At 27.8% G+C, this 272,791-nt stretch overlaps 28 protein-coding genes and 1 pseudogene across 49 annotated transcripts; 13 read left to right on the top strand and 16 right to left on the bottom strand.

Moving 5' to 3' along the window:
• The first annotated feature begins 2,155 nt into the window (after nucleotides 1–2,155).
• Nucleotides 2,156–9,076, top strand: LOC107161810 (uncharacterized). Of its 2 annotated transcripts, XM_089220382.1 has the most exons (6): nucleotides 2,156–2,341; nucleotides 2,459–2,615; nucleotides 2,682–3,765; nucleotides 3,859–3,984; nucleotides 4,810–4,922; nucleotides 7,963–9,076. In XM_089220382.1, the coding sequence occupies exons 2-5, from the start codon at nucleotides 2,476–2,478 to the stop codon at nucleotides 4,915–4,917; spliced, it is 1,458 nt and encodes a 485-aa protein (XP_089076508.1). In that variant the 5' UTR covers nucleotides 2,156–2,341; nucleotides 2,459–2,475; the 3' UTR covers nucleotides 4,918–4,922; nucleotides 7,963–9,076. The 2 variants fall into 2 exon arrangements, with proteins under 2 accessions (XP_089076508.1, XP_089076507.1); XM_089220381.1 differs by having other exon boundaries at nucleotides 4,810–9,076.
• A 3,767-nt stretch (nucleotides 9,077–12,843) lies between these two features.
• On the top strand, nucleotides 12,844–16,261 carry LOC107161822 (beta-1,4-galactosyltransferase galt-1-like). 2 transcript variants are annotated; one of them, XM_015508400.2, is made up of 6 exons: nucleotides 12,844–12,992; nucleotides 14,241–14,411; nucleotides 14,477–14,634; nucleotides 14,700–15,072; nucleotides 15,155–15,462; nucleotides 15,535–16,261. In XM_015508400.2, exons 2-6 carry the CDS (start codon nucleotides 14,304–14,306, stop codon nucleotides 16,007–16,009), a joined length of 1,422 nt encoding a protein of 473 aa, XP_015363886.1. In that variant the 5' UTR covers nucleotides 12,844–12,992; nucleotides 14,241–14,303; the 3' UTR covers nucleotides 16,010–16,261. The 2 variants fall into 2 exon arrangements, with proteins under 2 accessions (XP_015363886.1, XP_015363885.1); XM_015508399.2 differs by lacking the exon at nucleotides 12,844–12,992 and having other exon boundaries at nucleotides 13,458–14,411.
• Nucleotides 16,262–16,374: 113 nt separating this feature from the next.
• LOC107161824 (eEF1A lysine and N-terminal methyltransferase) lies at nucleotides 16,375–18,746 on the bottom strand. The gene has a single exon (XM_015508402.2). The coding sequence runs from the start codon at nucleotides 18,571–18,573 to the stop codon at nucleotides 16,582–16,584; it is 1,992 nt and encodes a 663-aa protein (XP_015363888.2). The 5' UTR covers nucleotides 18,574–18,746; the 3' UTR covers nucleotides 16,375–16,581.
• A 6,522-nt stretch (nucleotides 18,747–25,268) lies between these two features.
• Nucleotides 25,269–26,112, bottom strand: LOC149058670 (uncharacterized; annotated as a pseudogene).
• Nucleotides 26,113–31,682: 5,570 nt separating this feature from the next.
• rtv (QVR superfamily protein rtv) lies at nucleotides 31,683–32,581 on the bottom strand. The gene has a single exon (XM_089220146.1). It carries the CDS (start codon nucleotides 32,218–32,220, stop codon nucleotides 31,753–31,755), a length of 468 nt encoding a protein of 155 aa, XP_089076272.1. The 5' UTR covers nucleotides 32,221–32,581; the 3' UTR covers nucleotides 31,683–31,752.
• Nucleotides 32,582–32,955: 374 nt separating this feature from the next.
• Su(fu) (suppressor of fused domain protein) lies at nucleotides 32,956–40,881 on the top strand. The gene is made up of 10 exons (XM_089220145.1): nucleotides 32,956–33,372; nucleotides 33,452–33,647; nucleotides 35,776–35,868; nucleotides 37,957–38,138; nucleotides 39,009–39,237; nucleotides 39,406–39,566; nucleotides 39,642–39,723; nucleotides 39,793–39,927; nucleotides 40,017–40,224; nucleotides 40,322–40,881. The coding sequence occupies exons 2-10, from the start codon at nucleotides 33,469–33,471 to the stop codon at nucleotides 40,391–40,393; spliced, it is 1,341 nt and encodes a 446-aa protein (XP_089076271.1). The 5' UTR covers nucleotides 32,956–33,372; nucleotides 33,452–33,468; the 3' UTR covers nucleotides 40,394–40,881.
• A 3,122-nt stretch (nucleotides 40,882–44,003) lies between these two features.
• Nucleotides 44,004–66,917, bottom strand: LOC107161812 (putative E3 ubiquitin-protein ligase HECTD2). The gene is made up of 14 exons (XM_089220174.1): nucleotides 66,681–66,917; nucleotides 60,905–61,054; nucleotides 60,380–60,534; nucleotides 60,114–60,216; nucleotides 59,957–60,046; nucleotides 59,795–59,859; nucleotides 59,148–59,303; nucleotides 53,101–53,249; nucleotides 52,637–52,962; nucleotides 50,507–50,896; nucleotides 48,931–49,005; nucleotides 47,086–47,280; nucleotides 46,844–46,959; nucleotides 44,004–46,707 (listed from the first exon to the last, which is right to left on the bottom strand). The coding sequence occupies exons 1-14, from the start codon at nucleotides 66,792–66,794 to the stop codon at nucleotides 46,443–46,445; spliced, it is 2,349 nt and encodes a 782-aa protein (XP_089076300.1). The 5' UTR covers nucleotides 66,795–66,917; the 3' UTR covers nucleotides 44,004–46,442.
• On the top strand, nucleotides 55,398–59,661 carry LOC107161823 (uncharacterized). The gene is made up of 2 exons (XM_015508401.2): nucleotides 55,398–55,674; nucleotides 57,560–59,661. The coding sequence occupies exons 1-2, from the start codon at nucleotides 55,436–55,438 to the stop codon at nucleotides 58,980–58,982; spliced, it is 1,662 nt and encodes a 553-aa protein (XP_015363887.2). The 5' UTR covers nucleotides 55,398–55,435; the 3' UTR covers nucleotides 58,983–59,661.
• Nucleotides 66,918–71,738: 4,821 nt separating the features above from the next.
• Nucleotides 71,739–81,667, bottom strand: LOC107161858 (dystrobrevin beta-like). 2 transcript variants are annotated; one of them, XM_015508449.2, is made up of 17 exons: nucleotides 81,402–81,667; nucleotides 81,060–81,199; nucleotides 79,750–79,963; nucleotides 78,171–78,259; nucleotides 77,952–78,103; nucleotides 77,727–77,835; nucleotides 77,496–77,662; nucleotides 77,013–77,140; nucleotides 76,837–76,929; nucleotides 76,546–76,645; nucleotides 75,264–75,379; nucleotides 75,007–75,184; nucleotides 73,945–74,137; nucleotides 73,733–73,879; nucleotides 73,358–73,491; nucleotides 73,189–73,248; nucleotides 71,739–71,853 (listed from the first exon to the last, which is right to left on the bottom strand). In XM_015508449.2, exons 2-16 carry the CDS (start codon nucleotides 81,196–81,198, stop codon nucleotides 73,189–73,191), a joined length of 2,019 nt encoding a protein of 672 aa, XP_015363935.2. In that variant the 5' UTR covers nucleotide 81,199; nucleotides 81,402–81,667; the 3' UTR covers nucleotides 71,739–71,853. The 2 variants fall into 2 exon arrangements, with proteins under 2 accessions (XP_015363935.2, XP_015363933.2); XM_015508447.2 differs by having other exon boundaries at nucleotides 73,201–73,248.
• Nucleotides 81,668–85,713: 4,046 nt separating this feature from the next.
• Nucleotides 85,714–92,089, bottom strand: LOC107161828 (uncharacterized). Its single transcript, XM_015508410.2, has 7 exons — nucleotides 91,508–92,089; nucleotides 88,359–88,469; nucleotides 88,201–88,264; nucleotides 88,001–88,142; nucleotides 87,789–87,917; nucleotides 86,140–86,241; nucleotides 85,714–86,077 (listed from the first exon to the last, which is right to left on the bottom strand). Exons 1-7 carry the CDS (start codon nucleotides 91,720–91,722, stop codon nucleotides 85,926–85,928), a joined length of 915 nt encoding a protein of 304 aa, XP_015363896.1. The 5' UTR covers nucleotides 91,723–92,089; the 3' UTR covers nucleotides 85,714–85,925.
• A 14,525-nt stretch (nucleotides 92,090–106,614) lies between these two features.
• prel (preli-like) lies at nucleotides 106,615–109,778 on the bottom strand. Its single transcript, XM_015508420.2, has 5 exons — nucleotides 109,446–109,778; nucleotides 109,162–109,375; nucleotides 108,468–108,763; nucleotides 108,288–108,340; nucleotides 106,615–106,745 (listed from the first exon to the last, which is right to left on the bottom strand). The coding sequence occupies exons 1-4, from the start codon at nucleotides 109,535–109,537 to the stop codon at nucleotides 108,337–108,339; spliced, it is 606 nt and encodes a 201-aa protein (XP_015363906.2). The 5' UTR covers nucleotides 109,538–109,778; the 3' UTR covers nucleotides 106,615–106,745; nucleotides 108,288–108,336.
• Nucleotides 109,779–112,899: 3,121 nt separating this feature from the next.
• On the top strand, nucleotides 112,900–117,856 carry LOC107161830 (lipase member H-like). The gene is made up of 7 exons (XM_015508413.2): nucleotides 112,900–113,027; nucleotides 113,105–113,286; nucleotides 114,721–114,872; nucleotides 116,225–116,476; nucleotides 116,532–116,723; nucleotides 116,823–116,988; nucleotides 117,050–117,856. The coding sequence occupies exons 1-7, from the start codon at nucleotides 112,983–112,985 to the stop codon at nucleotides 117,120–117,122; spliced, it is 1,062 nt and encodes a 353-aa protein (XP_015363899.1). The 5' UTR covers nucleotides 112,900–112,982; the 3' UTR covers nucleotides 117,123–117,856.
• A 788-nt stretch (nucleotides 117,857–118,644) lies between these two features.
• Nucleotides 118,645–124,462, bottom strand: SecS (Sec synthetase). The gene is made up of 9 exons (XM_015508407.2): nucleotides 124,173–124,462; nucleotides 123,862–124,018; nucleotides 122,902–123,175; nucleotides 122,627–122,785; nucleotides 122,291–122,555; nucleotides 122,104–122,225; nucleotides 121,857–122,042; nucleotides 121,646–121,801; nucleotides 118,645–121,565 (listed from the first exon to the last, which is right to left on the bottom strand). Exons 2-9 carry the CDS (start codon nucleotides 123,973–123,975, stop codon nucleotides 121,258–121,260), a joined length of 1,584 nt encoding a protein of 527 aa, XP_015363893.1. The 5' UTR covers nucleotides 123,976–124,018; nucleotides 124,173–124,462; the 3' UTR covers nucleotides 118,645–121,257.
• A 4,607-nt stretch (nucleotides 124,463–129,069) lies between these two features.
• Roe1 (grpE protein homolog, mitochondrial Roe1) lies at nucleotides 129,070–132,601 on the top strand. The gene is made up of 6 exons (XM_015508414.2): nucleotides 129,070–129,402; nucleotides 131,433–131,592; nucleotides 131,659–131,772; nucleotides 131,850–131,969; nucleotides 132,057–132,140; nucleotides 132,200–132,601. Exons 1-6 carry the CDS (start codon nucleotides 129,329–129,331, stop codon nucleotides 132,314–132,316), a joined length of 669 nt encoding a protein of 222 aa, XP_015363900.1. The 5' UTR covers nucleotides 129,070–129,328; the 3' UTR covers nucleotides 132,317–132,601.
• Nucleotides 132,602–134,025: 1,424 nt separating this feature from the next.
• Nucleotides 134,026–153,938, bottom strand: LOC107161813 (signal transducer and activator of transcription 5B-like). 6 transcript variants are annotated; one of them, XM_089218863.1, is made up of 17 exons: nucleotides 153,582–153,937; nucleotides 153,375–153,504; nucleotides 151,300–151,346; nucleotides 145,091–145,247; nucleotides 144,887–144,973; nucleotides 144,141–144,312; nucleotides 143,792–144,080; nucleotides 143,554–143,718; nucleotides 143,379–143,493; nucleotides 141,242–141,387; nucleotides 141,052–141,172; nucleotides 140,334–140,569; nucleotides 140,118–140,267; nucleotides 139,925–140,049; nucleotides 139,692–139,850; nucleotides 138,985–139,186; nucleotides 134,026–135,966 (listed from the first exon to the last, which is right to left on the bottom strand). In XM_089218863.1, exons 4-17 carry the CDS (start codon nucleotides 145,151–145,153, stop codon nucleotides 135,879–135,881), a joined length of 2,118 nt encoding a protein of 705 aa, XP_089074989.1. In that variant the 5' UTR covers nucleotides 145,154–145,247; nucleotides 151,300–151,346; nucleotides 153,375–153,504; nucleotides 153,582–153,937; the 3' UTR covers nucleotides 134,026–135,878. The 6 variants fall into 6 exon arrangements, with proteins under 6 accessions (XP_089074989.1, XP_089074988.1, XP_089074986.1 ...); XM_089218862.1 differs by lacking the exon at nucleotides 151,300–151,346 and having other exon boundaries at nucleotides 153,582–153,936; XM_089218860.1 differs by lacking the exon at nucleotides 151,300–151,346 and having other exon boundaries at nucleotides 153,586–153,936.
• A 4,668-nt stretch (nucleotides 153,939–158,606) lies between these two features.
• On the top strand, nucleotides 158,607–176,764 carry mRpS33 (mitochondrial ribosomal protein S33). Of its 2 annotated transcripts, XM_015508431.2 has the most exons (3): nucleotides 158,607–159,035; nucleotides 176,208–176,337; nucleotides 176,419–176,764. In XM_015508431.2, exons 2-3 carry the CDS (start codon nucleotides 176,215–176,217, stop codon nucleotides 176,641–176,643), a joined length of 348 nt encoding a protein of 115 aa, XP_015363917.1. In that variant the 5' UTR covers nucleotides 158,607–159,035; nucleotides 176,208–176,214; the 3' UTR covers nucleotides 176,644–176,764. The 2 variants fall into 2 exon arrangements, with proteins under 2 accessions (XP_015363917.1, XP_015363918.1); XM_015508432.2 differs by lacking the exon at nucleotides 158,607–159,035 and having other exon boundaries at nucleotides 176,041–176,337.
• Nucleotides 159,691–164,207, bottom strand: LOC107161848 (uncharacterized). The gene is made up of 10 exons (XM_015508430.2): nucleotides 163,973–164,207; nucleotides 163,630–163,713; nucleotides 161,674–161,897; nucleotides 161,503–161,594; nucleotides 161,288–161,386; nucleotides 161,113–161,214; nucleotides 160,496–160,598; nucleotides 160,355–160,419; nucleotides 160,200–160,284; nucleotides 159,691–160,119 (listed from the first exon to the last, which is right to left on the bottom strand). Exons 1-10 carry the CDS (start codon nucleotides 163,973–163,975, stop codon nucleotides 159,981–159,983), a joined length of 996 nt encoding a protein of 331 aa, XP_015363916.1. The 5' UTR covers nucleotides 163,976–164,207; the 3' UTR covers nucleotides 159,691–159,980.
• Nucleotides 172,254–191,126, bottom strand: LOC107161846 (FHF complex subunit HOOK interacting protein 2A-like). Of its 5 annotated transcripts, XM_015508428.2 has the most exons (14): nucleotides 190,984–191,036; nucleotides 179,566–179,655; nucleotides 175,386–175,535; nucleotides 174,810–175,022; nucleotides 174,620–174,745; nucleotides 174,444–174,551; nucleotides 174,174–174,367; nucleotides 174,000–174,069; nucleotides 173,776–173,938; nucleotides 173,563–173,693; nucleotides 173,282–173,484; nucleotides 172,987–173,203; nucleotides 172,653–172,906; nucleotides 172,254–172,594 (listed from the first exon to the last, which is right to left on the bottom strand). In XM_015508428.2, exons 2-14 carry the CDS (start codon nucleotides 179,578–179,580, stop codon nucleotides 172,486–172,488), a joined length of 1,953 nt encoding a protein of 650 aa, XP_015363914.1. In that variant the 5' UTR covers nucleotides 179,581–179,655; nucleotides 190,984–191,036; the 3' UTR covers nucleotides 172,254–172,485. The 5 variants fall into 5 exon arrangements, with proteins under 5 accessions (XP_015363914.1, XP_089077350.1, XP_089077349.1 ...); XM_089221224.1 differs by lacking the exon at nucleotides 179,566–179,655 and having other exon boundaries at nucleotides 190,984–191,126; XM_089221223.1 differs by lacking the exons at nucleotides 179,566–179,655; nucleotides 190,984–191,036 and adding an exon at nucleotides 179,177–179,308.
• On the top strand, nucleotides 179,404–186,765 carry Balat (Beta-alanine transporter). The gene is made up of 10 exons (XM_015508429.2): nucleotides 179,404–179,647; nucleotides 179,738–179,846; nucleotides 184,726–184,829; nucleotides 184,936–185,090; nucleotides 185,152–185,320; nucleotides 185,464–185,590; nucleotides 185,668–185,786; nucleotides 185,866–186,080; nucleotides 186,178–186,356; nucleotides 186,432–186,765. The coding sequence occupies exons 1-10, from the start codon at nucleotides 179,424–179,426 to the stop codon at nucleotides 186,564–186,566; spliced, it is 1,536 nt and encodes a 511-aa protein (XP_015363915.1). The 5' UTR covers nucleotides 179,404–179,423; the 3' UTR covers nucleotides 186,567–186,765.
• LOC107161814 (methanethiol oxidase) lies at nucleotides 190,381–196,155 on the top strand. Of its 2 annotated transcripts, XM_089221226.1 has the most exons (12): nucleotides 190,381–190,493; nucleotides 190,612–190,641; nucleotides 190,736–190,908; nucleotides 190,986–191,168; nucleotides 191,256–191,415; nucleotides 191,992–192,132; nucleotides 192,204–192,369; nucleotides 193,470–193,567; nucleotides 193,637–193,824; nucleotides 193,888–194,033; nucleotides 195,346–195,468; nucleotides 195,961–196,155. In XM_089221226.1, the coding sequence occupies exons 2-12, from the start codon at nucleotides 190,635–190,637 to the stop codon at nucleotides 196,007–196,009; spliced, it is 1,434 nt and encodes a 477-aa protein (XP_089077352.1). In that variant the 5' UTR covers nucleotides 190,381–190,493; nucleotides 190,612–190,634; the 3' UTR covers nucleotides 196,010–196,155. The 2 variants fall into 2 exon arrangements, with proteins under 2 accessions (XP_089077352.1, XP_015363877.2); XM_015508391.2 differs by having other exon boundaries at nucleotides 190,433–190,641.
• A 3,553-nt stretch (nucleotides 196,156–199,708) lies between these two features.
• Nucleotides 199,709–201,593, top strand: LOC107161834 (KRAB domain-containing protein 2-like). Of its 2 annotated transcripts, XM_015508416.2 has the most exons (3): nucleotides 199,709–200,960; nucleotides 201,021–201,131; nucleotides 201,215–201,593. In XM_015508416.2, the coding sequence occupies exons 1-2, from the start codon at nucleotides 200,042–200,044 to the stop codon at nucleotides 201,128–201,130; spliced, it is 1,029 nt and encodes a 342-aa protein (XP_015363902.1). In that variant the 5' UTR covers nucleotides 199,709–200,041; the 3' UTR covers nucleotide 201,131; nucleotides 201,215–201,593. The 2 variants fall into 2 exon arrangements, with proteins under 2 accessions (XP_015363902.1, XP_089077226.1); XM_089221100.1 differs by having other exon boundaries at nucleotides 201,021–201,593.
• Nucleotides 201,594–207,835: 6,242 nt separating this feature from the next.
• On the top strand, nucleotides 207,836–213,953 carry Tbcd (tubulin folding cofactor D). Of its 2 annotated transcripts, none has more exons than XM_015508441.2 (16): nucleotides 207,836–208,031; nucleotides 209,106–209,475; nucleotides 209,573–209,748; nucleotides 209,945–210,083; nucleotides 210,153–210,351; nucleotides 210,426–210,636; nucleotides 210,690–210,838; nucleotides 210,907–211,136; nucleotides 211,211–211,456; nucleotides 211,518–211,848; nucleotides 211,945–212,307; nucleotides 212,421–212,554; nucleotides 212,639–212,790; nucleotides 212,850–213,042; nucleotides 213,117–213,434; nucleotides 213,500–213,953. In XM_015508441.2, exons 2-16 carry the CDS (start codon nucleotides 209,107–209,109, stop codon nucleotides 213,788–213,790), a joined length of 3,501 nt encoding a protein of 1,166 aa, XP_015363927.2. In that variant the 5' UTR covers nucleotides 207,836–208,031; nucleotide 209,106; the 3' UTR covers nucleotides 213,791–213,953. The 2 variants fall into 2 exon arrangements, with proteins under 2 accessions (XP_015363927.2, XP_089075421.1); XM_089219295.1 differs by having other exon boundaries at nucleotides 209,089–209,475.
• Nucleotides 213,934–221,760, bottom strand: LOC107161815 (EF-hand domain-containing protein 1-like). 3 transcript variants are annotated; one of them, XM_089219296.1, is made up of 9 exons: nucleotides 221,664–221,760; nucleotides 221,341–221,477; nucleotides 217,652–217,868; nucleotides 217,170–217,531; nucleotides 216,219–216,409; nucleotides 215,035–215,140; nucleotides 214,843–214,966; nucleotides 214,432–214,774; nucleotides 213,934–214,261 (listed from the first exon to the last, which is right to left on the bottom strand). In XM_089219296.1, exons 1-9 carry the CDS (start codon nucleotides 221,754–221,756, stop codon nucleotides 213,981–213,983), a joined length of 1,854 nt encoding a protein of 617 aa, XP_089075422.1. In that variant the 5' UTR covers nucleotides 221,757–221,760; the 3' UTR covers nucleotides 213,934–213,980. The 3 variants fall into 3 exon arrangements, with proteins under 3 accessions (XP_089075422.1, XP_089075423.1, XP_089075424.1); XM_089219297.1 differs by lacking the exons at nucleotides 221,341–221,477; nucleotides 221,664–221,760 and adding an exon at nucleotides 218,090–218,284; XM_089219298.1 differs by lacking the exons at nucleotides 221,341–221,477; nucleotides 221,664–221,760 and adding an exon at nucleotides 217,922–218,036.
• Nucleotides 221,761–223,323: 1,563 nt separating this feature from the next.
• On the bottom strand, nucleotides 223,324–225,817 carry LOC107161816 (ribosome biogenesis protein WDR12 homolog). Its single transcript, XM_089218585.1, has 9 exons — nucleotides 225,630–225,817; nucleotides 225,324–225,409; nucleotides 225,011–225,233; nucleotides 224,781–224,921; nucleotides 224,361–224,536; nucleotides 224,075–224,136; nucleotides 223,768–224,014; nucleotides 223,564–223,696; nucleotides 223,324–223,501 (listed from the first exon to the last, which is right to left on the bottom strand). The coding sequence occupies exons 1-9, from the start codon at nucleotides 225,698–225,700 to the stop codon at nucleotides 223,360–223,362; spliced, it is 1,281 nt and encodes a 426-aa protein (XP_089074711.1). The 5' UTR covers nucleotides 225,701–225,817; the 3' UTR covers nucleotides 223,324–223,359.
• A 335-nt stretch (nucleotides 225,818–226,152) lies between these two features.
• LOC149058668 (52 kDa repressor of the inhibitor of the protein kinase-like) lies at nucleotides 226,153–227,036 on the top strand. The gene is made up of 2 exons (XM_089218586.1): nucleotides 226,153–226,327; nucleotides 226,411–227,036. The coding sequence occupies exons 1-2, from the start codon at nucleotides 226,239–226,241 to the stop codon at nucleotides 226,604–226,606; spliced, it is 285 nt and encodes a 94-aa protein (XP_089074712.1). The 5' UTR covers nucleotides 226,153–226,238; the 3' UTR covers nucleotides 226,607–227,036.
• Nucleotides 227,037–229,707: 2,671 nt separating this feature from the next.
• On the bottom strand, nucleotides 229,708–231,749 carry LOC107161838 (uncharacterized). Its single transcript, XM_015508421.2, has 3 exons — nucleotides 231,391–231,749; nucleotides 230,708–230,952; nucleotides 229,708–229,951 (listed from the first exon to the last, which is right to left on the bottom strand). The coding sequence occupies exons 1-3, from the start codon at nucleotides 231,559–231,561 to the stop codon at nucleotides 229,906–229,908; spliced, it is 462 nt and encodes a 153-aa protein (XP_015363907.1). The 5' UTR covers nucleotides 231,562–231,749; the 3' UTR covers nucleotides 229,708–229,905.
• A 2,916-nt stretch (nucleotides 231,750–234,665) lies between these two features.
• On the bottom strand, nucleotides 234,666–245,173 carry LOC107161860 (UDP-glycosyltransferase UGT5-like). 4 transcript variants are annotated; one of them, XM_089218582.1, is made up of 5 exons: nucleotides 244,276–244,417; nucleotides 236,009–236,888; nucleotides 235,643–235,862; nucleotides 235,184–235,403; nucleotides 234,666–235,004 (listed from the first exon to the last, which is right to left on the bottom strand). In XM_089218582.1, the coding sequence occupies exons 2-5, from the start codon at nucleotides 236,843–236,845 to the stop codon at nucleotides 234,725–234,727; spliced, it is 1,557 nt and encodes a 518-aa protein (XP_089074708.1). In that variant the 5' UTR covers nucleotides 236,846–236,888; nucleotides 244,276–244,417; the 3' UTR covers nucleotides 234,666–234,724. The 4 variants fall into 4 exon arrangements, with proteins under 4 accessions (XP_089074708.1, XP_089074709.1, XP_089074710.1 ...); XM_089218583.1 differs by lacking the exon at nucleotides 244,276–244,417 and adding an exon at nucleotides 238,598–238,752; XM_089218584.1 differs by lacking the exon at nucleotides 236,009–236,888 and having other exon boundaries at nucleotides 244,276–245,173.
• A 6,097-nt stretch (nucleotides 245,174–251,270) lies between these two features.
• On the top strand, nucleotides 251,271–256,541 carry LOC149058667 (uncharacterized). Its single transcript, XM_089218435.1, has one exon. The coding sequence runs from the start codon at nucleotides 251,271–251,273 to the stop codon at nucleotides 256,539–256,541; it is 5,271 nt and encodes a 1,756-aa protein (XP_089074561.1).
• Nucleotides 256,542–264,745: 8,204 nt separating this feature from the next.
• LOC149058666 (zinc finger MYM-type protein 1-like) lies at nucleotides 264,746–266,440 on the bottom strand. Its single transcript, XM_089218434.1, has one exon. It carries the CDS (start codon nucleotides 266,438–266,440, stop codon nucleotides 264,746–264,748), a length of 1,695 nt encoding a protein of 564 aa, XP_089074560.1.
• Nucleotides 266,441–272,791: the final 6,351 nt, after the last annotated feature.

Below are 272,791 nucleotides of genomic sequence, written 5' to 3'. Positions count from 1 at the left end.
ATATGACATCTTGGCGTGCGTCAAATTAGCGAATACGACATTTTAGCGTGTGACATTTTAACTCAACAAAATAACAAAATAATACAATAAAGATACTGCAAAAAAAATATTACACATATGCGAAGATTTTGAAAATCGACCACTCAATGAGTACTTACAAGGGATAGCCCACAATTTGAATTTAAATAAATGATTATAATATGATGTTTTTTTTATAAATGTTTGTATTTTTTTTTAAATTTTAAACATAATTTTAATTTAAATAAGTGATTTTTAAAATAATGTAATATGTAGGTATTTAACGTTTAGCAATATTTAATGATATTTTTAATATGATTTTAATTTGGTATTTTATTATATGTTTAATTAATTTGGTATATTTTAATAAACATGACGCGCTGACTTGTCTTGCGCTGAAATGTCGTATACGTTGATTTGTCTTGCGCTGAAATATCACCGCTGAATTTTCTTGCGCTAAAATGACCGCGCTGAATTGTCATCGATCCATATTTCAGGAAACAATAGTATTTATTAATGATTTTATCATATAATGGTCGAATAAAAATTGAAAGTTTCAAGGTGGAATAAAATACTCTGAATTGAGTTAATAGAATACCAGATACCTAGTACTAAAGGTGCAATACCTACCTAATCAAACCACTAACAAATCTATATACCTAGGCGTTCCAATTCCAATCATATATAGACCTTCGATTTCTCACTTCTGTACCCTGTTACATATTCAACGATGCACTGTATAACAACCTAAACATTTAAACAGTTAGACAATCAGCTTCTAATCACTACTCTAGACTCCATTTTCAATTATCTATACACCCAAACCCAAAAATTTTCTCAATTTCGTGAAAAACTATCCCTAAGAACCCAATGCACCGTTTGAAACGAAAATGGACTAATACCTATAAATCCGCAATAAAATAGGTTGCGTACGAGTTGATTCCGGGGTCATAATATATATATTTTTTTCAATATTTAATCAAATATTATGCTGAATATTAGCGTAACCCAATAAACACCTACTCGCTATCAGATTGGCTAACAAGTTTCTCAAAAATGTTGTTTATTTTAATTTTTTCAAATTATAAAAAAAAAATATTGATAAAAAAATGTAGTGCCTAGGTAAAAGATTATTATCAAAAAATCTAGTTATTTGGTAAAAATGTATAACACATTGATTTTAAAAATTGGTATGTGGTCATGAGATTACCAGTGTACCGTGACATAAATTCTCTTGAAAATTTTTTTTTTTTTATGGATTTTCTTAGATTTTCTAGTCACATTGCACAAGAATTGATTGCCACATTTTACAGATTCTTCTTCTGTCATTAACATGTTACAATAACGATTTATGCATTGGATAAATTCATGGACTGCAATAGGGAAAGCCGAAAGGTAATTTCTGATTTATCTATACTTATTATTTAGTGATATTATTATTAATCGTTGAGTTAGTTTTTTGGAAATCATGTATGTATTCCTATTACAGCATATATTATAGGTACAAGCTATCATAAAGTAAATACATACCCTGAAAATAATTTACATGAAATAGGATATACATAACTTATGTAACATAAGTAATGGGTTTTAAAGAAAACCGCAGCAAATAAAAAAATTGAAAAAAGTTGAACAAAATCAATTGTAATAAATAAGTTTGAATAATACTTGTAAATCTATTCAATATTCATTTTATATTTCATTATTTTTATTTTTTAAAACCTGTATGTAGGCGAAATAAAAATATTGTACGTTGTTTGAGAATTTATTAGTTTACATGTGGATATCGAATGCCTAACTTCAAATGCTCATAAAAAATGAATTACTTTTCGCTAAACTTTTTTTTTGTTAAATTTAGGAAAACTTAAGAAAAATCTTGTATTCAATTTGGATAAAAATAGAACAATTATTTTATAAAATACCTAATTGATTGCTGACCAACTATTTTATTTATTTGTTTTCAATTTTTGTTATTTTAAAAGAAATGCAATAATTTAAATTTTAAAATAGTATGACGTGTTATCGTGTTACTATAATTTGCTAAATTAACTGTTAATTTGTAAAATCTCTTTGGTGTCATGTAATCATGATCCTTATCAAAGCTCCACCCCACGTCTTCTATAACAGCGTAACACACTAACACTTTTTGCCTTTCAGGCTTCAGCATTCAGCCTTATAGTTTTTACTAAACATTTTAATAAGATTATTTTTTTCATAATTATTACTTACTATTTAGTAACATATGTATTAGGTTAAATATTTATACATCAATATAAGTAAGAATATTCAATCGTTCACTGTTAATGTTGCGGTTGTAAAATTTGTGAGTTTTTTTTTCATACACATGCTAAATTTTGAGCAATTTTATTTTGAATAATTAGGTGTATAATACAAATAATAAAATATTTTTCTGATTGAAATTTTGTGATTTCTTTACTAGTCAAATGCTAACTACAGATGGATACAAATATTGGGGTTCTCGAGAATGCCGTCATACAAGTGGTGGTCGAGAGTGTTACACCGGATATGATTGTAGTGTCATACACTGCCATAAATGGGTCTGTTTACCAAGGCATACTGTTGAACAATGTCAAAAGGTAAAATTTGCTTTATTATAAATTTTTATAAATTAAAACTATAATTACATTTGTATGAACTTTTAGGCGTTTTCCATGTGGGAGTGTTCCTATGACAAAACCTCCACTATCGCCCAGAAATTTAAAGACTGAATCTGATAATGACATTTTATATTCTGTAAGTCAACGTTTTACCTATTTTCAAAACACCCCGAACACATTAAAAAAAATTCCCAGTAAAACTAAAAAAGTGAGAAAACCCATGACTGTTCGTCTAAGACCTCGTGAAGTTCTATGTTCAAAATGTAAATCAAATTGTACTGACAATTTAGACAATGTTGAAACCTCTAAAGATCTTGTCAAAAATAAAAATAATACAATTCCTGAAAATAATGGAGAAAAGAGATTATTACGAAGTCATGGACCTGTTCCAGATTTTCCTATAAAATCATCAGATTCTGTATCAACTGTATCTCAAGTTAAATCTATGTGCCGTACCCTGATACCAAAACTTGTTAAAATTAAATCAAGAGATATAACAAAGGCACTTAATAATTATTCAAAATTTACTGAACTAGATGAATGGGTAGGTAACAAAAAAGACTGTGAAGATGACTGTGATATTGAAGAAAAAATGGTGTTAAGAAAAAAACCTAGCATTGGATCAATGGAAGATTTGTGGGATGAAACAGCATTTGAAGAAACTAAAAAAACACCAATCATAAAAATAACATTTGGATCTCAAGGTGAAGGTACAGTTATGGAAATACCATCTCGTCAAGCTGATGGAGATAGTGAACCAGATAAACTCTTACGTAAAAGGGCAAAACGTAGAAGACAAGATGGAGAAAAAAGAAAAAAACATAAGAAAAGACATAAGGAACAAGAGGATGATTTAGAAACTAATAATTTTTCAATAACTTTAAATCATTTTAATTCTAAAGAGGAATATTGTGCAAGAAAAGAAACCATTAGTTCTGAATCAATTAATAATGTAAATGGAGAACACTCTGATGATGATATTGAATCAAATAGTTCGCCTGAACTTGTAATGCCTCAGACAGAAACATCAGATTCTAATCCCTTTTTTGTATTGAAATCGGGTAAAATTCTACATGAAGGCGATGTTGTATGGGGAAAAGTAAAAGGATTTCCTTGGTGGCCTGCAATGGTATGTTTAATCAGTAAAATGATCATTTTAAATGCAGATATTGGTAATTAAATGTTATTTTTTTCATTAAAATTGTTGATATTGACTATTAAGGTATCAAATTTTACTACAAGTAATGGTGAAGAAAATGGGCCGTTTGTTAATGTCACTTGGTTTGGTTCTTCTACTACATCTTTTCTTAATTGTGATCAGATTAATCCATTTTTAGATTTTTACAAGGTATGTAATAAAATAATAAAAATAAGATTTAGGTGTTATGAAACAAATTTGGTGAAAAAATGATTAGTGTTAAAATGTCTAAATAATGTATTAATGAGTAAATAGAGACACACCAACAAGTTTAATGAACTTGACTAAAATTTTAATTCACTATTGATCTTATTAAGGAATAATTTGTCTAACTGTTCAATCGTTGAGCACTACAAAGTACCATCCCACTTTGTAATTTTCTATTATTTTAAACTTATAAACAATTAATTATTGTTCAAAAATTAATGTTTAGATTGATATTATATTTTTTTAATAAAAAAAATAAATTAATATATTCTATTGTAGAAGAAACCATTTATCAAAGTTAGTAATTACTTAATTATATGACAGTGATATATTTATGATTTTTTTTTTTTAGACAACTATGGTTAATGATTAAAATTGGGCCTATATTGGCTTAAAATTGTCTTTTGAGAATCTTCATATACTAAATGTCCATTAAAAATGTTTTAAGAGAACTTAATTACTTAAGTTTTAAAATATCTAAAATATAATGAATATACATTTTTTTTCTTGAACTATTCATAAAAAAAAATATAGTATTAGATACAATATTTCCTTTAAGTTATTAAACCATAAAACTGTCTATAGACAGAAGTTATATATTACCCTGGTTAGCCCCACAAATACAATACCTAATGGAAAATGTTGTAGCTTAAATGGTTTCTAATATTATACTTTTTAAAACAATAGTAAAAGATAATAGTACTTTTGAAAATATTAAATATTGTGATTTTTCAATAGTTTTGAGTAGAAATTAATTTTTTTTTATAGTCTCGATTTAACAAACAGAAAAAAACCAGTAGTTATAGAGAAGCTATCAAACAAGCAATGGCTGTAGCAAAACAACAACAAAATACAACAAACCAAAATATCAGTTGATAACTGTGAGTTAATAATTATTATATTGTTTTATTATCATATCAAATGTTATTTATCTTTAAAATGCTAATTCAAATTATTTTTGTCTTAACACTTCATTTTATTTTTAACTAGTCAATTTTTTGTACATGTTTTGCATCACAAAAAAGGCTTAAGAGTTCTTAGTAACATTGCTTATTTATCTTTTATTAGATAATATAATGAAAGACTTAAACGATAAATATTGTTTTATACATAAAAAAGTTCCTTATTGGATATATCTATTTGAAGTTATTCAGAACATTTTATCAATTTTTAATAAGTTATATTTTGACATTTATAATTATTCCTTCAAATATTTTCTATTATTAAATAGGTTTTTTGGTTATTAAATGTGTTTGTTATGTAATTATGAGTAAGAAAAAATATTAATTATGGAGGACCAATAATTGTTTGTATTTATGAATATTCTATAGGATATTTAATTAATATTAATATCTTACAAAAATTGTATTTTAAATAACATCAGAAGTTTGAAAGAAATAATCTTATTTATAACTCTGTCCCACATAAGAATTGTATTTGTATTCTTAGCAACTGAACTTTGTGGTAATTAGTATCTGTTAATCAATATAAATAGTGACATCTTATAAACGAAGATTTATAAATGCATTTTTTAAGAGACAGGTACAGAATGTAGACACTAAATAATATTATTTAACAAATAAAATCCCCTAAAATACAATGAAATTTTTAATTTATAAATATTTGTATATATTTAAACTCATTATTTTGTATAGTAAATAATTAATAGCTGTTTACAATTTATTATTAAAATAAGTTTAAAAAATATATATTTATAGATTTTTAAATATTTAATTAAAATAATTAAATATATTAATATATAGTTTCTTGAATTTTAACATGAATAAAATTACAGGCTACTGCTCACAAATCTATGAATTAAATGAGTGTATTTTGTGAGATAATATTAACCTATAAATAAAAAATACTGTGATTATTGTGCTTCAGTGATACCAAAACCATTTATTAAAGGCTGCTTATAATGCAATTTTATTGATATAATATGGTCCATTATTATCAACTAAATTTTGAACATAAATAAATTGTTTGAAAATAAGTAATCCACTAGGTTTCATGTTTCAAACTAAAAATGTGTTTACAATTATATCAAACTCCAAGTTTAAGAAATATGCCTTGGTAAAAATCTATGTTTATAATTTTACTTATAAAAAATTGTTGAATTTCAATAAAAATTGTATTTATTTAATGAATTTACTCTTATTAACTAAATTAAATTTATAATCTGAATTAATGAATATAAAGTATATAATTGTTACATAAACCTAAGAAGTATATAATAAAATACTTTGAATATTGCTTGAAAATGTGCATAATAAATACTTAAGTAATAATTTATGTCTTATCAGCCTCTAGTTCATCTACTTATTTAGTAATAACTTATATATGATAAAACATTAAAAAATCATATTCAATAAAGGTGATAATATAAAGTAAACAGTGCCGAATTTTTTTTAAATAAGAATATTAATTTATATTTATTAATTCTTTAAGTTATAAACAAATTACAAATAATGCATAAATCATAAAATTAAAAATGTATATATTTTACGATATGTCGATATATTGAAGTATATTTAAAATTCAATTTTCATTTGAATCATTTATCTGAAATTATTCTTACGTATTCATTTATCATAAGTACAATATTACATGTAATCTACGGGGTGATTTATGAATCGTACAACACTCATTATTTCAAAAAGTGTAAATGTTTTTGAAAATATAATTTTACATAGCTTCAAGTAGCTTCAACGTTTTTATTAAAAAAATATATTTTTAACATATTTTTATTCCTATAATTTTTTAAGTTTTTACTTTTTTGAATGACAACATGTAGTTTTAATTTGGTATTCCAAAACAGAATATTTTTCTAAGTATTTCGATACATAAAAATTTAATTTAGAGCAAGTAGTTAATGAGTTATTAATATTTAAAGTTTATATGAGCAGAGTAGTGGACAAATATGTCGTGGAGTAACCCCGTACCACTCTACTCCGCTCATCTAAACTTTAAATACCTATATCTCGTAAACTACTCGCCCTAAATTCAATTTTTATATATCAAATTACTTAGAAAAATATTCTGTTTTGGAATATCAAATTAAAGCTACATGTTGTCATTCAAAAAAATAATAACTTAAAAGATTGTACGGATAAAAATTGTTAAAAATATAATTTTTTAATAAAAACATGGTTTTGTAAACGACTTGAAGCTATGTGAAATTATATTTTCAAAAACATTTACACTTTAAGAAATGATGAGTGTTGTACGCTCCATGAGTCAACCTGTATAATATGTATACTGGATGATTCTTTTATCGTTGAAAACAACATTTTTAAAATATATATATACATTAATTTATCCGCAACATTCCAGTTTGTTTTTCTCAGTATTTTTATGTATCGAAATATTGGGGAAAATAGAAAAATATTTTTGCTTTCAAAAATTAAAATTAAAGCTGAATGTTGTAATTCAAAAGAGTAAGTAAAATAAATATTTAAAAAATATATTTCTAAAAACATTAATTCTTTTTGAATTTGGATTGTCTTATATTGATCGTTACATGAATCACCCAGTATAAAACTGTAGTATTCTGTGTTTTATCATTTATGTATATGAATATAAAATTATTTCTTATTTGTCATAAATGGACTATAATTTATATTGTATAGATAATAGATTCTTTATTTAATAATATAACTATACAACATAGTTACATAATGAATATAAAATATATCTTAATATCTGTATTTTTAAAAATGAATTGTATTCGGGGGGGAAACTATATAGTTGTATGGAATTTCAAGTTTTTGTATGTTTGAAATATATACTCCATAATTATTATTAATTATTATGTATGATATTTTATTAATTTATTTTAACACATTTTTACTAGATATTAAATCAAAAATGTTAAAATAAAATTGTTACAATGATAAATTTTATAAATTAAATGTACAGATATTTCATATTACATATACCAAAGAGTGAACTATACTAAAAATCAAAGTTGTCATCTCAGTTACCATTTGCACACTTCAAATTATTCCCATTAAAATGTTGGTGAATGTTTTTTATTGTGTACAAATTTTTATTTGTCATATAACTATATACATAATTTATTTGTTATTATATTATTTATTATTATTATATTTTACATTATAATTATAATTATTATTATCATTTATATTTTTATTTTTATTATTATTATTATTATTATTATTTAAGCCATTCAATGAATTATTAAATGTACATGATTTCATAATTTCATCTGGGTAATTATTTTTGTATAAATAATGGATTGGTTGTATGAAAGTAAAAAAACTTATTTTTATACTAAATATTATGTTTTTATTAATACAACTAATTTGTTTTATATTAAAATTGTTTGGTATGGCAAAATTGATTTTAAAAACCAAAGAAATTATAATAATGTTTAATATTGTATAAAAAAAAAAAAAACAATAATTCTGTATTTTTTATCATATATATTCTTTTAGTTGTATTAATATTTAATATTGTACTATATGTTTAACAGTTTTTACACCATTGTTTTTACATATAAATATCTTTTAAAACTGTTATTATTTTTCAAAGTAATAGTAAAGGTAGGTACTACTAAGACACAATAATATATTTCAAAAATAAACTGTTAACCACTTATATTTTATTTTTGCTAAAAAAATACTTGTTCAATATAATCTTGTCTATTAAAATATATTATCTTAATTAAAATAACTTCTAATGCTATATTTAATTATTTATATTGAAGTTATGTTAATGAATAATGAAGAAATATGTTTAATCAAATAGAATTCTTGAATTGAATGTATTTTTTTTTTCATTCTGTCATAGGTACCATGATTTTATATTTTGGCTTAGTTGATATACTCAAACTTTGAAGTGTTATTTCACTAAAATTTGATTTTAAATTATGAAATTAAAAATGGTGTATAAAAATTGTTCTATTAATTAAGTCTATTATTGTCATGGTCATTGTACTATTATAATGTGTAATGTTTTGGTTCATTATTTTTGTTGTTCAACAAAATACATTTAATTAAAACAATAACAATTGTGCACGTTTTTATTTTATTTTTATTTTTGTTTTTTCCCAATAATCCTTAAAATGAAGCTTACTTGAAGTAGGTATCACATTAATTTCAAATTTAAAAGGTTTGGCCAGTTAGTGTATAATTTGATTAATTGTATTTAAAAATTATTTTAAAAATAGGGATTAAACATTAAACTAATATATTTATATAAAAAATGTGAGCAATTAACAGCTGGTAAGTTCATTATCTTTATATGTGATAAAATCTTATTTTTTAATTAAGGTAAATTTTGAGTTGTTTAACTGATGCTCTATTTTCAAGTAATTCTTAGGAATTTTGTGTTCAAATCAAAACTAAAAAGTACCATGTTTGGTGTTATGTATTTTTAACATATTATTTATGTGTGAATATAACTAAAATACTACCTTTGATATAGAAAATTAAAAATCAATTTGCGACACAAGTAATTATATTTGATAAAAAATAAAAAAAGGACTTATTCAAAATACTAAGAAAGGTAGTATTTTAATTCTAATTTGAATAGGTGGCTATTGGAATTTTAATTCCAATTTAGATTATGTGTTTTTGGTAGAGAACAAGTAGAAAATTAATGCCATAAAAAGTGAATAGAATAAAACCTTAAAATTGTACAATATTTTCAAATGTTATTTAAAAAAAAAATTTAATTTATGCAACAAATTTTTTAATAATACATATAATTTATAAGATTACTAATTTTCTTAAAACATCATTAGTTATACCTAATAGTTTTATTAATTACCCATTATATACATATACCTTTAGATAATTATATGGGTATCTACTATCTATTAATATATTGTATTAAACTATTTATTATTTGTTAGTTATAACTTATTACTTAATAAGTTAATAATTACGATTAAACAATGCCAACCAAAATCTGAAAGATAAGAAGGAAACTGGAAAATGTTACCTATTTAAAAAAAAAAATCCTACAATGAAACATTATATTCTGTGATTCAGTGATTGTATGAATGAAAAATATTTATACAACAATGTACATAGGTACACACAAAATCAGTCTGAGTCACAATTGGCATAAAAATTAAAAATTTAAGGACCTTTAAAATAAGTTATAGAAAAGGTATAGATACAAAGTAGAATAAAAACAGTAAGATTAGTATCTTTTGAAATCCTTTTATAAAATCTGAATATTTTTAATTTTAACCTAAATATAAATAAAACCTTTAGTAATGATTTGTACAACCAAGACATATTGAATATTGATGATAATATATTAATATAACATAGGTCTAATCAATGCTGATTTTGTTATTTGTTGAAATGTTCACATGCACTCTTTCAAAATATTACATTTTTGTACTTTTCTCTGATAACATCATATTTTTTTATGTTATTGAAAACATAAATAAACAATGACATTTTAAAATCCTGTTTTTATTGATGCGTACCACATAATCTATAATTTTTCCAGTATTCAATTAACATACCTAGTCAGTAGTCAAATATTATATATTATTTATACATAACTAACCCTATGCATTTCGTTGCTCAAAATTAAAATCTTCATCGATCTTCTGATCTTCAAATTTCATGCGCGAGCTTCATTGACCAATTAATAATGCGAATCTTAAAAAATGCTTTCTTCTGCATACTCTTACGGTAGTACGAAAGTACCACGAAAATTGCAAGCTTCAAGCGACAACTATCATTTCATATTGTTCGGTGTACAGTGGGTTAGTTAGGATATTTTTGTTTAGGTACCTACATTATATTATAGCCATCCCAAACGGCATTCTCCATTGACTAGTATGAGTTTATTATGTGATCACTTGATCAGTATATTAACAAATAGCTCACAGTTTTTTATACATCAATCATAACAAGGGCTGGGATGTCGATGCACTTTGCATGATTTTCCAAAGCTTACTGTGCAATACTCGTTTGGTCACAAATTTGTTTTATGTACATTGCACTTATGAAGTTATGAATGAGAATAAGAAAGTTTATTTTGCATTTTTTTGGATTTTTTAGTTTTAAGGTCATTTTCTTAATTTTTTAGGGCATTTTAGAGTTTTTGGAACCCAAATACCTATATGAATTTCAATTTTAATTTTAAGATTTTTACACCAACGTGGTTTTTATATAAAGATAACAGATTTTAAGTAGGTAGGTATTCGTAATTTGTATCATATTATTGGCCGAAGTTTGAGTAACCAAATCTAGGACAAAATATCCAAATTTATTCGTTTTTACGTAAATTAATAGATTACACATTACTTTCTAATAAAATTAACTCAAATATCAAATTATTTAATTATAAAAATATACCTATTATATAATAATTATATAAATATAATTAATTATATTATAAATAATTTTTAAATTTTTAGAAAATAGTGTAGGTAGTAATTTTTTTAGCAAATTATTCCTATATTTATAAAAACAAATTGTTTTACATTTTATTTTATAGTACTTGACTATTTGACTAATGTTTGTGCAGTATATTTTGTGATATTATTATACTACTAACGTAATTTATATATTTAGTAGTTAATTTTATTAGAAAGTAAAGTGTAATATTTAGTATATTTACGTAAAATTTGGATATTTTGGTTTGGATATTTTAACCGATTATCAAATAACCACTATCCGCATTTCCTGTTGAATAATCTTATATCGGTAAAATCGACATCCGATGATATCGTTCGACGTTCAGTACGAGTTTTTAGGTCGTAAAAGCATATTTTTAAGAGAACGCTAGTACGCTACACCCGCATGTGTTGTCTCCGTCTTACAAGTGCGTAGCATAGCAAAATCTGTTTAGCGCTGAACAACTGTTCTCCCTCAATATTTATAATATAATTTTCAAAATTTCACAACGCATAGGTAAGAACTTTATCTGTGTCATAACGCCGTTATTTTTTTGATAGCACAAACCAATAGTTTTAAGTAATTTAATGAAAAAATAAAAAATAAATGTATTTTCTTAAGCTTATAACTTTAATTATATTTATGTTATCAAAAAAATAACGACGCTATGACACAGATAAAGTTCTTACCTATGCGTTGTGAAATTTTGAAAATGTTATTATAAATATTGAGGGAGAACAGTTATCCCGAGCTAAATAGATTTTGCTATGTTATACGTTTGTAAGACGGAGACAACACATGCGGGTGTGGCGTCCTCTTAAGAGCACTTTTTGGGTTTTTTATTTTATATTATTAAAATCCCAGCCCTAATCATAACACTGCATATTTATTCGAACTTGGGACTGGTTTATTTTTGTAAAGATCATGTAATAATATTTATTTTTTATCATACATAATGAATTAATGACAATAACGTCATTATAACCACATAGTAATTTTGACCAAGCAAAAATACAGGGCTAAAATTATTATATTCAATCATAATAATTATTTTATCCTTTTTAATCAATAGCAACCCTATAATAAACAAATATATATTATTTGTTCGTGACTCGTAAGCTAATAAATACCTATCAAATTAAAAAAAAAATTAGAGCCACTTATCGAGATAAATATAACCTATAATAGATCCTTGGGATAGTGTAGCTTTCTGATGGTGAAAAAAAAATAAAATCACTTAAGTGGTTTTAGAGATTATTCCGAACTAACTAATAATTATTCTTCTTTATAATATTTAAGTACCTAAAGATAAATAATAGCTACGTTTAATTCTTGTTTAACCGACAGCAGGCTGTTTGAACATCACTCCTTGAATAGCTATTATAGGTAACCTAATAACTAATTAAACTTCAAAGCAAAGCGTGGTATTTACGTCATACGGCACTTGTACATTGTAATACGTATTATATCAGTATGATGTATGTGTGATGTGTAGAAAACTAGAAATTACTAATTTATTATATTTTTAATGCGGACATTTCACATATATTGTATCTACAGGTAATATCATGAATTATATAACAATAGAATTTAATTTATTTACCATGTCATGTATTTAACGTAACAAAATGTCGTTGTTTGTCGTTCATATTATTTTTACTTGAAAATTAACACTGTCAGCATTGTCAGCTATTTTATTACCTACCTATTGACAATAATTGAATAATAATAATAATAATAATGAAATCCTGGTGACTGGTTGGTAGACGGGCATTTAGCAATAAAATGTACGGACGGTGTACTGCCATGGGATATTATAATATAAAAATTATAAGCCATCGACTGTGGTCGTTTGTCTGCAGTTGATACCAGCTGCGTGTCACCGTCCAATTTCTACCGACTCGCCGTACAGCCTACCCCTGTGCCAGGTCCCTGTTTTTATATTCGACTTTCGGAGTGTACCGTATTGCGCTATTACTGTATAGTATTGTTGTGTATGTCTGTATATTAGGGTTGTGCCTGCTCTGCCGGCCGGGTAATATTTGCAGGGGAATGCTCACCGCGCAGACGCGAATTAATAAAACGTTTCGCACGACTCCGATGCATATAATAATAATAAAGTTTATGCGCTCACGCACTACGCGTCTACGCTGAATCCTTTACCTTTTAATTATGTTGTAATTTAAAATATCGTCGATTGTCCGTCAATCGCATAAACGCATTTCTATGGTCATCAGTCATAATCAATAATAGTCTTTCGTCGTAATCATTGCAGCGTGTTCATGCCGTTCGTCATTCATCGCGAGCAGTCTGTACTCTGTTGGTCTCGTGTCGCGCCATGTATATAGTAAAGTAGTTGTATAGTTTAAATAATATTTAATACAATCTAAAGTGCGGTTTTTTCGCGTCCGCCACAATCGAATAATAATTCTTTTTATGGGAAATGCGTTCGCACGTTATCGTTTCAAATGTCAATAACGACGACAACAACGTTGTTAATAATTGTCGGCGCAGCTCCGTTTACGACCGTCGTGGTGACGATGGTCGACGGTAGGCTCTGTGCTGTTGCTGCTCCGGGTTTGTGAGACAGGGGATGCGGCTGGCCGGTGTTCTTCGCTCACCGGGCGGATTCGGTCCGACGTCATAGCCTCATATTATAACGTCATCATATTTAGCTATTTCATTTTGTTCCGAATTTCCGATGGAGCAAGTCAGAGTAGTACGCGAGTGTCGTTGTCATCCCGCCACCGCGGCTGAACTTGCTGCGTTTGAAATTAATTTTTTTTTTTAAATATAACTTCCCCCCAGAACACCATGTTGGTCATACACACATGAACGATATTACAAATTTAGTACTACCTGATAGACTCAATGATGAAAACTCGAATACGTCTGTTGCTGCTCTTGTTCACTGGTGCGCTGACTTTGTTCGTAGTCTATTTTGTCTTCGATGAGAAACCCACCAGTGTAGACGTCAAAGTGAGTTTTACAGACTACCATACGCCATGTAAATATCTAATATTCATTTTTATATTCATTTTCAGGACAACAAGTATTACAGTCAAAAACTTAAGCCACCAACCCATTACAAACCTGCAAAGCAACAATATATAATACATCCACCGCATGTTGAACGTACATTACCCAATCGAAGTGGAATCGTTCCTAGAGACGCAGCTTGGCAAAAAGTCCAATCAACAAAGTATTGTGACTATTTGAAACTTATTGTTACAGTGTTAACTTATATGTATTTTTATCATCAAATAGGTACAAATTTTTCGTTTATTCAGCATACTTAGACACAAGAATTAAATCTGCAGGGCCATTGGTACGAATAATTGGTGCGACCAAAACTCGAAAACCAGATCCAGTTTGGTGTAGGTTATGGTATGGAAATAGTTCCAAAACTGTTTCAGCATTGGTGAAAGCAATCCGTGAAAATTGGAATTTAAAGTACAGTGCAGTATTTGTGTTGTGCAAATTACCGTCTGATGGAAACCATCCATTAAGTGTATCCATTGTGTCTCATATTAAAGATCCAATTACAAATGAAATTCTTATTCAAATGCCAAAACCAACTAGTCAACTCAAGACTGATATAGAAATTTGTGTTAAACCATTTCATTATTTTTATGATCGAGTAATTATTTTATCATTTGAATTAATTTAAGTTTATTTACCTTTTAATTAATTTTAATTTAATTTTTTTTTTTTAATTTAAGGCAATACAACTTATGGAATTTGTTGAACTAAATTATTTACTTGGGGTTGGACATTTTACATTTTATAAAAACACTATAGGGCCAAATGTTGAATGTGTTTTGGACCGTTACACAAAAGACAATTTGGTTTCTGTTTTACCTTGGCAGTTAGATATGGTATCCAAGCAAGATATTAGAACTGAAGGAATGTTTGCTGCGCTTAATGATTGCTTGTATAGAAATATGTACAAGTCAAAATATGTGGCATTTTTAGATATAGATGAAATTATTGTTCCTAGACAAAATGATACATTAATTAAATTAATTAAGTATGTTTAAAGTTAAAATTTTTTGATATATTATATTATATAAAGTTAATTTTATTACTTATTTATTTTTAGTTGGTTAAACATTTATCAAACTCCAGCTGCTTATTCATTTCGTAATGCATTCTTCTACATGCAATGGGCTGATGACGATTCATTACCATCAGATCAGAATCCATTTCATTCAAATCTTGTTGTATTACGTAAAACACGGCGTAAGACTAAACTGCATCCACATAAACAACGTTCAAAATATATTTGTGATCCTCGACGAATAGTAGAAGTTGGAAATCATTTTATTTGGGAATTTTTAAATCCTAGTGATAGTACATTTTATTTCACACCAGAGCGTGCAATACTCCATCATTATAGGGTTTGTGAGTATGGAGGAAATGATTGTGTAACTGCAGACTCTACAGTGGACCGCACTGTATACAAGTATAGAAAACAATTGGTTGACAGAATAACAAATACTCTTAGCAATTTAGATACAAATTGTCTAATAGAAGCTCAAGCAAACACTAATGAAACAATGTACTTCTCAAATTAATTCTTCTTGATAACATTTCATTTTCATAAAGTGTGCTTCCAATAATTTATTAAACATTATTGTTTTTAACAGGGTGAATTAAACCTTTAAACTATGTATAATGTATATTAGTATTGTGTGAAATATGTGTAATTTATGAGTCAAGAGTAAATTTACTCTGGACAATATTAGAAATGGAAAAAAATTATCATACTCTTATACCTTACTTGAAATAAAAAAATAAGTGAATAAAAATAAATATGTTTGCATAAATATTTTTTCTTAAACTCAACAATAATATAATATGTCCAATTCCCCTCAAAATAATTTAGTTATTAATGTCAGAATAAAGCTATTAGCTAATATTGTTATAAATCAATGTGATATCTAAGAAATTTGTTTATTATGTTTATACTTATAAATAACAATTTTTACTTATTCCATCAAAAAAAATATAACAATCTTCAAAAATGTAACAATTAAATATATTATAAACTTAATGTGTGTCTAAATTAAATTATTCTTATAAATTTAAATAGTACGTACAGTAATTTAAGTATGAACAAATAAAGCATTTAAAAAATGCTATAGCACTAAATTTCTTCAATGTTTTCTTTCAAAGCAGAAATATCAATAACATCGCAAGCAATGAGTGAGTTACTTTTAGTACATTGGTTCATGTACGCAGCAGTTTCTTCCAAGAGGTGTGCATCAAACGCTTCATCACTATTTCCTGCTAACAGCACTCTATTAATATCTTCAGCAATCTTTAATGAAGTTAGTTGCTTGAAATTAGTCTTCAAAACATTTAAAATTTCAGCTTTAACATCAGATGCACGACAGACAAAATTCAATAAAAATAGACCTTCTTTTCCAATTAATTTTTTTACGTTATTCAATATGTCTTGTCTCAAAAAATCTTTTGGTGGTCCACTTAAACCCAACGTAGGATCTTTAACATCAACATCATATATTACAGCATCATATTCTTCATTATTTTTGACAGCATTGCTTATATACTCAAGACCATCACATATGTTTACTTCTAATCTACTGTCCTCTAACAGTCCAAAAGCTTCTTTGGCTATTTTGTATACAACTAGATCTATTTCTAAAGCAACAATATTTACATTTTTATAAGCATTTAACAACAAATTAGTAAGTATACCTCCACCCAAACCAATTAAAAGGATTTTAGATTCTCTATTTAATCGATTTGCTAAAATGCCCACACCAAGGCCCAAATATGGTATGTAATCACTAAGGAAATGGGAATAATCGATTTTGATCTCTCCATTTTCAGTCAGTAATTTTATTTCTGATTGAATAATATGAGGCATGTTAAGGAATACTAAACGTCTATAAGTTTCATCTTTTTGTCCAATTACTTCCTCTATTACAAAATTTCCAGAGTGTTCACTTTTGCTTTCCATAATTATTTTTCTATCTCCAAGTTGTTGTTCTAATGATAAAAATAATATGGTTTCGCCACGTTTTATGACACCTTGTGGTGCTATTTTCAACATAAGTCTTGACAGTTCTTGCTGTACTTGTTTTAAATTCTTATAGATCTGTCCTCGATGCATACTAATGATAGCTAAACGATCAACATTACAATTTCGTCGCAGTATATCTTGCCCCTCTTCACTGCTAAATAACCACTCGTGTTCTCGGCCATGTGGAACAATGAATGCAGCAAAAGTCATTTTATTAGAATTTTTTTGAGTAGGAGATTCAACAATCATAATTGTATAACGAGGTTTTTTTGTTTGGGAACAATTTATTTCAAATCGATAATTATTTGACATTTCTTCCATTTGACATTTAGTGAGATCAAAACACATTGAGACAGATTTTTGAGTATCAATTACTATTTCTAATAAATCATTAATTGAGTCTAATCTTTCATTAGTAAGACCATCAGGATTCCACTCAAGAACTGGATTAGTTCCGGGTATTTTATTTACTTTAGTGCAGACAACCATAAATACTGGTTGGCCATTGAAATCCGGTGAGTCTTCAACTTCTGTACACTGACAAACACGAATAATCCAACCATTTTCACTGAAATAGGAAAATATAAACTGTGCAATATGATACTGAAGAAGAGATACACAAATATATCGTCCACCAAATTTCAATATTCTTTTGATTTCATTAAACATTTTCATTGCACGTTTAAGAGATTCCTCTTCACCATCTGGCATCAAAGCATCTAATGTTCCTTTGTCAATAACGGCACTAAACTTTTCATCAGCATATTTGGTATTCAATATATCTTTGATTTCATAAACTAGACCCGGGTATTTATTTTTATGTTTATTAATCATATTATTAATTACAACCTCGCTGTTATCCACGCTAGTCATGTTGATGAAACCATCAGAGTATAATCTTAAACTAAGGTCAGAATTTCCACATCCCGAAATCAATATAACATCTTTAACACTAATGTATTTGGTGATTAAACGTTTTAAATTTTCATAATTACCGTACCATTCGAAAGTAGCTTTACGTTTCGTAAAAAAAGAATCCCAATACTCCGTTGTACTGAAATCGCTGTTTTTTTCAGGCACCAAATTCATTGTAGTTGTGTAGTTGGTTAACAGATAAATTGAAGTCACTTAATGATTAATAAAAAACTATTACACTTTTACTCTGGCAATAATACATTAATACCTTAAATAATAAATAGTTTAATCTATCGGTAAATCATGGTGTGATGTGTGGTGTGATGAACAAACGTAAATAAGCTGCATCCGCGGCGAGATAATATTGTTGTTTTTTAAACAAACGATAAGATAATTTAAATGTATAGGCAGTGCAGCCACTAGTATCAATCAATTATTATCCAAGTATCATAATTCGTACTAAAATCTTGTCCGTAATTTATTAAAAAACTATTTTAAATCTAACATCCGTCATCCATAATATACCTACAACCTATACTAACTATAGTAATGATCAGGGCTCGAGACTTAAGTATTTGCTTATTTTTATGGATTGACTTAAAATGTTATAATACGTTTAATTATGAAGTTTGAAAGTGCTTTTTATCGTTTATTTCAGTGGTTTTTAAAAAACATGCTTATTTCCAGTTTTTCTGATTATTTTTGCTTATTTGACCAGTATGTCTACGCTTTCATAATGTTTTCAACTATTATAAATATCGTTTACATTTCATTTTTCAGAAAATCCATAATATCCTTAAAGTCTCGAAAGTGAAATTTAATTTATTTTATAATATAAAGATTTATTTGTTTGTTTTTTGATAAATATTTTTGCAAAAATTTAAGTTTCTAAAAACGCTTATTGGAGTGCTTATAATGATGTTTTTAAGAGCTTTTTTAAGCGCTTATTTTAGTGATTTTAAGTGCTATAAGTCCCGAGCCTTGGTTATGATAATATTATAAGCAATAAGCAATAAGCACGATGTAAAGAAGTTTTTTGAATTTTCTAATTGTCTTCATCCATGACTACAAAAGTAAAGGAAAGTAAAGAAAAGAAAAAAAGAAAAAGAAAGTAAAGGAATCTCTAGTCTTCTACCTTCATAATCATGAAAAATATTGAAGAACGTCCAACAACAAAATTAATTTATTTGTAACTTAATCAAACATTTAAGAGGACGTTATAGCCACATGTGTTGTCACCGTCTTACTATAGTGCGTAACATCGCAATTTTTACGCTCAGCAAAACACGTGTAGCTCTGTTAGTTTAAAATTTATAATGAATTGACCTCTTAAAAATTAAAGGTAACATTATTATGGAGGACTTCTCATAGGCTTTTTATTATGTTTTAATTTTAAAGCTAGTAATGAGTATTTTAAGAGGATGTCACGCCGTATTTGTTGTCTCAGTCTTACAAACGCATAATATAGCAAATTTACGCTCAGCAGTTTAGTAGTTTACGTTTTACCCCGTTAGCCTAAAAATTAGAGCGAATAGACCTTTTATGAAACTTGATGGTAAGGACATATTATTTGTGTTTTGTTGGAAGTATTTTTACGATAACGGAGTAAAACGTGAACTACTGAGCGTAAATTTACCTACTATGTATTTACATTTATAAGATTAAGATTAAGACAACAAATACGGTTAAAGTCAACTGTATAAGGCCGGGGGCCCGGGGCTATATACACGGCGTTTTCCGTTGAAGTCAAAACTCATTGTTTTATATTGAAGTAGCTACCTATACACGACAGATGTGTAATACGTCGCGTTTCAATCCTTGACCCGGTGGCTTGACGCCTAAAACGTCGGCCAACTTGAGTTTTAGCGGAAAACGTCGTATATAGGCATATAGCTCAAGCCTTATACGAGCTATGATTTTACTAATACAATTTAAGATCATTGATCTGATTCAACGTTCAGTTCAATGATGATCATTAACGTATACATAATCATTAGCAAGGCTAGGATTTGTATGCAACAGCATGTTTTTTTTGCGACTTCTGATTATTGATTTTGTCAGTAATGTCCACGAATCACCTCATGATGAGATGAATGGTGGTGTTTTTATTTTGCATGTTTTTGCATATTTTGGATAAAATGCATATAAATGCATATATTGAATAAAATGAATATTATTCCATATTTCGATTATAAGAATGCGAAAAATGCATGTTTTATAGTATATTTCGTAATTAATATTTATAATTTAATATTAATATTTTTTGTAATCGCTATTTGCTATAATTATTTTTTTAGTAGAATGCAAATTTAAAAAAATTAAAATTAAAAAATATTACTATTTCATATTTAATTCTAGCTCTACTGATTAAAGTATAAAACTTGGTTTTTTTGTCAAACACAAATTTTATTTTTATGAATACAATCCTATGGTACAATAGGTATGCGATTAAAGATTGAATAGTTTGACGGAGAAAAATAAACACGATTAATAAAAGTATGTCGGTCAATATAAAATCTAAGATAGAAATTAAAATGCATATTTTGGTAAATAAAATGCATATTTTACAATTTTTTATTGCATACAAATCCTAGCTCTGATCATTAGATATACGGATATACCTTATGTTGAGTTATGTGATGCTGACGCGGGCCCGCGTAATAGCCGTTTAAATTCAAACGGCCTTTGCGCGGAAACCCGCGCAATTACTTCTCTTTTCAACCGCCAATCGACGACGGACGACACCGACACGCGATAAGCGCGCCTGGAACGGTCGATCCGCCGAGACCCCGAACTGGTCGACAGTAGTGACAGAACTGACAGTGAGTAGAGTGAGTTCTCTGACCGTCACTGAACGCACACGCTCCTCACCACTCCGCTATTTTGATTTTCGTGTTGATCATTTTCTGGCGGTTGTATTTTCAACCACCACTATAAAAAAATCATAATACCGCGAAATGTTTGTGTTTTTTTTCCTCCACCACTTCCTACACTAGTGACACCACTGACTCACGCGGTATCCGTCCAATGGATAATATCGATAATATCCAGGATTCCAGGACCGCCACAATGCCTGTAGTGTGTTTAATGTTTATACATTTATCACTTATCTGTAAAATGAGATCAATTTTCTATATATAAACACACCAATTCTCCATTATAAAAATCAAAATCAATACATTATACATTCATCGCTCTACTCAAAATATAAAATATCAAAACATATTTTATACATATATTGTTGATAGATTATTTAACTCATAATACATTATGTACAACTGCATGTATCTTATACTATACTAGTGCAGCCAAAATCTTAATATGAGTTGTATTTGATAACAAACAATACGTAGACCTTCAGATAAATATTATCAAATAATTTGTACCTAATCCAAGTATATTGGCCAAGAGCTTTAACGCGAGGATCGGCCCACCGGGAACTTTCCCAGTATCCCGGCTAAAACTTACGATAGTAAGACTTGAACGTGTAAATCACTCCTTGATCCATTGGTTGGGTGATCGATGTGGTATTTGGGGGCAACATAAGTATTTTCGTATTAGATAGTTCGATCTTTGGGTGACATGCAGCATTATCTAAGAATATTAGGACGTTTCTATTCTGAGATCGCATATCTGCGTTAAAATAACGCAACCACTGCTCCATTATCTCTGTTGTCATCCAGGCTTTTTTATTAAATTTCCATATGACAGGTAGCGAAGAAATGTCCATGTTCTTAAAACACCGTGGTTTTTTAGACTTGCCAATTACCAATGGCTTCCTAATTTCTCCAGCCATACTGCCCTCCTATGCCAAAAGGCAGTAAAGCGACAAAATTTGAAAAATGAGTTTATTATATCAAATTAATCGTTATTTTAAGGCGCATTTTTTGATTCCTTAGCAAAAATACCGTAAATGCAATAGTTTTTGTAATAAACGTGGTTAAACATATACGTATTTACAAATATATGAATGATACTAAGCAAAAAAGCAGTATCAAACACATGCTAAGCAAAAAGGCAGTAACTGACCACAGTATACGGTAATTTTGCTTAGTATTGCTCAAATACGGTATTTTCGTTTAGTATTGACATAGTATTGATGATAATTTTCTAGCCGTATCACACAATATCATATTATCATACATTATAATAATTTATTAACATACGGTCTCAGAAGATTTAACATTCTAGTTGTTATTAATTCTGTGATTGTGGTTTAGTATGATAAACGTTTCCATGTTTTTTGGAGGTTCAGACTTCAGTTCATAGGTAAACAAGACCCCAATCAGTTGATCGAGTGTCGCTTCGATGGTTTGGCCCATCGACCATTGTATATTATTATCATGGTTGTGCTATTAATAAATGTTGTTTATTTTAATATTATATTATTTTTATGTTTCAATGTTTGCAGTTTGTAGGTACGTTATTACTTATTACTTATTACTTATTAGTTATCAATGTTATTATCATTATATTCAATCGTCCAATGTCGTACAGATGCTAAAAATCTGTATAAAATACATTCAAGTCAAAAAGATAATATAAATGATTGTGTTACAGTTTCTGCAGATTTACAAAAAGTAATTATGCTTCCAAGAGCTGAAATGTTTAAAAAAGTAATTTTTACAAGGCGTATAATTGCATACCACGAAAGTTTTGTTCCTGTTGGTTGGTTGTAATTCCAATATTAAACCACTAGCTTGTATTTGGCATGAAGGAACTAATGGGCGAAACAAAGAAGATATCATAAGTACGTTTTATGCGTTTATAAAAAAACATAGAAATATTTCAACTCTTCAAATTTGGCTGGATAATTGCGCCAGTCAGAATAAAAACTGGTGTCTCCTAACATTTCTTGTTTATATTGTGAACTCGTGTGAAGTTTCGACTAATACAATTAAAATATACTACTTTGAACCAGGACATACATATATGAGTGCTGATAGTTTTCATCATCAGATAGAATTGGCTTTAAAAAAACAAAAAAAGACATACGACTTTAATGATTTTTAATATGCTGTTAAAAGTTCAAACAGTGGAAAAGTTGATGTGAACGTAATGGATCATACATCGTTTTATAGTTGGAAAGATTTTAAGTCAGTTCAAAAGTTACAAAAACAAAATCGTATTTTATTGAAGGATATCGTATGCATTAAAGCTGAAAGAGGAAAATTTATTTTGAATTTTAAAACTAAATTAACTGATACAGAATATCAGGAATTGGATTTTCTGTGCAAGAAAAATATGAAAAAAGATGGAATTCCTATTGCTTTACCAAAAATAAAACCATGCGGTGTTGCCAGAGAAAAGGTTGAGAGTATACTTCAAAATTTAGATCAGATTCTTCCAGAAAACCGTAAACTGTTTTGGAAAAATCTTGAATATTTGTAAAATTGTAAATACAATTATTATTATAATACCTAACAATTTTGTTTGATTATTTTTAAAATGTTCATTAATTTTTATATTAATTTTGTAAAAATGTTTTTAAATGTTACATTTTTATATTATTTTCCTAAAAGTTCATATTTTTATTTCTTTTCTTTTTTTTTTTTTTTAATTAGTATTTCTTTTATTTTATTTTAAATAAAGGCTTGTTATTTACATAAATTTGGTCTAGTAAAAAAAGAAAAAATAAATATGTATTCCTAAGCAAAAAGTACGTATGTGCTCATACTGCATTTTCCCTCTGTAAACAATAATATTAATGTCTGACAACACTAATCAAAAAGTACGTATATGCGTTTTAAGGTGTTATGAGGTATTTTAGAGTTTATCCATGTGTATTATTGGATTCTACAGGAAAAATTATTTAATTATCATTAATTTATTATTTAATTTTTAAAATATGATAAAAATAACAAGATGATTCAGAAAAAGTTATTTTTCTCAAAACTACTACATTGTTGCTTACTGCCTTTTGGCTTAGGGAGGCAGCATACTACCACACATGATCACTGTTAAGCGATCCTTTACTTTTTTCCCTCCAGAACAAGACTCACTTTTCTGTACTAGTGACTTAGTAGGAATACCTCTGAAAAAAAGACCCGTTTCGTCAGCATTGTACACGTCTTTTGCTTCATACCCAGCAATGCGTCTTGATATTTTTTGCTTCCACTCCACCACAGTTTCTTGATTAACGTCATTAGCCTCACCACTAACTTGTTTCCAAACAATGTCATGCCTTTTTTAAAATTTTTCTAGCCAACCGTTCGAAGCCTTGAAATCTTTGACATTCATTTTTTCAGCCAATTTCATAGCTTCTGCTTGTATAATTGGACCGGAAATTGGCAAATTTTTTGACCGAACGCTGACAAACCACTCATACAACTTTTGATCAATTTGTTCGAATGAGGGAGTTTTCACTCTTTTACTCTTTCCCGAGTTTTTGCTATTTACCCATTCATCCATAATCTTTTCTTTATTTTTTATCGCGTCGTAAACTTGAGTTTTTCCACATTTAAATCTAGTAATAAGTTCCTTCGTACTTAGTTTTTGTGTCTCCTTCAACTCGATTAGTTTAACTTTATCTGAAAAAGTCAGAGCTGTACGTGGCATATTAGCGAGTAAAAACTAAAAACAGTACGAAAACAAACCAAATCACAACGATAAAACAGACGGTGAGCACTGCACGTTTACTAAACGATATGAACAATTCAACAGAAAAAAGACGACTGGGCAGTTCATACATTAAACTATTAAAGGTATGTGACATACAATGTAGGTACATACGTACATATCTAATCTTTAATAATAAACAATAGTATGACAATCGTGAAACGATACCGTCGAATGATATTTCAGATAATGACAGATAAAGTTTAGATTATCTAGTTACCAAACATATATATTATATATGTTACCGGAAAAGATGACATTCAGTCAGTGTTGACAATGACTAGTCAATAACGATAAGGCCTGATTTAGTAAGGAATTAACGTCAATAACTAGTCATTTATGACAATTCCTAATGAAAGAAGGCATTGATGATAATATTAAAAATCGAATAATATATTATATTATTTATGAGCTATTTAGGATAAATCATAATCTTAAATTCTTAATCTTTATAATAATAATAATATATTATAAATTATAATACTTATTAGCTATTTATTATAAATCATAATCTTAATCTTTATTGTTACACGGTAGACTGTTATGACACTTAGAGTTACATAATCTAGTAGATGCACGACAAGCACATCTATTGGTCTTACACTGTGTTTTACAGTGGCATCTCGTAAAACCTTGGGATCCAGAAATGCTGTTAAAGGCAGCTGCTTCACGGAGAGTTATTTCTCCTCCCTCTTTCAATTTACTTACAACCGTTTCAAGATCTAGAAGCTTCTCCTTGCATGGGTTGATTTCTGTCCTGGTATACTTATGTTTCAGAAATCCATTTTCTGTACCTATAAAAATAATAATAATAAATAGTAAAAAAAAAATAATATAATAAAATATTAAATTATATTAAGTTGTTTAAAATAATTATACAATTTATGCTTACATAATTTATATAAATTATCTTTCACATCAGTTATAACTGCCAATATATTTCGTGGAGAGCCACGAGCTCGGTCAACATCAGGAATAGAGATACGCACAGATGTTCCTATACTTCAAGTTCAGGGTATTTTGAATTAGATGTTTTTACCATTTTTTTCGCTTGTTTCTCTAAACATTTAACAGATAATGCTCGTTCGTGTTGAATTTTCTGCTGTCGTTGATTAACTATAAAATTATTTATATTAAAATAAAATATACACTATAGTAGACATTAATTTTATTGTTTCATACTAAGTTCTGAGTTATTTTCAGTTCCTGGTTCATTTTCTTCAACTTGTGTAGTAACATTCCTATAGTCTTTCGTACACTTTTTTATTCCAGCCGTAGATAGTGTAATTTTAGATTTTTTTATTTCTTTGATTCGTTCACAATATTCTTCATTATTCAAAAAAAAATTGTTGTCGTTACGTTTCGATTCAATTAATAATAGAATTGCATTATCAAATTTTATGCGCATTTCATTTAAATCCATTTTTAAGGAGATTGTTGAAAAAAATAACAATGTTATTAGTTATTACACGTTACTATTCACTACTTCAATGCACAAACAGTATACTGTACAGTGTACAGTCACTTTGGGGATGTGACCATAACGATACCTACGATAGTTCTGTATAGTCAATTTTATTATAAGTTATAAGCAATAAAAACGATAACATAAAACAGGATAAGTAATAAGTAATAATATAGATAGCTATGTTCCATAATCAGATCGATTACCGATAAAGCGCGGTGTCGATATTTTTTTCTATTCGGATTTATAACATTGCCTAATATAATACGGAAATGTTGATAAAACTACGAAATATCCAACATTGTCTAATCTTTTCAGCCATTGTCAACAATGACTAGGATATGCCGACAATTCCTGAATTTTCATCTATTCCGGTAACATATACATACATATAGTTTATACTTATGTAAGTGTATGTAATTTATCTTTAAATAATTCTATTTTCCGTTTAACAGAGGGTATTTTTACTAATTGGATTACGAACATTTTCCGTTTCCGTTTTGTAGAGGTTCCGTCTTAAAGAGTTCAATTTTATATATTATTTGAACCGGGACTATTGACATTTTCCGTTATAAGGAGGATTCCGTCTAACAGAGAGTCCGTTATAAAGAGGTTTTACTGTATACTGTCATACAGGTAAACAAACCAGTATGGCCAATAACTAAAAGCTCGATGAGGTGCTTAGACGATGTTTGACTGAGGTTGAATATTATTATGTCGATTAACTAAGCGATAATAGCACGACAGAAATGGAACGCTGAATATCGATATCTATGTATTTAACGACTGTGGCATGACACACTATTTGTATGTATTTTTATATACTACAGCCGTCTCACCGGGCGTGAATATTATTTTTGAGCGAGCTTAAAAAAAATAAATGTTTGAGGTAAAGTTTACTAAACTCCCATACTTTTATAGCTTTATTTCCCAGTACTTTCATGGTGGATTCGTTACCATGTTTACCAAAATTATGATAAATCGGTTATTAAATATTATTCATTTGGCTTATATAATTATTTCTTAAATATAATTTTATAAAACTAAAACAAATTGGTGTAAACATAAATATGACTCCACGTCTTGATAATAATAAAGTGGGAATAAAATAACAACTATTGAACATTTGAAAATTTTATAAGTATTATAGCGTATTGTGTTGCGGCACGTTGCCCGTGTACCAATTAATTAAGTCGTCATTGACACGTGTTCAAGTTCGACAAGTTCCATCTCAATAAGATTATTAGTTGTGACGTTACTTACATCCGTAATATTTGTAGTAAATATAATATAAGGTTTTGTGGAACACATTTATCAACTGCATAACTACTGAAACGTTAGTTAGACGTTATAAACATTTTTACAAATTGTTTGGAAATAACGTTTATTTTACTACAGGTAAGGTAAATAACGAATTTTTAATATTCACCGCATTCTGCAGCAGGTTTATAATATTTCTGGATATTTTCAGGCAACTCGATTTCTTTTTAATATTTCGAAATGTGAGAAAATAACGAATTTTTGTAATAATATAATATTAGCCTTATTTTCGAATAAGCTCTGATCACTCGCTGTAGTTCAAAATGGTTTTTCTGAATTGTTATCATTTTTACTCATTAGAAAGCGCTTGAAAATATCATTTCTATATTAAAATGATATTATTCTACCAAATAAATTTTTATTGCCGTCCGCAATTATTCCTTAATGGTTGCGATCTGTTGTATACGGATGTTCCATGTTTGTGTTTTTCGCGTAATATTATATTTATCCCGGAACACATATCTGAATCTGAACAAATTTGTCGTTCGTCGCTACCAATAAGAGGCGAGTGCGGAGTTGGAGATTTCATTGCGCATGAAGCCCCTTAACAAGTTGAGCGAATTATTGATTCAGCTTTATAACACGCCGTTACCGTGTTGTATGGTTGTACGTAGTAGCCCCCCCCCCAAACAATTTCTGATACTTCGAACGGTAAATCACTGAATTCACAGTCACCACTCATCATCGTCACAATGGTTGACGGTTGTTTATAGGGTTATACAATGTTTCAATTTGCCCCAATGGCCAATTTAAAATACTTGTCCTGCGGGTTCAATAATTTGAAGTGTCCATATAAAAATGGTCGACGTTTGAAACTAAGAAACGTGAGCACCTGCGTTTGAACAAATAGTTATACAGTTTGAATCTGTACTGTTGACGTTGACGAGGGTGGGTCCGCGGTGACAGTCGTGCTCCGTGATCAAGACTTTGTTCAACAAAGTTTGTTGGATGACAATATGCACTTTGTTGAGTGTTGATGTATTTTTAATGCTTGAACCATTTATTAATGCTGTGGTCTGACCATATTCGTATTTATAAATATTTATGATACGTCGCCTATTTAGCAGATTTTTTACAATAAATATTGAATGTTTCTAAAATTTGAGTTTATTTTGAAGTACTTAGTATTAATTGTTTATTATTTATATTGTATTATAAATCATAAATCATAGGTATAAACTTGTAGTTGATAATTATTTCACTTGTAAATTTTAATAGGTACATAATAATAGGTACGAGGTGCGAGCAACTTAGCCGAGCTAGCTACGGAATGTTTAGTTTCATTAAAATAATAAAATGGGTTCAGTTGGATTTAGTGAGGTTTGGCTAGGGTTAGTGAGGATTAACCTAACTTAATGCCACTAACTGCAATTTTTAGTATTATTATTTAGATTTAAATTCATAACGGCAGCGCCATCTATTGCCGCCAAATCAGTTTAAACTTTTATAAGAATACATTAAGTATTCTGAAATTAACGCGTGACGCATGTACCTATGTGGAAAACTGGCCACCACTCACCGCAACCCACATCAGCTTCTCAATTTGACAATTTCCTAGTTTAATAGCTAAATAGCTAAATTTAATTTGTTTTCAAAACTTAGAAATGCTATCTAGATCTGTAATTAAACATATCTACAAGACCACAGACCATCAAGTATAATTAAAAATCAATTGTAGCTTGCAGCCTAAACTGAAGGAACAATTTACAGAACAAAAAAGTAATAATGGAAAAGTCAATGGTCAAGGGTTACAATTCTACATGAATTTATCACCATAATGTAGAAGTAATATTTAAATATGTAAGCTAATAACCTTAGTTGTTGAGACTTTAAAGTAATAAAAAAAATAAAAATAATGAATTTATTATTACCTATTCCATCAAAAATAACATACCTGCTATACGGGCATACGGATATATGTCTCGAAAAAGAGTTTGAAGGGTATGGTAAAAAATTAAAAAAAAAACTAAGTAGCTAAAATAATAAAAATCTATTTTTAATAGTTGTTTAATTATTTTATAATGGCTTATTGTTAGTTGTTAGAACAATATTTTGTGTTAGGAATTCTTTATGATGATTTATTTAGATTAAAATTTACAAGTTACAACTTTGAAAATCGGATGTCTTGTGTATGAACTCAGATAGTGTACATTCACTATATACTATAATATTTATAGTCAGATGATATCAGGTAAATGGTAATAGGTGGTAATAGGTATGTCATAATATTATAATTGTAGGTGTTTACTAGTTACTTATTAATATTAGGCCACATCACAATTAAAAATATATCAAATACTACCTACCTATTGCATTTGTATGACTACCTATCTTCTATAATTATTAACAGAAGTATAGTGCCATAACCTACAGGGCATGAAACATTGCAACTTATTTAGATATTCAAAGGTAGATATAATAATGAGTAAATAATTATATGATTAATTAATAATCAATAATATTGTTTTGTGGTAACAATAACTTAAAATAAATAATAAATAGTTAGTAAGGAACATTATGTACCTAATCCTTACATTGTACTATTGTGCATTAATCATTGCTTGTAGCTTGTACCAATAAATTTATAAATAAGAACAGATCAAAAAAATAAGTCCATTTGATAAAAATTACTATACTTATGATATTCTGAATTATAACAATGAATGGCCAAAAAATATGAATATTATACTTATAATTCCACATTTAATCTATAAAATTATTAGTGACCAAAATTATTTCTAAGTTAAATTAAATAAATATTATGATTTTTATAGTTACCTAGGTTAGGAAAAACAATAACAATACATTTTTAGGTATCTATACTTAAAAAGGCTATTCAGTTTATTTTACTTTACTATATCAAGGGCATGAGGACCCCCATTTACCATAATTATACTTTATTATATCAGAACATATTAAACATATTTTTTTACAACTTATAAATATATATATATATATATATATATATAAATTTTTGTTTGTGGCATTAGACATTTCTAAATATTCCTACAAATTGTAATATAGGTATTGTACACTATACAAATACAGTAGGTACTTTTTCATTTGTTTATAAAAATTATTAACAACAGTTATTATTATATTTTATATAATTAAAATAGGTGTTTAGTTAATACTGAATACTTATACACAAATATTTGTATTTGAAGTACAATATAGGTACACCAATCTTCAAATCATAATGTTAATATTCAATGATTTTTCATGATTATTAATATAATTTCAGTATGGTTCTGATATATCTAATTATGCAAAGGCGTCCACAGGGGGGTGCAAGCTGGGACATTTGCTCCCCCCTGGATTTTTCAAAATATTTGTTGTTAATTGAATGTTTTAAGATAAATTACTATATACTATACAACAAATTTAAAGTATAAAATAAATTGTAATATAATAAAATATAATATATTGTATACTAGTATAATAAAAAAGGTTATTATTTTAAAACACCTAGTAAAATTATAATATTTATCCTCAAATCATAACATTGTCCCCCCCCCATCCTAACATTGCTAGAAAAATTTCTGCGGGTGCCTATGTAATTATGATGCAATAAGCAGGTATACTGTTTGAAAATAATAAATTTAAATAATTTATGAGATAAATTTTAAATGTATACATTAAAATTGAAAATATTATGTTAATGTATATATTAATAATATTTATATATTTTATTGTTTAGTTACTTATTGAAAAATGGTACCTATTAAGATAATATACAGTAATATACCTAAAACATAGCTATATATTACTTTCAAATAAAGAGTAAGACTCACTAAGACTTGTATTTAAAAATATGAATAATGATTTAGACATATTTTTTATTTTGTTTAAAAAAGTAAATAAGAAGTACAACAGTCAATATTAAGACATAATTTATTTATTTTTATTTTACAAGTTTGAAAACCATTTATTAATCGCAAAAATACATATCAAGTGAGCAACTGAGTAAGTATAGTAGGGATACCGAGAGTTAATGAAAAAAGATAGAAATTATAACTTTTGAAAGTTGGTGGTGCATTGTTACAAAGATCGCCGTGACAAAAACACATGAAAACTTTTTTATATTCCCACATGGTGTCATCGCAACGTTCTTCTCCATCTGAAGGTCCTCTCTGCAAACACGTCCTTTGTGTTGCCGTATCGAATTCTTGTTCTTTGGCATCAGAATTTCGAGTTTCAATTATTTTACCACACCATCCCGAGGCACAAGGCACAGCTTCCACTCCAATACCGGGTTCTAAACTGATTTGTGTGAGGTTGGTGTACTTAAATCGATCCTTACAGCTTCCTAAGTCTCCACGGGAACGGCAACTGAAACATCGTTTAACAACGCTGTCGGAAGAGTTGATCAGTATTGACACTAAGAGTATTATTACGACAGTCGACTTATTGCTCATAGTGCAGTGTGTTGATGACTGACGATCAAATGATTGTACTACGATTTGTATGCCATTCCCAAACACAGACTTTCACTTTAACTCTCGATGCAACAGGTAAAATCATGTGGAAGAACGTAAGATAGCTACAGGCGACAGGATAAGATGTATACGTTTTCCTTATTATTTAAAGTAAGTAAATAGGTACTTTGCAAATATTCTAAGCTAGGAGAAAAAAACCTTTAATGTTCTTGTCTAAAAAATATACATAATATAATCCATATTTTAATATTTATACCATTTAGGAAGACTTTATTATACCAATTAACAATAATTTCATATAGTATTTGAATATTGTAGAGTCGGTAGGTAGGTATTGGTAGCAATGAAAAACAGGAATGACGACACACGACTACACGGCACCGTGGCGATGAAGACTGACTAGACTGAGGAACCTTGTATTTAAAATTCAAAATACAGAGTGACTGAATAAACAGGTGGCAGCCGGCCAATTTCATCGTACAGCATTAATTATGTGTGGATCTCAATTTGATTTAGATATTTGAAAGATACAATTTAAAGTCTACCCATGATTGTGATCAGATTTGTTTGAAATGATTTTATTTTCATTTAATTGTATGTACTGAAATTCTATCATAAAATAACATTAAAATATATATATTGCTTATATATTTGACACACTCTGTATAATCATATCTTTCAAAAAATGTCTGATATGGGATACCTACTGTAAATTAGTAAATAGTAAATACTATAGTCGGTACTCGGCACTCACCATTCAACAATCAGAAACATTGTAGCCACTATCCAGTAACGTTGTTAACGTACCTACTGCTAATTAATCTTTTTTATACGGTTAGTACTTAAGTAGGAATTACTACCATTGACTACTTTCGTGCATTTGCCGGCTAGTAGCAACCTGCGAGTAACTGATAACTATTGTTCGTCCAATAGTACTTTACCAGTAACTACAGTAGTACAGTACTACAGTAGTGTACGCCGTGTTGTCGTACGGTTTAGTGTGTACTTAAATTCATTGTATTATGTCGATGTGATTATCGTCTACAATTTGTGTACCCAGACCTCTTCCAGTTTGAAATTAAGTTCTTGTTGTCGAATGTCGAATAATTCTGAATCTACAGTATGTTATAGGTAAGAAATATACACCTTAATCAAAGAATATTAGATTTCATTCTACCTACTGTTTAACACACTTTTTAACTATTTTTAGTGTTTTGAACTAAGAAAATGAATGAATCTGATCACCAGAATGGAGTGCATTGTATGCGCACTCCAAGATCAATTACCGAAGTGCCTTATATACCACAAACTCCACCAGCTGGTCTTGCTGCACTTTACATGTTGTGTAAAAGGATATACCCAGATCAGTGTAATCCTCTACAAGCCACAACTGTAATTAAGTTCTGGTGAGAAATTATATTTAAGTGTGTTGTTAATTACTAATTTGATATAGGTAGTCATAATTGTCAATATATTGCTAAAAAATGTATCTTCATCTTTCATTTTTATTTTACAATACCTAATAATTTTGTTTTTGTAACTAATTAGTAATTATCAAAGATGGGCAAGTTAATAAAAATAATTTACTCAAGTTAAGTTTAGTAAACAGTTACCAAATGTCAAATTATACATTTTAAATTGATGAGTTAAAAGTAAACATGGAAAAAAACATTAACTTAAGTTAGTTTCTAATAAGTTAATCTTTTTTTTTAAATGTAAATCACATAAAGAATGTTTGTGTCTAACTAATCTAATAAAATATATCAATATACAAAATTATTTTATCAAAAAAAGAATAGAAATGATTGTGTTATTATAGGTATTATTGGATTAATTAAATTTTATATTAATATTTACGTATATACCAAAAATTAAGTTGATGGATTATTTTTAATAAATTGAGAAAAACTAAGTTATTTCAACAGTCAATTAAACTAGTTAAGTTCATAAGTTGATTAGAAAATAAACTAACTAGTTAAATTGAAAAGTTAAAAACATAACTTTTTAACTAGTTGATTCCAACCTTTGCTTATGATCTTACAATAGTATTAGATATTTAAATAATAAATTGGTAAGTATTTTACACAAATAATGTATACAAAGATAATTAAATTTTCCTTAAATTAATCTTGTGACATCTGTTATTGTTATTTATCACATCAATAATTTATAACAAATCGGTTCTGGATTTCTCATTTTGTAGCCAACATTTTTAATTAGACTTAATATTTAATTCTTAAAATTGTATGGAATAGTAGCATTTTATTATAATGTTATTTATACATCATCTAGATTTTTTTTATTTTAATTAAAAATTTTACAATATTGTAGCTCCACAAGTGTAACACACTTGTATGAGTGAATAACAAAAAATATTATATCATTATAATTGCATTGCACTTATTACTATTACTTTTCTGATATGATAATAGGCAATAGTTTTTACAAGATACTAGAATTCTGAGATTCCCAAACTGTTGGTTGCAATTATATGTTTGATGAGTCGCTGAAAATTTTGAAATAAATATTTATTTTTTATAAGAATATGAAACATTTAATATTAGATTATCTATAATAAAATATAATATATAATATTAATTCTATATATAAAAAAGAAATATATATTTCTTGTATGAGTATATGATTCAGTATTTTTAATTTAACTATATTATAAATTTATTTTTTTTGATGTAAGTTAAATATTATTGATATATAATTATTTAGTTTAAATAGTTGATTTTGTTTTCTGTAGGTTATTTTATACAAGACTTAAACTTAAAATGTGTCTAAAAATATAATGTGTGAACAACTAACTGATGTAGGGTAGGGTAGGGTTGGATGAGGGTTAAAAGGCCACTTTTTATTATCATTTCCTGTCTGTATCTATTTTTGGTTAACACATGTTCATTTGAATAATTTAATATTGCATATTAAGTATAATGAGTACCAGAATACAAATCTTTAAATAGAAGTTAAAATTAAAAAAATGTATTACTTTCATCCTGTACGTTTATATTTATTAATTAAATTTAAAAATAATCAGTAAATAATATTAGATAATATTATAAAAATTGTTTGTATGAACTAAAGTATGAAGAATAAGAAAAGATATGCAATAAAATGTATTACCATGTTAAATAGGTGCTAGTTAAAGTTTTTTTTCTAAGAATCAATTTTTATCTTAAATTTGTATGAAAATATTAATATTATTGCTATTTTATTTTTATTTTTTTTATTTAGGTTGGGTATTGGTTACTGTGCTTACTTTTTTTTTCTGTGTCAAACTTTTGGAAAAATGTATAAAGTTGGTCCCTTTTTAGATAGATGTTAAATGAATTAAATTATCTGCCATTTTTGGAATGTCAGCTGTTATTTATTCAATAATATTAGATTATTGAGTGTATATTATAAATATAACTGTATAATAATATTGTATTTATAAACTATTATCTTTGTATTAGAAAAATTGTTATGATTTATTACTTATTGTTTTTTTGAATAATAATAGAAGAATTGTATATTATATAATTGCAGGCTCGGTGGTCCAGATCCATTAGATTATATTAGTATGTATAATAATCCAGGTGATCGAATGATTGGTATTCCACCACATTGGCATTATATTAGGTAATTATATTATTAATTAGTTGTATACTATACCAGATGATTCTTTCATAACAAACCACTCATTATTAAATAAAGTTTAAATGTTTTATGAAATATAAAATATTTACTTGGTTTCTGCTCATTAAAAAAATATATATTTTATTTTTGTTTTTTAAATGTTTTATTCAATTTGTTACAAAAATATGAACAATAAAAACATTTGAGGAAGTAAATAAATAAATAAAAAAATAATTTAAGATGGCAGATTAAACAGAGTGTAGAAGCCTCCTTATGGAGGTGCTACGATAAAAAACCATGAGTATTAAAATTAAATATAAGTCTATCAGGCAGTTTCTACACCATTTGCGCTTGAGCTGTTTAGGAGGATTTCCAGGGTAGTCTAGGAAGAGATATCGTGCATGAATGGGTTTCTGTGGTTTAAAAGGCAATTATGAAATCTTTTGTTGTGTGTTATAGGCTATAACTTATAGCCACGTCTGGAACAAAGGGTACGGAGAGGTCGTGATTGAGTGTGTGATTGGAAACGTAATATGGTGCTTTAATGATTTGTCTTAAAACTTTGAATTGATAGGTTTGTATTCTATTGATGTCAGTAAGTTTTGCTGATTCCTAGAGCTGTATGCCATAGACACATATTGATTTAATTAGCATTTTGTATATAAGGAGCTTGTTGTTCAGATGAATATGTTTAGAAGTCAGTAAGTATAGCTGGCGGCTACGATCATTGAGCGTTAAACATTTGGATCGTTTGTGAGGAGCCCGTGTGATCTAGGGTTAGTCAAAGTATTTGACGTTTTGAGAATAGGGTAGAGATTGATTATTGAGGAATAGTTGTGGACAGTTTCTGGAACGTAGTGTGAAGGTAGAGTAGAGCGATTTCGTTTTGTTTAATTTCAGGTCCCATTCTATGTACAATGAGGCTAGTAGGTCAAGATAGGTTTGCATATAAGCGGCAGCTATGTCTGGATCAGAGTAGCATGCAAGTAGTGCTTTGTCGTCCACAAAGTCAGCTACTATTGTGTTTTGAGTAGTGGGTTGGTCCGTGGTGTAGATGTTAAAAATATATATATTAAAAGGACGCTACACCCGCATATGTTGTCTCTGTCTTAGAAACGTACAACATAGCAAAAACTATATTACGCGAGATTAAACCTTTCAGGCTGTAGTCATAACTAAGAAACGAAAGTTTCACACTGTAAAAAAAAGAATATTTATTGTGCAACATTGTTTTTATTTTGCGATTTCACAAATAAAAAAATAAAATTACTATTTAAATTACCATTGTTTTAAACTTGAATAACTTTTTTTTGTATTTGTGATATCAAAAAAGTAAAAATGATGATGCATAGTTAATATTTTGCTTTTTATTGTGTGAACATTTTGTTTCTTAGTTATGATTACAGCCTTGGTGGTTCTATACCGCGTAAAATAGTTTTCGCAATATTGTACGTTTGTACGACAGATGCAACACATGCAGGTATAGTGTCATCTTCAATATATTTTTTAAATCATTTTTCAAAGTTTTTACCTTTTTTAATGACACAGTTTTTATTCTAAAGCAAAATATTTGTATATGTATTTCAATTTATAAAAATCATTTATATTTGGGAACAAGTTGCTTACGAGTAAAAAGTATTTAAAGCTTAGATGTGCAGAGTAGTGGACAAATTTTGTTGGAGGTAACTACATACAATTTCACTAAACTCATCTAAACTTAAAATAATTATAATTTAATACTGCTCGTCCTGAATTCGATTTTTATATATCAAAATACTTAGAAAAATATTCTGAATTTGAATATTAATTTTTTTTTGTCGTTCAGTAAAGTAAAAAAACTTAAAAAATTGTAAGAATAAAATCAAATCACTGTTTTGTAACAACTTGAAACTAATAAAAAAATGTTTTTAAAAGCATTAATACTTTTTGAAATAATGAGTGTTAAGTGAAACACCATGATGCATAAGTGAAAAATGTATTTGTCATGATGTATAAATAATAAAGATTAAAGATTGCTTATAACATTTAATATTATTATTTATACATATTATGTTTTAGTAATTAATCAAATTATTTGATCAAATTGTATAGTTTTGGTTTATCCGATTTGCACGGTGATAATCGTGTTCATAATACTAAAAATGGACCAGATGGGCCAAGTGGATTTGGCTTTGAATTGACATTTCGCCTTCTTAAAGACTCTTCAGAAACATCTCCTCCTACTTGGCCTGCTCGTTTGATGCAGTCACTTGCTAAATATGTTTTTAAAACAGGTATAGTTAAAAGACTCCACACAAGAATTTATCTCCATTTTTAAACTGTATATTTTTTTTACATTTTAAAATTATCATAATTTTCTTAAAATTAATAATATCAATAAAATCCTCTGAGATGTCTTTGATAATATTCTTGCCTACAAATTTTGTGAGAGGTAGATTTACTCTAATTTTATGAATTCCAAAGTAAAATGTATTTTTATGAATGTAAAATTTTCCATATTGTGTATGTTTGTAAGGCGGAGTATGGTCATTATTATGACTTTGAAGTTGATACATTTTACATTTATTTGTTAATGCTTGCCATTAATTACATCTTACAGATTATAAAATAAATTATCCCATCCACAGCCTCGGATAAATAAATGTTATACTAAAACAAATATGAGAGTTTAATGTTTGTTTATAGTCATTAGTCTTAAAAACTCTTTCCAATACAAATCAATTTATAGATTTCTTTTGATGTTAACTGCTTATATTTTCAACCCTTTCCCTTTCCCTTTCCTATAAGGATAGCTTATACTTGATTTAACTCACAAAAAAAAAATATATTTTTTTTTGTTTATTTAAAAATAGTAGTCATTAGTTACATATTATATTAGTTATAATTAGTAGACATATGGAATATAATAAATTTATAAAACATAATATATCCTTGGCGTGAGAAAAACTGGGTGAGACAACTAGTCTACTAATACTAAAGTGCTATCTGATCCCATATGTATTTTTGAGGATCTATAGAAGCTGTATTTCCTTCTTGTATTATAATCCAAAATTAAGTTTACCTAATATGATACCAATTATCAGAGCTCATGCCATATTCAATGTTTATAATTACTTTATGAGTAACATTGAGTAAAATTACAGGAAATACATTATATGCTGGTGATCACGTGTCTTGGCATTGTGGTTTGGATGGTAGCGAGAGCCGTCTACAACATATGTTAATGGGTGAAGATCCTCAACTACAGGTCACCGTCACACCACACGGATCTGTAAGATTTGTTCAAATTGTTGGTGCATGCTTAGAAGAATTACAAACTGTTCAAAGATGGAATGGTCCAGGAGTACTGCAAATATTGAAAAGACATTCAGTGTAAGCATACACTTTTTATAATATAAACAAAAAATAACCTACTATACTAATTTAGTATAATTTGTAAAATTATTAAAGTATATTATATTAAATTTTGTATAGTAGAGTTTAAAATGGTGCTATTTTATATTCTTATATGTTATTTATGTTATTATGCTATTATTATAGTACTGGAGGTTCATGGCTAATAACAAACATGCGTAGAGGTGAAAGTATGTTTGATGTAGATCCTTCCGTCCATGATGAAATTGCTGAAGGTATCAAAACTGAAGGTTCAAATCTATGTGGTATAAGTGCTCATTGTTCATGGGAAGAATTAAATAACAGATGTATGTACACTACCTATATATAAATTTTATATTTCCATTTACTTATATACTCAAGTAATGATTTTAAAATTTTAGGTGACAAATCATTAGTTTATAAGTCAGTTGAACATTCCATGAACAATTTACGTATTATTAATAATTCAGGAGCACCAAATGAGTAATTTTTGAATATTTTTCAATAAAAAGTTTAAAAATGTAACAAGTATTTAACTTGTTTATTTTCTAGGGATTTGAAAGAAACTGATGGTAATTCAAATTATAAAAGTTGTGAATTATCAGAATTGTCTCAAGAACAATTTATAGAAAATGTCCATATAACATTTAATTTAGAAGCCGGACTTTTACTACCTTTTGTTTTGAAGTATAATATTTAATTTGTGTATTTAATTAAATAATACTTAATCTACTTTAAAATTCATGAAAAATATTAAATACAAATTTAATTTTTAGAGGTCGAATTAGGCATGGTCGTCATTTTACTTTTAAAGCATTAACTGGTGATGCAACTATTACTTTTGTTGCTCCGTCTGTATCTGGATCTCTTGTCAGTGAAGAAAAACCATTTGTAGCACAAGGATCTTGGTTGCAGGTGCTAGTGCCAAATAGTTTCCTCGATTCAATGGAATCTAGTTTAAAGTTCCTCAATGAGCCAGTTATGGTAAATATATTTATAATGCTTGTAATATGTATTTTAAATTTCAATCTTTGTTTTATTTAGGAAATAATAATAAATATTTATTTTTATACCTTTATAGGAGCCGTTGCCAAAAACTATCAACTGGCCTGACAGAAATTTAACTATAACAATTAATCCAGATAATCTATAAAATTCAAAATTAACTTGATTATTCTTAGCTTATTGACCCTTTTTTGTTTTCTTTTTCTAAATGCCTTATAATATTAGTTCCTCTTAATGTCTATATCTTTGATTAATCTTTATCTAATATGTATTATTATTATTATTATTATTTTATTATTATTATAATTATATTTATTTTTACAATCACTACGTTTATATTATGGCGTTAAAACGGTTTAAAAAATGTAAACCGTTTTAAAAGTTAAAACACTTGCACTATGTACTTTAAAAATTTAAAACCAATTCACTTTCAAACCGTTTTAACACCATCAAATAAATGTAGTAACTAATTATTAATTTAGTTTGTCAACACTTCATGCAGTATTAAAAAAACTAGTGCTTCATAAACATATCATATTATTGTTTAATTGTAGTATTCATAAATAAAATGTCTTACTTCAAGGATTATAAACAAAATAAACGTGATTTATTTTAATTGCAATCACTTTCTGAAAATTTAGTATAAATGCTCTGATTTTCTACTTCAGCATCATTGATGGTAAGAAGCTGAATCTAGTATCTAATTTATACTTCGAGGGATCAATAACGATTTCATTAATCTTATAGTTTTCGGGAAGAATAATCTTAGTTATTTTGTTGTAAAGTAAAACTATTATTTGTGGGTACTTGAAAATCTTAAGCTATATTATTAAATAATATACACAGGAACATACAGCATTTTTTTGGCAACAATTAATCTAACCTACTATATTACCAATGCCTTATAGTAAAATAAATTAGTTTAGTAGTTATAACATAATAAAGACACCATCTAAGAATAAGATTGTAACTCAATTTTGACTACTTTTTATTGTAGTTATTTTAAGTTTTCAGAGTATTAGTTTAGTATGTGGCCTACCATATTGGGTATTCGCTAAGTATTTTTAATCAAATTAAAAATCGTAAAATAACCTATGTTATTTTATTATTAATTTATAAGTAATGCAAATATAAAATGATACAGAATTACATTTAAAAATGTTGAAATCAGTAAAAAAAATTATGAATATTGAATACACATACCTATTATAGCAGTATGTCAATATTCAAAAAATTTTGTATAACTATTTTATTTAAAAAAAATGTATCTTGCCCGCATTGGCCGCATTAATAGATAGGTTTGGCTGTTCATTAATCTATCCATAATATAGATTATCATCTTAATAGAATACATATAGTAGGCTTATGTTTTTAGAGCAAGCTAAACTATTTTTTTCCTAACTACCTGTTATCTTCTTTGGCTGACTTAAGTACTTAAGTCCACTACATCTTTTTTTTTAGAAATTATAGAAGGGTAACTCAAGTCTTTCATAGGGAGTTCATAGATAATTGATATTATATATCTCAAATTAAGACCGTTTTTGCCCATTATTTATATTTAAAGGTTCTTGTTCGCTAGTTAACCAAATATTAATACTTAATATTTTATTTGGTTCAAATATATAATTAAATAAATAGTTATTTTGCAAAGATGAAGGAATTACTAAGGTTTTTTTAAATCACTAGTAAGTGGTAATATTTATGGTGTACTTGTGGTGTTATGGATTATATATTACAAATTGTAATTAATAAAAAAAAAAAAAAAAAAAAAAAACATTGAATAATTTTATTAATAATAATTTTTAACGATTAAGCTTAATTGTAATTTAAATCAACAGTAAAAAAAAATAGTTTTATAAACTAATCATCAATATTTACTGTAGATTGTAATACTTAGTCAAGTTCCAATTGAATATTGTGTTTCAAATTGATGACATGTGAATTTGTTTCTGTAACTACTGTTAAATGTTAGCCAAGCTCATAGCCGCTCACAGAAATTTTTTTAAGGGGAATCAATGTTAGGATTTGAATTATATTATATAGTTAGGTAGTAGGTACCTACTTTAACAACTAAAATATTATACTTAGGTTGGGTTTTGTATATTTTTATAGCCATTGGCTACCCTACGTCTAGAAGTTTAAGAGATATTTAATTGTGTCTGATAAAAATAAATCTTTAAATATTCTATGTAATTATTTTATTGTTAAAAAATTTTTTTTTTTTGATTCAACACTAAGTTTTGTTCTTCAGCACCTGTTGAACGTATGTTTTCTTTTGCCGGATTTCTAAATAACCCTACCAGGAACAAATTATCTGATGTTACTTTTGATAAATTATTATTTTTTAAAGGAAATAAGTTACCTATAGCCTTATAAGCATACAAAATTAAGTAGATTAATAACCCTGACTATTATTATTTTACATAATAATTAAACATGAATATAACATACCAAAGTTATCATTGTTCATTTGTTCAATACCTAGTAGGTACCTACCTAACCTATATGGCCTATATATTTATGTATTAGTATTATTAGTATTATAATAACAGCATATAATAATGACTGTAATAATTAATACTACTATAATGATTAGGTAAGCGTAAGTTATAGACTGTATATAGTTTATGCTGACTACCTAATCGAAATAATTATTTAGGTGTCAACAAATAACAGTTAGGTAGGTATTAATTGTGTTGTAGATATTTTATATAGTACTAATATAGTTAAAAAAAACTTGTGTTTAATTAGAAATTTTATTCAAATATGTATCAATTACCTACCTAGGTACCTTGCCTACCAAATATTGAGTATAGGTATACCCAGGGTTGGGCAAAATATTCAAAAAGGAGTATCGAGACACTATAGATACTAGACACTTGGCTTTGGAGTATCGCAAATACTAGATACTCGATACTTGCAGGCTTTAGAATATCAGGATACTAGATTGTAGATACTCGGTACATTTTAATAAAATTAGTCACTGGCTTTTTAAAAGTCATGGGGATGGGTACTTAATTAAGTAATTAGAATGCCATATAGACGTAAAGTCCAGTTCAATGTGCGTGTGTTTCTGTTACAGATATATATATATATATATATATATATATTATATACAATATACATCACATTTATAACTATAGGTATATTTTATGATTTATCGGTACTGGGTTAAAAAATTATTTCCAACAATCTACAATATTAAATAAAAATATTAATTCTAGATTATTAATTATTATTTTGACAATAAAATCAGAATTTATTCAATTTATTGTAGGTATCTTGTATCGCGTCATAAATTATTTTATGAAATACTATAGATAGGTACAAGATACAAAATACTCGATAGGTACTTCATATAATTGTATCGAGATGTCTAAAATGTAAGTATCACAATAGGCACTCCATGAATCGCGGTAGGTACCTACTGATGTTTAAGTACCTCGCCATCCTTGCTTACATAAAGGACTTAGGTATATAATTTAGTATATATAGGGCTATAATAGACTATAGGCCTGTAAAGCAAACAAATCTGAAATAACACGCTTTTTTACGGTACTACCACTACATGGGAACTTAACTGTTGTTTGGCCTCCATACAGCATCGTTTATTGTAAACAAAACAAAAATATAAAGTTTTAGTTGGCTCTCGTCAAGTCGGAATCTTCCTATTTCCTGAAATGAATTACAGTAGGAAACTCTCTTTAATCCGTCACCTTCGGGACTGGGGGTATGGTCGGAACGCGAAAAAGGTCGGATTATCAGAATATACAGAACATTTTTATTCACATATTAGGTACATATATATACAAGATTATATTAGAAATTTATTATATTTTACAACACTTAGAAAAAAAGCCAATTATAGATTTTTGTTTAGCAAATGATATTCTAGACTTAGCTAAGAGTGCTAAGACTAATAAGGGAAATATTAAACTAGCAATTAATTTTATACATTTACTATAAATTGGAAAATCCAAATTGTACTTTTTAAATTACATAAATAATTATTCATATCAATAATACCATGGTCAGATCAACCGGAGCGGCGGACTAGCCGAGGGCGTACGAGAGGGGTTCTACCTACTGTACGAAAAAAAATATATAATATTACCTACAGGTATGTATCTCATCTGCATTATTAAAAACAACAGTTAGGTTAAGTCAATAAAATTTTTACACATACATACTTATTACTTTATTAGTTACCTATTTGGTTTTAATATATTTATTGACTAGGTAGGTAACTGTCATATTTCTATGTTAGGGGATTCTACCTAAAAGTCCGGCGAAAGAAAGTCCGACGAAAAAAAGTCCGATGTCATAAAAGTCCCGCGAAAAAAAGTCCGGTTTATTTATTTACGAGGGGTAAACCACTATCGAAAATTATGTACACCAGATTATAAAGAATAAGTTTAAGGTACAGCTGCTCTAGTACAGTTCTGCGCTTATATATGACCCGTAAACTTATAAATATGCACTAAAAATAAAAAAAGCACTTAAAAAGGTCATTAAAAAAAGGATTTATTCGTATAAATATAAAAAACATTGTAATGTATTTATAATTATTCGGTACTTAATTAATAAAAAAAGATAATAAAAATAATAATATAAAAATATAACTACATGGTTTTCGATTTATTAAGCCGGACTTTTTTTCGCGGGACTTTTATGACATCGGACTTTTTTTCGTTGGACTTTTGTAACCGGACTTTTTTTTGCCGGACTTTTGTTCGGTGATTCCTATGTTAGGTACTAGACACTAAGATCTATATTATGTAGGCTTGTAGCGATAAATACAATTTATTCTTACAAAATTGGAAATAACAAATCTTCTTAATTTTTCTTAGGTGATATAATACTATCACTTTATGTTCATACATTATTTATAGGTACCTAATAATACATATTTAACTTGTCAATTATTCAATAAATGGCAACAGCCAACAACAGTATGTCTTTATAAACAGTTGAATGTTTAATAAATAAAACACATAAATACAAACGTGCGTTGTTTACAATTCAAAGAATATGTTCGAATGTTTTATTTCAAGACTGTAAGACTGTTGTAAAGTATAGATATATATACGATATTTGTTGATTGAACTAATGAAATAGCGTAAATGTATTTGCATGATTAGACAATTATACTATATGTCTATATAAAATAGCATAAATGTATTTGCATGATTAGACAATTATACATATACTATATGTCTATATACCTCTATATTTAATAGCTAACATTATAGATAAATAATAATTTTATATAGAGAAAGGGGACACAGTGAAAAAATAAAAAAATAAATATTACATAACACCTATCATACTTAGCTATTTTATCGATACAATAGTATACAACTAAATTGAAGTCGAAAACAATTTAATGAAATTTAATTTTAATTAGGTATTGGGTATTTATGTATAAAGGTACCCATACTAGGTATAATATAATATAGGTATCCACTAATAAGTAATAACTAATAGACAGTAAGTAATAGTACCTACCTAAACTAGATACAGTAAAAACTGTCTAATGCGGACCTTGAATAAAACGGAAAACTATCCAATACCTACGGATTTTTTGGTCGCGGCATGTTCCTATAGTTTTATAGACATTGAACCTCAATAAAACGGAACCTTCTTAACACGGAAACGGAACGATTTTATAGGTCCCATGCAAGTAAAAAGCTTGCATTAGCCTGAAATATGACACGATAAGCGTCATGTTATACGTTAATATGAGTTTGTAGGTAGTCTAGGTACATCCTAAAACGATAATTAAGATAAAATTGCACTACATATACCAGTTAAGTACTTTAAAAAAATTAAATGTAAATTTAGTCAACAAAATATTTATCTGAAGATGTTGAAGATGATGACAAAGAAGAGGTATTCCATGAAGAAGTCATATCGATAAATTTAGTTCAAAACCTTCATAGTTCATACTTATATACGTCATCTTAATAAAATAAGTTATATAAAGTAAAGTATTAAATTAAGTTTATAATTAGTGTCTAACAAAAATAAAAATTATAAATGTTATAAACTAATTTTATGATATGAAAAATTGATACGAATTTATAATCCGAAATTTTTCCGTTTTATTCAATAAAGCGAAAACTGCTTAAAATGGAATTTTTGGTTAGTCCCATGCTATTCCACATTACAGTTTTCACTATATATAGAGATTATTATTATTCCATTCCAAATCCTTCAGTGTTTAGTATGGCCGTCACTAGTTTCTCCCTAAGTCCTTCGTGATCGGTATATTGGGGCAACACTAACTGATTAAAACATGTATGCGCTTCGGGCAAGTAATCAGATCTGTTAGGACCTCTAGTTATTTTGAAATTCATGTCTCCCATACCACCAACAGGCACGCGGTCGCTTCCAGTTACGAATAGTAAGAATTTACGCTTTTGCTCGTCCGACAACGATCCGATAACATTCCAAAAGGCGCTATATATATAAATGAAAAGAGAAAAAGTATAATGTAATAATTTACTATAAATTTAAAACTTTGATTTTGATTTTAAATATCGATCATCCGACACATATAGTTAGTAATATGGTATTAGTATATCTAATTACTCACCAAATAATGTTGTCATCCGGTCGATATCCATCGTATTCGGTGGCTTTGCGTAGTTCATGCAAATCTAACGTGTCCGTACCGCAGACCAACAATTCGACTTCTTCTGGTCTCAGCATCTACACAATAATAATATTGTAAAATATGGAAGTTTCTCATTATCAAGACAGCTGAAAACACGTTTTACACGAAGGAAAATAGAAATATAGAATAAAAAATTATCGTAGTATGACTGGAGCACTTGCAATTAAAGCATTGGAGGCGCATACGCTGTGAAATCCGAAGTAAAATGCTCGAAACTGTTCGAAAATTGATAAATTCAGTACCCAATTCAAGTATAGGTTCACATACTCTTCACGAGTTTCATTCGTAACTGGTATATTTTCACCGTTTGGTTTTAGTTTGTGCGTTCTGGGTGCCCTGTGTTCCTCTAATGATACCTATATTTATAAACATATATGAATTATAAATAGTTATAGCAGGCATCGTATATTCGTGAGTATATAATATAATACGTAATACCAGTGGCGCCTAGTTAGCAAGGAATGCAACTGCATGTGTTCTCGAGGGGGGTAGGTGTGTACTACTGCAGGTTTCACAGGGAAATTGAAAAATGTATAACATAAACTATAGTCTATACTAATTGATTTCTTTGAATTATATTGAATAATAATTGAAAATATTTGTTATAGATAAAAAATTGGGTGGGTTGGTGGGTGGGTGGATAACTTTTTTTAATAACTGCATGTGCTCTTAAAATACCTCTGTGCGCCACTTCATCATAATACTATAGTATATTACTATATTAGTACCTATTTAGTATATATATCATGTACCTACAGTTTACGTATGTAATAAAGGTATCTACAGTTTACGTAAACATTTTAAACTTCAATTCACATTTACACATAATAATATAATATTTATATTCTTTGCTAGCCATAAGTTACAATAGTTACAACTATGTTATACTATAATATAAAAGTGGTGGTTTTACGGCGGGGAGTACAGTGGACATCCTAGGTTCCAATTAAATTATTGCGATGATTGTAATGAATATATAAATATATTAAGTAAAACGTAAAACATATAGGTACATCGGTATATAATATTATTATTTTATATATATAAAATATTTTAGTTAATTAAAATGAAATTAATAAATGGTTGATATGTAAACATTTTTTTTTTTATATAAAATATTATGATTATAAGATGATATCAAAAGACCTCCTCCCTCTAGGAAAAAATTCAAAAACCGCCACTATAATATTATATGATTCTATTACAATTTACATAATATTAGGTAGGTACTATATAGTATACGGTATATCTACAGCTTGATATATATATACATACAATATAAATACATACATACATATATAGTTTCATATTATGCGAATTATGTCAAATCAAAAATAGTGAATAGTATAGGTACCTACCTAATTATTACAACAAATTGTAACACTGTACTAAGAATAAAGAATAATTTACCATTCTTATTGGCTATTCCTTTAATATTAACACATATTCAGGGAGCATCAAAATAAAGATTAAATATGTTAAAGAATAAAGCTTATTACCTATTATGTAGTATGATGATGAAAACTAGGTACATTTAACGTTTGTATATTTAAAATACTTTTTATAATTGAAAAAATGATACAATTTTTAAAATAAATACTTATCAGTATAATGACCAATATATTGCTAAAGCTATACTATTATAAACACTTAATAAAATATATAAAAAATAGGTATATGTAGAATCATTTTCGTATGCAATAATTCATTATTTAATTTTTCATATATCAATTATTACAGTGATGTTTCTGCAGCTATACAACAGCTGAGTGACTTTAGAAACCTTCCTTATAAAAGATATCTGATATTATACCAATATAAAATGTATAACTTAATTTTCTGCTTTGAATTATTTAAAACTTAAATTAAATACATATAATTTTGTTATTTTTAAAATATAATAATATACTTCAATCATAAAATTTGAAACATTTAAGAATAAATATAATAATTAATAACTGTAAATAATAAATAGGTATATGTAGATATAGACGATATAGTGATACCTGAAATGTAAGTCCCATATCTTCTTCCACATTTCCCTCGTATTCCAGTAGATGTTTTAAGCCACTGGCTACATCCTACAATTAAACCTCATCGTTAAAGATAAATGATAAGTACCTATATTAAATAGCCTGGTACGTATACACTAAATAATTAACAGTTATTAAAAAAACGAGGGAGATCACAGGGCACTAGCTTAGTACCATAATATATAGGTGTCTAGTCAGTAGTCACTTATCACTCCATTGGTTATATTATATTATGTTAGAAATTAATAGTTAAGTTTTGATTAAGCAAAAATATTTAAATAAATATCTTATTTAACTTATTTTCATGTTTTCGTTTGTATACGAAGTTTATTTTAATATACATGCATAGCCAGAAATGTTGATTGTAGTGGAGTATTTAGAAAACATTTTGCTATTACCTATATTTGTGTTTTGAATTTTCTATGCGAAATTGAGCTTTTTAAATATTTAAACCAATCTAAATGATTTACACCATGAACTGTTTTATGGTAGATAGCTTATGTCAATACTGCAGTCTGCAGAGTTTTATTTTGGTTTAACTAATATACCTAACACAAACCGGTGCATCCAAATTGGGACCCAAATATTAGCAGGGTTAAATTGCAGGTACTTTAACTAGTTAGGTCCCAGGTCCGGGATTTTTTTCAGTACCTAACAAAGTATTTTATGTAAATATACAATCCAAATGAAAAATGTTGTCATTGACATTGGTTAGCTATATATTTTTAGTTCAGCATTACTATTTTGGTATTTTCCTATATGAAATATGTCAGTGCCCAATTATCTAAGATTCAATACATATATTAAAATGAGAACCTCAGAAATAATGTAAAAAAAGAAACTATATTATACTAGACGAAAAATTTATAAAAGACAAAATTAATGTCTTATACATTTTTACCAATTAACGTGTGATTTTTTATACAATATTTTATTTTTATTTCTATTATACAATTCCTATGTATTTTTATATTTGATTTATACATTTTAAATATTTTTTTCTTAGGCCAAAATAGATCATGGATAGTCCTAAGTCTGTTAAAATGGTAAGGAGGATGATATTAAGTATAGAACTCATCAAAATAAAAAAATAAGGACCTATCTAGAGTTGTACCAATGGAAATCCCGAACCCAATTAGTATAACAATTTAATTCGGGACCTAACTCGGATATATTCTGATATTAATTAAAAGCATTTACAAGAGTGACCCATACCGATTTACGTATAATGAGGTAGCCAAGTAGGTACTTTAAAAGTCTAAATCAACTATAGTGTGGATTTTTCAGATTTTTTAAAAATTATTTTACCCAATAGCTGAAGATGCCTAGGAATTTTTTTCTGGAAAAAATTTAAGAATTTCGGGTTTCAGATTTTTTAGATTTTTTTTATTACATTTATTAAGACCAGTCCATTAAATCTCTTCTTAGTCGTTGGTCATTATTGATTGTAGAATTTAGAATTCAGAATTTAAGAGATTTACATGAAATTTTAAATTTGTAATAAAATGTGGGCATAATGGTGAAATAACATAATATATTATAAACTAACTGGCATGATCTCGTTTAAGTCGTTTAACGTGGGATTTTCGACGATGCCTATGCTGTCGACGTTGACGGCAGGCACGACTGGTGGCGATAAAAGTTTCCTGTAACATATTCCTGGAAAACTCAGGTCTAGTATAATGGAATTATACACTGCCAAACCCATTAATACACCAATGAGATTGTATTCACGGAGGTTCGTGTGATCCGTTTGTCCGGTGCTGAACCAATAGCATCTCGAGTGAGAGTAATACACGAACATTCCGTATTCGGCGTGAAATATCTCGCGAATCAGAAGTAAAAACCATTCCTTTGTCAGACCACCCATGTCTAATCCTGGTTCACCAGCGAATGTCACTTTTAATTTTTTCTTCAAGTCTTTTTGTTTGAAAGCAATCTGTAACACGACCGTCATTTAAGTATGCCAACTTATACCTAATAAGTAAATAATAATTATTAACAGTTATTAATTTATTATACCTATATGTATAGGTACTAAGTTTTTTTTTCATATAATGTACCTACACTTATTGTATGCAATTTTTAATTGGCTGTCTCAGTTTTTTGATTTCCTCAATATTATTTCTAAACATTTTTAAATCTGAAAAATGGCTAAGAAGGTACCTATAAAATTGTTTGACACCTAATATAGCCATCTCAACGACACAAATACCGTAGGGTCCGTAGGTACCTATAACTATAATTTATATGTACTAACTGTAAACCTTATTTATAACAGGCAAAAATAGTAGGTAGGAATGTGTCATAATATGAGTTAAAACTCTACTTTAATATTATAATTAATTTCAACATTAAGTTAAACAAATAATAAATGCGTTTTTGCTATTATATTATTGCACCTTGTCACCTTGATATATTCATTACCTAAACTAAAAATAAAATGAAATAATTTAACTTAAATATAAATAGATAATTTTATATTGTCCTGAGTAGTGCAGGTTAATAAAATTTGACTAGATATTACATCTATATTATTAATAACTGGTAGTATATAGCCTAAACCATTAATTTTTTTTATAGATAAATGTGATTTTACTTAGTAACTTATGGTTGAAACTAATAAAAAATAATAGTGATTTTTCAATTAATATTGTTCATAATATATAGAGGTACATTCAATATAAATAACTGCAAAGGCTGCTGTCTACACTTTGCATCTACTGCAGTGCAGTTAAAAAATCTCCAATCCCTTGACAGTTGACACGGAAATATAATTTACCAAATGAGTTTGTATGTTGTATTTATTTAAAAGTTGATAGTTAATAACCTTATATTTATTAATTTGGTAAACTATTTAGTATTATTTTTATTAAAAAAAGATTTTTTTTTATAGTAAATAATTGTGGTCAAAAAATATAAAATTATAACGAATAATTACTTCGAATCTATAAACATGACAATCAATTTTTTTAACGAGGAAGGAACATACTTTGGTTATTTTCCGGACTGATAAGTCAACAAATATAGATACGGATATATCTATCGGAAATACAAATTTAAACAACCGAAACAAAATAAAAGTAAAAAAAAAATAATAACTGCAGCAATAGAAATATAGTATAGGTCATCACTATAATATATTTAGCTTAAAATGTTTAACTAAACAAACTCTTTATTTATTATAGGAGTTGAAATCTTAAGTGATTACAAATTTAAATTCTTCAACTGTTTACTAAAACATTTGAAAAACAAACAATAGTTAAAATGTAGGAAATAATTTTGATTTTTGTTATAATAAATAAGTATGTTTGTCTGTTATAATTGTCGAGATATGATAGTGTTTACTAATATAGCTAATAAAAAAAAAAAAAAAAAATGTGAATAAATAATTAACGATATAATATGAAATATTTCTTATAATAATAATGTAACATAAAATATCGTAGGTACTTACATAACATAATATTATACAAGCATAGCTATTTCAATAACTTATACTTATTGTTAAATAGTTATATGTTTAATTTTTAGTTTTTAGAGAGTTTATGAGGTATGAATTTGATGGATGTGGACGTTTCCTTAGAATAAAAGTTGGAAATATTTAAAAAAGGATTAGAGATTTGTGAAAAGAAATGTTTAGGATTTTAACGACACAAATTATTTTTTTATTTTTTACCTCATTTAATGAATCCTGTACCAAATGTGATCTTCTTATGTTTACGTTTAAAAAGAATATATCGATATTAGGTGTCTGCCTTCTTGCAACCTTAGATACCAATGATTTTCTAGCATTTAGAATCATTTGCTGTTCTGAATCTTTAGTAAGTATGATCCTTTTTGCAACAATGCTCAGAATAAACGGATATTGGCAATAAGAAAAACATTCATATGGTCCAAAACTTTGCCAATTGTAATAATCACGCATCAAATCAATGTGATCCAAAGCAGAGTTATATAATTCAGTAAAATGTAATAGTTCGGTTCCTAATTTATTGGCTGCATCTGGAATACATTTCAAATAACTCTTAAAAGTTATAACTCTAAATATTGTTACCTAGTTAATTAAATATTGTGAATGTTTCTCAATTAATATTTTAAAATGTTATTATAAAACTTCAAATAAACGTGCATCAAACTTACTTATTAAAGCTAAATTTTTCATTGCTGATGGTATCCACCAAAGTGTCTTTCCTGAAGGTGGTAGAGATTTGTCATTTGGAGAAAATTGTCGTAGTGTTATAAATTGCATAATATATCTTATTAATGACCTTAATTTATCAAGTTCCAGTCTTAAATACAAAAATTCAATGAATTATCATAAACAAATTGTATGTAAGACAATAAAATCATTAAAAAAGAAATTAAGTTCCTGCCATTTAGGAATTCAAAATTGATGTTAAATAAAAATATATATTGCTATTGCTTGGTAAAATAAATGCTCTTATATTTTATCTGGATATGTAGGATTTGAATCGAAACGAATTTTATGTATTTTAGTTTCTGAACGGAGCAAGAAATGTATTGATTTTAACATGATGATGTATGTGTTTTTTTCTTTTTTTTGTGTCTGTCATCAAGTTTTAGGGCAGTAAAAGTGCATCGATTTTAGGATTCAGTACCTCGTTTGATCAGAAAGTGAATCTAGTTGGTATTTTGGGGGATAAAAAGTAAAAAATTCTTAATATTTTTCTAAATAATCGGAATAAGCAAACTAAAAATTAAGGGAAATCCGAAAATTTTACGCATAATCAGATTTCGAGAAAATCGATTTTAGTTTTTGATGTAACTTTAAAAAAAAATTACCATAGATACATGACATTTTCATCGAACATTTATATAAGTATATTCTATCCACTATGCAATTTTCAAAAGATTCATAGTCACAATTTGTTTTTATAAGCATTCAAAGTTTGAATTTTGACGAAATACGTAAAAAGCACAAAAATTTGTAAATTATTGTAAGCTAGAAATTCATAAAAAATTATCTTTTTAAATCTAAGACTTGAAAATTTAATACAAGATTTCTTACAAGTTTGTCAATCTTTATCACAAGAAAAATGTCCCCCAGAAATTCAAATTAAATTTTTACAACATTTGATTTTCACTAGATTTCTCATTTATCGATTTTCTTATTTTGGTGTAACTCTAAAACAAATGACTGCATATACTTGAAATTTTCACTGAATGTTTATATAGGCATTTTATATATTTGATAAAATTTTGAGCTGTTTATTGACATTTTAATTTTTCAACTTTTTTAGTTTTTTTTAATTTCCTGTAAATATCGATAAAAATTTATTTGTTGGGTAGAAAAGTTTGAAAATTTAATACACATTCCTACACATTGTCACAATAGCAGTTGAAAAATATTAAAAATACATATGCACGATTTTTTTTTTATAATTATTTAAAGTTCAAATTTTAAATAGATACGTAAAAAATTACGGCAATGTTCAAATTATATTAGATAGAAATTCATAAGTTTTTCTTTTTACATCTAAGATTTGAAAATTTATTACAAGCCTCCTAAAATATTTTTACAACAGCAGTTGAAAAATAAAATAAATATAAAGTCACATTTTTTTTTTATAAGAATTCGAGTTTGAATTTTGACAACATACCTATACGTAAAAATCATGAAAATGCTAGAAATTGATAAAAAAATTTTCCTTTTATATCTAAGATTTGAAAATTTTTAATAATCTACAATTTAACCTATAGACAGATAAATAACCATCTCCGCTCAGAATCGTTTTTCGTATACGTTGATATAGTATCATTGGACTCATATTTAATTCCATCCATTACAGTAACCCACTTGTAACCTACTGCGAGCGACATCCACGATTTACCCGCTTTTTTAAAAATGTATTAACGTATTTATAGATATGAAAGTAAATAACTTAGATCGATTGAGAAACAATAGTTAACGATTTATTTGTAATTATTACATTACATTTCAAATTATGCACTATGCAGTCATATTTATGAAAAATCCAATATAACAATTAAATTCAAAAATAAGATTGAAAAATAACATTCATATTCATATTATTGGTATACTAATTATTAATTACTAAATCAATAAATTATTTTATATATCTATTATATATATGATATACTTATATGGTTGTATAGTATATGGATATCTATATAGATATAACTGTAACATTAAAAGTTTATTCAAAATTATACATTTTTAATATACACATTGAATTTATATATTTATTATTTTCCATGACCGCTATAATTTTATTTTCATCAATCTATTTTTTATAATATTAAATACCTAAACACCATTATTGTATACACCAATGTAATTTCTTCACTACCGTATTGCATAATATTGCTGACAACGCATTAGACTGAAAGCCTACTTATATCCCTACGTAGACTATTAATATTATTATTCATTTCTGATACAGTCTGGCATTCGATATACAATTAGACAGTGAATTTAGTTGAAATTTTCATCATGAAGTATTTATTGTGTTTTGCTTTAGTTTGTGCCGTGGCAATAGCCAAACCAATGGACGAAGTCGAAAAACCAGAACAACTATCTACGAAGCTTAACACCAATAACGAGACTGTAATATCGATCCACAGAGTTGAGCGTGATGATAAAATATCTCCAATAGTTCCGGTTTCTTCCGAATCAAACGAGAATAATGATTCAAAAACTGACGGAACAAAATCTGCAGATGAGAAGCAAAGGTAATTATAGCTTAAAATACAATTTCATAAATTTGTAATGGTTATTTTGGTAGGAAATATTATATATATATATAATACTGTAAGGATTAAAATTTACAAATATACAATTAACATGCAGATATTTATTAAATAACTGTATTATTTATAGACTATAGTAGGTATAAACTACTTCATATTATATAAAACAGTTATATACTTATATAATTTATTATTATTGATTAATAAAATATATTAGTATCACAACTATTATTTATTGATATAGTCTCCATCTGGCTGACTCGCTGTATATTTTACAAAAAAAAAAAATTAATAATAATTTGTTTGCATAGGCGTAAGGTGTATTTGAGATTTGGGTGAGAGGAAGAGAGACTTTGATGAACATATTAAAATATTTCATATTATATTCCCATGCTATTTAAAATTTTCAGTTTTTTTGTAGAAGTCAACTGTTAGGTGGGCTGAGGCCTTCACTCCTCAGCTCTCCACTATTTGTGTACCTACGATTATAAGATGTATATATACTTATGTGATAACATATTTGCGATCATTGTCATATATGATATCCTATAGTATGTAAAATGTAAATTAAATATAGCAAATATAGACTGTCACATATTAAGACCAAAATGCAAAAGCAATGAAAACATTATAATAGCCTCGAAAATAGGTATTAGCATTGAATACCTGTATAATAATATAGTAATGTAATATATAAGGTTATTTATTATTCAATGGTATTAATTATTTGAATAAAACTCAATTAGGGATGTACATTTTTTAATTTAGTTTGGTTGAACTATTGTGTAATAATTATTAAGTACATTATATTAATATATTATATTATTCAATTTTATGGTGAATAAATACTAAATACCTAGTGTTTAGTAACGACATGGAAATTTTAAAAACAAATTACCAGACACTTGTGTGATGTTATAATATACCTCACATTGTTATGGGAAATATACATACACTTTGAACCACGTATAAACTATGTAGACATTTTTTTTTGTGTTTAATAAATACATTATTATAGGTACAAAAAATTATATAATTAAATTGATGAAAAAATAAAAATAAACAAATGCATTTAGTATTAATTATAATTGTATTAAATTGTAATATGAAGATTTTAAAACAATTAATATACCTAAGAATGCTATAATAATCATAATATATCTTAATATTGATGGTAAAACGCCATAAGTAAGTTATAAAATGTATAAATAATTATATTATTGTATTATTACGTATTGTTTTGTATATGATTTACAAGAATGGTACTAACCAACAAAATATTTTAATTAATAAAATTATTATAAGTATCTATCGATTCTACCTACGGTGAGGGTTGCACTTAAACTGTATCATCGATAGGTACGTATTTTGTATTCCGATAGTTATAAGAAGTATCAAACAATCTTGTAGAAATAGTTAAATAGGTATTATTATTGAGTTATTTACTGTATAGTCTATAGTTTTTATTAATTATACATATCATAAATATAAATATAAGATTTAAAAAACACATGGCTTATTGTATATTTTATCCAAATTTATCAACTATCGAACAATGAGTACCAATATAAATTCTTATAATGTAATAAATATCGAGTATCTATAATAGTACCTATCCGAAATATACAAATACAAGACGTATCTATACTCTTGTATATACTATACACTATCACCATCACGATATCTTACTGATTTCTATAAGTATCTTCATTCATCATTGCTCATCCCTGCTTATAGTAATTATCTATAAATCTATAATATACCACTTGTGTTGAGTATATATAGTTTATATAAAATGTTATGCGTATAGAATTTCTTCTTGTTTTTAGTTCAATTAATAATTTATATTATTTTTAAATATTTTCAGACTTTCATATGATTCAACTATCAATCAGGTTAATCCATCTGCGTTCTCGTCTCAATTAACCAGCATCCATAACACCGATTTAAGTTATCCAGTAAGCTCGGAAAATGAGCAATACAAATCGGTTGGTCCTGCGTATCCTTCAGAAAGATCCTTTGGCCCATTAGAGTTTCCGGGATTAGCATCTTCTTCGTATCCATCATTTACGTCATACGGGTTAAGGCCGGGATCATATGGATATGGAGGGTCAAACGGATTAGCGGGATCGTATTATGGATTGTCTGGATCATATGGGTTATCAGAATCATCTGGCTCAAACTCAGCTATTCCAACATCTTATTCCAGTTCTATCCCTTGTCAAGGTGGCATCGCCCAACAAATAATTCATAAGCCTGTCGTTACAGAATTACAAGAAGTTATTCACAAACCAATAATTACAGAAGTACAAGAAATTGTAAATAAACCCGTTATCTCGGAATTACAACAAGTCATACATAAACCACTCTTCACTGAACATATTGGTCTCGGTCCATCGTATCACGGATATCAAAAACACACCGTTAACCAACCTATCTACCATAAGCCCACTAAACATTTTGTTCGTCATCCAGTATATCATGCGGCAACCATTCACTTAGCCGATGAATATGAACAGCATGTCAGTAATGGTAACAGTGTTTGTGAATCAGACACGGGTCCTTCATACGGTTTTTCGGGATCGTCGTATCCTATTGGATACGGGCCAGGAATCAACGTTGGACAACCAGGTGGACAGTACAAATCAGTAGAGTCCAGAAATAGTGTTGCACCTTATGAACCAGTTTATTCATCGGGTTTATCTACATCAGATTCGTCGAGTTACTCATCATCACGTGCATCAACTCCATACGGTTTTCCTTCAATGTCTTCCGCTACAGATTTATACAGATACGCCGCTCCCGGTTCAGTTGGATACTCTCCACCAACTTCTTCATTTAAATATTCATCGTCATTGCCGGCATACAATGAATTAGGATCAACGAATCGTGGAACACCTTATGAACAACAGATTGCCACTTTCAATACTGGTAATAATGGACCCTTCAGAAGTATTATGGGAAGTTCACAACCTAAAGCTGCAGAACAGATTATTTACGATAAGTTCTCACCATATACACAAAAATTAAATGACAACCAACAATATTATGATAACCTTCAGTTTCAACAACGATTCTCAGAATCTCAACAACAAATGGGAAGGAGCAACGAAGACCCAAAACAAATAAAAATGGATGTGGACGCTATCGCCAAACAAATTGAGAAAAACCCTGAAATGAGGAGACAACTATTAAAAATTATAACAGAGAGTATTTACGTTGGCGACCAAATGACACAATCCAATAAGAAACAACAAGATACGAAAATGCAATCGTTTCCATTAATATAAAATGATACAGCTGATGTTTATTATAAGGAAAATTATTATTTTAGTTATTCATAAAAAAAATATATATATAATAAATTGACCACATTTTAAACATACTTTTTTAATATTTACACTAAGATTAAACTAAAATTTTTAATGCGTATAGATTAAGAAGCAGATACTTACATTCTGAACCAATTTACCAACAGTTGGTGATCATCTTTGCTTAATTGAGCAGTATAGTTCAATAAATGTGCAAATATTGGTGCACTTGATTGAGTTCCAAAAACAGGACATTGAAGTAATACAAATAAAGCTCTGACTTCATCTTTCTCATAAAGACTGAACAAAAATAGGAACATATTTTATATAATCTTAAAGTAACTAAAAATTGTATGTTATCATATTTATCATACAATAGATAAGCATTATTGGCGAAGCTAGAGAAACACGGGAGGTTTAAGCAATCCCAAATATAAAAATGGCACACCTCAGTGAATTGTAATATTTTAAACATAATATATTATATATTTTATTTATGTAAATAATAAATAGTTTAGTATTATAAAATAAATCCAAGACTTCAGACTCTCAAAATGTATCTAACTCCGTTTATGTTAAGCATGCTTGTATATTGATTTATTCTTTTTTATTTTATAATAAAGCTATTTTACTAAAATATAAATTATTTTAACAAGAACTTTGAGTATAAATTGATAAAAAAAGCACTTTTATAGTAGGTATTTAATAAGTATATGATAATATACATTTTATTTATAATATAGTAAGTATATAGGTATGTAATAGTAAGTAATAGGTATGTAAATTCTCACTTTTTATTATTTTCCAGCAATGCATTTATTATTGACTTTAAAATAGTTTTATGTATTCCATTTGACTGTAATAATTAAATAATTCACAAATTGTAGATAGGTAAATATTAAATTTAAATTTAGGATTTGAATTATATATTTTAATATTTATATATATAATACCAAGTCTTTGAGGACATCATTTATAGCATAGACAAATTCTAAATGAAGATCAGGGTCATCTAGTTTAGCTCCAGATTGATTAGGATTAATCTGAAAATCATAAATAGGTACAGTGAAAAAAAAATCATCCGACACTTTGTAATATAAATAAAAATACCTTTAAAAGCGCGCAGATCTCGCTAAATGAACCGAACAACCTCATATAAAAACGTTGAACGGTCATAAAGTTTTCATTTTTATTAGCTTTTCGTATTTCTTGTCTAAAACACAATTTTTTTAATATTATATTTATAGATAGGTACTGGAGTACTGGAATAAATGTTTCACGGTTTAGCCGTAAATTCGAAGTTTCACATTTACACGTTCAACTATTGTTGATGAAGGTATCTACCAATAAATTAGTTTTAAAAAAATTAAACTCACAAAAATTCTTCTCTTGTTTCGTGTCTAATTGGATATTGAGGTTTAGATTCTTTTTGAATATTTTTTTTAATGTTTCTACAATTCTGATCGATTGGATTTTGATTATTTATAGAAGGGATGATTGGTCTATATGTTAGAAACTGGCTTGAATTACCCTGAAAATAGAATTTATAGGTGAATACTTCTGAAGATTCGATATAGTTCGATACTAGAAGCAGTAGAAGCTAATTATGCATTAAATATTATTAAGCTATGTTACAAAAAAATAAAAGCTTATCTTATAAGAATTTAATATATTATACAGGATGATTGATGATTATTTTGACGGTAAATTTATTAAGTATCATAAAAAGTATTTACTTGAATAATTTATTGATTTACAATATTTTAATAAGTGTAACTACTTTTGTATTTATTCTTAAAAAAAATATTTTAAGAACAATTTTAATAAAATAAAATAAATTTCAACTGGCTTGTGGCTATCCAGTTTATTTGATTTACATTAAAATTCTTATAAGGACTTACAATTGGAGGTAGCCTTGAATATCCAGATACTGTAGGATCACTGCATGATCTTTGATTTCTGGTTAAAATCGGGCTATCTCCATGACCGCAAAAAGGGCACGGACTAAGGCGATCTCCCCAATGATCTTCTGTTTCTTCACAAGATTCTATCTAAAATTTATATTTACGCCTTAAGAACAATACTACTTCATCTATTATTACTTAATCTGTAACTTTAATTATTTATACACCTTGTGTCTATCGTATCAATTTAGTGGTGGATTTATAGGGAGAAGGGTAATTGATAAAGCATCCACCGCTCTGCGTATTTACATTTTTTTTTCTATTGCTGTTTAGTGTTATTAAAATAATATCAATACTACATACAAAAAAATGTTATCTCAATATTGAAATTTGTGATTGTATAATTCACTATTTATCGTTTATCCAATTATACGGAGTAAGTTTATAGTTTTACTAGAAAACGTGGCCAAATTATTTTTTTTTCATTTATAGACTTTAAGTGAGTGTTTAGCTACTAAATTCCAAGCTACATTTATCAAGTGCAATGACGAATTGAACGACTAAGGCTAGAATGTATATATGCAATAAAAAATGGTGAAATATGCATTTTTTTAAAATAAATTATGCAATAAAAATATTCAAAAATATACCACATAAATACTATTAAATAAACACAGTTCTATAAATTATTTTCAAATTACTTACGTTAAAATACACAAAAAAAAAAAAAATATATATGATAAAATAAACACTTAATTAAAAAAAAATATTTCTAAAATTATTAAAGCCATTCAAATGAATTACATAAATCAATTCCTCGGTTCCATCTTTTGCTTGACCTTAATACATTCTTTTATAAAACTCAATTTGGCATTCCATCACGTAATTTTTGCATACCTATCTAAATTTTGCTATTACTTAGGTTTTATCACGACTTTACAATTGTCGATGTTTTCGATAAAAAGGTTGATTTATTAAACGATGAAGAGAAGAGACTATATCATCGTAAACATACGAACGTGTTAGATAAGACAGACTACGACCATCAAAGATCCAATTATGATTTTTCCCGACAATTTTAGAGTTATAAAAATCTGAAATATGACCAAATATGCTAAAAATTGATCAAATATGCGCTTTTCTTAAAATATGATGAAATATGCAAATTCAACCTTTGTATTTGATTTCGTAATTTCATAAAACAAATTTATAACTAGCCTAGAACAATCCACTACAAAAAAACATGCAAATGCGAATAATCGTGGATAAAAATGACCCTTCGCTTTTCACCCAAATATTTTAAAACTACTTTCCCTTTTAGCCCAAGAATATTATATATCACTTTTCGATATAATTTTTATAATACACACTTTGGGAAACACTTACTTTAAATTATTTATACCTTACATAATAATAAATTTGTCATTTTTAAATTATTTATTTGTGTTAATTAGTTTTATAAAGCCATTTAGAATTACCCAGAGAGTACCACGAGGAGGCAGCTTCTATATTACTCTCCAAAAATGTATTGTGTTTTTGTACATAAATATAATTTTTATATGATATAAAAGTAAGTTTTTATCAAAAGTATAAATCGTCAGCATTTTGATATATAATATTAAATAGAATAGTTAAATGACATTGATTTAATAAAATCATACCGGTTAATTGTTCCTGTTTTATATTTTTTTCTTCATTTTTTCGTTGCCGATCTACAATTTTTTTTATCTTTGGGACTCCTTTGTAAATGCAGACTATTTAATTTTAATGTAGACTTCAGTTTGAATTTCATTAATAACACTTAACCAGGCATTTATTGGTGGAGAAATATGATTAAAACATTTAAAACTTTTAAAACTTTTGTTAAAAAAATAATGAAAAAATTCACACGCGTTGTTTGTTCTTATTAATTCCGACGTATTATAGATGCCCAAATACTTGGTGGAAATAAATTATCTTCAGAGATGTAAGTATCGGTTAAATAGTCACAGTAATTTGTTAATTTATTGTTATTTACCTACTGGGCAGTCAGATATTAGGTTTTCGACAAAACAATTTGATACTTCATCTGGATTTAAAAATACTATGCCAAATGCATAACGTATCCACTTACCAGTTTCTGAAGATTCGTCTTTATAGTAAGAAGTTAAACCACACTTTCGAATATTTCTCCACCATGATTGAGTTAAATGAAATCGGCATCAATTATTGTTGTATTCGGCCAGATATTTTCAATAGCTTTATGGATTGCTAATTTGAAATCAACGGTAACCTTTTTTGGCGAGAATAAAAAACCAAGTGTATTACACTTTTCAATAATCATAGTAAACACAAATTCATAAGTTTTGACCGATTTATCAATGAGCAAACAAAATACTATGGGAGTATAATGTCCATTTTTAAATTCATGTAAAGTGAACATTTGATTAAAAAACTTTGACGCATATTTAAAAGTACCATCTACGTATTTATATACGACTTGGTTCAAGAATGATACATTTTTTTCACATAAAAAAATCAGTACATTTTTATTTTTATTATTGACTAATGAAAACGACTCTCCTCTAGTAGTAATTATTTTTTCTATTATCAATAAGGGTACGCAGTTCATTAATATTAGTCGGATTAGGTGGGAGAACACTTGTACGAGCTTTATATAAATGTTTTTTTTTCTCGCCCTATTAATATCATTTGCATGAAATGTTGATACTGCGTGGTCATTATAAGCAATTTCCTTTAATAGTACCTACTTTTCTCGGTTGTGTATGCATATTTTCAACAGCTTTTGAATAAAAAATAACTGTCGAAAAACGCACTCCAACACTTCCACTCGAAAGTAAACGAAACTGCTCATGTATGTACAAGGCTAGTATACAATTATTATCATCTTATCTTTATATAAAATAATAAGCAGACTACACTGAGATCGATATATCTAAAATAATATACTTATAGTTTCCGAATATTATAAAGATAAGATTAAGATATTGACCGGTCCTTAGTAGATATATGTTAGACATAAATAATCAATGTCATTTAACTATTCTATTTAATACTATATACAGTGTGTACACCGATTTAGGGAACACTGAATTCTTCGGCCGGATTTGTTTGGAATAAATCGATTTTTTTTTTACAAACTGATGGTATAGTGAATACACATTTTTCGATACATTTCAAAAATGTTTGAGAATTTGGTCTGCGTATCTATTTTTTTTAAATAACAACACCTATTTTTATCACCATATTCGGATAGTCCTGTTTTTTTAAAGTAATTTTCATTTATCAACTATGGCTCTAAGTTCAATATTGACTGAATAAAAGTCATATCAATTTTATTAAATAATACATTTTAAAATTATTTTTAAACATTTATAATTAATTCTTATTGGATACTTTTTGAATATTTGTACGTATTTTTTTTTTTAGAAATGTTATAAACAAGTCTAACATAATATGGATACAACATTTTTTATTAAAAATCAACTAGGTACAAGTGTACAACTGTTACAAGTGAACAATAGTTATTTTATAATTACACAATAAATTAAATGAATTGTTCATAAATTAATTATAAATGTTTAAAAATGTATTATTTAATAAAATTGACATGGCTGTTATTCAATCAATTTGAAACTTAGAGCCATAGTTGATACATGAAAATTTCTTTTAAAAAATAGGCCTATCCGAATATGGTGTTGAAAATAAGTGTTGATATTTAAAAAAAAGTTTTTATTACGCATGCGCAGACCAAATTCTTAAAAAATTTTGAAATGTATTAAAAAATGTGATTCATATACCACCAGTTTGTAAAAAAATAATCGATTTATTCCAAACAAACCCGGCCGAGAAATTCAATGTTTCCTAAATCGGTGAACACACTGTATTAACTACATTTTGACGATTTATTCTTTTGATAAAAACTTACTTATTATATATTATATTTTATAAAAATTATATTAATGTACAAAAACACAATACATTTTTGGATAGTAATAGAAGCCACCTCCTCGTCCTCCTCGTGGTACTCTCTGGATAAATGCTAAATGGCTAAAATGACTTTATAAAACTAATTAACATAAATAAATAATTTAAATATGACAAATTTGAAATTTATCATTATGTAAAGTATAAATAATTTAAAGTAAGTGTTTCCCAAAGTGTGTATAATAAAAATTTGACCAAATAGTGCTATATATATAATATTTTTGGGCGAAAAGCGAAGGGTCATTTTTAGGCAAAAGTGTACCGCCCGGAAATCTCGAACCCTAGTAAAAGTTATTATTTTAATTTGATTTTAATTAATTGTGTACCTATTTGTATTTGTGTTTTTTTTTTTTTTTTGAAATTAATGAGGCAGGAATGTCCTATAACCTTTTTTAAAAAATAAAATGTGTTCCTATCAATCTCCAGTTGACAAGAATAGGAAAAGTTGAGAAAATTTTAACTATGTACCGGTTCAACGCATTAACGTAGAAATAGGAACGTTTTAAAAAAAAAAAATGTATATAAAAACTAACAAACCTAAATTAAAAAATTCACTGTAAAATAAAGAGTCTGTGTGAAGTATATACAAAAAAATATCTATCCAAAAAATTGGCGTTTTTATAATCAAAAAACCTCTAAAATTGTTCTTATACACCCCATTTTACGGTAGGGTTTTAACGATTTTTCAAAATTTAGTCGTCAAAATTCGAGTTATAAAGTCATTTGAGTTATCGTGACTTAACTGTAATTTATTTTATGTTTATACATTATACTTTATATAAATAGGGCTCAAATTTATATGCATTTGCAAATTTTTTTTTTAGAATGTCTTACATGATTCTTCCCGAGCAACAAATGTGTTTCAATTGACTTTTTTTTTGATTTGCATCTGATTGTTAAATTTACAAAAGTGGGCATTATAAGAGGCCCCTTAGTGAACGATGTCATAGTATATTTTTAACACTTCAGCGCCACTGTATAAACATTCGAGTGGTTATATGATTTATTTTTTTACAGCTCGACTGTGTTTTGACTTTTTTGTATATACGGGTCGCTCCAACTTACTGCACGTAAGTAGTCTAAGGAATTTTGATTGTACAAATTACTGTACATAAAAATTTGATATAACAGTTTATTATTTATGTAACAGTGTAATTCTGTGAACTGTGAAGGTTTAGATTCAAAATTTTAATGAATAAAATGTTGTGTTTTTCATCTCCAAATTATGAAGGTTTAATACCTACAATATTATTATAACATTGCTATCTTTAAATACATTTTGAAATTTTTGACACATAAACAGCGGTATTTCTAACTTGAAAATTGAAATAAACACGTTTTAAGTAGATAATTCTAACGTGCAAGTTTGAAATTTTTTATTTTTTTCCTTAACTATAGGTACTTATATAATGAGTATTTAAATTTTTTTTACATGCGAGTGGCTTAAAAAAAAGATTTGCATTGAGCACACAAAAGACTAAATTCGATCTTGAGTACAGCGTAGTTACACAAATTAATTGTTTTATTTATTTTTTTACGGAACTACACAATTTTTTGAAAAAGTTTTATAAATATTTTTAGCTAGATAACAAATGCAGTTTTTGAAAGGTCATTTTTTTAATTTTTTTTAGGGCATTTAAATCTGAGCCCTAATTTAAGGTATAAAGTACCTAATGGAAAATTATAAGGTACTAGATAAATTAAGTGAAGCATATTAAATAACAAAGCATAATATGTTATAGGTACTATTATTACCTATTCATAAAACAATAAAATATCTACTTACGTTTTTTGAATGCAAATGATCACTTATGGGAGATCTACTAACGCAAGGTACTACGGCAAAAGTCAAAGTCCTATTGAGGAAAGACTTCCTTACTTTTTCCCAAAGCCAAGTCATTCGAAATCATTTAAGAAAATTATCAAGCACGGTTATATTTTAAACTAAATATCAAGGAAATATTCTAGGATGACCTCTTTTATTGCGGGCACTATACCTACTATGTGTTTTACATACGTGTGTCATGACAACCATACTAACGCATACGAGGTCCGTGTTTTAAAAAATGTTTGACACATTTGAGTATATCTGTATATGTACATGCAGGTATAAATTATTAATTTTACACCAATAGGTACAACGCGTAGATATAGATTTGAAAACTAAGTTCAAGGACAAGATATTGATTTTAAATTGTTAATTATTTAAGCCTTTATTCAATATGACAATATCATATTATTCGTTTCACACAATTTTTTTTTTTTATTATTATTTTTTTTTTTTATTAGACAATATTAACAATCTGTATTTACAATTAATACAATAATTAAATTTTAGAAAAATGTTTACAGGGCTTGGGGGAGTGAAAGAAGAGGGCATCCAATAACACTACTTCAATAATAATTCTTTTTTTATGTTCTTTATAAAAAATTAAAAAATTTATATTTTTTGCCCGGTTAAATAAGTAAATCACGCGACCAGTTACGTTTTAGACGGCGAGAAGGATTGTATTGGAAATGGTGGCTGTAGAGGAAAGATTAGAAATTAGAGGGTTAGGGTGATTATGAGTGTGTGTATGAAAGTTTGAATAATATAAATGCGGGTAAGAGTTGGTATAGTGCAGATCAGAGAGTCGTTATATGTAAAGTAAGGTTACTGTCTTACTGACATACTACGGAGCTTTAGTTATTATCCTTAAATTATTCACACAAATTATATTAGAAAGTATTCTGTAAATGCGTGGAATTAATAAGATTTAAAAAATATTGTATAATATAAAACGGTGGCACGGTCAAAAGTATGTCTATAAAAAAAAATTACCTATTTAATATATTCGTAATTATGGTACCTATATATAGGTACTATTACAAATTGTTATAGTGAAACCTCTAAATACCGGACATTCTCGGTCGCTATAATTTTGTCCGTTATTTAGAGGTGTCGATATTGAGGGGGGGGGGAGTAAATTCTCGAAAATAACTTGGAGAAATTTATTATTACATATTTTACTATTTATATGATATTTATAATCAATAATATTTCTATATTTCTATTATTTTAATGCAAATATTAATTATTGTACTTTAGTATACATTAATTTTTTTTACATATCATTACCTACATATTAATTCAATAATTGTTGACTAAAAAATCTTATTCAAATACTCTGTACTGAAAATACACAACAGAATTTTCAAAATATTTAGATAAATTTTAAACTACCTACCAATAATACACATTTTATATTTTCTAGTTTTTTAGTTTTCTTAGACTAAAATATTATGTCTCATATAACTATAAATAGCATACAACGAGTAAAGAATAGAGAAAGTTTGAAAATTTTACCATGCATAAAAAATTACAGTATAAATAATAAATATTTGGTAAAAATCGTTTAAAACGATTATCCGTTTTTGAATTACAACAAAAAATCAAAAACAGATTTTTTCAAAGAAATTACTATTTTAATCATTTTTTCCCAACACTCTCAAAAACTACTGGGAATTTTATACAGTGGAACTTGTTTAACTCGAAGTTGAAGGGATAGGGACCAAGGTAAAAATTGGAGATATCGATGATTTCGAGTGAAAAAAGTTCGAGTTAACCAAGTTTGACTGAGATTACCAGCGAATGCAATATTAATAGATTCACTTTCTATTATAGAAAAAATGATGATGTCGAGAATCGGAGCATTTTAACTTGGAACCCAATAGCGCCGAAGTGTTAAATATACTATAACTATGACATCGTACATAAAGGGGCCTCATCAGCCCCCTCCCCAATTTTATAATTTAACCATCAGATGCAAATCAAAGGATCTACAAATAAGTAATGTAACTTTATCATCGCATATTTTTAAGTTTAAACGTTTATTCTATTCTTGATGCAGTACACGGAAATATCTTATAGCGGCCCCCTTCCCATCTAAAAAAATCTATCATGTCATATATAAGTTGGGTGATCGGTGTTACTGTTGGGACATACTTCAAATGTTTATGACAAAAAAAAAACATACATCATTGTAAAATAAGCGGCTATAGTTCTCTGCCATATATTTTGTGTCTATAGTTGCAGAGTTAGAGTGAATTATAATGGATGTGTTAAATTTTAATTCAATAATTATAATATTGTATACAAGAAACGACCCTGGTCGAAGACGGTTAGCCTAGGACAATTTCACTAAGTACATTTTATGATATTGTAATTAAAGTACCTATTGGTTAATTTTACTACTAGGTCGTATTAGAACTATCATCTCATCACTACTACAGTAAGCTAAACTTGTTTTTGACAAAAAATTGCGCTTGGAAATGTCATTGTGTGTCTACTGTACCTATGTCTCTATACAATAAATTAATGTAGGTACTCTAAAAGTCAAAAGTGATCTAATATTTTTAAGCTGCAACAAAATAACTAAAATCGTTATTCTAGGTTTTAATAAATTATTTTATTTTAAAACATTTGTAAAAATTAACTATCTATTCGAGGCGATGTTGTACGATTGAGAACGTATTGCCTTTTTAGCAACACGATTGAGAACGATTGTCGGCAGATCAAAGAAACAATGTTTTGTACCTTAAAATCAAACGATTGAGAACGATTTTACGAACGACGTTGTCATTTATCTTAACTTTTAGTAATAATTTTTAGGGCTGGGATTTTGATCCAAGAACATATTTTTTTTGGTGTTTTGAAATGTTGCTGATTAAAACTGATTTTTTTGCATTTCTTGATAAAATTCACCTTAAATTTGTTTGTAAAATGAAAGAAAATTTTTGTGATTAACAAAAGACTTTTGACATGTTTGCTTTTGATTTTGGATTATTTTAAATTTTTAATCTTAAACTGACAAATAAAAATATAAATATGTTGTAAATAAATATTAATTTTTTAAATTTTGATCTTAAAAAAATGTCTTAAGCAAACAAATAAATCCATTATTAGGTATTCAATAAAACAATAAAGATTAATAATAATGACCTATATTTTAAGTCGAACAAAAGCTACCACATTAAACATATAATCTTATTAAATAATAGGTAGGTACACAATATTCATCTATTGGCATCATCACTATTAAAAACGAATTTGGTGTGAGTATTTTAAGATGTATGATACTATGTACCTACAAACAATTAACAATTTTTACTCTTAAATTACTTTAAATTAATATATAATAAAAAGCCTATGATGCTCTAGATAATAATCTTACCTTTACATTTTATAAGAAGCTATTTTCAACTTATGAATTATAAAATTATTATGATTATAGTTAATATTATTTACTGTGAACGTAAAATTGGCTGTTTCCCGTGGTTTGAGAAAAAAAAATTACTAACTAAATGAACATATAACATTCAGGGGGCTAAGCCTAAATAGGCCTAAGTCAATGACATTATATACCTTTGAAATCAATTTTACAGCAGTGGGTATCAGGTTTCTTCAATTGATTTAAAAACAAACTCTTGAACTTAATTGAAATAATTTAAAAATTACTGTTAATAATAACACTCTTTTATTGTTATAATTTAATATTATTCATTCAAAGTCCAATAGTAATTACATACAAATAATACACAAATTTCCAAACTATAAAAAAAATCATTTTTAACTGTCAAACAATTAAAGACAAGTTTAATAAATGTATTATGATATATTAAAAATAATACAAATACCATAATTAAATACTTTTTTTAAACTAATTTAGGTAATTGAAAAAAATACATATCCAAGTTATAACTAACACATACATATTTTAATATTTGCCTTATATGATTTAAATTTTATGAAAATTGACAATACTCTACACATTCCTGTTTAAGTAAAAATAAATCACTCTAAATTTAATCGTTCTCTGAAAGGTACAATCGAATAATAGTTGGAACAAATATTATAAATTTTTTTTAACAAGTACAAGCATTAGTCAAAGAAATTTTTAATTTAAAAAAAGAAAAAATACAATTTTTTAGAGGTCCCTTAATTAATATTATATTTATAAAAACTGAAAAGTTATTATACTGTTAATCAATAAAAATACAGTTAACCATAAATAACTCAAAGTGAATGAGTGAAAAAATTTGAATTTCAAAAATCAATAATGTATTATAGCGTTTAAAAGAGAATTTTAATATTTCAGACATCAAAAATGGAAGGTTCAAGTTACCAAATTTACTGTAGACATTTAATTTATTTCACATTATAAGTATAATTGTAATCATAAATATTTTGAATTATAAATATATTAATTATCTGGATCTTCAGATTTTTAGGCAGCATATATGATTAATATTTTATTTTTTTAAACCCATTGGCTACTTTTGTAATAAAAACATTTTTATATGATAGAAATGTAAAGCTATACTTAAAATATGTCTGCAGGTCTCAAACAATGGGAAGACAGACTACAGATTTAAGACCCTTGTTTTAATGTAAATTAAAATCACACATACTATTTTCATTTCTTTACAATTATTTGAAAGACTGGAAGACTAATATTATACTGTTCAAACTAATACTTTTAACTATCATATTATTTTATAATACTTTTCATTAGGTAACAATCATTAATGATTTACAAGTAAGTTATAAATCTAACTAATCCAATAACAGAATACTAAATCTAATCAACAATAGATATTAAAAAGTAAACACATAACATACAAAAAAACAAATAGTAATGACTTAGGGCCATTCTTACTATCTCCAGTTAAGTGTCATAACTTTAATCGGACATTTGTAAGAATGGCACTTAATTATACAATTACACATATTAGTATTAGTATTATATAATACTCTAAGTTTAAATGATTTATGAAAAAATAAATCAAAGCTGTAAAAGTCATATAAAGTATAAACCATATATAATGATTAAAAATAAACAAATAAATTATCGCCATCTTGTCATAGAATCAGCTTCCGGAGAATTATTTTTTGAACCAGAATTAGTAGCACGTCTCATCTAAATAAACAATCAAATAAGTTTTTATTTAAATTATTGGTATAATAGAAATTGAAAATTAAAAACTTAAGATCATTTAAGAATTTAATCAACTATGTATGGGTATCCGAACATTAACTTAGTTCCATACAATTTATAAGACCTTACAGGTTTTTATTAGATTTATTATTTAATGTTTATACGAGGGCTATTCAGAAAGTAAGGAATGTTTCCGTCTGATGCCGCTAGGCACGCGTCAATTGCGTACATTTTGGTATGTACGTGCTCGGCTCCTCAGGCGGCTTCCAGACATAACAACGAGAGTATCTCCACGCTGCCCGTTTTTTTCAATAATTAATTTTAAAATGTGTGCAGCAATTGAAAATCCTGCCAGTTTGCCTCACAAGGCAAAACACACTCAAGAACTCCTTGATTCATTCAAATGGGAAGTTTTCCCTCATCCACCCTATAGTCCCAATCTAGCACCAAGCGATTTTCACTTGTTTCCAAGGATGAAGACCTGGCTAGGAACACAGCGCTTTGACGACGATGAGGAGCTCTGGGTGCGCGTCACAGAATGGCTGAGATCACAGGCGGCAAATTTCTACGACAACGGAATTTCAAAGCTTGTTCACCGTTACGATAAGCGCCTTAATTTTTTTGGTGATTATGTAGAAAAGTAGTATAGAAGTTGCTCTTTCAGATGCATATAATAAAATTGTTATCTTGTACTTGGTGTTTTTTTAATTCCAAAACGTTCCTTACTTTCTGAATAGCCCTCGTATTCTAATTTAGGTTGTACATTTTTGTGTATGCATGTTATTATTTTTTTTTTTTAGTTAATTGTTATTAAATAATTTTTGCACATTTGGAAAAGAGTTTAGTTAAATGTATTTATAACTGTGTTGACTAACAAATAAAGTACAAATTAAGTTTTATCTTGTATAACTTTAAATTAAATTATGTGGTATACTTTACACAAATGATGTGTAGATTAATGAAAAACAATGGTCTACATAGGACATAGGATAGTTTTATTTTTTTTCTACATTCTAAATCATAAAACAAAAAAACATACATAAGGCTCAAAATAATAGTTAATTAAAATCAAACTTTAAAATTATTGAATTTAATATTTGTAATAAATGCATTGTTAATGCAACCATCCATAAATCTGTTATGTAAATGATTTTTTACTCAAATGTGCAAAACATGAAACAAAACAAATTAACCATAGAATCTACCATTATGAAATATCAATATGTTTAATCAGAATTATTCTAGTTCAAGTATTGAAAAAATATGCTAATAAATAATTAATGCTATATAAATCTAGGAACTGCTAATAATACAAACTTATATAATTACATTAGCAGGAGAGGTGCAACTGTCCGTTTGATTATTTTGTGTCTTCGCCTACATACAATAATACATTAAAAAGTTAAAAATATAATATGTAAACAGTGTACTTATTCAAGCTATTTTAAACTAAACATTTTTAAAATTAATTTGAAATATATCATACCTTATTATATTGACTTCGGGATAAACTATCACTTCTAAAATCTTTATTAATTTTTATATTTTCATCTTCTTTTTTATTATAACCTAATGGTTTGAGAATTGCAGAGTTGGATATATTTTCATTCACTGGGCTTTCTATAAATGCATTTAATGCAAATAAATGAATGTTTCAACAAATGAATAAGACTATACTCTATACAGCGAGAGAATATACAACAACTAAATGAAAATTGGTTCTTTTGTGAATTCCCATATGACACCCTGTCATTGTGGAATCTGTCTCAATAGTAGGATATCACATGGGAATGAACAGAATATACCTATTTGCTCACTGGAAAGAGTATAAGTATTTAAAAGTGAATAAAATATATTATACCAGAGTTTAACTCCTTGACTAACGATGACATAGCATTTGTCACTGAATCTGCAGCAACTAACAAATCATTTCTTAAACTTCGATTGCCACATGATGTAATAGAACCACTTACACCAGAATTTAAACTAGATGTATTAACAGGCGTATCTTGACAAAAACACAAAATAATTAATTTATGATCTTTTGAAAGAAAAATTATACAATTTTCTTACTTGCTAGTGAATTGCTGATAAATGCTGATCTTACATCACCAACCATTAATGAGTCAGATGTAGACATGAGGGACAATGATGAAGTTGAAGTCAAAGTTCCACCTGGTGTGGGAGGTGCTGACTTTGAGGGAGGAGGGGATTTAGTTGAGCGTGGTGATGAATTTGGAGTAGAACGTGGAGACCCTTGATGATTCTGAAAAAAATGTTGAACTTTTGTTGAACAGAAAATCACTCTAAAAATATACTAATTATTTGTCAAGCTTGAGCTATAGAAATTGAACAAAGTTTTTAGCAACAAAATAGTTACAAAAATGTCTTGGTTCCAACAAACTTTTACAGTACCTTTGAAAAAATTGTGCCTATATATCTTTAATATGTTTTGATATGTTTTGATTGCCTAAGTAAAAACTTATGAAGAATCTTGTTTAAATTTTCAAGGTTTTCGACCAAAAAAATTAATTATATACTAACATTTAAAGAAAAAAATCAAAAATGTCAATGTCTGAATAACTAAAAAAATTTAGTGAAAATTTTAAGTATCTATTTGTTTTTGAGTTACACCCATGATTAAAAACATATATCTTTAATCGTGGTTACTTCAAAAAACCAAATCAATTTTATTAAAAACTGGTTTTGCGTAAACAATTTTTTGTATTTCCAAAATATTTTAAATAATTATCAATGTTGAGTTATTCACTATCAACTACTAGATCCAACTTTATATTAGAAACCCCTCTTATAGTTTAAGATTGAAGTATTCTACTACACATAGAGTGTATATACAAAAAAATATACATTCATCAAAATATAAAATATTGATATTATTTTATAATTAGAATAAATGTATAATGTGTAGGCAGTGGCATAGCCAAGATTATGATATTTGTAGGCGGTAGGTACAAATTAAACCATGTTATTTATAGTTTTCATAAATAAATAATATAAATATATATGATTAGAACATTCATTAGGGAAAAAATGGCAGTGGATGGAGGGTTATAACACCCAATCCTCTTGGCTATGCCATCCACTGTGTATAGGTATATTATTTAAATTATTTACCTTCAGGAGTTTCATTAATCCCTCCAATTGGTCCATTAATTGTCTTCTAGAATCCTGTAAAGATGTTAAATGTGATTCTAATTCATGTTTTCTATTTCTCAATGTGCGGAGTTCACTCATAAGTGCAGGATTATCTTCAGAAAATCCAGAACAAAAACCTTCCATTTCTTGTTGTTTTCTACACAAAATAATTTAAAACATAAAATTTAAATTATTACTAATGAATACTAATTTAACATAATAACAAGTTATAATACCTAAGTCTTGAAATTTCTTTCATAATTTCTCTATTTTTAGATTCCAGTTGAATAATAAGTTCTCTTTGAGCTCTAGAAGTATCTAAGCTTAAAGAACCTTCTGATGGAGCTCTACCCTAATAAATATAATAATATAATAAAAGGCTTAGTTACTAAGATTCATATTCAGACTAAAATTCTCAAATATTAATTTTATAAATATTCTCTTATTTAGAATCTTTTTAGCATAAACAACAAGTATAACTATAACTCAAAAATATGTACAGTGTACACAGTACTATGTCCCAACAATAGCTTATCCAAATGATTAAAATTTTAATCAAAATTAATTATCTGAAAATTTGGGCTGAGAAGAAAACTTTAAAAAAGAAAAAAACATAAATTACTTTGATTCCAAACTAAACCAGTCAAAAAATGTATAATAATTTACTAAATACTACTTTAAATGTTTATTTTTTATTTTTAAAGTTCAAAATGTTTTTCTAGACTAAAAAAATAATAAACTTATGCCATGTATACTATTATTTTTAAATTATGTTAAACACATTTAACTGTAGATATGTAAGTAATTATAATTCCTCTGAGTCTTTAGCACAAAATATTTTGCATATTGAACCCCCTCACAAAATGAATCACTTTTGACAAAACCTAGCATCAGTACTGCAACTATTTTTACTTATTTGTAATTATTATTAATATTAACTGCAGTAGAACCTCTTACAACCACCAGTCATAGAATAGTGCTTTAAGGTTAATTAAAAAATATATTTTTATAAATATAATTTATAGATACACATATATCCATTATTTATAACTTACTATTCATTTCAAATTTATTCACTATATACATACATTTGTATTATTTTTTTTAAATATACAAAACACACATTTCATTATTTGAAAAATTAGATTAGTTTAAAAATAAAAATCTTAACAGTTAATTTAGGTTCTACTTTCTACTGTATCATAATAGTATATCTATTATTATATTAATAACTATTTATAATAACTTATTTATTCAAATCATTATAAAAAATTTAAATAATTTTAATTTTGCTTCTTTCAAGCTTGTGTTGTAAAATTTTTCAATATGTATTACCAATAATACAAGAAACCCATAACACTTAAAAAATTTGCAAAAGTTGGACATTTAGTAAATCTGATCAACAAGAAGACAAATGCTAAGGGATATAAATCTGAGTACTAGTTATTATAATATACAAATTGTATAAACATCTGTGATTGAATACAAATCCATACAACATCACATTATACAACTTACTACTTTAGCTTCAGCAGCAAGTCGCGCAGCATATCTAGCAATTAATTTATGTTCATCATCCATTGAAGTATAATCTAAGCTCATTGTGCGCTTATCAGGACTAAAAAATATTTAAAAAATTTGCATAAAAATATTTACTCTATTCAAGTTAAGAACTGTACTCGGTGGCAGACTTAGGTGGTTTACCAACGAGGTTAACAAATAAATGTTGCCTAACAAAAACTGATCGCTGCACTGTACAGTTATTAAATTGAATAGAGTATAGCTAAATTAGCTAAATAATAAACATACCTTCTTGAACTTGTTTTACTATCCAATGTGTTAAATTGACTACTAATAGATAATTCAGAAAAACCATTATGGCATGGTAAAGGTGATGGAGGTCTGTGATAACATAGATAACATTAACCAACAAATTGGTTTAAGTACTGTAAAATAATATAGTAGTACTGTAATATATATCTTACATTATGTGTGATAAATTAATAGTCTTTTCTGGCTCCTCTGGAAAACGAGGTATTTTGACTTTTTCTTTTTCTGGTACACAGCGAAATGATTTCCGAAGAGAATGTCCAATTTGTTTGCTAGGAGATTTCTAAAGTGTAAAATAAAAATTTCTTTAGTAAAATAACATGGAAACTGTTAGTATTGAATGATTATTTCGAATTTGATAGTAATCATAAATCATTACATTCAATTTACAATTATTATATTCTTAGTGAAGCACAGTTTATCCAAAAATAAGTATTCCTACTTAATTACAAAAATAATTCATAGAAAAAATGAGTTGTTCAAAGAACAATTTATTTTAAATTCATTGAAACAACTTAATGTTAACTTCTATTTAAATAAGGTTTTAAAAAAAACTTTGATTGAAAATGCACACCTATTGCAAAACCAGTACCTAAGACTTTACACAGAATCTATAATGCATACAAAATATCACATACATAACTAGTATACTCTTTAACATCATGTTCAATGGTATGACTAGATGCGACTCGTCCTCTCCAAAAGCACTCTTGACACATTTGAAAATTATGACATTTTTGACAACGATATCGGAATCCAGTAAAATTATCACGTCGACAAGCATCACAAGTAATAGGATGAGTAACTAAAAAATAATTACAACAATTTTCTTTTTAATAGACTTTTATATTAATTTGATATATACAAACCATTTTCAACATTAGCTAATCGATGCAATAATGGTAACCAAACAAGACAAGCAGGACCAGGATCTGACATCATTGAATCCATAAAATCATTTACAGTCACTTTACCATTCTATAAATTGAAATATAAAATAATAAGTTAAAAAAAATAAACAAAATATTGCAGGTTAAAATTTAAATAATTAGATAAATCTCATAAATATTAGTTATTACTAAAATATATTTTACCCCAGAAAATATTTCAGCCGATATCTGATCAGTATAATGAAAAGAAGGAGATTCATATACAGCTGAAGGAAGTACCAATACTTCTTGAAGATATTCTCGAAATTTCCAAGCTACCATATGCCCATTTTGGTCACAAATTTGTGAAAATATATCTATAAAAAATACATTTATAAAGAAAATTGCACCTACAAATAAAACATTTTGTATTAATTAATTTACATCTTAGTTTATCCATAAGTTTCCCTGAACACATTGTAACCAAAGCTACTTTTATAGACAATACTCTTATTCTTCCCATGGTATCATTACTGTAAAAATAAAATATTTATATTAATAATATATGCAAAAATATGCCTTACAAAACTGTATTATTATAATTCATACAATACTACTTATGATTCAAATTTCAAGTTAGTTTTTTTTAACATGAATTATAGATTATAGTAATATTTATTTGTTACTGTTAATAATATTTTATATAGACTATTCAATAATTCTGATTTAATCGGTTTAATGTTGATATATTTATGAATTAGTATCAGATATTTATAATGACAGTACCTATTTATTTTTCATTAAATTTGTAACGAGTCAAAAACAAATATTGTGTTATTGAGGTTAAGATACAAATATTATTATATTGAACCAATTATTTGAATTAGATTAATTAAAAACTGATTAGATGTACCCGAGAAGATCAGAGATAGTGATTAGTTCTAATATTCCTGGGCATATGGGGCATGGGCACGGGGTTTGGTAAGTTCCCACACGAAACATAGCAGGTAAACGAGTACATATGTAAGTTCCCACACGAAAAAAAATACACTTGTACGTAAGTTCCCACCAAAAAAAAATTACGCCGGTACGTAAGTTCCTACACGTAAAAAGTTAAGTTATTAAGACTTAGAAATGACAACTTAAAACTTGTTTTGTTTTTGTATTGGATAAAAAAAATCAAATTTTATTTGGTTTATTGTGAAAGCTCAAACACTTCACATAGTCATAGTGTCATACTGTGTATAATTACTTTTAAGTTATAAAAGTTATATAAGTCATTTGTCAGTCCTAAGTCTGAATAAAGTGGGAAAGAAGTTTGTGTTTGGCATGGCTGAACATTAACGAATTAAAAGTTAAAATTATAAGCAATTTATATAAACATTATTATGTGTCTGAAATTTTTTATTTTGAAAATAAGAAAATTTTAACTTTAAATTAAGTTAAGTTACTTTTCTTTGCCCAACCTTGGTGTTTGGTATAATTTTTTTTCGTGTGGGAACTTACGTACGAATATCCAGGGGTAATTTTTACCTGCTATATCTCGTGTGGGAACTTACATTCGCCCATGGGCACATCATTTAAAGGTAATTACTAAACTTAGTTACTAATCTCAGCCAGAAAATAATTTCTACCTACATAATATTATATTCTAAAACAAACACATAATGTTGTTACAGTATTAATATTAAGCAATAGACATCATATTTGATAGTAAATCTAACTAATGTTTAACATTTCAAATATTATGTTGAGAAGAATCCATTTTACTCTTATTTTTAATATAAGAGTGAATTTAACTGTTATCAGATTTAAAGGTAAGAACATAATCTAGAGTCTCTAAAAAGTTTGTTTTTATTTATTTATGTTAAAACAAGTCAAGGACATTTTAAAACTAAATTATTTGTTTTATGCATTTTTCTTAACATATAATTTATTGTGTTGTGTGTTCATAAGATAATAGACACTGGACCAATTCCCTCTTAAATGTTTATAACTTTTTTTCATTGAAGAATTAACTTACGCAGAATAAACTGACATAATCCAATTAAGAAGAATTGTAGTCAATAAATCATCATGTACATGTTGTTGAGTAGGTAGCCGTTTATTCAAATTAAGATACAGACTTGTTATAAGTGTCTCAAATTTTGAAACATTTACTTCAACGTGAGATTCTAGTGTATTCAATCCGTTCTCACGAAATGCTTCAATAACATTCCAAATATCAATCATGTGTACTACAAAAATATTTACATAAATATTAATTTTGATAAATGGTTAGTGTTTGACATACTGAATTGTAAAATTATGATATATGATGATAAAATGTATAACTGAATACAACCAATTTTTAAACGATACCTATAATATTTCATTATTTTGACAGCATAATAAAAGATTAAACAACATCATTATTTATAATCATAATTCATAACTTTCTCAAACAAAGTGTATTGAGTCTCAATGTACCAATAATAAATAATTAATTATAGATAAAAACCTTTCTGCTAACTCATTATTTACATTAAAACGATAATTTATTTTTATTTTTTTAAATAAATATATAGTAGTAAATTTTGATTACTTTTTTATTATTTGAGAAAATAATAAACCTCAGTCAATTTTTATTGTGATTTATTAAAAAAAATTAACATGGAATACTCTTTTTTATTATTTTTAAAGTATGTCAAATAGCAATGTAACACACTCCAAGTACAAATAAACATTGAATGGAATTAGATTGCTAGAAGTCATAAATATAAGTGTAAAACACTATAAAAAAATTGTGCTGGGTGAAGTGAAGGTGTTTGCTCTAGGTTTGATAATTCGTGTCTGACTATGCCGAATATGATCCTGTCTATGGGTTGTATGTATATCGCCAGTAGATAGTTATTTGCAAATACACAAGTTGCATTCTTACGATATGTAATGGTTCACATTGTCTTGGTATACAATTATATGATTCACTACCTAACATCATTGATTAAGTATACTTAATGTAATTAAGTACTGATCTAGTAAAAGTTTGGCACAAATCCTAAGGATTTAAAATATTATTTAGTATGTATTATATTCATTATTTAAATTAACAGTCTGCATTTATTATAAACTGACAAGTTATGAAATAATTATATTTAATCGTAATCAGTAATATTATCTAAATATATTTCTATAACCATTAATATCACTTAAATGGTTTAGGACCAAGATGCACATAGAACAAAATGAATAATAATTTTATAAGATAAAAATGTTACATGCTTATATTAATTCTGATTGATACCATAACAATCATTGTGATTATTATTTTTAATACATTTAAATAATACTCACAATAAACTTTTTTTTGGACATATCTGAGTTTACAAGCTGTTCTATATGATGCAAAACGTATCATATCATAATTCTGACATCTCATTTCTTGTATAAGTTGTAAACGATAGTCTGTAGTTATTCTTCTATCGGCAGTCATGCTATAAGTATTTTAAGAAAAAATAATTTTCAACAAAATAATAGCCATATTATTATTATGTACATACATAAAAAGTAAAATAAAAAATAAATTGGTTTTAACTGGAAGAAAATTGATCTCAACTATGATGAAATTGGTTGTATTTTTTTTTTTTTTTTAAATACAGTCATAAAATAAAGTTAATTTATTAAACTACAACTTACATGGTCTTATGTATTGATCAATGTATTAAAATAACTCAATCACAAAAAGTACTAATAACATAAAATACTGAATTTAATCTGATAATCCATATTCAACACGAGCTAACACAGTCGGGTGTCTTAAACTGACCTAAGACTGAACTGAATCACTGAATGAGGTATAATTGCCAAAATGCTAAATAGTAAATTAAAAAACTTAAATAATAGTTATTAATGTTATTATTTATATTATACAACATGTCATTATCCGCCCACGATTTTATCAGACTATAATCAAAACCACTATCAAAACATTCAACAGTGATGTAGACACTATCTTTATTCTACAACTAGATAGTCGTATTATTCTGTGATTATGGTGAATTTTTCATTATCATTAAAAAATAAACGCTCATCCGTATATCATGGAACAAAAATATCATATCCATACGGCTTGGAGAAAACGGAAAATTACAATATCATTGGTCGCCCAATTTATAAAAAAAAATATAATTATATTTACATTTTTATTTAATATTAGGCAGTTGTTATTTTCACGTCCAACGTGAAAGTATTTGTTTTCACGTCCTGCTCTGTGATTGGTCGTAATATTGATAAGGATACCCGCGTAATTTTGAATTATTGATTTTATTTAATTAATAAAATAATTACGTAACCAGAGGGAGGGGTCCATGGGGATCGAACCCCCCGACATTTTTAAATAGATCACCACAATTCAGAAGATACTTTACCATCTATATCGCCAAGAGTTCCTAAAAGAGGTCGACCATAAGGTAACATTACCTTTCTATATTATTAATATAGGTACATATTTTAACTATTATTAAATGTAGGTAAAGACAAAACTGTGATTGGTGTACCTAAGAAAAGAAAACTCAAGACAAACTTACTTCCTTTTGAAAAACTTCCAGCAGATATAAGCCAGTATGAAATATTATGTTGGTTTGTACATGACACTATTGCTAAATCTGCTGTATATCAAAATAAAATAATAGATGAAGAAGATGTTGAAACTATACCTGAAAAGGTTTCAAATGCAGTTTTAGATAAGGCAATAGCAAGCAATGAAAGTGGTTCCACTTTATTTGTGTTAATGTAAACCCTAATTTAAAAAAAAATATGGTTTTGCAAATTTTGCAAAACAAAACAAATTTAATCAAGTTTTATACTATACTACATTTAGACCATGCATTTTAAACTATTTTATTGATTTATTTACTTACTTTAATATTATTATATACTGACGACTGACTTGAATTATTAAAATTAATCTATATTCTGTATGACTGTATTATAATTTAAATTTTAAATATTTCTTATCAATATTACGACCAATCACAGGGCAGGACGTGAAAACAAATAATTTCACGTCGGACGTGAAAATAACCACTACGTTAATATTATTATAGTTTTACTTGATTCTCGATTGATTAATTTCAATTTAAAATGGAAAATATTTAATAAAACATAGTAATTAAAACTAAAAGCAAGGATATTGTATCCAAGCATATTTATTCTTGAACCTATATACTTCTTTGAATAAGATTCCGTTACTATTACATAGTTGAATATTATATAATTGTCATTTAATTGCAATCATATTGGGTACTTTATCCCTATGAAGTACTTAATTGTACATCAATCATCAATGGTAGATGTATTTAGACTATAAATTTTATGCTTATAATAACACTTACCTGTACCGAATCTTGGGTAGTTAATACTAAATATAAGTAACTATTTCTTAACATAGTAGGACAATAATATATAACTCCAAACTACATATATACTTATACTTAATCCGTATGAATATTGTAGATGTATATTATATTTAATAGCTCTAAACAAATAAACGCATATAAGATTATTTCTTTATTATTCATAACTAAATTAAAAGTGTCGAACATATACCTATTGTGATTCATTTTGGAATTTTCATCGATTATATTATGCCACTCAAGTACGATAATATATACATTATAAAATCACTATTGATAAAAATCAAAAATCTGACATATAAATTGATTAAAATGTAAATTAAATTAAAAATTGCAATGGCTTTTTAAACAAATTGCGTGTTATGCAATGTCGTTAGACCCTGTATAAGTTCGTCAGGATAACCAAACAATTATTTTAATAGTAATATTAAAATGTTCACATTTTTATCCTCGATATTTTTTAAAGTACCTCAAAAGAAATTTTGCATATATTCGAATATACGTTAACGTCAGATTAGCCGATATATAAAATGTTGAGTATAATATTTTATCAGTTTGATAGAATAAAATTATTTACGTTCTACATAAGTGAAAAAGTTATCACAACCGAATTAAGATTAATAAGACAAATCTCTTTTCGACGATATTATTTCTGAAAACCAAAAGATTGCAAACAGTTATTTTTCCAAAGCTCGGCATAGTTTAATAAATGTTTTGCTACTTGGCTCAGTAATGTTTATCACATTTATACTCGAAAATAAATTAAATTCTATTTGGCACAGGCATACCCAGGATATTTCAATGTAAATCAGTGTTAAACACTTAAACATAGTAAACCAGAATTTGATATCCGTAACCATAATAACCTCTAAGAATAAATAATAATTGATATTGATAATATTCAAAATGTTTCTTTAATATCGTTTACAGAAATATTATGGTCTGTACTTTGCTTTTATTATAGGTATAAGATTTTACCATAACACATCAAATTGGAAATGGGGCGGAAGCTGCCTCCCTGGGTACTCCACTGTAGTTCAGTTTGTTTTCTTATTTAAACGTTTCAAATATATTATTTTCAAAATCAATAATAGAAACAGAGTATCCATAAAGTTTATACAAGTTGTCAATACTTATACTAGTTTATTTTGAGCTATTTTGAGCTTTTGGTATGGTGTAATGTAGTTGCTCTAATTTAGCCAAAACCCATGTTTATGCATATGACAGCTGTTATATTCAATACTTAGAAAAATGGTAAGTATTGAATAGATACTTGAATGAATCTTTAGCGAAAATATTATGTTATTAAACTATAAATATTAAGGAATTCCACGATTATTCTGTATTTACGATAAAAATTGTCAAAATCGAAATGAAATTGTCATAAAAGTGTCCGGTATTTAGGGGTTTTTCTGTATAAAAGTAGTGAAAATGGCCCTGTTCCCAAAAAAATGTCCACTATTTATAGGTTCCGTTAAAAGAAGTATCAATGTAATTCATATTGTTGTATATAAAATAAAAATTAGAACTGAAGGTTAATATTTTACCTATTTTCTTACCTTAGTCAGTGGTATACTAAAACTTGAATTTAGGGAGGGGGTGAGTTATTGGTTATAATTGATAAAAAAAGATTAATTTCTAAGAAAGTAAATTCTTCAGGATACAGAGGGGATAGTAAACCATTTACCCACAAGGTTACGCTACTCTCTGTCATGAAGTACTTTACTTCAATTATTAAAAGTTAATTTGCACAACATAATAAAAAAAAATTAACATTGATTTACAATGTTTGATATAATTCATTAATAAATTTGATTTTTTAGATTTTAGTTAAATTAAAAATAAATTATGAAATAAGTAGGTTTATAACAAGTGCATAATGTATGGAAACATAATAAATCCAAGATAAAAATAGAATCTATAGTTAAATATAATTTTACAAGCATTTTGTAATAATAATGTTGTTTTGAAATATGAAAAAATAAAAATAATTAATGTAATATATTATAATATATACTTAATAAGACAACATAAAATATTATACTCAATTGTCAAGATAATTTAATATTTAAAAATATGTATAAACAAAATATATATTATTTTTTATTATTTAAATTAATAAATAGCATTAATATTTTAGTTGTGTTGACATATTTTGAAAAAAAACCTCTTCAAGATTATCATAAGCATTTAGATACAATGCTTAAAATAAAGTTTGAAAGGAAAAAAATAGTATCAATTTCATGTAAAAGCCAGAAAAACTTATTTTCATTTGATAAATAAAATAAATCCAAAAATAAAAATGACACTTTTATGATTTTACTAGTTTTAGTAAAAATTTGAGATCAATTTAGGGTAGTAATAAATGACTTCTAAAAAAAGATAAAAATAATAATGTAAATATACGATGAACATAATACATAAGAAAATGTATCATCAAAAATAAGAATACTGTTCAAGTAAACCAGCCATATCCATATAGATTCAGCTTATAGAAACCAATATGTTTCTAATCATATTAATTCAAAATGACATGGATTGCAATTTTGAGCTAAGACTTCTAATGAAATTTAAGGCCGATTAAAAAAAAAAAGTTCACTTTTATGTTTATATATTAAATATAAACATTAGGAACTTAACTTAATATATTATGTCACAAGCTTCAATGTAATGGATCAAATGTCTAAAGAGAAATTATTCTCATCTAAGATTAAATTACCATAATATTAATTTTTTTTATCAATTATTTGCTTACAAAAAGCAATATTTTTATACTATGAAATATTCTTGACAAAAAAAAAAAAAACTACTTAAGTAAATCTATTTCTTCTTCTGTTATTACATCAAAGTCACTTAATGTGCTTGATGACAGAGATATAACATCCATTTCTCGCTCTTTAGCTTCTTCACCTTGTTCAACTGTTGTAGAGTTACAAAATTCTTCATTTTCAATAGTATCTATAAAAAAATGAAAAAAATAAAACTATTTGCATTGTTAAATTAAATAGTATATAATTTACTTTCATTAACTGCTTCTGAAAGGTCCAGAAAAGATTTATCAATTTTGAACTCATTGGTAATAGATATATCTTCATATGCAGTTTCCAAATCAGGTATGTCATCTTTAAAGTAAAAATAATAAGTGAGTGGATGTCGCTCTACTTTACAGTAGTTTACAAGTGGGTTACTATAATGGATGGTATTAAATTTTAATTCAATGATATAATATCACTATAATATCAAAAACAATTCTGAGCAGAGACAGTTTTGCAGTCTAGGATATTTTATGCTATATTACTTATATTGTTATGATTTAAAAAAAAAAAAAAAAAAAAAAAGGTACCAAAAATAAATTCCAAATCCATCAAATCAAATTCATTATGTAGACGACTCACTCGATTATTCATATTATTTACAATTGATTATAAAATATTAATCTTAGTCATTAACGTCATTAACTATTACAATTAGAATATAAAGCATACTCTAGAAATTTCAAATACTTCCAAATGATATTTTTAAACTACAATAATAAGACTAAAATTGTTATTTTTGATTATTTAATATAATTTAATTTTATCCAAATTTGAACTTTAAACAGTTATATAAAAAAACCGCAATATTTTCCAACTGCTATTATTTCAACTTGTATTAAATTTACAAGGTTTTTGACCCAATAAATAAAATTTTATCGACATTTTATAGAATAAAATACTAAAAAAAACTTAAATTTCAAATGTATATAAATAACTTAAAATTGTTGAAATATTTTGAAAATGTTATCAAGTATAGAAATTGATAAAATAAACATATGGTATAAATTTAAAGTTTCTATAGTTTTCATTTTTTAATAACAAAAAATAAGAATATCAGTACAAGAGAAATTGAGTTCATCAAATGTTGTAATTCAAATAATCATAAAAAATTAATTTGATTTTCCAACAGATATTTTATGTTTGATAAAAGTATACTAAGTCAAAAAGAATCTTATATTGAATTTTCAAATCTTAGATTTAAAAACATACTTTTTTATGAATTTTTAACTCAAAATAAATAGCTAATTTTTGTAATTTTTACGTATTTTGTCAAAATTTGAGCTTTCAGTGCTTATTTAGAAAAATTGTGACTATATATTTTTAATATTTTTTATCAACCATTGTGACAATATATTAGGAGCATATTATTCAATTCTGAAGCTTTTTTACCCAACGAATAAAATTTTATTGTCATTTATAAAAAAAAAAACTAAATTTGAAATATTTTGAAAATTTTATCAAGTATTGAAAATGTCAGTATAAACATTCAATGAAAATGTAATTTGTCTACGACAGTTTGCTTTAGAGTTACACAAATATCTAAAATCTATTTTCTCAAAAAATGGATTTTGCATAAAAATTACCATTTTTCCTTATTTTTGTTTTTTCAGTGCTTTTAAAAACTACTAGGAATTTCAAAAGTTGACCTCCCCAATGCACCTACTAGATTCACTTTTCAACCAGAAAAGCTACTGAAGTTAAAAATCGAAGCATTATTTCAACAACTTATCGTGTACACACACAAAAAAAAAAATCGACACAATTGTAAAATCAATATATTCATCACTCAGAATCTAAAAAAAGGTTAAATTAAAAATACAGGTAATAATTTAAATATTATTCAATTATATTACCAGGTTCAATTAAATCATCTCTAAGCTCATAACAATATGATGACACTTTTGAATTTACATTATGATTATTTATACTTGATTTAATTTCCAACAAATTCATGTCGATCCAAAGTAAAATGATAACATAAGCTGTGAAAAAATCATTAAATGAGATTTAAAAAATATATATATATAGTAATGCATCAATATAAAAAAAAAAATTGTAAACTTACCCATTACAAATGTAACAGTCATCATAGAAACATATGAAGTTAACCGTTCCAGACGATCAATAGGTAATTCAAATATATGTTCGTTTGCATAACATATAGAAGGGACTGCAGCCCAAGATAAAACCCAAATACAAAACAAAATCTAAACAGAATTAGCGTAGTATTACATTTTGAATCGTAAATTTGTATTAATAAATTACCATTTCATCAACACTTTTTGTTATGAGTTGATTTCCAAGAATTTGTGATGAATATGTTTTTACGCTTCAAAAATAAAAAGGAAAATCAAATAGTTCATTTATTTAATTTAAATAGTAAATACATTATAATTAGATTATTTCATATACTCATTACGTACGTATCATGTAATGGTGTCCAATTAAAACTTTCATCCCAAAACTCAAATACAATAAAAAATAGGATTTGAACAATGTTGCAATAAACAAAAGGCCCAGCAAAGCCATAAGATCTAAAAATAAATAACAATTTATTAAATATTATTATTATTATTTTTTTTTTTTTTATTAAATCAATATAAATTAAAAAGTTTAACAACACTCATTATTTCAAAAAGTATTGACTTTTTTCAAAATATTTTTTTACATGGTTTCAAGTTGTTAAAAAACCAAAGTTTTTATTAAAAAATTATAATTTTAAATATTTTTTATCCTTATCACTTTTTAAGTTTTTACTTTTTTGAATGACAACATAGAGTTTTAATTTCATATTCCAAAGCTGAATATTTTTCTAAGTATTTTGATACATAAAAATCGAATTTGGAGCTAGTAGTTTATTATGAGTTATAAGTATTTAAAGTTTAGACAAGCAGAGTAGTGGACAAACATTTTGCGGGGTGACCCCGTACCACTCCACTCTGCCAATCTAAACTTTAAATACTTAATACTTATACATAACTCATTAACTACTAGCCCTTAATTCGATTTTTATATATCAAAATACTTAGAAAATGATAAGGATAAAAAATATTTAAAAATATAATTTTTTGATAAAAATGTTGGTTTTTTAACAACTTGAAACCATGTAAAAAAATATTTTGAAAAAAGTCAATACTTTTTGAAATAATGAGTGTTTTATGATAAATCAATCACCCTATATAATGAGTATGAGACTTAATAACTAAGTACATATTATATTATTTATTTATTTTAACTCTAGAATATTTAAAAATAAAATATTAGCCAAAAGGCTGCCAAAATCAAGCAAAACAAAATTGTGTTACAAATAATAATTGGAAGTGCAAGTTTCACTACATTACAACTTAAACACATATAGGTGATATAATATTATGAATTTTTAACAAAAATTAACTACATGACCAATATATAATTCAATAATACTTTTTTTATTTATTCACTTACAAAAAATTTACTAGAAATATAATATTATTTTAGATGTTATGAATAATAAAATACAAGATTAAAATAAAAAAAAATATGAAACAAATAATCCAAAGTCCATGATACTATTTAAATTATTAAAATGTGGTGATATATGGTAATAAAATCAAGATCACTTGGGTTATGTTAAAATGTATTTTTATTTGATGTTTGCACTAATCATTTTTTTTTTTTTAAAACCTTATTAATTTGTGTTATTTAATTACTTCTAAAAACACCTGAAAATCTTTCTTATATTTATATACAAATCTTATATTTTTATATTTAGTAAAAATATAGAATTTAATTTAATTCTAACCGGGTTTTTGTCAATTGCTTAATATTTACTAAATACTACTATTAATTAGTTATTTACTATTTAAATAAATTGATCATAAAAAATCATGATATATTAATAATGTAGTTCTACGACACCTAGTTTTTTTTTTTTTTTTTTGTTACCTTTAAAACCTTTTCAATAGTATACTTTAAACCCTTAGGTAAGACAAAATCACTCAGAACCATTTAATTTTTCTATCTTAAAAGAGTTTCCCACTAAACCGGGGGGGGGGGGGGGAGTGATATTCATTATGTATTTAAATTGGAACCAAAGAATTTGTTTGTATTATTAGGGTTTCCATCTACAGAAGTAGAAGTTCTATATTACCAAAAATTTACTGTATAAACTACAAAATATCTACAATGTATTAAAAATAATTAATTAGGCATTAGGTACATTAAAATTCATTTTGTTATTTTATAGAATCGTATGAAAAATATTAGGTGATACATATATTATGATCATCAAATTGAATATCTTAACAAAAAAAATATTATGTAGTAGGAATGTTATTTTTCTAAAAACACTATTTTTAAGTGTTTGTTTTGTTTTTAGGTAAGTTGTTGCAATAAGAGTGCCAATAAATGGCCTTTGGCCTTGGGACAATTATTCTGTTAACCCCACTTGCCAACTTGTCTCCAATATTTCCTTTCATTGGGAAACGCCCCATAGAATAGGTCAACAATTTCTAAGTTGTTTTTTGTTTGTTATTAATAATTGAATAATTCAAAACATTTTAGTAGATATACAGTTAAAATAAAATAGTATACCTTTTTCTATGAATTTGTGCTATGACAATGCAAAATTATACTGTTTGTTTTTAGGTACCTATTAATGTAAAAAACAAAACATTAAGTAGGTGGGTTGAGTACTCATAAATAATAACATTTTACATAATACTTGAATATATTATTAATCATTTACAAATATTTAGGTACTGAGGTAATTTTGTTTAAAAAAAAATGTAAAATGTATCATTAATTACTTCACTATATTTCAGTTTTTTTTAAAATAAATGTAATAAATTATTCATATTTTATTGACATAATAATTAAATAAATTATTATAATTCGAAAATAGTTAATGGGTAATATGTAACAATCAGTTAGGCATATGAAATTAAATATTTGGACACGTACACAATTTCACATAGCAATATGATATGTAAATACTAATTATTTCTCATGAAATTTGTTGAATGACATGGAAATGTTAACAACTAAGTCTATGAAAATTAAAGCTGTTCTAATAGGACAATTAACATTATTTCTTGGTTTTTGTATAGAATTTGGAACTTGTCCAAATAACATTTTTGTTTATATTACAAACAAAACAAATAGGTAGGTAAGTAATAAATTTGCATTTATGCTTTAAAGATGAGTTTGTGAAAAATTATAAATAGAATCTGAAGAAGATTAATCATAAATTAGTAAATAGTAGACACAGAAATTTAAAGAAAAAATTGAATGATTAATAGTAAAATCTCTGAAACCTCTTGGCATGTAGAATAATGGATTCTCATCGGCTATCGAGTACATACCACATTGACACCGGTGGCGCAACCAAGAGGATGAACTCCGGGTCTGGACCTCCCCCTTCCCTTGGCATGTATAATAGTAAATATGTCAATTTTACACAAATATATGCATGGACTACAGGCTAGAAAGGAGTGTGTCCATACAACCAGCAATAGAACACGAGTCTGACGATACTGACTTAAGCCCGAACACGACATACGATAAAACCATTAACTTTAGGCTTTACACTCACTCATAGACAAGTATGCTGGGGTAGATGTAGACAAAAAACCATGGGACCAGCCAATAGGAGCCCAAGTAGTTTTTGAGCTGTACGAACATTACAACGATTCGCTCAAAAGCGTGCAAGTCATTGATGTCGGGCGACGGCTTGTGTACCGCCGCCGCCGGGCACCGGGACCGCCGCTCGACATCGTACTGCGGATTCATCACAGGACAGCGGTTCATAGCGTCCGTCGTCCCCACGGTCCTACAGCCGATCCTCAATAACGCGGCGGTCGTGGCGCGTCGGCGGCGTCTGCAAAGTGGACGATCAACAGTGGCGTTCGTATCATGGGACACGCGGTAGACAGCAGTGTCGGAAAAAATGGAAAATCAATCCTACAATGCAATATTGTTACGAAAGACGGTGTGCGGTGCAGTTGTGCGTATGCGGCCGGTCGAACGCGTAAACGTAAAACGTCGTGCACCAGACACTATAGTACAGCGCACACGAAAACGAAGCTGTTGTAATACTGATGTTGATGTTAAATGGCAAATAGTATTATTATTACTATACTGAAACCTACTCGGCCCTCAGCACGATCGCAGTCGCACGAGTCTTTGTTGTTATTCATAAACAGCTGTTCAGCACATAAACAAGTGCGCCGCGCCGCACCACCATGGCCGTACTGTGGTGGCGGGGGTGCGGGGCCATGAACCGAGCAACGCGCGACGTCCGATGCCACGCCATTGGTCGAAAATCAACGCGGGCACAAGCCGGCTATCGAAAGCTCTGTGCCTCACTGCCTCAGTGCCTCTGTCGTAGACCGTAGTCGTCCGTCGCTTTTGTACTGTTATTGTGTAGGTGACTATTGTTATAGTCTTATAGACTACAGTCAATTGTCATAGTCATTTTCATTAGTATTATATTATGACGTACTCATTACTTATTAGTTATTAGTCATTGTCATTTGTTGTTTCCAAGTTTCCTACACCTAACTAATAACTACTGAGTACAACCTACTTGTTAGTAGGCATACTTAAATCGTCAGACGTTGATAACTGTGACTTGTTGTTTGCGACAAAGTTAATTTCTGTTTTGACTATCTTGTCATACTAGTTATTCTTATTACGATGCGTTATAGTAGTCGTTTAACGTATACCGTTACCAAGTCCTCCTGATTAACGATTACTGTTTACAAACAACACTACAAGGGCTGCACACAGCACAACTTTTTTGTTATTTTTATTCGAGTATCGGATATTCGGACTATCACGTTCAAATTTATTGAGGGTGATAAGTGCATCATCCATTTAATTCAATTACCCTAACCCTACCCTCGATACGATAAAAGTAATAGCTTCTAAATCTAGATTAGTTCTACGGTGGATTTGGTTGAAATTTTTGGTATATTCTGAATTTTAGTCAGAAACAATTTTAGTAGAAAAAAAGGCAATAGATATTTAATATCGAACTCGAGAAAATCCATAAGGTCAAGTTGAAAAAGCCAACATCATAATAGGTATTTTATTTAAATTTCATTAGTTATTAACTATTAAATGTTTTTTGAGCTCACTAACATTCAATAGTAAATATATTATTCTTAATTTAATTTTGAATTTTAATCATTGTAATCTTCAAGTTAGTTTTGATTTTTAAATGTATTTCTATTATTTTATCGACAACAATACAACATACTATAATTGTAAACATAAACTTAATATTGTATAAAATATAAATATAAATAGGTATTCATTATTCAATTATTGGTCTTGCTACAACTTTTATACAACGGTATTTTTTTCGTTTTTTTAGTGTATTGATATTGATATTTCAATATTTCAATATTTCCAATTTAAAATTATCACGAAAATTTTGATATTCATACGTAAAACGACGGTAGTATCTTCTCGAACAAATTTTGTAATTTTATTTTAGGTACCTGATGTATTCAAAATATATTAATCGAATAAAATTTGAAACTATTTACATTTTAACTAAATTATTATTTGACACAGTGTGAATTTTTCAAAATATTCATACTAAGTTTAAGGTAAGTATTATTTGGAATTTAAAATTTTTAAAATTCTGTGTTTATTAAAATATTTTTACTCAATATGCTTGAAAATATACCTAATGTGATGTTGCATTAGACAATAAGTTTCAAAGTTCTTATTGTCATATGCGGACATGCGGTCTCTGCTAAATTATTTAATCTAAATTTCAATAAATTATTTTATATTTACATTAATAATGCATTTGTTATAAATACATTATTAATGTAGAAATAATTATGAAAATACATACATATTTAAATATTATCTAGTAAAACATCATTCAATATAATAAGGTACGCTTGGACGTATATTTTCAATTTTATATAATTATATTGTAAATTTTGTTATCTAATATCTACATATCAATGTCAATTATTTTTCAATGAAAAATCAAAATCGCCAAACTACTTGGATGAAGATTTTTCATAACTCCCTGAGGTAGAGGTTTATGTTAATTATAGGTATTATAATGTATTAATGTATAAGTTTAACTCGTAAAATACAATCGTAATATATCATTTATATTATTATGAAAATAATAATTATTTATTAGGTTCTATAGTATTCGACGAACAACGATCAATCACAGCTATGTACAATATACTGAACTACCTAATAAAAAATTCTAAATAAATTATGCCATTCATATATTTAACTATATAGAACATACCTAAGTATAAAATATATTTAAAAAAAAAAATATAATTCATGGCTAAGTCTACCACTGAGTAATCAATTTTTTATCCACACATACGTATATAATATATTCTATATTTGGCACAATGCACTACGTATACTCACAGTAATACGGCATTTTATTATGCCCCCCACTAAGCTTACAAGAAATTATAATCTTCTATAATGTGTGACGTAACACGAATACCTATACATAGTACATCAGTGATAAGTATTAAGTATGTTATTATTATATTATGTATATTATTTTAGATATTTTTACGAACAAAATATACACAACAATAAAATACAATGAACATTTTATATTTTTATTTAATATTACTATAATTTGCCAAGGTGACAATTTTTTCTATTTATCAGTTTATCACCCATATAATATGTTATGTATATTGTATAATGTATAAAAATTAATAAAAATCTTTACAGTTTAATACTCAATGCTCAATGGTTATGATTTTATTTTCAGTTTTAAGGTAGCATTTCAGTAGGTACTTAATAGGTATGATAATAATTAACAATAACTTCTAAAAATGAACATTTCAGAAATATCAATACTATTTTTATTTATTAGGTACGTATTTATTATAGAGGTCTGCCTAGCTGTCGCTATATAGTAGAGATGATAGCCAAACACAGCTCACATCTTAACATTTTTACTATAAAATATTATAATAAGTAATATTCTCTTTCCTGCTTTTTATATTATTTTTCATTTTAATATATTATTGTATACGGTTCGTGATTTTATCGCTGGCCACCGCTGCTATAATTATATAATAGTCTAACCACTATTTTAATAAAATGATCCACAAATCATGAAGAATCCATCATATGCCACGGATAAAATATTAATGAGTTAAACTTAAATTATATTTAATAAAATAAAATAATAATAAGTAATAAAGTAATATACATACATTTAATACGACTTATTATTCCCCCATATAGATACTCGTTATAAATTATAATGACATCATAACTATGTTCTATATATGTAAACAATCGAATAACAAAATAACCTTTTATAATTTATGGTAACTACCTATACTAATTACTAATTCCTTAAATAGGTACTTTATAATTTAGGCCGGACATACATTGTTGTGTGGCGTTGTATAATACAGCAAGACGTGAAGTATAGCACAAGTTTATGTATATGCATTTAACATAACATGATACATTGTTAAAAAAAAAAGTAAATATTATAAATTATTAACACTGACTTTACTGAGTACACTGGCAGGCTGCAGGTATAAAAGATAGCGTGTGGCATCAATGTTATTCAAATGCAGTACCTATGTACTACGCTTTGTGTCTTAAACTGCATTATGTGTATATAGTTATAAAAATAGTATTGTAATAATGCTTTAACTAAATTAGATTAATAACATTTAAATTTAAATGTTTTTTATAATATTTTAGATTCTGAGCGTAGCGATGAATGTATTGATTTTAAATGATGTGTGTTTTTTTATTTAGTTTTTTGAGTCTTTGTACACAATAGGTTGTCAAAATAGTGCTTCGGTTTTCAAATTCAGTAGCTTTCCTGGTTGGAAAAAGAATCTAGTTGATGCATAGGGGAGATCAAATTTTGAAATTACCAATAGTTTTAAAAAACACCAGAAAAAACAAAAAAAAAAAAAATAAGAAACAACAGGACATTTTACACAAAATTAATTTTTGAAAAAAACGATTTTAGATATTGGTGTAACTTTAAAACAAATTACCGTACACACATGAAATTTTCACTGAATGTCTGAATGTTTATACTGCCATTTTCAATGCATGACAAAATTTTCAAAATATTTCAATTCTTTTTAAGTTATTTGTAGACATTTTAAAATTTCCGTTTTTTTTTTTTTTGGTTTTATATTCTAAAAAATATTAAAAATACATAAGCACGTTATTTTTTTTTTTTATCACCGTTTAAAGTTCAAATTTTGACAAAATTTATTCAATTTAAAATTTACAAATTATTTAATTTTTAAAAATTTATAAAACGTTTAACTTTAATAGCTAAAGAGATTGAAAATGTATAACAAGGTTTCAAGTAAGTATTTAATTCTGCGGCAAAAAATTTAAAAACTATTTAAACACAGTTTTTTTATAGTTAATTTAAGTTCAAATTTGGGCGAAATTACAAATTAAATAATCTAGAATAACAATTTTAGTTATAGTTGTAATTTAAAAATATTATTCGAGGGTACTTAAATTTCTAAAGTATACTTTATATTCTAATATTAATAGTTAATGTCGTTAACTATTTGACTTATATTAATATTTTATAATCAATTATATTATACCTACTATGAATGACTAAGTGAGTCGAGTTCATAAAGAATCTGATTGGATTAATTTAGAATTAATTTTATAGGTATCTTCATTTTTTTTTTTTTTTTTTTTTTAAATAATAACAATATAATTAATATAATATAACATATCCTTAATTAACAAATCGTATCCACTCAGAATCGTTTTTTCGTATACAATGATATAATGATATAATATCATTGAATTAAAATTAAATACCATCCATTACAGTAACTAATTTGTAACCTACTGTAATACAACAGAGCGACATCTACTTATTTACTTTTTTTTTGATTTAATATAAATTTAAAAAGTTGTGTTAATGTTTTGATTTAGTTATTTTTATAATGTTTAAAATTGAACTTCATCAGCATAATTTTATAAAAATGTTAGTATTTTAACTCAATGTTAGGTATATTGTTTAAATATTTTTAATTGGTTGAAACTTGAATTGGTAACATAACATGTTACTCTTTGCTGTTTGGATATGAATTATCCGTTAATTCTGTATAATCTGTATATATACGTGAGAAAACAGCAAATCGATCACTTAATTTTATAATAATAAATCACTTTATTTCAATAATAATATATAATTTTATACAAAATATAATATTTTTATGTCGCATTAATATTTATTATTTTATAACATTAATAATGTATCAGTACTCGGCTATTTTGGAGACGATTCTGATGAAGTAGGATATGATATTTTTACTGTTCACATACTCCGTTAATCATGATAATAATTTTCCATAATGAAATATTTTAACTTTTTTTGTTTTATATAGGTAATATTACTAAGGGCGCTTGGAAGGAAATTGTCTGATTTAATAACAATAAGATCGCAAATAGAGTAATATTATCAGGTTTGCGTAATACCTATTTAGGTATTCATAGTAGGTATAAACATTTGTGAACTAAAAAGTTGTTTTAATTATTATAATATATGTTACCTACATTAATATTTTGTATGATTACCTCTGAAGTTCTGAAGCTTTTTCCAATGTTTTAGATATAAAATGCTTCAAATATTCATTTTCATTCAAAGGGGCTATTATAGAGGCTATACCGATTTTAACATTATATTACTATAAATCCAATTGTTTTATTTTTAAAATAATCAATCCTAATTACCTTAGCCAAGCAGCCATATTTACTGAAACCTCGTTTTTCATTAATCTTATATGATGGGATTTTGTACATTTTATATGTTTTTAGTAACATTATGACGTAAATCACTCCGTGGTGACAATAAACTTAGGTATTTGCAATATTTTATTACATATTTTATTGTTATCAATAAGACCTAATTTCAACTTATTTTAATTACAAAAATCACTTGGGAAAACATTATTTAAAATATTAATTTATACTTTAAACATACATTCTAGTATAATACATTTCTTTCTTTGTTAATGACAAATCTGCAATACATAAAAAAGACACACGAAGGTGTAAGTATGCGACACCTTCGTCCACCCGTGAGTGCATCCTTGAAGGTACAATTGTACTGTTTATCATAATATACTTAAATACCTACCTATGGACGAGTACGACACATACAATTAATGTTTTCACTAATTTTTTATAGACACGTGGTAACTAAAATTATGAACTTTAGCTATAACGGTATACAGTTAGGTCGGAAATAGTGATTTATAAAAAACTGCATATGTTTTGCATCTGATTTATTTTAATAGTCACGCGTCACGCCACATTTTTTATGATGAATTATTCATTAGATAATATAATAAAAAAAATACATCCTCATGGTGTGTGCTCGATAAATTAAACATGTTTTACTTTTGTTCCGAGTTAATTGGAACCCTTGTATTATTTTTCGTTCTTGGTATTAATATTTTGTTTATATCATTTCCAATTAATTTTTTCAATACGATTTTTCAATATATATTATATTCAAGGTAAATGGTTTGAAATGTATGTACTTAAGTACTTTCATAATAATATATTATAAATTTATAAATATATAATTATTAATTATATATATTACATTATCGATTATATTGATATGTAGGTACCATTATAGTATAGCGACAAGTTAAAACACAGGGACCTAATTAAAAAAAATGTTATATACAATAAATACCCAGAAAACATTATAACATTTAAATATTATTTGTCAAATATTTGCTAGTTTTTTTTAAAAATTGTACATCATTTCTATAAAACTTTATTTACATTTGCAAATATCAACCAAATGTTTGATAAATGTCATTTGAACCAGATCATATTATTTAATAAAAAATTGAACACAAACTTTGGCCAAATATCAGTCAAAAATTGTACAATATTTTAAAATTAATTGCCCAGAAAACGTCCCAACATTTAAATATTATTTGTCAAATATTTACTAATTTTTACTACAGTATTCCTATAAAATTGTATTTACACCTGCAAACATCAATTAAATGTTTGACAAACTTCATTATATGACTCAAAAATTATGTTTTCAATTAAACACTAACTTTTGCCAAATATTTGTCAACAATTGTACCCTATTTACAAAATCATTGTTCATGATCAGTATTTATATATATTTGGAGTATATATATTAATATATTTTTCAAAAACCAAATGATAATAAGATTATAAATATTTATAGATTTCATAACAAACATAAGTAAAAGTGCTTTGGTATAGGATTTACAGAAATTTCTGTACTGAAGTATAATACTAAGCATTATTATGTCTTTTAGATCAATTGATTTTTAACTTTAATATGATTAATTTTATTAATATATCATTAGAATGATAGAGACATTTCATAAAAAAACATTATTTTTTAAATAAATAAAATAAATAAACAAACAAATTAAATATCATAAATAATAAAATATATTGTAAATTTATATATTTATGTAGGTATTAATATTAATATTATGCATAGTTCTGAATTAAAAATTAATAGCTTTACTTAATTTAATCATATAAATTTACTTTAATCAAAATACTATAGTGTACTACATGGAAAATATGTTTAATAATTAAATAATAAAAGTACCACAGGATAGGTTATATTATAATTATAGGATAGGTTAACGACAAGTTAAAACACAGGGACCTAATTAAAAAAAAATGTTATATGCAATAAATATACATACAGCCCATTATATAGGTAATGTACATACAGTTAATAAAATGAATAGTGTTAGTATTAGGTATTCGAAAAATTTGTTGTAAACAAATCTTTAATTTACAGCAAACAAAATTTGTTTAACAAATTATAGGTTCTTAATGTTCTTATAGTTCAATGCTAATGCAAGTTTTACTAAATAAACATCTACTTGATTTTTAAAAAGTATAGAACACTAAAACCTAATCGGTATTTTATGTCTGTTCTTTTGTGTTCGTCAAATTGGTCTGATTCCATTGTTCAGTATTCAAATATAGGTTATACACATTATTTAAATATGTATTTATTTTTATAATAAATATGATAGTATTTTAAAACATGAAATGTAAATTACTTGCATTCATTTATATATTTGATTTTTAGGTAACACTAAAATATATATTTTTTTATATTTAGGTACACAAAACATAATTTTAAGTAGGCACCTACATTATTGAAGACAATACAGACCATATAGCAATATACAAATAGCTATAGGTAAATACCAAAATATTAATAATTAGTAATAAAGTTAGTTATTCATCTTTATTTTTTATGGATAAAATACATTAATATTATCTAAGTAATATAATTATAATTAATAAGTCTATCAATATTATATTCCTGCTGCATGGTAAACAGTTATATGTGTGTAGTCCATCACGTGTATAGGTACTTAGGTAAATAATATACCATCTATGCACCCATATATTTAATGTACTAATGTAGAATAACCTGAATAACTGAATAAACCACATATTTATTATCTATTCTTACATCATAAATATCAGCATACTATAAAATACTTAAATACCTTCAACTTACAAGTGCTCTGATAACTTACACATTTTACTATTATTAATTAGTATTTATTATTAATTGTTTTAAGCACCTATCAATCTACCATACATTATTTTAAAAACTATAGAATCATATTTTCCTCAAAAGTTCTGCGTACCTATATAGATAGGTTAGGTTTAGGTACCTACCTTAATTAATCAATCAATAATCAATGTACGATGTAGGTATGCAAGTACAACCATTAACCACTATATTATGAACTTATTTTATTAATTATAATTTATTATTAAATCCAAATTGTAATTTATCTTAGGAAGCTTAATACCCAACTACTCGATAGTAATTAGTAGGGTTCGGATTTGAAGGCAAATGCCTTTCTTTTAATTATTATAATAGAAAAATAATTTTTATACAAAAATGTGTTTCATTTAATTTCTTAGACGATGGATGCATTTTTTTTTGCCTTTTTACTTATAAATGCCTTTTTGCCTTTTTTTCACTTTTGGACTTATAAATGCCTATTTTGTGTTTAATTTTTTCAGTTGATTTTATATTTTATACACAGCTTGCGTATTATCGCTAAAATATTTTAACCCCTAACAGAAGACAGCCTATCAAAATACATGGTAGTCAGTTTTTTTTTAATACCAACTAGTTTATTTTGCATGCAGTTTTAATTTTTAATTTGTATTTTACTCAAAATGTGTGCAATAGAAAGTGTTTAAAAAATGTTCACTTTTTTATTTTGTAGTTTATTTATGAATTGCCTTTTTATATAAATTAAATGCCTTTTTTTACATTCTAAATGCTTTTTTTATTGATTATATTGCCTTCAAATCCGAACCCTAATTAGTAATTATAGTCAGGGGTGTTCCCATAGGGTATACTCGTGTCTCGTACTACAGGTATACGCCGTATACTCTCAAGATATTTTTTCAATATTATGGGTATACTGCGTATGCTATCAATCATAATAAATCAATATTATACCATTATTATACAATATTTGTAAAGATTGACGAAATATACGTAATATTATGGGAATGTATAAAAAATTTGGTTAACATTTTTTTCCATATTATTGACCATGCTCTTTACTGGCTTTACTTCTATATAAACCATAAGAAAAATATTTTTACTGTATTAAATGTTTATATTTGATGATAATATAGTATACTCTCAAAAACATTAATGGGAACACTTCTGATTATAGTATAGGTATATATTATAGTGTAGGTATATAGTATATCTACTTTACTAATTCCCTGGATATAGTGGCGACTAACTTCTGAGCCTAAATAATATACATAATAACGTGCATAGATGAAGTTTAGCTGATAAATGATAAAAGAATAGACGTATGTTCTTTAATAATTTTATTATTCAAGAAATTGTTTTCTATTTTCGCCCCTAGTTAAGCTAACGAAAATATCCAATCGGCAGGCCTTAGTAACCGTGGTTATATACATATTAATATATTATCTACCTATATTTTAATTATTATTATTACATAGATTATTATACTCACCTGAATGACGTTTTATAACATTTATGTATAGGTACTTATTGTGTATAGGTTAGGTATCTTATATATACATATACGTCCATACACCACATCCCTGAGCTCACAACCACCATCGTTTGAAATTGACCACGATACAAGACATTAATTTACAAATTACATTTATACATCTTATTAACTATATCGGTGTCTGGTTTCTAAGGTTGGGTTAATCTACAACACAAGTTGACAGTTAAACAGACATTTTATCAAATCACTGCAGATAGAAGATGACATATACATTATAAATGTTAAGCCCAAAAATATAGTTTACGTGCACCACTGATTTGAATTACGTATTTACCAGTAATTATATGATAAATGTATTATTGTATTATACTAGGTATTAGGTATGTATATAAATACAATAAAATTTTTTTCATACCAGAAAAAAAAATCGTCAACACAAAATTACAAAAACAATTTTTGCGTATAATATAATTGGTGAAAACAATCACGTCTTGTTAGTAGCTGGTAATATAGCCATTATTAAAAATTAAAATACGATTTTCTTCGGGACTGGTAAGTCGTATCTGATAAATATAGCATAAATGCACGTGTTTAATGTATTTCGAGAACGAAAACAAAATATTTTGATGCGTGTCCACGACTCGAACGAGCAATTTTTAAATAAATAATAACAGTAGTCTTAATTGTAATGTTGTTTATGAAATCAGAAATAGCAATACACAAATATAAATACTAAATATATATTTATAAGCAGCTAAGTAAGTTAATATATGTATAATTATTTTATTTACTAAACGGTTTAGAAATTATATAATATATAACAATTAATTTTACCCATAGGTATAAGGTATATAATATGATCATATAAATCGTAAAATATACATAATACGAACTATGATTTAATACGGCTAAAGAAATACTTCTTTACACGCATCAACGTTTTTGATTAAATCTTTACTCATTAAGTATGATTGAAAATCATAAAAATCAAATTTCAGTGTTTTGGATTTAAAACATTTACTTTACATTATAGGTACCAAACATCTAAACCTCTAAATTTATAAGTTACAACCGATAAAACAACTGATACAGTGATACCTAATAAATATATAATGTACACGTAGGTATGTTGTGTGTTTCAGATGTTTCAAGGTTTCAACTTAAATATTAGTACCTACCTACCTAACTAATACAATAAATCGCAGTCGGAAGATTTTAGATTTAAATTGGAATTTTTTATGAAGATAGAGAATACTAAATGCGCAATAATCCTGTTTTTGTTTAAATGGCAGCACATACTTTATTATTGTTATCAATTATCATTATATTTAATAAGATCATCAAAGATGTTTGAAAAAATTAGGCTTATTTGAATTTGGTGAGAACAATATTCAAGCAAACACATATAAATTGTATTTCTTATAGGTATTTCTTATAGTACCGTTTCCTAAAATTGGAAATGAATATTAGAACCCACGACTGTAGCGCTATTCAGTTTAAAATAAACGTCATTGACTATAGGTCTGTGTGTCTGAATGTCTGATAGCACTGTTCCAATATAAAGGTACAACGAAGAAGACTTGAAATAATAATATTAAACTCGAGTTTTCAAGTAGGAAACACTTTTATAAAATTAAAACAATTAACAAATCCATATTGCCTAGCCCGTACTACGGTCGCCATTTCACACTTACCTATTGCAATCGTCGTACCCTATCCGATTCTAATAATATGATTTCTAATCTATAGTTCTATACCTGTCCTATATAATTCTAACCGAGAATCACTCAGCGATGACGGGACTGCCCGCGCCCGTATGTCCGGCGACGTTATATAGGAAATATTTATGCTACTTCAGCATATATCTATAGCTTCACTGACCTATGTTAATAAATAATAATTTACAATTCAAATTACATATATATAATAATATTATTTTGACGACTGTCTACAATATACGACACATGTCGGACATGTGTACACGAGAAAGGTATAAATTGACCCAAAATGTGAATTTTAATATCTTTTTCGAAAACTTAAATTTTTGATCAAGATCATCTGACTGAAATATTTTGTGTTAGGTATTTAAGTGGAACACATACTGCATGTATTCAGTATATGAGACATTATAGTGCTTGAAGTTAGTTTTCCAAAAATTTCAAAATAGAAATATTATAATATAATATATTTTATATTATAAAATTATGTCTTATACACACATACCTACACAATATAGATATCCACCTAAGTACTAAAGGCTAATACCAACTATAAATTATAATCATTAATCATACTTCAATCCATATAATTATAAACCGGTGGTCTACATAATATGTGGTAAATTATAATAAGGTCGAAGACCTTTCTCGACATCGGAGTTGGCCGAGTACTGTCTTATTCTGTACACAAGTGTCCGTATTGTAAGTACAAATAGTAAGTATAAATAAATACGAATACATTAATTATCACTATAAGAGTTTTATAACACACGAATAAAAGTAAAACTGCATAATAAACGGTGACTTATTTATGATATTTAAACATTTGCCAGTTTACCTTATATTTATCAAAAATCGAAATATGACAAAATCATATTTCAATACCCTTATTACATTTGCACCAACCTAATACCTTATGGCTTATAATATATAATCATAATTAGTAGGTTACCGTCGTAACCGAATAAATATATAGGAGAGTTTAATGTTAAAAAACAAATTTGGATGGTACTTCCAAATTTCCAAGATTTAAAATTATAAACTATAACATTATGCATATCGAAAGCAGGGTAATAAAATAGCCAATAGAAAAGTATATCAGTAACATAATATCATGACACACATATGAGTATAATAAGTATAGCATGTTCCACAATGCAGAGAAAAATATTTATTTTGGACTGGGGCTATTCTATCATGGTATAATAATCATTTGTTACAATGTTACTCGTAACATTTAGAAGTTCTAAAAAAAGTAACTTTGAACTATAAACTTAATTTACATTTTAGATTTTGAGCAAAGCGATGAATATATTGATTTTAGTATATGTGGTTTTTGTGTGTCATCGTCTGTTTTAGGTCATTAAATATGCTTCGATTTTCTTCAACAGCATCTTTTTTGCTATGCAAATCAATCTATTTCATATTTTTAGGAAATCAAACGTAAGAAATTCTGAAGAGTATTTCGGTCCGGTAATAAGCAGTGCGGAGGCCTTTGTATATGTGTTAAATGGTGATAAAACTAATATAATATTATAGGGGCCTGTTTAAAAATCATTTCCCGGGCCGTTTGTTTGAGCTAGTCCAACCCTGGGTGTTAACAATAGCGATATACCTAATAGTTGTATTTAGAATGCAATTTATAAATAGCGGATTACTATTAGATGATTGGAATGATGTCAACTATGGTCTGTGACATTACTTTAAACAATTTAAGCTGAGGACTGACGACAAAATATTGTCGGATCAAATTATTAGCTTTCAAATAATCGATATAGAAAGGAACCTATAACTTGAACACAATTAATATAAAATATCCTAGACTGATCAACCATCTCTGCTTAGGATCGTTTTACGCATACAATGATATTCTATCATTGACCTAACTGTTGATGGCCAGAAAATGGATTATTTATGGCCTTGTGGGTCACTGATATTTTGATTATATTTTTAAGCCCAAAATGATCTTAATCCAGGCTTGAGAATTATCTGTTGATTTTAGAAGTTCACCAATTGATAATTTTTCAAGATCTTAAGCAGAATATATATGTAAAAAAAATGTATATGTATATGTATATGTTAAAAAAATGTACTTATAAGTTTGATAATAGATCAATTAATTTATTTAAGTTAATATTTATTAAAGCTAATAATATAAAATTGCTTATGTCAAAGTTGCATTTTTTTTTTTTAACTTAGTAAATTTGTATTCAGTAGTTTAAATTTTGTATATATCAATATATCGTAGCTTATTAATAGAATGAGTTGACCTAAAATCAAACTTAAAGATAAAAACATTATCTATGATATCTAATGGGATTTTTTAATACATTAATTTTATGCGAGAAATGAGCATTTATACTTTTAGTATTTTATATTATCATAACTTGACTAAATTTAAAATATTATGGAAATACTAAGAGATGAAAACCCAGACAGTGTTTAAATACTTAAACAATGGGTTAATTATATTTATTATTAATGGTTACTGCTAAAAATTGGTCATAAATTTACTATATGGCACATTCATAGACAAAGACAACACATGTGGAAGAGGCATCTTCTTAAGTATTTAAAAAAATAAATGTTATATAACCTAATTATTAATACATTAAAAAATTTAAGCTATCACCAAACAATTTGTACAATAGGTATATCATATTTAAACTTTATAATAAATTATAAAATAATAAAGAATTATTACAAAAGAATGTGTTGTCTATTCATTACTAAAAAATATAAGATATTATATTCATCTATAACCACATCAGTAATTATGAAGAATTAAAATTAAATCACATAATAATTGGATAACAAATTTAGTATTTTTTGTATAAATTAAATGAACAGTTTAGCAATTGTAATCAAGACAAAAAAAAAAAAATCAATAATTTAAAATAATTTAATTGTATTCTAATAAAATACTATAAAGATGATAATAATGTATAACCACATAAACTTGAGGAGTACTTTAATCTGGTTTAAATTGTTGAACTGATAGAATACATAATTATGTTATCTATAAAATAAAACAAAATAAAATATAAAATATTATTTCATTAAAATAATAAATAAAGTATTCTAATTATATACTAAATTACATTTTTGTAGTGATAATAGTTAGGTACAACAATTAGTTATTACTCATACAAATGATTCTCAACTGTTTTTAATTAAGTGAAAAAATATATAAGAACCTTTAAAATCAAAAATATCAATTTTAATATTATAAATAATCAATACTGATATAAGTCCAAACACTTTATGAGGTATAATTCTAATGAGTAATGAATAATCATTAGAGTTCGGATGTTTATGCACTTAAAACTACTGTAATATGCATGCATTTATGCACTAAAAAATTATAAAATATGCGCTAAAAATGATAAAATATGCATTTTATTGTAGTTACTATCTATAAAGGTTATATAGATACACAAATTGTGGAATTAATTGTATAATTTGAAATTAAAATATTTTTTTTAAATTAATTGAAATATGAATTTTTATTTTTAAAATCTCAAAGTATGCAATTAAAATACAAAACCATTAAATATGCAAAATAAAAATAGTATTATTTGATTCAAAGTTTTGTATATTTCTAACATTTTTCAATTGTAAATCTAATTATCAAAAATTTAAGACAGCTATTTGAATATTACAAGTCATTAACCTTTAACCAAAATGTTTCATGTACGATATAATACAAACATTGAGTAATAATATTATAATAAATGTCATATAAATAAAATTTTTGTTTGCACTTATATGTAGTTAAGTATTTTGATATATATCCAGGATTTTGGATCATGGGAAACATTGTTTTTTTCTGCGATAGTGAAATACAAAATTTTTCATAAGTTTTTTTGATAAAACATTACATCAAAATCACAAATTATTTTGTAATTGAAAATTCATTCATTAAGTTTTAATACCAGACTTGAAAATTCTTACAGCAGTTTAAAATTATCTAATAAAACACAGGAAGAATTATTTTTAGACATACGAAGTTCAAATGTTGACAACATAAGATATTATTTAAATGAGAAATAATGGTAATTTCTTTTACTTATTAATTATTACCCAAACCATTATTATTTTGTTGATAATTAATTGAATATTAACAGTATGAATAATTTGCAATTTAACTTTTTATTTTAATTGATGTGTTTGACTATTAGAAGTTTACAAATCTGATATTGTTGAAAATATCATGATAAGACTTAACTAAGTAGGGAAATAAATTAGTAAAGACCAGTTTTTACATACATTTCTTAAGTGTCTGTAGACTTATGAGTTATGAGAGTAGAACATGTGAACAATTTGTTAAATTGTTAAATTATATTAAAATGTTTTGTATATTTGAGAATTTATAGAAACTTAATTGGCATATTTTGGAATATTTTGTAAATAGTGAGGATACAATATTAATTTCAATATTCTATCATAAGTTGCCGTGACACTCACTAAAAAACATAGTGTTAACAAGTTGTAGATGTTTTAAGAAAATATAAATCCGGTCTATAGCTATGAGAAATAAATTAAACAAAAATTGACTTACCACATTAAATTGATCATAAAACTTGGTGAATTCTCAAGTAGAAATACGTTTAACTGTAACATAATTTAAAAAATAAGAAAAATATTTATACAAAGCTAAATAGTTAATGAACTATTTATCTTAATATATCAGATATTTGAGTAACTAATGACATCTTAATAGATAGAATTTAATGCTTACTGAACATAAAGAGATCCAGTTTTGTAATTTGATTGTTTAAGAGCATCTTTTAATTTTTCTTTCTGATGTAATAATACACCAGGTGAACTTGACGTATTAGTACCGTACATACTATTGAGTACATAATTAAATCCTTTTACTGCTTTAGCACTGTTAACTTTAAATCGTTGCATTCCAAATGCTTGAATTGCTTTAGACATTCCATATACGTTTGATTCAATCCATACGGATCGCTCTGCAACTGTGGTATTTGGATTTTCTTCATTTACTTTATAAATAACTTTTTCTGTCACACCCTAAAAAATAAAGATGATAAAAATTAATAATTTTTACTTTTTTCAACTTACAAGTATTAAATGTAAATATATTTATTTGAATAAATAGAAGATATTATATGAAAAAAGATCGAGGAATGAACAAATCATAAATTATTTAGGTATTCATAATTAATTTAAAAATGTATTTTCATATTGAATTAATACTAAAATTTAAAAAAAAATAGTTAAAATTATTTAAAGAAAAATGAATAACATTATTATTAAAAAGTTAGTAGACGTTAAACTACAAATAACCTTGAACAAAATAAAATTGTTAATTCATTAACAGAAAATATTATAATTATGAATAAATTGTTGGTAATTTAATAAAATGTTCAAGGCCTTTATAAAATAGGTTTAAAAAATCAGAAACATACCATAACACTGGCATATCCAACATTCCTTGTATACGTCACCAATGTTTTTTCTGAAGGATCTAAAATTGATTCTTCGACTATTTTTACATCTTTACTTTGTATAAAACGTTCACCCCATTTAGGCAACTTGTTAGTTTTTGAGAATAACCTAATAGAATGCAATTTATTTTCTATCACCTCTCTATGTAAAACATCTTCAGATAATACATGCTTGCTGAAAAAATATATATTTATTATTTAATATCTAGGTAATAATTAATTTTTGTATTTAACTAAAATGTTACCTTTCTGGATTTGGATAACGATGCCAAAAACCATGAACAACTTGATCCCATTTAAATGGGAATAAACTTTTATTTTCAAAAAATTTTACCATTATTATAATACGTATAGAAATGAGTTAAACTTTATCTTTAAAAAAAATTCTAATTCAAACACTCGGCTAGTTCAATTATTACTATACTTATTATTATACTATATCGTATATGCATTTAACGACAAAACTTGTTTCCAGTGTCATTTCAATATTTCAACAAAATAATAGGTAATATGTACTATGTACGAAGTGAATGTGACTTAATAGTATGTAATTTTTAGGCAGTAGGGCATGGGTACAGCATAATATTATTATTATACTATTTAATATTTACTTACACAAGGAGATAACATAGTATGATAACAAGTCGGTAATATAATGATAATAAAATTGTAGAACCAAGGTGAAATGATCAATAAATGAATGATACAATAAACAACCTAAATAAAATATTATATTTTTTACTGATATTTTATTATAAATAATAATATATTGATATTAATTAAATATTTTTAAATTCGTTACTCGTTAATAAACAGTAGTTAAGAATTGTAATTTTGAAATTAGTGGAATAATTGATAGAATCTATTTATACAATTTATAATTATTATAATATAGTTATTAATATTATATAATTATTAATCAATGAAATAATTTTAAAGGTCTTTATTGTTATTATTTATTTTTAAAATGATACTGCAAAATACAACTGTGTTTAATTGTTTAATATTTGTTTAAACATTTAAATATCTATAGGGAATCACTAGAGTAGATTTTTGGCAGACAAATATTAAGATTTTTAGTCAATGACTTTCTTACGTCTATCATACCCTGGTTATATAATTTTTATTTCTTATCATTGCACTCTATAGACCGGTAGTCACGTAGTCACAGATATACCATTGTGTATACATAAACAATAAGTCAATATACATTGTATACTGTTGAATATATTTGGGCGACTGAGCGTATAGTAGTAGTTATTGTTTAGATTTTAGGTACCCACTATCAAATACCTTATTATACACTTATGAATTATGGCTGTTCAGTACAGTTATAGTTCGGAGCACCTTAGTTGCGTCCCGTAAAAAAGATATTCATGAATTACGTCCCACTATATTGGTTAGGTAGTAGAATTTTGATTTCGTTTTCAGCGATTCTCCGAGGTTGTACCTTTTCAGTCGCAGCTAGTCTATTGATCAATGCCTGTTGCTAAAATTGTAGTAGGTATCATCAGAAAACTTGAAACATAGCTGTCACTGAGTTACAATTGGTTGGGATGTCAGCTGTGTAAAGCAGATAAAAATAGGTCCTATTTCACTAACTTGCAGTGGTCCTCTTATCTCTTGCTGAAATGTTTTTCCAATTTGTTAGCGCATCTTCACGCATAACTCAAAATTATCTCTCAATAAGATAAGATTCTAAGAGAGCGCACCAGTTCAGTTTGTAAAAAGTTTTTTGTAGTTTATTCCCAAAGAACAGCCACTATTTTAGAGGAAAACTAGGGAAAATTTCGCTGTACCCCCACCCTGCACCTATTAGTGGCGTATCCACGATTTAATTTTTTTTTTTTTTTTTTGGGGGGGCATAGTCCAAGGTGATAATTTTTGTATACGATAAAACGTACAATAAGTCGTTACGTGTAAGCGGGCCTTTACTTAAGCCAATGGAGGGCGAGGCTCCACTGTCCCCCTTAAATCCACCTCTGGCACTTTTGGGAATTTTAAGTTGGAATTTTAAACATAGGTTCATGGTTAAAATAGGGAGGTAGGTTCCTAAAATACTTATAATGAATTCAAATATTTTGAAAATGTCATTGCGTAAAATGAATAATAGTTTTGAAGTCCTCACAAATAATTGAATCAACCACTAAACGTTCTTTTTCATTACAATGAAACAACTAACATCGTTATTCTTCGTTAAAAAATCTAATAAAATACAAATTTTAACTTAAAAATGGCAATAAAAATTGAATATTTTATAAATTCCCAAATTTAATCTTAATAAAGTTGTAATTTTGATAAACTTTATTAAAATTTGAATTTAAAAAGCGAAAAAGAGAAAATGTGTTTATGTATTTTTACAACTATAAAAAAGCTTATGGTGGAATCTTGTATTCTATTTTCAAGCTATTTTAACAGAGAAAAAAATTGTTATTGAAAATAATTATTAAATAAACTAAAAACAATCGAAATTTGAAAATTTTATAAGTAATTTATGTAGGTATATAAAAATATAATAAAATAAATATACTTGAAAAATTTAAAGAGTCATTTTGAGTTATATTTGAGTTACATACCAAATAACCCTAAATCTATTTTGTCAAAAACACTGGTTTTGCACAGTGCCGTGTTAAGGTGTAAAGCCGCCGGGGACACATATTTTGCCACCTCATAACTCCCCTCTCCCTCACAAACCAAACAATAAAAGTAAAATTATTATATGAATGCTGCTTATAAAATATTTGCAAATGTTGACGCTGCGTGTAAATCCCCCTTTTACCCTCATTAAACACGTCTTTAACTAAAAAATACCCGTTTTTTCTTAATTTTTTTATTTCACTCTGTACGCTTTTTATCAACTAAAAATATTTTACTTTTGACCCTTTATAAATTCACTTTCCTGTCAGAGATAATGCTGAAGTAGAAAATTTATGAATTTACTACCCCAAAAGATGATAATACACAGTTTGTAATTGAAAAAAAAAGTTAACAATTACAAAAATGTAAATAAAACATTGATTGTACTATGAAGAATGCTTCATTGTACAATCAATACATTCATCGTACCGCTCAAAATCAAAAACTAAAAAAATTCAGAAAATAATGTAAATTAATAATCAATACGTAATAATTTATTTGTATCTATAACTATTTCTATAGAAGAAAGGATGCATTTGGACAAACTTATCAAATATCCAAACAATTGTCCCATAATATATGCGCATCAAAAAAGAAAAATATTTGGAATAAAAAGTCCCTCTTTTCTTATATTCCCTTACCAAAAATGACAATAGTGATTTACCAAATTTGTTTAATATTTTGACCTCCAGATTGAAAAAATGTTTATATAGGAAGGTTAGATTTTTCATGATTTTTCATGATATCAATAGTACCTACTATGTTAATTTTTATTTTTAAATAGGTCATAGTCAAAATAACATTAAATTCAAAACACGTTTGCAGTACCTAGACTTTATAATATAGGCAATATTATCTATAGGTAGTAGGTACCTTCTAGGTACTTTTGGTCACAATAAATCACAAGCGAAGAACTTTTATAAGCACAATTAAATGTATAGTATATATCTATGTTATATTCATAGAACGTATAATACAAATGAATAAAATAAAAGAGGGTTACCATATCTATAAAATATATGAATCATTTACATACAATAAAAAGTACTTACTATAATATGTGTAACTGGTAACAGTAACTGTGGTTTACTGTTTCTGCCTCAAGACAAATATTGTAATTGGAGCTTTATTAAAATTTATAAATAATGTTTTACCTAATACTATTGATATTTCTTCCTCACAGTGAATTGGTATTTAAATTTTAAATTAATGAAAATAATATAAAAATTTTAATAAGGGGTAATACAATAATTATATTTTTATACAGAAAAGTTTTAAAAAATATCAAGTAACGGAAGAAATGACAGAAGAACGAATCGATGAAGACATTAAGTGGATGTTATTACCAAACGGACGAGGTGATCCACAATTGGCTATAATATCGGGCTTAGAAAAAAATAGTGCAGCAGAACCATTGGTCGAAAATATAAAATTTTATTTATACACAAGGTATTTATATAAATACATGTTATATTTTTAATTTATAGCGTATCAATATAGTATGTATTTATATGTATTAATGTGTCATTGTATCAATATGTATCATTATTGTTATAGATTCTGCAGAGGAAAGTGTTTAACGAATTAATTTAATATTATTTTTTTAAGTGTACCTATTTATTATCATGAATGTTTATGAAATTCGTGAAATTGCATTATACCTATTAATTTTTTGATAATATACCTACATATTTGAAAAAAAAACTGAACTATGATAGATGCCCTACAGTAGATAGGTGTGTTCCAATATGTAAGATACCTATAATACAATAACACATAAACGATTTATAAATCTCTGCATTAAAGTCCATAAAGAAAAGAAAATTATTAATAAGGTAGAAAAACAAATATTAAATTTTCTTTCACTTTTGGCAAAAATGTGATACGTAATCTACTAATCTGTAAGTAATCACATAGTCACATATGTAAACTCCCAAGAGTAACAAAAAATTGTAGTAGAAAAGTTGATCAACATGTTTATTTAGGACGATACTACTATACTGTATGACTATATGAGCCAAGGGCGCCCGCAGGGAGGGGGACCATTGCCACTACTGGGGATGTTTTAAAACTATTGTTAATTTAATGCCACGCATATTAAAGACATTGTTAAAAAGCAAAAACAAAAAATTATTGATGACGTTATACCATCATTTTATATGCAACCAAGACGTATACAACTTTTATTTGATAGGTAATTACTAATTACAATGTAAAATAAATATAATTAATTTGTGACATCTACATTAACATGTATTCAAAAAATATTAGTATTGTATTGTAAACCTATATAAGGGACTTATGTGATGACATAATGTTATTTTTTCTATTTAGATTATGCTATTTTAAAATGAAGACAATAGAAATATATTAAAATTTAAAATAATCTTTTTGATTTGGTTTTAGAATTTTGATCTTGCCCCGGGTGGGATTAAATTCTGCGACCTGCGGGCGTGCTTGATATGAACAATACTAACAATTCTTATCTATATTAACAATTTACTTACATTCTAGAAGAGAAATAATTATATAAACTATTAATATTAAATAGTAATAATTAAAAATGATAAAAATCTTTTTCGTCGACTGGAGCAGGTTAGGTCTTGAAATTTCGAGTGACTAAAGCTGCCTCAACTACATTTACCTCTAAAGAATTAGAATATATATGCAATTGATTATAGATAGTTACCTTCATGACAAAGTTCATTTTGTTAAGGTTACCCCTATAAGACTTTTTAACTATTAGACATAATAATATAATATTATAGAAAATTGTAATAAAATACCTATAGCCTATGAGGCTACAATTAAATAATAAACGCAGTAATATACAAAAAAATATGCACTAATTACTATAATACATGTTTAATATTTATTGCATAGAGACAATCCAACAAGAGCTGAAATGCAAACTATGGACAAAAACTGTTTGCCGTTATTTAAGTACTTCCGTCCTCAGAGGAAAACGAAAGTATTAGTTCATGGTTTTGGTGACAGCGCAGAAGATTCAATTATGTTTCCATTACTTAGAGATGGTTTGCATATTTTTTACTAATATTATAAAGAAACTAAAAACACGATGAGGAAATAGGTAAACCTGGTAAACTCTGAGCGAAGCGAGATGGTTGTAGGTTTTGTGGCAATAGCCAATAATGTAGCCTGTATACTGTTAGGTTTTTACATTGATGTACACATGTGACTTTTTCACACTTTTTTCGCATGATTTTACAAGTTATTTATTTTGGTTTTATTTTTATTTCTCAAAAAAATTGTTAAACTTTGTAAAATAAATGTAAAAGAATGCATATAATATTTAAAATAAGTATTTTGTATTCATAATATACCTATATATATATATATATATATATTAAATAAAAATATATATATTATATAAAAAATAATTAATTGAATTTGATAACCACGGCCATTTCTTTTAAATTTTAAGATATTTATTTATTGGTCAGGTACTATAATGGTCAAGTTACATTATAATCTTCAGAGCTTCCGAGATCACTATAGTATCGAATTATTATCCTTATAGTAGTTAGTATACAAGTATTACTCGGAGACTACTGCATCGAATTTTGAAATTCATATATTATATACAGGTGTCCCGCGAGGATTTTCCCATTGCGATATTTCCCGAAGTAATGGTCATATCGAAATTCTGGTTTTGCAATAAGGCTCACAAGGATAAGAACTACATATATTTCATATTTTAATGTTTTGATGAAAAAGTTAAAAAATATTTTTTTTCATTTAATTATTTCCAAAAAATTAAAGATAGGGGTTATAGAATTTATTTTTCTGAAAATATTTTCGTTTCAGCATTTTATGTTCATTAATTCCCTGATTTTTTATTATTTTTTTAGTTTCGAGAAAAATTGCGAATTATTTAACACCATATTAATGTTATCTATGTTTATATTCCCATATACGGTCGGCCGAATACTTACCGTGTTCCTAATAGTTATAATCATATTTTATTTCTTCATAACTAGAAAAAATATTAAAAATCAGGAAATTAATGAAAATAAAATTTTGAAATGTCAATATTTTCAAAAAAATAAGCTCTTCAATTTTTTTGAAAATAATTAAATAAAAAAATATATTTTTTAAATCGTTTACAAAAACATTAAAAAAAATTTAAAAATGAAATAATTGTAGTTCTTATCATCTTATCCCTGTGAATCTTATTATAAGACCAGAATTTTGATATCTCCATTGTTTCGTAAGATATCACAATGGGTAAATCCTTGCGGGGCACATCTGTATATGTACCACGTGTGTACCAATACGTCATATAGTTATTATAATTTTAAAAATATAAATACGTACTTGTATCATGCTATAATAATAGGTATCTTATTACAATATATATTTACAGCATTTTTAAACTACAACGATTATAATATATTCACTGTTGATTGGTCGGAATTGGCTGCTGTTCCTTGGTATAATTCTGCTGCGAAAAATACAAAACATGTATCAAAACATTTGGCTTCCTTCATAGACCATTTAACGTCATCTACTGATGCTCGTGCAGATGATTTTCATTTGATTGGATTTTCATTAGGGGCTCATGTTGTTGGTCTTACAAATAACGAAATTAAATCTGGAAAAGTTAAACATATTACTGGTAAAATATTTAGGCAAACGTTTAATTTTTAAGTCAATATAACTATTTTTTGAAGGACTCGATCCAGCGGAAGTTTTGTTTTCTTCGTCAAGCCCCGAAGAACGCCTTGACTATAGTCAAGCAAAACTAGTCGAAGTCATTCACACGTCAGGCGGATTTCTAGGATTTAAAAAACGACTTGGGCATAGGGATTTTTATCCCAATGGTGGTGCTTGGCCTCAACCTGGTTGTAAAATTGATTATGCTGGTAACATCTAACAATCATTAATCGATATATTATAATTCAGAAAAAAGCCTAGGATATTCTTACAATTATTAAATGCTGTTTTTTTTATGTAACATCTAGCGGTATGTAGTCATCGCAGAGCGTATTATTATTATGCAGAAGCGATAACTAAAAGTGAAGGATTTATTGCTGTTCCTTGTCCTTCTTATGAGGATTATACTTCAGGTGCTTGTTCAAATAATACAGATCTATCAGTACAATTAGGGAAAGCGCCTTTTGATAAATCGTATGTAACCTAGGTACTTATCATTAAAAAAAGTATATATATAAATTATTATGATTTACAGGAAAGAAGGTAACTATTATTTAAATACAAACGCGGATTCTCCTTACGGTAAAGTAAGTAGACGTAAAAGTTAATCGTTGATTATATTGTATGTTGCTCGTCGCCATAATAAAATGGCTATAAATTATTAAGTGCAACACAAATTTAAATATTTTATTTACACAAATTATGTACCTACCTACTGTTATAATAAATATAAGGAAATAATAATAAAAAAAATCGTTTTTTATATAAAACTTCGAAAACCCAAAGTAAATTATCAGTCTCGTCTTGAATAATACAAGTTTTAAAACTTTGATAGATTACCTAGCCAACAGCTTATTATCGTTAACATTTCGTAGCTAAGTGAGTATGATTTTTTTTAGAGACAGATTTAAAAAAAACCCGTTTACAAAATTGTAAAAAGTTCTAATAAAATAATTATGCACCGGGCATAGGAAAATTTAGGTTTTTTTTGTACTTATTTATCTATTCTATATCTATAAAAAATTCAAAATTGATCCATAAAACGACGAGCAAGTGCAGGGTACCACATTGCGTCCCAAGTGTACGCCTAAACTGTAGTTGTTAAGAGGGTCACTGTAAGTTAGTGTTGAGGCTTGGGAGAGGAGGTTATGGAAAATTGGGTTTATTAGTTTTTTGTAAAAAAATCTATAAATAATGTCATCCATACTTAATGGAAAGTTAAATATGGATCATTTTTTGAAATTATATCTAAAATATCCAATTAAAAAATAATCAAATATCTCATGTTATCATATTTTGATTTTGTAATAGAGTTGATAAAAACCATATTTTGTGCTCCATTAGGTACTATCGCTTTTTGATTTTGACAATAGTAGTAATTAATATCAAAATCTATCACGTAACATGTTTCAGTAAAATGTTAAAAACAAATAAAATTTTTTAGTTTTAATAAAATGGTTTTTTATTTTACTCAAGTGTTTTTGTGTCACTTCAAAATTTAACAAACTAATACTCAATGCGGACAAAATGTATGTAGGTACTATTAATATAGGTAAATAACATACATAAATATTGTGAAACTACAAATTTTAAATTATTGCACATTACAGTGTTATATAAAAAAAAATTGTACAAGCAAAAGAATATATTTACATCATATTTTTAACATTGTTTTTACTTCTTGTTAATAACAATTATTTGGCTAAGTTGATGCAAATTAAACATTAAATAAAATTGAAATGCTTCACTTTAAATACACATATTCAAACTAAGTGATTGTCCAATAAAAATAGTAATATTTATTTTATAGTTTATGCAATAAAAATCAATAAAAATAGCGGAACAGAATATTGAAAAAAAAAAATAATAAATAAATTTAAAAACGTTTTAGATGCATTAACTTGAGCCAATAATGTATAGTGACTAAATTTTTAGTTCTAAATGTTTTCAATAATATCACATAGGCATGACTGAAAAAACGATATATATATATATATATATATAAAAAAAAAAATTTTAACTTAAAAATGTATGGAAGAATTTTTTTGTTAAATTAAAAAAGTTCAGCCTCCAAAAGTCTTAATGTTATTCCATCCTTCTTTTAATTAAAATATACTTTCAATAATTCAATATCAATGTTCAACCACTGAACCATTTTTTGTATTTTACATTTTAGCTTAGAGATTGGCGAGTACATATAGTTGACTAGTCAGAAATCATAGAACAAATTACTAATTGTAATGAAAAAAAAATATAATAATAAATAAATACAAAAACATTTTAACAATAAAAAATTATAAGTCAGATAATAGGTATGCAAGAGAATTAGTGCACAGGACAAATTTTTAGTCTACTATTTTATTATTCCCCACCATTCAGTATAAACATTGTCATTAGATTGTAATCAATAGGAAACAAATTATAGAATAATAAATCAAGCTCATATGACTTGACTTTTTTTATTCATAAACCATGAAGAAAAAAGAAACCTAAAGCTCAGTTCAAAATTATACTTTATATTTTATGTGAGAAATTGGAAAAAATAATAAATATTTCCTCAACATAAATTACACAACTTATTCATTGCACAAAATTTACATAATCACTATATGCTCATATTAGGACTTTGGATATTAAAAAAAAAAAATTATAAATTCTATAAATGTAATAAAATACTAAATAATTAAAAATAAATAACTTAAATAAAATCAACTAGGAAAAATGTCAGTTCCTAACAAAATAATAATAAAAAGTGAAAAAAAATATACCTATAAGCATGGTAAATAAGATTTCCAAATAGTTTAGGTAAAGGTATGTTATAATATTACAGTCTTGTGTAGTTTTATCATACATTTTCACAACTTATTTTACCTAACATTAGAACATAATATTATTTTATTATAATTGTGACGTATTTAATGTTTGCTAAAACTTGGTATGAATTTGCATTATACAATAATACAAAATATGAAAATTATAATTTTAGGAAATATAAAGTTAGATTACATTTTGTGTTTTAAACAATTCTCAAAGAATATAAAATGCAATTAGTTATTTTATTACAAGTCATCTTATTCTTAATTACACTTATTCAACAATATGCTTTAAAAACCTGAATATTTACATCCTTTTTAAATCATAGTAAATTATAATCACATATTATTAGTTTTCAAATTATTCAAAATCATAATTAAATAATCATTAAATAAAGTTTGGAATGTAAACAATACAATCAATGACTTAGAATAAAAAAAAAATTAGTTATTGTTAATAAATACAACTATTTTAGAATTAAAAATACCTAAGTATTAGTATAAACTTAGTCAAGGTGTTATGTTCCGCCCACAATAGCATGTTGTAATCTAGTTATTATGATAAATCTATTTTGTACTCCAATATTTAATAAATATTATTAATATCTAAATAAAATTAATAATAGATATTATATAAGTACTCGCCAAACTCAAAATGTTGACTGAAGTATAAAAACATTATCAGAAATAAAGCATCAGACTAGAATATGTAAAACTAATAATATTGAGCAATGTGATTAACAAAAATTTTAAAAAAGGGAACTTGCCTAAAATTGTTCTTATTATACTAAAAAACATAAAAGCACCTTCAATTAATATTAAATTGTAATGTTTAATTTTTTTGTACAACACATTGTCATTACCTTATAAATAGACTATAAATCTTGTTCTTAAAAATATTCAAGTAGTGTATTTTATCTTATAAGGGATTTCTGGAATGAATTCTAAAGTACAATTATTAATTAAGTAAAGCTTCAAAGCATTATTTCTCTGAAAAGTGTTTTATTGCACTTATTTTAATAACCATTGTACTTCTATATAATTTAAAATTTAATTAAAATATATAAAGGCAATTCAAATTTTAAAAATACAAAAATCTATTTCAGATGCATGTAGTAAATATATTTGAATTTACTATGCCGTAAGTGATTCATGAGTAAAATTTAATTAACACAACAACTAGTTATCTATTCGATTTTAGTAAAATCATTTTAGGTGAATGAAAATATTGATCTCAAAAATAAAGATACCTCTCAAAATAAAATCTTATACAAAATACAATTTGAAAAAAAAATGTAATTAGGTATAACAAGTATCAATATTTTACATTAATCCAAAATGTATTTAACCCATACCTAACAACCATTAATTATCTATGATAATAATATTCAATGATATATTATAAGATATTTTTTTTAAATAATACATTTTTCTTGAATAGTAATATGTAGAAATTAATAAAAATCTACCAGATTCATAAGAAATTATATTACTCATTAAAGAGAAAAAAATTTATCTTTACTAATATAAATAATGAGGAACATCAAAATTTTACCTTAGAATACTATGACTAGACTTCTTATATTTTTAAAAATATTAACTTAATTAAATTTAAGACTTAAGCTTTGCTTTTCATTATACTTACATAAATAGAACTATTGAGTCATTCAGTCTATAGGCATCTGAACAAGATTAAATAATTTCTAAAAATCCTAACACGTCATGATGATAGGTATCATCTAATACTTTTATAAACAAAACCATATAAAATAACCAACTACTAAGAGTTAAGGATTCAATATTGAATATTTTAAAATATAACTACTCCAGAGATCCCTTTCTGCTCTACAAGCAAAAATTGACTAAAATAGAACATTTACATACATTATAATATGTAGTATAAATGATGTCTAGAATGTAAACATAATTATTAATGTTTACGTAAGTTATCAACACTAGATGTGCGTGAAGTTGATGTACTGCCGTCTCCAGTAGAGTAAACTCCATTTACTGTGCTTCGATAGCTAGATGCAACTGTTGCTGTACGTCGCATTGAAGTGGTATCATTACCTTCAGATGATGATGGAGTTTCCAGATTGGATGGCGGCGATTTTCTTAACCTAGCAATAACTTTATCCAATTTTTGTATAAACAAATCAATATCAGACTTTTTAACACCTATTGAGGCACCAGCTGTAATATAAGGACAAGGGTAGTTGGATTTGTGTGCTCCCCAACCTTAAAATATAAACGAATATTATAATTTACATTATGCAATAATAGCAATATTAATTAAAAATATATAAATATTAACAAACCATCAAATTTATATCCACAAACATCTTTGACTTCAACAGATGAAATAACTCTGCAACCTGTAACATGGCGCATATACATCATGGAGCTTAGCTGACTTAATTTTTTTGTATCAGTTTCAGTCGCATTTGGAACACTCAATGATGTCAATGTCATAGCTAAAATAAATATTTTGTTAAATATTTATAATTCCCAGTTAAAATGTTGCATTACCTATAGATATAGGATTATTTTGTATGTCCAATAAACGTTCACCATATTTTGCTGCAATCTTTCCAAGTTCTTTTCGTAAATGTTGGTGTACTTCTTTACGCTGTGTTATCAATTCTTTATAACCATTAGTACCCAATGAGAGTAATGTTATGAAGATATCCATGACAGGACTACAAGATGCTCTTCCTAATTATTTTAGAAAATTAGATTATTATTAATAAATTTAATTATAATGTTAATAATATACCTGGGTAATTTCTAGTAATTTTATCTAAAATAGTTTTGTCAAACCCAGCAATAATAGCACCTCCAACAGGAACTAAAAAGTTTTTGTCAGTACTTTGAACAAAAACATCAATCCTCCCTTTTCTAATAAAATATATAATAAGATAAACATTAGACAAAAAAATATATTAAATCTATATAATTTTCACCTTGACGCATCTTGGATTGAGTGCATCAGTCTGGTAGATTGTAAACCATATGCATTGTTAATTAAATGTGGTACATTATATTTTTGACAAAGACAAGCAACTTTTTCAAGTGAATCTGATACTCTTGGGGCAAAACAACTAGTTGTGCTAAGGACACATACTATGTTATCTGATCCAAGTGTTGATAATTGTGCTTCAATTGCTGGTACATCGGTATGTAACTCATCTCCACATTGTATAGGGTCTATGATTATTGGTTGCAGACCTGAGTAGATTGGTTAAAATAAACATTAATAATTCCTAAATTTCTTTATCCAATTCAAGATTTTAAATTACCAGCTGTAATGATGCATTTGAAACACGATTTTTGATCTATTCTAGACCATAGCACAAACTTGGCCCCAGGCCTATCTTGTTTTAAAGTTAACATACACAACATCAAACTCATTCCAGTAGCCATCGGAACCATAAAACAACCAGTCGCACTTGCAACTCCTAAATTAAAATTAAATGTTTTAATATAAATGAGGCCATTTTTATGCTCGTGTGTAGAAACATAATAAACATATTAAACAAATTCTCCTATGTAAAAATAAAATAAATTTCTTTACCCATAAAACGGATAGACTCTAAGAGCATAGCGTTGACTAATTTTATCATTAAACTAGATCCTGTGGCATTAGGTTGAACTTCAGCAATATTTTCAGACCTGCCAATACCATGAGTCATAAGAAAATGACGTTTTGCAACTAAATTGCAAGCTATGCGTCCTTCTCGTTCACCAACACCAGCATGTTCTTTGAAGTTATTACTGTCCATCAGTGCTAAGTTTGATAGAAACATTTCGATTGTTGCATCGTCCCAACCATTATCTGGCCATTTTCTCTTTAACAAATAATTGTATTATGATTTTAATTTTAATTATATCACTAGTAAAATAAAAATTATAAAAATTATATTTAATTATTGGTTACACAAAGACTTAATACTTCATAGGAAAATGATTTAAAACAGAATTCCAACATTCAATGTATATTTTAAATATTATTTTTACATTTCTTTCCATTGTGATAAATATTTAAAATGTCGCACATTAAATTTATTTATTTATTTGTATAATGCATAAGGTAATAAAAGGGATAATGATAAGTGGTGGGAGTCCAATATAAATTTATTAATTACTTAAACAAATTAATCTATTTAAAAAGCTGTGAAATATACTAACAAACCAATTAATCTTGGCCCAATTTAAAGAAGTTTTATAAATAAATATGTACCTAATCAGAAAAACAAAATGTAATCATAGGTACTAATGTACCTAAATCTTAATTAACTTATGTCTTATAGTAAGCGATAATTAATTTTTTATAGTACTTTATATGTAAATAGTTTTTTATAAATGGTTATTTGATATATATACTAAATAAGTAATAAAAACTCTAACTCAATCTTATATCCTATCATAAGCCGTAAGGCATTGAAATGTAGAAATAAATATATTAATGGCATAGTATTGCTTACTTCAGCAAACATTTATCATTATATTTTATTTTCCATTACTTATAACATACTTGTTCCATTAGTGTCTTGGCCAAGTTTTCTCTTGTTCTCAAAGCACTAGCAGCTTGCTGTACATACGAAGAAGGTATGAGATTTTCAGCTAATGTAAAATTTTGACTGTTCATTTTGGTTATTGGAGTTATTTGAATAATTCACATAATAAAATACCTATGACATATATTAAATTAAATGTAATAAAATTAATTGCTATTTTAAGAATCAATTATTTGTTCTATTTAGAAAACATACAAATAGGTACTATTAAATGGTTATCGAGGTTCTAATATCATAAAATGTAATATGTAATTTCAAAAACGGTTACCTATCGAAATATCGAATTAACTCGTACCACATCCAATATCCAAAATGCATTCGTTTATATTATATCAATTTAAACTATTATGCAATATATGAATAACAATTTTAAACACTCCGAGAACTTGTCTTAATGTATTAGAGTATTATATGGTCTAGCCACAGTCTAGCTTTTGATATAAGTCGATGTAAGTAGTTGTAGTTGTAGGTATAAGGTGCACAAGAATTATTTATTATATTATCAAACAAACACAAATCGATGATATCAAAAGATAAACTCTTATTTCTCACAATCGACAAAACATAGTCGAACCTTTTTTAATTTTTTTACCACAATGTAGATAAAATCTACATCGTTGTTTTTACCTTTTGCAAATAGGATAAGATATGTAGTTAACAAGTCCTACAAAACATTTGATCTAATTGTAATTTGTTCCCAAAAATGGATTATAATTTATAAAATTGTTGTAATAGGTATACCAATTAATGGCTATTATAGAGTAAATGAGTAAAATATCTTAGTCCGTGATATTATAATATTATTTATAGTATACTGTCTAATCTGTCTATATTCGCAGACTTTTATAATACTGACTATAGAGATATCTGTGACTTATATGGTCCCGTGGGGGGGGGGGGGGTGTTAAACCTCCTCCTTGGAAATTCTCAATTATTACCTGTGAAATAATAAATATATATAGGTGTCTACAACCTCTCTATAGCGGATTGATTCATTTAATCCATATAACGGAAAATGGCAATAGTCCCGGGTCTCCCGGTGCAAATTGATAAATTATAATTATATGTAATTTCTAGCTCTCTATGACGGAAAAATGTTTGGTCCCAAGCGATTCCGTTATAGAAAGGTTTTACTGTATATAAACACAGTTCTTTTTTATACACATTTTAAATTCAAATTTGAGCTAAATTACATATTTACCAAGAATTACGATTTTAGTTTTTCTGTTCTAAACATATTCACGGGTATCTGATGAAAGCGTTTAAAGTATAGTATGTTATTTTATACATAATATATAAAATTACAGTTTCAAATGCAATTTGTTCGCTAAGAATTAATTTAACCTATTCTTTGTAACTAATAATGCTTAATGGCTAATAGTGAAATAAATTATTATTTCAATCAAAATAATATCATAAATTCATAAAAAAATACTGAGTAATATTATAGGCTGACATTCCGCGGCCTCGCGTCTTCTCTCAGAATTGTTTTTCGTATGGGTACAATGATTTTTTATCATTACAGTAAAACCTCTCTTTAACAGACCCTCTTTTAAACGGAATCCTCCTTATAATGGAAAATTTCAATAGTCCTGGTGCAAATTATATGCAATTTCTACCTCTTTATGACGGAAAACAGTTTATAACGGAAACATTTTTGATCCCAAGCGATTTCTTTATAGAGAGGTTTTACTGTATTCATTGAATTCAAATTTAATACATAATTTACACTTTACAGTGACTTCATTAGACACCTATAATAAATAGCAGATGAGTGTTATCGACTTGACGCTTTTTTTGTCTGACATCACCTTTCAGTTTTTAGAGCAGTAAAAATAATTCCTATTGCTTCAGTTTCTTTACTGTATCTAATTGGTACATATAGGATTTAGGGGGATCAAAAGTAAAAATGTTCAATAGTTTTCAAAAGCGTTGAGAAAACCATAAAATAAGGTTTAGGGAAAACGGGAATTTTCATATAAAACTAGTTTTTGACTTGATCGATTTTGTTCTTTTGGTGTAACACTGTAACCTGCAGTGATGAAAGATAACTCAAAAACGAATGGCCGTAACGATTCTTTCGAAACATTCATATAATGAAAAGTATGTTCCAAGTTCAGACCTCAGATTTCAACTACGATTTAAGAGGACGTTAGACTTGTATTGATTATTGCCTCCATCTTACAAGTGTGTAGCGTTGGAAATTTAATCTCAATCGTAGATCACGTTTAGTTTTGTACATAGGCGCAACTAGAGGCCAAACACTGGGGGTGCTAAAATTATGTAGATGAAACAGACCCGTAGGGGCATAGCCCCCACACCTCAAGTACCTACTTCAATTTTATAATTATTATCACCAATCTTAAATACATTATAAAAACATAAGCACACTAATATTTACTTTTACCTCATAAATACATTAAGTATATTACCTATATTATTATTTAATTGATTCAAATAATGACCTATAGTATAAACAGATAAATAATATTTTTTTTTTTAATAAATGATGTCAAAATAATTATACAATTTACATTTTTAGCAGTCAATTACATGAGGCACAATCATCTCAAAGGTTAGGTAATAATACTATGTTTACATAATATATAATATACTATTTTACATTTTTACACTAATACTATTTTTCTTTTATTAGTGGAATATTGGAATATACATTATATTATATATATATATTTCCATTATTTCTGAAGAAGTAATTTTATTAACAACATCTCTTTCAATATTTAAACAACCTTACGTAAAACAAAACTTTTTCATATAATTTTTCCATTTTTGGTGTTTTTGATCTGGGGGTGCTTCGGCACCCCCAACCCCAAGCACCCCCCTATTAGCGCCTATGGTTTTGTAACAAAACTTTTGTTAGTATAAAAATTTGAGTGAATGGACTTCTTACAAAATTCAAGATTAAAGTTATTAATTTATTATCTAGGACACTCATAGACTTTTTGTTGTTATATTTTAAAGCAAGTTACATGTACATAATTTATTAATAAGACATACATTAAAAATTATCATAACTCATCACATAAAAACTGAATTACCGCGTAAAAACAAAAACTCACATATAAACACAGAATACAGATAATGTTCTTACCATCAAATTTCATAAGTGGTCGGATTCAGTCTAATTTTTAAACTAACGAAGGCGCACATAGTAATCTGCTGAGTGTGTATTGTACAATGCTAGTAATAGTAAATATAGTAATAAGTATCGTATGAATGTTGTTGTTTCGCACTAATTATAAAACGAAAACGACAAAATAATGCTATTGTCAATAGTAATAACTCTACGTCTTCAGGCCTTCTTGGATCTTTATTAGATATTAATATTAAAGTAAATCGCGATTCGCGATTGCAACTCGCGGTTAAACTATAGAACATTTATAACATAATTATATATAATATGTGTAAATATGTTTAAGATAAGTGTGATCTTAGAATTAGAGGAAGCACTCAAGTAGAACCGTAGAGCATCCATTGAGTTTTACCGTTTCTGGTTAGTATAGAAACGAAAACTCTGACAGACGCTGTTTCAATTTCCAACAACTTATTTTATAGCATATTTGCATATTTTAAAATTATATTATACCACAAGCTGTGGTTAAAACTTAAAACTTTTAAGTTTAATTCATATAGAATAGAATGTCCTACAGGCCACAGCCATCCTGCCCATAAAATGTAATGAAGGCAATTCACTTGAATTTTGAAGTTTGAATAGGTACAGATTAAATAAATATAATAAATAAATAATTAAATCTGTTTTACTTTAGAGGTAGGTAATAGGTAATAATAATAATGATTTATAAACCAGGCAAACTCACAAAAATATCTCAATCGTTTAGACCAATCATCGCAGTCTTTTACCCAATTTCTCGAAATTTTTCGAAAAACTGATTATTAAATGTCTCCTACCAATCACAGAAAAAACCTCCCCAATACTCGATTAGGATTTAGGCACAATCATTCCACAACAAATCAAATTAACCGTCTTGTAGATAAGATCTCCTTTTCTCTTGAAAAAATTTTATATGCCCAGGAGTGTTCTTGAACGTTGAACAGGCATTTGATCGAGTTTGGCACCATAGGGCTCCTCCACAAACTAAAAGCAATTCCCTCCCTCCATACTTGTACCTACTTATAAAATCATAACTTAGTGATCGCCACTACTATAATACGATTATGTGTGCTCAGGAACAACTTTTTCACATATTTCTAAAATAGAAGCTGGTGTCCCGCAAGGTGCAGTTATTGTACCACTTCTTTTTAACATCTTCACCGCAGACCAACTAGGCACTAGCTAAGTACTTAAAACACAATAGTAACTGACTTTGCGAATGACAAAGCATTACTGCATGTCACTTTGGCACTTAGCTGAATCTTTTATGCAAACCCATCTTGACCTACTATATAGCCTCATGGTACACAGTACAGGACCTGAAATTAAACCAAACGAAATCGCTGTACCCTACCTTCACATTACGCCCGGAGGTTCCTACACTCTGTTTAATCTGTCATCTTTATGTATTTGTTTATTTTTATTTATTTTTTGATTTTTCTCCTATCTATTACTTCCTCAGTTGTTCTTTTTTGTAACAGATTGAATAAAATATTTATTTTTTTTTTAAAGGCCATTACAGTAAAAAATCGACCGAAAAAACATGCTTTTTTATTTCCGAAAGTACCCAGGCTTCGACAATCGTAAAAACATGATTTTAGTATCAAAATAATCACGAAAAGTTGTACTTCAATATCTTGAGGGACCAGATTTTTGATTCATATTTTCTATCCAATTTTATTTCCATTTTAAATTTCTAACAAATTTCCATTTTTTCATAAAATTATATAAAATCGAAAAACTTAGATATCGATATATCTGTTTAAAGATTCTTAAGCAAAACTTCTCGTAATTATTTTTATACTAAAATTATGTTTCTACGATCAACAAGGCCTGAGTACTTACAGAAATAAAAATGCATGTGGTTTGAAGTAAACTATATAGGAGACAACTGGGAGTTAGGACTCGTGGAATCTATAATATTTTATTATCTACTACTTTTTGTTACACCATATTTTGTTTGATCAAATTCGAACCGAGTTATTCTTTGGTTTAATTCTAATTCCAATGATTATCCATAATTTTTGTCCAATTCAGTTAATATTCCATATGATTATGAAATATTCAATAAAATCTTTACGATGCGATAATGACTCGATAGTTATAGGCTATAGCTGATAGTATGTAAAAATTGTGTGTTATCTTAAGGTGTAAATTGACAATAACTGTATCACGTATGGTTTATGCTTAAACCGCATGAATCTATTCATTATATTCTGTATTTTTGAAATTTTGTGGCCAAATTCTGAAAATTCATTTATATTTAAACCTTATATCTTACAATTAAAATGACTTCAATCATAAATTATCCATTTCGCATTTGTAGATCCATCTTGGGTACTTCATTGGCAACGGAAAGTAGGTAAGTTAAATTTTATCAGGATACAAATAAATCATTTGTAGCAATTTGTGTTGTTCATGCTACCTACGTAATAATGGTAGTATGTAATTATGAAATTAATACGATTTAAGGGTAGAAATGTTGTTACAGAATTCTAGTTGTTTGATTACCTATTAAATAATAGTATGTACTTAAGGAATTAAATATTTTTTTAATAACTTATGTCTATTGTAGTATTGTCGAAAATCAGGAAGTAGCAGTGTTGGAAAAGTTAATTTTTAAAAGTAACTAAGTTACGTTACTAGTTACAAAATAAAATTGTTAACTACCAGATTAATTGTTAGTTACTCAAGAATAAAAATAATGTGTAACATTACTTATTTTACTCAAAAGTAACTAGTTACAATAACATTACTCTTATGTCATAAAAAGTCTATTTTAAATAAATTTTAATCAGTTATTTTACCTCTTTTTTTGTTTCAATAATCTAGCTTCATTAAAGAGCATTCGACAGAAGCGCTTGAAAAGAGTGACATTTTAAATTTCACAACGATTTGTTTCATTGTAGGTAAACTGTTTAACATTTTTAAATCGCCTGTATAAACTGTATTATAATAATGCTCCTCTTCGCCATGGTTGATCAAAAACTAACTCTCCACTAAAGAGAAAATCATAGGCTATAATTAATGTTTATAATCAGTTAAATTGAAAATAATAACAAAATTGTTCATATAATTATATTATATTACACCAGGAAAATGTAATAACATAAATATCTACTTAACTTATTAATATAATTACATTTCCTGATGTGGATATGAGGGGAAGGACTGTAACGAGTAACACACATTGCCCAACACTAGGAAGTGGTTAGTTAAAAGACTAATGCCTGGTCCACCCATAGTCTGCCAAATGCTTTGCTACTGTTTTTAAGAACATTTTAGATTTTCCTATCTCTTTGATGAAATTGAGATGTTTTGTTTTAGCGTTTTCTTGTTCTTTGTAAGCCCCACATAAGAAGTATCAAGGTCAAACATAAGAAATATGTTTAAAATGCATATAACTACTTTATTTTTATTGTTTATTAGCTGCTAGTATTAAAATATGATAGCTTAACAACTGCAATTAAACATAATAAAAAAATTATGCATTACATTATGGTATTATATAACAAAACCAGCATTCAATGTAAAAAAATTACAATTTTAATGGTAAAAAAGCGGGTAAGTTGTGGATGTTGCTCTGCCGTATATTAGGTTACAAATGGGTTACTGTAATGGATGGAATTAAATATGAATCCAATGATATTATATCATTGTTTACAAAAAACGATTTTGAGCGGAGACGGTTTATCTGTCTAGGATATATTATAGATTATTAAAATTTTTAAATCTTAGATTTTAAAAGAAACATTTTTTTGAATTTCTAGCCAAAAATAATTTGTGCAAATTTTCGTGAATTTGACGTATTAAGTCAAAATTTGAACTTTAAATGCTTATAAAAAAAAAAATCGCGCCTATGTATTTTTAATATTTTTCAACTGCTATTGTTACAATGTGTTAGAATCCTTGTATTAAATTTTCATCTTTTCTACCCAACAAATAAATTTTTATCGATTTATTTATAGAAAAAATCTAAAAAAGTTGAAAAATTAAAATGTCAGTAAACAGCTCAAAACAAAATTTTTTAAATATAGAAAATGCCTATATAAACATCCAGTGAAAATTTCAAGTATCTGCGGTCATTTGTTTTAGAGATACACCAAAATAAGGAGCATTGTAAGCATCATGGTAAAATCAATACATTTCTCGCTCCGCTCAGAATCTAAAATGCATATTATAATTATTGATGTACAGTAGGTACTTATTTATTGGATTTTTTTTATAATTCAGCTAGAAATTTAAAATAGGAAAATTAAACTAAATCTGGACTTTGGATGGCGTAAAAAAAATGTAAACATATTGCATATTTATTGTTTAGAATATCTTTTTCACAAATTGGCAAACCTCAATTATTTATGAAAATGCGAATGTTGTTTTTTTTCTATTCAGGATAAATAGCTTAATGGGCTACAACATTTTGCATCGTAAAGTGTCAGATGCTGCAGCTGATGATAGTAAAGAACCATTAAAAGAAAGTAAAAATAAGATTGATATTGAAGCCCTTGTAAAACAAAATGAAGATCTACACGAAGAAAACAAAAATTTAACAGTATGTTTTAAATATCATATAAATTACAGATTAAAGATAGTATTTATGATACTTTATTGTGTATAGGAAAAAGTCAGGAGGTATTTAGCTGAAACAGAAAACATACGCAAACGTACTGTTAAAGAAACTGCTGATGCTAAAATTTATGCTATTCAAGGATTTTGTAAAGATTTATTAGATGTAAGAATGACAATTTAATTTAAAATATTTATATGATACCTATTATAGTTCATAAGTAATAACTTTACTTTTTCTAGGTTGCCGACAGTTTAAGTAAAGCTACTGAATGTGTTCCGAAAGAAGAAGTATCTGATAGTAACCCACATTTGAAACATTTATATGAAGGCTTGGTGACTACTGAATCACAATTACAAACAGTTAGTATTACAAATAATATACTATAATATTAAATATATATATAAATTAACTAATAAATAAATATTACATATTTTATCTATTTAAAGATTTTCCAGAGACATGGGTTAATGTCTATAAATCCTTTAAATGAAAAATTTGATCCTAATTGTCATAAAGCTTTATTTGAACAGGTAACTTTGTATAATTAAGTATTAAATAGAATTATAAATAATATTATTTTCTTTTTTAGGTTGTTGAAGGCAAAGAAGGAGGTATTGTGGTTGTAGTTTCCCAAATTGGATATAAATTACATGAACGTGTCGTGAGAGCAGCTGCTGTTGGAATCAGCAAGGATCCAAATCAATAAAAATCTATTAAGTTCTTAATTTAAGTATCTATTGGAATCAATCTAAAATCTAATTAATACACAACCCATAGTGAAATCATGTAGTTTATTTTTATCACACAATGAAATTACTTTATAGTGTTAACTATTTACTAACCTTATTCCATGACTAGACGGGTCAAAATTGTGTTAAGGATTTACTAAAAAAGATAATTATAATTTTTGTTATACTTTATTTTAATATATAAATTATAAAATATATTTAATGTGTATAAAAGAGTAATAACTAATAAAGGAATGAAGATACTTGTTAGTTGTTACCTAATCAAAATAATAACAAGTACATACATATAGGAATGTTCAAATTTAGAATAGTAATTATATTAAATATTTTTAATTTTTCTAAGTCTTCTTTAAATTTTAAACTAATGACTATTATCAAAAGGTTTTAAAGTAAAGTCTGCAAGCGTATTAGATTCTTAGTGAGCAATGAATGTACTGATTTACCATATCAAGGTTGTATTTTTTTTGTCCGTCATCTTTTAATGTGGCTGTAAAAATACTTTAATCAGTGTTTGCTTCTGATAACAGAAGGATAACTTAAGTAAATCACTTAAGCTCAGGCGTTTCTAATATTCCTTTTCTTACTGTACAGTTAAACTTTTAACTTATTATACGCTATTACATATTGTAAATAATTAATTCTAATAGATGACTTATATAAAAAAAAGATATCAAGATTAGAATCAGGCTATAGTAAGAGAGGTACAACTATCTATCAGATATTCCTGCTTGAGTCTCATCTGTTATAGTTTTCGAGGATCAGATACACAAATGATACAATTTATATATATATTACTAGTGTTGGCCAACGATATCGATAATTCGATACGATATCAATATCGTGGGTATTTTTTCAATAATTTCGATATCGATATCTAAAAATAATTATCGAAAATATCGCAATATCGGTGTGATTAATCGGGGCTCGGAATTTTGCGGTTTTACGGATGATTAAACACTAAACTGAGTAAATAGTATAAAATTAAATTTAAAAAAAATATCTATCAGATATAATAAAGATAAAAACGTAGATTTAATCTACTAGATTATGATACGAGGCGATATTAATATGTTCCAAAGAAATAACCACCACACCAAACAATTTAATCTAAATTCAGTATCGGTTGTTAACTCGCGGCGAGACGTCGTAATTATTTTCGTAATTATTACGTTCGTTATTAATTTTATTATTTATACAAATAACAAGAAAAAAGAAATTTTTTGATTAAATACATTGGATACTTTTCAGTTTATACAAAATAATATATAATTGTTAATTAATAATTAATTTACATTCATAATATAATATTAAAACAATATGTATTCTATACTTTTAATATACTTTCAATACACTCATAATATAATATGCATTCTATACTTTTAATGTTTTAAATTTTTAATATGCTTTGATATCGATATTGGTATTTTTCTGATATCGTATTGCGATATCGGGGGAAAAAATACGATATCGATATTGAAAATTATATCGTTGGCCAACACTATATATTACTATGTTCAAATACAGACAACTGTTAACGATTATATCATGATAAACTGATCCGATAGACCATTATTGAACTCAAGTAAAAACTCCAGTTTGGGTACTTTGATATCCAGACAGACTATAAATAGGATTGATTTTATACATAAAACATTAACACAATAACTACAGTATAAACACCAATATTTAATTTAAAAATACAAGTTTAGGTATTTTTCCATTATTAAAAAAAAAAACACATTTAAAATATACATCCATATTTAAGTATAAGTATAAATACCATAATTATTATAAAACATAACAAACATATGTTTTTAAAAAGTAACAATTTGAGTACATTAAAAATACATTTTATTTTAAAGAAAGGGATTGAATGCCGTTTTTTACAAGTTAGGTATTATGTAATTCCATTTTAAAGATTATTACCTTGCCACCGATGAGTTATCAAATTTGAACCTAAGGATATTGGGTTGGTTTTTTTTTTTAAATTTAGAGTTTATACGAAGTTAAATTAGACTCTTAATTTTATCCACATAGGATCCACAAGTTAAAAATGTCTGTATAATTATTATTTATTGGAAACAATATGAAAAAAAGACGAGAAAATTTTCAGTAAACTGACACACTAAACATGCAAATTTAAGTTGGTTTTCAATTTCATTATTGCCTGAAATAGTAACTGTAATTTTATGTAAAAGTAAGCATGTTCAAAAAATATCTACTCATTTATAATAGTTAATTATATAAATACAAAACTTTAGTTTAATTAACTAGTAAATAACCACTATCAATCCCTTCCAAAAGTCAAAAACTAATTATATTTGTTGAAGCTAGTTAAGTGTTTGAAAAAAAAATGACAAAAAATGTATAGGATAAAACATTAAATTCAATATTTATTTTTATCATTACTAAATTACTATCTATTTTAATTTAATTTAATTTATTAAGTTTGTGCATACTTTATCATTAAATTAAATTAAATGTGTGAGTATTTTAATATTTTAATTAATAAGGAAATAATTTTGTATACAAAATTACAATAGATGAACTACCAAGTAAACAATACAAATATACTTATCTAACAATAAAATATAGTAAGTGTAAAATTACTTCAATGATAAAATTGTTCAAATATAAGAAACTATAGGTTTTTAAGCACATTATTTTTATCTAAACAAATATTAACGGAAAATCACCAAGAATGTCAATTTCACTAAACTACACTTCGTAAAAAAAATGTATGAAAAAAATTCTAAAATAATAATTGATACAAAATGTGAAAAACACTAATAATTATTTTACTCAAAAATGAAATTAGGTACAGTGGAACCTTGATAAGTCGAAATTCAAGGGAAATTAAATTGTTTCCACTTACTAGGGTTAGATGAGGCAAGGAAATGGCATTTATTTAGACTTACTGAGGTTATCAACTTATCATGAATCCAATGTATATTTTAAAAACCAGACATTCTTAGTGATTTAACAGTAAATGTATACATCAATGCAAATAACAACATATTATGAATAACTGTAACTACATACTTAATATATAATTAAGCATAACTCCAATATAATTACCTGTCAATATTGAAGGAATTGTCTTGACAAAATATTCAAGCGTAATAATAATAAAATAAGTAATAACAGCGAAACGAAGCAGTTTGTTAACTAAGCACCATAATGACTTGATGATCACAAAAATTATATTCAATAATATACACAAATAATAATTAATCTAAGGTAATAATAATAAATGCATAATTCAAATAAAAGAAATAATAAATCAATGATGATAAATGATAAAACTATACACTCAAATTGGTTTGAAAAAAGGTTAACTCATAACAATTGAGTAAAATATATACGTCAATATTTTATATACTAATAATTATAAAAAAAAAAATAAGGAAATATATCAAAATTTCACACTAACACAAGCAGTTTAATGCATACTTTAATCATTATGACATTGAATGGCTTACCTAATCTAGACTATAAGATAACATATCTAAATTACTTTTAAAAAAACGCTTCATCCACATGCGATATGTCATTTAAGTTCGAAGAAAAATCCATTTCTAAGGAATCATTTCCAAATGCCATCATACTAAATAAGCAAAATAATATATTTTTTTAAGCCAGTAAAATAAATAAAACATTTATATCATTTATATTATTATTATACATAAATTTAACAAAACTAATATGAGTATAATATGTACTCAATACATATAGCAAACATTTAATGCATTTTTTTCAAATGTATTCAGTTATGTTTGAGATTCAAAAGCAATCAATACTGAAATTATGAATAAAAATATTTGTCAAAATTATAAGCTAAGTTTTGATAAATTTAAAAATTATTAACACATACACATTAGCGTTAGCCTATCTATGAAAACATTTATGCTTCAAAGCACACCTTCAAAAACCAATATTATGTTTTAAACACAACCTTATTCATTTTCTTAATTTTTGTATCAAATTAAATCAATCATACTTTAGTAATATGTTTTAAAATACAGTTCTTAATATATAAATGCAACCTATAAAATCTAATAAGATTAAGAGTATGCTAAAGGAACTAAGTTTTTAGTTATTCTATTCTATTGATGAATATTGATGAAAATAAGGTAACAGATGTAATAATAATAATAAAAAATTAACATCCAAATTGACTCGGAACTTTATCCCAGGATCATAGTACAGGCATTCCTAAATCCCGTTATAGGATGGCAGCAGAAAAAAACGACCCTGGACGGTACTTTTCAGATGTACTGTTGAGTTAAAGCAAAATTAAAAATTATTTTATTGTAATATAAAAACATTTTACACTTAAATTTTTATGATAATATTTGGAACCTTTACAAAAAGAATAATATAAGTAGATTTATAAGTCGAGGATATACGATATAAATATATAAAAGTTTCTAGTATTGAATATAAATTATAATTTTTTTTTTTTTTTTTAATGAAATATAAATTACTGATAAATATATTAATATATTTAGAATAATATACAACTATTAGTACAGTAGTTACCATTTATTATTTTCATCAGTTAATATTATTTTAATCAAAATAAATTTTAAAGGTTATGTTTAATTCATCAATGCATATAAAAATGGATGTTAAAACAGTATGCATAGCACAAAAACTGCTTTATATTTAAAATGACTACCCACATTTAGTATTTAACAGATACAATTCAGTTATTAAATATTTAGATTTTAATACATTTATATGCATTCAAATGGATTGATTTTTGCAGCATTATTTCCAAGGTTAGGTATCTTATGCAACGCGTTTCTTATGCCATTTGGTTCCAAAATATATATTTTAAGAAAATGGTTTATTATTCCTTAAGCGTGGCTGAATGTTATTTTATTATTATTAAGCATGAACTAAATGCATGTTTTAAATATATGTACACACATTGTTTGGACTTATGGTCATATAGGAGCAATTTAATTATGTTATTTTTTTACTTCTATCATAATATGCACTGTCTGAAAACTGCAAAAAGACATACACAGTCCACGGAAACATGTTAAGTATAAAGACAAATAAAAGTCCACACATTGTTAACAATTAAAGTAACGTAAATACTAGAATGCTGTGTCATGTTGATGTTATTCTGGTAATCATAAGCAAAATTAAAAAATTTATTAGGACACACCATTTAATAAATATGAAAAAAAAATTTTAAATATAAAAAAATTATTTATATTTTTAAATAAAAGAATTATTAAGTAAAATTGATTTCCTATACATCATTCGAATATAATGTGAGAAAAAAAATCTATTAAATGGAAAATAAATGACAACTACTGTAATTAAATTAAAAATAAACTGGTAAAGCGGGTAAATACATAAAATTGAAAGGTTTTGAAACTGTTTAGTACTTAATATATTTATTTCAATTACTTAAAGTTAATTTATTAAGGTTTCATAATTTTATAGGGGTTTTATTTTGATAAGCAATAATATTTTTTGTAATAATATGATTAATTGTTAATGAATTAAAATTTAAAGGCTCCATATAATATTTACATATTAATAATAAAAGGTAAATGGTCATGCATTATTTATACTAAAAAATAAAATATAATAAAAATATAAAATTGATAATAACTGATATAGGTAAATGCTGATAACATGAATATTAAAATGAGTAGTGTACGTAGTACTGCCATTAATTTATTGTTATATTAATATTATTTAGCACAAATTTGAATAAATATAATATAGTAATAGTTAATATATACTTTGTATACAAATTCAAAATAAAATCACTTTTAAAGGTTAAACTTGATTTCTCATATCAACATCATGAAATTTATTCTATGTACACCACTTTAAAAATCATTAGAAGTGAGCGAGCATATAAGTTTGGATCTATAAAAATAAACAAAGTAAAAAATAAGACAATTTATATAATATTGCAATAATATTTCTAATTAAACAAAATTAAATCTAATCCCATACCCAAAGTTCAGCCAATTTGGGTTTAATAGGACAAAACATGGTTTATAATAAATGTCTAATGATAATTTTTCAATATTTAGATTATAATATATATATTATTTGAAGGCTAATAATTAATAATGTAATAGAAGTTGTATAGAATATTAATATGTTATAAATGTAATGTTTTTTTTTTTTTAAATTTATTTAGCACATTATGTTTTAGTAAAAAGAGTATGAGAATGTTTATATATTTACCAATTACCAATAACGGGTAACAGCTAACAAAAAATAATGAACAGTTTTTCCATTTTTACGAAATACGAAGATAGGACAATTTAATACAAAAATATTTTAAAATATAATCTTATTTATGAAAATAAAATATACAAGATATACTCAAAATATGTACAAGAGATCATTGTGACCTGTCACCAAAACATACTGCCTATGAAAACTCAAAAACAAAAATTAAAGATCTATGATTAACACCTGCTAATAGCAATACAATTAACACCTTCTTAAAATTAAAAGCATAACTTATTTATAATAAAAATTTACTCGCTCACTTCTAATTAATATAATCTCTTTTAAACTCAAACAAAACTAAATTCAAGCTAAAAAAGATTGTGCATTAAATTATTGGAAGTATTCTTACTTATTCACTGGTTCACTGTGTACTGAAGACGTTTCTCTAATGCTACAATTTCCAGGGCTGTTAACATGAAACATGTGATTCTGAGGAGTATTTGGATAGCTATTCATTCCTTGTCCGTTGGTTCCAGGTCCACCCCAACCAGGAACATGCGTAACTAGTAATGGCTTTAAATATCCATTACTTGTAACAGGAGTGCTAATATCTAAATTATGAAAAAAATGAAAATAAAAAATATATTAAACATAATAATTTAAGATTTAAAGAATAGGATTACTATTTATTTCAGATAAAAATATAAGAGCGATTTGAAAATATCAATTATATGATTGATAAATGAGCATTAATAATGCAGTTTTTCAGTAAAAAAAGTTGTATTGGAGACACTAATTCAATATTTAATATTCACCAACCTACAACTTGATGTCTATAATCACAAGAAAAAAGGACAAGGATAATATTTAATTTGATAAAACAAAATAATAAATAATTTAATGTCTTGACTCATAGTGTTAGATTTGACATTATATCATACCAAAATTATACTTGAAAATTAAAAAGAAATTAAACAAAATAATAGATGACAAATAAAAATTAATTGACAATTAGAACATAATTGTGAAGGGGGAGGGGGTCGCAACACTTTAAGATAATTAATTAAGTTCAATTTATAAAAAAACTAATATGTAACAATAAAAATATATGAATACTTGGAGGTTGAGTATAGTATTTTCCGAATGCTTGATTTTTATCAATATCAGGATATAACTTTGTGAGATATGGCAAGTCCAATAGTCTATCAGCTAAGTTTCGAATCGATAAATCTTTAGCTGAGAAAGGATGTAAACTATAAGCATCTGAATCATTGGCTGAAAAATAAACAAAAAAAAAAATTAAATTATTAAATATACTCATTATTAATCTAATGACATATATAACTTACAGCCAGCCCACGCAACAGTTAGCCCACCTAGTTCTGAATCTGAAAATCTTAATAAAAATGTACCCGTAGCATATCTTGTCAACATCTCTTCTGCATCAGACTTTCTTATGAATCCCATAATGGCACTAAACATTTTATATTATAATATTAAGTTAACATAAAATATTGTACATAGTTATTTACTAGTAATTACCCATCGGTCCAAGGACCTTTGAGATGTTCTCTAGTTATTTTCATTACGGCATAAAACCATTCCCAAAATGTAAAACTTCTTTGTGGCAATGGTTCTTTACAGAATTGTGACCATGACAAAACCATATGATTAAAATCTACATTTTGCATTCTGAAAATATATTTTGATTATTAGTTATATTAATAATATAAATTATTATTATACTTATCTATTTACCTAAAGGCTTTTTCGGCCAAAAATGTCAAGCTCTCTTCAGAGAGACCACGACCTGTAGCTGCAGAAAATTTCATGTTTAAAGCATCTGCCACATTTCTCCATGGTACTTTATCGGGAACATTAAATGGAACCCGGCCAGGTTCAGCAAAAGCATTATCCCAAGTTACAGTAGCCCAAGCATGAGGATCTTGATTCCCATGCACAATAACAACCACAGGTAATGACAAATTCCATACCTAAGCAAATTTTTAATATAACACACTTAAGTATTACTTTTTAAAATTCTTAATTGTATAAATTATATAATATATATATATATATTTTTTTTTAGGGTTAAGGCTTTGACAACTGAGGTCATTAGCCTGGGGGAACTGTAGGGTAAGGTACTGTAGGTTTTAAACACGTGGGTATTTTGGCAGAATTTTGAATAGGTTTCTGCTATGTTCGGTTGGGGGGCGGCGGCCTCTCTCTCCAGACACCGCGAAATGCCCAAAGAGCGATGCTCCACCCCCAATATTATATTTTCTGAATTATTTTTCTAATACATTAAATTCAAAATCAATAGACTACCTACAATAAATTGGAAATATTTTCAAAGAGCAGTGTGTTACTATATTGTTCTATGTTTTTTTCATAGATTAACTTCATGTGATACATATTTTATTCTCTTTTTATTTTTATTTAAAAGCTTCAAAGTAAAAATGATAAGAAAACTTACCTCAAATTGAAGTTCATTACCAATGAAAAATTTGGATGAAAATAAAATTGAAAATTTTTCATCCATAACAGATTCTGTGCCTTTTTTTTCAGTACGCTTAATTTTCTTTAGTTGCATACTTCTATTAAATTAAAACAAATTATTATTTGATTGAATTATAAAAGACAGTAAATTAAAAGTTAAAATTTACCGGAAATTAGTTGACAAATGTCTCTGCACTGGTTGATATTCCATTTTTCCAGTGCAATTTAATATTTCACCACAAGATTCTCCATCAGGTTTATTTCTTCCAATTATTTGGTTTGCTTGAGATTCACTGACTATGGATACTTTAACCTAGTACATTTAATGTCATAACTATAGCTAGGATCTGTATTCAATGGAATGGTTTTATTAGCAACAATTTTTTACAAATTAGTTTATTTATCTATCTATCATTACATAATATAGTTAAAAATTGTCAAATTGTTTAATTTGCATATTTTAATAATAAGCAAAAATATTGAATTTTTTTGTGGTTATTTTGGAAGTGCAGTTTTAGAGGACAAGAAATAAAATTTAATACTAAACAATTAAAAATATCAAAGCATTCAGTTTGAAATACACTATACTACTGTAATAATGTTAGACATTCTGACCATAAAACTGTATAGTAGATGTAGTAATTATATTTATATCTCATCTTTAATTCATATGGCTCTGAAAAAAAATATGATAAAATGACCATGATCATCAAAAACCTAGCGATTACTTCTTGTCCGTTGTCACCGAAACTGTTAGAAATAATTTTTTCTTTATTCTATTCAACAGACAAATCTTTAGTCCCAATTCAGACACTTTACGTTTTTCTAATATCGAGGATTTAATAAATATAGATTTTATGAAAAAAATATAAACTTGATTTGCTTTTTTTTAACACCTTCATTTCAGTTGTACACCTGATGAAATTTTATTTGTGTATTAAATATTTTAAAGAGCTAATGTATTAAAATCTAGGAAAAATATCATTTTTTCACGCCTGTACCGAAAGTTTATTTTTAAATGCCAGTTAAAATATTGGAAAATGACTTTCCAGCATGGGCGCGACTAGGGAGGGGCTTGGGAGTGCTTAGCACTCCCAAATTTTCTGTACCGATTTTTTACATTATCGGTGACAGTAACACTTCTGATTTTAAAACAAGGGGGGGGGGGTTCTCATATTGTGCTTTAGATTTTAGCACTTCCATAAATTTTACCCTAGTTGCGCCCATGGGAAAGCAATAAATTCTTTTTTTCCGTCAGTTACAATAGTTAAAAATGTTATAGTGCAAATCAGATTATGTATTGACTTTATGTCTTATCCTTAAGAAAGATAACAAAAAATAAAAATGTATTTTTAATAACAAAGGAATAAAATCTATGTTTATATTAAGAGGACGCTACACACATATTTGTTGTCTTCATCTAACAAGTGTGTATCGCAAATTTAAGCTTAACAGATCACGTTTTTTTCCGTTAGTATAAATATTAGAGTAAATTTTTTTCTTCTAATAACAAGATACATTATATTAAAACAAAGGGCTTGAAACTCAAGATATGAAAAAATGAATATTGTTTTAAACAAAATAAAAATTTGCATATAAATATTTCCTCACAATATGGTATACATATTTGATAGTGTTATAATTAGGGCCCGGATTTAAATGCACTTAAAACCATACAAATATGTTCTAAAAAATAGCCAAAAATGCATTTTACCTCAAAAAATGACCTTAAAAATGTCAATTATATTTATTTTGTATACAATTTGTTATTATAATTTAGGATTTATTATTAAACTATATTTATAACTTTATTGAAAAAAAAAAATTTGGAAAAATTGACTTGATGCTGCTACGATGTTGACACGCATATGTTTTGGGGCAATATTATTCATTCTAAACATAGTTACTAAAATATATATTAATAAACACAGAAAATTATATAGTATGTTGAACGAATATGCATTAAAAACCATAAAAATGACCCAAAAATGCTAAAAATGCTCTTAAAACTTAAAATGGCATTATATGCAAAAAAATGCAAAATAGAATGTTTAGATTTGAAACACTCATTACATGAAACAAATTTTATACTTGGAAAGCATTGTCTATAATCATTCAAAAAAAGATGCACTTTGCATTGAAATCCGGGCTCTAGTTATAATTGTATGTTTGTAATGACTGGTTAAATTCAATAATAGGGAATTGCCAAATTTTAAATCATAAAATTGCATAAAATGAACAATTTCAATTCAAAAAAAAAAAATGTAGCCGCTAAAATAGATGTTAAAATAAATTATTTCATACCACAGGTGACGTCATATGAATATTGAGTTTTCCTCCAATTAACAGACGAACTTCAGCTACAAACCTTGTGTTAGTTTTTAATACTTGAGGTGGTTGAGTTATGATTACAAAAGTACTAAGTAAAAAATATGAGAAATAAGAATGGTAAAATAAATTTAAATTACAAAGAACACACCTTGCCACTAACGATGAAAGATATTGTGTTGTCATATCAAGAAGCGTGTTTATTATTTCACACGATTGAGGTAATTCAAAATAACGACCCAAATTCACTCTAAAACGATCAGCTTCTTTAATTTGTGAACGAGTTATCCATATTAAATCACATAATTTCTCACACCTAATTAAGAATTTAATATTGCATAATATTTAACTGATTCAATATTAATTTAATAGTAAGTTCTTATAAGTACCAAGTTTGTATGACATCTATATCCTTCATGTATTTATATCCGTTACCAGCTAATTGTTGTTCACGTTTCCACTGAATTAATGCCTTATCAATAATATGAGCTTGAACAGGACTGAGCAAATTTAATGATTCATTAAGTTTGTTTATGTAGACACAGAGAGCATTGTTAAGACTTAATGATTGAGTCTTTAATTGTCCTTCATACAACTCTTTTTCCTGTTTTAATTTACGTTCAATTTCAGGTCCTTGAGGAATGCTCATTCTTTGATTTCTCATGTGTTGTAGATGTTCTGGAACATACAGATATTTACTAATATACATGATAATAGTTTATAATTTTCTAAACTTACGAGTACACTTAGTACATTCAGAATACATAATATTAAAAGAATCAATGTCTGATTGAATTGTCATGCGAATCTCATTTGTATGAGCAACATGGTTACTTATCAATTCCATCTGTTGCATAATTTCAATGTTTTCTATTTCTTGGGAAGGTTTTACATTGACCTCCATTAGAGACTATATAAAATGTATAAATTTTCAAATTTAATTATTGTTAATATAATAATATATCAGCTCAGCTCATAATATTTTACAATAATTTAATTTAATAATTTAAAAATATTGAAACTGAATAGATTACAATACAATACAATAATTTAAGTTTATTTACCAGTAATCATTTGATTAAATACAAACAAATACAGAATAGTTTGTGGTAATAAATTATTATATTATATTATTACTCCTAATTATTAATGAATTAAAAAGTTTAGAATAGGCTTAAATTGGGAGGGGGATTAGCTCCTAAAATCCCCAAATTATTTCTTAATTTGATCTGCTATCAAGTAGCGTCAGTATTCTTTATTTGTTTCTCAAAGAATTTAAAGAACTTTTTATTATTAAACTCGAATACTGTTTACTATAAATTATCTATAATAGATTATTTTTTCTTCTATTTTCATAGAGAATGTGATAGAATGATAAAGATATGGAAAATACAATCCATGCAAAACTCAAGATGTATCCAATTTATTAAAATTTAAAGGTTATTGGTTTTTATAAATAAATATAAACATTATAAATTACACACATTATTTTGTTGAGCCATCATGGACTCTGATTCCAAACACTTCTTAATTATTCTTATCAACTCTTTTGGGTTTTGAGAGTATTTTTCCTATAAAAATAATAACAAATAAAGTTTAAAATTTTCTAAAAAAAATATTATTTGTTTTATACTTTTATTAATATATCATGTCCTAAAATTGAATACATATATGATATAAATACTCACTTTATATAATTTTGCTGCATCAATTAGTTTCAGTTTACTGGCAAACTGTTCATTTGTTACCATAGAATTAGCTTTAGATACTATTTCATCAACAAAAGACACAAATAAACCTTTAATATAACCTTCATGCTCTAAATTATCTGGATCGATTTCAGTCCTAAAAAATAATTTAATCAAATTAATTTTATAAATATTTCAATATTTGAGAAATATTAACTTGATCTAGTTAAATAGTTAATATATTTAACCAACAATACTTCACACATTTATATTGTAACATAAGAATGATAAAATCAAAATGACGAATTCTGTACAATAATATTATTTAACTAGTAGCTAGTATCCTAACTTTTCATTAAAAAACACAATTTAAATAGATTAGTATATGTATATTAAATCTTATCTGATTGATTTATCATAGCATAATTTGATGGTCCCAGGAAATAGTAATTTCATACAAGCATTATGGATAATTATCACAAGTCACACACATGCAGAAGCAGAAAAAAAAATATAATAAATATTTGTATTGTACTCGTCATTATCCCTGTCGTAATAATAAACTACATTGATAACACTGACTAAGATAACAATGCTAAAGAATGCTGAAATAAGTTTTGGATATGAGAGTTAAAGTGGTTTAACTAATGTAATGTTTAGATGTCTGGAATTTTGCATTTGAATTGAATAAATATATTTTCAATCTTAGCTGGATAATAATTATCATAATTATTAATTATGGAATAAAGCTAGGTAAATAATATTTTTACAAAGGCTATTTATTTTGTAACTAGGAGAATTATGATTATGACAGTATTTTAAATTTAATGATACAATTGTTACTACTATTGGTATTTTTTTTTTTTAAATACATATCTACTTAAAATAATAATTTATCAATAAATTTAACTTTAATTTTCAATGTTCTTATAAGTAGATTTTTGTATAATATTTGAGGATTCTTTATTTCTAATTTAGGCGGAACATTACAAGATGATAGAGTTGATTGTGTAATACACTAATGTCCTATTATTGTATCAATTCATGGAAATTGTTTGGTATCTTTCAAATTGTTAGTGATAAAAATGAAACATGATACATACTAATATAATATTTTATAGCCAATTAATAATTCTGATTTAATCAACAAATTGATAATTCTGATTTTTAATAGAGTATTCCTATACTGAATTTCAGTATTTTTTGTTTTTTGACTACTAACATACTTTATAGGAATTAAAAAAACTCAAATTTCTTCAATAGACATTATTTTTAAATATTTAAATAAACTTAAAAATAATAGTAAAATAATTCATTTTTTAATTTTTCAAAAGTATATATACCTTGTTCCAAAAATGAAGACACCAGATTTACGTACCAAAACCGGTTTGCCTATAGCCGTCTGGTGGCTTCTCTTTTAGAAGAAGGTATAGGTAGTATTTTGTGACAATAGCAAAGGTATCTATTTAACCAATGTTACCATGATTCAATAATAAATTAAGGTGGGGGGATTCACTGGTTTTTATTTTTATATTTATTAATTATGAAACAAAAATGAAAAAGGTTAAAGAGGGTGAAATACAGACTTTTGTTAACACAGCCAATGTGTTGCTCAGCAAGCTTAAAAACACATATCATGGTAAAATCAATACATTCATCGCTCCACTCAGAATCTAAAATTAGAGTGAATTGATCTCATAAAAAATTTAAAGGTAAAATTAGTATCAAGAGCATCTCATGAGATTTTTATTATATTTTAATTTTAATGTGAGTTATGAGTATTTCAAAATTGTAAATTATTTGTACTTCTTAAAATACCCACTACATTCTTTAAAATTAAAATACAATAAAAAGTCTATGAGATGTCTTAGATAATAATTTTACCTTAACATTTTATAAGAGGTGAATTAACATTCCACTCTAATTTTAGATTCTGAACGAAGTGATGAATGTATTGATTTTACAATGATGTGTGTTTTTTGTTTTTTTGTTTTTGTGTCTGTGTACAGCATAACTAGTCGAAATAATGCTTCGATTTCAAACTTTGTGGGTGGTTTCCGATGTAAAAGTGAATATCCTCGGTGCATTTTAGAGGTTAAAAGTAAACATTTTCCAACAGTTTTCAAAAAAATCGAGAAAAACAAAAAAAAAATGACAGAAAAACGGGAATTTTTACGCAAAACCAGTTTTCGATCAAATCGATTTTTTTATATGGTTGTAATTTAAAAACTAATCACTGCAAATACTTGAAATTTTCACCAAATGTTTATGTTAGTGTTATCTATATACAGTTTAATTTTCAAAAATTGTTGACTTTTTTGAGTTATTTACAGATCACTGAAAAATTCGATTTTTTTTTAAAGTGTCGGTAAAAAAATGTTGGACGCCCAAAAAAACTTGAAAATTTAATACAAGGTTCTTTATGAGTTGTTCTTATTGTAGCTAATAAAAATTAAAAATCGTTAATCACAATTTTTTTTTATAAGCGTTTATAGTTAAAATTTTTACGAAATCTGTCGAAAACGCGAATATTTGCAAGTAATTTTGAAGTTGAAAAATCATAAAATTGTTTGCGTTTATAATTAAGGATTAAAAATACAACATTAAGTTTTCCATACGTTTTCCTTTAAGTAGCTATATAGAAAACTTGAAGCATCATAATAGGAAAAATTTTAAGTGCGTTTGAATTTTAAATTTTTACGAAATAGCGTAACGATAACGATTTATCCTCAAACGATTTTAAATATTTGTTATTATTCAAAAAGTATAAGTCGTAGATACTTGAAAATTTTATCAGTTATTTAGATTGGCATTTTCTTTACATGATTTAATTTTCAATATATTTTGACTTTTTTCGAGATATTTATAGATAACTGAAATTTTCAATTTTTTGAAGTGTCGATAAAATTTTTTTGGCCCATTCAAAATACTTGAAAATTTAATACAAAGTTCCTCATAAGTTATTCTTATAGTTATTATTAATAACTAAAAATATAATTTTTTAATAACTTGTTAAAAAATTATAAGAATACATACGCACAATTTTTTTTGTTAGCATTTGAAGTTCAAATATTTACTTAATACCTAAAAATTACGGCAATGTTCAAATTATATAAGATAGAAATTCATAAAAGTTTTTCTTTTTAAATCTTAGATTTGAAAATTTAATACAAGGCTCCTATCATATTTTTGCAATAGCAATCGAAAAATAAAAGAAATATATATGCACAATTTTAGATTCTGAGCGGAGCGATGAATGTATTGAATTTATCATGATATGTGTTTTTTTTTATTTTTTCTCTGTCATCACGTTTTGGGGCAGTAAAAGTACTTCGAATTTTGACTTCAGTACCTCGTTCGATCAGAAAGTGAATCTAGTTGATACTTTGGGGGATCAAAAGTAAAAATTCTTAATACTTTTCTAAATAATCGAGAAAAACAAACTAAAAATTAAGGGGAAAACGGGAAATTTTACGCAAACTCATTTTCGACAAAATCGATTTTGGTTTTTGATGTTACTTTAAAACAAATGACCATAGATCCATGAAATTTTCACCTAATGTTTATATAAGTATATTCTATCCACCATGCGATTTTCAAAAAATTTCGACTTAAGTTGAACTATTCATAGGCATTTCAAATTTTCGATCATTATTAGTTTTTTTTAAATTAATATCGATAAAAATTTATTTGTTAGGCAGAAAAGCTTGAAAATTTAATACAAGGCTCTTAACATATTGTTACAATAGCAGTTAAAAAATAAAAGAAATTCATTGTCACAATTTTTTTTTTATAAGCATTCAAAGTTTGAATTTTGACAAAATACGTAAAAATCACGAAAATTCACAAATTATTTTAAGCTAGAAATTCATAAAAAATTTTCTTTTTAAATCTAAGATTTAAAAAATTAATACAAGATTCCTTACAAGTTTTTCAATCTTTATCACAAATAAAAATTCCACCTGAAATTCAAATTAAATTTTTATGAGCATTTGAAATTTAAATTTTTACAACATTGGATTTACACTTTTAGCGATTTCCTTATTTTGGTGTAACTCTAAAACAAAATACCACAGATACTTGAAATATTGACTGAATGTTTATATAGGCGTGTTATATATTTGATAAAATTTTCAAAATATTTAGATTTGTTTTGAGCTGTTTACTGACATTTTAATTTTTCAACTTTATTAGTTTTTTTTTCTATAAATATCGATAAAAATTTATTTGTTCGGTAGAAAAGCTTGAAAATTTAATACAAGACTTTTAACACATTGTAACAATAGAAGTTAAAAAATATTAAAAATTCGTAGGCACAATTTTTTTTTATAAGCATTTAAAGTTCATTTTTTGACTAAATACGTAAAAATTACGGCAATATTCAAATTATCTTAGATAGAAATTCATAAAAGTTTTCCTTTCTAATTCTAAGATTTGAAAATTTAATACAAGGCTCCTAACATATTTTTACAATAGAAGTTGAAAAATAAAAGAAATACATAGTCACAATTTTTTTTTACAAGCATTCAAAGTTTGAATTTTTACAACATATTATGTAAAAATCACGAAAATTCGTAAATTATTTTATGCTAGAAATTCATAAAAATTTTTCCTTTTATATCTAAGATTTGAAAATTTAATACAAGGCTCATTATATATTTTTACAATAGCAATTGAAAAATAAAAGAAATATATAGTCACAATTTTTTTTTATAAGCATTTAAAGTTCAAATTTTGTCTAAATACGTAAAAATTACGGCAATATTCAAATTATCTTGGATAGAAATTCATAAAAGTTTTCCTTTTTAATTCTAAGATTTGAACATTTAATACAAGGCTACTAACATATTTTTACAATAGCAGTTGCATAAAAAAAGAAATACATAAACACAATTTTTTTTTATAAGCATTCAAAGTTTGAGTTTTGACAACATATTATGTAAAAATCACGAAAATTCACAAATTATTTTAAGCTAGAAATTCATTAAACATTTAATACAAGATTCCTTACAAGTTTGTCAATCTTTATCACAAATAAAAGTCCACCGGAAATTCAAATTAAATTTTTATGAGCATTTGAAATTTAAATTTTTACAACATTAGATTTTCACTGGATTTCACATTCAGCGATTTTCTTATTTTGGTGTAACTCTAAAAGTCTAAAAACGAATGAATGCAGATACCTGAAATTTTCATTGAATGTTTATATAGGCATTTTCTATATTTTATAAAATTTTCAAAATATTTAGATTTGTTTTGAGCTGTTTACTGACATTTTAATTTTTAAACTTATTTAGTTTTTTTTTCTATAAATATCGATAAAAATGTATTTGTTCGGTAGAAAAGCTTGAAAATTGAATGCAAGGATTCTAACACATTTTAAAAATAGAAGTTGAAAAATAAAATAAATTCAGTCACAATTTTTTTTTATAAGCATTCAAAGTTTGAATTTTGACAACATACGTAAAAATTATGGAAATTCGTAAATTATTTTAAGCTAGAAATTCATAAACAATTTTCATTTTATATCTAAGATTTTAAAATTTAATACATGGCTCCTATAATAGTTTTACAATAGCAATTGAAAAATAAGAGAAATGCGTAGTCTTAATTTTTTTTATAAGCATTTAAAGTTTGAATTTTGACAACATATTATGTAAAAATCAAGAAATTTCGCAAATAATTTTAAACTAGAAATTCATAAAAAATTTTCTTTATAAATCTAAGATTTGAAAATTTTTAATAATCTATAATATATCCTAGACAGATAAACCGTCTTCGCTCAGAATCGTTTTTCGTATACAATGATATAATATCATTGGATTCAAATTTAATTCCATCCATTACAGTAACCCACTTGTAACCTACTGTACAGCAGAGCGACATCCACGACTTACCCACCTTTTTTTTAAAAAAGCATTCAATGTTTGAATTTTGACAACATATTATGCAAAAATCACGAAAATCACGAAAATTCGCAAATTATTTTTAAGCTAGAAATATATAAAAATATTTCTTTTTAAATCTAAGATTTGAAAATGTTTAATAATCTATAATATATCCTAGAAAGATAAACAGTCTCCGTTCAGAATTGTTTTTCGTGTACAATGATACCTATCATTCCATTCAAACCTACCCTAGTCAGAGGTCCACCCCACCCCCTAATGTATAGCAGAGCGATACCCACTTACCCGCTTTTTTAAACTTACTGAGCTTAATGTTATCTGCTGTACAAATAATATGATATGAACTCCATCTATAAGACATAAACAATAAATGATTGTGTAGCATCCTTTTATTACTATATTAAATTTTATGCTCATCATTTTTTTTCTTTGCATCGATTTTTAACTTTTAAGCATTGGCTACTATGGTCATTAGTATTTTGAAGGGATGTTACGATTGGTTGAGGAAAATGTATATGTAGGGCAAGAATTAATCACTAAAAACCTGGTTTTCACCCTTTCAGGAACTAACAGTGCCAGCTAATGTTTGACCTATGAAAACATTTGTGACTGAGGTCAACCACCAAGCTATACTAAGTCCCTTATAATTATTAATTAAATATTTAAACACGTATAATAGTATAAAAATTAGGGATGAGCATGAAACCCGAATATCCAAATCAGAATTTGAATCAAATATTAATCCGGATGTCCCGAATTATCCAGATTTATGGATTTGCTTTTTATGTGACTTAAGGCCAGGCTCGTCGCTAGGGTACAAGCAAGCCATGCGTTGCTTTAGGGCGGCATAACATTTAAAAAAATTGAGGCGGCAAATTGTAATATTAAATTTCCAAAAAGACAGAAATTTAATTATTATTTTTATTCGCTTTAGGGTGGAAAATGTCTTACGATGGGACTGCTTAAGGCATACAATTATTTTTAATGCATGGTAAAATAAATTATTTTATTTTATTTTAATGAAAATTTAACAATGAATTAATACTTAAGTTTTATGATATAATTTAACAACAAAATTGAATTGAATAATTCGGATACTTTGGATAATCCAGATTTTTGAAATCTGGATATTCCCACTACTAATTAAAATCAATGTTAATATTTTTTAGATACAATAACATGACCTCCATAACGTATTTTTCTTTAGAATTTTTTTTTGTTTAGGATAAAATAATAAAATCTTATTATTTATTATTTTTAATTTATATATATAATTTTTAATATACTTACTTTTAAATTACAAAAATGAACAAAAACTATATTTAAACTATAATTATTTTTAAACTAAATTTGTTTCATCTAAGTATGAAAGTAGAATTTTAAGTTGATTTTTTTGAGTTTTTAGGCCAAATTGGTCAGTTACTTGGGTCATCAAAATCCTATTACAATTGATGATTTCAAAACATTTTATGAATTTTTTTACATCTTGCCGTAAAAAAAAATTTAAATAATATTTAATTTGGTAGTCTTCACTAAGTATTGCTGTATAGTGTTAATCAAAAAACCCTTGTTGACCTACAGTTTCCTGCTGTTATAAGTAAATATTTAGTAATGTACAAATATATTTTGGTAAAATTGTAAGTAAAAATGAAAATTGTAAGTAAAAAAAATATATGAGCATATTTGTACTTAATATAAGCGCATAAGTGCATGCACATTTAACTACTTAAAAGTGATACCTATGATGTATGAATGATGTTTATAAAGATAAAGAAAGTTTCAAGGGAAATATATTAAATCTGTATAGAGACGATAATAACCAGAAATATTTAATGAGGAAGTTAATAGTCTATAACTATAGCTGAATGAACAACTGAATTGATATATCAAAGATGAAAATTAAAAAATGATCTGGAAAACTAAAATAAACAATAACAAAACTGTTTGTTTTGATCGATGATAAAACATTTATTGGTCATTGGTTAAAACCACATTTAGAACATTATAATTTAGTACGCTCCAATAAAGAATGAAATCTAAGATATATAGTATAATACTAGTCAATAAGATACCTGATTATTGTAATTTAATTAATATTTAAATCTAAAAGAAATTAAACTCTTTAAGACTTAATACAAATTAAGTTAATCAAATGCATGAATGTAACTAAAAATAATTTTCTTATTATATTTTAGAAAAATCATTAAATGTAAGGCATTATAAAATAACCCAAAATAAGATTAAATGTAATGTTGTAAAATTATGACTTTTTGTCAAATTATGTTAATTATGTTAATGATTTTGACTTAATGCTTATAAAATGTGTAGCTAATTATAAAAATATATGAGTAGAAGAAAAATAAATAATTATATCATACCAAGCTTTAGTTTCAAACCATGGGGATAATAACTGCCGCACTTCAATTGGAAAATGATCGTTATAAATCTGTTGAAAATCTTCTCCGTGTAGATTCAGTTGAAGTTTTTCCCAAGCCGTAATCGGAGACACTAAAATTACATGTTAAGTTAATATTAAAAAATTTAATGAAAAAAATTTTCCTCAAAAGATGGATGATAACTTATACCTACTTACTTATATTTGGGAAGGGCTAAAGTGCGCACTTGTTTTTTACCTCAAAAGCCTTCAATATAAGTACACATTTCTCGAAATATACACACTAAAATACCAATTAAAATTACCTAAAACGCACTAAATCAAAGATGTGAATACGTTTGTACGTATTGTTAAAAGTAAAACCTGGTAGACGGTACAGTTAGCTGTCAATTAATGTCAATAATTAATTTACCGAAACTCATAAAGTAAAAAAATTGCTTACAGCTAAGCAAGCTGCCTGCAGAAACACAGAATCAATCAATTTCAGTATTACCAATTTAAGTTCTTAATGATTTTGTTATAAATTTCAATTTTTTGTTAAATATTCCTGCGCAACAGTTGTCAAAATTTTATTGCTACTTGTTCCTAACATCATATACCAAAATTCAAATCTTATCTTTTGTTGCCAACATCAGTTTTTCGTTTCGTCTTCCTTATCCATAATAACACATTAACCTTAGATCATTTACTAATTTACTATATGATCTAAGACATTAACATTTAACAGTTTAACACCTGTCCTGCACACAATACGATAGTTCGGAGTTCCTTAGATCATATACAATATGATATAAGGGTAGTTCCCAACATGACAATTTAGATAGGTATCATCACAGTATTACTACTATTACTAGGGCCCGGATTTCAATGCATAGTGCATCTTTTTTTGATTGATTATAGTCTATAGACAATGCTTTCCAAGTATAAAATTCGTTTCATGTAACGAGTGTTTCAAATCTAAACATTTTTATTTTCCATTTTTAGCATTTTTATGGTTTTTAATGCATATTCGTTCAATATACTAAACAAATTGAGCGTATTTATTAATATATATTTTAGTATCTAAACTATAATGAATAATATTGCCCCAAAACATATGCGTGTCAACATCGTAGCAGTTGTAAATATATTTTAATAATAAACCTTAAATTATAATAACAAATTGTATACAAAATGAATATAAATGGCATTTTTAAGGTCATTTTTTGAGGTAAAATGCATTTTTTAAGGACATTTTTTAGAACCTATTTGTAAGGTTTTAAGTGCATTTAAATCCGGGCCCTATTAAAGAACCATGAAACGAAAAAAACGAATATGGTTCAATTAATATATAATGAGTTAATATAACCATTGATTATAAATACTAGTATTTATAATCAATGATATAACTAACAGTGGTACTAAAATTTGTATACGTCGATTCGTTAAGGCGCTAGACTGCTAGAGCCAAAGAGAGATAGCCGCGTGACGTCACAAGATCACACGGCGCGGCGGCGGCGTATACTTTTACACAGGAATCGCCGAAGCGGTCTTGGTTGTTTTTTAAAATTTTTTGTTATATTCAATAAAAATTAAAAATTAAGACAATTATCATAAGTCTGTGGGTTTTAATAAATATTAGTGTACGTTTTGTCTTTTTACTAAACTTAAATGTAAGTTATTAATTTTTATTACCTTTATTAACTATGATATTAGAATTTAGAATAGAAATTGATGTAATATTATTTCGATATTTCATATGGTACATATATACTTTTATATAAATGATTAGATAAAGAAATATATTTATTGTTCTAAAAACTACAAATAACAATGTAAACATTTTGAACAGAATATTATGAAATTAAATGTTAAATCTCGAAAATCTTTTAGACCGTATTTCTTCAATATTTGGTCTTGGTATTGGAGCTATGGACTTAAGAATTTCAATTTCTTCTGGTATTGTTATGATATTATATTCGTTTTTTTTTTTTGCCAAATCGAGTACTTTTTCCATAATTTGTTTTCGACAATCATTATTAGTACGCTCATATACATTTTTTATTGTGTATTTCCCTAACGGTTTCGAGTATACCATTTTATCACCTACTATTTGTTTGTTTGTATTGTAATTATGGTCCAATATAGCCACGATGGATCTTATGTACATATCTCTTATTTCAGATGAATTCGTTTTGGCATGTATTTTAGCCTTACATTATGATAAGATTCCAAGCGGCCAGTATGCACAAAATGTTTTGCATGTGGCAAATCTTTTATAAAATCTTTGGCAGTTACAATTTCTTTTAATGCATAGTATGATTTGCTATCGGATTTTAACCATAATTTTTTATTTATTTCTTCATCTGTTAATGGATCATGATCGCATGATTTTGTCACTCCATTTTCTTCCCATTCATGTTCATTTTTTATGTGATGTAGAAGAGACGTGAATTTTTTAACTAATAATTGACCGTCACCTTTGCAGTTTTGTAAAGCCCACTAAAGATGATTATTAAATATTAATACTACTTTTCCATAAATATACATCTTCGTGTTTTTTTTCTAAGGTTTTCATTTTTTTTCATCAAACTTTCAGATAGGTGCCACACATCAAATTCTTGTTGTATTTCAGGATGTTGTGTTCTAATATAAAAACGAATTCCTTTATGTCGATCAGCAAGAAACAATTTAATATTAAAATTTTGGTTTTTGGTCAGATCATCAAGTAATAATTCACAACCTTTTCTTTCCAAGTCTCCTTTTACCATACCTTTTTGAACAAGTTTAAAGTCTACTATTTTTCCACTACGTAAATCTATTACTGAATTAGTAAATACTACATTAGTAAATTACTATACCTCGTAAAACAAAATCCCAACGATGAAAATATGTCCGTTTACGGAGACGTATAAACGTAAAATGCGGTTCTTTAAACATTAAAATGTTCGTTAACATAGAATAAGTCTTATTTTAGATAAAAACATAATTAACCAAATAGAGTATTTGTATAGGCATGTCTGTTCATTGTTGTGACTACGAAGTTACTCGTATTTATAATATAATTGAATATAACAAAAGTTATAAATAAATAATCTAGACCGCGTCGGCGATTCCTGCATATAAGCATACGCCGCCGCCGCGCCGTGTGATCTTGTGACGTCACGCGGCTATCTCTTTGGCTCTAGCGTTTTAACGAATCGACGTATACAATTTTAGTATACGTAGTAATTTATCATGGTACCACCTATAGTTATAGTAATTGACTAACTATTAATTAATAATTAAGCCAAAATATTTTTTTTGTTTCATGGTCCTTTAATCAATTATTAGTACATACAAAATTAAGTAATTTTTAAGATACTTATAATTTAATATACAAAATATTAATTATATTATATTATTAATATACAATAATTATATAACTTTTAGATTTTCATATCTATCAAATCGTTTCTTTACTGTTCCCCTAAACAACACCTACTCAACCCGTTACACTATTAGAGCTGGAGTCCCACAGGGAAGCGACATCGCCACATTCCTTTACTCGATTTTCACTCATGACATACCCAAGACATTTTATACATCTTTAGGCACATACGCTGATGACACGCTAATAACCGCCTCCCACGAAAGCCACGTTACAGCCAGTGAAATGATCCAAAACCATTTAAATATGATCAGCTTGTGGGCAAACAGATGGAAAATCAAAATAAACGAAACTAAATCTGTTCAAATAACTTTTTCACTACGCAATCTCGATTCTCCACCTGTCACGTTAAACAATATACCAATTCCTAAGGCAAACGAAGTCAAATACCTCGGACTAACTCTCGACAAACGCTTAACCTGGAGCCCACACATTAAAGCTAAACGCAAAACTGTTAACTCTAGACTTCATATCCTTAGACCACTCTTAAAATCCAAACTTCCTTTTCCAATAAACTTACGGTATACAAATCAAAAATTCGACCAACTTGGACATAGGTATGGTATATAGTTATGGGGCTCTGCAAAGCCCTCTAACACCAATACTCTTCAAGCTTTTCAATCTATCTGCCTACGATTAATAACGTCTTCTTCTTGGTACTTCACAAACAAAAATCTTCACAAAGACCTAAAAATTCCTACACTTAATCAATTAGCAAAAGCACATTACTCTAAATTTCACTCCAACTTAAACTCTCACAGTAATCCAAGCAACTTTCTTCCACCTCACTTCCTGGCAATGTACGCAGAAGACTAAGAAGGCAGTGGCCTAGAGACCTGCTAAAATAAAAAAAGTAAAAAAATAAAAACCCACGACATCTAAAATGTTCTCGGTCGGGTGGTGCTGCTGAGTGCCTGCCCCTAAATGCTAAATTCTGCTATTTCATATTATATTAATTATCAAATTTGCCCATTGTACATAGTTGTATAGATTGTAAATTACTTAAATATATATATAAAAAAAAAACTAGATTTTAGCTTAATTTTAATCTAATTAAATAATAATAATACCTATCACAATTAAAATAACTATTAATAAGTACAACTAACATATTAACTATAAAATATCTTAAACTTTTGTAAAAATGCATAATATTCTAATTTTTCTTTACTATAACATTTTGTTGAAGTTTCATGTTTTTATAAGCTGATCATAATTATAATTTAAATCAGGTATGGAGAAGTATTGGCACCATGGTTCCTCCTCCGGTTCTCGATACTAACGGAAAAAAAAAAGTAATACATTTTACTATGTTAATAATACATTTAGTTTTAATTTAAATTAAAAACAAAAACATTATAATCGAAACTAAAGAATTAAATTAAAACTATTTGACAAATTATAAGAATTATTACAGGATATTTAACTATTAAACTCCATAGTGATCATAGATTAGTATATTAGTGATTAGTGGGCAGTAGCTACTGAGTACTGGCTAATGCACTCTATTGCACATTTGCACTTATTGCACTGAGCCGCAGCCAGGAGCCAGCAATGCCATTATTAAAACAACAGGTCTTCGGAAGTTCGAAGCTTGTAGTGCCCCCGGTGGATTTTATTTTAACTACAAAATTGCTGTCGAATGTAAGCCACTTTTTTTCGTCTGACCAGGCAGAGTGTTATCAGTAAGTTATCACCTTTATCTTCTCTGATTCGTGAGGTGAACACGGCCGTTTTAACATTATATCATGATATTAAAGTTATTATATTATGTCTTATCTTTTATACAATAATTACTATTTACATTTTACATTTTACTTATAGCACCAAACTATCAATGACTGATCAGTGAACACGACTATCTTCATTCACGTGTTTTATAATTTATAATTTTTATATATAATATTAATTAATTGTCTTGAACTGTTGGTAATTAATAACTCATTGGAAAACCTAACAATAATTTTTTTTTCATATATTATAAGATTGTATAAAGTTTACGTGCATTTTTTCTCATAATAAGTTAATAGTATGTCAAGATTTATGAATGGAGTATTGAATAAAGTGCACAAAAGTGTTGTGAGTGTTGCTATTGGATTAACGGTGATATCCACTGGAATATTCATGTTAAGATCTTACGAAATTCTATTCGTACCAGTTGATCAAAGAGTTAAAACAAGACAAGAGGTCAATGAATTGTTAAACAACGAGCAACTACTGCATAACGAGGAATAGGTAATTGCAGTTAGAATCATATTATTAATAAATGTTTTCATAATTGGTATATTGGAAAAATCTTGGTAATTCAAGAGTTATGAATAGGAAGATAATATTAACTATAAATTAATTAACATTAAATCATTATTTCTTATTATATACTTTTACATGTTATATACTCTAAATTTATTTGAAGATATTATTCTGTATGATATTCAATAATTTAGCTGACTATTTTAAAATTAAAATTTAGGGTTTATTTGAAACATATTTTTTGATTAAATAGGTACTCCTTAACTTTGGCCTATTTACTGTGATATATAACAGTCAATATACCTTTTTCTGAATAATTAGTTATACATTTGTCAGTATTATTAGTATAATAAATTTGTATATACTCTACCTCATGAGAGAAGGATATCTACTAAACTCTTCTCGTGTGTCCCCACATTGCTTTGTCATCACTCATCACCATTACCACCGTTTTGTAAGCTAGTGACGAGCATCAACAGATTAGTGAGTAAACTCATACATATTTTTATATGTAGATTGCAATTAGAAAGATTAAATGTTTTGGTGGCGATGCTGAGCTCAGTCTACATGCACTAAACGGAACATTTCTCTCATGAGACAGAGTATGTAAATAAAATAATACATAAATTACACAAAATAATTTTACTGGTAGATTGTATATATTTATCTTAAAACCATTTAATCAGACTTCTCAAGTAGTATAAGTCTTATTTGAATAACTTATATTTTAATAATTGGTAATAATTTACAATATTAACATTAAAAATTGTCAAGTAAAAAAATAATAAGTACTAAATATAAAACTAAAAAATATCCACCTATAATTGAAATGAGAAACTTAAATTTACTTTTACAATTTATAACATACTTGAACTTATAAACTAATTTTCAGATTTAACCTCGTGAATACATCTAATAGTTGACTTATAATTATTCGTCTTGAGACATGTCCGAAGCATTATCTTCATCTTGATAACTTTTTTCATCAATTGATTGTTGAACAAGTCTTATGCGTTTCAATGGAGGTTGACAAGTTTGTTCATCATTATCACTATTCTCTATATGCATTCTAAAAAAAAGTACATTTTTGTAAATAAAAAAATTTTTATTAGTTACAAATTAACTACCAGTGTATTTTTGACAACTTACAACTCTGATATTGAAGGTAGTGGAGGTGGGGGAGACCATACACTTGGCATTGTTTCCTCATCATGTAATTCTGGTTCTTCAATTTCTAAAATTAGTTATTTATATGTATAAGTACCTAAAATACTAAAACTAATGTAAAGATTTTTTTTAATTACCCCTCATAATAACAGCACCGTCAACTTCTTCAAGATTTTCAGTTTCATCAATACAATTAATATTCCTAATGTATAATATTTTGATTACTAATAATTGAATGATATGTAAAATAAAAATGTTGATTAATGTGTTGCTCTTACTCTAATGAATCATCGGGTATACGAAATGGTACTGCATTCTGGTGTCTCCATTCATTTCTTGGTGGCTGTTCACCAGTAAACAAATGAAACTCTTGGACGTCATCTATAGCATAAATTTTTGTTTTTAAATATTAATTTATGATGACATAATATCAGCTTGTGTTTAATCCATCTTAAAAATATAACATACAACATTTTACGTTTCACAATAATTAATTAATATTAAAATTAAAATGTATTAACCTATTAAATATTATAGGCTTGTTTTGGTATTTTAATTTTAAAGCAAATTATGATAACTTTAAAATTTACAAACAAAGTACAGCTTTAAATTGCTCATACTTGTTTCATAATTTACTTCAATATTTGAAAGCCCCAGAGATGCCCTAGATAACAGACATGCCTCAAGACAAATAATTATAAGTAAACTATATTATCTTTAAATTTTATAATAGGTCAATTCAGTTCTAACTTTAAAATGAATATTATTATGAAAGTAAAATTATATGAAGATAGCATGCGGGTATATATAGAGGTGTACATGTTGTACTCTGAAAGTCGCTAAGACAAAACCATTTACCGCCACCACTGCAGTGTGTGATGACTTTTATTTATACCTGTAACATAGTTATTCAATTTCATGCAACTTTCATAAGGTGGGGGTTGATTCTCCATGTTATCTTGTATAGACATGCCATTTGAATTTATATTCCAAACTCCTAGGCACATAAATAATTATAAACTTAATTTTATTCTTATAATATTTACTGTTATAAAAATGGTTATGCTTACTTTTATAAAAATAGGTCCACATTAATAAAATAAAAAATATATTTAGTATTAAAAAAATAAATCCAAAATCTTGCCAATATGAATTTGAACTAATTTTTTCTGAAAACAAAATATGTATATTTAAATAATTTTAACATATAAATTGTATCAGTAGAAAAGTATTCAATAAAAAATAAATAGTTAGGTTAGTTATTAATAAATAAATATATCAATACCCGGTGTTGGTAATATACCATTAGAATTCATTGAAAATGTTGGAACGCATAAATCATAAATTTCTCCTCCAAAAAATATTTCTTCAAAATAGCTATTATAAAAAATTAATAGTTAGGTAACAAGTATCATATTTTATTTACTGAAAATTTAAATTTAAATTTAATATTTACCCATCAAAACAAGAACTGCAATCTGATATATTTTTTGGACATATAATACCATTTTTAGATGTTCTAAAATATATGCTACAATTCATACATTGAGAGCATAAATTTAAACTAATATCACAATAACTATTTTTTTCAAAACAGTCATTGTCTGTAAGACATTCAAAATCATTGTTTGTATTAATAGCACCTTCTGGTATTCTTCGAGAAACGTTTTCTTGCATTATCTATAAATATAAATAAATTCATTGATTATTATAACAGTTAATATTTAGCTAATAAATTAATTTAGTTAAATAAATAGATTGATAAATTCTATATGCGTTGTTATTACGGGTTCAATATATATAGACACATTTTATAATATTCAGTAAGGTGAATGAATCGATTTTTCTCTATTCACTCATTTAAATGAAAATTTAAAAAAGTCTTTCAAATTGTGTTCATATTTGGTACTTGAAGATTTTGATTGAACTATTGAAAAATAAATTTAATTTGACATACACAGTATTAGAGTTTTAGATGGTACCAACTGAGGTGTTACTTTTTTTAAAACTTTTTTATACAAATATGCAAAAATTGTAAATGTATCCAATCCTATAAAGGCACTAGAAATAAATGTAAAATCTCAAAAATTGTTCATATACATTTTTTGTTTACTTAGACTATCACTGTTTCATCTATTCCTGGTCCTGTTTTTGATATTATTTTTAAAAAAAATACTGATCATTGTATAAGCACAATCATAACTTACTTGTTTAAGTCAGATCATGGAACTAATTTAAATAGAAAAATAATAGAAATTAAGTAAGTATATCACTAGGGCTAGGATTTATATGCATTTGCATGTTTTTTTCCTTAAGTCCAAATTGATTGGTTGCCAGATTTGTCCACGATTTGGCTTATTCTCGTTTAAATAAGACCAATTTTTTTTGCATATTTTTGCATATTTTGGGCATAATGCATATAACTGCATATTCATAGATTTTTTAGGATTCGATCATTTTTAACTAACGTTTTTTGATTTTTATAAGTTATTGTTAATTTTAAATGGTACTTCACGAAACCGACAGTTTTTAGTAATACTTTGTGTTAGTACGTCATGTGTTGCGAAAATGTGTGCGGACGTTTATACTTAATAATTTTAATGGTTTTAATAACAGTGTCCAGTATGCCGAAAGTTCAAAAGTGAAAGTGCCAAGTTACGTCTAATTAAACTAATATTTTATGCAATAATATGATGAGCTAATAATAAATTATGAATTATAATAAATAATACTAAAAATTTGTTTTTGCATATTTTGGTAAATAAAATGCATATTTTACAATTTTTTATTGCATATAAATCCTAGCCCTATATATCACATTCTTTTATAATTGTACACTTATTAATTCAAAAAGTGTAAATGTTTTTAAAAAAAATTACCTTGGGTCTATTTGCTAAAAAATCAACAGTTTTATGAATATGAATATAAATATATATTTAATATTTTTTAACCTCGACATATTCAAGGATATTTTTTTTTTTATTAAAAAATGATAGGGTAGTTTAATTTAATATTCCATTATTCTAAAGTAGATTTTGTTGTATAAAAACGAATTTAGAACGAGTGGTTTATGAGTTTTAACTTAAAAGTATTTAAAGTTTTAATGAGTAATTAACATATTTTGTTAGATTATCACTAATCACTAATCGCGTACCACTCCACTCCGCTCATAATTTTTAAAATATTGAGTGTTCAATTATGAAAGAACCACCCGGTATAAATTAATTAAAATGGGCCGAACGTACATATTTATATCTTGTACTATTTATGATTTATTATTCCATTTACGATTTACCCCTACGCAATACAACCCTAGGCAAGGATAGGTTTAAATGATGGAATCAAAAATATCCTAGAAGATAGAACTTATGTTAAGTATAAAAAAAATGATAGTTAAATTGTAAATACTTACCAGTATGAAAACTATTAGTGAACTTATCAATCCAGTTGAAATGTGTATCATGTTTAAATTGATTTCTATTAATATCCGTATGATCTTTAAAACAAACAAACACAATATATTATTAAATTATATTAACTTCAATCGCGTTTATTGTCGTAAATAATGAATTGACTTAAAACGAAATGATTACATTTTTATTAGGTAATTATTATTTACATTTAATTAGTCTAGACAATATTTTCTGATTAAATGTATTCTCAACCATTTAATTGAAATCGAATTTCCGATTTAATTTTATACATGTGACTTCTCGCGAATCCTATTCTTGAATACAGAAATTAATTTTCCTTACCATAAAGGTGGAGTATCTAGGTAATGGGTGAACGTATTGGTGTGTTAATCGTGTTGAATGTAATTTTTAGAGTACACCCACACAATATCCAAATTTAAAATCTAAGACTTCCAGGTAAAATGTTTAAAAAGTTATACGTTTTTTATCGTTATCCGGCCGCGACTCAATAATGAATGCCGAGGTTTAGTATACTGCCGGGTTGCTCTGGAGCACTGGACCAAGTTTAAAGAGGATGAGTCATGCAGACCAAGGTCTTGTCGTGAACCTGTAACGACATGTCTCATATTGTGAACACACACACGCACGCGTCTTACACGCATACACTGGATAGAATTGAAGGAGGAATAGTGTTGCGTGAGCTTGTGTGTGTACGTGTATGCGATTTGCGAATGACTAAGGTGAACGAACGTCCCTCGACCCACTATTCGTGTGATCTGTTATTGTTACTCAATAGTCAATAATAATACCTAAACTTCATTATAAATATTATAAATTTAAACTTGCTCTTAAAATCCTGCATATTTTGTCAATATATTTTCTTAATAAACACGTAGCATAGATTGTAAATTTTTCAGTAAAAAAAAAAAAATTGCTCTTGCACTTACACAGTTACAATGAGAATACCTAGTAAGTATTGGGTACTAGGTATGTTATAGACTATAGTAATATTAAAACATAATATACTTTGTAATAATTTTCATTAAATTATTATAAATCTTCAAAATTTAACAAACTTGTAATTGAGAATATTTGAGTTGGTACATTACATTTTGCAGAAACATTTAAAAATAAATAAGTGGTCGGCGCTCCACTGTTCAGTAGTTTACAAGTGGGTTATTGTAATGGATGGTATTAAATTTGAATTTAATGATATAATAATATCATGGTATATGAAAAACGATTTTGAGCGAAGATGATTTGTTATAGTCTAGGATATTTTATATTTATACTACTTGTATATTTAAAAAAAAAATGTAGATGCCTAAATTCGGTAGGTGGAAAAAATGGCCACGGAAAAAAAGCCCAAGAAAATAAAAGTGCAATCATTGTAAATTGTAATATTTTATAAAATGTGGTTGATTGTTGATTATACAATGGATTTACAATCATATAATATTTTTATTTCTGTGATAGAATAATACATTTTTAACAGTACGGTACATCAGAACAAAATATTAAAAATACAAAATATTCACGTTTCTGAACTTGTGGTAACATAATTATATAGATTGTATTGTTAACTATCGTCAATCACACGTACAAATCTAGTGTTGAATTAATAACAAAACACTTATTAAGGGTTAATTAATAATCATTTACTTGGTATAATTTAACTCATTTATTAATACAATATTATTAGAATCAATATTTAATACAAAATGATTTTGACATTATAGCTATTTTAAATATAGCTTATTTAGGTTGAACTATAAAGTTAATTCAACTACACGCTGGTGTTACCTTTAACTACCCAAATCACATGATTTACTTGTAAATTAACTTAACTGTACAATAATGATAATTAACTATAAAAAGCTAAGTTAAAACAATACAAAATTTAACCGAAGTTAAAAAGTTTAAAAAAAATTAATTAAATACTATATATATTATTTAAAATACGTATCTATAAATAAATGTAAATATATTATGTATAATAATATATTTTTTTGGGCTTTTTTTCCGTGAATTTTTTTTCCGGGGTCCTATTTTTTAGTTTGGGTTTTTTTACTGCGATTCTCTAAATTCATCAAATCAGATTTATGTTGTACACAACTCACTCAATCATTCATAGTATACAATACAATTTATCATAAAGTATTAATATAAGTCATTAATGACATCAACTTTACTATTACAATAATTATAATATAAAGTATACTCTAGACATTTTAAGTAATTACGAATAATATTTTTAAATTATAATTTTTGTCATTGTCATTAGCTCATACTCTTATTGTACCGATTGCGTATAGATTGTGTATTTTATTAATAAAGTAAAAAAAAAAAAACATTATAATTTTTACTAAAAATTGTTATTCTTGATTATTTAATATGTAATTTCATCCAAATTTGAACTTAAAATAACTATAAAACATCTGTGTTTGTATAGTTTATATATTTATTTTTTATTTATTTTGTCACAGAACTACTTACTTGGAACCTTGTTTTAAATTTTCAATCTTTAGCTATACAATTTAAACGATTTATAAATTTTTAACAACCGAAGAATTTGTAAATTTTGTCAAAATTTGAACTTTAAATGGTTATTAAAAAAAAAAACATGCCTATGTATTTATTATATTTTCTAACTGCTATATTATATCAACTTATGGGGAACCTTGCAATAAATTTTCAAGTTTATTGATATAACGGGTAACATTTTTTTTACATTTACACAATAAAACACTAAAAAACTGAAAATTTCAAATTTCTATAAGTAACTTACAAATTGTTGAAATATTTTGAAAATTTTATCAAATATAGGAATTAATAAAATAAAAATATGGTGTGAATTCCAAGTTTCTACAGTTATTATTTTTTGAATAACATTTAAATAAGAATACCAGTACACGAGAAATTGAGTGAACATCCAATATTGTTATTCAAATGCTCATAAAAATTTAATTTGACTTTCCGGTAGACATTTTTATTTGATAAAAGTAGACAAATTTATAAAGAACCTTCTATTGAATTTTCAAATCTTAGAAATAAAAAGATACATTTTTATCAATTTCTATCAAAATAAATTGCAAATTTTCGTGATATTTACGTATTTTGTCAAAATTCAATGCTCATTAAAAAAAAATTGTGATTATTTTTAATATTTTGTAACTGCCATTGTGAACTTATATTAAGAGCTTTGTATTAAATTTTGAAGTTGTTTTGCCCAACGAACACAATAGTATTGTCATTTAGAAAAAATTAATACTGGAAATTGCAAATGTCTATAAATAACTTTATACGATTTGAAAAATGTTGAACATTTTACTAAGTATAGAAAATGCTATTATAAACATTCAGTGAAAATTTCATTTGTCAACGGTATTTTTTTTTAGAGTTACTTCAATATCTAAAATCGATTTTCTCAGACATTTATCTTGTGTATTCCCTATTCCCTATGTTCCTTAATTGTTTTGGTTATCCCGGTTCTTTTGAAAACTACCGTGAATTTTACCTCCTCAATGCACCAACTAGATCAATGCTGGGCAAACTTTTTTTTAATGGGGAGCCATAAATTTTAAGAAATTCTAGTGGAGGGCCATAATTATACAAAAAAAATTTTTCTATACTATAATACAGTCCATGTAGATGTCCATGTCAATGGACCCTCGGGGTGCCGGATTAAATACTTTCGCGGGCCGTACTTTGCCCACCACTTTCCAACCGGAAAAGCTACCGAAGTTGAAAATCGAAACATTATTTCGACAACTTATAGTGTACTTAATACTTACACACACAAAAATAAATAAATATAAAAACACAATTCATTGTAAAATCAATACATTCATATCTCTGCTCAGAATTTAAAAATAGATTCAAAAGATTAATATTTATCAACAGTAGATATTTGAATCTAAGATTAGGTTTTCGATAAAGTGGATAAAGCATAGATGACCGTATGTGTTTCTTCTACACACAACATGGGAATATTTTCAACAAACTAATAATTACTTAATACATATTATAATGTATTTGTAAACGGAAAGTTGGTCGTAAAAAATAACTTTAATATTAACCATGGACCAAGATATTAGTTCGTTAATGTCTAAACGATTCATTATTTGTGTTCCCCGTTCCCCGTGGCCCGTAGTAGTTATACGATCGAATCTAGATCAAAATATCCAAATTAATCCGTTTTGAAAAAATCGTGTTGATTTATATCGCCCAACTAACACCAATCATTCTCAATAACTAATTGATTAATAAAATTAGGATTTATTGGATTCTTCTTCGATTTTTTTATCTTTGATCTTTTTTTCACGATTTCTTCGGCTGACATCAGAGCTTTTATATGTTGCGGACAACTTTTGCTACCACTTCAGAAAATATTTGCCCTGGTTTTAGATTCTGAACGAAGTGATGAATGTATTGTTTTAGATTCTGAACGAAGTGATGAATGTATTGATTTTACAATGATGTGTGTTTGTTTTTTTTTTGTGTCGGTGTACAGCATAACTAGTCGAAATAATGCTTCGATTTCAAACTTTGGGGGTGGTTTCCGATGTAAACTTGAAGATCCTTGGTGCATTATAGAGGTCAAAAGTAAACATTTTCCAACAGTTTTCAAAAAAATTTTTTATATGGTTGTAATTCAAAAACTAATCACTGCAAATACTTGAAATTTTCACCAAATGTTTATGTTAGTGTTATCTATATACTGTTTAATTTTCAAAAATTTTTGATTTTTTTTTTAGTTATTTATAGACCACTGAAATTTTCGATTTTTATGAGATTTTTTTTTTTGAAGTGTCGGTAAAAAAATTTTGGATGACCAAAAAAACTTGAAAATTTAATACAAGGTTTCTTATAATTAGTTCTTATTGTAGCTAAAAAAAATTTAAAATCGTTAATCACAATTTTTTTTTTATAAGCGTTTATAGTTCAAAATTTTACGAAATCTATCAAAAACGCGAAAATTTGCAAGTAATTTTGAAGTTGAAAAATCATAAAATTTTTTGAGTTTATAACTAAGGATTAAAAATACAACACTAAGTTTTCCATAAGTTTTCCTTCAAGTAGCTATAGAGAAAACTCGAAGCATCATTATAGGAAAAATGTTAAGTGCGTTTGAATTTTAAATATTTACGAAATAACGTAACGATAACGATTTATCCTGAAACCATTTTAAATATTTGTTATTATTGAAAAAGTATAAGTCGTAGATATTTGAAAATTTTATCAGTTATTAAGATTGGCATTTTCTTTACATGATTTAATTTTCAAAATATTTTGACATTTTTTGAAATATTTATAGACGACTGAAATTTTCAATTTGTCTGAAAATTTTTTTTTGAAGTGTCGATAAAATTTTTTTGGCCCTATCAAAATACTTGAAAATTTAATACAAAGTTCCTCATAAGTTATTCTTATAGTGAATAAAGAATTATAAGAATACATAGGCACAATTTTTTTTTATTATCATTTGAATTTCAAATATTGACAAAAATTCGTCAAAACCATGAATATTTGCGAATTATTTTGTAGTTCAAAATTCATAATATTGTTTGTATTTTTATCTAATGTTATAAAATTCAACACTAAGTTTTCCATAAGTTTTGCTTCAAATAGTTATAGAGAAAATTTGAAGCGTCATTATAGGAAAAATGTTTTGAGCGTTCGAGTTTTAAATTTTTATGAAATCGCGTAATGATAACGATTTATCCTCAAACCAGGCATATGTTATATTATCTATGATAATATAAGGTATTATGAATTATGATAAATACATGATAACTACACTAATTGATTAACCATGCCTTATGCAAAATGCGTCTTAATTGAAAAATAAAATATTTGTTTCAAAATAGAATATATGACAATATTTAAATATAATATATACTAGACTGACAAATCATCTCCGTTCAGAATCGTTTTTCGTGTACAATGATACCTATCATTGCATTCAAATTTAATCCCATCCATTACAGTAACCTACTGTACAGCAGAGCAACATCCACGACTTACCCGCTTTTTTTTTTCATTATCTTTTGCAAGTTGAAGCATTTCATTCACATATTTTGTTACATTAATTTCTACTGTGTTTTTGGTACACGTGATCAGGTGTGTTTTTATTACGAGTGGTTCAGAACAGTCCAATATAGTTGGTAATATTCCTGGATATTTTAATGAATTTGATTTCACGCAGCGCCATGACTTTGAAAAAATATATATATATTGGCTAATGTTTGTGCAGTATATTTTGTGATATTATTGCTTCAAACGTAATTTATAAACATAAATAATTTTATTAGAAATTAATGTGTAAATGTGTAATCTATTGTTGTAAACAATATGTAAAAACGGATAAATTTGGATATTTTAATCCATTACCAGTTATAGTGTATCAATATATTATACATAAGTACGTATAAATGTTGTGTTTTGTGTTAATAAAATCTAAAAACTAAAAACGGGCTTGAAAATTCTCAACGCAGCGGATATAACATCTTCTAAAATACTTCTCTGTAAAGTATTATTACTCTCCAGTAGTCTAATAGTCACTTGCGCGTTTGTATACACGCGCCTGATACACTCACGAGTCACGACGGCGCATAGGTTACAGTAAGCTATAAAGTATAAAGTTAAATTAGAATGTATTTATATTGTGCAACTTGTATTTTCCACTTTATATTGTTTATAGTAGGTATTATAATGTATTAATAATTATAAACACATTTATAAACGATAAATCATATATATATATATATATACAATATTTTACAGCCGCCATATTCTAGGTTTATCAAAACTTTTTAACAACTTTAAAGCTATATCATGTAACATGGGTCGCCAATTTTTTCCAACAAGTGAACTATACTTTAGAAATGTTTAGTATTTATAGAGGTTAATCGACCACTATATATTTAGATGTATTATTACATGCAACATAATAATAATCTTTTTGTATTATTTCTTCATAGGAAAATCGTATTTTTTCTTCACTTATACAGTTACCTATACGTAAAACGTAAAAATGTGTTTAAGATTACCAATGATTTCTTTTGATTAACCAATATCGCTATAAAATTCATTTTTAATACGATTGACATACTACATAAGTACAATTTTTCACGTACCACGACTTATTAACGTTTTTTTACACATATCTACTAATTTTTAAAATTTATTCTTAAATTTATTATTATTTATTTGATATTCAATACAAATATTCAAAAATCTTCCTTTGTTTACATGTAGGAATCCCTTTGCATGCAGATGATGCAATTACATTAATTGCAATTATTTTATCGTATTTATTTGATACACATATTACTCAATGGATATAAAGTTTGTAAATGACTCTGAGGCTAAAAATTAGAAAACAATATGCATGGTAAAGCTCCTGATATGCTTCCAAGATATAATATAATATTATGATTTTATATATTTAGTCATTATTAAGTATTAAAGGTATCTTATAGGAACCTGGTGAAGATGAATCAATGAAAGAAGAGACACAGCACTAATATTTTAATATTTTTTTCTAATTATTAATTATTTTTAAAAGCATTATGCTTTATAAGTTTTTTCAAATGTATATATCACCTAATTATAATACACTTCTTTACATATTTATGATTAGTTTGAGAGTTATTTATTTTGTCACTGAAACTACTAATATCAATCATAATTCATTATACTTATCGTTTAAATATTTCTGTAGTGAGAACTAGACAAGTAGACTACTAGAGTGGCAATAATGGAAGAGCATATTCAACATGATACTCAAAAATCATAATTATAAATTATACTCTACAGTAATTGTTAAAAGGTACACTATTATGGGTGTGTTAAAATTAAATTCAATGATATATCATTGTATAAAAAACAATTCTGAGCAGAGATAGTCTGTAGGCCTGTAACCAGTATTATCATAATATATATATATATATGTAATTTAATCTATTCCATGATAATACTAACAGGGGCGTATTTAGAAATGTCTCAAGGATGGGGGGGGGGGGGCCCACAAACAAAAAGTTCAAATTTGCGTACATGGGGCGTAGAGTTGTAAAATTTCTGATATAATAAAAATAAGTATAAAATACGGCGAATTGGGGGGGGGGAGCACGGGCCCCATGTGCCCCTCCCTTAAATACGCCCCTGAATACTAAGTATATATTTTTATCATAACAGTCGGCCTATTTTGTTATGGTTATATTATTTAACCATTAGTATTTGATTTCACTGTTGGTATTATGTTAGATTGATAGTTAATTTAATTTTTACTGAAAACCATTGCATGTATTATTATATTTTAATATAACATTTTTAAAACTACTTATGAGGAATGGATTTCATTAAATTTTCAAGCCTCAGCTTGTTAGCTATTAAAATTTTATATTTTATAAATGTTAAATTTAAAAATTGTTTGCAAATGCTCGTGATTTAATCATTATTTGAAGATGTTTTAAAATAAAATCCTTATAAAAAAATTGTAACTATACGGACCTTAAATATATTTTTAAATAGCTATGATAACTTGTACAAAAACCTGTATTTTCTTAGTTTTTATTAATTTTTTACTCTCATAAGAATGCATAAATTCAATAACAACATGTAAAAACATATAAATCGGGTCTTCATATATTATATTTTGTTTACAAAAAAGAAAATTTGTATTATACAGTACTAGTTAGCATATAGTGAAAATATTTTAATTTATAAATAATATATAATGTTATAGTAAACATAATTAGAACATCCTGTATCATAAATCTAGAATTTACATCATAGATTATATAATTCTTTATAGAATTATTGTAAATAAACTGAAATAAATTCACTTATTTTTATAAAGCTGAGTGTGAATGATGATACTTCACAAATAATACTGCTACCAATTCTTTACACATTTCTTCTAAAATTACCGCATTGTTAAATAATATGACCTCAGAATTTCTGAAAAATGAAGTAATACACATTATCATTGTTTATTTAATGTACTTTTCAATTTTACTTTTCTTTTAATAATTGAATTGAAGTATTATTTAAAATACGTTTTCTTGCTTGAGCTAACGCTTCATTGTAATTTGGGAATGCTAATATCTTCTTATGTAGTTCTTTTAGTACATGACAAAGTATCATGTACAATGATGGTACATTACGTTTTAATGGTAATGTTGAATTTAACAAATATTCATGCAGATATGGATGAGGCAAAGAACTTAAAAATATTAAAATTATTTTTAACTGTAAGGTAATAGATGAGTTCTAAAAAATATTTAAAAATAAATACAAAATTACCATATATTTTAAAACAAAACTTATTAGAATTAATTATTAATAATAACCTGATTTGGAATGTTGTTGATTTTTTGAAAAATCATTCTTAAAAACGGCCCTTCATCAAAATCATATAGTTTAACTGAATCTAATGCTTCAGTAGGCCAATCAAATTTTATACATTTATCAAATATATTCTCATAGTTATTCTTCACATCTGTTATGTAATCTTTGAATGTATGAAATTGGTCTGAATGTAAATTTTGAGGAATCAATGCTAGCAACCTAAATATTACAGAAAAAAAAATGCCAAAAAATTGATAATTGTGGCATGCATATTGTAATTTTAAATTATAAACTTGCCGATTAATTATTCTATCAATACTTGAAGGTGCAAGAGTTCGACTAGTGTTAATGTTATTTTCATTTGACAGTATTTTTTTTTCTCTTTCATCTTCTTCATCACTCCATGTTCCTGATGTACATCTTTCATAATAGTTTCTATTATTGACAAATCGTAAAATTATAAGATCCAAAATTTCTTTATCTGAATCAAGTAGTACATCCTTTAATAAAATAAAACAATTTTTATTTCACTAATGATACAGTTTATATTAATGATAATTGATAAATTTAAAAAGTACTATAAAAAAATTGAGAATGTTGAAAACAAAAATGTCATCAGTAGTAGAAGACAATTTTATTAAAATGTCTATTGGTGTTTGTTTATTGTAATAAGAACAATCAAGCTCTGACCGTAACCAATAATTCATTGCTGCAAATAAAATATTCTCAAGTTCTATTATAAATATCATACAATTATTAAATGTAAATATAGTTAAATTAACAATACCTACTATGATTTAAAGGCGTATGATCTGCTGCTTTATAGATTTTTTTTAACAAAAAAACATGAGAAGACGACATTTGCTCTGAAGTATCAAATAATTTAATAAAAAATAATATTCTTAATGATTCGCACAATGAATAAGATATTTTTAACTGGCCATCTCTTATTAACTACAAACGAAATACAAGTAATTAATATCTTTAACAATATTTCAAGAAGTAAGAAACATACCTCAGTAATAAAATTTAACCAACATAAAAATTTAGTGACATCGTTTGAATAAGTGGCATTATAATCATCCCTATATGAACATATTGTGACCATTCGATTAAATTTGTTCCACAATACACATGAAGCATATTTGTATACGTATCTTAATAGAAATTAATATTAATTTCCGCTCACCTCCAATTTAATTCAATTGTTTCTAGTCCATTGTAATCCAATGTAGTTGGTAATGCACAAAACAGATTTCTGAAATGTTCGCTTATTGTTGAACATAGTTTAGTCTTATTAATTATGAAGTCTATCACATTTTCATCATTTAATTTAGTCAACAGCAGTATACAATTACAACATTTATAGTATACATCTGTATTCTAAGAAAAATTATCTATATTAATTTATATAATATATTAATTAAAACTACATATGATTTCCTTCAAATTTACAAACCTTGGTATTGATGTATGTTAATACACAATCCAATAAATTTAATCTCCTTAATGTACTTGATTCTGTTGATGGTGCTTTTGCTTCTTCCAAATGATGCATATTGGCTTCCTAATAATGATTTTAAATTTATTTCAATTAAAAAATGCAAATGTTTAATGTATATTATAATACATTACATATGAAAAAAACATAATTGAAACATTTGGTTGGTCGTTTAACAGTGTACACAACTTGTATAAAAATTGAATCTGATCTTGTTGATGTTTATTATACAAAACACTGTCGCATAAATTAATTAACTTCTAAAAATAAAATTTACAATTAATAAGTATGGTTCTTTAAAATAAATCTTAGAACACATATTACTTGAATAGTGAAGAAAAAAGACTGATGAGCTAATACTGGATTTCTTAATTGACTGATTAGATTTGTCATAAATTTTAAAACTAATATCCTAATGCCAATTAATTTTTCTTTTTCTGCTATAACTGCTAACATATTAAATAGGTCGTTTTTCAATGCATATTCCATGCACAAGTTAGTGGTGATTTCTTCAGTTTTGTCTTCACATAGTAATATCTAAAATAATATAATAGATAGGTACCTATGTGAATATTGTTTTGAAATTAATTAGAAATTTTTTATTTTATTTGACAACATTAGGAATATAGTGGCCTAGCTACTAGGAAATTAAGTAGTGTCCCATTTTTATTAACATTTAACAAAATACACATAATTATAAGGTATAAGATATCTGCCTAATTATAATTGTTTTAATACATTAATGAATTCAAATTTATTTACTGTTTTTTGTTGTACTCTTTAATTTATTTCATTGTTATAGTTTATAATGTAATCTAACAATTCTTTCAACTAACTGCTTGGGTCACAAGTAATACTTATAATCAGTTTAACATTTTTAATAGTTTCTTTAATAAATACCTGTTGAACAATTTCCAGATGGCTAGGTACATTGGTTTCCTCTATGCGAGTTTGAGAAAATTGGCCATCTGTTGTCCACTCTAAGTAATTAACCATAAATTTTTCCCAATGATAAATGAAATTTTCAAATGCTGGAGTTGGTGGGGCAATCTAAAAAACATTTCACTTTACTAAATATTTTATGTAAATTATGAGTGAAGTGTTTTACATTAAACGATTGTATTTACAAATAATGATTTTCTTTAAATAAAACAAAATAATTATTTCACAACTTACTGTATCCACAACTGAATCTAAAATTGTATTTAATACTGGTATCATATTTATAATTTTTTTTTATTTATAATAAAATATTTACAATATATTATATTTTATCTATTGTCAGTTAATAATATTCAACTATAGAGAATTATAATTTATAGAGTATTGAGTTTTGAGTATAGACTATTAGATATTAGTATATTACACTAGCATTAAATAACTATAGAGATAAGAGTATCGGAGTACATTAACAATTAACATTACTACATATTCAGACTATCAGGGTATTCTTATCAAATTGAATACGTTTATATGATAAAACATTGTGGTATAAACATTTTTATTTTTTAGGTTATAACACTGTAAACTTTTTTTGTAGATTATTAATATTAAATAATGTTCAACATCTTGGCTCACAGAGTCACAGACTTGACTTACAAAATTTGATTAAAATTTAAAATTATATTGAACTAAAAACTAAATTAAACCAAAAAGTTATAATAATATGACATATTATAATAAAATTATACCTCTCAATTAAATTAATTGTATATTTTCTAGATTAATAATGCGTTTTTACAAGTATTGTGATCTTGTCAATGCTAATACTAACTATGCAAATCGGATGAAAATGCTCAGCAATCGTATTTTTGGTGATGTTGTACGGCCAACTAATGAAAAATCTATGAGGGTATGAACTAACTTTATTTCAATGCCAATTTCTTAGTATCAAATATTTTTATTATATTTTTTATATTTTTAAAATGATCAGGTAGTGAAAATGTTTAGTGAAGAACCATTATACAAAAAAGAAAATGTCATTAACTACTATCCTCGTCATATAGAGACGGGATTATTAATGAAAAAACTTCGAGAATATGGTTTGTTTAGAGATGAACATCAAGACTTTATTGAAGAAATGAAAAGACTCAAAGCTCTTAGGGGAAAAGTATTTGTTAAAGGAGAGAAAAAAAGAAAAGCTAAAAGTATTATATAATTGTTCAGTCATTCAAAGTTGCATTCTTGTACTAAAACTAATCATTATGTTCTTAGAGACAATTTTTCTTAGTAAAAAAGTTGTAGTTATGTGTTAATAAAAATATGATTAATTAATTTTATTAGATCTTTATATTTTTATTTTTTTGTATACCTTACAAGTCATATTTAAAAAAATCTAAACAGTTAGCACTAGTGAGATATTTGATGGTAAGGTTATAACCTCCCCTTCAAATAATTTTGATCTTCTTTCAAATTTTGCAATTGATGTAGTATGTGGTTGTAAACTTGTATAATTTGTTTAGCAATTTGAAAAATAATCGTGTTATGTATAGTGTATATTTAATATGCATTATCTAAAAATAAATAAACTAAACGAAAATATCTGGATAATATGTGCTATTTTTTTTTTCTTCAAAATGAATTGAAAAAGGTTTAATTTTTAATTCTGTCAAATCATTTTTTCTTCTAAAGTTGTATTTTTAAGATCTAAGAATCACTAATGACATCAGTGGCGTACCCAGGGGGGGGGCTTAGGGGGCTTCAGCCCCTCCCATTGGCCATGCTTTGGAATACATTTTATATTATAAAAGACAAAGTACAAACCATGATATTTCTAAAAAACGGTATTGAATACAACATATTATCTTTAGTAACAATGACCTAGTCTAAGCAAAGCATAAACGTTATGTTTATTATGGTACCGAATACCGATATAGATTTAGCCCCCCCCCCATTCGAAAATCCTGTGTACGCCACTGAATGACATCATTAAAAAATAGTATATTTATATTCTCTGCAATAGTTTTTACAGAACTACAAATACAAATTATTTCAACAAACAGTTATACAGTATTATCCTATGATTATATTTCAAAAAAAAAAAATGTATAATTTATTATAATAGTTATAGCCTAGCCTAGCCCGTTTAATCATGAATGGGTAAGAATAGACTAATGATTTTCTTTAAAGCTGTTGCGACACCCTATACCTAAAATTGCCCTATATATTGTTGTCCATTGGTTGTATGGCAATAAGTGGAATGTTAGTTTACGTACATTTAGATGTTTGATTGTTAAAACAGCACATTTTGTTCCAGTAGTCTGGTTTAAATTATGTTGAGATTTGTATCCATTAATATTTGTACTAAGCTATCTAAAAAAATATTTTTGAAGTTTCATTTAATAAGTCTTAAAGTCAAAAATATTTTTTATTTACCTTAGACCAGGCCACTAGCACATAGTTTAAATAAAATATTCTCTTTTAATAGTTTTCACTAATAAATTAGTATATTTTGAGACAATCTTCAGAAAAATTAAAAATATTTTAGAATTTAAAGTAGTTATATATACCTTTTTCAATCCAGCGAGTATAGTAAAGAAAAATTAGAAAAGTTTCCCAGGAAAAAGAAAAATTTGAGAAAATCTGAAAATGATTTTTCCATGGGATTTTTGTTTGAATTATATTTATTCAGCTATGATTACCATTGGTAAATTGATTACATATTATAATACTATTATAATTAGTAAAAAAATGTAATATACTTTTTTACTAGTGTATTATTTAACAAAACAATTTTTGGCACTTTAATGTCAAATTATTGGTTACAGAAAGTATTTATTATTTTAGTTTTGTTCATTCACTCATGATTGTTGAATGCCAGAATGCCTCACTCACACGCGTCACACATCTTGACTATCTTTAGATGGCTCATTGGTCAACAAACATTAAGTACCTACTGTCAATGGGAAATTAATTTTTTAAATGTCTCCTTATTACTTAACCTAAATTAATGAACCTAATTAAAACTTAACAGACCATTTCTCTAAAAAGTTATATTATAGATTCTTTGAGACTTGGAAGGAGTTCTCATTATTTTTTTAATCTTTATATGCTATAAGTAGCCTATTATTATAGGTAAGAGTTAAGGATAGCTTGTTATATCGGTATAAAAACATTTTAAAAATGATTGGAAATTTGTGGGTCGCTCTAAATATCTGTTTTTTTATTAAAATTTAAAATGTTATCATTATTCTCTCAATGACTAATTGACCTGCAACAAAATGATTAAAATACCATAATTATTTATCCATATAAATTCATTTTTACAACTTCATCAAGCTCTTTAACAAATAATTTTGTTTTATAAAAATTGATTTACAAATTAAATCTGAACGTTATGTTATAAATATGATGTATGTATGTATGTTTCAATATTAAATTTGTTAAAATAGGTTTTTCGTTGAATACAATTCAAAATAGTTTAGATGCACGCGATACGGACAAGCATACGAGCTTGGCGTTACAGTCCATCCCAATATAGTGTTAATCAAAGAGACATTGTGTCGCCTCATCTTCCAATAATGGATACGTGAGTACAGGAGGAATTTAATGTGAGTGGGCTTTACTATCTACACTATGAGACATGTCTCGCCGTTCGTATTCCTTTTATCTCAGTCGGTTCAGTCTGACTGAACTCAGTCAGTCAGTCAGAACTGACTGTTCTCAATAATTACGAATATTATCGATGTCACCTTTGCGTTTTCATGCCATCATCCACCGCAAATCGTAATAGGTGCAATATGTTTTTTAACTTTTTTTTTTTCCAATATCTCTCCAACCAAAAAATCACGCCTCGCCACTGATTAATAGAGATATTAAAGCTACCTGCTTAATAAAAAAATCCTATTAATGATAGCTTTATAGTCTATGTATAATTGCTTTATAAAAGAAGAAAAAAGAGGGAGTTAAATTAACTTGCACTATACCAATGTGTATAATATGAGCATTTTCATTAGAGCATCAGCCATACATCTTTTCGGTCATTTTTTAAACTGTTTAAAAATGGATTTCGATAAAATGTTAATAGACTTTGGTGAATATGGCTCGTACCAAAAACAGCTAATCTGGTTAGTCGTTTTACCTTGTGTTTTGCCATGCGGATTTCATGCTTATAATCAATTATTTATGGCTTCCATCCCCGAACATTGGTGTAAAGATGAATAGTAAGTACCTATAAAATATATATTATGTTCAATAGATTAATTTGTTATTAATGTTTTATTTTATAAATAAATGGTATGCTTTATTTTCAGCAATTTTAACTATACATCTAAAATTAATCAGTGTCTGGATTCAAGGAATAACACGTGCAAATTTTGGGATTATGATCATAGTCGATATTTATCTACAATTGTGACTGAAGTAAATTTAAATAATGCATTTTTATTTGAAAAATAAATTGTTAATTGTTAGTGTTTAATAAATTGCTGAACGTTATTAAACAGTGAATTAACGATATAATTATTATCCAAAATCATAGGGTTTGGCTATTGCAATATTACTTATTTTTGGATTTATAGAAGCACTTACCTAATTTTATATTAGTACATACCTGTACGTCCATAAATCGCGGTGGCATACCTACGTATAGACATTGGTTGTTTCAAATGTACTGTTAATTTGTATTCAAATAATTTCTAAGAAATTATAATTTAAAATGTATGGATTTTATTTTTACAGATTACAAAATATATTTTACCTTAGTTAAATCATAGGTAGGTACACTGATTCTAAACATATTTGAAAATCCCACTTTATTAATCATTGATGTGCATTAAATTATTTTTGAATAGTACATCCTAATTAAAAGACCCCTCTGCTTATATATAAACAAAACGTTTTCAAACCTTTTGAATTTCGATCATTACCTACTTTTTTAATGCAATAATTGAAAGGTAGATATTACAACAGTACAACAGTAATAATCATTGTTGTATGTATAATGTTAATGTTCACCAATAAAAGGTTAAATTTAAAAAGTGAAAAGTGAAAAACACTGAGGAACAATAAATTATACACTTCCTCCCACATGATCAAATGCACTACAGATTGGAATTATAGTAGGACATTATCCCATATTCTATACTTCTATACATGTATGTCTGTACTTTGTATAGTATAATGGGTACTATAGGTACCTATCTAATAAAGTATATGACCTTGTAAACGTAAATGAATATATTTTAATTCTTATTGGTTATCATTAATTATCATAGCGTTTTACTTAAATTAGATCTCTATAAACTTTACTCTTGTCATTATTTTTATTTTAAATCCGAAATTTTTGCAAAATTCAATCATATGATACCCATATCAATGCCAAAAGTGTATCATGCTAGGTGTTGGAGAAAATATTACGTAAACCCAATAAAAACTAAGCAGGCACCTCCTTCTACAGAGATTATAAATACATCCCTACTATATATCTACTATTTAGCTACCTTCGTCAGGGTCATAAAAAAGTTAAAAGTTCGAATGTCATTATTAAATGAGATATGATACTACTGCAAATTGCAGCAATACGAATCAGCTACATTAGAGCAAAAAAGAAACTAGAGATGAAATTAAGGGGGTGTTAAAATACTATGTGAGACTTTTCTTCAAAAGTATTCTTTACATAACCGTCTTAATGTCTATATAAATAGTTCTTTTGCAGTCACATAGAATCGGAAAATAAAAATGTATTAATAATTATTTAACACTGACCAGAAAAACCCACAGTTGGAATTTGATGACCAAATGTTTCAAATCAAAAATCTCATTAAATAATTATGTTTGAACTTTCATAATTAGTCGGTTGGATTTAGATATCTATGTATATAAAAATGGATTTCAGTCTGTTTGTTTGTCCTTTATGCATTCCTAAACCGCTGGACCGATTGCGACGAAATTTGGTACAGAGCATCAGAGCTATATTAGATCTATGGGCAGAAGATAGGCTAAGTTAAAAAGTGATAGGCCCAACCTCGGTAGGTGCTCACACAAACATTTTTAGATTTACGATGAAAATTGTTGTTTATTTATTAATATTTGTTTATTATTTTTAAAAATCTTAATATATAAATGTGAAATCAAAATCTTTGTACGGTGTGAATTCTAGAACTACTTATCAGGACTTGTTTTTTTTTTTAAGCGAAATAGTACATTGTGGACATTGGCGCAATTCCATTAAATTTCAGCAGGTGCAAAATTGTATTGGTCCAATGATAAATTAAGTCATATTATTCATATTTAAAGCTAATTGAATTGTTTGCGTGTACTATAGGTATCTTTTTATATTTGATAACAATATAACATAAACAAATATCAAAATCTGTATGTGCCTATATTTTAAATACTATATATGTGCTGTGTCTGTACTATATGATACGTAGTTATACATATAAAAATATTATATTTATATGAAATTAATTAAAGTGATAACAAAATTTTTAAAAAAATCAGCAAATCTTTGCACCTGCTACATAATACCTGGGGGTGCAAGTGCACCGTCGTGCATCCCCGTAATTACGCCACTGATTGTGGAGCAGGTTTATGCATATTATTAGTCAAATAAAGTTGCAGGGGTAAGAGGATGATCGTGCTAAGAAAATAGTGTCACCATCTTTCAATCAAAAAAAAATAATAAATATTAAATATTATTGTAAGGCTGCTATTGATTTCAAATATAAAGTTTTGAATTATTTATAACTATTTATTATTGTTTTCGCATTATTCATTTCGCAATATTCATCAACATTTTTGATAGGTATTAAACGACGAATTAAACAAAAAATTTTGAATCATGTTATAGCGTTGGTATTTTTAACGCGGAACGAAGTGCAAGAGGATCATAAAGTATAATAATATAAACAACATCGTTAATTTTATTAATAAAACAAACTAAAAGAAAATCACTTTTTAACTTAGCCTATCTTCTGTACCAAATTTCGTCACATTCGGAATTGTTAAACTTTTCTCGATAAAACAAATAAAATTACATAATAATGATAAACTAAATTGAATATCGTCATCGTGGCAATAGATTATTACTTTATATAATTTTACTGTTAGGCTGTAGTTTTACTTTATCAACATGTAGGTATAAAAATATACTGCTTGCATAATCACAGGAAACGAATTTAATACACAGACAATTTGCAATTATTACTTTGAGATAGAAATTCATAAAAATGTATCTTTTTATTTTTAAAATTTGAATATTCAATAGAAGATTCTTTATAAGTTTGTCTACTTTTATCAAATAAAAATGTCTACCAGAAAGTCAAATTAAATTTTTATGTGCATCATTTGAATTATAATATTGGATATTCATTTAATTTCTCGAATACTGATATTCTTATTATTTAAATGTCATTCAAAAACAAAATAACTGTAGGAATTTGGAATGCACACTATATCATTATTTTATTAGTTTCTGTTTTATAAAATTTTCAAAATATTTCAACAATTTTTAAGCTATTAATAGACATTTGAATTTTTCAGTTTTTTTAGTTTTTTATTCTATAAATATCAATAAAATGTTATCCATTAGGTCTAAAAAGTTGAAAATGTATTGCAAGGTTCCCCATAAGTTTATATAATAGCACGTTTTTCTTTTTTTTTATAACCATTTAAAATTCAAATTTTGACAAGATATATTTAATTGAAAATTTACAAATTCTTCAGTTGTTAAAAATGTATTAAACGTTTAAATTGTATGCGTCTCCACTCAGAATAGTTTTTCGTATACAATGATATTATATATAATTGAATTCAGATTTAATACCATTCATTAAATAGTAACCCACTTGTAACCTAATCCTAATGCATGTACACCAGAGCGACGTCCACTTACTGACCAGCTTTTTTAATTTTTTATTTAGCTAGCTATTATATATTTTAATTGATAAGGTGTGTTAAAAAATATGATAAACCATTTTTTTCGGCATATTATCCTAGAGCTTGAAATTCTTTTATTGTAATTATTTCACTATCGATCTCTATCTCTGTACCTACATATTGATTTTAATATATTATAATATAAACAATATGGGTATATTACGTTTTGAAAAGTTAACTTTTTCTAAAATATTAATTTTATATCATTATTTGGTATCATTTCAAAACTGAATTTAAAAAAAAATTATGTTTATTTTCTACTTTTTTAATGACATCTTGTATTTTTATTTCATATTCTGAAGCAGAAGATTATTAGGAGTATTTCATCCACAAAGATCAAATTTCGGACAAATAAATTGTTCATTAGCTTAGCTATAACCATTAAGTAGGGCAGTGATTTTGATGCAAAACCATATTTTTTTCTGGCGTTTTGAAATTATGTTAATCTGTAAGTACTATATTTTGGGTGCTACTGATTATTTCATTATTTAAAAGAAATTTTTTTTTTTGCATTTTCAATAAAATTAATTTTAAATGCATTTTTTGACAATTTTGGGGTATTTTCTTATAGTTATTAGAGCATTTTTCACAATTTATGCATATACAATGAACGAAAATTGTTGCGATTAAATGACTTGTGATTATATTTATAATTGTTATTTATTTATTTTTGTTAGTTGTTTAAGAACCCCTGATTAAAATACATGAATTGCGTCCTGTATTTTGGGGGACGCAATTCGTGTATACCTCTTTTACGTTACGCAACTAAGGTGACCCCATTCAAATCCAATCCAAACATCTAAACTTTAAATGTTTAAAACTAACCTATAATGAATTACTTGTTTGAAATTTTTTCTTTATATCTCACTTAAATACTACGAAAAATATTCTGCTTGGGAATACGAAATAATGTAATATACATTGTGGCATTCAAAAAATATTAACTTATAAATTATATCGATAAAAAATAACTAAAAAACATTTTTTTTAGAAAGTTTGAAAACTTTTTAAAATAATGACTGTCTTTTTTTAAATGGATTACCCTATGCATAACAAGTGTTTTTAACAATCAAAAATTTTAATAATGCAATATTATACTACAAATATAAAACTAATTTACTGAAAATGAAGAATGGCTAAATTTATTTTATTTTGTTGAGAGCTTAATACCTATATTATAGTTATTATTCCTATACAAAAAATATTTGAAATTTGAATGTACCTTGCTATAGAACAAGAAAAATAACTTTTAGGGTAGATTGGTAGATATATGTGTATCAATAATATATGATGTGAACACTCGCAAAAATCAAAATCTGATTTTGGTTTAATTTGATTGTATGCTTTAATTATTTTTCAGTGGGATTTAGTATGTTCAAAACAGTTTTATCCAACATTTGCCTTAACAATATTTGGTGTCAGTGGTTTATTTGGTATGTTGCTATTTGGATTTATTCAAGATGGGTTAGTATAAATGTTTTTCTTTACATAGGTATCTGCAGTGTTATCAAGTCGTTTTTCAAAATTTCTACATTTCAATAACCTATGTATTTGTATTTAAACTTTGTAGACTTGGGAGACGACCAGCGTTTTTCATTTATCTATTTATCGAGTGTATATTTGGTATAGCTACTGCATTTGCCAAAGATTTTTGGACGTGGTTAATCTTCAGAATCGGAGTAGGTTTTACGGTACCAGCAATTTTAGCAACTCCTAATGTGCTCCGTAAGACCAAATACAAAATTTCAGAAATTTCAGTATTTTACATATAATTTTTTTAATATAGCCATAGAATTTGTTGGTCCAGCTCATCGAACTACATGTATTCTACTTACCAACATTGCTCATTCTATCGGTATGGTTCTTCTATCGTTAGTCTTATATGCTTTTCGCGATTGGCGTCAACTTGCTTTAGCTACATCTTTACCATTTACTGTTTATTTCCTTTACTGGTGGTAAGTAAAAATACATAAATATATTTTATTTATTTTAAATTATGAATGTTTATTTAATTTACAGTTGTATAAAATAAAATATACGTAACATACACCATTTGCCATTTAAAAATTATATATTTTATATTAATTTTCATATTTAGGAGTTTCCCTGAATCCCCGAGATGGCTTTTGGCATGCGGAAAATTTGAAAAAGCAAAACCAATTTTATTAAAAATGGCGAAAGTAAACGGAAAAGATATTTCTTTGGATTATATGGACCAATTGAAGGTATATTGATTATATTCAATGTTTTTTTAAATAAACACATATACCTATGTATGTTTTTATAATTTTATGGAAATAAGATTAAATATGAAAAGGAATTTAAAAATCAAAAAAGTAAAACAATTAAGAAATATAACGTGTTTCATTTATTCAAGACACCGAATTTACGTTTGAAAACAATATCAATAACTTTTATATGGTATTTTTTTTTTTAGTATTTATTAGATTTTTAATAATTATTTTAACTGTAATTATTTCTATGTATATTTTTCACTAAGGTTTGTTAACACAACTGTTTATGTTGGACTTTCTTATTATGCACCAGCTCTAAGTTCTGATGAACATTTAAACTTTTTTTTGGCCGGTGCTGTTGAATTACCCACATATATAGTATTATGGCCTGCGATGGAAAAATTTGGCAGAAAAAGTTTACTACTTATCAGCATGTTGATTGGAGGATGTGCTTGCTTAGCTGCTACTTTTCCCATTCTAGGTTTGCAAATAAACGAAATATACCTATCTACTTAATAACTATTATATGCTGATGACTTTAGAACTTTTTATATTTTATTTGCGTGTTATTTTTTTAGATGATCAGTGGACCTTGATAATGTTTTGTATCGGAAAAATGGGAATTTCGTCGTCTTATGTTATTCTTTCTTTATTTGCACCAGAATTATATCCAACTGTAGTTAGAGGTTTGGGAATTAGTGTTAGTTCAGTAGCTGGTATGATCGGACCTGTTGGACTTCCTGTCATTAATTATGTGGTAATAATTTATATTAAGTAATATCATATTATCATATGATAAATCAATTTTAAACTTTGAAAAAATATCAATTAGGGAATGGGCTCTCAATTATCACTCATTGTAATGGGTGCATTGCAAATAATTGGTGCGCTTGTTACACTTATTTTACCAGAAACGAAAAATTGTCATCTGCCACAAACTTTGGACGACGGAGAAAAGTACAAGTGATAAATAAATAATCACATTTACATTTATTTATGAAAATAATGAAATGTACATAATTTTAATTCTTCACTTGGTGTGCTTAATTTATAAATTGATCAAGTTATATTTTCTTTTACATTATATAAAAAGCCTTTTTTTTACTTATATAAGAAATTAAAAATATTATTTAATATACCGTTGTGTCATCAGCTATTTCAGTAAATCATTTTCACCTATTTCAGTAAATAGTATTGAAGTATTGGTATCAATAATATATTTTTATAATTTATTTAAAACATAAAATTGCCTCTTGATACAATCCTAATTCTAAATGGGGTGGGAAGGATTTATATTTACACAACTGGAATCTTTATAGGATACATTTTAACATTATTATTTTTTTAAACTAGATATCTTTTATAAAACAGGAGCCAAATGGGCCACGTCATATTCAATAATTTAGATTTACCAAGATCTCAGCTGCAAGTGTCACTATCAACCACGCCTTTCATAACTTTGATTTAATAATTCTCTCCCTTACACACTACTAACATGTAGAAGACCAAAAGCGTCTGCAACCCCTCACACTTATTACTATTTAACTGCCCTTATTTTTATGTACCAAATGCATAATTTTTTTCAGTTACCCGGATAATCTTTCTTAGCACTCCTTTTTAACCTCTTCCCAGCGTTAAATCTTAAGTGGTTATCAAAAAAATAATTTTTTCATATTAGATTATGGTTTTGTTTTTATATTAATTTTGTTTTATTTAAAATAACTGTAGAGCTTTTATAGTCACTGACTAAAAGCTTAACAAAAATAAAAACAGGTGCTGCTCTAATATGCAGATTAAAAATACATGCAGTCTACCATCATAAATGTAAACCACATACCTATCATAGCAGAAAAACATATTTATTTAATAAAAACGTACATCCACTAAATCACTAAAAGATGATATAAAATTGGTCAGATAAAATGTTCTGATATAATATATTAATATATATATCATATCTTCTATTTTTCAACTATGTTTATAATTATTAAAAGTTGAAATTGTTGATACACCTAACGACCTAGCCTACTTACAATTATTACTGTGCTACTTAATAAGTTTTTTAGTAAGTAGTTACGTATTGGTTATCGATTGTGTTGTACTGCGTTTATATTTGTGTCCATTTTGTATATCGTGTATTCGTGTGCATTACCTATGCAATTAAAAGATCTTTATTTGACTGTCTCATCAGAGTGAAGAGAATGCCACTGCGTTTTTAAAGGAGCGCGGTTTATTAGATACTGTAGAAGAAACATTTCCATGTCATAAGTGTGGTTCTGAAATGGACAATGGTTTATGCTAAAAAACGAGATCAAGGAATGACTTTCATCCTGTGTTGTTCGGTGCAAAAAAAGGATGTCAGACCACGCGTAGTATACGGCATGCAAGGGAACGAGTTTTTTCTTTACGATTTGAACAATAGGTCTAATAGTAATTTCAAATGGGTGACATACGATTGCGCAGGGGCGTATTTAGATTTTTTTTTTTTTTTTTGGGGGGGGGCTATGGTATTTTCTCCAACTGAAATTCCCAATTCAGCCTATATGAGTTAGAAAATTTACATCTGATAGGACATAATAAGTAGACTTCATAAAAAATTCCTGAATTTCGGGGAGGGAGGCTGAAGCCCCTCAGACACCCCCATAAATACGCCCATGCGATTGCGAATGGAATAATTGCGAACGGACCTTTTCCCGTATCACGATTGCGAACCTTTTTACCTGACTTTTTCCATACAGCGTTGCCAGATTCATTGTTAGTAAATTATATTTATATTATAAAATAAAATTTATATTATATATTATTTTAAGTCAGTTTGCAAAAATAATGAATATCAAGTTAATAAGTTTTTAATCTATCTGTAGTAAAATAAAAAGCGAGCAAGTAAGTTATTATAACGCTGTACATTAGGTGTCATTATAACTGCTGGCTGCCTTTCAACGCGGCACACGGGCCTTCTATGAAATGGTTGAAGATATTCTTAGATGCAAGAAGTAAGATGAGAGGCTAGCTGAGAACAAAGCAAGAGTTGCTCTAAACGACTGAGCTCCCTCCGGGAAATCAGCAGAACAGAATTCCAGGCCGACCCGTGCATGCGACACCGGGCTGGGAAATATGATCGACAAACGGGACTGCATGATGTCATGACCATCATTTACTATATTGTTTAGTAGGTATTAGGTGAAGAAGTGCAGAAGATTTCTGATTTTAACTACTTACGCTATGTATAGTCGTTTGTTAAATATTGTATTTAAATGTTTTAATTTTAAATGTTTTTCATTAATAAACGATGGCAGCGGAGGATTGGTAATGTGCAAACTGACCCTCATCTGCTGTCGGTTCTAAATCGGGGGAAAAAATTGTGTCATTATAATGAATCTGTTAAATTTGAATTTAATTATATAAAATCAATGTATACGAAAACCGAGCATGATCAAATCATTAACTTACACGCAGCATTGAAAATTTGAATATTTTATACATTTTAACCATAAAATAATTAGTAAATTTTGAATTTATTAAATGTTGTTAAATTGATCTTTAAAAGCTTATAAAAAAATTGTACCTATATATTTAATCTTTTCAACTGTTATCATAACAAAATATCAGGAACTTTATATTAAACTTGTGAATTTTTTTACCCTGCAATGAACAAAAATATATTGACATCTATTAGGAAAAAACTAAAAAAATTTAAATATCCGGAATCAGCTCAAAACGAGTCAAAACATTATGAACATTTTACCAAGTATCAGATATGATAAAACAAATATTTTGTGTAAATTTCATGAAATTATCTAAGGTATTTAGAATTACACCAAAATTCTTATTTTCCAAATATTTTTATCTCATAGACGCTTTTGAAAACTACTAGGAATTTGAAATTTTTACATGCCGAATACACCAACTAGAGTCTCTTTCATTAAGTTGAATGTGCTACATATAATTTATTATTCTTACAGTCGGCAGTTATTTTTTACAGACAATTCAAATTTGGAATTTTTAGTTTTTAAAAACCAAGCTTGATGATTTTATAGATATTTTATTGTAATTTAAAAACATTATTCGTGGGTACTAGAAATTTAAAGAGTCAGATACCTACATTGTTATATATTTTTATACACGAAAATCACAGTGACATTTTCAAATTAATCTTTTTATGGAAGAAGTGCCTACTGTAGAGCTAATGCCTAAAATTTAAATAAATTACCTACTTAAATCACAATATCATCATATTATAGATTGATAGTCCCAGTCTTTGCTTAGAATCGTTTTTCGTAGGTATTTAATGATTTTTTGTCATCGAATTCTAATTAACATACCTGTTATACTGGCCAATGATTCTAGTACTGTATCTATGTATCTATGTATCTACTGTATCTATAATGTACAGCAGACCGTTACCTGTCCACTTTTTAATTTTTAATTTTCACATATACATAAATATTATATAAATTTATACTATACTTCGGGTTTATTCATTTATTATTGCTGACTTTATATAATAAATACTAATATAATAATATGATTGTATCTCTTGTTAGGTTATTAGGCACAGGTAAATTGCTTATCTTCATTATTTTTAATAATTACAAAATAACTGTAAGTTAATAGTTAATTATAACTATTACTATAGATAATATATTATCTATCAAATAAGAACCTACTCACCAAGTTAATGATAGTTCAGTATTTATTTATTGAACTCTTATTTACTTTTACTTTTTATTTCCTACTTAGTGATAACTGTTTTAATTAGTTGGGTGTTACACCTTATTTCAGTAGGTAGTTGTATTTAATTTGTTTTCATTATATTATACTATATTATATTATATTACAATTTGGTTCGATCATTATTATTTTTAGTAGATATTTTTATTTAATTATTAGGCAGGTAATTATTAATATTGATATAATATAAATTATTAGTCATTTTGTAAAAATAACATTGCAATTTGCATAGTATATTTCATAATACTCACAACTAGATTTTTATTTTTGCCTTTACAAAGCCTTCATAGATTGAGTAGTTGCAATGGCAAGTAAGTATTTTAATGTATTTATGAAAAATAAATAGATTAAGTGATATCTGTTACGGTATTAAAAAACTAATTTTATATGTTGAATACTACCTAGATTGTAAAAATCAATGTGGACCCGGTTACAAAAGTCCCTTAGATGCATATATTAATGGCAAACGTGAAACAATTTTGTATACTATTTGTATTCAACCAAATGCATTAACAAAAAAAAAATCAGATTATTTGGCCACTATTGATGTGGACCCAAATAGTCCTACATATTCTCAAGTAACAATAACAATACATTTTGTGTTGCATCTTAATATGAATATTATTTATATGTACCAACATTTTGTTACTTACAGGTAATCTTTAGGACAAGCGTAGAACATATTGGTGATGAACTACATCATTTTGGATGGAACACTTGTAGTAGTTGTTACGACGATTGTACAAAAAGCCGAAATAAAATTATTTTGCCTTCTTTAGGATCAGATCGAATTTACATTTTGGATGTAACAGATGTAAAAGCTCCTAAATTACATAAGGTTATTAAAATAATTACTTAATGTTTAACAGTTGATGCCACATTAAAACGCAGATTAGTAAATTATTTTTTTACTTTGATTTGATAGACTATTGAACCAAGTGAAGTCCATGCTTTAAATGTATCAACTTTACATACAACTCATTGCTTACCTAATGGCAATGTTATGATTTCAACGATGGGCGATGCTGATGGTAATGGGAAAGGTGATTTTTTATTGATAGATGCTGAAAAAGGAGTAATTAAAGGTAAATAAAAATTCAATAAAATTGAGTCTTATGTACCATTTTAATACAAATTATAAAAACTGCCAAACATTTATGTATGTACCTATATGGCTATATAAGCAATGTTTGGAAAGTTTGCTAGAAAATGAATTTGTTTACATTCATGTTTGTGTTCTTATCAAACGAACACGTTCATGTTCTTTGAAACATTGAGTTCATTAGGTTGTGCATTTAATTTTTTTTTATGAATAGTTTACCATATCAGCGTCCAGCAGTTAATATAAACACCCATAAACATATAGGACTTAACCAAAAAATTAAAATATAATTTAGACTTTAGAGCATGTACATTCTTTAAAGTATCTAAATTATAGACATATATTTATGAAATAGTAAATCAATTGAGCGTCTCACAAATTGCTCAAATTCATTAAAAATATTAACGTCATTCACATTCACATTCTATTTGGAAAAAAAATGAATGATGTTGTGTATCATTCATTAATTATGAATGTGCGTTTGTGAACAACTTTCTTTCCAAACACTGCCTATAAGGCTATTTATTATTTATTTATTTAACTTTATTAACAACTGTAGAAACATGGACAAAAGGTGACACTGCAAAATTTGGATATGACTTTTGGTATCAACCATACTGGAATGTTTTAGTATCATCTGAATGGGGAACACCTAAAGACTTCAAAACTGGTTTTATTGCTGATCATATTAACGACATTGGTATTTACAATGTTTATATAATAATTTATTTATTTAACACAAAGTTATAATCTTAAATGTTTATAAAATAGAGAAATATGGAAGGTCCATTAATTTTTATTCTTGGTCTGAGAGAAAATTATTGCAGACTATTGATTTGGGTATTGATGGCATAGCTCCTTTAGAAATACGATTCTTACACAATCCTAAAGCATCAGAAGGATTTGTTGGTTGTGCAGTAAATAGCACCATTTTTAGGTATTAATAATTGGCCTATCTCCCAATATGCTGTATACCACTGTTTTGTATACTACCTAAAAAATAAATATAAGTACCTTAGTACCTACCTAAAGTATGTAGTCTAACCAGGCCCGTCGCTAGGGTACAAGCAAGCCATACGTTGCTTTAGAGCGGCATAACATTTAAAAAAATTGAGGCGTCAAATTTTAATATTAAATTTCCAAAAAAGACAGAAATTTAATTATTATTTTTATTCGCTTTAGGGCGGAAATTGTCTTACGACGGGCCTGAGTCTAACAATGTGTTGAGTTCATTTATAGCTAGCTAAGATATCTCTATTTGTATATATTATTTTTCATTTTTAACCACTATGCTTTTTTTCTTTATACATTTCATTGTATATGTTATAAAATCAACAAAATTTTAATTTGTAATTATAACCTAATACAGGGGTCACTAAATGGTGGCCCACAGACAAAATTTACCCAATCTGCAAACAAGAAAAAACTAGTAAAAAGGGTTGTTGTAATTTATAATTGTTGTTCAATGGTTTTTTCACTATCTGTAATTTTGATAGCCAGTGAACAATTTCTATATACCCAATCTGGTCCTTCAAAACTATAAATTGGTGAACTCTAGATCATAGTTTATAGGTACCTACCTAACTAAAGTTTAGTTTGTTTACAGTTGATTTTTGCATGTTAAAGAGAGTTATTTAGACTATTATAGTAGACTATAATCAACCTTTAAAAATGCTTATCAAAGATTTGCATACTTTATATTATGCTATGATTTTAACCAAAGAACCGACAGTTATATTAGTTATTACTTATTAATCATAATTACCTACCTATATGGCTGTATCGCCTGTATCAATGTTTTAATTTTTTAAATAATTTATAAAAACATAATATTTTTACTTTATTTAATCTATGTAAAATCACTGAAATGAATCAAATTTATATTGTAGACAGTATTTTCTTTATTAATACAGTTCACAGTATCAGTTCATTGGTAGGTATATTGGGAGATATATGCCAATAAATTTTAACAATTCACATTACATCAGGATATATATACATAAGTTGTACAATTTTATAAATTTAAAATGTTTGAAGATTTTTTCGCACTGATGATGGTACCTGGGAATCCGAAAAAGTGATATCCGTGCCTAAGAAAACTGTAAAGGGTTCTAATGGATTAAATGAAATTTCCGGTATATTATATTGATTAACAAATACTCAAGTAAAGTTTAAAAAATAAAAATATTGGTTTATTATTTAAGGTATGATCACAGATATTCTGATATCATTGGATGATAAATATCTATATTTTTCTAATTGGTTGCACGGAGATGTCAGGCAGTATGATATAACAAATACCAGCAAGCCTAAACTAGTTGGCCAAATATTTTTAGGCGGACAATTGTTGAAAGATGGATTATTAACTGTTGTAAAAGACTCTGAGCTCAATGTATGTATTTTTAAATGATAACAAGGATATTATAAGTAGGTAAGTAAATTTATTGATTTATAGGAACAACCTGAACCTGTATATATCAAAGAAAGACGTTTATTTGGTTCACCTCAAATGCTCCAGTTAAGCTTAGATGGAAAAAGGCTATATGTAACTACTTCTTTATTTACGCCATGGGATAAACAGTTTTATCCAGAATCGGTGAAGTAAGTTTATTATTAATTCTTTGGTAAAAAATACAATATGTCTTGGTATCTTATAGAATCTCTATAACTTTGAAGAAATAGAACAAATATTCCTCTAAAATTTTAATTAGATGTCTTCATACCTTGATATTGGTTAACACAATTATAAGAGTTTCATTTACCACTAAACGTATTGAGTCATAGAATTTATACATTTTCTGTAGTATAATTAAGTAATTACCTATTTACATATACATATAAGTAATTTGAATCTAGGACAAAATATCCAAACCAAAATATCCAACGGTCAAAATACTTAAAATATCCAAATTTTACGTAAATTAGTAGATTACACTTTACTTTCTAATAACATTAACTCCTAAATATATAAATTACGTTAGTAGTATAATAATTATAATATAATATCACAAAATATACAGCACAAACATTAGTCAAATAGTCAAATAATATAAAATAAAATGTAAAACAATTTGTTTTTATGAATACAGGAATAATTTGCTAAAAAAATGATTACCTACACTATTTTCTAAAAATTTAAAAATGTTTAAAAAAAAATGTGCGTGTATGTATACTGCGCGTCAATCCATGAGCTGAGCTTGGCCGCTTGGCGAGTTTCGTTAATATTATATATATAGACATATATCAACAACAATTAAAAACTCAACACAGGGGTTTGACTAATGTATGTGCAGTATAGTTTATGATGTTATTAGGTACTATTAATGTAATTTATTTTACAATTCATAATAATTAATTGATTTTTAAAATTGATTTTCTAAATTTTTAGAAAATAGTGTAGTATATTATTTGACTATTTGACTAATGTGTGTGCAGTATATTTTGTGATATTATTACAACTAACGTAATTTATATATTATATTTATGCAATTATTATATATAAGGTATATTTTTATAATTAAATAATTTGATATTTGAGTTAATTTTATTAGAAAGTAAAGTGTAATATATTAATTTACGTAAAAACGGATAAATTTGGTTATTTTGACCGATTACCAAATAATTTATATAAATATTTTTTATACAAAATAATAATTATATTATTATTATTTTATTTATGATACACAGTTATAATTTTATAAACTGAGATGCACTGAGTGATACCTATATTATTATTATTTTCAATTCTGATGTTTGGATTAATTTATGATTATTATTTTGCTATAAAATACAATTTAGCTACATAAATGAACTACTTCTTTATAATTCATGTAGAATAATCTCATTCTCCGTAGGTTTAAAAATAAATATACAACTACTAAAAATTTAAACCATTAAAACAAAATAATTACAGACATGGATCTACATTAGTCAAACTTGATGTGGATACTATTAAAGGAGGCTTATCTTTGGATCAGGATTTTTTAGTAGATTTTGGAAAAGAACCCGATGGTCCTATCATGGCACATGAAACAAGGTAAATATTGTCATATTGAATTATTGAACAAACTACCTATATAAATTGAATTAATGTTAATGATAAATGACATATATGATGAAATTAAATACTCAAGAATAAAATAAAATAGGTTGATGTTTAATTTTTTTGTAACTTATAGAATTAATTAGAATTTACTATAATAATACTGCCATTAATTATTTTTATTTTATTCAAAATAGTTGCCTATTGTGTAGTTTTTAATCTTATAAATCCTGAGTATTTATCTGTTGATATTGTTTAAAGTTTAAATTTTAATATTTTTTAAGACCTCTAAGAAAAAAAAGTTCTGATTTATTCCAAAATAGTGATGGATCAATGGGGAATAGTATTTTTTAATTAAGGAGAAAAAAGTCATACTTGCATTATATATATTTCCATAATATTAATATATTCATACGGTCATTTATCATTGTACACATCTGCAATTTTGTAAAATTGTGCTGTAATATGACATTTTATTTACCATAGGTATCCAGGAGGTGATTGTACTTCAGATATTTGGTTGGCTGAAGATTAGAAAGTAAAGAAAAAATGTAAACATTTATTTTATTTAGATCAGATAGTTTATGTATTTATTGTAATTAGAGTAACAAAAAATATGTAATATTGTAGTATACGTATTAATATTTGAAAAACAATAATAAACATCATATAGATTTTTAATAGTAATCATCAATTAATTAAATCATGATGAGTTGTGGTAATAAGTAAAGTTAGAAGTAATTCAAATTATCTGCCTGTTTTCTATGTATTAGATAATAAAGCATCAAAATGATGACACACATCCTTGACATATTTAGTACTTGCCTATTTCAAATTAAACTCGAACATTTTTTTTTAGTTTTACTCTATAAAAAAAACTACTTGATGAAATTATAAATCATGAATCATGAGAGAATGCATGTTCTCTCATTTAGAATAGGTTTAGAATAATTGTTATTCAGTGATGCTGGTTTTTTGCATATATACTACACATAGTATATAAATAGAATTCATTAAAATGTAAGGGATAATTTTTACATGTGTCCATATTTCGGTGTGAGATAATTTCATATAGGTTTTGCCAAGCGATTTTTAAGAAGACATTAATTACTCCTAAAATTTGTAATAATTACTGATACTAAAGTATTATGATCGTCGATGGTGCTTCCGCATTCTATAGATATTAGATAATAGACTTAATTATTTATGGGCATATACATATATATAGGTATAGCCGCGTATAGGGATGTCTTATCCATGCATATATTATCTATGTTTATGGGCACCTACTTAGTTCTTAATAATATATAAACACAGCCACACAGACTTCTATACTAATCTTAATAAAGTACTACCGCCATCAGTTTACGCCTGATTGTCTAGTTGGCATTGTATAGAATTTAATATATGATCACATAACATGCAAGGCGATTAGGATGGTAGTTCTTATTTAAAGAATTGCTAGTGAGTTTGAATTAACTAGATCCCTAAAGGCACTGTATTGTGCGTTGGTTAGGCCCATCCTCGAGTACGGTTCCGTGGTATGGAATTCCCAATAATCACTGGTCCACTCCCAATCTATTGAACGTGTCCAACGTAAATTTCTCAGCTTTGCTGGGTTTAAACTTAATATCCACCCTCCTCCACATGACTATGGACTAGTGTCACATAGGTTGAATCTATTTCCACTGGCAGATCATCGCTCTGCTCGCGACTAGCTCTTTCTTCTAACCCTAATTTGTGGAAAAACCGATTCACCATCTCTCCTTCAACATATTCATTTCAGGGTCCCTGCACGTCATACTCGTAACGTTGTCCCTTTCGCTATAACGACATAAGTTTAGCGCCCCCTCGAATTTTTCAATTTTTTTAAACACTGTACTCTTTGAAGTTTGTCCGACCTTTTGTTTTACATTCTTACATTGCATACAAAAACACACATTTAAAAATAAAAAATAAAAAATATTAAATTCTTGGTATTTATTTTAAGAAAATATGAGTAACGAAAAAAATGAAGTTTTTGAAGTTTTTCATTGATAACTTCAAAACGAAGTCTATCCAAACTTTTTTTTACAAGCACCCTAAAACCTTAGACCATATACTATGAAGTATGTATGGAGCTACAGCATATTATTTTGAATTTTTGATATCGATACTCAATATTAGACGAGTCTCTGAATTAGGAGTTCGATATGCGCATGTCTGATTCTATATGCACGTGGGCGATACATTTAGTAGTCATTTGCATTTCGTATTCATAACATAAAAATATTATCCTTTGAGGCTTTGACTATATAATATACTCATATAGTCATATATAGTCATATAGAGTCAAAATATAACAATTTAACATGTGGTCATGAATCATGATAAATAAGCGACGAATGCATCGCGCATATCTAAGTATCTAACACCTAATTCGGTGACTCGTCGTTGATATCGGCTTCATTCTTATATCATTGATTAAATATACATAGATAGCTCACGCAATGATAAATATTGGAAATATATATTTAATCAATGCTTATATATTGGTATAATACCGTGACAAAATTTATTGCATTTATTTTGTCATGTATAATAAGTCTTCAACATTTATTTCATCATTTTGGATTCGTGTACATAGTTCTTTCAATCTTTTTTCGGTAGTTTGGGTCAACCCTAATTTTTTTCTTTTATTGAATGGCTCACCTACCTAGATCTGCAGCTACTTCATTTTTAATTTTTCTAATTAACTTCCGTATTGTTGGATGTTTTTGACCGACTAAATGTGCAAAGCGATTGTTCCATCCTTCAGTAGGATTGTTTGTCCTGTGGCTACCATGAAGGGTTGTATCATGAACATTCCAAGTATTAGGTGGAAACATAGGTTGTAGTCTTCGAAGACGCACATTAACATTAACTCCAGCTGCATTCCCAACATGGGCGCAACTAGGGGGGGGAGCTTGGGAGTGCTTAGCACTCCCAAAATCAAAATTAGCACTCCCAAATTTTCTGTACCGATTTTTTACATTATCGGTGATAGTAACACTTCTGATTTTAAAACAAGGGGGGGGGGGGGGTTCTCGTATTGTGCTTTAGATTTTAGCACTCCCATAAATTTTACCCTAGTTGCGCCCATGATTCCCAATTCGTTTGTAAGTGCCATTTACATAATAAGCCTCAAAATAAATTAATAAATCATCTGCTTCATTTGGTATGTTTTGCTTTAAACACTCCATCCCCTCTTTTACGTTACTTAATGGTAAGAAATACCTATAAAGTACGAGTACCTACATTGGAAAAACACTCTTAACGACGATTATAGGATGCGTGTTGTCTACTATCTAATCTTAAACCGGAACTGAAACAAATAACAACTAATTGGTCAGTTGGAAATTGGAATTACATCTTGATCGCGATTTCGAGTATACTGTTCAAAACGCCGAAAGTTTATCCATCATGGCATACATTTTATATGCGTATAATATAATACATTTATATATTTAGTAATATTTAATTTATTATAAAATAACAATTGTTAACATAATATACAATATTTATTTTATTTTTCATATAATAAAATTTATAAAATAATTTAATACTACCGGTATAATGCCACTGGGGATTTTTTTTCCTAGTGCGGGGATTTTTTTTCCAACTACCATATTTACCAGCTGGAGAATTAGATATCAGCAATCAGCTTACTCTTAGACCATATGCCACTATAAACGCTAAACGCATAATTAATTAATGAACTTACACATGCAAATTTAATCCAGGATTTAATTTTACAGATTTTAAAGAAAACACACATGCATTATAGTTAGCCATAATGCCAAAACTAAAAAGGGAAGTTATTTATTTAATTTTTTTAAGGTTGAATAATTTAATAAGGTATCTACTATTGTGACTTATAAGTGGTAGGCCGTAATAAGTTATAATTAGTATAATTATAAATTATAATATTTAATATTATCTTAGATTCTTATTTCTTAGATCATAATGATCATAATAATATGATCTAAAGACTAAATTCTCATATCTCATGACAAAATAATCTTCTAAGACCGTGGATAAAACTAATAATCCGTGATAGGTATTATGTAGATCTACAATTATATAGTATACAACCGTGACCATGATTAACTATGAATATTTTATTTACAATATCCACGCACCAGCTACAGCGCCAGCTGTTCTGGCACCTTTCTTGATAATCAAGTATAAGATAATGTTATCTTTTACACCATAACAAGAACAACTACTCACTGTATATAGTATAACTATAGTCTATAATTTTGCTTAGGTTCTTTCCTCTTTCATATATTGTTAATTGTCATATTTTTTAGCGAATTTGTCGAATCATGAGATCTGTGAGTCTGTGACAAATGACCATTAATTGTTAATAGCAAATTGGCAATAATTAATACTGTGATCTGTGGTATTACAATCGGTTTTATTATTTTACGTGATGTGAAAATTATATTACATTAGCTTATTTTTTAACAGTTGTTCAGCACTGTATTTGTGTTGCATTCCGACGTTTATTAGTATTAATAGTAGTGTAAGAGTTCACGTCTCAACCATGGCCATAGATAAAGATACCATGCGCTCAGACTTTAATAAACAAATACAATCAATTTTAATGAATAAACGGGAAGATAATAACGCTTTTTTGTCAACCAGTGATTACAGTAGAGTTATTCAACAGGTGAAAAAATCAAAACAGTCCTTAAACACTGTTGGCAAAAAGAAAACTATAAAAGATTATCGTCTAGTACGTAAGTATGATATTTTAGTAATGAATGGCAAAGAACACCTGATTAGACCTATCGGTGAAAAAAATGTAGTATTGTACTATGCAACAATTGAAGAATTGTTTGATATTCTTTATGAAACACATTCAGCAATAGGTCACGGTGGACGAAATCGGATGGTGTCTGAACTTAAAAATAATTATTGCAACATAACTAATGAAACAATTATGGTATTTTTAAAATTATGTGTTGAATGTCATAAAAAAGCTGTGCGTTCAAAAATAGGAGTAACTCCTAAATCAATTTTACACCCTACTTTCAATTCTCGAGCACAAATCGATCTAATAGACATGCAGTCTCGGTGTCATAACGATCATAGATTCATAATGTACTATCAAGAACATTTAACTAAATACATAGTATTGAAACCTCTGAAATCAAAATGTGCAGAAGAAATTGCTTATCATTTAATTGATATCTTTACATTATTTGGGGCACCTGCAATATTACAATCATACTGTGGAGAACAATTTGTTACTTCAGTAATTAACAAACTTCATGATCAATGGGATGAAGTTAAAATTGATTATGGATGGGCAAAGCACAGTGAAAGTCAGGAATCCATTGAACGAGTTAATAGGGATTTTCAAGAAATGTTATCTACTTGGATGGACAAAAAAAATAGTTTGGATTGGCCATCAGCATTAAAATTCATTCAGTATGAAAAAAATCGGACATTCCACTCTGGTATCTACTTATTTTACTTTTTTTTTTATTGTTATTATTATTTTTTTTTTTATTTATTAGGCTTAAAAACATCACCTTATGAAGCAATGTTTGGATGCTGTGCTAGGATAGATTTTGCGTCATCTTATTCTCCAAATGCTGAAATAATTAAATCAGAAGAAGATTTATAAAGTACTACTATTGATTACTAATACTATAATTAATAATCATTAGTATTTTTAATTAATGGTATTACTAATGTTCTAATAATGAAGATGAATAGAAGAAAAACATTCATCAGTTATCAAAGCTGTTTACAGAAGAAAAACTTGTGAATTGGATGAAATGCTTAAATTAACTAATGGAAAAGAAGTAACTTCGAGAAAAAGAGCAGTTAATAGTTATGTGAAGGGTTTTCCTGGGATGCCAGTACACGGTGGGCTGAGCAAAACACATTTTGCCTGCCGCAATGCACTAAAGATGCATTATGTAAAACAAATGATGTACACTTCTTGTTTACAAATAAAATGGTGTCTAAAATATTTTTTTTTTATGAAACATTGTTTGATATTTTCACAAAATTATGTTTACTACAGTTAATTGATAATAATAATACAAATGTATTTAAAAAATAAAGATATAATTTTAATATTATCAATTGTCACATCATTTGGCGATTTGTGTGAATATTTGATTTTAAAGATAATTACTAGGGCTTGGATTTTAAAGCAAAACATTTTTTTTTTTTATGAGATAAGAATTAAATTTTTATGCATGAATTTGTTTCACAGCATTCTCATTCCTAATAATCCAATTTATTTTTGCTTTTAATTGCTTTTTTTCAGTGATTCTATCTGTTGAATTTTTATATTATGTTTATTATGGTATAATAATAAAAAAATTTAATTTAATTAATAAAATAATCCAGGATATGCAACACGGACTAAATGGTTATATTGCATGGTTTTCTTTGTGTATAAAAACATTCTGTCAGACAATAGCCACTACTGAAAATCTTTCCAAATACATGTTTGTGAATTTCAATTTTTTTAATTCAGTCTTACAACTAATTCTTGTTATTTTTTGGTCATACTTTATTTTTACTTTATTTTTTATTTATTATGCTTTAAAATCTGAACCCTATTAATTTCCTATATAATTTTCTAATTAACAAATTGTTTATATACACATACAAATAAACAATATGTAAACATTATAATTACTAATTATTTGTATGACCCTAGTGACTAGGTTTGTAGGGTCCATTGTCGCATATTTATTGGTAGGTATATTATTAATTATTATAATATCTCTCTCCTGGGACGTGTACTTTTTCTCATTAAATATCTCAAGTGTCATAGTAAATAAATGTATAGGTACATTATTCTATTATATAACACAGAACTACAGAAGAAAGAGAAATATTAAGTTCATAAAATAGAAATACTCACTACAACAAAGTTTTTACTCATATTTACCTGTATACAGTATACAGTGTGTTCACCGAATTAAGGAACATTAAATTTCTCGGCCGTATTTGTTTAGAATAAATCGACTTTTTTTTACAAACGGGTGGTATAATATGAATAGACATTTTTCGATACATTTCAAAAATGTTTGAGAATTTGGTCTACGCATCTATTTTTTTAAATAGCAACACCTATTTTTAACACCACATTCGGATAAGCCTATTTTTTAAAAGTAATTTTCATGCATCAACTATGGCTCTAAGTTCATGCAATATTGATTGAATAAGAGCCATGTCAATTTTATTAAATAATACATTTTTAAACATTCATAAAATTATTTATAATTAATTCTTATTGGTTATTTTTTGAATATTTGTATCTACGTATTTTTTTTTTAGAAATGTTATAAACAAGACTAACATAATATGGAATATGGATACAACATTATTTATTAAAAATTGACTAGGCACAACTGGTACAAGTGAACAATAGTTATTTTTAATTACACAATAAATTAAATAAATTGTTCAAAGTTTGCTCTCTATTTTCAGCACGACGGAGCTCCTGCTCATAATGCTCATATTATTAGAGAACGTTTAAATCGGGTTTATGAGGGGAAATGGTTTGGCAGTTGGCATTATTATGGCCCCATAGCCAGCAAGATTTCCAGATATTACTCCACTTCATTTTTTATTTATTTTAAAACAATAGTCTACGCATATCCACCAGTAAATCTAGCAGATTTAAAAAATAAAATCGTGGTTGCGTGTAATAACCTTATCGAAAACCAAATAATATTAGCAAACAATAGAGGATGTCTACAGTGTTTTCAATTATGCTCGACAACACAGAGTAAACTTTGAACAATTTACCTATTTAATTTATTGTGTAATTATAAAATAACTATTTTTCACTTGTACCAGTTGTACCTAGTCGATTTTTAATAAATAATTTTGTATCCATATTATTTTAGTCTTGTTTATAACATTTCTCAAAAAAAATTCGTAGAAATATTCAAAAAGTAACCAATAAGAATTAATTATAAATGTTTAAAAATAATTTAAAAAATGTATTATTTAATAAAATTAACATCGTTCTTATTCAGTCAATATTGAACTTAGAGCCATAGTTGATACATGAAAATTACTTTAAAAAAATAGGCCTGTCCGAATATGGTGTTAAAATAGGTGTTGCTGTTAAAAAAAAAGTTTTTACTGCCCATACGCAGACCAAATTCTCAAATTTTTTTTAAATGTATAGAAAAATGTGTATTCATATACCACCAGTTTGTAAAAAAAAAAAAATCGATTTATTCCAAACAAATCTGGCCGAGAAATTCAGTGTTCCCTAAATCGGTGAACACACTATATTTTATTTTTTTATTTTTATTGATTAAACCTGCGGCAACATAGGCCATCGGGTGGAAATTATGGAACAATGTTTTTTGTTGATGCTACTAATATTCAATTGATAAAGAATTGTAATTACTAAATATAAAATTTAAATTGTATAATATTATATGCCACAAATTGACATTTGTAGAACATATTATTTAAAATAATATAGGTAATACCACAGAATAGAATAATACATAATATTAAAAATAATATATTATAATATTATAATATAATACATAATTTTTCGGACAATTAAATGATCCAGCCATAGACAATGGCACCGATGAGGCGATGAATACAATATTTTCAATTTATGGTTCATGATTAACTAATAATAATAAACATATCAATACTAACATTATATTATTCTATGGTTATAGGTACTTTCAGAAAAAGTATCATAATAATCCCTATGCCTAATGAGAAAGTAAACCACTATTATTTTGGATTCAATCAAAACTGAAATAATTAATGACAGTTTCAAATAAATATTTACCTACATTTGTTATTTGTATATAATAAGGTCTTACGCTCAATACAACTGTTCAAGTAAAAAGAAATATCTAAAAATTCAAATTTTCAAAAAATTATTGCTACTTCAGCCTGCTTTAGGGAAAATAATAATATGAAAGTGTGATATTTTACAAGACTTGCGAACTTCTAAAAAAAACTTACCGATATTTCATTTTATTATTTATTATATATTAATACTTGATACGAAATACTCATATACACTTTGTAAATAGATTATTATTATTTTTAATTTTAAATAATGAATAACTTATATAAATATTAATATTAAATGATATAGTAATCTATATTTTAATATTTATGCAGTACTCCAAAATGTTTTTTTTCAATTGAACCATTCAAAAAAAATTTTTTACAGAAAATAAAATAAAAGCTCAAAAAACTATAATTATAATTAATCAATTTTCCAGAATTCCGATCTTATTATAATACAATTATTTCATGAACTGTGGCTGTGTCCTGTGTTATTCTTATATACCTATTTCATGTTAGGAATATTATTTTACTTTCTCCATTGAGCCTGATTGGTTTTTAACCAGATATTTAGATTTTTAACAATCGAAGGTGAAAAAACACGTCATAGAACTTTTTTATGAAAATGTTCGATTTACCAATATTATTCGTAATTGCATATTTTTGACAATTGATTTTGTACCTATTATAATAACTGTGAAGCACTATATAAATCACTGTGTGTGCTGTTTTATTATATTTTAATTTGTATGTAAATTATGACTTAAGAGTGTAATGTATTAAAATATTTTAAAATGCATACAAGTTGCATAACAAATTATTTATTTTTTTATTTTTTTTTATTATAGTACCAATATTTTTGTCTCAATGGACTCAATGTGGAATTTTTAATTATAAGTACCTATACTACATAGCTACATGGCTAAATTAAATAGCTACATACTTATATAATTAATTCGATATTATTTGTATAGTAGGTATTCTAATATTTATATATTACTATATATAATATTATATCACGGCCTTAGAAAATAAGGTCGGTACTCTTTGCTTATCGTTGTGTATATTTTCAATGTAAATTTTTTTTTTTTTTTTAGCTTTTACGAGCCATTTAGGCTCTTTGCTTCTAAAACCAGTTCTCCCCATACATCTCTTGCATAGGCTAAATCTAAGTTTCCATTCCAGTCCGGCTTCAACCCCTCTATATCTCTTCTAACTGCATCTAGCCATCTTTGCCATGGGCGTACCCTAGGTCTTTTCAGATCTATTTGATTATAGTTGGTAAAATTATTTTTAAGTTACTCTCAAAGATATGTCTGAAGTGAGGATACCATTTCACATTCTAAATCATATTTTTGATCATCTGATAATATTAATTTACGTTCTTTAAAATTGTTCAGGTCGTATATACATTATGCATTGTTATAAGTTATAACATTATTAATATTCTAAAACATTCTAATATATTAAATTATTAATTGCAATTAAAACAATCTGATTACCCTGAAACCCGAATCATTTTTTTTATTTTACAATTTTCAACTGATATATCATTTTCAATTTTGTAAATATTTTATGTGGCTAGTTCATTTTTTTTTAATTTCCTCATCAAACTTACAAGTACATCTTAATCGTATTTTGTCCGATTAGTATGATAAATGGTGAGTGAAAATTATCCAAAACAAATCTATACACACAAGACACAAGTACACAACATTCACACTCAAACAAGAAACATGTCCAAACACATTACAATGTACAACAATGTACTAATTCTCGCATGAATTGTGAAGACTCATTTGAAAGATACACCTCCAAACCAATTAACCAAACGACTAACCTTAAACAATCGCATGCGTATTATGCTAAGACTTCTGCTAATTAGAAATAATTGCTCCACTCTAAACACCAAACTAATAATCTACAAAAATCTATCAGTCTGGACGTATGGAATTGAACTGTGGGGTTCTGCTAAAAAATCTGATACTAACAGAATCCAAACGTTCCAATACATTTCGCTCCGACGGTTATCCAATGCTCCGCTCTATAATTCTAACCATAGCTCAAGGCTCTTCATAATGATCTCCATATAAAAACAGTAGATGAGGAGGCACGCATTTTCTACACACTATTTCATAAATGACTCCAAACGCATCCTAACCCTCTCATAAAAGAACTTTCCATCCTTGTACTTTAATGTCTAACGTCTCAGCCAAAGAAAAAAAAGAAAAGATATTTAAAAAAAAAACTAACTAATAAGTAGCCAAGAGTTACTAATGGGCGGCTGCTTAATTCAAAACTTTCAAGTCTTTTAATTACTCTCGGGATATAAACTTGTGCAAAACTTTATAGATTGTTTATATCAAATAAAAATAAAGTTTAATTTTGTAGTCATTTGTTTAGTAATAAAAATATATTGGGACATTTTGCTAAAATAAAAAAACTAAAACTATTATTTTTTCTTAAGAGGCCGTTCTGGTAACAATATTCGGCCGTAAAAACATACTTTCGTACTTCAAATTTTCTTTAGTTTTGGCTAGTCGTGGAAACATAATTTATCCACCAAAATAAACGTGAGAGGTTGTTCTAGATTTTATCGTTCCAGATTTTCGAATTTTCTATATTTAAACTGATTATATTTTCTTTTGAAATTTTTAAAAAATTTTAAATTTAAAAAAAACGTATAAAATTCACAAAAAAAGATAACAAAAATCTACAACGACAAAAGGAGAACTAGGAGAACTTTTCACGACTCTCACGTTCTCACGTTTATATTAGTATTTTGTGCAAAAATTATGTTTCTACGACTACCCAAAGCTTAGGAAAACTTGAAGTACGAAAGTATGTGTAACTGTGTAAGCACCCGTATTAACTTATATTAACCCGCATAATAACGGTTATTAACACCGAAACGTTGGTTTAAATTTTTATACTGATGTTTGAACATCCAAATTTATGCAGCACTCAAAACCCGAAACCCGAATAAATAATTTTGGTGCCAAACACGCTGGATTTTGGATTTAAATTAAAATAATAATAAATTCTTGTGATATTTAATTATCGTTTGCTGCTAAAATATTTTTGACTTTATACATAAACTTAATAAAGTTCTGTTTGAGGCATAGAGTAGGTAACTCTATGGTTCGACTGGTTCGAGGTGCCTAATAAAATAGGCAATAACCCAACTATTTTTTTAAATAAAATGTCCTCTCCAATAAGCGACCAATTAATTGATCAAGGTAGGGAAGGGTCCCGAACATATCTTCTAAGGCCGTGAAATGTTATACTGCCTATTACGAATTATGATTTATGAAATAATGTTGTCTTTTAGTGGTAGGGATACCAAGTTCGTAGTGTTTGTACATAGAATATTCTATGGTTCGTATTTACAGCGTTTGCATATAATCATGCAATAATGTGGCGAGATCTATAAAGATAAAGATTCTTGTGGGTCTAGCATATTGTTATCTATTTCACTATCACTATGATAATTGATAAATAAATGAAAGTTTTAATTTATAACATTTTTAAATAGATAGTCTTATTAAATTGTTTCGAAACTTTTTTTCTACACTCTATGTTTTAATTTATTTGTTAATTTTGCATTTTATTTCAAGTTTTCAATAGGTAGTATTCTATACATCATGTGAATATTATTTTATGTAACTATTATGAGTAAAACCGTTATTTAAACAAAACAATAGTATCATTTAATTATTAAGGTAATTTTAAATTTATAAGTTATCCATTTAATATGTATCTTTGTTGTGTTATTATTAGTGTAGAACAGCTTATATATCATTTTTAATTGTAATGCATTTGAGTATAGAAATACTATAATTACAATTCAAATGACATCATCACTTAAATACCTTGACTAATAGCATAAAGTAATAAAAACATTTTTAATTTTACTTATAATATAATAATTAACTAAATATTTCCTAGTTTTAATTCTTGACAAGTAAATATAGTGATTTAATGTGTATGTAATTGTTATGACAGTTTTTACTGCAAGAATTATAAAAATTATAAATAAGAAGTTGACTATGTATTATATGAAAAAGAATTGAATTATTTTTAATAACTTATAGTAAATTCATGATGGAACCATCCTAGTCTTATTTATAACTATACTTCAACATAAAATTTAGAATAAAGGTTGAAGATATAAATACATAATTCTACCAAGTGTATATTATCATTGTACGTGTGGTTTTCAATGATTAGGTATGGATCGTTTCAAAACTTTTTTTTGGGTTTAATGCCTACAAAATGTTGGCAAACATAGATCATTACTTTTATGTTTACACACATCTATATCAATATCAGTATTGTTTTTTTTTTATAAATAATATATTCAATATAATTTTTGAGTAGATCTTGTATGGCTTAAAATAAAACCAGTTTGATAGATTACACTGCAGCCAGAACTAATAACAGACTAACAATATTATTATTATATAACTGAAATATATTTTGTTAGTTGTGTCACAAACGATCTAAGAAGGTCTAATAGTAGGTTGCAACATCAACAAAATTGAAAAACATTGTTATTAAATATAAACATACCTTTGTACCTGAAATTTAACTATTTAAGTGTGATTTTTAAGTAAACTATAAAATTCAACAAATTCAGAATTTTAATTAAAGGGTTATTTAAGAATAAAAAAGAGGGAATGCTTGGTGAATAACTCTGTATAATAATATAATATTTTACATATAATATACCTAATTTTTCTATGTGAAAATGTCATTCTAATAATTATCTTAAATCAGTTTATCATATTTCATAGAATGGTTTTGCCTGTTAATTCAATGTCAGATTCGTTAGATGATACTAGTGAAGGCGTCGGATTGGGTTGCTGTTTAGTATTGTTTACAGAATGGAAACAAGTTCTTGACTTTATTGATGAACTACCTGAAATCTATACAAATGAAAGTCAAAGTGAAAATTCGTATGAAAAATTCAAATATATACTTACACAATACACAGAACAACCTCATTTAATTGATCCATATTTGTGTGAAATACTGGAAAAAATTTTGTCTATTGTCCGTGATACTTCAAAACCATCACTGCTAAAGCATAAGGCTTTTCGTTATTTGTTCCTAGTGGTCAGTGTTAGAGGTTATAAAGTTGTTTTGCGAAATTTACCACACGAGGTAAGCTTACAAGAATTTAAAAAAAAACTATTATAATATAGTATATATTGTGTAAAGATATTTATGATAATTTACATATAATTTTAATAATTTTTAGGTTTCCGATTTAGAAAAAGTCTTAAAAATGTTAGAAGAACAAAATGAATCTGATCATGACTCTTGGGAAACTCGTTATTGTCTTTTGTTATGGCTATCTATTATTGTTATTATACCATTTGATATGCGTAAACTAGATGGAACCATGAATGCAGAGTGTAAAACTACATTGCAAAGGTTTTTAAAAATATATTTTTAGAATTTTTATACCCTGTTCAATAAAAGAAACTTTGGTGGCCTGATACTTTGCATGGTGGTGGCATGCTATTTCAATGGTTTACTATTTGGTTAAGTTGCCAAAGTTTCTTCTCAGCTTTTAAATAAATATATAATATAATCCCATATTTTATCGATACTTATTTTCAAAATTTAGATTAGTTGATGTGGTCATGACATATTTAAGTTCTGGTGATGCTTGTAGAGATATGGCAACAGTTTTAGCAACTCGCCTGTTTACCCGATCAGATGTTAAAGAATCTCATCTTCCAATTTTTCTGGATTGGGTTAAACTGGTAATTGTTTGAAATTCATTTAGTCAAAATATGTTTCTGTTGTACCTATTAAAATGTATGTATGTGTAGAAAATATCAGATGAAAAAGCTACTCGATGGGAGAGGTTGGGTGCGATGAGCAGCATTGCAGCCATTTTTAAAGCTGCTAGACGAGAAGATGCTCAACATTTTGTAGAAGATATTTTTGAATGCCTTAAATTGTCAAAATGTAAAAGTGATACTCTGAGATTAACACGCAAATATTACATGAAAATTGTACAAAGAGCTGGTTGGTGTTTAATTATGTTAATAATAAGTGAATGAAATACTAAAATGTTCAAAATTATTTACTGATTTAATTAGGTTTAACATTACTAAAAGTACGAATCGCAGCATGGCGTTACGATCGTGGAACTAGGTCATTAGAACAGAATTTATTAAGCTCTGAACCACATAAAATTGAAACAAAATGTCTTCAAATTGCTGAAGAAGACGATTATGAAATTTCTTCACTTTTAGAAGACATTATACAAGAATTAATTGAAGGATTAAAAGACACCGATATTATTGTCAGGTAAGCTTATGAATATTTTATTTCGAAATGTATATTAATTATTTTTTATATAGATATTCAGCTGCTAAAGGAATAGGTCGAATTACTGGACGTTTATCAAAGACATATGGCAATGAAGTAGTAAATGCTGTGTTAAGTATGTTGAGTCCTGAAGAAAATGATAATGCTTGGCATGGAGGATGTTTAGCACTTGCTGAATTGGGTATATTCAAATATAATATTATTTTTATTTAAAATAACTATAATAATAATTGCTTAATTAATTTTTAGGTCGTCGTGGTTTACTTCTCAGTGAAAATTTACCTCTTGTTGTACCTGCTGTTATAAAAGCTTTGGTGTATGATGAACCTAAGGGTTATACATCGGTTGGATCACATATTAGAGATGCAGCTTGTTATGTTTGTTGGTCTTTTGCAAGAGCATTTAGTACTAATGATATTCAGCCATATGTGGAAGAAATCGCTGGTGCTTTATTAGCAGTTGCTTGTTATGACAGAGAGGTAAATTAGAATATTTAGAATACATTTATGACTTGTTGTAGTATGGTGTCTGTTAATAATTATTTGTTATTCAGTTGACATGCCGTAGAGCAGCTTCCGCAGCATTTCAAGAGAATGTTGGTCGTCAAGGTAAATTTCCACATGGAATTGACATTGTGACAGCAGCTGATTATTTTTCAGTTGGTATGCGTACTAATGCTTATTTAGAAGTGAGCGTTTTTATAGCTCAGTATAAAGAGTATGATAAACTTCTGATCAAACATCTGTTAGAAAAGAAAATAGTACATTGGGACACATCAATACGCGAATTGGCTGCAATGGTATGTATGATGTCTATTTTTTTACTATTTAATATTAAAAATAATAATATATTTTTTTTAGACTTTGGGAAGACTTGTAGAATTAAATCCATCGAAAGCTAAAGAATCAATTTTTCCAGAGTTACTATTATTAACAGAAACATCTAACATTAATAAACGGCATGGAGGCGTTATGGCTATTGGAGAAGTATTAAATGGAATATCTAAGACTCTTGACCCTAATATTGAGTTAGGAGAAGAACTGTTAGAGAAAATAATTAATCTTGTTCTCAATTTGAAAAATCATGGAAAATTAAAAGGCATCAGTAGTGAATTAGTAAAAATGGCATGTTGTCACCTTATTAAACTCATATCGACAAGTAACATAATTGTTAAAGACAAACAAATTATAGGTATGGTTTATTAAATAATTGACATATAAAATCTAGTCATTTAATCATTTTAATTGTTAAATAATTAATATTATTAATTTCTTGTCCCTTATTTAGATGAATGGAGATTATTGTTGGAAGATTGTTTGTCTAATGAATTGTTAGATTTACGAAACAAAGCTGCTCAAGCTATTGGCCCTTTATTTGAAAAATATTATATCCCAGATTCATCTGATACCAGCACTATAATAAATGCATATGTACAAAAATTGTCTTCAAATCACATGATGGAACGCATTGGTTTTAGCCTAGCATTGGGATCATTACCTTCTTCATTCATGAATACTTATATTGTATTAATACTGAAAGGCCTCATAGACTGTACCAAAATAACTCGACCAACAATCAAGTGGGCTGAATCTCGAAGAGATGCAGTAACTGCTATAGAAAAAATTTGGACCAAACTGATTTCTACTCCTTGTATGTTCCAATTCAATTCAATTCTTTATTTTTATTTTTTATTGTACCTTAATTTTAAATTGAATGGGTAATTAAATTAGATGTTTATTTTTTATATTTCTGTATATTCACAGGCTACGTGAATAATTGTATAGAACATTCAAATGCAGTATTACGTTGTTTATTAGACTGTGCTTTAGAGTATACTATGGATCATAGAGGTGATGTTGGAGTTTGGGTAAGAGAAGCCGCCATCACTAGTTTAGAGGTATTAGTACTAACAATTTTTTATTTTATTATAAAATATTTAACACAATTGTATTTCTTATTAATGTTCAATTATTTAATTAAGGTAGTCGTATTAGATTTGACTGATATTCAGCCAAACATACTGGATGAAAACACAATTAAACAAATTATGTGTGCTCTAGTTAGACAAGGTGTTGATAGAATAGATAAAATTCGAGGACTTTCGTGTATGGTTATAACAAATTTACTGCATAGGTTAGTAAGAAAATATTTTTGAATATTATCGAATTTACGTAACTAAATGTTTTTTATAGGAAAAAAAATATTGTTCCTAATATTGCTCATCGAAATGAACTTGAACGATTGTTTAGAAAAAAAGATTCGTTTAATTGGTTCACAGAATCTGACTCCTTTTCTGTGATGGTGAAATTTCTAAGTATGCCTGAATACAAGTATCCTGTGTTAGTTGGTCTATTAGTTTGTATTGGTGGTGTTTCAGAAAGCCTAGTAAGTGTTTTATATTTATAATATTATGTATCATATTTTTATCTCATTGATACTATGAATGTTTATTTATATAGGTAAAAGAAGCTTGTCTCAATTTCACCAAACACATGAAATCTGTAACTGATGACGAATTCGAAAATTTATGCAATGACATTATTGCTGTATGGAGTGGTAAAGTAGCTGAAGTTGATGTTGATGAACGAATTCATCAGTGTATATTGATGTCTATTGAACGACTAGCTACAGCTGGAGCTTTTAAGGATCAATTCGAACGCAATGAATCAGAATTTGCTGCTAATATACTAACACTTGTAAAAAAAGAAGCTATTTCTTCTAAAGGAGGTTCAACCAAATTAACATCATGTGTTGAATTACTTTGTCATATAGTACAGGTAAGAAGTACTTTATATTTCACATTGGCAATGGTTAAGTACTTAAGTTTTTTATTTTTTATCAGGTTCCTGGACAAGTTGGAATACGGTCAATGACTCAACTATCAATATTTTTAGCACATAGATTCGCATGGTTACGAAAAGTAGTAGCAGCTCGACTAGTTGAAGTTTTAATTGTGTATTCAGATATGTTTGGTGTATCAGAAGAAAATATAAACAAAGTCGTTGAATTACTTGAAGAATTTGATTGGCAAGACTCTAGTGTAGAAAAAGTAAGAGCAGAGCGAAACAAAATTTGTGGTCTTCTGAATGTACCCATTCCAAAAGTTATTGTAAAACCTAATAATTTGCACTGATAGTTCTATATATTTTATTTTTATTATTTATACTAACTATATTAACTTCTTTGATGTAATACTTTATTTTCTTATTTTTTTAATATTTGTTATCCATTTTTAACTGATGATATTTTTCATTATGTTAGAATATAAATAAACGCTTACAAAGTAATTACTACTATATTATAATTGTTAATCATTACTATTATTAAATATCAATATTAGATTGGTTAATGTTGTTAATCAAAACAGTGTCTTCCAGTGATTCATTATGTTTAGATAAACTGATTTCTTGGGTGGTTATTGAATTCTGATTAATGACTTCTGGATTTGGCAGTGTAATTATTAAACCTTTACTTTCAAGATAACATTTAGCTTTATCAATTGCATCCTGGGTAAACTTGTCTTTATTTTCATTCATATAATTATATGTCCATAGATCAAGCTCAACAATTATAAAAACTGATCCTCTTACATGTAATTTTGCACCTAAAACAGTAATGATTATAACTTCTAATCATATTAGTTTTAAATTGTAATTGCATATTGAATAAGTAAACTACATTCATGTTTAAACAATTATACCCATATTTATTCATTATTAATCGAGCAGATTTAAATATGTAGCTCATTAACAAAATGTATAATAGAATATTTACCAATAGCGAAGTCTTTGGTTCCATAAAATTGATCTTCATCTACATTAGTGCCTGGTTTTCGTAACCTTGTATATGACATGAATCGTCCTTTAATGAATCCACTATTCTTACTAGCCAATTCGACTATACTCATTTGGCCATTGCCAAGACAATATTCCATAATGAAATCACGAAGATTGTCTACTTCATATACTGGTACCATCTTCAATTTATATCTTAGTTTTTTACTAGCATTTAGCACATATGTAACAAAATCCAATGTTTTTGGGGCTTTAGGTATCAGTGATAAACAATTCTGCCGTGTATCATCTGGATCACCAATACCTGTGTGAGGCGGGATCACCTTTCAATTCATACACATAAAAATTTATTTAAAAAACTTTGAGTACCTAAGTTGCTTAGTATAATTACCAATTTAGATACAGTTGAAACATTATCTTTTGGTTTAAAGACTTGTATAGCATCAGGTTGAACAATTTGTAAATTGTTTTTAAAGTAATCTCTAGTAAATGAATCACAATCGTAAAGTAAAAATCTAAAAATAGAACAACAGTTTATATATTTGAGAAAATGATTTAAAGTTTAACGCTTTAAAATATCTACCTACGACCCATCACAAAAATAGTATTTCCTATGATAAAATCTTTTGGTTGATAATATTCTTCATATTCTTTGTTTCCAGGTTCCAAATAAATAGATGGAAAATTTGCTAAAAGTCAAATAAAATTTATTAAAAATAAATTGTAATTAAGTACATAATATTATAGTTTATAATAAAAACAAATGCTGTCTAGGATAGGCTACCCATATTCGCAACAAATGACTAGGTCTCAAAAATCTTCAAAGGCAGTTTCACCTCCTTTTTTCGTCCAAACATGTCACACTCCATCATAAAATTCTTATCTACAAGCTACTTCTCAAACCTATTTGGTTCAACGGAATTTAACTCTGGAGATCAGGCAATGACTCAAATATGAACAGAATCCATACACTTCAATCCAAATGCCTCAGACAAATAATTAAAGCTCCTTTTTATGTACCAAATGATACTCTCCACAGGAACCTCATTCCTACAATCAAAGGCGTTGTTAAAACTCTTTAAAAACGTATTTGCCTTAAACTAGCAAACCACCGAAATCTCCTCATCCAAAATCTTTTTTTCTGAACAATCCCAGCCCCCAGGTGACCCTGGTCAACGTTTAGCTGATGCAGTGACTTATTAAACGACTAGTCGACTAACCACTACTGCCAACGCCATGAAGTACTATTATTGAATAATTTTTTCTACCAATCCCTCTTATGTATTCCTCCATCTATTGTGCTTATTTTACAAATATTTTATACAGATTGTATAAGTTAATATTAATATAAAAAAAAAAATAAGAATAATAAAAAAAAAAACAATCTTGCAACAAAATATTATTTTAACTCAATAATACATTTTAATTTATTTTGTATCAGCATTTATTATTTAATCATCTTTATATATATATTTTTGCATGTAATTATCCTACTTTAAATAATACTTAAATATTAAATAATATTATTAAGTATTATTAATTATTATAAAGTACTTAAATAATTTTCTAACATACTTCACAGTTTCACCTACATGATTTTGTTAAAAAAATATAAAGATACAAAATACATTTAAAATGAGTAATATTTTTAATGAGTAAAATATGTTTGATTACAGAGTATGACATTCTTAAGTCATGTGTATAATTCATACTTGATTATTGTTTTATTTACGTTTTGTATACCTACATAATAAAATCAGTACTTACGGGGTAAATTTGACCAATCCTTTGGCAGTCTAATTTTACCTAAGAACAAAGGGAAAGGGTTTTGCCCACATTTATTACCGGTGTTTTTTGATTCATAGATTTCTACACGGTCATAAGCAATGAAATACAAAAGTACAAAGAACTTCCATTCTGCAGGTTCAGATCCTTCGTCAAACCACACCGTGTAAAATCTTTAAAATAAATAAACATATGGTTAATATATTAGATAAATTATGTAAACAACATATATATATAGGTAGGATGCAAGTATTTATCAATTTTTCCCTAGATATATTCTCAGGCACGTCATTTTTGGTAGAGGAGTGGTGTGTGTGCATACACCTTTTTTTCTAAAATGCCTTCTTTGGTGTCCCTAAATTAAAATTAAAGTGCCTATATGAGTTTTAGATTTAATAATAAGTCATATTTCTTATTTTTTTTTCTGTTGTCCCATAATTGACGATTTTCAAGAATTTTTTTATAATATAATGCGATATTAGCATAGTATATTAGTGGGACTAACGCCTACATTTGTGCATTTTTTGTAGTAGTTAGGTACCTACCAACATACCTCTGCTATATCAATCTTAAGAATATTTTAGAATTTTTTACTACAGCTATCAGCCTTAAGTTAAACACTTATACCTAGTACCTATTTATATACCAAGCAATTAAAAATAATTGAATATACAAGCGTTTGTGTACCATTGGAAATAAAACATTGCCTTGTACCAATCTTTAGAATTCTGACCAAAGTATAGGTACCAAGCATAACCGGCAATTTAGAAAATATTTGAGTTTAAAAATTATAATTTTCACATTCTTCAATGCATGCATTTCGCCCCCCCCCCCCCCTGACGGTAATGTGATGTATTATGTATATTTATGATGTTAATTGATAAATTTTGTATAATATAATAAATTTAGTTCTGCATATTATATTGCACCTACCTGAGAACTTTTCCGTCATTCTCTAAAAACTGTTTGAGCTTGTCGTCTTCTATCGACCGACTGCCTAATCCAAGCTTTGAAGCAAATGTTGTTGACTCTTGTTTTTTCTGCTGAAATAACTGTTGCCGTCGTGCGCTCATGTAAGGGTCTTCGGGCACTGGTATGTCGACATCCACCTCCACACCCTGGCTCGATAAGAACTGTCTGGTGAAGGAATTGCAATTGCATAATTTATACACAACTCCATAAAAACTGAGTTCCACGCCGTTGTTGAAATCGGACCAATGCCAAGTCCTGTTCTTACGGTGTGGATTCGGTATCTGGCCGCGTTTCAGCAGACATCCTTGGACATAACCTGCGTTCTGTAGGTAAAATAAATAATAATTGTATACCCACATGGCCACTAGGCCACATCAGCATCATTAAAAACAAGAGTACAACTCCAACAATTAGGTAAGATAAAAATCGAGAAAAAATCGAACCTCTTCAACTGGTTCCACGACGCTAATAGTATCGTCAACCAAAAAATACGTAATTTTAACACGACGCACTCTAAATGTGTCCACAGCTGATTCTGTGATAGTCTGTTGAGTGAATCCATTGAAGGAGAGATATTTTCCATCAAACATTATGAAATGGGGTTGAACAATTGGTTTCGGTGGATCTTTGGCTTGTCCATAGGTCAATGTTGGATTATATCTGCAATGTAATATTATTAAATTATTTAAATACAACCGTAATCATTTGCCTACATATTTTATGAAACAATAATTGATTAAAGTGCATAATATTAATTTAATATATAATTTATTGGCTTTTAAATGTTGCACTATAACCAATAATATTATAATCCATATTTGAGATATAACAACTATTATTATGTCTAATGATTAACGTTAATGGTAAACTGTACTACTAACATTTGGGTTTGAATTTACAGCTAAAATAGTTTATAATAGCAAATTTAATCTTGTTGATATTTTTGGAGGTCAAAGGTAAAATATTTTTAGTTCTTTTCAAAATAAACAGGAAAAACTTAAACAAATTAAGGAATAACGCGAGTTCATACGTAAAACAAAAGTAGTTTTACTGTATACTGTAACCAATAACGATTTAAGTTTTTTTGTTTTAATTTCAAAATATTATTTGTGGGTACCTACAATGGCGCTGATGCCTATACTCAAGTATGGAAACTACTAAAGTGAATTTTGTGGGATGAGTGGGTACTGGGTACTGGGTAGAGACTCATATAGCTTGGAACAAATAGGTACGCCATAGCCCATGTGTAAATATGAGATTGGATTAAAATAATAAAGTTAACACCTGTATCATATATAGGAAAAATATATAATATATATATATGATGTGTGTGTGTGTGTGTGTGTGTGATGGTAGGGACATAATTGGATAGGTATTAATGGTATTATTAAAATTTAATTATCCATAATGCAACTTTTTTGCAGTTCAGCACGCAATATATCATTTACGCATAGTCTGCAATTTATCTGACCTAAAATACCATACATCAAATGCGCATTAATATTCTTTACAATAGAAGGGTATAAAAAATTGTATTACAATATTATATAGATAATAAATAATTTAAGATTTTTAAACTTAAAAATAATTAATAATTAATAAACATGAGCATTTAAAGTTCAAATTTTGACAAAATTCATCAAGAACTCGAAAATATATATTTTCTACAAAACTACATTTTTACTTGGTTTATATTATATATATCACATTATACTCACATACATTTAATGTTACGTGAGTGAATTTTAAGACCAAGGTTAGAAAACAACTTGCACTTGCATGGGGGTACAACTTTTTTCATTTCTATATTGTTAAATTATATTGATGCGCAAATTTATACATAAAAGTCACAAAAGTCGAACGATGCGCAACTGTCTTAACAAAAAAGGTCAAAATTAACAATTAATTATAGTGATGCGCAAACGACAACGGGCGCACTTGCTTAATAATCCAGCGTAGATATTATACTCCTTGGATCTGTCTCAGTTTTATTTAATAACGGGAAATGCCTGGACACTGGACACCTGGTACCACAAATACAAGACGTATTAGATCGACCAGGTATAGGTCTAAATATTTTTCTATACTCGACCTTGCTCAAGGTTTTCATCAAATTTCGTTAAATAAAGAGTCACGAGTTAAAACAGCCTTTAGTAGTGACATAGGACATTGGCAATATACCAAGCTACCAATGCGATTAAAAAATAGTTCTCCCAAATTTTAACAATTAATGAATAATGTTCTTTGTAATTTAATAGGTTTAAAATGTTTAGTATATTTAGACGATATTATAATTTTTTCTACTGATTTACGCGAGCATGACAAACGAATCAGAGAATTACTTACACATAATTTAAAATTACAACCTATAAAATGTGAATTTTTAAGAAAGGAAGTAATCTATTTGGGACACAAATTAACTGAAAAAGAGGTACAGCCCGACGAACGAAAAATTGAAAGCGTTAAAACATTCCCTATACCCACAACGGTAAAAGAAATAAAATCGTTTTTGGGGTTAATAGCTAGGATACTATAGACACTTTGTGCCTGAGTACGGAAAAATCGCGAAACCAATAGAAAATTTATTAAGAAAGGGAATAAAAAATAAATTGTGTAACGAACCACTATTACAATATCCGGATTTCGAAAAGCCATTTATTATTACGTGCGACGCTATAATAATTACTAATTAAGCGGGAGGAATTGTCTTGAGCCAAAATGTTAAACTGGCCGAATTACCTATCGCTTACGCATCACGTATACACTCAATAAAGCTGAAATAAATTATTACAAACAACCAGTGATATATAAAACATATATAATAATTATATATATGTATATGATATATAAAACATAGATACCGTAATCATAGAATAGTATTTCCTAGAATAGAAGTAACTTCATTATAAAATATTTAATAGGACCAAAATGGCTACAGTAAGGGAATTGGTGCAGTTTATGGAACAATTAGGGATAGAACTATACGAAAAGGACACATACTAATTGCGGACGAAATTATTCAGGTCAATATTGTAACATAACAATTGCGGACACGAGTTTCGTTATCGTAGTACTAGTTGCGTACAGAGTTTTTTTTTCTTAAACACATTTCTTAAATCAGGTGAGTTGCGGACACAAATATTTCCCTTCACCACTTTTTCAGGACTTAGGACAAGCTACCAAAAAGTTGGTAGGTGATGGGGTTAAAAATATTTGTGTCTTGTAAAAGAGCAATCGTTATTATTAAAATGTTGTTAAATTATTTAATGTTTTAATTTTGTAACAAAAATTGTTTATAAAATACTTATAGATTATCGTCATAGTATTTATAGATCTTTAAATCTTTTGGTAAAAATTTTTTTGAAACAGCCTGTATATATGATATTCTAGTATTCTACTGAACTGATTTCACCACGTGAATATTGCAAAATTTGATTGCTAATAAATGCCTCTTTTTCAACAGTTATTTTTGCTCGTTTTAAATTTCGCACTGCAGAACAATTCATTTTCGTATAGCTACTAGTCTGTACTTCATTTAGGGCCTCGATCAATTCATATATATTAGGATGACTTAAAAATAATAATAGGTAATTTGTCCGCAATTAGTATCTTATATTTGTGTCCGCAATTCGTATGTTACCTTTTTAGATTTCGTCCGCAACTCACATGTTTTTACGGTTTTTGTCCGCAATTCGGAAACACCGTACGAAAACTATCACACATTAGCACACCAGTCACCGCAACGTTCAATTTTTATTTCTCGTACCTATTTTATTCAGAAAGATTTTCTCGATTATTAAAACGTGTTTCCATAAATTATTATGTTTTTAGAAGTAACTATAAACATATTATTGAAAATTCCAATAACAAGAAATTGTTTTTTAAATGTTTTCTCATACACACATGAGTTACAAAGAATATTATCTTGACTCCCAGTTTGGGAACCTCTGGTATACTACCCGACTATAGTGTACTTACACCTACTACTATAATATAGACATATAAAGATAAAGTATAACTATAAATAGGTACATAATAATTAATAGTAGTTAAGTATTCAGTAGTATAAAATATTAATAGATTATATTATAATATAATAAATAATATATTTATAAACACTTTATTAACTGACCCTGTGGTACCAAATGTTTTACTGTACAGCATGAAATCCACGTCTAAGGGGGCTTTTCCAATGCCCGTTGGTTTGTCTTTGGGAATAGCATATCCGTTTTTCCATCGAAACTGAGAACTTAAATGGTGGTTTTTTTTCTATGTAAAATATAACAATAATATAATTAGTCACTAATAAGTTCATCTAGGTACATCTTCACGGATTCGCGGGGATCATCAATTCATGCGTCTCGTATAATATAATATATAATACCTACATTATTAAAATAACAGTTATGCAGAATCAATCAATCTACACTTTTTCTCGATAGAAATAATACTCACCGTTATATCTTCAAAACGAAATCCCGGTATAAAAGGTAGACCGTCCATTCTCGTAATTGTACACGAATGGAATGCACATAAGTAAGTGTTCATAGTTCAAAACTAAATCAATAGTAAACTTGGTTACCAAGCGGGGAAAATAAAGTTATAATACCTACCTATAAGTTATAACAAACAATGAAACAACAAATGGTGTAAATCGTATTCTAGAAACGCATTATTGTATACAAAGCTGTTGGTGATGGTTTATGGGGTCGTGATGTAACCTCTAACTCTCCTTTAATTCAATGAAAAAAACATGCCTTTGATGAAATGTATATGTTATATTTCACATTTTATAATATGCAGGTACCTATTACCTATACACTTATGACTTCATTGTATGTGTTTAATATAATATAACATGCAAAGTAGAATTTATATTGGTCCAGATTTAGGCAATATAATATTTTATAATTTTTTTTTTACTATATGATATTCCTAGCCTATATTGTGCTACCTATATTTAGCAATATACATGTATAAATTTATGTACATGTTTTTTTTTGGCTTATACATAAGAAGAACATGATAACTAAAATAAATTTGAAATATAGTGACTTAATACTAATTGTCCTTAAATAATGTTCATCAGATCATCCAAATTAAAGGCAGCGTTGAAGAGATGGTTTTTTGTGTTGAGATGATATTGCATTAAACCTGTTGACTTTTTAATGGACTTTAAAAAATTATTTTCATGAGGCAAACTGCTAGACACTTGTATACATTAATGTACCCAGCCACCAGTGAAAATTTCAGCAAACAATAAATATTTAATATTTAGTATATTTTTGCCTTTCAACTTTAGTTGTTTGTATTCTTTTGATATAAGCAGGAAACTTAAAATTAAGTGTAGAGGTTGTAGACATTTATATCTGATAGTATTTGTATTCCATATTTTTTCCTGCTAAAATATTATTGGTCACAAATATATTTTTATATTGTCAAGATTTGCTAATCATTCCACACTTAACAACTATAATACGTTATTCTAAATAAGATCAGTTTTTGTCAGGCAACACCCGTTTGTCACCCAACCCAGTCAACTATCTGTATATCCAGCTGTGTTTTACAGCCACGCCCATGTGCATAACTCGGCCACCGAAGGCTGATATTATTTGTAATAGAGTTTAGACACTTGTATTTTGCCTCCTATACCCCCTCCCAAAAAAAATAATATATATATATAAGCATAAGGTTATAATATAACAATGTTTCATAGGTGATAAATTCGTTACCATTTTAAAATTAACCAACATTTGAATATGACTAAATTGAATTGTCAAATATGAAAAAATACACTGATTACCAACAATTACTGTGTCAATGGTCAGACATACAATAGTCATTGCTGGAATTTCTAACATTGAAAGTAACATATTATGTAATATGTATATTTGTTGTATGCAAAGATTTATCATTTAACTTAAATTTACACATCCACAATGGATGGTGAACTATACTCAAAATCTTCTATACAAGGTATAGAAGGTATAGCAAGTTTTTAAATATATTTCCATTACTTTAAAAGTAAAGTGTATGCTTGTAATTATTATTTAATGGTTGGCACATGTTCCAATTGTTTTAAAGAATAAATTTTACATAAAATCACAGCAGTAAATATGCGAAATAGTTATAATAACTCTAATTTAATGTGCTAATTTGTTTTTACATTTTTATTTTTGAATATTCTAACAGTATTATCAGCTCCACCAGACAGTATTAATTTTTGATTTGACCAATCGCTGCACATCACTTTTTCTTCATGACCCGTCAATTCAAATAATGGTACTTTAGGGCTGTAACATAATTATTTTTATGAAATACTATACATAAAATTATTAATGATTTATATTATAACCTTCTTGTATCCCATAATTTCATTTGATTATCATATCCACCAGACACAAACTGATATTCTTCTGACTTAGACCATCTAACAGTAGTTACCCACTGTGTGTGTGAAGAGTATGTACCTTTAACTAATGACCCCTCTAAAAATAATTACATACTTAATTAATCAATATATTTAAAATTTTAAAAACAAGTGACAAAGATGTTATACCTTTTGATCTTAGATCGTATAATCTAATGTGTCTATCAGATGAACATGTGATTACAGATCCATTCAAATCTGAGTAATCATGATTGAAAAACGATTTGTTACCAACAATTTCTGTTTTGATTCCACCTATCTCTCCATCCCAATGTTTAATAGTATGGTCCCAAGAAGCCGTTATTAGATCAGAGTTGTTAATAAACTGAACAGATGATATGTTTTCTTTATGGCCTTTCAATGTCATGATCGGAGGCTATTAAAATATATTATAAATATAATAAGTATTGAATAAAATATTAAAGAATGTACATACCATAATTTTTGTTTCTGATTTTAGTTTTTTAGCAGGTTTATCAGCAGGCTCATAATTTGGATCTAGTTGTTTTAACAATCAATAAGAATATAGTGTTACTTTTTTTACCAATTATTAAATTAAATTTTGGATTAAAAAAAATTTGACACAATTTAACTCAGAATCAAATTTCAAGTATATATAAAATATTAGGTGCATTTGTGTTAAAAACTATAATTTAAAATTTGATTTATTATATCATTGTTTTATGTAAACTAAATATAAAAAAGTTAAATTTTTAATTTACCTGAAGACCAAATTTTCAACATAGTGTCCCATCCACCAGTAGCAAATCTAGTTGAATCTGGACTAACAGTTATACATTCAACAGATCTTTCATGTCCACGGCCAATTTGTAAACAATTGGTTGTTCCTTTTTTTATATCCCAATCCCAAACTCTAATTGACTGATCTTGAGAACCACTAGAAATAATAAAATTAATAATAATGATAATTATTACTTACTAATAAGGCCATAGCAGGAATAAATGTTTGTAGAGAGGGGTCAACCCCCCAAAACCTACCTCATATAGATTTGCCTACTAAAATACTTAATTAAATGTAATATTATTTAAATTATAATTAGGTATTTACTATTAACTATTTTATACATAGTAATTTTAATAAAAAATGTAATACATGCACACTATAAAATAGAATAATTTACCTAACAAATGTAGCAGAATCATTTGAAATAGATATCCATTGTACTGCTTTCACAGGGCCAGTATGTCCTGATATACCTGTTTTATGTTTACCTTTGTTTGTCCATATATGAATTGAATTATCATAACATCCTGTTATGATCCTGAAAAAGTTGCATAAAAACAATTATTAACTCCACAATCATTAAATATTATGTGTATTAAAAAAAAAAAAAAAAATCATATAATATACCAAGATCCCATTGAATGAATAGCGGATACCCAGTCATCATGTATAAGACAATCCATTGGTTCAGGTGATGGAGTAGCTTCCATGTATTCAACAACCACATTGCTTTCACTAGATACATTTTTGTGTGACAAATGAATATCCAAAGGAGTGCGCAATAATTCACCATTGACCAAAAAATCAAAATCAACCTTTTTCACAACTCCATTGTCATCAGATAATTTTTCTAAATAAACCAATCAGACAAATAGAATATATATTGAAACAATTGAATTACAAAATCAAATTAAAATATTTTAAAATAAATGCATCAAACCTTTCAATAACTCGTTAACTAGTTTGTTCAAATTTTCACATTGGATTTTTGAATCAACTGCAAAAGGAAATTCTGGTACAGCATAACTGTAAAAATAAATAAATTAGGTTTCATAGGTACTTAAATAACTATTAATAGGGCGGGGTTCAAAGCAATACGTAAGAAGTTCTGTCCCCGGCTCCTGGGTCAAAAAGGAAAAAAAGTTTACGTCATAAAAAAATACCGTCACTATAAACCAATTAGGTATTCTTGTGTATTATTAAGAGTTACATCTCAACAATAATTATTAAAATAGTAAAAACTTACATTTCTTGTTTTGTAATGAATTTTATTTGGATTTGAGACCCTAAATCGACCTTTTTCTTCGAGCGGTCCATGATTAACACTTAGTGACTTAGTACGTAAAAAAATTAGACCTGATGAATACAGATATTTCTCTGCTTAGTTTTTTCAATATAGCACTGTGGCATATCGAATTATCGACTAATCAAGACACGTGCTAATCATTCAAACAATCCGAATCTTATCAATATTCAGTTATCAGTTTATTGTAAACAGTATAACCATATTATAATACATGGTATTTTAATATTATGTTAGTGGTAACATCATACATCAATGTAATATCATAGAACCTATGATCTAAGCATAAAACCACAGATTATATGAAAACAGATAGTGCACTTCGATGTAAACAAAAAATGGTTGATAAGATCACCGCCAAGGTCTCCGCCGAAATCAATGTGACTATTTTAGCGGACTTAAAATATTTGAATTATACCGTATACTGGTGGCACACTTGATGGTGATATACTGATATAGTGATATCCATAAAATCAAAACATACAAAACCTCAAACAAATTTTTTAATTTTTCATTGAACACTCGTGTTTTAAAAATCTCAGTTTTTTCAAAATGACTTCTTGTGCAGTTAAATTTTGCAATAATAAAATGTCAAAAACCACAGACATTAGCTATTTTAGATTCCCAAGTGACTTATCGAGGTGAGTATTTAGGTTTATTATATAATTTTAATCTGTATATCTTATGATTTGTTGTGTTACTATTTTATTATATTCTATTATAGGTGTAAACAATGGATGGAAAAATGTCAAACATTACATTTGTTAGGAAAAGATCCTGCTTCTTTACAAAAGAGTTATAGAGTATGTGGTGTTCATTTTGAAGACCATATGTTTTTAAATCCCAGGAATAAGAACCGTCTTACAATGAATGCTGTACCAACAATATTTAGTGGTAAGACTTTTTGTTATTTAAATTAATATATTTTATACTAAATGGAAACTTCTAATTTGGTTTTGCTTTTGCTTATGCTTTTATGCTGCTGCTACACGGCTGAGAGATGCATATGGATTGTTCAGCTACTGTTACGGACCCATACTGTCCGTACTAAAAATTACCTATACATAAGGTGTTGTGCAATGACACATTTTCGTAAGTTTTAAATTAATACTGCATAAGAATCATGTATTGGAATACTCAGTCTTTCTGGGACCCCTCGTATGACGGAGTCGCCAGACGGTTAGGGATATCCACGACATTCAGAGGCAGGTCGTAACACCACTCAACATCTTTTATTGTAAGGTTATATTTTAAGCTTATATTATTATTATGTATTATATTTTAATTAACTATGTATTTTTTATATTATTGTAATCTTTTATAAAAAAATATATGTTTTTACATGCTTAATTTGGTGTTTTTTCCAAAGAAATTTTATGGAAATGTTTACTCAACATTTTGGTGGAATCAGAATTTACCTATCGTATTTACTTTTAATGTTATTGTTTATAAACCACGTAAAACCTAATAATAAAGTAATTTCAAACATTAGTGTATCGAAATGACTCAAAATTGATTTTTTGAATACATTTTTTGTTCATTCGGTGTGTAATAACGCAAAAAGATTACACAACAAACAAAAAGATTTTGGTGAAATCAGGAATAACATATCTTTTGGTTTGGAAGAACTTATGACAAAAAATGAAATACCTACGTATAAAACGTGAGTAAGTTATCCAAATTTCAAAAATATTGTATGAATGTATATCAAATAAATTAGCATTGGCATTTGTGGTAACACTGATTTGGGCGGAAACCAATTAGAACACCGTATTCATTTTTTGCATTGCGTTATAGGAAGTGCACTATCTGTTTTCATATAATCTGTGATAAAACCATAGACCTGTTAAGAGGACGCTACACCCGCATGTGTTGTCTCCGTCTTACAAGTGCGTAACAACACTAACAACTAACATTGCAAAAACTGTTTCGCGCGGGAAAGAACCGAGAAAGATACAGTTATTAGTTATAACTAAGAAACGAAATTTTCACCACATAAAAAGGAGAATTTTTTCTGTGAAATATCGTTTTTATTTTTTCGATATCACTTAAACAAAAAAAAAAAAATTGTTTTATAATATATTAATTTTTGTGTTTTTTAAACATGAATAACTTTTTTTGTAGTTCTAATATCGAAAAAATAAAAACGATATTTCACAGACGAAATTCTCCTTTTTATGTGGTGAAAATTTCGTTTCTTAGTTATAACTGTATCTTTCTCGGTTCTTTCCCGCGCGAAACAGTTTTTGTAATGTTACGCACTTGTAAGACGGAGACAACACATGCGGGTGTAGCGTCCTCTTAATAGGTCTATGCATAGAACAGTATTAATATAATATAATATATATTCACTAATTCGGAATTCCAGTTTCACCATTGACTCAATGGCATTGAGTTTACCAAGTACAAATAGTACAATATTACGGGCTGTTCGTACAATGTTTGGTTAGTGCCTGGTAACGCTAACCGGAATAATTTATCAAGTGTTAACCGACAAAATTCTACCGGTTGGCGGTTAGTCTCAACTGACACTTAACCGGATACCGGACATTGTAAGAACGGCCCTAAGTCATTAGTCAATTACTCATCATCTCCAGAGGAATCAGAAGATTACCCATCATCCCCCTTTTTTAATTTAACAATCAGATGCAAACAAACATTCTGAATAATGTCATGTTTTCTTGTTCTGTGGTTTAACCATTTATTCTTACGTCTATACCATGATTAAAGATAAACTGGTTGTATAAACAATACAATTTCTAATTGTGGTCATTATGTAAATTCTGGATTCAAAGGGGATCTCAGTGTCTCGGCAGTACCTTACAGTAGCTCCCCACATTTATAAAATCTTCTAATAAAATTTTATAAATAAATTAGGTGATAGACATCTTCTGGCTTCCGCAGTCAAATGCATTTTGTAAATTTATTTTATAAATAATTTATTCTCTTTATTTACTCAGTTAAAAACTTAAAAATGTAATGCCTTAAAGATTCTTTCAAGTTTTTCTACCATTAACAAAAAAAAGTTTACAGAAGTTTTATTAAGTTATTTTTGAGAATTTGAAGTTCATAAATGCTGTTAATACATAATAAATTATAAAAATATATAAACAGTTTTTTAATGTATATGTTAAGTTCAAATTTAGATAGAATTAGGTATGTAATTTAAAAATATTATTCTTGGGTACTCGAAACTTTTAAGCCATAATTTATCTTAAACACTCAAAGACGTATTTAAATGCAATTTTTTTGGCAAAAATTGGCTCTATTTTCTTAAGATAAAAATTTATGTAGAAGTATCATTTCTTTGAATTCTATACAGATCAGACATTCATACTGGTTCAAAATCGTTATAATTTGTTTTCTACACATAACAATTTTTTTTGTAGTTTCAGTCGTTTTTATTAGTTTACATAGCAAGAAAACAAAATATAAATTATACATTGTTATACAATTTAATCTAATATTATAATCTTTCACAAGATACTACATTGAATGAATTATAGGTATATTAAAACTATAATTTATTTAGTAATAATAATCATAATGTTAATTTTTTTAGTTCAGAGAATATCATAAATTTTAATTAATAATTATCATTACTTATATTTGGATCAAAATTCAACAGGAAAAAAAATTGGGGAGGATGTATCCCCCTCAATCCTCATCACCTTTTCTTAAGTTCTTTATACATACTTGTACTACATTGCTGCAAGAACACAAAACTGAAAATACTTTACTTCCTAGTCCTATAAAATATAAATATATATTTATATTTTTGACAAATCGGTCATAGGATTTTATTGCATGAACTAGTAAATTAATATATTATTGTTATTTGTATTGTATATTTGTATAAGTATGAATTTATGACTGGGAGTCTTGTCACACTGTTATTTTAATCACATATTACATAATTAATTAAGTTATGAAAATGTTAGGTTCTAACTTCAATTTCAATGATAAACTAAAACTAAAAAAATATACATTTACAATGCATTATAGAAAACAAAATAAAAAATATACTTAAAAACATATTTAATTTATAATTGTAATACATGAAAAAAAAAAAAGTTGATCTCAATAGTATTATTTTACTTACTATTTATTTAAAATAGTCAAAATATACCAAAAAGAAAATATTGTATAATTTTTAGTACTGAGCTTAAAATATTTTTTTTTCACCAGTATTTTTTTCTGCATACAATAAGTAGAACTATCAGGACATCGTAATATTGGCATTGTTGAGACTATCGTTTAAAGATCTTATAATAAAATATAAGGAAATATATATTGTATAAGTTTATTTTGCTATGTAACATAATTAAAGGGTCACATAAGGAATTCAGACATTTTTGGGTATTCGTTTATATGAGATCTACTAAGCGATAATTGAGTTTAAAATGTGACCTACCAAGATGATTATATATATATAATGTACAGACAATGTACTTCCTTTCCAATATACTAACATCAATATATATATTTTTAGAAATAAAAAAATTTTATGATATTTTTTGAATAATGTTGACATATTGCCATGTGTTCAATATTCACACATTTTTTTTACTGATTTTGACATTATAAAATGCAATTCTGTATTATTTTATATTTGTATTAATAAATAAATAATTAATTATTATAAAATAACAAGTTAATTTTTTTATTTAACTAAAAATAGTAAGCAAATACCCTTCATGGTAAGTCACATACTATACAAATACCCATCTTTATTGTGAAAATAAAATTTAATATGTCATATTTAACAAAAGAAAATTAAAGAAAAACTTAATGAAAACTAATTCAACCTCAGGTGGGTACTTAACATAATGCGCAGATCATTTAGCATTTAATTTGAATGAGTAATCTAAAGGCATTAACTGTGTTTAATTGTATAAAAATACAGAATACTGCTAAAAATTATAACTATTTATACAACTTTAAATATATATTAATCAAGTAGAAACATTATCCTACCATATTATTTTACTATTCGTGAAATGAGTAAAGCAAAAGGATACTGATCTGCTATTTGTCTATCATCTTGAATATGAAGTTCATTGAGAGAATTTAATTCTTCATGTACTGAATCAGAATCATTATACGATATAAATGGTTTATAATCAGGATAGTTAGATGACCACATATTTTCATAATCATTCAAATTAGCAACAACTTCTGATTTAAATTTAGCAACAGAGTTGTAATCTTCTACCATTGCCGACCATGTTGAGTTTTCTTCTTGAATCAAATTCTCAATTTCTTGCTATAAACAATAAGCGTATTAATTAATTATTTTTTTTCAAACCAAGGTAAGCATTCAATAGTTGCGCTGCGGCAGTTATGGGAAAGCTTTTCCCGAGGCGCTCAGTTCAAACAGTAAAAAAAAAGGTATTAAATAGTAACAATTGGTTTTAGTTTATTTTTGTTATAATAGTTTAATACAATAATATATATGTATATATACATCAAAGGTCTTCAACCGGTTTCTTCAGGTTCACCTAATCTTAATATATGCTATCAAACACATTTTAAGGATAACAAGAATTTTTCAATTCATTTTTAATCAATTAAAACATGTTTTTATTATGAATGTGGTCTGTACTATTTTAGGCAACTGCAGGTGTCAGGTTGCCTAAAATAGTTGAAGACCCCGGTCGCAGATGTTTAGATAAATGTAAAAAAAGAATTAATTTTTAAATACCTTTTTTTTTTCTACATCCTTGATCATATCTTTCAACATTGACAGTACTTTGACGCCTTGACCAGAATTATTAGAATACATCATACTCATAGGATGAGCTACTTTTGATTCTAATGATTTAACCTGAGTATCTATACGTTTAGCCAAAGCATGCATATCATTAAAATTCATATTTAATTTTTGGTACAGTTAGCCAATAATAATAAAACTTTCAAATGAATGTATTTATTTTAAACAAAACAATATGTCAATAATTTAAAAAAAAAATTCAACATCATACGTAGGTAATAAGGGTAATTTAATCATTTTAAATATTATGTATTGTATTATTTGTATTGTTATGTATTATAGAAAAATATTATTTTAATTTTGATAATATAATAATGTATAATGATATCTTTTAATCATTTAACTTTTTACGCGCCAAAACTGGTGATATAAACACAATAATACGCACTTGTAAGACGGAGACAACACAATATTGTGTTTCTATAAAATCCAAAATACCTATCTTATCAAATAATCTTATTAAAATATACTGATAATAAGCAATACGTGATAACTCTGATGGATAAAATAATTTGGCTCTACACAAATTTTCCGCCACCGGAATTGAGGCATTAGTTGGCACGTTGCGGACGGCTGCGGGTATTACGTCTTCATATGAGTGTTGTCTTCGTCTTACAAGTGCGTAACATAGCAAAAACTGTTTCACGTGAGAAAGAACCGAGAAAACTACAGTTATAACTAAGAAACGAAATTTTCAGCATATAAAAAGGAGAATTTTGTCTGTGCAATATCGTTTTTATTTTTTCGGTATCAGAATTACAAAAAAAGTTCATGCTTAAAAAACACAAAAATTAATATATTATAAAACAATAAGAATTTTTTTGTATAAGTGATATCGAAAAAATAAAAACGATATTTCACAGAAAAAATTCTCCTTTTTATGTGGTGAAAATTTCGTTTCTTAGTAACTAGTTTTCTTGCGTCTTTCCCGCGCGAAACAGTTTTTAGTGTTTTTACATTTTACTATAATATAACCCACACGGCTATAGAAATAGACATTATAGACATTATATGGTTGAATGATTCATGATAAGACGTCCAAAAAAAATTCTTCTGTCTTTCTAATACTATCTAGCACTATCAAGTTTTGTAGTTCAAAAATATTATTTTATATTGGTACCTTGAACAGTTGAAAATTTAAATGTAAAAGACTGTAAAAAAATAAATATAAAATATGACTTATATAATTTTTCTAGTTTCAAAATTAACTGACAGGTTTTGGTTTGAAATACAACAGTATTCAAACAAAAAATAAATAAAACATATATTACAATTATTTATATAAGTTTATGTAGTCATTAATTTAGAGATTTTTTTTTAAATGTATTCTGTTTTTTATTTTGTTGGTTTGTTGAATATGTGAACTGTCTCATTCTCATGACAATTAACATATTAAATATATTAGTAAGCACATCACTCTTGTGTTCACTTCATGGAAATGTGAGTTTTATGTTTTATGTTTTTTTTTTTTTTTTTTAAATAGCTAAAAAAGAATAATTAAATATAATGATTGGATAATAGTTATTATTATTAATTATAATTTTAATCCCAATAAATTTAATAACCTTTATTCTTTTAGGCATGGGCTCTTGCAATTTGTCAATTAAAACATTTAGAACTACTGAAGATGAAATATTATAATTATATTATATTAGACTGTTCTATTCACAATGAATTTTGGCTGGTATTACAAGATTCAAAAATCTACAGAATTATATAATAATATATTTATGTGAATTGCATTAACTTTAAGCTTTAAGGCTTACATTTTATACAATACAACTACAAACCTTTATAGATTGGGTTTGATTAAGTGAAGTTATTCTACAGCCCATGACTGATACTACTCCAGATTTTAATGTAGTCGTTTCAGACATATCTTATTAATAAATAATGTATGCAATTCATTAATTTACAATTTAGACAGATTTTAATCTATGTAATTAACAATTACATGCAGTATATTTACTGTGACCTTCGCCTGAACTCCATGTACTAATTATATCTGCTTCTTTAAAATTACTATAGTAAATACGGTTCCATTTTTTAAAAATGATTCCTAGTGCTTCTTCTCATTTTTTTCTTGGTCATCTTTTGAAATGCTAAATGTGTTTTTGGAAATTAGATTTGGTTCTCGTACGCAGCATTGAGATATTTAAAAACATTATGATTTTTATGTTTTGTATTAACTCAAAATCTCAAATAATATAATAATAGATTAGCTATTAGCATATAATAGATAAATAACATCATATTATAATTTATATGTTATAAATTATACTGTATGATAATATTCACTCCATTTAAGGAAAACATTAAATTATTGTTAAATTAAAAATATATATATATATATTTACATCCCGCACAATTTCAAAATCAAATTTTCTCATGTAACTACTGTAATTATTATTCACTGGGAGCGCTAAGCCGCTAATAGTTATTAGAAATCCAGAAGAACTTACTATACTCGCAAGGACAGTAATATTATCCGTGCTATACTCACCACTTACGATATAATATTGTTTTGATGGGTCGTCCCGCAACAATAGTTCCATTTTAGTATCTATAGCCATGGTCAGATGTGATGGTACCTACTCGAGAGCCTCAGTTGAGTTACCAAGTTAAACTGTTTTTGTTTGTGATCATATCGTTTAGAAATCGTGTGTTAATTTATTTTGTATAACATATGTAAAAGAACTGAGGCCCACTTACCTAATATACTAGTATTGAATATAAACAAACACCAATAAGACCGTAGAAGAAATTTATATAGACGTGTATAAAATCGTATAATACAATAATACAAATCTTGATGTTGATACCAATTAAAATTTTTTATCTTTGAGTTAGCTTAGACTCTCGTCTAGCTTCCGGGGACTACCTTTAGTACCTACCAAATTGACCACGGACCTCAAGTGGCCCCCAGCACATGTGTTGGGAATAATTGCTGTATATCATTATTATTTTATAGCCTTTTAGTACATTTATAAATTATAATTCTATCTGTGAACATTTTATACATGTATTTTTTATATAACAAAACAAAAATGAAAATAATTTATATTGATTAAATTTATAGTACCTATAAATTAGTAGGTACCTAATTAGTAATTAGAAACTACCTATTTCTTTTTTCTATTCGCCATCTAGAATTCAATATAGAGATCTACTAACACATAGGTATGTATGAAGAAGACTTTAATAAGTAGAGTAATCACTATCTTAGTATTTTTTATTTAGTATATAATCTGAATTCACATTATGATTAAGTTTTTTTCTCTTTAGATTTTTTATTTAAAAATCTTAAAATAACTTTGAAAATTAAGTAATAAAGTAGTACAAAAATTGTTGTTATAGATAAAATTATTACAACCAATACATCGATTAAATAGTATTGATACCATGGCATACCGACGGCGACCGATCGAAGATGGGGTGCCCCTTTGTATCGGATGACATACTCTGTCCAATACACTGCAGTTTCCAAAGGAGACATAGGTCGATCACGAAAAGCTTCTGATAACTCTTTAGCCTTTTGTCTATATCTGTTTAAAAATTAAAATATATTATAAATATTTAATGCGTAATGCACACTTATCGTCATTCGTCGCTAATAATTATATTAATTTATAAAATCATAAATAATAATGACTCATAACAATTATTGACGTATTACTTGTGGATTACTTGTTCGTAATATTAAACACAATAACGGTATACTTACTTAGGATTTGTGAGCATAGAAGTTATTTTTATAAAAATTTCATCTTCATTCAGATCTCCGTAGTTCATCATCTCTGCAGCTCCTTTGCTTACAACAGCTTTGATGTTTGTCATTTGATCACCAAAAATTGGCATTGATAAAATTGGAACACCTTCATACACAGCTTCGGTAGTTCCTAATAGGCCACCATGAGATATAAATAGCTTAACATTAGGATGGGCTGTACATAAATAAAAATAAAAAAACCATTATTTACATAATATGTAAATATTATTGATAATAAATTAATAAATACATCAACAACCATATCATGATTAAAATATAAACGTAATACAATAATAATTAATAAATTACACCGCACGTTAAAATTTAAAATTGCTGCATTATAAATCGTATATTTGTAAACGTTTCTGCAATTTTAAATTACATAAAGAATGTCAAACACGTATACATAAGTACCTAATATATCTCGTTGAGGCATCCATTTACGAATCATTACATTGGGCGGTTTTCCTGGTAGTTCTCCTTCCCATTTCCACAGAATTCGTTGTGGAATTTTATTGAAAACATTTAAGAACATTTGTCTTTTTTCAGCCGAAAAAGTTTCACCTCGTAATAAACTGCCCATGCAGAAATAAATTACTCCGTTCTCAGCTTCGTCAATATATTTCTGGATGTCCTATATATATGTATATATATTATATATAATATATATGTAAAAATAATTGAATTATTAACTATAATATAATAAACTATAAAACAATTCAACAATATATTAGTGTTAAACAATGTTTTTTTAAAAAAAAATTTTGTTTGTATTCAAACCTCATCCAGAGGATTTAATGGTTTTACGTGCAGACCTCCTACTTCGATAACGTTTTGTGGTAGTGGCCTACTGCCCCATAATGTATGGTATGTGTTTACAAACAACAAACTAGTCTTCAACACTAACTGATCTAAGTGGGATGAATCTTTATAACGTTTTGAGGCGATTTTCTGAGAGGATATGGTCGATCTCGTATAGTATTTATAAAAAGCTATGGATCGCAACAGTGTGTTATAAATCCGCTCCGCGAAATTCATATGCGGTCCGTACGTGGTCATTAGTACTGGTATGTACGCAGGATGAGTAGAGGCACCCATGCGATCGGCGGACCACACAAATAACGGTGACGTAGTCCACGCAATGAACGGCGCTTTGAATCGTTCTATCAAAGCCAGATATAGATCAGTGTTACATGTTTCGGTCACGATTAAATCGTAAGCGTCTTCCGGCTGATTGTACAGTTGACGCAGCGCATCGGACCCAGTGTATGTCTCACCGTTACGTACGATGTGAAACATGTGTTTGTAACTATTTAAACTCGATGGCGAGTACATGTGGTCCATGGTCACGTAGCTTGGATCCAATACAGATGACGTGTTGCTGATTTTTACTCGCTTGTATTGTTCGGAGGCAATCTCTGGAAAATGTGAATATACCGTCACATTGTGGCCACGGCGGTGAAGTTCGGACATGTAGGAGTCGAAAATGATCTGATGACTAAGGGCTTCGATTGGAAATACACCTAGAATGTCCGCACACAAAGCTTCTCGGAAGAACGAAAGTTTAACCAACAGTTGTAAAATTACACTCCTTGAGCTGCAATTCTTCATTTCCATATTGATGGTATAATAGTGAACACACTGCAGACGTCTATACGGTCTACCGGAATACAAAAATATAGTTACATAACGTTTTAATTTATATTTTGGAAGAATATTATCTATATTCATTAAACTATATTGATTAGAGATAAAAATATACCTATCGCTTTTTTTTTTTTAATCAAAATATTGACTGATTATAATAAGTATTTAAACACCATTATAACGAATTGGGTTTTATAAATTATGATTTTTATTTCGTATTAAAATATATAGTAGGTATACCTAATTAGTAACTAATAATGAGATCATTTAATGATTGGTTTTACATTTTCTATTGAAATAAAAATTATTATTATGATAACAAAAATTAGACACACAATTAAAACCAAAAAGTTGTATTGTACGATCAATTGTATTAAAATGTCTGCTATAAAAGTTAATTTTTGTTGTTAGTCTGGTCAAAATTGAAAGTATATTATTGATGAACGAATGCAGTTATTAAAAGAAACAAAACAAATCATCTCTTTCCAACATATGCCAGGCCTCCGGCACCTCAAATAAGTGGAAACTAAGTCTTCAGTTCACAGCTAATAGAAAAATCACTATACGCCGAAATCACAGCTAATAACACACCACTACCAGAGCAACTTCTGCGCATAATCACCAAATTCCTCAACGAATCCAAAAATCCAAGATCAATCCCTCTCTTAATTACACTCACATCTTTATTGAATAAAATCACACACTCTCATTCCGCATAAACGCACATATTACCATACCTTCTGCAAATCCGTTATATCATATTATTTACATATTTAATGTTAATTTATATTAAGTAGTTAAGTTTTTACAGTTACGCTTAAAATTTTATTATGATTAGTTGACAGTTGTGTAGTTATAAGATTAATTACTATTAATGACACAACCTTATATTATTCAATTAATTGTCGAATCATGATAACTTTTTTTTGAAGCTAGTACAAATTAAATTTTAAAATAATTTGACTGTTTGATCGCATGCTGATTCCATGGCAAAAAGTTACAAATACTTACTCAGAAGTATAAAAAGTATGTCGGACTTAAATTCAAAATCTAGAAATGTAAAAGAACATTCTAATAAAGTAGCGTTCACTACTTCTCACTGTTTACTGTAAATATAGCATCATACATTTTTTCGCGATCACAATAAAAACACCAAATAATGATATTAAGTTATATTTTGTCCATTGAATTGCCTTTGAAATGGTTGGTATTTTATTATTATTATTGGATACAAGCATTGATCCTTTAAAGGCTTTAACTAATAAATTATTATTGTTTGGATATTATTTTGTATAGTTACTGATAATAGACAATAGTTATGTTGTGTAGTCGACTTTCAATAGTCGAAGTATGTAGCTGTAATAGTAGGTAGTTGTATTTAAGTCCTTAAATACATGGATCCATGCCTCACAGAGGTTAAACCAAATTATAACTTAAGCCTCGATGAGGAAACACAGCTAAGATGTTTAGCGTGTCCACCGGAGAAACCACTATTACACTAATTTATTGTTATAAATAAAACAATTTTATTACTATACGTTTAGGTGATTAGAATATTATCAATATGAATATTCTATGATATTATGTATGAACATTGAACACTTTTGAATTATACACGAGATAAAAATAACTTAGATGATTAAAATTTAAAAAATAAATTACAATAGTATAGTTGCTATTATATATTTTAATGGATACCTATTTAATATATATAATACCTACTTTAGTCAACAATATTGATCTTGATATTTATAGTAAGTTAGGAAAAAGTGAGCTACCTATTTGTTTACAATTTAATAAGTGCACAAATATATTAAAATGATACACTAAAATACATGGTTTTAACGTATTTTGAGTCAGATAAAAACAATAGGTAAACAACAAAATATTACTATAGCTAATTGCTGACTAGTGAATAACTTAACATAATGAATATTTTGTTATTTATTGCGTATGTAGGTATACCAATTAAATTAGGTCTTTAAAAGATAAGATTTGGCATTATCAAATAACAACTTGTTAAAAGATTATTTTCTGAAATAAAACATTTTACCAATTCTTAGTTGATTTTATAAGTAGCTATATTTATTTTAAACTATAATAGTTATGCTGTATACATATAATCACCTATCAATTGTTAAATGGTTTTTTTTTGTAGGCATACACTTTTTCTTATAAAATGTTCTATATTCTTCAAAAATTTAAAATTATCACCTAAATTAGTTTAAACACTGATAGCTAATAACTGATATTGTATGTATAACCATCATAATTACCACGAATTAAATAAATAATGGGTATACGGTATTTACCTACAAATGTAGGTACTATATAACAATTTATAGTATGATTTATCCATGTTCATGGTCTCAATTATGCTAATTACAGCGCTTGCTACTTTAGGCAGTAGTTCTAAGATTAAAATGTTTACGATATTGTAGACTTGTGGACCGTGGTATCCATATTTTTATCATTTTATTTAAGCCTTATACTTGTTCCTAAAGGAACAAATAGTATATACCAAATAAAATTTAAACAAAAGACCTCATACTACAAGACAAGTTAAAATATATGAGTGTGCATTTTGTTTATTCATTTATCCAACGTGGATTGAAGTGGGCTTTAGAAGAGTAAGAACGGTAAGATATTTATAATATAAACAGATTACAGTATTTTGTCATCAAGACAGGCTACATAGGTAAATGCAATTTTTCGTCAAGATGTTGTTAGATGTTTCACCGCCATTGTAAGTCGTAATGCTGTTGTTACTAATAGTTCTTGTCTATAGCATAATACTTGTCTTTTAGTAGAATAAGGTCTATGGTTCAGACCCTATGACTCCCTTCCCCACACAAAGACACAACTTTCATGGTAAGGTTATTATGGTAAGTTATTGATAAATTCGAATAACGAAAGATATATTAATTATAATTATAAGATATAATTGAAAATGTATAACATGTAATTGTGATCAATTGTTGTTCGTTAAAATTAATGCTATTGATTGATGTGTGATGAATTGATTTACAAACAAAGTTGTATTACATTTTAAAGATTTTTGGAAACCTGAATATTTTATGGTTATTTAAAAAAAAAAACTTAGAAAAATCGAAAATTGCAATTGTCTATAAATAGCTATACAAAAGTCAAAATATTTTGAAAATATAATTGCAAATAGATAACGTTAATATAAACATTTGGTGAAAATGTCAAGTATTTATAATGATTCGTTTTTGAGTCATAGCAAAATAAAAAAATCGATTTTGTCAAAAACTGAATATGTATAAAAATTCCCGTTTTTTCGATATTTGTTTAGGGTTTTCCCTGACGCGTTTGAAAACTACTGGACATTTTTTACTTCTGAAGTTCTAACCCCTCAAAATACCAACTAGATGAATTTTCATTTTCAAAGACGGGCTGAAGTAAAAAATCAAAGCATTATTTCTACTCCAAAACGTAATGACAGACACAAAAAAAAACATACATCATTTTAAAATCAATACCTAAAACAACTGTTAATTATATTGTTTTACTCAACTCGTATTTCAGGTAAAGAAATTGAGCTTTATTTTTGTTAAAAATTTAAAATAAAACCATAAAATTAAATATATTATATATAATGGAAGTGTATTGTTATTTGTTACGTAGTACATAAAATAAGTTGTATTTGTTGTAATACATTAATATGGTATACTGTTATATATAAGAACAATATGAATAACTTGTAAATTATACTGTTTTGTTTCCGAAAACAAAAACCTGGTAAGTATCTCATGAATAATAACAACAATGATAATATTATAATCTCACTTTTATTATTCATAACCATAACCATTCATTCACTGTCGTCTGTCATATAGGTAGGTACATGCAATTTACATTAATTATACTTATGTTTAGATTTTGAGCAGAGCGATTAATGTATTTGCTCTACTAATATTACAGTGATATACGTATGTATACGTTATCAATGTTTTTTTGTCTGACGTCACTTTTAAAGGCAGTACAAACTATGAATGCTTAGATTTTTTCTTGTAAGCCACGGTCACACGATGATAATAAACAGTAAAAGCGTTACTATCAGTGGCGCCAAAGTTTAAAATTTTACCTACGACATTAGACGACACCTCCATATACATTTTTGACACCCACCTATTTCTTATAATTATCTGACTATACACTAAGTATAGAATAAAAAAATTTCAAGTTATAAAATGGTATTTTTGCGATCAACCAGTTTTTGACTAATTCAATTTTATTATTATTTTTGAAATTTGACAAATAATTAGATACTGTAGGGATTTGAAAATGTAAACTATATATATTCATATAATATATAAACATTTTTTAGATGCCTAGATATAATATAATCTATTTTAATAATTGTTACCCCTAATTTATAGATATTTTGACATATTCTTCTTTTAAATTTTTTTTTTCTATTTATATGATATAATATATTTGTTTTTATGTGGGTACAAATTGAAGTTTATTTTTGTTGAGTAGAACATCAATTGCCTGACATTTAATGATTATACTTTTAGATTCGAAGTGAAAATGGGCCTGTTGTTTGTGAAATAAGAATTAAGATTAAAATTTACAATGATATACATTTTTAATGCAAAATTAAGGACTTAATATTGCTACATGTGTCGTATAAGGTATAACCCAATATTGATTATGTTAAGTTCTAAATATTTTTAACGCGTAAAATACTTCTGTGTATAATGTTTAATGACTAAAGGAGCTATGACGCTAGGTGTTTTCTCGTACTTCTCGCCTAACTTAACCTAATCCTTGTTAATGATTTTTCGATCTGAGGTTTATAACTTTTATACAAATATCTTAATGAAAAATAATACGCACATTATTAATGATTCGAGTTTTTAATAAAATATAATAGCCACAATACTCATTATTGTAATACCTCGTCAAATGCAATATCATTTATACAATATCATACAATTCATTTGATATCTGAACCCTCTTACTATTCATCTTAAAATTAAAAAAAAACAAATTTCATTGATATTGTGCAATACACTTTTGTAAACGCATAAAATATGATGAGGTAATGATGATAGTTATTTGTATTTATTATTATCCGTTACTAGTTCTTATATTAAAATATTTATATTTTATTTGTACAATATCTAGCTAGTTATAATATAAAGCTATCATAAATAATGATAATAACTAGTATTATGGTTATTAAACAGTTAAGATATGCTAAGAAATTAGCACAATTACATTGACTTCTAGTTCCCCAAGATTACTGTCAAGTTTCACAGATTAAAGAATTAGTACTTTTATTGATATATAATATATATATTATTTTTAGAAAATAATGGAGGGTGATGGTGCCGCCATAAAAACTTTGGGCTATTTTCGCTTATGCACTATGCCAGCTATATATGCAAATTAATATTCTACAATTAATTTATTGAATATTAAATTTATTTTTATATGTATATTCTTATCTATTAAACTAAGTGTTTTTTTTTTATTTCAACAAAATATTTTAATTTGCTTGCAACATTTTCTTGAGTTCGATAGAATACAATATTTAATATAATAACCTCAGTTTGTATACACGAGTAACATTTTCTTATCACTATAATACACTATTATTAGTAATTATTTAGTACTTAATTTATTATCACATGCATTTTAATACTTTCATGCCTATTGATATAGGAGCTTATTATTCATATTATTATGTTTCACTTACGTATCCGCAATATTATAGTTAAATATTTTTTATGCACACCACATAATATATACATATGTACTACAAACATACATTATACATAAATTATTAACGATAAAAATAATATAATTACGTCATTGTTCTACGTACATTTTAATTTCAATTTTCCTCATTGTGTTTAAGATTATCAGACTTAAACAAGCAATCGCCTATCATAATTAAAAATTAATCAATAGCTACCTTAATATCAAGACACCAATTCAGTTTTAGATTTTTTTTTAAATTTACGTCAAGTCAACAAGGTCTAGCATTTTAGACTATGTGACTTTCTTCATATAAAAGATTGTCTTGAAGGTTGTAGGATGTATAATATATTGTATATTGTAATTTGGATTAACTTAATGTCAACAGAACTTATCTATTTTATATTTTTTTCCGTGCCTGACATGTTTAATAACAGTTCTTAAGTTAAGTTTTTAAGTCAAACATTATTTCTGCAATGGATTAAAATCTTTTTTCTAAAATGAATTCTATGAAGTTCTATATTAGTCAGTTTGACAATTTCAAAAACATGAATATATATAGTTCGTCAACTACGAATTTACCAACAATACCACAATGACAGAATATAATAATAAATCAATGTTTTTTAGAATAAAATAAATTAATATTTTAACAAATAAAATGAAGAATAATTAATTTTTATAGATATCTAAATATTTGCATTATATAATATATAATATTTATTATATCAAGCACCCCTTTTATTCAACACCCTCATGATTTTAAATTTCACGATCTAAAAAAAATATCATTTTCCTGTAGTAATTTCCCATTTTTTTTTTTTATATGAAGGTATATGGTTCAGACTCCATATTATATTCATTATTATGCGATATTATTTTCATTATTATAACTAACAACCACCAGCTAACACTCTGATAGTCATCGGAAATTGTAACGTGGTATATTAAAATATATTAAGACACAATACAGCTAGAATTAGCAGTTTAATTTATGTTCTAGACAGTTAATAAAGTATCATTGTGGCTTTAGTATTAACACTTCTTACTCGTAGAGAAATATGTTCCGACAAGTTTGAGAAAAATGTAAAAGTTGATTCATGTACATTACAATACTTCCTATATAACATAATATTATAATATAAGCCAGGGGTCACCAATTAATATTTTTAAAGGGCCACATTAGGACACTACAGAAATAGTTCACGGGTCATCGAAATTGCAGACATCAGAAAAAACAAAAAAAACACAAAAAACCAATAAACAAAGATGATAAATTAAAACACCACAACGTCCACAACATATAAAATGTGAACAATTTTTTTTTAAATTTTTTTCTCTTATTTGCAGGACAGCAGGACATATTAAATTTGTCCACGGGCCGTCATTTGGTGACCCTGATAAATGCCTATATGGCATATATGTAAATTGTATAACCGATTTTTAGCCTAAATATTTAAATCAGTACTTAAATCATAATGAACATTTTAGCATCATGTTATACTGGAAATGTTGAAAATGACAATAGTATTATATTGTTGTGGGTATTTACAAACATTAGACATAACAACTATATGATTGAGGTAAAAACATTTCACGTTACTACAAAATACAAGCCAATTTATTGTAATATTATATAATATTATAAAATACAAGTATATACTAACTATGGATAAGTGTTTCGACGGCATGACGTGCATCCCACCGGTCTCCTTTACAGCAGGCATGGTTGGCGATACGCCATGTAAGGACCAGTGCGTGTTGACTAATACCAGACTGACATTGGACGCTAACTCGTCCAGGGACACGTTCAGTCCAAAGTGTTTTTTTAGCATCCGTTGGCTCCAGGGCCGGTGCATCAGCCGGAACATAGCCGTGGACACCATCGCCACGGCCGTGTTGGTCAACCTCTGAACGAGATCCATGCGTTCCGGCAGGCCGCTTAACAAGGACGGTCTGTATGCCATATGTTGTGACTGGCCGACCAAGGACGTGGTCCACGGAAATGGTGTACAGCTGCTGAGTAAAATAAATGGCACGCGGTACTTTGCAGCAAAACCAAGCGGAAGCTCGCTGTTAAAGTGCTCTGCGATGACCAGGTCGAATGACGTGGTCCGATCGTTGAGCAAACGCTGGACAGCCGGCACTTTGAACACGCCCTCCGTGGCCTCGGCCATTTCGTACAGTTGGAACATGGCCATCAAAGAGTCAACGATGCCAAACTGCCCTGCAGTGCCCGGGAATGTGACATTGTTGTTGGGCATGGGCATGGATCCCATGACGCTGATGTCGGTAATGTTCGGGTGTGAAGAATCGAAATTGCTGATCACGTGCACGTCGTGTCCGCGGTCCGCCAGTGTCCTCAAGTAAGGTAAGAACACCATATGATGACTGTATCCTTGATGTAGGAACACTCCGAGTATACGAGCCGCGGATGCACCGTAGTGTGCGGCCACGGTGGCCGCGACGATAAAATACGTTACAGTGGTGTTAACCATTATGCGAGGCGCAGTGTTGCGTGAGCTATATTACTTACGACTGATTGTCGAGACAGGCACATAAACTGTGCGCGTCACGCGCGTGCATAATATGTATACATGCTTAATATATACCAACGAGCGTGCCGGGCAACGTAATTGAATCCACATCGGCATATATCGCAGATAAAAATAATATACGTATACGTCTGATCCGTCATCTATCTATTACTAATGTCTAATATCCATTATTAGTGTAAAAGCCAGTAGCTGTTAAACTCCTATTTCACCGATTGAGTTTTTAAATTTTTAAATGTATTATATTATACAACCTTTTTTAAAATTATTTATTATTATTATTATTAAAATTACAGTTTCCAAGGGAGTAGTGATTTCAAAATTCGTTGGCACGATTTTTTTTTATAAGCATTTAAAGTTCAAATTTTGACTAAATACGTAAAAATTACGGCAATGTTCAAATTATCTTAGATAGAAATTCATAAAAGTTTTCCTTTTTAATTCTAAGATTTGAAAATTTAATTCAAGGCTCCTAACATATTTTTACAATAGCAGTTGCAAAATAAAAGGAATACAAAGTCACAATTTTTTTTTAAGCATTTAAAGTTTGAATTTTGACAACATATATGTAAAAATCACGAAAATTCGCAAATCATTTCAAACTAGAAATTCATAAAAATTTTTCTTTTTAAATCTAAGATTTGAAAATTTTTAATAATCTATAATATATCCTAGACAGATAAATCGTCTTCGGTCTGAATCGTTTTTCGTATACAATTATATAATATCATTGGATTCAAATTTAATTCCATCCATTACAGTAACCCACTTGTAACCTACTATACAGCAGAGCGACATACACGACTACCCGCTTTTTTTTTTTTTTTTCTCGATTTTTTTAAAAACTGTTGGAAATTGTTAACTTTTGACCTCTATAATGCACCATAGATATTTACTTTTACATCAGAAACCACCCCCAAAGTTTTAAATTGAACCATTATTTCGACTAGTTATGCTGTACACAGACACACAAAAAAAAAAAAAACACATCAATACATTCATCACTTCGTATTAATACTTATAACTCAACTGCAGTTTATCAAAGTTCAAAAAATGTATACAATAAATCAACATGATGGGAATTTATGAAAAAAAAAAAATTGTGAAGTAAAGCACCGAAATCTGAAGGCATATTAATTTGGAGAAAAAACAAAACTGTATAGTAAAAATACCCACTGAAAACTACAGTATGTAATCTCAAAATAATAAAAAATAAAAAATATTAATAATAACTATATCATAATAAGATGATAGTTTAAAGGAAATACTGTTATAACATTTTATAGATTGTGACACATAAATCAATTAGAGTTTAATTAAAACAAAAAAAATTAGTTAATGATGATAAGTTGCCGCAAGCAAAAGTATTTCAAAAAGCCTAAAAGTTAATCCATTATAGTTTTTCCTAAAAAATCTCAAAAATCCAACTAAAATTCCAGCCCGCCCAAATTTTGGATAGAGTCAAGTCATATTTAAGTTTAGTCAAGTTTAGTCAAGTATAGTCAATTCGGACTCAAGTATAATCAAGTCATATTTAAGTTTAGTCAAGTTTAGTCAAGTATAGTCAAGTATAGTCAAGTCGGAGTCAAGTATAGTCAAATATAGTCAAGTCGGAGTCAAGCATAGTCAAGTCGGAGTCAAGTATAGTCAAGTTGAGTCAAGTCGGAGTCAAGTATAGTCAAGTCGGAGTCAAGTTAGAGTGAATTTTTGTGAATTCAAATAGAGAAAATATTTACAGTTGCAATACACTGAAGGATACAGTGTATACTCTCCAGTTTATTGTGGAATGGCACATATAGTTATTAATTGTGTACACAAAATTCGACTATATCGAACTATGAAAAAAAAATGCGAAAGAGGGTACTGGCGCCCGCAGGCAAAAGCATTTCAAGAAGCATAAAAAAAAAATTAAAATAAATTATACACTATGGATACACACTGAAGACTCCAGTATGTTTTACCAAAATAATTAAACGTAAAAAATACGATATCATAATAAGGTGATTTTTTATAAGGCAAATTGTTATTTAAGTTTAAAGATTGTGTACACAAAAATCAACTAAAATGGAACTATATCTAACTATGAAAAAAAAATGCGAAAGAGGGTACTGGCGCCCGCAGGCAACAGCATTTCGAGAAGCATAAAAAAAAGTTTAAAAAAATTATACACTATATGGATACTATATTTTCGCGTTTTCGACAGATTTCGTAAAATTTTGAACTGTAAACGCTTATTAAAATAAATTGTGACTTACGATTTTTAATTTTTTTTAGCTACAATAAGAGAAACTCATAAAGAACCTTGTATTAAATTTTCAAGTTTTTTTGGTCGTCCAACATTTTTTTACCGACACTTTAAAAAAAAAATTCTCAAAAAAATCGAAAAATTTCAGTGGTCTATAAATAACTCAAAAAACTCGAAATTTTTTGAAAATTAAACTGTATATAGATATCACTAACATAAACATTTGGTGAAAATTTCAAGTATTTACAGTGATTAGTTTTTGAATTACAACCATATAAAAATATCGATTTGGTCGAAAACTGGTTTTGCGTGAAAATTCCCGATTTTCTGTCATTTTTATTTTGTTTTTCTCGATTTTTTTGAAAACTGTTGGAAAATGTTTACTTTTGACCTCTATAATGCACCAAGGATCTTCACTTCGGAAACCACCCCCAAAGTTTGAAATCGAAGCATTATTTCGACTAGTTATGCTGTACACAGACACAAAAACAAAAAAAAACAAAAAAAAAAAACACATTGTAAAATCATTACATTCATCACTTCGTTCAGAATCTAAAATTGTAAAAAACCAGCCATTTGACTTAAATAAGTGTTTTTACCATATACATTTTTTTTTTAAATCAGATTTACAAATTGGCTATATTGAATATTTCAAAAAAAATTTTTATCAATTTTTAAGTTTTTTATTTTCAGTAATAAAAAATAAAAAATGTAGCGCAAGTGTCTATGAATTATATTTAAAAGAAATTTTTTAAAAAATATTGATTAGAACGAAAGTTATTTAATTTATCAGATCTCTGTGGGACACCCTGTATAGGTACCTAACCTATGTTATGCTGTTTGTCACGCGGGGAAGGCAGTGTCGTAGCCAGGGTTAGGGTTTGGGGAGGGAAAAAGTGTATACAGTACTATACACTCAATATTCCTTCCTGGAAAGCTGACTATGACACTGGGTGTAAAAAGTATCAATCTAAATGGTCGTAGAAAAATAAATTATGTTTTGGTAACACGTAACAAACGGATGGTTAACTAGGACACTTTGAATACAATGATCCTTTGTTGGTTAGTGATTAAATTGTTTGCTTTTTGCTTATCAAGCTGTTCTCTAGATTGTTGACCTCTTAGGAATACCTCTTTATCATAGGGATATCTCTAAGATATCGGGCCTCTTGAAATATTTTTCACTCTACTAGATTTTTGGGACTTCGGTTCGACCGCCTCTGATATAATATAATATGGATAGAGTCACACATATTTAAGCGAACGAGTGTCTAACCATGAATCGAGATGAGTGCATATGTGAAAAAAGGAACTGTCTGCATATAGGCACATCCATATTCCATAGTACTAACTATCTAGCTCTAAACAGTAAATGTGATCTAAACTCGGAAGTAAATTGTATAAGTAATAATTATAATTATTGAAAACTGATGATTCTATTGTTAACTGTTAAACATACATTTATTATGCTTTGCACTTGTAAAAATAACTGAATACTTGGATAGGTGAGACGTCCTTATTAAAGCAAAACAACTTTTAAATATATTAAGTATATAAATAAGTTATTATCGAAATTCTGCTCTTACCAACACTCAAATCAAAGTGTTATTATTCTTGTTGAATTATTATGATTTTGAATATTTTTTAAATATTCTATTTAAAAAATTTTTTACACAACTTCAATTGTAAAATATTATTATTTATTATTATGACATAAAATTTTGCTGTGTGATAGGTAATCTTTATGTCAAGGTGGATATATATATATATCCACGTTATTGCTTTATGCCACAGTGTCTGTATTATTTTATGTGATAAAGATAGTGTCCAGAACAAAATTTAATCATCTAAAATATTTCAATTTATATACTTATTGTTAATTATTATTATTGAAAAGTTGTACTATGAACCATGATATCGGCTGCGACACGATTGAGCATAAAACACCTTTTTCACAACACGATTGAGCATAAATTGTCGGCGTATCAAAGGAAACTGAAATACAAAAGAAAACCAACACGATTGAGCATAAAAAACACTGCAACGTTGCCATTTTCAATTTTGAACTATATAGGTACAAAAATATTTAGTTAAATTAAGTTCGGTGCGAATAATTTTAAGTGGCTGTGTGAAAATTGATTCTTCAGCTTTTCTCTTACAATTTTCTCTCAAAACTTGTGTTTCTATTTTTTCAATAGAATTTTGATCGTGTTTATCAGTCATGTGTAGCAGTCATATGTCCAGCACTTTCACTTTATGTTTATCTAAACCTGAGAACATTATTGCTGAACATTTATTATTCGTACACCTCCATCTTAAAAGATTATCTTTTTTGCGCTCTCCAATTAATTTATATTTGTATAAATTCACTAAGGCCAATTCTTTGCCTCTTTCTGATAAAATAATTATTATATTACTTATATCCATATTAAAAAAAATAGAAACTATAAAAGCACTTGTACGAAACGCAATATACACGACTATAGGTGATCGAACACTGATATTATTTCTTTAATAATTTTGGAATTGCATCTTAATTATCTTATATTTCCCCCCGATGCTAAATGTCTAAAACGTCGTTTTGCTCCGGAACTAATTTATTGATCGATAACTGTTGGGTACATAATCGACATATGATATTTTTGCGCATTATATGCGTCCGCCGCCACCGATAAGCTGTGAGAGCGGACTTGGACCTCACGAAGTGGGGAACCGCGCTGTCGCATCTAGCCACCCGTCGCCGTTGCGCCGCCGCTGGCCGTTGTCGTTTTCCAGCCGTCTAGGCAGACTGCACGAGCTGCATGTTTCTCTTTGTCGCGAACCGACGCCCCGTCGTCGTAAATCACCATTGTGCGTTTTATTGTTTTTTTTCTTTTTTGTGCACCCGAGCCCTCGCGTTCACCAACACATCGCGTCCGCGATCCGTGTTTGCCGAACCCACGGCTTATTTTTTTTTCGCCTGCCCGATTTTTTTTCGCTGTGCGCCCCGGGCCGTGCACCTACACGTCCACGTGGTTTCCGTCCGTTCGCTTGACGCAGTGCGAACTCACCGAACGCGGTGCGCTCAACTAGTTTTTTTTTGTATTGTTGTGTCGTTGTGGACGACGTCCGTCCCGCAACCCGAGCCGTGCTCAGAAGTTGTTAACTTGCATTCGCGCCCACGTGTTTTCGCCCGCCGTCGTTACCGGCCGTATATACGTGGTGTCGTCGTACCTGTTCGTCACGTTCGACGTAGGTGCAAGTGCTGCACACCAGTTCAACGTCCGTTGTCACCGTCTCACCGTCGAACCGGGTCAGTTGCCGCACTCTCACCGTGGTATCATCGAACTTTCTTCGTATCAGGTCGTACACACGATTATCTTGTTTGTTATTGTTTACATTTATTACTCGCATTACGCGACCCATACGTTTTTTTTTTTGTATTATCATATATTGAATTATTATAGTAGTGTTTTGCCGATCGAGTTGTGATCGTGCCATGACAAATACTATTACTAACACTAGTACGTAAGATATTTGAATTGCAGAACGCCAACAATAAATATTGTTCTGTACATTGCCACACCATCAAACTCAATGTTATTAGTTATCTTATATTCATGTCCTTATAGTTATACAGTCCACTATCTTTCTCTCACTCTCTCCTCCTTACAGGGATCTCTACCGGTTTTCGACATAAGTAACTACACGCCCGACGCGTAACGTGTTGACCGCCGTCCGTGCGCGCACGTATCCGTCATCGGCTTTACAGGTGCAGCCGTCTGTCGCACATTGTTTTGGTCCGTTCGAGCCGGATTTTATTTTCGTGTAATTACTTCGTCACAATCGTACCTCATCACATATTAATTTAATCCGTATCGTCATGGCACCAACAAAGAAAGAAGAGGATCCGGAAAAAGTTCTACTGCGAAGTCGCGTCAAACGCGATAATATATTAAATTCGGTTAAACATATTCACGCCACAGCATTAGAGGCACGCGCTGATATTGGAAAAATACCGTCGTTGATTATTCACGCTGAGGAACTAAATAGGTTTGTCGAACAATTTCATCACCAACAAGATATCATTATTAATGCATTAATCGATGTTGACCGTATTGCCGAGTTTGAACAGGCTGATCGTCCGTTGATTACTTCCATGGAATCCTTACGCCTTGAAATAAAAACAATTGTCGCGAGTGCCGTTCCCGTGACTACTTCCGAAAGTAAATCGTCGTCTTCGTCGTTCACCAATTCCGTGCCACAACAACAATTCGTCGCGTTACCAAAAATTAAATTACCTATGTTCGACGGCAACTTACTATCGTGGCGATCGTTTCGCGATATATATATATCACTCGTACATGATAACCAACACATAGATGACGCACAGCGTTTTCATCATCTACTGTCGTGTTTATCTGGTTCAGCGTTGGCTATTATTAAATCTATACCGTTGTCCGCGGCTAATTACCCGATCGCGTGGGACGCGTTGTCCGAGCGTTACAACAATAAACGTTTGTTAGCTTCCGCTCACATGGACAAATTATTCGCCTTTAAACCAATCGCTCATGAATCACTACCAGCTTTAGTTGAGTTCGTTAATACATTTAAGGAAAATGTATCAATAATTAAATCGCTGGGGGTCGCTGACCTTTCGAGTTTTTTGCTTTTCCATATGTGCTCTCGCGTTCTCGACCCGATCACTTTACAACTGTTCGAATCTAGTACGTCACAGTCAACTATTCCGACTTTTGACGAATTAGTAAATTTTGTGCAACATCGATGTAAGATTTTGGAAAATCTTACCAAATCTAATAAAGTCGGTCGCAACGAAAAACCGGTCGAAAAACCGGATGTTCGCGGTAAACATACCAAATCGACTAAATCAGTGTTCGCTGCTACTACGTCCGCTTCGACTAAATATAAGACTAGGAATTGTTTATATTGTGATAAGCCCGATCATAGAATATATCAATGTCCGAAACTCACCGGAATGACTGTTGATAAACGACGAGATGCTGTATTAGCTCGTAAATTGTGTTTCGCGTGTTTGAGTTCGAGTCATATGGTCAATACGTGTCCGTCAACCAAGGGCTGTTTTTCGTGCAACAGTAAGCGTCATCACACCCTACTACATCGTGAACAAAATCGAACGTCAATTGTAGATAATACGACTTCGAATAGTAACCCGGTACCCCAACCCACCACGTCGAGTGGTGACTCTAGCTCGTTTGTCGGTGCCGCCTGCGCCAATTCTACCGTCGTACTAGGTACAGCGATTGTTCACATTAAGGATGCGTGGGAACAAGTACACTGCGTACGCGCGCTGCTCGATAGTGGCTCGCAGATTTCCGCCATGACTGGTGATTGTGCAGCGCGGCTTGGACTTTCGAAACGTCGTTACAAGTCTGACATCGTAGGTTTCGCACAAAGTCCTGTGTCCCACGTTCAAGGTATAACCAGCTGTCAGTTTTCCTCACACGTTAAACCAGATTATTTATTCCCGTCTGTTGACTTAATTGTTCTAAAACAAATTACCACTGCCATGCCAGCTACTCGGTTACCAGCGACCGTGCGTCAACAATATCAACACCTTCGATTCGCCGATGACAAATTCGACATCCCGTCTCGCATCGACGTTCTATTCGGTGCGGATATCCTACCAAGTCTGATCCGCCCACACGCGGGTGTGGAACATCACTCGGGTTTACCATCGGCCCTTGACACTCAGCTTGGCTGGATAATTTTCGGCTCATTTTCTACTCCGAACAAGTCACCTCCAGTCACGCTGACCACCGCAATCGCTCCGTCTTCAATCGACGATTTAATTAAAAAATTCTGGTTGATCGAAGAACCCGCCGCCCCGTCGTCGCCCACCACGGAAAACCAGTGGTGCGAAGAATATTTTATAAAGTCTACCTCGCGTGATACGACAGGTCGATTTTGTGTCGCCCTACCGTTTCGCCATTTGTTCACCGGTTCAACTCAACAGCAAGGTACATCGCGTCACGGGCTAGGTGATTCGCGTTCCATAGCAATGAAAAGATTCTATAATCTAGAAAAGCGATTGGCCAAGGATCCCGCGCTGTATGCGGCGTATCGCCAGTTCATGTCCACCTATCGTTCGCTGGGACACATGGTGCCAGCCCCGTCACCGGGCATCTATTTCATTCCACATCACGCCGTATTCAAGTCCGATGGTGATATGTCAAAAATACGAGTCGTCTTCGACGCTTCCTCAGTCTCTTCGTCTGGTCGTTCTTTGAATGATGTTTTGTGCACCGGACCTAAACTGCAAGTGGATTTGCGTGACATTCTACTGCGTTGCCGATTACACAAATACATTCTGACCGCCGATATTGTCAAGATGTACCGACAAATCCTTATTCGTTCGGAAGATCGCGTATTCCAACACATATTCTGGCGTGATTCCCCCACCGACGACCTGCAGGAATTTCAACTATGTACCATCACTTATGGCCTTAACTGTGCACCCTACCTTGCAATCCGGTGCTTACATGAACTTGATGCCCAAGATGGTCACCGATTCCCGTTGGCGAAGGGTGTTCTCACTCAGTCAGCTTATGTGGACGACATTGTTATAGGTTCAGACACCGAAGAACAATTATTACGCCGAAAGAACGATATTGTCAACCTACTTCGTGGTGGAGCTTGTGAGTTGAGCAAGTGGACGAGTAATAGTGCCCTCATTCTCGAGTCTCTCCGTCCTGAAGATCGAATAGATTCCGTATCCTTTGATCCACGAGATGAGCAGTCGGTCAAAGTCCTCGGTCTTCATTGGAACACGAATAATGACAACTTCGCCTACCATACCAGTGTTCAACAAACTTCCTCAACCAAACGCCAAGTCCTTTCAGTCATAGCACGTTTGTTTGATCCTATAGGCGCGCTGGGTCCGTTGTTACTTTGGGCAAAGTGCTTTATGCAATCGCTGTGGTGCAGCAAGCTTGGGTGGGATGATCTCATTACCGACGAGTTATTATCGACATGGCGTCAATTTTGTTTGGAGCTAAATGATGTGTTTGGCCTATCAATCCCTCGTTACATTCCGGCTGTACATCAGCAAGATATTCAATTGATGGGCTTCGCGGATGCATCGACCAAAGGATACGCGGCCACCATATTCATGCGCAGTGTTGACGCCGCGGGGGACATATTAGTCAAATTTATTACATGTAAAACGAAGGTCGCCCCTATCAAAACTGCCGTCGTCAACGATTCTCCGTCTATACCACGTTTGGAACTATGCGGGGCGCTATTGCTGGCTCAAACACTCCACCATGTCCGTCAGGTTCTGTCGTCCGAGATCTCCATAACTTGTCTTCGTGCCTGGACCGATTCATCCATCGTTTTGTCATGGCTGACATCGGATCAAAAATATTTTAAGATTTTTATCACTAATCGAATCGCCAAAATCCACCAGCTTGTCCCTGCCTGCAAGTGGAGTCACGTGTCGACCGCCGAGAATCCCGCGGACCCTGCTTCCCGCGGGCTTCTACCCAGGGCTGCGATGTCATCGGATATTTATTGGAATGGCCCAGAGTTTTTGGGACGGCCGGAAGAGCAATGGCCCAAGTCCAAATTCACGCCATTGAGTCCTGACCAATTGCCCGAGACCAGGCCTAACGTCACTTCGACTCTTGTCGCCAATGTATCGTCATCTCCACTTGAGTTGTTCACTCGGTTTTCATCGCTTGCCAGAATGCAACGTGTCCTTTCGTTCGTTTTCCGTTTTGTACGTCGCTCACGCCGACAGCCCGTTTGTTCGGGGCCACCAATGTTTTTAGAATACGAAACTGCACTATCCGTTGTCGTACGCCAGACACAAAAATATTACTTTTCCGAACTTATTAACATGTTGAAGAAACAGTCTACGATATCACCTCCGTCGTTAGCTCAATTAGCGCCCTACGTCGATGAGACAGGAGTTTTGAGAGTCGGAGGCCGCCTACGTTTTTCCTTTATACACCCTGACTCGAAGCACCCGATTCTGCTGCCACGAGATTCACATCTTACGACATTGTTAATTCGTCATTATCATTTGTCGTTCCTCCATGGCGGACCGAAGCTGATATTGTCAATGTTGAACAGGAGGTTTTGGATCATGTCTGGCCGCGCCGCAGTGCGTCGTGAAATTTTTGCTTGTGTTCCGTGCACACGTCACAAGGCCATCCGTCCTCAGCCAATCATGGCCGATTTGCCGCCATACCGAGTTCGACCTCATCGACCATTTTCCCATGTTGGTATGGACTATGGAGGTCCTTTTCTTGTGAAAGAGCATAAACGTCGCAGCGCCCAATCAGTGAAAGTATATCTGGCATTATTTGTATGTATGGCTGTGAAGGCAGTTCATCTCGAAATCGTCACAGAGTTAACCACTGATGCGTTTCTCGCGGCCTTGGATCGCTTTGTCGCTAGACGTGGGATTCCTACCGATATTTATTCTGACTGCGGCACGAATTACGTGGGTGCTGCGCGTCAACTCAAACTGCTATTTCGCAACGCCAAAGAGCAGGATCGAATCTCTTCACATCTGGCGTGCACGTGGCATTTCAATCCGCCTGCCACACCGCACTTCGGCGGCATTTGGGAAGCTGGAATTAAGAGTGCCAAGGTCCATCTCAAGCATGTTATTGGTCAGCAGATATTAACTCATGAAGAATTTGTTACTTTGACTACCCGCGTCGAGGGTATCCTCAATTCTCGACCAATCACGCCGGCGTCATCTGACCCGCATGATTTAAGCGCCTTGACTCCGGGGCATTTCTTGATCGGAGAACCTATTCACGCCCTACCAGAACGTGACATCACTGACATAAAGATTAATAGGTTGAACCGATGGCAACTCATACGCCAATGCCACCAGTCTTACTGGAAGAGGTGGTCCCGTGAGTACTTGTCGTCGTTGCAAGGTCGTTCAAAATGGTACAAGTCATCTCCAAATTTGAAGGTCAACGATATGGTCATTGTTGAGGCCCCATCTCGACCACCTACCGAATGGCGGCTCGGTCGTGTCACCGAGGTCCACCCAGGTGCCGATGATGTTGTCCGTGTCGTGTCCGTGCGCACTCGGGACGGTATCTACAAGCGCCCGGTCGTGAAACTTGTGCGTTTACCAGTCGAGCCCTAAACTTGCCCTCATCTCCCAAGGTCCTCATTATGTAAATTTTTGTAATTTTTTTTTTTTTTTTGTGCAACAGTCACAGTCTGGTTCACGTTATTTATGTATTTGTCTACTGATGAGTGTCAGGTACTATGTAGATATTTTAATTGTTATTTATCATGTATTTTTGCTCCGTATTTTTTTGTAATGTGTACGATCTGACTTCAACGTCCATCTTCATGTTTGATGATCTCTTGAAAGACGCCCTGGTCTTTCAACGCGGGGAGGAAATGTTGGGTACATAATCGACATATGATATTTTTGCGCATTATATGCGTCCGCCGCCACCGATAAGCTGTGAGAGCGGACTTGGACCTCACGAAGTGGGGAACCGCGCTGTCGCATCTAGCCACCCGTCGCCGTTGCGCCGCCGCTGGCCGTTGTCGTTTTCCAGCCGTCTAGGCAGACTGCACGAGCTGCATGTTTCTCTTTGTCGCGAACCGACGCCCCGTCGTCGTAAATCACCATTGTGCGTTTTATTGTTTTTTTTCTTTTTTGTGCACCCGAGCCCTCGCGTTCACCAACACATCGCGTCCGCGATCCGTGTTTGCCGAACCCACGGCTTATTTTTTTTTCGCCTGCCCGATTTTTTTTCGCTGTGCGCCCCGGGCCGTGCACCTACACGTCCACGTGGTTTCCGTCCGTTCGCTTGACGCAGTGCGAACTCACCGAACGCGGTGCGCTCAACTAGTTTTTTTTTGTATTGTTGTGTCGTTGTGGACGACGTCCGTCCCGCAACCCGAGCCGTGCTCAGAAGTTGTTAACTTGCATTCGCGCCCACGTGTTTTCGCCCGCCGTCGTTACCGGCCGTATATACGTGGTGTCGTCGTACCTGTTCGTCACGTTCGACGTAGGTGCAAGTGCTGCACACCAGTTCAACGTCCGTTGTCACCGTCTCACCGTCGAACCGGGTCAGTTGCCGCACTCTCACCGTGGTATCATCGAACTTTCTTCGTATCAGGTCGTACACACGATTATCTTGTTTGTTATTGTTTACATTTATTACTCGCATTACGCGACCCATACGTTTTTTTTTTTGTATTATCATATATTGAATTATTATAGTAGTGTTTTGCCGATCGAGTTGTGATCGTGCCATGACAAATACTATTACTAACACTAGTACGTAAGATATTTGAATTGCAGAACGCCAACAATAAATATTGTTCTGTACATTGCCACACCATCAAACTCAATGTTATTAGTTATCTTATATTCATGTCCTTATAGTTATACAGTCCACTATCTTTCTCTCACTCTCTCCTCCTTACAGGGATCTCTACCGGTTTTCGACATAAGTAACTACACGCCCGACGCGTAACGTGTTGACCGCCGTCCGTGCGCGCACGTATCCGTCATCGGCTTTACAGGTGCAGCCGTCTGTCGCACAATAACATTGTCGATAAATCCGAGGAGCTCGGCTCACGGTTCGCGTCTGATATCATAATAATTGGTGTAATAACAACTGAAAATAATAAATTTCAAAATATTGTGAATATGGCAACATCACATAAAATATTCTATGCTCAATCGTGTTGCTAAAAAGGTCTATGCTCGATCGTTTTATGCTCAATCGTGCTTTACCGATGATATCATATATAGACTTAATCTTTTTTTTTAACATTGCAGGTATCGGCAACTATGGATGTTAGCATTTTGTAGGTAGTTACGGGTTGTTTAAAAACACGTGTGTATGCTGGGAAAGGATTTGTCGCTAAGCACCCAGGTGGTCACCCATCCAGGAGCTAGCGATACCTGCCGATGTTTGAACACGGCAAACAACCGCACCACACCAGTCTCAAATTACAGTTTTTGTGTTCCTATCTATTATGCTCTTAATAAGAATATTATTTTTGGTATTATTACATTAGTTTACGATTATTATGGGCATTTTTTTATTATAATTTATTATTTTTTTATACATAGCCTAATTTTACTGTTTGGTTTGAAACAGATGTATATAGGACGAGGATTCGTCGCTAAGAACCCAGGTGGTCGCCCATCTGGAAGCTAGCGACGCCGGTTGATGCGTTGACCTCAGAACAAATACGTTTAAGTGACTTCAGCCAACCACCGTACCACACAAGACCCTAAATTTACTTTTTAAACATATAGAAACCATAACATCTATTGTATGCGATAATTAGGTACTTGTTCGTCTATTTTTCATCAAGTTCAAGTATGCTTTTTGAATATTTAGATAATAATTACAATTTACAATACGTATCTAACTTAAAATTTTTAATAAGTAATAAATACCTACCGTGACAACAAAATTTTTTTTTATAAATCTCTTAAAATGACATTATTTCTCAGAAATATCACTTATCACCGCATCTTATTTTTTTCCAGTATTATTGGAGATTTGAATTAGTTTCATAAAACTATAGTAATAGAAGTTGCTTTTAATTTCGTTAAGTAATTCATATGAATCTTAGCCACACTGAAAAGTTGTTTTTCTTTTTTCTGGACAAAGTAATAATATTATGAATTTTTATTTTACATCATTGTATGTCAACTATATTCCATTTATATCTACTTTAGAATATTATTGTTATGCAAATTTTAAAAGTTGAAACTCAAATTTTATCAAAAGTTTTTACGTTTTTTAAATATTTTTACAGAGACCAAGGCATAACAGTGAGATATGAGACACCCTAAGCTGCGGTATATACCTAGATCATAGTTTTGATACAATTTTAAGTTAAATATATGAATTTTCATACATTTATAAAGTTCACTAATTAACGAACTGTTATATGTTTTATTTTTGGAAGACAACATAATTTTTTTTCGACTGTTCCATTATTTAGGTACAATATAGCTTATAAGAATATAATTATATTAAGCTCACTATAAATTGTAATTAGTTAATTAATTGAAAACAAAATATTATTATTTTTGGAGGACATTGCTTATTACGACACCGTTCCCATTTTCCAGTATATCTCACTGTATCCTGGTTTCTGTATAGATATATCTTTATTTATTAATAGAGCAAGGACTTTTATTTATGCAATTTTTATCACATTTTGTTTTTTTAGAGTAAAGAGCACTTGGGTAAAAAATTTTAACAAATCAAGATATAATTAAATAATATAGTAAATATGAATGAAATTTGTACTGGCTAGGTAGGTACATAAAAGTCCTCGCTCTACATTTACCTATTACTTATTACTTTTAATTCCATTCATGACTACTTTTAAGTGTATTATTTAAATCACAATTAAAGTCCAGTTTTGTAAAGTACTAAAATAAAAGTATTCAAATATATAAATTTAAATTTGAAGTCCTCAAATTATATTTTGAGAGTGAGAATTTATAATAATATATTTTTTTTTACTATGAAATCGATCAAAAACTCAGAAAATATTTTTTATTGATTATTAAAATACCTTTCATAATCAGTATAATATCTATACTTCATAAATACATTTAAAGGGCAGTTGATACTCAAAAAACTTTATATTGATTGGGTAACTAAAGTATTTAGTTGATGTGCCATTTTTCAATGTTTTTTTTATTTTAAAGAATTTAAAGGTACATATTTAAATTTTTTTCAAAAATATTTTATCACAATGATGTATTTGAATAGGTACCTTAATAAGTATCTTTTGCAAGACTGTAATAGTGTAAACAATCAACAATCGACAGCTTTTTCAACTTAATAACACTTAAGAGGATGTCAGTGCATTTACTTTTTCTCTCTGACGTACGCACAGCATGGTAAACTTTACGTTCCCTATAAATAATCATAATAATTTCTAAAATTAGAGTGAAATAACCACTTTTAAAATTTAAAATTATTATTATTATCTAGATTATCTCTTAGGCTCAATTTTGAAGCGAGTTATGTATATTTAAAAATACTCATAACTCGCCTAAAAATTAAAATATAATAAAGAGCCTATGGTATGTTCTATAGGTAATAATCGAACCATTCATTTCACTCTAATATGAGAAATTATTAAGAATATTATCATTCTATAGTGAACGAAAAATTTGTTATATTGCGCGTGAGTCTGAGTGAAAAAAATGCGCTGGCATCCTCTAAACTAAAACCAACATTCTCTTTTTATTCTATCCACTAAGTATCGAAGGTTGAAAACCTATTGACTCGGTACCTAGTTTCAGCAAAAGGGTCGAGTGACCTTTGCATTTCAAGATCCTTTCCTACGTATTCGGTATTGTAAACATAACTATTCCCTCATCCCCCACCTAACTAAATCTAACCCTTTCGCTACCAAACTCACTCTCTTCCTCTCTATCAACCTATCTATCTTCCTCTCTCTTTCTCACCCTCTCCCAAACCCTATCTATTTCTCTCTCTCTCTCTCACTCCCTCACTCATACCTTATCTACCACTTCCTCTTTCTCTTTCACCCCCCTCTCTCACTTAGCCACTATAGCACCTACAGGTCATCGTATCTGATAATCGGTGAAAATATTTAAAAATTATTGAGGAAATCACAAAAAAAAAAATTAATAAAATATTGTACCTGCAGACTAATTTCCTATTTTTCATCATGACTTTATTGATAATCAAAATAGTGTTATACCAGAAGTTAAAAAAAAATTGAAAAATAACAGGCAATGTATCTCCTGATAAATAACTATAATAAAAGTAACCTACTGAAAAATAGAAAATTACTTAATCCATATATCTGAATCATTTTTTGATCTGCTATTAAACATCATCTTCAAAACAGTGTTAACGCATTTCACACAGCTAGGCTACACAGCTGAATATGATATCCAGTTGGAAAATGTTCACTGACGAATACAATCTCTGAAATTTCAATAAAAATATATAATATGTAGCTCAAATAACTCGTTTATTAATGTTCAGTTCTTATCTTCTGTTTGTCCGGTGCGGACGTTAGTTACGATAAGTAGATAAATAATTTTTTCTTCGTTTATCCATTTCTAATAAAATGTCGTGTAATGTGTGAAAAAAAATATCATACTTAATTTATAGAAATTATAATCATTGTGCATCAAACTTCAATTCTAATCTTTCAAATATTTATAATTGGAAGTGTGAAGAATTTTGTTCGAACGCGGAACGGGTTCGCCGCCAAAATCATGGACGCTACAAGTTGCGTCAGATGTCAAAGCTCCGCGCGACGCGTTCCCTCTCCGTAGTCCCGCACCGCCGTCAACGGCCGGCAAGCTGGCCATCGGCCGTCGCTATCTGTGTGACAAACTCTCGTTGTCTTTTTCCAACGGCCGAACGTAACGCAACGTCCGCGTTACCGTTCCCGTGTGCGTCGTAAAAACCTCGTGTGAACACTACGGACATTGTGTCCGTGAGCCCGAGCTGTGACCAGCGGCCACGGTCGGTACCTAGTACATACGACTGAAGTTTTTGTTCTGTACCTGCTGTTACATCAAGTAAAACGATAAAATTCGCGTGTGAACACGTTTTTTTTTGTACGTCGGCTCCGTCGTGATCGACATCTAATGCCGAGCTCACATCGAGCCCCTGGCTCTCGTGTATTTACGCCGTGCGCGTGTTTTGTGCTACCTTCCGCGTGATCGCGAGTGTTCGCCACGGAAATACGCAAAGATCATTTGGTTTCCGCGTTCGCGCTACTCGCGTGGAACCACGGGCCGTCATCGTCGAACGACGAGTTGAAGATTTGTCCGCAGTCGCTGTTCCGGCGAGGGACCGATATTGGTCGGCACCAAGGAGCCGCAGTCGCTGAGCCCCACAGTAGCCGTAATTCAGGTCTATCACTTATTATAGTCCCACGTGTCAGTGAGCTGTGTAAATTTAATTTTTGTCACGCCTGCATCGAAAGTTTGGTTTTCGACAACGGTTGAAGCGTTCGAAAGCGTCCTTTTTCCGTCCAGCGGGCGGTAAAGTGGAAATCCCCAAAGTGCCGGGCGGAAAAGAGGAAATCCCCAAAAGTGCCGGGCGGAAAAGAGGAAATCCCCAAAAGTGCCGGGCGGAAAAGAGGAAATCCACAAAAGTGCCGGGCGGAAAAGAAGAAATCCCCAAAAGTGCCGGCCGCCGGGCGCGTATCCCCTGCACAACCAGAAATTAAAATGTATACCTACCACGGTTCTTACAAAACATAAACTCTTGGTTACATCTTAAATGTATAGTATAACCTCCTTGCATGACGCATAAACATTTAAACATATTTAATTTGCACTGTTCCTAGATAAGTGCGTCGAACGATGCGTTAGTAAATGTCTTCCATGAAATTGTTTTTGTAGAATAGTCTATAATTGTTGCATAGATCCCTGCATAACCTTTTCCATGAACGCAGAGGCGTGACAAAAAATAGTATGTGTGGCTCGCGCGGGAAGGCCATTTCAGTCTTGGGCGAAATGCGGCACACGACGCCCGCGACTGAAATGGCTCACTTCCCGCCCTTGCCACACAATATACTATATTGTTCGCCAGCTATGGTATTTAGGTTTAAGTAAATATGATTATTTTGGGCGCCCGCTATTTGAATTATAATTAATCATTTATTGTAAATATACGTGTTTCCGACCCCTAAAACTTTTACCCTATATTGTACATATTGAGTAACCTGTCCCCACTGCATCCTTCAACACTTAACGCGAGTCGTTGCCGACAACCGCACAATTCGTAGGATCGGTATCGGCGTCAACAAATTTAGACAAGACAAGATAATCAAAAAATATACATAACAACTAGAAAACACGATTCAACTATAAAAAATACTAAAGTAAAGCAAGTGGAGGATAATTTTATGGTAATAAGAAATGATATTTCTATTTTAATGAAAAGTTTCAAGAATTTATCTAAAACTAATTTTTGGTGTAATAAACTAGATGATAAAGAAAAAGATGATGTGGATATTAAATACATAAATCTAGATAAACAATTTAATGCATATAAAGTAAATATAAGTAAATCTGAACAACAGTCATTAGTTAACAATATTTCTATATAAAATAAAAATGACAGAGTAACCATATTGGTTAAAAACGATCTTAAATTCTTAAAACAAATAATATTCCTACCCATAAAGTTCAATTCTATGTAAATATGTTTAGAGAAAATAATTTTGACCATTATTGGTATCTATAGATCTACAAAGAGTAATATTAATAATTTTTTGATTAGTCAAAATTCTTATTTTGAACGCCTTATAAGTTATAACTTTATAAATGTCTTTAGATAATAATAATTAATAAATATATTTTATAAATTAGCATGTGATTTAAACATAAAAATATATTATATTCGATTAGGTATATCGAATGGACTATCTTAATAGTTCAATACTTAATATAATGGCAAGCCATAGTTTTATTTCTTGTATAAATAATCATAAACGAGTCTATTGATAGATTATTTTAAAAATGTCTGTTATTACTTCATTGTAAACATACAAATGTTATTCCAAAATGTAGCCTAATCATAATTTTAATACTAGGTATAAAAAAATGATTATATTCTTAAATTATCTTTTATAAAATTGTATTCTTATAGTAAATTAGTATACATTTTCTTTGTATAGATAATTGTCCGTATTACACTGCAAAACAAACTTGAAGCTTATAAGAGAGGCATGTCTCCAAGGGGGGGGGGGTCTTAGGGGGTCTGGCCCCTAAGAAATGTCAGTGGCCCCGGACTGGCCCCCTTGATTTTTATTTTTAAATATTATGGTGTGTAATATAATTATCCCAAGACGGTTAAATCCTAATTTTATATTATATGGTACTCCATAATATAGTAAAGTTAACGATCGTATAACAAAAATTAAATTCCGAAATTTTATAAATATTCGTCAATAATACAAGATAGACAATAAAACGTCTATTAATAAATTGAAATCTAGGAATGCCAAATACGGGTATCGAACGCACATTATTTGATAAACACAACTACAGACAATACTATATATAATAGTGAACCAATACGGTAATCGTACTTATAAAAGTTTCTATGTTTCAGTGGCGTAGCGTGCGTTTCAGCTTAGTGTATGCATTGAAGTTGTAAGTTGATAAAATCGTGGGGGGCATAGCCCCCCACACCCCCTACACTTATCTTAAAATATTACTTGAAACATACAAAGTTTTACGTAATTTTTAATATATATTACCTTAGTACATAGCACAATATTATATTTAATAAACAAAAAATAAATCACTTTTTAAAAATAATAAACTTATTAACTACAAAATTACTTATATATTAAATCAATTCTTCTATTTTTAGTAAGGAAATCTTTGATTACTTCATCATGAAACGTAGATTTTTTTTTCAACTCTACCAATAATTTTTTTTCGATTGACAGCATTGATAATGATGAAAGACGATTTTGTTCTTGGGAATTTCTTGATGAATTCTTAATCCTTTTAAGGGCCGAGAATGAACGTTCTGCTGATGCACTAGTAGCTGGAATAGTTAGTATCAATGAAATCAATTGTGTTGCTTGTGGTAAGTTTTCGTCTAAATTTGTGGTTTTTAAATAAATTAAAAGATCGTGAACATTAGGTTTTTGAAATTCTTCGGTCGAGTAGACAACCGAAAGTTCACTTCTCAATTTGGGTAAATCAAAATATTTACCGTATAATTGTTTCAACGAATTGAATAAGTTTATAGGAAAATCATTAGCATATAGACTAAATTTTTTAAAGTCTAATAATGCGAAAAATTGTAATTGATTAAGATTTGAAAACCGTTCTTTTGTCTTATTAATTATAACGTCAATTATTTCAAAAAATAGTCGTCTGTAATTAGTTTTTGGATCTCCATTAAATCTTTGCCTTTTTGAACGGTGAATTTGAGGCTGTATTTCATTGTTTATAATTTCTAACTGTGACCAAATATCATCAAAACTTGACCTGACAGTATTTAAATAAACAATGAAATCGTCAATCTTTTTTGAGCAATAAGAAATATCAAAAATTTTTTTTTGTAAAATTTCAAAAATAATCGTTGCTTGTGGTAAAATGATTGAAAATAATTTAAGAAAAAAATTGAAATCAAAACTTTGAAGAATTTCCACATACCCTTTAGCAGAAGACAATGTTTCCGAATCCCAATTTTGGGCATTCTCAATGATTGATTCCATTAGATTTATAACATCTAGTTTATGTTCAACCATCATTTCAATAAGACGACTATTGTAATTCCATCTTGTTGGAGCTACTGATGGAAAACGTTTTTTAACTACATTATCAAGTGCATGTACTCGTTTGGTAGATTTTGAAAAAAAAGACGATAAACCAGAAAGGGTTGAAAAAAATATTTTACAATCTTTAATATACTCAACTGACTGTTTTAAGACAAGATTTAATTTATGTGCATAGCAATGTACAAAAATAGCATTTTCATACTTCGAACGCACTAGCGATTGTAAACCATTATGTTGCCCGGACATGACAGCTGCCCCATCATACGTTTGGGCTATTAATTTTTCTTCACATGCATACTTTGAAATAAAACTAAATACATGCTCTGATAATGCTTTCGCTGATCGACCTTCACTAACATCAGTAAATCCCAAAAATCTTTCGACAACTTCGTATCCATCTATGGTATTAACATAACGCAACACTGTTGATAACTGTGACTTTGAAACAATATCAGTTGTCTCGTCCATAATTATTGCAACAAACGGAGTATCACGTATTTCATTTTCAATTTGTTTAAGAAGAACATTTGAAATTGATTGAATCAAGTCATTTTGAATGTCCCCAGATAAACCAGTAAATATAGTGGACGTTGCAAGATGTGTTTTTAACAACTCATCACGCTGGGCCATTAAGTAAATAAGTTCAACATAATTACCTCTATTAACAGATGAATCTGACTCGTCGTGGCCTCTAAATGCCAATTCCTGCTGAGCTAAAAAACACGTTGAATCTATCATACTGCTTAATATGTATCTATTATTTTTAACTGTAATATTATGTTTTTCGATATTTTTTCTAAAAGCTTCACTCAAACAAGTATCTATTCTTATTTTACCAAATTTAGTTAGATCTATTAAGCATTGTATGTGATTTTTAGCGGCTTCGTGACGACTTTTTAAATGATGAAAATTATTAAGATCGTTGAAACCATATTTGGTCCAAACATTTTCTTCGCGAGAAAAAATAACACAAGGCCAACAATATAGCTTATTTGTTTTTTTACAACCCGATAACCACTTATATGTACTGTAATACTCATATTTAAATGTTCGAACATAATTTTTTGATTTTGTCGTTAAATCGGGTAATTTTGGTGTGGGTCTTCCTAACTCAATTATACTTTTTTTTTCATCAAAATTCAGTGAACTGAAAGGTTTTAAAAATAATTTTTCAATTGCACACTCACATATTGTATTATTTATATTCATTATTGTTTATTTAGTTTAAATAGTTTTAATTTAAAACGATATGTCACACTGTCTTATAATATACGATTAATAATACGCACTTATAGCCGGCAAAATATACGACAAACGGACAACGGTTCTATGCGATAGCGTATGCAATACTGATCCTGCATACACGAGTGACGAAAACACGACCGCCAGAATTCTATGTTTGTTTATTAATATTATCGATAAGAAATATAAATAGCTGTCGCCAAATGTCTGTACCCGTATGCAATCGCCTACGTGCATACTGCGTACGTAATGAACGTCATGTACTAGCTATTAGATATAAATATAACGGACAAAAGCGCGAGGCGGCCGTAGTGTTGCGGATTAATCCTAATGAACTTAGAAGAAAATATACAAAATATAATAATATTATAAAATATAATATTAATACAATCAAACATTTTTTTATAAACATATTAAATTATTAATATAAAAAAAAATATTTTTTCAATTTGTGAAGTGTATGCTGTGCATACACAGCATACGCACACGCTACGCCACTGCTATGTTTTTCTATGTACTTTTTCAAGTATATCACAGACATTTTATTTTCGTCAAGAAATACCAACACGTTATTGAATATTTACATTGCAGTAGGTATTAGGTAATACGATAATTGATGGTTATCACTACTTCCGGCATACTTCTGCTAGTACCTATCGTATTCATTTTAATCAGTAAAGTCACGATGGCCGAACATAGAAAAATTAAAAGAAATTCAAATAGAAATATATACCTAACTAAATAGTATAAATGAACCGTTTAAATTCCAAAACTATAAAACAAAAAAAAAAAAACGTGAAAAGTTAGAAAATGTATTTAATAAATATAATAGTAGTATTATATTTTTTTTTAATTCCTAATATCTTATAACTTTATGACGTTATTATTTGTAATATTTGTATTTATTTTGCTCTTTAAAGTTATATTATATTTTTAATTATTCATATTATATATGGCTGTAACGAATTAATTATTTTACCTGTAATTTTACCGGGGCGCAGTTTACATGTCACCTTCTTACTCTTGATAAAAACTCGGGCGCAGTTTACATGACGTGTGATTTTGTGTTTACCTGTATTTTGGGCGCAGTTTACAATCGCCGCTAGAACTCGGGCACTACCTAACCTACCGGTTCATTTTTATTTTAACAATAAATGGATTAATTATAATTGCTTATTAGTTGGTGTATTTATTTGATTTTAATAACTTAAAATTATTATTTCAATTTATTATTCATTAATTTTTGATATATTGTGTTTAAGAAATTAGAACCCCTGTGTGCATGTACTACTATTTATCTATTTATATAGATACCTACAAAAGTATTAAGTATATTTTTCATAAATAAGTACACAAGGTGGTCATCACTAGTCAGGATTCAGGTTAGACTGCAGTTTATCACTCGGTGAAATTTTGTTTTAGTTGTACAAGGTTATAATGTCACTACAGTCTACAATTTAAACATACTTATGATGAACAACAAAAATTATACAATATAGTACAATATAGTAATTAGTAAGTATATAATATACCTAATATAACAATAAAATAAATGTTGTATTAAATTAATAGTTCTCCATAACGCCTTACGTTTTATTTGAAAAATATTACCAGTTATAAAATGTATTAATTCTTTTAATTGGACCGAAATATCTATTTCAAGAAACTACCAAGGTAATTAATTAATAACTATTATAGTTATTATACTATACGCCAAACGACCGCAAAAAATACGGCGTTTGAATTTTATACATTTCAAGAATAAAATATGCGCATGACTGGGTAGCATATTTTTCGTGATATTAGATATTTTTTTTCAGTCTAAAATAAATTTAATTCGCAAAAGAATAGGTATAAAAACAAATTTACCTTAAATTTCAATTCTTCCGGGCTTCGGTAGAGTCCGTGACGCGTATATGCATTCCGACGCTAACGTGGAAATTCATCAGGTACTATTGAATTGAGTCTAAAAATAATTTAATTTATGAAAAAAAATTTATACGGAATTCAGTATGTTTTTCGTTCATGTCTGCTTCGCTAGCTAATTGAAATGTTAGAATTTTTAATCAACTGCGTCTTCTGCAATGATTTTGGCAATTGGCATAGATTATAGGTATAATTTTATGTTATATTAGTATATTACATCAATAAGATAAATCCATAGATATATATTATAATTTATTATACAACTTTTATTTCAATGAGATCCATGTTTATAATTTGTTCATTGAAATAATGAAATGTTATATAAACAAATTACAATGAAATCGTTTATAGCTTTATGCTAATATTATGTATAAGTATTAAGTATTTAAACAGTTGTCGCATGCCGAATCGAACCATACTTACAAATTACAAACTAGTCCAAAAGTTTATAAATAGTAAATTCCTCAATACTTCATAATCATATAGTTTATTTACCCATATTCCATGGATTTTTGTTTTCAATCTGAAAACTTTCTGTTTTGAATAAAATGTACGAGTTAAATATAAATAAAATTTTTTAACATTACGGGGCATAAGGTGTACTGTTTATAATACTATTTACAAAACTTATCATTAATATTCTAGAGTTGACCACAGCGTACCTAATAATGAGTCAAAAATTACACGACAACCACGGTGGTTGAACCACCGAGCTGTTGTATAGCTGCTTTATGTGTGATTATGCATTGCGCACTTCGGTATTTACGGCGCTGGTCCGTTTCGAAATATTTATAATATAAATATATAAATGAATTTATATGTTCTGTCTGTCTGTATGTTTGCCCTTTATGCATTCCTAAACGACTGAACAGGTTGCGACGAAATTTGGTACAGAGGTATATTAGACCTATCATGAGCAGAAGATAGCTAAGTTAAGAAGTGATAGGTTTAATTATAATGATTAATATCTTTATATACAATGGCTTACAGAGGAATTTGAAATCATAAACCTGTAATTAGGTATATAATATAAATAATTTTATATCTGAGAATACCTCGAAGCCAATGTTTTAAATTTTTCATTTTAAAGAGTAGCTCACACAATTATGACCTTAAGGATTTGTTGACTCACCAAAAACCAATAATTTTGTTTTTTGGAAAGGGTATATATCGGTTTCGATCACATATATGATATAATGATTTGGTGTTATAATTGTAAACCTATCATTTTGGACTTGAATTGTACCTATATTTAGTTCAAACCCTCTAAATTACTATTTATTTTAATGTTTTTTGCACGAAATTTTATATTATATTTATATTAACATACCTATAAAAATGTATAATTTGTACATTTTTTATGAAAAAGTTGTACCGTAATTAATTTTTAAATTATCCTCGCCAGAAAAATGTCTGCGGACACCTATGTAATCTACCTTTATCTGAGACAAATAAATGAATTAATTGGTTTTTATTCTTTTGATCGAATATTCTTAAACTATCTTGGTCCGGTCTGTTTCAATAAAATGGACATAGAAACACGAAAATAAAAAAATGATTGTTCTAAATCTTATGACACTGCTGCTAAACAATATATAAAAAAAATGGCTTTGTTTAAACTTAGAAAATAATTACTCTGATTAAATTACCTATACCTACGCATATATCACAGCTATCACTTAATTTGTTAAATGTCTGTATGTTTTTTCTTTTCTTCTTTTCTGATTTTAATTCTTATATATAGCTTGTAATGATGTAAAAAAAAAGAAAATGAAAAAAATGTATTACATAATTTTTATTCCAAATTGTAATTTTTTAGTTATTAATTGTATTGTTTTTTTCTTCACCTTATTTGTGACCTCTCTGTATTCTGTCTAAATTCGCATGTAAATATTATCTCAACTCTCTTCCTCCAACACAAGCATTGGTTTACGGAGATAGATAAATAGTAAGTATACTCTTATATACGAATTTAATTATATTGTACACCTTGCGTTTTAGATTTTATATAAAAAAAAATTGGCTTGTGGTGTTCGACCATATATAATCCATTAATTTCACGAATTACAAACAATTTTTATTCCTTGAATATTTTGTCAATTGGAAAGACTTGAAATTAAAAACAAAAATAACTGATATAGACAAACTGCTCAAAACATTAATTTATTCGTTGCAATATGTGTGTGATAGTTTAATGTGTTTTATTTATTAATAATTATAATATGTTATACTATATAATATATTATGTACCTATATCTATATACGTGAGTGAAAAATGAAGACTGAAATTGCCTTCCCGCACGACCCACACGTACTATTTTTGTCACGCCTCTGAGTTCATCAATCACAGCAAAGGTAATGTAAAAATAATCTATGCAGCAACTAGACTGACTATTCAATGAAAATAATTTAAAGATAAATAAATGTTTACGTGACATGCAATGAGGTGATATAAATACAAATAAAGGGGTTCGCAACTCACCGTGTCATGTCATGTCGTGTTCTGGATATTAAAAACATATATAGGTAACACGTATGACCAACATTTTGTTACCACTAAATTTCGTTTTGTAAGAACCATGGTTTAGATTTCAATGGCTGGTTGTGTAAACTGCAGAAGATACGTCCAGCACTTTTGAGGCATTTTACCGTCTGGCACTATGGGATTTACCGCTTTACTTGCACCCGCTGGACGAAAAAAAGTCAACTCTCAATGCTTTAATCGTCTGATCGTCATCTAAAACTTAACTTTCAATGCAGGCGTAAAAAACATAATTTAATTAAATATAACATAGGTCATGATAGATTCCTAGTAAATAAAACTTAAAACTGTGTTGTCTAAAATTTTTTTTTTAAAAGTGAATACTTTTCGAGATAGTCAGTGTACCCACTTAAATAATTCACTCTGTACAGAAGACACTTCCTAAGCATATTTGCATATTACAAAATTATAAAGAATGCCAAGAAGTACTCACAGACACAAGATCAAGTAGGGATCTCATTAATACATAGAAACAAAAACGTATTATTTAAGTTACCAAACACATTCACCATATACACTGCCAAGACAATATAGCGATACTCGAGGCTATTAAAACAACCATAGTTGAGACCTTGAGGGTACACTTAATGTCTCAATAGCATAAAAACGAGTTCAAATCTGGTGACATCGCAATAAAAATACTGAATAAATTAAATGAAGCCTTATCCAAGAAAAAACAAATCACTTTCATGTGAGTCCCTGGTCCCTGTCTACCTGGGGACATCGGAATTGACGGAAATGAACTAGCCGACACAGAGGTCAAGATCGCTGCCACAAATTCCGAAATTGAGATTATACCAGGACCATCCTACAACAACTTTAAAAGGCACATCAATTATATTACCAATAATAAATGGCTCAAAGCATGGAAATAACAAACCACTAACCTTAGCACAATAAAAAGAAGTGCCACCATCAGATGGATATTCATTCAAAGAAGTCACCCCCTCCCACTATGGCTCTATTCGAAGTCTGCGATCTCCAACTAATAGTAAAATACATAAAAACTGAATGTCTCAAATACGAACAAATCATTGGACTAGATAGTAGCATTGACGTTTCACTCGAATCCAATATCGAGGAGAATAGTAAGATGATGGAATTTTTGAAAGAAACAGGCCTCTATAATCTCATATAAAAATAATATGTAAACTTAGGGGCGCCGAAATTAGGTTTTGCCTATGACAAATGCCATAGGTAAGTAAATGGGTGGGTATGGCTGTAATGTTAAAAAAAAATAGAGCACAGAATAGAGTAATAGATCCTTAACTGTGTTGTATAGTTTTGAAGAGTATAATTTTTGTTTTGTAAGTGGGTCTGATTTTTATTGACTCAAAATAAAATTTTCATAGGTGTTTCAAAATACAACGGCGCCTCTG

This window comes from Diuraphis noxia, unplaced genomic scaffold, assembly GCF_037042655.1.
Source record: "Diuraphis noxia isolate RWA-SAM2 unplaced genomic scaffold, SU_Dnox_SAM2 contig0002, whole genome shotgun sequence".
Lineage (NCBI taxonomy): Eukaryota > Metazoa > Arthropoda > Insecta > Hemiptera > Aphididae > Diuraphis > Diuraphis noxia.
Note: the sequence above shows the minus strand (reverse complement) of the source record. Positions and strands in the feature narration are given on the sequence as shown.

What these genes read in the sequence shown, in the direction of transcription:
- LOC107161810 (XM_089220382.1), top strand. Translation starts at nt 2,476, where the DNA reads ATGGATACAAATATTGGGGTTCTCGAGAATGCCGTCATACAAGTGGTG. An exon ending in TTCCTTGGTGGCCTGCAATG is followed by an intron (nt 3,766 to 3,858) that starts GTATGTTTAATC and finishes TTGACTATTAAG; the next exon opens with GTATCAAATTTTACTACAAG. An exon ending in CATTTTTAGATTTTTACAAG is followed by an intron (nt 3,985 to 4,809) that starts GTATGTAATAAA and finishes TTTTTTTTATAG; the next exon opens with TCTCGATTTAACAAACAGAA.
- LOC107161822 (XM_015508400.2), top strand. Translation starts at nt 14,304, where the DNA reads ATGATGAAAACTCGAATACGTCTGTTGCTGCTCTTGTTCACTGGTGCG. An exon ending in CAAAAAGTCCAATCAACAAA is followed by an intron (nt 14,635 to 14,699) that starts GTATTGTGACTA and finishes ATCATCAAATAG; the next exon opens with GTACAAATTTTTCGTTTATT. An exon ending in ACATTAATTAAATTAATTAA is followed by an intron (nt 15,463 to 15,534) that starts GTATGTTTAAAG and finishes ATTTATTTTTAG; the next exon opens with TTGGTTAAACATTTATCAAA.
- LOC107161824 (XM_015508402.2), bottom strand. Translation starts at nt 18,573, where the DNA reads ATGAATTTGGTGCCTGAAAAAAACAGCGATTTCAGTACAACGGAGTAT.
- rtv (XM_089220146.1), bottom strand. Translation starts at nt 32,220, where the DNA reads ATGAGCAATAAGTCGACTGTCGTAATAATACTCTTAGTGTCAATACTG.
- LOC107161823 (XM_015508401.2), top strand. Translation starts at nt 55,436, where the DNA reads ATGAAGTATTTATTGTGTTTTGCTTTAGTTTGTGCCGTGGCAATAGCC. An exon ending in TCTGCAGATGAGAAGCAAAG is followed by an intron (nt 55,675 to 57,559) that starts GTAATTATAGCT and finishes AAATATTTTCAG; the next exon opens with ACTTTCATATGATTCAACTA.
- LOC107161812 (XM_089220174.1), bottom strand. Translation starts at nt 66,794, where the DNA reads ATGACTTGGCTTTGGGAAAAAGTAAGGAAGTCTTTCCTCAATAGGACT. An exon ending in GCGCCTCCAATGCTTTAATT is followed by an intron (nt 46,960 to 47,085) that starts GCAAGTGCTCCA and finishes ATTATTGTGTAG; the next exon opens with ATGCTGAGACCAGAAGAAGT. An exon ending in CCGGATGACAACATTATTTG is followed by an intron (nt 46,708 to 46,843) that starts GTGAGTAATTAG and finishes TTATATATATAG; the next exon opens with CGCCTTTTGGAATGTTATCG.
- LOC107161858 (XM_015508447.2), bottom strand. Translation starts at nt 81,198, where the DNA reads ATGACTGCCGATAGAAGAATAACTACAGACTATCGTTTACAACTTATA. An exon ending in ATTAGCTAATGTTGAAAATG is followed by an intron (nt 77,663 to 77,726) that starts GTTTGTATATAT and finishes ATTATTTTTTAG; the next exon opens with TTACTCATCCTATTACTTGT. An exon ending in ATTAATTTATCACACATAAT is followed by an intron (nt 76,930 to 77,012) that starts GTAAGATATATA and finishes ATGTTATCACAG; the next exon opens with ACCTCCATCACCTTTACCAT.
- LOC107161828 (XM_015508410.2), bottom strand. Translation starts at nt 91,722, where the DNA reads ATGAACCGCTGTCCTGTGATGAATCCGCAGTACGATGTCGAGCGGCGG. An exon ending in TGGACACCATTACATGATAC is followed by an intron (nt 88,265 to 88,358) that starts GTACGTAATGAG and finishes TTATTTTTGAAG; the next exon opens with CGTAAAAACATATTCATCAC. An exon ending in GACTGTTACATTTGTAATGG is followed by an intron (nt 87,918 to 88,000) that starts GTAAGTTTACAA and finishes ATTTTTTCACAG; the next exon opens with CTTATGTTATCATTTTACTT.
- prel (XM_015508420.2), bottom strand. Translation starts at nt 109,537, where the DNA reads ATGGTAAAATTTTTTGAAAATAAAAGTTTATTCCCATTTAAATGGGAT. An exon ending in CGTTATCCAAATCCAGAAAG is followed by an intron (nt 109,376 to 109,445) that starts GTAACATTTTAG and finishes ATATTTTTTCAG; the next exon opens with CAAGCATGTATTATCTGAAG. An exon ending in TTGGATATGCCAGTGTTATG is followed by an intron (nt 108,764 to 109,161) that starts GTATGTTTCTGA and finishes TTTATTTTTTAG; the next exon opens with GGTGTGACAGAAAAAGTTAT.
- LOC107161830 (XM_015508413.2), top strand. Translation starts at nt 112,983, where the DNA reads ATGTTTTACCTAATACTATTGATATTTCTTCCTCACAGTGAATTG. An exon ending in GTTTCCATTACTTAGAGATG is followed by an intron (nt 114,873 to 116,224) that starts GTTTGCATATTT and finishes ATATATTTACAG; the next exon opens with CATTTTTAAACTACAACGAT. An exon ending in AAAGCGCCTTTTGATAAATC is followed by an intron (nt 116,989 to 117,049) that starts GTATGTAACCTA and finishes TATGATTTACAG; the next exon opens with GAAAGAAGGTAACTATTATT.
- SecS (XM_015508407.2), bottom strand. Translation starts at nt 123,975, where the DNA reads ATGAACAGTCAAAATTTTACATTAGCTGAAAATCTCATACCTTCTTCG. An exon ending in TCAATCCAAGATGCGTCAAG is followed by an intron (nt 122,226 to 122,290) that starts GTGAAAATTATA and finishes ATATTTTATTAG; the next exon opens with AAAAGGGAGGATTGATGTTT. An exon ending in AATTACTAGAAATTACCCAG is followed by an intron (nt 122,043 to 122,103) that starts GTATATTATTAA and finishes TAAAATAATTAG; the next exon opens with GAAGAGCATCTTGTAGTCCT.
- Roe1 (XM_015508414.2), top strand. Translation starts at nt 129,329, where the DNA reads ATGACTTCAATCATAAATTATCCATTTCGCATTTGTAGATCCATCTTG. An exon ending in TCATTGGCAACGGAAAGTAG is followed by an intron (nt 129,403 to 131,432) that starts GTAAGTTAAATT and finishes TTTTCTATTCAG; the next exon opens with GATAAATAGCTTAATGGGCT. An exon ending in AAGAAAACAAAAATTTAACA is followed by an intron (nt 131,593 to 131,658) that starts GTATGTTTTAAA and finishes TATTGTGTATAG; the next exon opens with GAAAAAGTCAGGAGGTATTT.
- LOC107161813 (XM_089218860.1), bottom strand. An exon ending in CATTTGTCAACTAATTTCCG is followed by an intron (nt 141,173 to 141,241) that starts GTAAATTTTAAC and finishes TTAATTTAATAG; the next exon opens with AAGTATGCAACTAAAGAAAA. An exon ending in CACAGTGAACCAGTGAATAA is followed by an intron (nt 135,967 to 138,984) that starts GTAAGAATACTT and finishes TTGCTTATTTAG; the next exon opens with TATGATGGCATTTGGAAATG.
- LOC107161848 (XM_015508430.2), bottom strand. An exon ending in ATACCCGATGATTCATTAGA is followed by an intron (nt 160,420 to 160,495) that starts GTAAGAGCAACA and finishes ATTATACATTAG; the next exon opens with GAATATTAATTGTATTGATG. An exon ending in CGGTGCTGTTATTATGAGGG is followed by an intron (nt 160,285 to 160,354) that starts GTAATTAAAAAA and finishes AACTAATTTTAG; the next exon opens with AAATTGAAGAACCAGAATTA.
- LOC107161846 (XM_015508426.2), bottom strand. Translation starts at nt 175,706, where the DNA reads ATGATACCAGTATTAAATACAATTTTAGATTCAGTTGTGGATACA. An exon ending in CTTTTTTCTTCACTATTCAA is followed by an intron (nt 174,746 to 174,809) that starts GTAATATGTGTT and finishes TTTTATTTTTAG; the next exon opens with AAGTTAATTAATTTATGCGA. An exon ending in TCATACGCCTTTAAATCATA is followed by an intron (nt 173,694 to 173,775) that starts GTAGGTATTGTT and finishes TTTTATTTGCAG; the next exon opens with CAATGAATTATTGGTTACGG.
- mRpS33 (XM_015508431.2), top strand. Translation starts at nt 176,215, where the DNA reads ATGCGTTTTTACAAGTATTGTGATCTTGTCAATGCTAATACTAACTAT. An exon ending in CTAATGAAAAATCTATGAGG is followed by an intron (nt 176,338 to 176,418) that starts GTATGAACTAAC and finishes TAAAATGATCAG; the next exon opens with GTAGTGAAAATGTTTAGTGA.
- Balat (XM_015508429.2), top strand. Translation starts at nt 179,424, where the DNA reads ATGAGCATTTTCATTAGAGCATCAGCCATACATCTTTTCGGTCATTTT. An exon ending in CATTGGTGTAAAGATGAATA is followed by an intron (nt 179,648 to 179,737) that starts GTAAGTACCTAT and finishes CTTTATTTTCAG; the next exon opens with CAATTTTAACTATACATCTA. An exon ending in TGCTACTTTTCCCATTCTAG is followed by an intron (nt 186,081 to 186,177) that starts GTTTGCAAATAA and finishes TTATTTTTTTAG; the next exon opens with ATGATCAGTGGACCTTGATA.
- LOC107161814 (XM_089221226.1), top strand. An exon ending in TTTTATCCAGAATCGGTGAA is followed by an intron (nt 194,034 to 195,345) that starts GTAAGTTTATTA and finishes AAATAATTACAG; the next exon opens with ACATGGATCTACATTAGTCA. An exon ending in ATCATGGCACATGAAACAAG is followed by an intron (nt 195,469 to 195,960) that starts GTAAATATTGTC and finishes TATTTACCATAG; the next exon opens with GTATCCAGGAGGTGATTGTA.
- LOC107161834 (XM_015508416.2), top strand. Translation starts at nt 200,042, where the DNA reads ATGGCCATAGATAAAGATACCATGCGCTCAGACTTTAATAAACAAATA. An exon ending in AAATCGGACATTCCACTCTG is followed by an intron (nt 200,961 to 201,020) that starts GTATCTACTTAT and finishes TTTATTTATTAG; the next exon opens with GCTTAAAAACATCACCTTAT.
- Tbcd (XM_015508441.2), top strand. Translation starts at nt 209,107, where the DNA reads ATGGTTTTGCCTGTTAATTCAATGTCAGATTCGTTAGATGATACTAGT. An exon ending in GACACCGATATTATTGTCAG is followed by an intron (nt 210,637 to 210,689) that starts GTAAGCTTATGA and finishes TTTTTTATATAG; the next exon opens with ATATTCAGCTGCTAAAGGAA. An exon ending in TACGCGAATTGGCTGCAATG is followed by an intron (nt 211,457 to 211,517) that starts GTATGTATGATG and finishes TATTTTTTTTAG; the next exon opens with ACTTTGGGAAGACTTGTAGA.
- LOC107161815 (XM_089219296.1), bottom strand. Translation starts at nt 221,756, where the DNA reads ATGAACACTTACTTATGTGCATTCCATTCGTGTACAATTACGAGAATG. An exon ending in AAAACATTTGGTACCACAGG is followed by an intron (nt 217,869 to 221,340) that starts GTCAGTTAATAA and finishes ATTACATTGCAG; the next exon opens with ATATAATCCAACATTGACCT. An exon ending in AACCAAAGACTTCGCTATTG is followed by an intron (nt 214,262 to 214,431) that starts GTAAATATTCTA and finishes TTACTGTTTTAG; the next exon opens with GTGCAAAATTACATGTAAGA.
- LOC107161816 (XM_089218585.1), bottom strand. Translation starts at nt 225,700, where the DNA reads ATGGACCGCTCGAAGAAAAAGGTCGATTTAGGGTCTCAAATCCAAATA. An exon ending in GATTCTGCTACATTTGTTAG is followed by an intron (nt 224,537 to 224,780) that starts GTAAATTATTCT and finishes TATTATTTCTAG; the next exon opens with TGGTTCTCAAGATCAGTCAA. An exon ending in AATCAGAAACAAAAATTATG is followed by an intron (nt 224,015 to 224,074) that starts GTATGTACATTC and finishes ATATTTTAATAG; the next exon opens with CCTCCGATCATGACATTGAA.
- LOC149058668 (XM_089218586.1), top strand. Translation starts at nt 226,239, where the DNA reads ATGACTTCTTGTGCAGTTAAATTTTGCAATAATAAAATGTCAAAAACC. An exon ending in TTCCCAAGTGACTTATCGAG is followed by an intron (nt 226,328 to 226,410) that starts GTGAGTATTTAG and finishes ATTCTATTATAG; the next exon opens with GTGTAAACAATGGATGGAAA.
- LOC107161838 (XM_015508421.2), bottom strand. Translation starts at nt 231,561, where the DNA reads ATGAATTTTAATGATATGCATGCTTTGGCTAAACGTATAGATACTCAG. An exon ending in AGGATGTAGAAAAAAAAAAG is followed by an intron (nt 230,953 to 231,390) that starts GTATTTAAAAAT and finishes TATTGTTTATAG; the next exon opens with CAAGAAATTGAGAATTTGAT. An exon ending in GATAGACAAATAGCAGATCA is followed by an intron (nt 229,952 to 230,707) that starts GTATCCTTTTGC and finishes TTTTATTATAAG; the next exon opens with ATCTTTAAACGATAGTCTCA.
- LOC107161860 (XM_089218581.1), bottom strand. Translation starts at nt 236,959, where the DNA reads ATGAATATAGATAATATTCTTCCAAAATATAAATTAAAACGTTATGTA. An exon ending in CATTAAATCCTCTGGATGAG is followed by an intron (nt 235,863 to 236,008) that starts GTTTGAATACAA and finishes ACATATATATAG; the next exon opens with GACATCCAGAAATATATTGA. An exon ending in GCCTCAACGAGATATATTAG is followed by an intron (nt 235,404 to 235,642) that starts GTACTTATGTAT and finishes ATTTATGTACAG; the next exon opens with CCCATCCTAATGTTAAGCTA.
- LOC149058667 (XM_089218435.1), top strand. Translation starts at nt 251,271, where the DNA reads ATGGCACCAACAAAGAAAGAAGAGGATCCGGAAAAAGTTCTACTGCGA.
- LOC149058666 (XM_089218434.1), bottom strand. Translation starts at nt 266,440, where the DNA reads ATGATAGATTCAACGTGTTTTTTAGCTCAGCAGGAATTGGCATTTAGA.